Source organism: Monodelphis domestica, chromosome 1, assembly GCF_027887165.1.
Source record: "Monodelphis domestica isolate mMonDom1 chromosome 1, mMonDom1.pri, whole genome shotgun sequence".
Taxonomy (NCBI): Eukaryota; Metazoa; Chordata; class Mammalia; order Didelphimorphia; family Didelphidae; genus Monodelphis; species Monodelphis domestica.
Window position 1 is genome coordinate 284,607,136 of NC_077227.1, and position 282,826 is coordinate 284,889,961.

Here is a 282,826-nt window from a genome sequence, read left to right on the forward strand (position 1 = left end):
GTGCACAGGAATTCCTGGGGTGGGGGGAGTGAACAGGAACTTGACAGGAACAACTGGGGTTGGGGTCTTTATCAGTTCCTGGCATATGTCAAGAGGGGGAGTGACAGGTCTATGAGTGAGGGGAACAGGGAGAGGAGAAAGTAGGTTTGGGAGCTGGTTCTTCATTCTCCACTTCTGCTGTAAATGAGGAATCTTCGTCATGTGACCTATCCTCATAAGGGGATTCGGTAGGAGTCAGAATTTGATATTGCTGGCAAAGGACTATTAGCTGGATGGTATTAATGCGATCCTTGACAAAGGCTACTAGGCAATTATGAATGCATGGAACTAGCCTCGTATGATCAGCATAAAAGCAAAGAACAACATAGGGTCCTTTCCAGTGAGGCTGGAGGTTCCCCTTCCTATACCTAGAGTAGTAAACCCTCAGGCATTTGGTCAGGGGTTTGGTCATCTGACTGGGGTCTGCCTGGAGACATAAGGAATGACCCCCATAAATGATTCTTTGGTTTTAGGAAACAGACAGATGTCTGAGATACAGCCCAATAGAATTGAGGTATAGCCTGGAGGTGCATCTCTCTGTCCATCTTAAATCTAAGGATCAAAGGAGCACAATCATCTCAGGGTCCTATAGGGGTCATTAGATATTTTAGGTTAGGAGTAATGAGGATGTAAGGGAGCAAAGGAATTTCCCTGATAATAGCTTGCCCAAGTTTCTGGGAGTACAATGCTCATGTCATCCCCCTCTCCAAATATGAAACGGAAAAGGGGCTATGGTCTCAGTCTTCTGTAGCTTCTTCAGAGCTGAGAATGGTTGTAGAGCTGTCCCTGCCTATTGTCAGGAGAGAGAGGTATTGACTGTAGGCAATGTCCAGGGCTTCAGGCTGGGATGGTTTCAGAGGTTACAGTGGCATCTGGGTGACTCCCATGAGTGTTTCTACCCTAGAAGCAACTAGAGAAGTGACAAGGTTACAAATGCAAGGTCCACATATCCCACAGGGGAGTAGCCAAAACTGGAGTGGATGAGAATCTCCTTGAAGCCTTAGGTTTTGGGTAAGCCTCCGAGGCACTGAGACCAAAGGCTAGAGGCCTCAGTTTCTCTCTGCTTTGGGGGAGCTTCATACACACCCAATGGTCAGAGGGACCTGCTTTGGCAACTGCTTCCCCAAGCTGAATCAGAGAATTATCTGTCCAGCTGGCTGGGCATGCATGATCTAAAACATAGAAGACCCAAAATGTGAGGAAAGAAATAGTTATGGGTCAGGTAGTTAAAAGCTAAAGTAAAGGGGTTAAGATAACAGGGAGGGAAAAGCTGTATGTAGGCACAGGGTCTTCAGGGGCGTGTCTTCAGTGAATGCCTGGGTCCTAGGTAGGTGGGGACCTGCTTGGAGATCTGAAGGATGTCCAGTGACTGCTTCCCCCAGTTGGCAGTCAAGTCACAAGGGGGAGTCAGCCCCTAAGATAGAAGTGTAGAAACCAGGACTGGGGCAAAACTAGAGCAACATATATAAATAGAGAAAATTAATACAATAGAAATTGATATTAAGCATCTGCATTTGGGCATCTTAGCCAACAGATTTCTTCAGAAATCATCTTCTGACAAGAATAGATTTCTTTAGATCCCTCGAAAGGGGGATGTGATACAATGGGAGAAGCTTCAAAAAGAGGCATTGGATAGGATTTGCCATCACCACTCAGAACTAACTCAAGGTCTATTGTTAGCCTGAGACCAGTGAAGTAGGACTTTCCCTCAGGGAGGAACTCTCATGTCAAGACCTGTGGTTCACCAGATCCCACTAGGCCACAAGTTTGGGGATCCTAGATTCCACCTTGACACTAGGAATATTTACAAAGTACCTTTGCCAATATAGACACTCTACAAGTAACATTTGAATTTACTTTCCTGTCATTGGGATAACATCAGTATCAGAACCAATTTTTGCAATCTGATTAAGCAGTAACTCTGCTAATTCTAAATTGCTGATTAAAAAATTGAATCCATTCAATAACATGTCTACTCTTTTGCAATGCATCAATGAGAGGGTTTCTCATCTTTAAAATTGAGGCTAGAAAAGTTTGGGACTGGTCAATCCTAAATGATTTGTTTTTAGATAAAGCTGTTTTAGGTGTCTGCAATTCTTTCTCATCCTCAGGTGAAATTTTTCTAATTGAGAATGCCCAGTATCTAGAAATCTCTATTTTCTGTGGCCTAATCTCCTGTACATAGACAATTGTGTCTAGTGTCAACATGGAATCTAGAAACTCCAAACTTGTAGCCTAGTAAGATCTGATGAATCCCAAGTTTTAGGACTAGATTGTAAGTTGGAGACACCCAAACTTGTACTTGTTCCCTGTTTCCCTGAGAATCCACCCTGAAGGGAATCTCAGGCTAGGAGTTTCAGACTGAATAATGGACCCCAAGGTAAATGACAATCACAGTTAGGTGGTGCTAAGCAGATGCTACTTACTCTTTTTATCTTAAGTAGTCTTCTCCATTGTATCTGAGACCCTTTCCCAAGAAGACCCACACTTGGGCAGGGACCATTCTTTTAGCATCCATTGTAAGCAGCCCCTTCCCTTACACACTAGTCTCTATGTCTTAACTGATTCTCTCCCTCATCTCTTGTCTTCTTTTGAAGTCCCAGTTAAAATCCCACCTTCTGAATAATGAACTGGAGGAATTCCAAGTGGACTGGAACTCCAGGAATTGATGCAGAATGAAAGGAGCAGAACCAGGAGAACATTGCTAATTGATTCACTAAATATACGACTTTTCTCTCTCAGCAAAATTTTTCTTAGTTAATACTACATTTTTCCTTAGTATTAATCTTAAATAAAATAAGATTTACAGGAAAGAATTTAAAAATATGAACTAACTTTAAATAGAATAAAGCTTTAGAGATTGGAAATGCTGTGCTCAAACAAAAAGATCAAATTGCAAATTAGCCTCACTACTTACTAGTCATGTGACTTTGGGCAAGTCCCTTAACTTTTGTTTTCCTCAGTTTCCTCAACTGTTTAATGGGAATGAGAATTAGCATCTACCTTCCACAGCTGATGAGAGGATCAAATGAGATATTTGAAAAGTACACTTAGCACAGTGCCTGGCACATAATAAGCACTAAGTAAATGCTATTATTACTATTACTAGCTAAAAGAGTCCATAGATTTAATTTGGCTTAATTCTGATTTTACATGTAGTAAATTCATTTGGCTAAGAGTAAATATAAAAAAAATCAAATCACTGTTCATATATATATATATATATATATTTATATTTATATTTATTTATTTATTTAAATTAAAACTCTTACCTTCTGTCTTAGAATCACTATTGGGTATTGATTCTAAGGCAGAAGAGTGGTAAGGGGTAGGCAATGGGGGTTAAGTGACTTGTCCAGGACCTCTCATTTTTAGGCCTGGCTCTCAATCCACTGAGCCACCCAGTTGCCTCCTCTATTCATAGTTTTAACTGTTCTCATCTAGTCTTCAATGGTTCTGCTCAGAAAACTCTGGATCAAAGGCATCAAACTTATAGTCCCTAGGTACAAACTCCTGAATGAGGCCAGAACCAGATTAAAACATAATTGGAATATCTTTAAGCAAATAAAATATCATGTGTAATCATGATCATCATGTATAAGGTTATTTTGTGTTGCTGTTTTTTAAGTCAACATATGGCTTCTAGGAATCCATTTTCATTTGTTTTCGACACCACTAGTGTATTGGTTTTGGAGGTGGAAGACCTAGCTTCAGATTCAGTCTGTCACTTAACCTTGGCCAATTCATCCAACCTCTCTGGGGCCTGTTTCCTCTCAAAAGTTTGTAATAGAAGACCTAAAAGTCTCTTGAAGCTCTCTGAATCTGATCCTGTGTAAATTGAATCCATACCTATTCAAGTACAACATTGGCATGTGCCTGGTACATAGTAATCAATGTTTATTAATTGACAGAATCCGTGATCTAGCTGCCCAAAGAGAAATTATGCTATGGGCTGTAGTGCTATCAAAGCATTAATACTAAGACCTTTTCTCTCCTGACAGCTTTTTAGTGTTCAAAAGTCTAAAAAAGGTGAGTTGTGGTAGTAAAAAATGAAAACTTTATTCTCATAATTTCAGTCATACAAATATTAATTTATTGCTATTTTATTACTTTAAACAAGCCATAAAAAGTTAGGCATTAAGAAATTTCTTAGAGAAAAATAGACAAAGGCATAAATCTTTACATAAAACAATGTCTCCCTTAAAATGATCAAATTCTTGACAAATGAAAAAAGCCATTTTTACGTCAACACATTTTGAAACTGAACAGTTAGTTTGTAGGGCAAAGGGCAAATCCAGATTGACCTGTGATACCTGTTATTTGTGAACGATAAACATAATATGCTAGAGGGTATTTCTGAGACATTTAGACTGTCATTATGTCTGTAAAAGGCAGAAAAACAAATTAGAACTAATTTCCAGTTGGGTAAGGATTGGTTCATTCTATTTAAGTTGGTCAATTCCAGGTAATAATGGTCTTATATGCCCACATTAGGGCAGAGAAAATAGTAAATGGGAACATTTTTACATATGGAATAACAAGTACAGATAGAAACAGAGTATATTAAAAAGGACAGGGCTTAGTAGTTACTGTCTACCCATACACTTAAATACAGGTAGCCTAGCTAAAGCATGATCAAAGGTGATAATGAGAAAAAAACATTAGTTTTTTCAAGGCTAGTCAATTTTTTGTTAGTCTTTCTTAAATGCAAAAGCTGATAGTTTCTGGTTGGTAGAGACAGCTAATGATTTTCGTTTTTTAGACAAATTCACATTCTCCTTTGTTTTTTCTTCTTCTTTCTCTTTTGTATGATCATTGCTGGGCTGTTTTCTTTTTTTCGTTTCAGTTTCATTTATTTCAACTTCATTTGTAGTTCCTCCTTTGGCCTTCTTGGCCCATTCCTTATAAAACAATGGGAAAAAAAGGTTGAGTGAAAAACTAATGCAATTTAAAAGCATGACTGGTTATTTATGGTTCATAGTATAGTGGACAGAACAGCTAATGATCTATTTTATAGAAGCAGTTTCTAAATAGGGAGTAATTTACACTAATTAAATCAGATGTACAGTAAAAGACACACACACACACACACACACACTCTCTCTCTCTCTCTCTCTCTCTCTCTCTCTCTCTGAGTGGCATTCACATATGCACTTGCATATGTAAAGTAACACTTAATAAAGTTCATTATGGCTCATTTCCTATCCTTCTACAAAGTACCAGATCTATTAAATTCCTAAATAAATAATGGATTTTTTAAAAGAGGCATTTACCTTTCAAGATTTCTCTATGGCTTTTCTTACCTTCCTTTCTTCATCTGATAATATTCTGAATCGATTTATTCCCTCTTTTATGATATCTGATTCCTCTGAAAAACTAGGATGATCAGCCAAAATAAGACTTCTGTTCTCTTCCAGCCACATCTGGAATCCAGTCTTTGGTCTAAAAGAGTTACCCAAAAAAATCTATTTCAATTGCTAATCACATTTGGAAAATTATCTTTATGCCTGAAGCTAAATAGTAACTTTACTTTCTAGTCATTGAAGGGCTTTTCTTCTGGGTAATTGTCAGATTGGTAATTAACCATGAATATAATAAAATCTATAGGTGAGCCCCTCTAAAATTCAGGCTAGTGATCTTGAAAAATTTAAAACAGGCAGAAATTTTGTTCTCATTCAAAGGGCCAGAGCAAGAGGATTTTCTTTATCAGTACAGCTCATTGCAATTTTAGCATATGAAAAGGGAATATGGGAGATGGCAGTAACTTTATTTAACCCAAGCCCAGAAAAACCTGATAAACAGTGTCAGAGAGTAATATGAATCACACCCAAAGCCTTTCACATTTTTGCAATTGGTAATGGCAAAAAACCTATACACCAAGATTGCTTTTTCAAAAGGATCTTATGTTCCTTCACATGAAAAGTAAAAAAAATGTCCTGGTATTTTTCATATACCATGGTCTTTTTGGGGAAAGAGATATTTTATCTGAAATGAATTTTAGCATTTAACAAAGTAAATCTGAATAAACCAAAGAAAGTCAAACAATCTGCTGTGTCAATTCCAAGTTGTTCTCTGATTTTGTATCCTTTTAAGAAAAAATGTAGAAGGAATCAATGTGTATATACTATTCTGGTTCTCTCATCTTTATATATTTCCTATATTTCTTTGTATTCTTCATATTTTCCTCATTATTTTACAGTGACATAAGATTCCATTATTTTTATACCATAATTTACTCAGTCATTTTCTATGATACTGGCTGTTTCAAAGTTTTTACTATTACCAATGAAATAGCTATTAGTATTTTTGTACAGTTAAGTCCATTATAAGAGAAACTTCTACCCATAAAACTGCTGACTTAGTTTTATGGCTAGTATGTGTTCCATTATTGCTTTCCCAAAACTTTGTACTGTTGGGTAATTCCACCACCAATGTAATTGCATGCCTGTCTTCTCTTAGCCCTATTAATATTTAAGTGAAAAGTGATTAAGGGAAAGGGAATAAGCATTTATAATGTTTATAATAATATAAGGGAATAAGCAACTCCTATGTGCCAAGCACTATGCTAAGTGCTTTACAAATATTAACTCATTTGATAGTATCATTTCAGTTTATAGGTTTTTTTCCTATTTTTTTTTTCTATTTTAGTAAAGTCATAGCTTAAGGCTCTAGATTTACAAATCCAATTAGGGAATATGTTCAAATTTTCACATATTCAAGAACAAAGTTTTGTAGCTTCTTTAAAAATTGTCTCTGTGTCCTTTTACTACCATTGCTCCACCAACAGGTAACTACCACTCTAGATAGAGTGGCAACATCTAAGAGTATGGCTGTAGGGCATTTTATTATCTGCACTAGCAGAGGGAGTTTTTTCACTGGGAATCCCTTTTACCAATGAAATTCCAGGTCTGGTTTAAAAAAAAAAAAATATATATATATGTATATATATACTTACGTAGATAGATAAATAGATATAGATATCTATTTAGATCTCAGTTCCTTAGAGTTTCTAGAATGTTAAATCTTTATCTATTATATTTTAACAAATATTTTCCCAAATTGTCTTTTAATTGCAGAAGTACTACTTTATGCTGTGTGGCACCTTTTTAATCTATGTATAATCAAATCCAGTGATTATGTCTCCTAGTAATTTCTTCCAATTTGTCTGGTTCCTTCTTTCCATAGTTGAGACTAGTGTTAGATTACATCATCCTTTTAAAAATTTATTGTTCTAATTCCTCCTGTCACATTATAGTACAAGGTATAGTTCCAAAATAATTTTGTCATGATGTCAGTGCTTACACTGAATAATATATATATATAAATTTATATATATGTATATAAATTTTTTTAAAACTCTCTAAGTTTTATATATGTGTGTATATCTCTATTTTCAAGATCTCCATTATGCCCTATTTTCCATATGTGTGTATGGGCTTTAGTTTGTTTAATGCTTTAGTTTTGTAATTTCTTTTTTGTCTTTTTATTGGGCTTATAACGTCTGATGTTAATATATTAAAATCTCCTACTATTACTGATCCCCCTCCCCCCAGTAAAGTCTTTTGGCAAGGCTATTAAAAAATTTTTTTTACTTAAGAATTATTTGATAAATCTATATATGTGAGGAATTTATCTGATAATTCTGTATTTTTATATCTATGAATACACATAAATATATATGTGTGGATCTGTGGTTTTATCAGTGTATGGACTGCATAGTGTAGAAATATCCTCTACTGCTACAAATTAGCCATTCATCTGTAAATTTGGCAATATGTTTCTCTTTAAAGCTGCCTGAGACAAAGCATGGCATAGTGAATAGTGAGTAGGCCTCATTGCCAGAAAGACATGGGTCTGGCTCCTATTCTGATTCATACTAGCTATGGGTTCCTGGGTGAATGACTTAATTCTCAGTCCTCTAGGTGGCCACATGCAATGGTAGGAGTTTCCTCACTTGGGAGATCGCTCTATAAGATTGAAACCTCAAGTCCTGTCCCTATCCATACTTTTTAAAATGCATTTCCATGGTAAATTTTAGGCTATCCTTTCAGTCTGAAATTATATAAATATTTCTGGATTAACTGTTTCCGGATAAAAAATATGTTGTTAGATTTTCTTTCCTAATTCATTCTGGGATTTTAGTGTAGTTATTAAAGTTTAGATTTGTCATTTTTTTCCATTCACCCTATCCAAAGGGAATATTTCCTTATTATTTATTATTAACCTATATTGAACAAAATGACTATAGTCAAAATTCCTCAGTCTTGGGAAAGTTAGGTGGCTCAGTGGACAGAGAGCCAGGTCTAAAGATGGGAGGTCCTGAGTTCAAATGTAGTCTCAGATACTTCTTAGTTATGTGACCCTGCACAAGTCACTTTAACCCACATTGCCTAACCTTTACCATTCTTCTGCCTTGGAACCAATATAAAATATTGATTGTCATAAGGTAAAGGTTAAAAAAAAAAAAGGAAATGTCTCAGTTTTAATTTTTATGGAAGTTAGTCTCTTAAACTTGAAATTTTCTGACCCATCCATTTCACTCTCTTAATTTCTTACCATTAAAAAAAAAATCACAATATCTTCTTTACAGTTTTTAGCACTTATTCCTTGTTATTAGTGTTGGAGTTCAAGGATCTATAGATTCTATTTGTATAATATCACTTCTTTTAGTTAATTCTGGAAACTTTACTGTGGTTACTTACTATAACATATATAGTTGGTATTCTTTTGTTTCACTAAATTTTTAGAATGTCAGTAATTCTAAGGTTGCTCTCATTCCATGTCTATGGCCTAGAATGTTTTCCAAATTCAGTTATTTTCTAAGTTTGTTTTTCCAACTGATTTGCACGTTTTTCTGTTGTACTATGTTAGCTGCTTCTGTAGATTTTTTGAGTTTTCTATTCTATAGTCATCATTTTAATAATTATTTCATCTGTAAAAAATAGACTCGAATACAGGACTACAATCCCCACAATTCCTTGCTCCACTTTCCCAGAATGCTTTGTAATCTCATGCAATTCTGAGGTGGGCCGAGATCGAGGAAGGATTTAAGCTGATGGCAAAGGCTTCTCTCTTTTTGGACTTCCGTTTTGGATCATACGTGGCTCTTTCCATAATGTAGGTGAGGTCTTGTCTAGGCCTCTGGCCTAGGCACGTTTTCCTTATCCTGTATTTTCTTTAATCCTTAATCCTTAATAAACCTCTAAAAAATATAATACTCCTTGCAGAGAGAAACTAATTTCTACCTGCCTCAGTCTCCCCTAAATTGTCTCCCCTAAATTTTAACTGTTACACATCCCAATCTTTTGTAGTATTTTTAATTCTAGCTATAATAATTGTTTTTATTTAGCTCTTTTATTTATTCTTATAACTTTCTTCTGTATTAATTCCTATTAAAAAAAATAAATGTCACTTTCCCATTTGAAAACATTTATTAGAATATCTTGCATTGTTCTTTTCCCATATACATAATTTTTTAATAAAATATTTTGTTGTTTTATTGGTTGTTTAAAAAAAAAGCTTTGGGGGGCAGTTGGGTAGCTAAGTGGATTGAGAGTCAGGCTTAGAGATGGGAGGTCCTGGGTTCAAATCTGGCCTCAGACACTTCCCAGCCCTGTGACCCTGGGCAAGTCACTTGACCTCCATTGCCTAGCCCTTACCACTCTTCTCCCTTGGAGCCAATATACAATATTGACTCCAAGACGGAAGGTAAGGTTTAAAAAAAAAAGCTTTGCCAATTTTTACCTTAATTTTCATTTTCTCATGCATTTTTAAAGAATTTTCCTTCCCTTTGGTTTGCACTTTAAAGATAAAATCTATCAGTATTTTTCTAAACCAGAGATATTATAAATTTTATTAGGTGTGAACTTAATTATTATTAGCACTATATGATAGGATTGTTACCTCATTATAAATGAGGGACTTAAGCACATAGAGAGATGAAGGGAAAAGTATAAGTTCAGGAGCAAGAAATGATGGCAAAACTGCAACGAGAACTCACAGCTTCTAAAACTTTACTGTCCAAATGCTTAATCTAATGTATTCAGTAGTTTTGTAAACTATAGATGAAAAAGCATTCTTGGAGAAGCTACTTAAATTATCTGACATTGTTTCCTCATCTGTAAAATAAAGGGGATTGGACTAATATCTCTAAGATCTATTTCAGATATAAATACAGAAACTCTAGTTCAAAATGGATTTTTAAAAATTATATAAAGCAAGATGAATCCCCAATTTATATTCAAGCCCAGAAAAGTAGAAAAATAAACACTTTTTAAAAAACCACTTACCTTCTGTCTTGGAGTCAATACTGTGTATTGGTTCTAAGGTAGAAGAGTGGTAAGGGTTAGGCAAAGGGGGTCAAGTGATTTGCCCAGGGTCACACAGCTAGGAAGTGGATGAGCCCAGATTTGAACCTAGGATCTCCTGTCTTTAGGCCTGGCTAAAGCCACCGAGCCACCCAGCTGCCCCTGAAAACTAAATACTTTTTAAAAATTTGATGGAAAATAAAACTAGCTTGAAGGCAGGCACTATAAATAAGTTATTGTTATTTTGTTCAAGTTTGTCTTTTATTTTTTCTAAGTATAAATAGTTTGTATTTTAGGGATTTGTTGGGGACTTTCTTCTTTGACTATTCATGTTTGCTGAAGTTAAAATTATAATTCAAAAATTATTTTGAAAAAATCTAAGCTTTAAAAGGTTATTACATTAATTTTCTAACTAAAGTTAGCAGGACAATATGGCAGAATTAGTATAATTTTCTGCTCATATGTTCTTTGCCTTCAATCATAATCTTAAAGAGAAGTACTAATTACGAAATATACTCAAACTATACCCACAATGTCTGGTCATATCAAGGATTACTGGATCCTACTGCTACAATTCTAGAAAGAAATTTAAAAAATTGTTTTCTATATATCTAGTTAATATAAAAGATACTTAGTTCTAGAACTAAATTGTGATTTTTTTCCCCAAAGTACAGGCAAACCTTTATAATTCATGAACAGAAACCTTAGCAGAAGGGTTAAATCAATTTGACGACTTTCCCCATGTGAAAAGAGAAAATATAGTTTTACTCATGTAACCTTAAATGATATAGTTAAAATAAATTTTATATACTACATCTTAAAGAACTATAATTAAATATAGTGAAAAGGCAATAAATTCTTAGGTAACTTGACCTTTCATTTTCAATATTTTGAGCAGAGAGAGCTGGGCTTTCAGATAATGAGTTTTCAGGATTTTCTTTCTCTTCTATTTTTTCTGTTTGGGAGGTACAGGTCTGAAAAAAATTTGTTGCCAGTACCTATAAAAAAATATTAAAATTGTCACAGCTTATAAAGACTAAAAATTTTACAAATCACAAGTATGGATGGAAATAGCATTTAAACCATGTTAAAATTGCACTCAAATTAAATAATTCTCACTTTCTGATAACTCCCTGACTCTTAGAATTTAAGCCTCCTCATATAGTAAGCAAGACAGGTTTTCTAGCCCTGCTTGCCCTAGGCAAAAACAGGAGATAAAAGTGCCTCAATTCATCTCTTTCCAGACTTTCAATAAGGCTCATTCCTAGAAAAGCAAATTGATAAAACAATCATTTATAATAAGAATCTCTCCCTAAGACAATTTACAATACTGTCTTAGTCATTATAATTTCACTCCAGAATTGTACATTGCATTGTTAGTTTTTTGATATTTTCTTGTTTTTTTTCATGTCCAAAGAACAAAAGAGACCATTAAAGACAAAAATAACAATTCCAATTACATAAAATGAGAAAGATTTACCACAAACAAAACCAATATAATTAGATTTTAAAAGGTCAGTTGACAGGAGGGTTGGGAGGAAGCTGGAATCTTTGCTTAAACACCAATAAAAGTCTGATATACATACACACATATTTGTAGCTGACACAAATATATAAATAAGGTTTATTCTCCTATATAAGTATTAAAAGAATATGAATAATATCAGAAATGCAAAAGAATGCCAACTATCAATAACCCTATGAAAAAGTGCTGTGAATCACTAATAAGAATGGAAAAAGATGAGACTAGTAAAAAGTTGGAAGTGTTTTAAAGGATGAGCATTCCACTCTGTTTGTGGAGCTAAGCATTAGTCCAAACATTTTAGAAAGTAATTTAGAATTATACAAAGTAATTAGATTCCTACTTTGACCCAGAGAATCCACTGCTTGGTATAGTATGAGGCATCCCACCCCTAAAAGGGGATGAAAAAATATAAAGATTTCATATGTACTAAAATATTTATAGAGGTACTATTTGTATTAGCAAAGAATCAGAAGCAAATTAAATGTTATCAACTGGGAAGTGGCTACATGAATATAATGGAATATTATCATTACATAAAAAAAGAGAAAGTGGGAAATACAGGGAAGCATTTCAGGCCTTACATGAATTAATGAAGAATGAAATAAGCAGAACTAGGAAAACAGTATATTCATGAACTAGAATAATGTTATAAATATAATAGAATATTACTATGCCATAAGAAATCACAAAAGAGACGATTTTGGAGAATCCTGGGAAGACTTAAATAAAGATGCAAAATAAAGTGAGCAGAGCTAGAATAACAATTTATTCAATGATATCAACATCATAGAAGATAATAAATCCAAAAGATTTAAGATCCCTAATTGATGAAAGACAAACTGTATTTCCAGAGGACTAATTATAAAGAATGTTACCCATCTAACAGAGAAGTGCTAGGCTCAAGAATAGACATCAAGACATACATTTTCGGGCTTGGCCAACATGGGAATTTGTTTTGCTTGAGTATGCACACTTCTTTCTAGAGTTTTTTCCCCCCTCTCACAATCTGGGGGGTCAGGGAGGGAGAACAGTCAAAAGATGGAAGGAAAGAAATGTTTTTCCCAGCTTTAGTTGGATGTCTTGAGAGTCTGTGGAGAGAGAGGGAAGGGATATTCTCCCTCCAGCTGCTATTTTCTCCTTTGGGATCAACTTCTCCATATCTACTATTTATTCAGATATTTACCTCCTTTCCTTCATTAGAATGTAAGCCTCCTGGACAAAGGCTGTTTTTGCCTTCTTTTATTTCGGCAATGCTTATTAACACAATGCCTTGCATATAGTAAGTGTAAATGATTATTATCAATTATACATGATTATTTACTGGTTGACTAGTATTGTTGGATTCAGTTGATGTGTTGGTTACTTTCAACTGGCATTACATACCCACAAACACATTGACATGGGCAGTGTACCCCCAGAAACTCAGGCAAACTATTGTCAGGGAAATTCCCTTGCTCCCTTACATCCTCGTGACTCTGAGCGTAAAACATCCAATAGGACCCTGAGGTGATTGTTCTCCTTTGATCTGCCTTTAGATTTAAGATGGACAGAGAGATGCACCTCCAGGCTACACCTTGATCCTATCGGGCTACATCTCAGACATCTGTCTGTTCCCTAAAACTAAGGAATCTTTATGTCTCCAGGCAGACCCCAGTCTGATGACCACTCCAACCCACCAAATGCCTGAGTGACTACCACTCTAAGTCATGTCCACACCATGTCATAGCATCTGTTGTAAAGAGTATAAAATGCCCAGAATTGATGTTGTCGGGGGGGAACAGCTTTTCCATCCATGCTGTCCTCCCAAGGGAGCAGCCTTCCATTTTGCTGTTCCACTTTGCTATTGTCCTGGCCATTCTCAACATCGCTCTCTAAATTAATAAATTTCTATTTTTGTTTTTAAGCAAAGTTTTGGAGTCTTGAATTCTTGTAAAAGGTATCCTTCGTTCCCAGGGGTGCACCTCTTCACCCCCACAACAACATTATATACACAATATACACATAAATAAAATTTCTATGAACTACTCTTTGCTATAAGGCATGGTTCTTTGGGTGGGTAGGTGTTTTTTTAAGTGATAGAAAAACAAAATATCTCAATAAAAATTATGTTTAAAAACTTTTATATTTTTAAAATATAAAAGCATGGTCCAAATCACTAATAGGGGAAATGCAAATTAAAAACTAAAGTTTTCCCCTCATCTCCATGAAACTGTCAAAGATGATCTAAAAGTCATAGCTAGTCAGGCCCACAAATAAGCTCTTGGTAGAACTATGAATTCATCTAGTCGTTCTACAAAATCATTTGGAAGTACATGAGAAAAGGTATTAAATTACCTTAAGAATTGTATATCACTACCTTCTTTACAGAGGTTGGGGATTAGGGTATGTAATGTAAGATTTGGCTAATGTATTGGTTAGCTTTGTTCAGACAATAAAACTTTTCTAAGAGGGAAGAAAGAGGAAGGAAGGGAAGGGAGAAAAAACGACAAATGTGAGGAATTTAGAGAAGAAAACATAACAAAAAGAACAATATACATACCACTAAAAATCTCAAAAGTCAGACTAAATGCAGTAACTCCTTGTAGTTCCCTAAGGTCTAATATTGAAATATACCTTCTTCTTCTTAATAGGGAGGTGACAGACTCTGGATATATAATTTGCACTCTGCTACCAAATGCTATCCTTGTATCAGATGGTTTTAATTATTTTTCTTTATTCTAAGTGAGAGTTCTATAAAGCCAGACTGTAAGGGGTAAATTTAGGTTTTTTTTTTACTAATATATTATTCTTATGGTCACTAGGGATTAAATTCAAATCCCAATAAAAGTACTCAAGTCAGTTTGGGAATTTTATGGTGGTTTAATTAATATAGAGGGAAGTAATTTAGAAGAAGAAAGAGGGAAAAGGGTATAAGATCTCTCTCTCTCTCTCTCTCTCTCTCTCTCTCTCTCTCTCTCTCTCTCTCTCTCTCTGTATATATATATATATATATATATATATATATATATATATATATATATATATATATATATATATATATATATATATGTAAAAGATAAGATAAACCTGAGCCAAGGGGAGTTCAGAGACCTTCCAGTTATGAGGCCTTCTCTGAGATGAGGGGCCTCCTAGGAGGATGGCATTTTTAGGAAAGGTAAAGGAAAAAAAGTAATCAGCCTAAACTCCTAGAGGGTTCAGGGAAGAAGCCTCACCTGAACCATGCTACTAAGCTTCTCCCAGTTACCTCATCAAGGATGCTCACCACCAGAGCCGGACAAAAACTGTAGGCATGCCAAGGTGCCTCCACCACCAAAGAGAGCCAGAGCCATCTTTTGGCGAAAAGAGATCCGGAAAGAGGAAGTGACACAAAACATATAGTCCATTTTTTACATCACTTCCTACATCTCACATGTACCAATGGTAGTTTAAGTTTGACTTAAGACAGACCAGGGGGGTCTGTTAGTTGTTTCTGATTTGTCATTTGCTAGCACATGTCTGTCATAGGCCATCCTTCTCAATACTTTATCTTTTAAGTAGGGGTGTAGACATTCCTGTTTGTTAGACTAAGCAGGGTGGAGTAAATCTAAAATTCACAATCCCCCCTGATGATGACTGGGGGACTAGTCTCCCCAGTTGATCACCAAACATAATTATCTTGCACCTCTAAATTTTTCTAAATGCAGGTACATACAAAATTTCACCTTCTAAGAGGAACTACAATAGTTAGATAGAAGAGGGAAATAGAAGAGAGAAAGATAGCAAAACCAATGTTTGCTGGGACCATTGACAAAAACCAATTAGGGGGCAGTCCCCATTTGGCATAAGAGTATACATTCAAATAAATGTTCAACCACACCCAAAGTTCAATCTGGATCTTCTTGATGTAGTGTAGGTTTTCTGGCATCTTTCTGCAATAGTTCATTCTCTGGATTTAGGAGTTAGCAAGCTTCTGTCCTTTAAGATCTTTCTCGAACTAGATAGGGGCAGCTAGGTGACCCAATGGATTGAGAGCTAGGGTCAGAGATCAGAGGTCCTGGGGTCAAATTTAAACCACAGACATTCTTAGTTGTGTGACCCTGGGCAAATCATTTAAATCCCCTGGGCAGTCATTTAACTCCCATTGCCTAAAACTTAAGGTTAAAGGTTAAAAAAAAAAAAGATTAAGTGTACTATACAAAAGCCACCCCCCCAATTCAAGGCATCCAAAATAATTATATGAATAATAATAATAATAATAATAATAATAATAACTATGTAGAAGTTTATGTGGAACTTTAAAAATTTCAAAGGACTTTATAGTCTATTATTTTATCTTCACAAAGCTGAGAGGTAGGTATTTTATAGATGAGACTGAGGTGGTAGAAGTTAAGCGACTTGTCCAAGGTCACAAAGCTAATAGAAGTGCCTGAGGCTATGAAATAAGGTCTTCCTGAATGTGGATCCAGAGTTCGATCTACTGTACCACCCAGCTGCCAAAAGGCATGTGTGATACACTGGAGAAAAGTACCATTCTATAATATAAATGTGAACAAGATGGTCATAAATATGGCAAATATACTCATGAGGTGAGTTATCACTTAGTTAAGAAAAAAATGATGCCCACAGACCCAGGATCAAGAAACAAGCCTAAGTAGTTATTAAGAATTGAAGCAACCTAGATTTCTGGGTAAGCATGGTGGCAGATTAGAAGCGGCTCGCTTTCCCCTCCTCAGACCCAACAATATAGACGACCTCAAAAGACCCCAAAAAAACCATCCTCGTGAGAATGGAGGGACTCTACAGTAGGGTGCAGCATTGCAGGTATGTGGGATTTGGGCATTTCCACACTATGAGGAGACGAAAACCCTCCCACCTAAACTTGAGCTAATCTACAGAGCCAGAGTTAAAGTCAGCGTGCCCCAGAATCAACGAGTGAGTGAGGGGCACCCCTGGAGTGCTATAAAGCAAGGGGCAGCTCTAGGTCTTGGGAGCTGACTAAGACTACCAAGGACTTATCCCTGAAAGCAGTAACACCTGAAACCCTGACAGGCAGGCAGGGGAGCTCAGAACCAGAGCGCCATAATCAATGAGTGTGCAAAGGGCACCCATAGAGTGAGCAAGGGGCACCTAGAGGTCTTGGGAGCTGAAAAAGACCACCAAGGACTTATCCCTGAGAGTAGTAACCCCCGAAACACTGGCAGGAAGAGTAGCACAGACCTTGGGAACCCCCGGGAAGGTAGCTCAGCTACAGAGAATTGAGAGCTTGCCCCAGGCAAAAGCCTTGCTCCTTAGTTCCATATACAGAGAGCCAGCCCTCCTCACTCAGATTCCTTACTGGAAAGGGAAGGAAAAAACATAGAGATGGCAAACAATGCCCAGGAACAACTTCCCAACACTAAGAAAAGCAAGAAGAGGGTTACTTTGGATAATTTTTACAGTGGAAAAATACAGACTACAGAGGAAATAGCAAAAGAGTAAACCAAAATAAATGCTCCAAAACCTTCCAAAAGAAATGGAAATTGTCCACAAGCTCTTGAAGAATTTAAATTGGAGGTTATAAAAAAGATGGAAGCCTTCTGGCATGAAAAATGGGAAATAATGCAAAGAGAATACAAAATCTGAGGGACAAGAACTCCCAATTGGAGAAACAGCTGGAAGCCTCAAAAAGCAGGATAGACCAAACTGAAAGGGAAAACCAGTCTTTAAAGACCAGAATTAGGCAACTGGAAGACAATGATCTTACAAAACAGCAAGAATTAATAAAGCAAAGTCAAAAGACTGACGAATTAGAAGAAAACATAAAATATCTCACTGACAAGGTCAGGAAAACAGAGGAAGGAGAGACAATCTGAGAATCATTGGTCTACCTGAAAAGCCAGAAATAAACAGAAATCTTGATATCATAATACAAGAAAACATCCAAGAAAACTGCCCTGATGTTCTAGAACAAGGGGGCAAAATAGACATTAAAAGAGTTCATAGAACACCCTCTACCCTAAATCCCCAAAAGACAACTTCCAGGAAGGTAATTGCCAAATTCCAAAGCTTTCAAGCTAAGGAGAAAATCCTACAAGAAGCTAAAAAGAGACAATTCAAATACCAAGGAGCACCAATCAGGATCACATAAGACCTGGCAGCATCCACACTAAAGGACCACAAGGCCTAGAACACAATATTCAGAAAGGCAAGAGAACTGGGTCCTCAAACAAGAATCACCTATCCATCAAAACTTACTATATACTTCCAGGGGAAAGTATGGGCATTCAACAAAATAGAAGATTTCCAGTTATTTGTAAAGAAAAGACCAGAACTCAGGGGAAAATCTGATATCCAAACACAAAGAGCAAGAGAAACATGAAAAGGTAAATATGAAAGAAAGGGAAAAGGAGAAAAATGTTTTTATTTTCTTTATTCAAACTCTCTTCTTGAAGGGCTACAATTAGATCAAATTATGTATATTAACATATGGGGAAAATGTTACTTGTAAAGCTCAAAAATTGTATTCATAATTATAGTAATTAGAAGAATCATTCATAGGGAAAGATTGGAGCAATAAGGGCTAGAAGATGATATGTACAAAAAAAGAAAAAAAAGGAAAAGGGTGGAGGGGAATCGATGATGGTGCCAAGAGATACTTGAAGAAATAGAAATAAAATAAATAGAATAATCTTTTTCACACAAAGATACACATGGGAAGGGGAGGGGAAGAATGCTCTTATAAGAAGGAGAGAGAGTGCTAATTGGTGATACTTAAACCTTACTCTAAGTTGTTATAGTGAAAATCACCCCTGCTCCCTAGAAGTTTCTATCACCAAATTTGCCAATCTGTTCATAATAATGGCCACTTTGGTACCTAGGGCATCATGGACTCTGTTAAGAGAGTATGGATAGCCCCTGGTATAACTACCATAGCATCTAAAGTGTGTTCAGCCTGCTCTACCTGTCAGGCATATAAACAACATGCCTTTCGTGGAAAAGCCTTTGGTGGACGACCTCTGGCTTACACACCTTTTGAGCACCTGCAGATAGATTTCATAACGATGCCAAAGGCCTTATCCTACAGGATAAGGGAGAAGGGGAAACAAAGGGGGGTAAGGAGGAGAGAGTACAAAAAGGGAGGGTAGGAGAGGGGGGAGGGAACTTAACAGACTCTAAAAAAAAAGAAAAAACCAACCAGAAGGGAACAAAAAGGGAGGGACCAGAAAGGGAAGCATATCAAGGGAGGAGATTAAGGGGATTGATTAAAAGTAAACCACTGGTTTAAAAGATTATAGCAAAAGAAGAAAGTACAGAACTAGGAGAGGATATCAAAATGCTAGGGAATTCACAAGTGACAATCATAACTTTGATGTAAATGGGATGAACTCACCCATAAAACGTAGACAAATAGAGTGGATTAGAATCCAAAATCCTACTATATGTTGTCTGCAAGAAACACACCTGAGGCGGGTAGATACTCACAAGCTCAGAATTAAAGGTTGGAGCAAGACCTATTGGGTCTCAACTGATAGAAAGAAGGCAGGAGTTGCAATCATGATATCGGACAAAGCCAAAGTAAAAATAGACCTGATTAAAAGGGACAGGGAAGGTAAATATATCCTGATAAAACTGAGTATAGACAATGAAAATTGGAAGACAGTGTGGGAGAGATTAGGTTTGGATAAACACCTTACACCCTACACCAAGATAAACTCAGAATAGGTGAGTGACTTGAATATAAAGATGGAAACTATAAGTAAATTTTGTGAACACAGAATAGTATACATGTCAGACCTTTGGGAAGGGAAAGATTTTAAAACCAAGCAAGACTTAGAAAGAGCCACAAAATGTAAAATCAATAATTTCGACTACATCAAATTAAAAAGGTTTTGTACAAACAATACCAATGTAACCAAAATCAGAAGAGAAATAACAAACTGGGAAACAATCTTCATAACAAAAACCTCTGACAAAGGTTTAATTACTCAAATTTACAAAGAGCTAAATCAATTGTACAAAAAATCAAGCCATTCTCCATTTGATAAATGGGCAAGGGAAATGAACAGGCAATTCTCAAAGAATTCAAAACCATTAATAAGCTCTTGAAAAAGTGTTCTAAATCTCTTATAATCAGAGAGATGCAAATCAAAACAACTCTGAGGTATCACCTCATGCTTAGCAGATTGGCTAACATGACAGCAAAGGAAAGTAATGAATGCTGGAGGGGATGTGGCAAAGATGGGACATTAATTCATTGCTGGTGGAGTTGTGAATTGATCCAACCATTCTGGAGGGCAATTTGGAACTATGCCCAAAGGGCGCTAAAAGACTGTCTGCCCTTTGATCCAGCTATAGCACTGCTGGGATTGTACCCCAAAGAGATAATAAGGAAAAAGACTTGTATAAGAATATTCATAGCTGCACTCTTTGTGGTGGCCACAAATTGGAAAATGAGGGGATGCCCTTCAATTGGGGAATGGCTGAACAAATTGTGGTATACGTTGGTGATGGAATACTATTGTGCTAAAAGGAATAATAAAGTGGAGGAATTCCATGGAGACAGGAACAACCTCCAGGAAGTGATGCAGAGCGAAAGGATCAGAACCAGGAGAACATTGTACACAGAGACTGATACACTGTGGTACAATGGAATGTAATGGACTCCTCCATTAGTGGCAATGCAGTGATCCTGAACAACCTGGAGAGATACAGGAGGAAAAACACTATCCACATTCAGAGGAAAAACTGTGGGAGTGAAAACACCAAAGAAAAACAATTGCTTAATGACATGGGTCGAAGGGGATGTTTTTCTTTTGTTGTTTCTGTTAATAAATTGCATAGCCAATAACCCTGTTCTTTATTTCAGCCTGAAAGAATAAGGGTGGGGAAAGGAAAAGATAACCAAATGCTTATAGGAAAATATTTATTTGTAATTATTGTAACTATAAATATAACTTGTTTAATAAATCGAGTGAGGTTCAGATATCATTATTTAACAAAAATATGTTACAATTTTAATATTTAAAGTAGAAACAGGGGGCAGCTAGATGGCTCAATGGATTGAGAGCCAGGCCTAGAGATGGGAAGTCCTAGGTTCAAATCTGGCCTCAGATACTTCCTAGCTGTGTGACCCTAGATAAGTCATTTAACTCCCACTGCCTAGCCCTTACCACTCTTTTGCGTTGGAACCAATACACAGTATTTATTCTAAGACAGAAGGAAAGAGTTTTTAAAAAATTAAGTAGAAACATCAGAACTTGATTACCCTTGATTACCTTGGAACCCAGGATGAACATGAACAATAGGTGGAGAATAATGATTATATCAAGACTGGCAAAATTATAAAAGAGGAAAATTGCCATTTTTAGAAGGGGTATGGGAAGGGCAGGTAGGTAGCTCAATGGTAAAGAGCCAGACCTATGACATGAGAAGTCCTGGGCTCAAATCTGGCCTCAGACACTTCCCAACAGTGCCAGCTAACCTCAATTGCCTAGCCCTTACCACTCTTTTGCCTTGGAACCAATACTTGATATTGATTCTATGACAGAAGTTTGGGTTTAAAGAATTTAAAAAATGAAAGGATATGGAAAGATAGGTATATTACTGTACTATGAGGAGAGCTCTGAATCATTCCAAAAGTTCTGGAAAACAATTTGGAACTATAATCAAAAAGCCTTTAAAATTTTCTTATCCTTAAATTTGACACCACAAAGAAATTAAAGAAGGATAAAATCCATATGTATAAAAATGTTTACATCAGGATTTTCTATTTTAGCAAAGACGTGGAAATAAAATGTTACTGATGGACTATGGAATATAATGGAATATTATTATCCTGTAAGAGTTGACAAATATAACCGATTCAGAAAAGCCTCTGAACATTTACATGAACTCATGAAGAATGAAGTGGGCAAAATCAGAATAATTTACATAAAGACTACCAAAACATAAAGGAAAACAGATCAGAGAGACCTTCAAATCTCTGAATCAATACAGTGACCAATCAGGACTTCAGAAGGTTGATGATGAAGTACTCTTTCTCAACTCTTGACTGAGAGATGATGGACAAAAGGTGCAGCTATAACTTTACACACAAAGCCAATCTGATGATTTGTTTTACTTGATGACTTCATGGTTATGAGAAAGGGCTTCTAAATGAGGCACAGGGAAAGGGAATTGGTGGGTAATAAAAGTAAAACAAACAAAAAAGAAAATAATATCAATAAAATACAGAAAAAATACACAGAAGAAAGCAGAAGGCAGTACAAGACAGGTTGGCAGAATTATTTTACTACAATAATGTTAAATTTTATATATAGCTATTGTAATTGTATGAAGTTTCTTTTCCTCTTTATTCATTTTATTTTATTTGATGTTGATTTTGCCTTTTGCTATGACTAGTTATAGTTGTACAGAGTCGGTCTGATTCTGATACTGTTTCCTTTTAGGGGTTTTTGACATTTTTCAATGCTTGCTATATTTAGTACCTTCTTGAAATGTGAACATATACAGGTATGAAGTCTAAGAGTATCTAGAAACCTTTCATCATTTCTCTAACCTGAGCCTTATTATCAAATACACTTTTTGTCATCCTCCCCTAAACCCATTCACCTTCTTATATAAGTCATCAAATATCAAGTATTTGTTGACTTGGGTTGGAGTTTATTATCAAATTCTTCACAGAATTTCCCTAACTCGATCTTCTTCAAAGATGTAGTTCTTATCTTCATGGTGGTCTTTTTACTTATGAGTGCCATAAAATTAGGTGACAAAGTGACCCATGAAAATATATTTCATATTGCCTTTGGGTACATGATGAATTATTTGACCATAGTAAGCCATGAAACAAAGAAAAACTAAAAATGGCCTTCAACTTCCATGTGTATGGCTTCACACTTCAGTGAAGATCATAACCTTCTTAGACATTAAATGGATAATTTCTCTCACTTATTTCAGTCATGTCTTACTTACTGTTACCCATAAAAAAACCCCAGCTTATACCCTTGTGGTGAATTTTTGGTGATGATAGCCTCTGACTAGTCCCTGGACCAAAAATAATCTACTGCTGGGCCCACCTTCCAGTTTGGTTAGACCTATCAGAGCTTACACACTAATGATGTAGCCTTCAAAAGTCCAGGATTTCCTCCACATCATGATGTATTGGAGTTGGATAGAAGTGGAGGGTGGTGGAATCAGTAACCAAATTTAAAGTAAGGAAAACAAAATAAGATGCTGCTATACAAATGATAATGGCAACGGAAATAATACCTGCTTAGACTTTGGTTTTGGAATCAGAGGCTTCAAAACCAGGGATTTTTCCTTATTTGCAGTTCGATTAGGTACAGTAGACTTCTTGGATAATTTCTTCATATTGTCTAAAATGTTACTTGAAGTTGAATTTACTGAAATAGCTGGTTCTTTTGAACTGGCCGATACCTAAACAAGACACATTGTTAAAATTTCACAATCAAAAAAGACTTTTCCTTTCAAATTTCAATAAAAATCTTTTAGCAAATCTATCTTTGCAAATAAAATTAATAATGAATATAGTTGGCAAAGCCTAAATTCAAAAATATATCCCCTTCAAATATAAACACTTGGTCCCAAGTGGCCAAATCACTACATATGAAGTAATATTTAGGGCTATTAAAATAATTATTATTGCTTACGGCAAAGATTAATAAATCTAAAAACTTCTTGCCAAAGTGAATTAGTTTTGTTCTTTTTCTTACTCTATTCTCTTACAACCATTTTAGAAACATTAAAAACTCTTAATTCTAAAAGAATCTAAATGCCAAGCAATTTCTAATTTTGATAAACAATAGAAACAAAAAAAATCCTATAGAAAATAAAATTCATAGTATCTGAATATATTTTCAAAAGAACTGTTTTGTTTATATTACTTATAAAAAATCAGAAATATCTTGGTATTCATGCTCCTATTTTAAAAGTGAAATGACATCCTGCAGTTTTTAATGACCCTTATAAAATTTAAATTAATATCCAATAACTCCAAGTATTATATTTTATAAGATTTATTAGAAATCACTTGAAGTAGAAGAAATATAAGAACAAAAGTAAAAGCCTGAGTAAACCCATGTGAGTAAAATTCTTCAGCCTGGCACTCATCCAACTGCCACAGCCCCATTCCCAGAAGCAGCAAGCAAGGGCAGAGATACACAAAACTTATATCTTCCCTACGTTAGTTACATTATGTAGACACATAACTGGAATGCTGGGAGAGAGAGTCCCTGGGGAGCAAAATTCTAATTTCACACCCTAATGGTTCTTTAATTAATTTTGAGTACATCTGATGATTTCTCCCAAACATATTAAAGTACAGAAAATATATTACTTGAAAAATTCTTACCTTAAAAGGATTCACTCGTCCTTGGCTGCTAGATGTAACTATACCATTGATAATAAGGGGGAAAAAACACCTCTCAATTAAATGTCTTCTTTACTATGAAATATTTTATCTAAAATCACAAATTATATTTATTTTATTTTGTTTTAAATCTATACTTTGTGTCTTAGTATATGTAAATGGGCTTACGTGTGTTGCCCAAAGTCACAGAGTTAGGAAATATCTTATTCCAGATTTGAACTCTGGTCCTTCAGTCTCCAAATGTGGTGAAAAATTATCACACCAATACCATCTCCAAGCTATAAATACATACATAGGTTTATTGAGAAGGGGCCAGTCTTACAATAAAGCCAGAGATCAAGATGAAAACCAGAGACCCCAAGCCTTAGGAGATAGCCTTTTTTTTTATGCACAGAAATCTGATGACATAGTGACAGAAAATACAGTCAAAATTAAAATAGAATGGATGCAAAAATCTTTTTACATAGGCAGGTCCTAACCAATGATGCAAGTGCTGAATAAGCTGGAAAGTTCAAAAATAATCACTATGGGTGGTAGACTATGTCTATTATTATGGCTGACCTTTCCAAGGATCTGCAATAAAGGATCAGGGTCTAACTGTTTTTTTGCTGACAATTACTGTGCAATGCTAGGAGTCAGCAGTTGGATGACTGATATTTGCACCCAAGAGCAGCCCTCCACCTCCATACTGACTGTCTTATGTTTACATGCAGCAGGGTGTGATGGGCTTGGTAGGAACTTTTTGGTTACAGGCTTAAGGTCAAAATGCTTGTCATCAAGATCTAATACCACCCTAAGCTGTATTTTTCTTAGCTAATGCTTATATTCATATAAAGCAAACTATATTATTTGTGTTCTAATCATAAAGGCTAATGTTATTATAATCATAAAAGGACAATGGTTGGGGGCTTCATACTCACACAGGCCAGGTGCTATATATCCACTGTGCTACCTAGCTGTACCTATTTCCTATATATAAATTCAAAAAGTTGTTTTAAAAGAGGTTTATGGTAGGTTTAAGTTAATTTTACAGAGCAACAGCAAAATTTTCTTTAAAAAGACTATAAGAAACATGTCTTTGGCTTTCCTGTCTAAAGCAAGGAGCCTGACCATATGGAATTTCTTCAGATAAAAAATGAATACTACTTAAACCTCTGTTGTTTGAGAGAACTATTTCATACTTGGGGGGGGGGGGGGAGGAAAAATACTCTCTTTGGCTTTCTTATCAAACAAATCCATAAGCTTTAACTTCAGGAATAAAGAAAGGGCTAGAAGCTGTAGAAGAATAGGTCAATAAAGCAGAGAGATGCTAAGAAAGAAAAGACCAAGACACGTTTACATTTTCAAGATCATGTTAAATTTAAGATTTGCAAATTTACCCTTTTGTTTTAACTCCTGTGTTTACTTTTGGAAAAAAGAAGAAGGGGGGGGATAATGAAGGGTCATATGCTTATTTCAGAGCCACTAGGATGGGGAAAAGTTGGGAATCTATAACTCTTTCCAAAGTGACCTAGGAAAGAAGAACTCAGATAAACTGAAAAAATAGTAAGCAGGACATCAAAAAAAGCAAGTAATAGGCTCAAAAGTAAAAGAAAACAGGGCATAAATAGCCCAGGAACAAGAAATTCATCAGGTTTTAACACTAGAAAGAAGTTTCCCCACTTCACACCCAAAGGAAACATTTAAAATTATTTCTCACCTGATTTGATTGCTGGCCCATCAGCTGAATTTCCATTTTTACAAAATGGATTCTGTTCTATGAAACAATTAAAATTAGAGGATTGCTTAAATTTTAGCATTAAGCTCCACCACCAACAAAAATACCAATAAATTACTGATCTTCTTCCCTTCTCACAGAAATTAGCTTCCCTTTATCAAAACCTGGAAAGCATTTTGGCCTTTTTTTTAAAGCTTATGTCATATTCTATTGTTCATTGGACTTATTGTTTATTTGTTACTTTGCCCTATCAGACCATAAGTTCCATCACAGCAAACTCATGTTTTAATTCATTGGACCACAGGCTTTTTAAGCTGAGATGGGACATTTAAGATCTTCTAGATTTGAGGGGTAGCTCAGTGGATGGAGAGCCAGGCCTAAAGACGGAAGGTCCTAGGTTCAAATCTGGCCTCAGACACTTCCTAGTTGTGTGACCCTGGGCAAGTCACTTAACCCCCATTGCCTAGCCCTTACCACTCTTCTGCCTTGGAACCAAAACATAGTATTGATTCCAAGATGGAAGGTAAGGGTTTAAAAAAAATCTTCTAGATTTGAGATCATTTTCTTTCTTCTGAGGCAAGACAAAATGTTGTCCTTTGTACTTGAAGAGGGCCAAAATGATATTACTATGTCAGGGTCAATGTACAGTGTGACTGATTGTGGCTGATAAAACCAGTATGAGTTTGGCGCACTCTTCCACAGGTGTGGAACAAATAACCCATATGAATATTTTGGGATGGCGATGTCTCTAAATTTGCACATTTCATTCTTTTGAGCTACTGCAGTTTAGCTTTGCTCAAAGAGCACCACACTCTATGATTACTGAATGAACTAAAATGGAAGGGGAGGGCATTTTTTTCAAATGCAACATTTAACTTCCTCTTGTGTTGTATAGAATATAAAAAACTTCTTCATAAAAAATACTATGAACTTACAATAAATTTGTCAAATAAGAAAATAAATCTATCATTGCTCTCAAATGTATCTTACTATTTTTATGTAGATCTGTTTTTTCTTCTATTTCATCATCTTCTTCACTGTCTTTAGCATTATTTTCTTCAACTTTATGATTTACGACCATAGGTTGGCTCCATTCTGTAGTACTACTGTAATTAAAAGGGAATGACAGATTCATAATAAACCTCAACATAATATTCAGAAATAAATGAAAACTATTGCCAAAAATTTAGTTTTACCTAGTATTCAGCTTATTTCTGAAATCTTCCTCTTCCTCCTTTAATGTTGCTGCCAATTCTGTTGCCTTTTCTACTGCCAACTCACTAAGCCTCTGGGCTAATATTAATCTCCTTGAGCGAGAAGCATATTTAATAGCTAAATTTACAGCATTTTGAGTCATAAGTTCAGCAAGTTCTACACAACGAAATTCCCGATCCAGTTTACAAGAAAGCTAAATCAAGGAGGAAAAAATATAGACATTTTAATCTTTGATCAGGCAAGGAAGAGAAATTTCTATTAAAAATGAGATTTCAGTCTACTTTTAAAAATAAATAGATGCCCAGGAGGACTCAATATTTTAAAGAAAGTACCCATAATCATTCTTCTCTATCTCCATTCCTGACTCTCTTGCCCTCTTTCTCTACTATCTCCTCAAATGGGTGGATTCTTTCTTTCCTTCCATTTTTCAGTTTCTTTTAAGTGTCATATTGCTCTATTAGAGTGAAATCTCTTTGAGGGCAGGGATTCTTTCTATTTGTATTCTCAGTGCTTTAGCACACACTAAATGCACAAAATTACTGACTTCTTATAGCAAAGATGAAAACCATTATCAAACCAGAAAAAGAAAAAATGAGAAGATATAATAGAGAATTTAGGCAAAAGTAACCTGGTATGTTTAAATGAGTTACTGAGATTGAAAAATTATAAGTGGATAAAAGAACGCCAAGTATTACCATTTCTAAGGACTTTTAAAAAGGCTTTGATCTGACTTTGCCTATGACCACATAGCTAGTACATGTCCATGGCAGGATTTGAATTCAAATCTTCCTGACTTTAATATCATTTCTCTACCTACCATGTCATTACAAATAAAGTACATTAGCTAATGCCAAAAAAACAAAATCATGTGAAGTTCAGGATCAAACTAGAAAAAGAAAAACAAATGAAAAATAGAAAAGACGTAGAAAATTTTTCTATATTAAACCTTTTCCCAAAAAATGACAGTGCACCAGCCACATTTGGACTCTAAATCTCAATCCCTAGTGTGAGAAAATAAATATGGTCTTTAAAGTAGGTTTACTTAGATATTCTATTTTCTCCTCTGATAATCTTGGCAGTTTGTAGTTTTGTAAGTATTTTTCCTTTTCACTAAAATTTTTAAATGTGTTGACATATAATTGTGCAAAATAACTTCTAATAATTGCTTTAATTTCATCTTCATTGGTGATATATTCACCTTTTCCATCTTTAATGCTAGTGATTTGGTTTTCTTCTCTTTTTAAAAAAATAATATTAATCAATGGTTGGTTGGTTGATTTTTTAAAATAAAGCCAACTACTAGATTTATTTATTAATTCAGTAATTTTCTTATATTCAATTTTATTGATCTTGCCTTTAATTTTAGGATTTCAAATTTGGTGTTTAGTTGGGGATTTTTAATTTGTTCTTTTTATATTCTTTAAAACTGCATTCCTAATCTATTGATCTGTTCTTTCTCTATTTTATTAATATAAGCACTTAGGGATATAAATTTTCCTCTAATTAGGGCTTCTGTTTCATTTCACAGGTTTTAGTACGTTGTTTCATTAATAACATTTTCTTTATGACCTGTTTATTAACCCCCTTCTTTAAAATTAAATTATTTAGTCTCCAATTAATTTTTACTTTTTGTTTCTATGGTCCTACATACATACTATTCCTATTGCCCTGTGGCAATAGAAAGGATACATTTACTATTTCTGCTTTTCTACATTTAACTATGTTTTTGTGCCCTAATATATGGTCAATTTTTAAAAGGTACCACACATATCACTCATTTCTATTCCCATTCAATTCAGATATCTGATGATATTTGAGCAATATTCTATTCATTTCTTGACTTCTTATTTATTTTTAGGTTAATCTAGTTCTGGGAGGGGAAAATTGAAGTACCCCACTATTATTGTTTTGTTATCTATTTACATCTATAACTTATTTACCTTTTCCTTTAAAAATTTGAATGTTATAACACTTGATGCATATAGGTTAATATTAATAATGCTTCATCATCTATGGTAACTTTAAAAATAATATGATTTCCCTATTTATTTATTTTGATTAATGCATATCTATTTTAGTTTTAACAATGTCAGAAATCATGATTGCTACCACTGCCTTTTTTTTTGTATCAGCTAAGGCATAGTATATTCTGCTTTAGCCCTTTATTTTTACTCTATGTGTATCTCTAAGGGCACAAATTAGAGAGGTAGTAAACTGAAGAAACTGGACATCTGAGGAGGGATATAGCAAAAGGAAAGAGAAGGACAAACAATAAAGAAAAATAGAGTGGTGGGAAATACACAGCTAGTAATTATAACTGAATATGAATGGGATGAATTCACCAATAAGTTGGAAATGGATAGCAGAAAAGATACCCCCCCATACACTGTTTTTAAGTGCACTTCAAACAAGAGACATACACATTTAATCTTGACAAATGCATAGAAAACATGCAATTTAAAATTTGTATGGAAGAGGAATTCCCTATAGAACTGTGGTTTTTAACATGGGGTATGAGAACGAAAAAAAATTGCTGATAACTATTTCAATATGATGGTTTTCTTTGCAATAATATGTATAACTAGTTCTACCATGCTAAATAAAATCTTTAAAAACCATAATGCTTATGGGAAAAATGGAACTGGAGCAAAACATTCAAAACGGGTCCCAGAGGAAGACATAGAAGCTAAAACATGAAGAACCCCAACCATGGGCTTGGGGTCACCAACAATAACAATCACTGCTCCATGAGAGAAATAAGTGGGGACTGGCCAGCCTCTTTAATGAGATGCCCTGCAGCACTCCTATCCCTCGAATAGTGATGGGGCCCACAGATCTTCCCTACTTGAGCTTTTCCTTGGGCAGGTGTTTGGGAATGATGTGAGTCAAGGAGGCTAGGTAAGAGGGGCATGTTAGGGATTTCCATGTCTTCCCTTCCATGCCTGCCTCTCTAGGGTTCTATCTCTTGCTCTCTTGGGTGTTATGCTCCAGCCTTCTCCTTAAACCCTAACTCTCATAGCATTCTAGGTGGAGATTGATGGCTATCAGAGTGCTTTCCCACAGTTGGAGCCTAATATCTCCTTTTCCTACAGACTCTACTGCATGCTAGTGGTGGCCCTTCAACCCATCTGCAGAGATCACATCCTTCCTATGGACATCTTGGTACGTAGTTTTCAAAATTCCTCTTTAAAATATTCCCTAATATATGAATCACAACAGGACAAATTTGCATTTTATATAATTTATATATATGTAAAATATATATAATTTATATTTTATATTATGCAATTAAAAACACCCTTCTGAACAGAGGCCCACAGGCATTGCCAAATTGTCATGGATGGTATGCCAAAATGTCATACAAAGAAAGGTCAAGAAATCATGATATGGAGGAGGAATCAATATGGCAAAATACGGGTGGCAACTCAGCTGAACTCTCCCAACATTCCTCTCCAAACAACTTAAAAATAATTTCTCAAATTGAATTCTGGATTGGCAGAGCCATCAAAAGGCACCAGTGTAAGACTTTTTTCCAACCCAATAAAACTTAGGAGTTTAGCAGGAGAAGTCTATGACACAGGAGTGGGGGGCTGGCCCGGAGAGGTCCAAAGTACACTCGGAGGCAATACCAGCAGAAAGGTATTAAAAGCTTGAAGGCAGGTGGGACAACAACAGCAAGTTTCAGGAGTTCTCAGCTCAGACATGGCAAGGTCATCAGATAAATGATCAGAAAAAGATTACAGGGGACCCTTTGTTGACAAGGGTGTAAGACCCTGTTACATTGTCCATGTGCAGGTCCAGACTGCAGTTCCAGGGTAAAAAGGAACATTAATGTTTGTGGATGCAGGGGAGTAGTGGCCCTGCCCACTGTTCCAGGTCATAGAAGAATGCTTATGGTCACTCCCAAGAGTCCTGGTCTCAATTCTAAGGCAGAAAAGAATAGCAGCAGTTGCAGCCACAGAACAGCAGGGCACCTAGGCACAGTTCCAGGGTCAAAAGATGCACTAGTACTTATGGATACAGGGGAACAAGGTCCTTTCTCAGATAAAAACCAGACCATGGACCAGAAGGGCAGTGACCATAACTCTCCCTGGATCATACCTGAATCATGGAAGTATCAAAAACCAGCATACTCCAAGAACTAGTTTGATAAATAGCAAGAGAAAAAAAAAAACAGAAGTTTGGGACAGTGCCCTCCTCATTGGGAATAGAGCCCAAATTTTAACATAAAAGTTAAAAGTAAAAAAATAGTAAGGAAAAATAAGTAAATGACAAAAAATGGACTTGGCCATAGAAAAGATCATGACACAAACGCAGAAGAAGAAAATGTCAAAATAACCACAAAGCCTTAGAGGAAAAAATGTGAATTAGACACAAATCCAATAAGAAATCCTGGAAAGTTGTGAACTGATCCAACCACTCTGGAGGGCAATTTGGAATTATGGGCTATAAAATAATGCATACCTTTTGATCCAGTAATACCACTACTAGCTCTGTATCCTAAAGAAATTTTTTAAAAAGAGGAAAAGACTTACTTGTATAAAAATATTTATAGCTGTTCTTTTTTGTGGTGGTGAAGAATTGGAAATTAAAGGGATGTCCCTCAATTAGGAAATGGCTGAACAAATTGCGGTACATGATGGTAATGGAATACTATTGAGCTGTAAGGAATGATGAACAGGATGATTTCGGAAAGACCTTCATGGACTGATACAAAGTAAAATAAACAAAACCAGGAAAACATTGCATATGATAACAGCAATATTATAGAATAAATAACTGTGACAGACTTAGCTATCCTTGGCAATAGAGTGATTGAGGACAATTCTGAGGCACTTATGATACAGAATGCTATCTAATTCCAGAGAAAGAGCTGTTGAAGTCAGAATGCAAAATGAAAACACATGATTTTTCAATTGTTTATTTGGGTTTATATTTTGGGGTTTTGGTTTTATAAGATTGCCCTTTTAAAAAAACGAACAATATGTAAATATATTTTCCATGATAATACATATATAATGCAGATTGAATTGCAGGTCAACACTGGGAGGGGGAAGACAAGGGAGGGAGATAATTTCAATCATATAACTTAGGAAAATTTGTGTGGAAAATTGTTATTACATGTAATTGGTAAATATGTGTGTGTGTATGTATATAAAGTATGTATATAAAATATATAGAAATTAATTTTTAAAAATAGTTCCTGAGTTTTAAAAGGATTTAAAAATCAAATTTAAAAATAAAAATAAAATGATAGGTAGAAGAAAAATACAAAAAAGAAATGAGAGCATTGCAAGAATTATAAAATGAGAATCAACAACTTGGTCAAAGAAGCACCAAAAAAATACTGAAGAAAAAAAATCTTTAAAAAGAGTTTAAAAAATGTATTAAAGAAAAGAACTTCTTAAAACATTTTAATTGGTCATATGGAACAAGCCATACAAAAATTCACTGAAGAAAACTACTAAAAAGCAGAATTGGCCAAATGGAAAAGAAGGTAAAAAAGCTGGCTGAAAAAAAATAATTCCTTAAAAATGAGAATTGCGGGAGCAGCTGGGTAGCTCAATGGCTTTCAAGCATACCCAATGAAAAGACTAAAGTTAAATTGAAAATCTGACAAACATAAGACTCAAGATAAGCATAAGGATATAGAAGGACCAAACATAGATGAAGAGCATGGGTGCAAGTTGACTATGATGAAATTATCTTTAAAAAAAATAAGCAGGTAAAAAAAGAAGCATGCCTTGATAAAAGGAAGACCGAAAAGGAAGAATGGGGAAAATTATCTCACATCAAGAATGCGTGAAAGGAACCCTCTCCCAAGATCACGCATGGCATCTTACTTATGTCCCTATGCTCCTAGTTACATCATCTAGTGTGGATTATGTGACTGAGTTTGAACCAGATGTGACTAAAGCTGACCCAAAAGGGAGAGGGAGATAAAAAAGGTTTGAGACAAAGATGTAGGGTCTCTTGGTAGCTGGCGAGTGCATGAGGGGAATAGTGGCTACGGTGGCCAGGCTGAGGCCACCCCATGTGGTAGTGTAGGTTAGGCCATTTTACTTTTATCCTTTTACCTAATTCTGATCTTTACCTATTTGAGTAAATTTAATAAAATGTATTAAAATCCTAAGGACAAGGGTCCTATTATTAATTCTTACAATAGGCACATAAGAAAGAGCTTTTACAGAGTAGACAATGGAAAGGGACAACCCTTGAACCTCACATTTGTAAAAAGGAATTCTTAATCCCTTGCTCTGACTTAGCTGGGGAAAGAGTTGGCTGGCTCAGTAGACAGAGCCAGACCCAAAGATAAGAGTAAAGTTATGTTACCATATAGACCAGCCCATAGTTAAAGGAACTAGAACCTGCTCTCAGAGAGGAAGTGATGTAAGAATGACAGTTGGATAGGGAGAGATAAAGGCAAGCAGGAAGTGTGAGAAAGGGCTTTCTCTCTAAGGTTTCCTGAGGGCAGGGTGCTGTTGGCAGTTGCTAGTAAAATCTGATTGAAGAAGAGTCTGTGGGTTGGTAGCTGTTCACTGTTTAGTGAGCTAGTTAGAATATTTAAATAGTGCAGGTTTGGCCTGGTTAGCTAGGCTGAAGAGTTATTAGTGGGACTTTCTCAAACTATAGTTTTTAGGTAGTTTATAGGTTGATATAAGAAGATTTAGGTAGTTTTTAGGTAGTACTAGGCTAGATAGTTAAATATCTCTTTCTTTCCTATCTTTAAGTCTTTTACTATTTTTTCTCCATTAAAACAAAAAAAATTTAAACTGCTCCTAATTTTAACCCCTACACACTCATCAGAATTTTCTTAAAGAGGTAAAATATATACATGCAGTTGGGTATAAAATCTATCTTAGTCAAAAGGGAAGTACAATAGGAAGGAGACATGAGAAGGCGGAGGGTGATGGAATGGAGATTGGTCAGAAGCAAAACAGATTTTTGAGGAGGGATATGGTGAAAGGAGAGAGAAGGAAGACAAATAGGATAGAGGGAAATACATAGTTGATAATCAGAAGTGGGAATGTGAATAGGATGATATCCATACAATGAAAGAGGAGAGCAGAATGGTTTAGAAACTAGAATGCTATAATATATTGTTTATAAGAAATGGATGTAAGCATAAAAATATACATAGAATAAAAATAAGAAGCTGAAACAGAATATGTTATACTTCATCTGAGGTAAAAAAGGGAAAAGTAGCAATCAAGGTTTCAGATAAAGTAAAAGCAAAAATAGAACTTGGGAGCAGTTGGGTAGCTCAGTGTATTGAGAGCCAGGTCTAGAGAAGGGAGGTCCTAGGTTCTAATCTAGCCTCGGACACTTCCTAGCTGTGTGACCCTGGGCAAGTCATTTAACCCCCATTGCCTAGCCTTACCACAATATATAGTATTGATTCTAAAATGGAAGGTAAGGGCTTAAAAATAAAAATAACAAATAACAAAACCAAAAGAGATACATGAGGAAATTATGTTTCACTAAAATAACATAATTAATGAAGTAATATTATTACTAAATATATACTCACCAAAAGGCATAACATTTAAATTCTTAAAGGAAAAGTTAGGAGAAAATAGTAAAATCATACTGGTGGGGAACATCAATTTGCCCCGCTCAGAACTAGATAAATCTAAACATAAAATAAGAAAGAAGTTAAGGAGATAAATAGAATTTTAGAAAAGTTACATATGATAAAACTCTTCAGAAAACTGAATGGGGCCAGAAAGGAGTATATCTTTTCCTTAGCTATATATGGCACCTTCAACAAAATTAGCCATCTTTTAGGGCATCCTTGCAACCAAATACAGAAAAATGAAATGCATCTGTTTCAGACCATAATTCAATAAAAACTGCATTCAATAAAGGGCCATGGAAACATAGATTAAAAATTAATGGGAGGGGGGGTGACGGCAACTGAGTGGCTCAGGGTTTAAAAAATTTTAATTGGAAATTAGATAATCCAATTCTAAAGAAAGAGTGGAGTGGATCAAAGAAGAGATGAATAAAATTGAAATTAAGAAAACCTTGAACTAATAAACTAGGAGCTGGTTTTGTGAAAAAACAAAACCAAAACCTAACAAAATAAACTTTTTTTTATTTCATTTGAGAAAAAGAATGAAGGAAAGCAGATTACCAGTATCAAAAATTAAAAGAGTGAATGCATCACCACCAATGGTTAAAGTAACTACTAGGAACTATTTTGCTCAATATGCCCATATATTTGACAACCTAAATGAAATATATGAATATTTATAAAAATATAAATTGTCCAGATTAACAGGAGGGGGAATAAGATACTTAAATAACCATATCTTAGAAAAAGAAATTGAACAAGTCAGAAAATATCCCCACGAGAAGGTGGACTCACAAACAAATGCTACCAAACATTTAAAGAATAATTGATTTCCCATACTCTGTAAACTATTTGGGAAAATCAGCAAAAGAAAAGAGTTCTACCACCAAATTCCTTTTATGACACAAACATAAGTGCTAATACCCAAACCAGGAAGAGCAAAAACAGAAAGAAAGCCACAGACCAATTTCCCTAATAAATAGTTACAAAAAATTTAAAGAAAATACTAACAAGAAGATTATAGTAATATTTCACAAAGATCATACACTATGACCAAGTGAAATTTCTACCATTAATGCAGAGCTAGGTCAATATTAGGAAAACTATCAGCATAACTGACCATATCAATAACAAAACCAACAGAAATAATATGATTATCTAAATAGATGCAGAAAAAGCTTTTGACAAAACACAATACTCATTAAAAAGCCTAGAGAACATGGAAACAACATAATAAAAGTTTTCTACATAACTTAATCTACTTGGTTTGATGCTATAGCAAACTGCACCAAAAATTATTTTATAGACAAAAAATAATAACAAAATTCATCTTTAAGAACAAAAGGTCGAGAATATCAAGGGAATCCATGAAAAAAATGTGAAGGAAGATGGCCTAACAGAACCAGATCTCAAAGTGTATTATAAATATATTATCAAAACAACTTGGTATTGGCTAAGAAATAGAATGGTGTATCAGCAAAATAGATTAGATATGCAATATTTACTAATAAATGATCATAGTAATTTAGTGTTTGATATATTAAAAGATTCAAGTTTTGGGGATAAGAATTCACTATTTGACAAAAACTATTAGGAAAATTAGAAAATGGTTTGACATCAGCATCTCATACTGTATCCCAAGATACGGTAAACATGGGTACATGATTTAGACATAAGTGATATCATAAGAAAATTAAGGTAACATGGAATAGTTTACCTGTCAGATTTATGGATTAGGGAAGAATTTATGACCAAACAAGATAGAGAGCACAGGCAGCTAGGTAGTTTAGTGAACTGTGAGTTAAGTCAAGAGATGGGAAGTTTTGGATTCAAATCTGACCTGTGATAAAAGATGAAAGGTTTACCAAAAAACTGCTGCAAAAACTGAGAGATGCAAACCTTAGAGAATGATTGACAGGAGAATATGATCAAGGGTCACATGGGAGTCTGAGGGATCTGGGAGAAGATTCTATCTGCCCAACTGTCTTCTCTCCTGAAGGATTTGAAATTAAGGTTGGAAGAGGATTTTCTCCTGTGACCAAAAGAGGAAAGAGGTTTTCTGGATCTGTTCTGCTGGCAGCATCAGTGAGAAGATCTCTGGAACTACTTGGACATCTACCAACTTGAGATCCTGGCCCTATTTGATTGGACTCCAGGTATGAGACTTGGATATTGGGAAGTTAATGTTTAGCTTAGTAATATAGTTTAGTTCGTTATAGATATTAGCTTTTAAATTAAGTATAAGTTTATTCCTAAACCCTTTTTCCTTCCTATCATTCCCAAACAATAAATCAGAATTTATTTATATGTTTCCCTCTTGCTCTTTCCTCACCCCAAATCCTACCGTAACAGGCCTCAGACACTCCTTAGTTGTATGACTCTGGCCAAGTCACTTTACCCCCATTTTCCAGTCTTTACTGTTCTAAGATAGGAGGTAAGACTTTTTTTTTTTAAAAAAGGAGAAAAAAAGGAAAAAGAGAGCATTAAAGGGTATAAAATAAATAATTTTGATTACATTAAATTTAAAATTTTGCACAAATAAAACAATTAGAAGGAAAGTAGGATGCTAGGGAAAATTTTTACAGCAAGTGTTTCTAACAGAGGTTGCACCTCTCAAATATAAGAAAAGTGAGTCAAATTTATAAAAATATAAACCATTCAAGTTACTTCAATTATAGATGACTAATAATAATAGCAAGCACTTGAGTGTTTTAAGATTTACAAAGTATTATATTTGTTATCTCATTTGATCTTCCCAATATTACTTCCTCAAATTTCCAAAGCATCTGTGGATTTAACTGATATGGGTCCTTCACATTAATACAACCCTCTACATCTAAGGTTTTCATGAAGATAAAAATACACCAGTTGATGCATACGTTTTTGGTAACAAGTCCCTCTCAACTTAGTTACACAAGCACTTTAACAGATCAGTGAGTTCCATATAATTAGTTTAGGTTCCACTATGCAAAAGGATATAGTTCTTTAAGATGATAAATGAAAATGTTCTCCATTTTATTTCTCAAAATCTACCAATATACATGGCTTCTGAATACTTATAAGTTTATTTAAGAAAAGATTTAGAAAAAAATTAAGTATAGTTGACTTATACACACACTATCCCTACACACTACACATACACACATGGAAACAAACAGTTGCATATTTAAAATTTTTGAGCTCTAATAACTATCCAAATCATTGTTTTTGTCCTGCCAATCTCATTTTCTGCTATCCTATTAAGCAGAGGTAACCTCAATTAGTCAGGCACATAGTTGATAGAAGACAGGCAGAAAGAAGCAAGAGAGAATGAATACTTTAAGCCAAAAATAGCTTTTCAAACAGCATTTTTTTTAATGTACATAAAAAATGGAAGAAGCCCTACACATGCAAATTCTACAGGGTAAATAACCCAGTGAATTTTGGCAAGACTCTTTCAGTTAGAAAAGTCAATTCAGTTCAGGCCCATTCCCAGAAATGGTTTTTGGCAATGAAATAGATCCAGATCAGTTCTAGAATCTATTTGGGAGCAGACCAGGGAATTTGGTTCAGTACAGGGTCTTCAAAGCCTAAGAAGAGTGGCTTCAAAAATTCCTTGTTTTTTCATTGTCCTTTGAATTGGGTTAAGCATATTCTGGACTAGGATGGACCCCCCCCCCCATTAATTCTCCCAATTTTAGTGCAGTCAGAATGAGCTTTTATTTGAATATGAACAATTGAAAAGAAGCAACTAGCTTTATCCCTCTTTGACATTCTTGATCAACCACTTTCTATATTCTCTGGATTTTCATGACACTATTCTTTCTTGATTGCTATACTCAGACTCTTCTATTGAATCATCAACAAAGGTTTAAATTGTCTTCATAAATATAATACCCTGATCAATAAATCCAGCCCTTGTCTCTATTGTGTTCCAGTTCCACATCAACAATTGCCTAATGAAATTTTCATACTGGATGTTGAATTTGAGGCATCTATGGCACAGAGACCTCATTATCTTTCCTGCAAAACCCATCCCTCTTCTGAACTTCCTATTTCTATAGAAGCATTCTTCTATTCAGGTTTGCAACTGCAGTCATCCTCAACTCTTCACTCTCCCTTACATATATTGTCTAGTCTTGATAATTCTTCTCACACAGTTATCTAGCATAAGTTTCCACCCCCAGACTCACAAAGTCAACACTGACTCTTTCATCACTTCTCACCTGGACTATTACAAAAGCAATGTTGCAATGACTGCAATACTGCAATACCAATCTCTGCCATGGAGTCTCTAAGCCAGTGATGGTGAACCTTTTAGAGGAGTGCTGGGCAGTGACCCCACCCTATCCCTGAACTAGTACTATGCCTGCTCACTAAGAGCCCTAGTATCATGTCCCACTCCCCCACTTTGTTCCCCCCACACCCTCCTTATTCAGAAAGGGGAGGGAGGAAGCACTCCTACTGGGTTGCTAGGCAGAGGGGTGGGGGAACAGCTCCGCCCCAAGATCCTCTGGCTTTCTAGTAACGAACTCTGGTGGGTTATGTGCCATTTTTGGCACAGGTACCATGGGTTCACCATCATTGCTTTAAGTCATACTACATACAACTGCAAAAGTGATATTGCTGAAGTACAATTTTGACCACAGTGACACCCCTGTTCAAGTAATACCAGTGACTGCCTATAATCTCTAGAAACAAATACCCTAACCTCCTTTGTCTGGCATTTATTCAGTCTATTTCTATAGGCTTCTTACACATTACTTCTCTTCCCATACTCATAGACTAGCCAAACTAACCTTCTTTTTTTAACTTACAAAAGATATTTGGTAACTTGCCTCCACTGTTTCACATTGTTTCTTTGCCACATCTGGAATGTACTCTTCCTCCTTGGTTTTCCTGGCCTCAAAGAAGGCTCAGCTCAAATACCATCATCTACAAGAAGAGCTTCTTGCCTTGAAGATGCTCATGCACTACCTCATTACTTCTTTGTCTTTCCTCATGTGTCATGTTTCCTCTGAAGAAATATCTATTCTTTGCAGGCAGAAATTGTTTCATTTTTGGTTCTATATTACCAGCATCTAGCAAAGTGCCTGGCCCAAGAACAGGGACTTAATGAATTGTTGATTAAAATGTGAAAACTCTAATCTGTATCTCTAAGTTAAATACAAATTACAGAAAATGCCTGCTCAAAAACTTTAACTTCTTATATCTAATTTACTCTTACTGATATAATCTTACTGACATAATAATTAATAATAATCTTACCATCACAATAAAGTTATAAAATCATAAAATTATCAGTAACATAAAGGATGATGAAGACATACAAATAGGCTAATTTTGTCATCAACAGTATAATAAGCAAAGTCCATTCTGTCCAGTAACTCTGAAGTAATAAAAAAACACCTAAGACATTCCCTAAAAATAAGCCCGAGATGGTAAAGACTGAAGGTAAGACAAGGTCTCTTGCTCCCTCATTAATACTTCTCTTCACACATCACATCAGACACATAGAAGAGACTCCAAGGGCTACCTTGCTCTTTCTTGAGACTGAATTGAGTTCTTCCTCCCTGTGGAAGGAACTTAGTGCCTATCTTGATCCCAATTGCTACTGCTCTTTCCTCCTCAAGAAAGAGTGTGCAATCTCTGTTCTCAAAGTAAATGTAATGCCCTTACAGAAAGAAACTATTTTATTTTTGTTTTAGTAGACCTAGCACTTAGCACCCAGAAGATGCTGAGTATTTGTTCATCTGGACTCACAAAAAGTGAAAAGACCCATTCTAGAGAATGGCCTCAAGTACACTGGACAGATATCCTGTGGATTATCTCTAGGAGGACATGGACAAGAGTCCTACCAAGGAGGTGCCATGGATGGGTTGCAATCTGTACTAATGGGAAAAGGACTTGCCTTTATGGATCTATGATTTTCATAGTTTTTGCCAGAATTTTGCATAATTATTTGCTTTACTCACCGCAAACATTTTCATTAGCAATTCTTGTTGTTCTTTTATTGCCTGATTTTTAGTGCTTTCTTCATATTCATAGCCATTTTCAGATAAGTAATCAAGGTGATTATGAAAGATAAAGGAACGCCAAAACTGTTCCTTAAGAGAAAAATAAAACAATTTGTTTTATCACAAATTAGTCCTTTAACTCATTACTTTATGGGGATATGTCAGATATCAAAGTACAGGGCAGAGAAATCAACTGTTTATTCTTTGTCTCCTTAGTAATAATGTGTGTCATTTTTACAAGTTACTTCATTATGAACTTATTTTATTTCTCCAATTAGATTCTGTTTCCTGAAGGCTGGGATCATATCTTCAATTTAAGTTTATATCTTCTCCTTATAGTCTACCACCATATAATGCTCTACACAAAACATACAACTCTCCTAAATCAATGATTAGTAGCCCTACTGAAACTTCACTGTGAAAATATTGTGATGCATGCCCTAGAATTCTCTAATCCATGAGACATCAATATAATAAGGTATTTTTATTTGGTCCAGTAAGTCAAACTTCCTAAAAGGGATCCAAAACCAAAACACCTTAGATTTTTAACTGCATATTAAAACTGCATCAGATTTCTACTGTATTAAGCTAATATTGTTCTAAAAACAATACCTGTTTCACTATCAGTACTTAACAAATATTTCTCAAATTCTGTTTTGGTGCTTTATTTTCACATACCTCCATTTGTCCTTTCTCTGTTGCAATCTGACAATAAGGAAGCTGAAAGGATAATATAGCTACAGCTGGGCGTGGAAGAGTAGGAGGAAAACGCGATCCTTTGCAAGGAATGCACCTGTTGACAAGGAAAAAGCCTATTATGTCATTAAAACCACCAAAATATTGGTTCTCCTTTATGCCTTTAACAACAAATATTTGATAAATAACAGATTCTATAATACAAGTGAAATTCATTTACTATTGTTTGTTTTACATAGGAATTTGTTTGCAAGAACTAGATATACTTTCCCAATTCTGAAAATGAGTCACTTTTCATATCACCTCTGAATTAAACAGCAAACTTAGTGAAATCAGCTTTAACATTTGCCCAAATAAAGTTTTAGAAGCACTAGAGGGTTAAAAAAAAAAAACAAACCTGGAGTTTATAGACCTTTCTAAGACCTACAGATTAACGTGAGAGGCTTCTTCTCTGGACACACCCCTGCCTGCTCTTTCTTGGAAACTTTCATATCACATGTTCTGCTCATCTGAGCCCCTCACCTTCCCCAGACAATAATTGAGCTTTTCTCTGCCTAAAATGTCAATTACTGGAATGAAAAAAACAAAACAAAAAACAGGTGCACCTTAGTGAAAACACACCCTATCTATAAAACCCTTGACATTCAGTAGTCTTGATGAACTGTACTGGTACAGAACAGACAAAGGTTTTAAGTGTTTCTCACATTGACTAAGAGAATGGAAGAGAGCTTGAGGAATCTGGATATGTCAAGTATTGCAGTAACCTCCATCCCTCATCTTATAATGGCCTGAAGTATTAAGGCTCTGGCAACTAAGACTTTATTATATCCATCCCCTTCAGTGATTAAAGCCTATTGATATCCTCAGTCCTAATCTCTCTTCTCTCATTTGTCATTCTAAAAATTCTTCTATCTTCATCTCAAAGCATTTTATAATAAGCCTTGGGCCTTTCATTGCATGATTAACAATATAATATAATAAAAGTCTATTGCAAAACTCCTCTAACTCCCCAAACTGCTCTTCTAGACTAACTCATTTTGGACTCAAAGGCTATTATAAAGCTTGTCACTGTAGGATGTCAACTTAGTGTGTCTTATTGATACTCAAATCAACTTGAGTTAACAAGGTCATCAGTGATAACCACTGAGAAAGTGGGGAAAGGAGGCCAGAAGTATAAGTGTTTATTTGGCAATTTAAGTGAGAAAAATGGCAAAATGACAAATCATCAGACTGTGCATGACCTGAGTAGCTAAAGGTAAGATGCCATGAAACTATATTAATTCACATCTAAATGGGTTCAGATAATCAATTATGTTTGCTAAAATTATTCATTATTTATTAAGTTATAAAACATTCATTTAGGACCAAATGCTACATATTGCTTTAAAACTTAATGTCTATAACATATTAATTACTCAACAGCTGGTAGTATAATGGACAGAGTGGTGGTCTGGAGTTACGAACAAAAAAATCCAGTCTCAGATACTTACTAACTGTATGTCCCTGGGCAAGTCACTTAATCCTATTTGTCTTACTTTCCTCTTCTGTAAAATGAACAGAAAAAAATGGCAAACACTCTAGGATCTTTGCCCAAAATGGGGTCACAGAGTCAGACATGACTGAAATGACAAAACAAAAACAAAATATTCCTCTCTATTTCTCTAAAGCCATGAGAAAACTATGGCATAATAATGTAAAACACTTTGGGTCAATTCCTTGACTTTGATAAGGCCATTTAAAACCATAACAACGCAGCAGCAGAGTGTGCAAGCTATTTTCCACTGGCCCAGACCTTTAATCAAGCACCAAGAATCGATTAAGCACTGTCATGTGCCATCACTGTCTTAGATGCTAGAAAAACAAAGCTAGAAATAAAACAGTTCCTGCTTCAGAGGGGTTTATATTGCAACTGTAAGATTAAAATTAATATCCAACAACTCCAAGTATCATATTTTATAAGATTTATTAATAATCACTTGAAGCAGAAGAAATAAAAAAAATGTAAAAGCCTGAGTAAAGAAAACTCCCAACTACGTTAGCGGGAAAAGAGAGAGGGCAGGCTCACACACAAACTTTATCTCCAAAACATAAGGAGGTTACATGAGAATGAAAGTGGGATGCTGGGATTTAGACAACTTAAGTACTGCCTCCTAGAAGTGGAACTTAAGACAGTGTACTAGATGGGAGAAAGTCAATTACAGTAAAAGCTAAACTTTAAACTATTACTATCTTCTTTGCTTTAAAAATTTCTTGACAAATAAATATAACTATTAAATAATTTATTTGAAAGGTAAAGACTAGGGGCATCTAGGTGGCTCATGGATTGAGAGCCAGGCCTATAGAAGGAACGTCCTGAGTTCAAATCTGAATTCACATACTTCCTAGCAGTGTTACCCTGGGTAAGTCACTTAACCCCATTGCCTTGCTGTTACCACTAGTCCCAGCATCAATTCTAGGAGCTATTTTTCCTCACACAGAAAGAAGGTAAGAGTTTAAAGAAGAGAAAATAAAGTCCAATGTCAGTTTGTCAACAAGTATTTTCTAAGTACTAACTATATGCCAAGCTCTAAGGATACTAAGAAACAGGACAAACAAAAACAAAAAACCAGGCTCTGATTTTAAGGAGCTCATAGTAAAATGGGAGAGAAAACATGTACAAATAAGATAATATAGGATAAACCAGAGATTATTAGAGAAGGAAGACACTAGCAAGATGAAAAAAGGCTTATAAATCTTAAAGGGCTAGCTATCATTATCTTTTAGTAGAGTAATATATAATATATTCTAATATACAATAACTAAAAAACAATTCACAGCTTTTGACATAGTAATCCCATTCTACACCCTAAGAAAAAAACCCAAAACAAGCACCAAAAAATTCTGCCCAAATAGGTTCACAGACAAATTAGTTATAATAGAAAAAAATATATATATATATGTTTTAACAAGATAGGACATTTTATATGGAATATTTCATTCAATTAATTGAAATGTTTATTTTAAAATGTTAATTTTTAAAAGATAAGGTAGTTGTGATTCAGTATGTGCATTATATTTTAGAATGTAAAAAATGTGTATTAAAAAGAAAAAAGTTTGAATACCAACAACTTAGTGCCTATTAATTTTATATAACTCTAACTAAATTTTTCAATGTAACTCTAAATTTTTAAATAATGTAAATAGCTTAATGCCCATTAACTTTTACTTAAGTTCCTAATTAATAACATATTTAAAAAAGAAATATAGACTTCAAACATTTTTATATCTTAAAAATTATTTCTTCCTACAGATGTTCATGAGCTTCAATTTTAAATCAGTTAAAAAGTGTACTCTAATGACTCACTCTAGAGTAGTTTTTAAGAGATAAAAAGGACTTTGAGATCATCTAGTCCAACTAACCTCTTCATTTAATATGTGAGGAAATAGACCAAAAGAAGCAAAGTTAACTGTCTCAGCAGATTCATAAAGAACATTTCATAACCAATAACGTAACATTCCTTTCTTGAAATAGCAAGAAAAAGAAACTCCTATTTCTATTAAGACATGTTAGTTAGGAAGGAAAGAATAATGTGAAGAAATGAACAAGATTTACTAAATACACAATTACTTCAAATGCCTTCTGATTAAATTCTTAGATACTACCTAGCCCAAGAGCAAAACACCCCCCCCCTTTGGTTTCATTTATCATCTAAGGGACAAGCAATTAGGGATGGAAAAAAAGTTTGTGTTAATATTTACAGTGAATTATTAATACTGCATTAGAAATTTCAAGAAATACTCATTAATCTTTAAGAAAAGACTAGGACTAGAAACAGGACCAAAGATTTCATTCATATAGGGAACTTTCTTAAAAGCAAGAAAACTTCCTCTCTCTGTAAGTCAGTTCCTTTGCTGTAATTTGTAGCCTTAGAGAGCTTCCTATAGTAGTAAGAGGTTAGTGACTTGCCCAGGATCATACAGTCAATAACAACACAAGCAGTACATATCAGAGGCAACTGACTCCAAGGCTAGCTCCCTATCCACCATGTTGCTATCTACCATGTTGCCTTTACTTTTTAGATGTTGAACTTAAAAAAAAAATAATACCCATGTCTATATGTAATGATCAAAATAGAAAATAGTACAAAACTATTTAATAGAACTTACTCTGTCATCAGTACATTTGTATAACCATCAATTACATAGTGGCCAATGGTGATTACTAAAAATTAAAAAATCATTATCTCTCCCAACCAATTCCTCCCCAAGATTAATTTATGTTTACTTTGTAAATGTTCAATTCTTCTGTAGGCAGCCCTCTAAGGCTACAGAGTATATGTCAATGTTCATTAGCAGAAAAAATTCCTCACTAGGTATCCTGCTTCTTACATCAATGAGGTCACAAAATTGGTTTAAAAAATATATTTTTTGTATTTATTTATATTTTTACTTTTTTTTTAACCTAGGTATCATCATTGACTCTTTATTCTCTGTTGCCAAAACCCAAGACCTGTTGATTTTACCTTTGTAAAGGTTTCTCACAATAGCCCCTTTTCGTGTTGGATACTGCCACCATCGTGGTCCAGGTCCTCATTGCCTCATGCATGAACTATAGTAATAGCCTCTGCTGAATCTGCCTGCTTCAAGTCTCTTCCACTCCAGTTCATCTTCCACTCAGGTATCCAAGTGATTTTCCTAAAACTCAAGTCTGACCATGACACATCCTGATTCAAAAAACTCCAGAGTCCACCTATCACCTCCAGGAACAAATATAAAATGTTCTGGCATTCAAAGCCCTTGATAATCTGTCCCCTTGCCTTCACCTTTCCAATCTTCTTACACCTTACATGCCCTTGTCCCTACCTCCCAATGCTTCCAACATGTTCTATGATCTAGTGACAATGGCCTCCTTGCTGTTCTAACAAGAAACTCCATCTCTTAATTCTGGGCATTAAAAGTCTATTTTCTAGATAAAGGAGTAATTAAATAGAACCTTTCCATCACCCATCAACTTTCTTCCTTCTATACCACTTTAGCTAATTAACTTTTAAAGAGCACCAATACCATAGAGGAATCACAACTGAAAGAAGTCAATTTTTATTATTTGTTACTACCTTTATTAAAAGAAATTGATGGGACAAAACTTTCGAAACTAATGGCCATAAAGAGGCTTAGGGATCATCCTATTCATTTCAATCATTTGTGTTAACTATGGCTCCCAATGATGACAGATAATCAAGTAATTTATCTAATCAGCAGTTCATGATTTTTAAAAAGTCATCAGACAATGACACATGTAAAACCCAGTGGAATTGTTCATTGGTGAGGTGGAAGGAGGGGAAGGAAAGAACGTGAATCATGTAACCTTGGAAAAACATCATAAATCAACTAATTAAATAAATAAATAAACTTAATTTAAAAAGTCATCATAACAGTGTCTCATATACATGAGAGACCACAATGAGCATGGTCCCTTCCTTACTTCATGGCTAAACTGGCATTACAAAAAGATGTGATTGTTGCTCTCTGCAAAATAAATATATATACTTCTACTCAAATTTCAAACCAACTGTCAAAAATGTCAAACAAGAAAAGTAATAAATTATAATTTAGTAACTAAGGAATAAAAGTACAGTACTGAGTTAGTAAGAATAAGTGACATTAAATACTTAACATTATTTCAGAGGAATTTTTATCAAGAAGAAAAAATATTAGTTTGTAATATTATATGATACCCTACCTTAATTGCTGAGGGTTTTCATGGATACCAACTACCCAGTAGTGATCAGATTTTCCTTTGCAATGTTCTTTTGTATTACATATGGGAGTCCAAGTATTACCAAGTCTTCTGTTCAATATTCGTACAATGCCCTCTGAATCCACATAACAAGGGGTTCCTATTTATAAATTTAAAAATAATTTTGTAACAAATAAAATACAGATATAGATATTTAATAGGCAAGCAATTTATATTTAGGAGATAGCTTTATGTTTGAAACTAGAAAAATAAGAGGCAAAACCCCCATAATTAGGCATTTATTATTAAAATGTCATATTTAGTTACAGATGGAAGTCATTTTTCTATGACTCTGACACACATCACGATCTATTTCCTAAAATCAGTTATACATCCTGAAGATAAATACACGGGGGGGGGGGGGGGGGGGGGGGGGGGGGGGTTGGGTGGAGAAATGGTTTTGGTAAATATTATGCCACCTGCTGGAAGATATTATACTTAGCTTTTTATATTTTATAAAGCACCTTTCTCAAGTTGTTCTCAGAATTATTCAAACACATATGAGGTCCATATAGTACAATTGTGAACAATGAAGAAATTGAGACTTACAGAAGTTAGAGGTGACTTGCTCCTAGTTATACATCTAAGAAGTGGCAAAGGTGGAACTTGAAGTCTCAAGTTTTTTAATTAAAATGTATGGAATATGAATACTCTTGCTAAATATGTAACAACTACAACTTGTATTTATCTAGTAACTTTTTTATAACAACTACCAAACAGGTTAATCATAGAAAACTTCCCAGAGTCAAATCTTAAAAAAAGATGAAGCACGTAATGTTTGACTTCAGTGTTCTTTTACTCCCTCTACCCTTCTCTACACGCTCCCCCTATCCTTCTTCCTGTTCAGTCAGTAGCCTATACCCTTAATTCCAAAATAAGGTATAAGTAACTAAAATCTTCATGTTTGGTTAGAACTGCCCACTTCTCTACCCAGACCTGCCTTCTATATCTAGAACCCAAAATTCTCATTCCCTTGCCATACTGAATTCCACTAATAAACATTTGTTATAAAGTAAATGCTACACAAATTTAAGGTATAATTGGTTCACTTTAAGGCATTAATTACTAATAAAAACTTGAAGTGTTCCCAAACCAAGAATATTTGCAATTCAGAAAATTACATTAAAGGGAAAAAAATTGTTAATAGCACAATAGCACTTGTAGAGGAAGGATAGGGTGACATATATTAGGATAGAGAGGCCCAAAAATCATAACAGAATAAGTCATGGGCTAACATAATTAAGCAGGAAATTAGCCTGCAATTAGCCTGAAATAATTGCAATTTCAGCCAAAGATCCTATCAAAGTGTAATAATTTTAATAATCATTCTAATGCATGTTGTATCTCAGCAATTTCTGAGATCAGCACTTTCAGGTAAAATGTATTGTTCATCTCTCTTTCTCTAAGACTTTGACCATGGTGAGCCCTCAAAAAGTAAGTAATTGAGTAATCCCTGAAGTATTTCTCTACCCATGGAAATAAATGTATTTTTTCTAATTCATCAAGATACTACTTAGAAAAAAAAACTATTTGAACCAAGTAAAGATATTAAAACTAAGGAACTTTGGGCCAGAAAATATAACTGAGGAAGAAACAATACAGCCCAAGACAAAAAACATTCAGAGCACCAGAGCAAGTAATAATCAGAAAATCCAGGAAGAAGCCAAAGTGGATTGCTTTTCCAGTCCAGGTAAGTTGTGGGAACTGAGAAAAGTTCAGCCAGGAATAATTACATAGATTATTCCAGCAAAGGAACTGGGCTGGTTTTAGACACAGCTCAGTTGGGGCCTGAAATTATGCAGGAGGTAAAAAGTAAGAATAAAAGCCAAGGAGAGACAGTTGCATGGCTCTGACCCAGAGCAGGGTCACTGATTCTGCCCACAAACCTAAAATGGGGTCTGCAGCTGAATAATCAGGGCAGACAGTTCAAAACAAGGCCCTATAGTTATGTCATTGTACTTACAGAAACTTGAAGCTAACCAACGGGGGCTACAGAAAGCTGTTGTTCATCCTTCGTTTTTGCAGAGGACTAATGACATCACTGAATGATGTCATGACTTGTGAACGAACTGGATTTATATAAGGCAGAGATAGACAAAGTCATCAGTTTCACACTCTTCCAGAGTTATCAAAGTTATCAAAGCCCAGTGGCAAGATAGAAGTCAGGATGACTGGCAATGGCCTGAGATGCAGTGGATGGCCTTGGTAGCTTCAGTGTCTGACCAGACTAAGTGCTCTGCAGAGCCTACTTCAGCCACCTCCACAGCCATTGGAATAAATTGTTCTCAGCCACCCATTCTGCTGGAGGAAGTCCTCACATGCTTGGAGTCAAGAGGACACAAGAGTAAAGAGATCCCGAATGAAAACCTCAGGATAAGAACCTTGGAAACCCCAGGGCACAGCAGAGGACATCAGGCAACAATTAGCAAGATGTTTCTGTGCTCAGATAGGGACAGCAGATAGGCTTGAGGATCTTTAAGATCCTACCACTTTATCCTGAAAAACTACTCTAAACCTCAAAGATGTAGGAAGTGAGAGGTAAAGGTCAATGCAGGACCCAGGTGACTCAGGGTAACTCTAAAAAGGGCTAAGTGTTAAAATTACAAAAAGTGTCCTGGAACTGCCATAAAGTCCCAATTCAAGAATTAAAGTTAAAATAATGTGAAAAGTTCAATATTTAAAATATTATAAGTCTAGAGATCCAAAGAAGTAAGAAACAAATAATCCAGTAACAACTGCAAGCTGAGAAAAGGAAAAGATAAGATTTTCCATAATACACTAATACCAAGATGTTAAACAAGAGATGAAAAATGAAATAAAAATGCTCAAGAAAGGGAAAGGAACAAGTATTAATAAAGCAACTATTATGAGTCAAGCACCATACTAAATAAATACTTCTACAAATATTATCTCATTTGATCCTTATATCACGACAACCTTGCAAGGTAGGTACTGTTATTATCCTCATTTTACAGCTGAGGAAACTGAGGCAAACACAGGTTAAATGACTTGCCCAGATTCACAAAGCTAGTAAGCATCTGAGAGTAGATTTGAATTGAGGTATTCCTGATTTCAGATCCAGCACTGTGCCTCTAGCTGCAGAGGAAAGAATGAGTAAAAAGTTCAAGGTGAAATAATTTAAGAATCACTGACCTTGAGGCAGGTAGGTGGACAAAGAGCCAAGTTTAGAGATGGGAGGTCCTAGATTACAATCTGGCCTCAGACACTTCCTAGCTGTGTGACTTTAGGCATATCACGTAACCCCCATTGCCTAGTCCTTACTACTCTTCTGCCTTGGAACCAATATTTAGTACTGATTCTAAGATGGTATAGGCTTTTTAAAAAATCATTGATGTCCCTGAAAATCATAATTAAAAATTTTTTTTTTACCAATTACATGTATTAACAAATTTCCACATAAGTTTTCCAGTTATATGATTTGTCTCTATTACCTCTCTTCCCTTCCTCATCTTGGAGCTAGAAAGTAATTCAATTCAGGTTATACATGTATTATCATGCAAAATATATGAAAATCATAATTTTTAAAAACAGCTAAGACACAATGTTAGAAGAAATTATTAATGAAAATTCTCCAATTCTATTACAACCAGAGAGCAAATTAAAGACAAAAAGGATCTACTGATCATTTCCCAAAGGGAAAAGTCCCAGGAATGTCACGGTCAAAATCCAAAACTTTTTTTTTTAATTTTGGGGTACAAAGGAGAGTGAGAAAGTGGGAAAATAAATGTTTACTATTTGACAATGAAATAAAAGTTTAAAGAAGATGAAGTAAATTTATCTTACCTTCAGCAGAAAACCCAACCCATGCCAGATAAGACTTCTTTGTAAGAGGAAGAGGGTCTCCATGCAAAACCTGCCTTTTCCTTTTCCCCAGCTCTAGTAGCTGTATTCCAAGGCACTGATCTCCATCAAATCCAGTACCTGTTAATAAAAGGCAGACATGAAAATTACATATCAAAGGTTATCATACTATAACAAATAATCTAAATGCTTATTTATTCAAATACTATGAGTGATTCTTATAACATTTAAGATTAATATCAGGATTGTTATCTATCATCAAACTCATATATGACTACATTCAGTTCTTAGTCATAAGAGTATATAAGTGGGGGAGCAGCTGGGTAGCTCAGTGGATGGAGAGCCAGGCCTAGAGATGGGAGGTCCTAGGTTCAAATCTGGCCTCAGACACTTACCAGCTGTGTGACCCTGGGCAAGTCACATAACCCCCATTGCCTAGCCTTTACCACTCTTCTGCCCTGGAACCAATATACAGTACTGATTCCAAGATGGCAGGTAAGGGTTTAAAAAAAAAAAGAGTATATATGTAATACATATATAAAATATACATATATACACTAAAATGTAGCTATGGCACTTCAGATATACAGCAAATATGATTTTTATAGAGAATATAAGAGAATGTTTCCATGTTGTTTTGAAAACCAGTTATGTAAACCTCAAAATTTCTTAGACTTATAAATGTTGGAAATTTCACCATTGGGAAATTTCATACTTGAAAAATTTCCTATTGATAGTGGGTCTTGACTATTGGAATGTGAACCCCATTGGCATGGGAGGTTCCTTCTACTCCCTTTTTAAGATTACTTTAGGACAGAAACCTTTTGCTGAACAATGGAAAGGACTTTGACCTATGCTTAAGCATAGAACAGGAATTTCTTTGAGTCGTGATTGATTTTAGAATTGATACAATGGAGATACTTGCAATCAATCTCCACCCTATTCAGTCCTAACAGGATTGAGTAAGGGCTGCAGCCTAGATCAAAATTTAATTATTCCAATCTCTACCCTACTCAGGTTAACAGGATTTAGAAAGGGCTGTAGCAAAGGAGCAAAGATTTAATTATTTGAAAATATGACCTTCAACAGACATGTGCAAAGCCAGAGACCTCTGGGCGGTCCTGGGTTAAGCTAGAGCCTCCATTGGCACAGGGAAATTGATGGACAGTGATTGGTAGATGTGAGAACTGAGGGGAGGCAACTTGGATGGTTTCCTTAAAGAGAGAGGGGTCTGGAGACTCGGGGGGAGGTGGTTGAGGAGTTGGTCTGAGTGATTGGTGTGTGCTCTGAGAAGCTTGCTCTGAAGGAAGCTGAAGGTGGGGGCCCCTGAGACTGTTTCTCCATTTTGGTCACGTGAGTAATAGGGACTGATCTCTTTTCTTTGCCCCAGCTATCTAAGGGCTTGGGCCTTTTGGCCCAGCCTAAACAGAAGGGGTATTTAAGCCCTATTTCCTTCTCTCCCTTTTCTCTCTCTCTATCTCTAATTACTTCCTCCTATTGTAATTAAACTCCATAAAAGATTGACGGCTGACTTAAGTTTTCATTTAGGAATTACATAGCTGAATTCCTTGGCGACCTTAAATTAATATATATCAGTCTTTTAAAGTGATTTCCTTGTCACAGTTAGATGGTACAATATTTTCATCATTTCTGTAATCAATATCAAATAATATTTTTAAGTACATAATACATAAAAAGCAGCTCAATGATTAACTTTAACAGGCAAAATCCCAAACCTCAAACACTGTACTAAAAGTTTGATGCTACTGGTCCAGGAAGTGATGCAGAGTGAAAGGAGCAGAACCAGGAGAACATTGTACACAGAGACTGATACACTGTGGTACAATCGAATGTAATGAACTTCTCCATTAGTGTCAATGCAACATCCCTGAACAATATGCAGGGATATATGAGAAAAAACACTATTCACAAGCAGAGGACAAACTGTGGGAGTAAAAACACCGAGGAAAGGCAACTGCTTGACTACAGGGGCCGAGGGGATATGATTGGGGATGTAGACTCTGAATGAACATCCTAGTGCAAATACCAACAACATGAAAATGGGTTTGAATCAAGGACACATGTAATACCCAGTGGAGTTGTGTGTTGGCTGGGGGGGGGGGGGGTGGAAAAGAAAATGATTTTTGTATCCAATGAATAATGTTTGAAATTGACCAAATAAAAATGTTTATTAAAAAAAATAAGTTTGATGATACTGGTTGAGAACACTCCAATTTTATCTCAACTACACTTAAAATACAAACTGACAAAAGATAAAGAAACAAAATCCTGCTATGAAATACTTTTTAATAAAAGTAGTAAAGCTCTACAATTAGAATGTACTTTTGCTAGTGATAGTGAATACAATAATATGTTCTTTCTTGACCGTCTAAAATTCCAGTTCTACCTACCCAAAAATTACTGTGGGATTAAAGAGAGCAGAGCCGAAATTACACTATATTCAATGTCTGCAACAATGTAAAAAAAAGTCAATTCTGAGAAGTCAAAAAGCTGAGCAAATACAATGGTTAACATTATTAGACTATCAAAGTTCAATGACATATCTCTCCTTTCTGTTAACATTCAATAACCTGTGTTGGGAGTAATATACTTTTTAAAGGTATTTTTTAGGAAGTATCTGATGGGTCAAAACAAAAAGTGTCAATAATTTTTTTAAAAAAAGATTACAATTGTATAACAGCTAAAATAAGTAAAGCTATAAGTACACTATGAAATTAAAAGCAAAAAAGAAAATGTCTAGGTTCTGATTTCAACACAACAGTAAAACTATAAAAATGGTAAAAATAGCTACCTCTGTGGAAAACAATCAAAAGCTGCTCTCCATGTCCAGCCATTGACACAACAGGGCCAGGAAGGCTAAAGACCTCTTTCTGAACACCTCCTATAGAAAATATACGAAGGAGCAAGGCACTGGTAGCAGAAGCAGCCCATCCCTGACCAAGACAAATGGCTTCAATATCCTCATTTGGTGGCATGTCTACAGTCCACTCTTTACTTGAATCCCATGAACTAAAATGCAGGCAATGAAGTTTGCTTAAAATCAAAAGAAAAAAAGATTAGGGAAACATTTAAAACCCTTATATTTTTAAGTTATACAGTTGCTACATAAAATTCATTAAATAGACTGAATTGTTTGCTTGCTGTTGCACATCAACCTAAAATTAAGTGGCTAACACATCATATGAATCTGTAAATAACTGAATAACCTTAAATAATAATGTCCTTTATAAACAAAATTTTGAAGCTATGAAATCAGAAAATGACATTTTCCAAAAATAATTTAATTTTAGAATTAGTGAGTTAAGAAATAAATTAGCTCACAATTTCAGTAGATGATGAGGGAAATACAGTACAATGTTTGAAAAGCAAAATTAAACTATAAGGCATAAATGTATATATTTTTGTTCACAGTATAAATTCTTCATGTAACTATTAACTTTACCTTGCAAGTTCTGTAGTACTCTCACATGCCAACAAAATTGCTTCATGGGAAAGATCTGCAATAGTATAATTCAAAGTGTTTGACAAATGTGTTGCATGGTGTATGGATGTATCATGAAATTCCACATCTATAGCACTGTCCTGATCATCATTATAGCATCGAATAATTCCAACAGAATTCCAAACCTGTAAAAAAATCACTAAGATTAAATTATCAGTCTTGATTAAACATATGTACATAAAATCAGAGCTATTCCAACTATTATAATTATTTCACAATTAACTAAAAGATATGGAGATTATTCCATGAGGCATATTTTTTGTCAATAGGCTCTTTTACAATAAGGTGATTCCCATACATGTATCAACTATCAGACTTTGCCCTGGACAAGATCACTTAAGGAGTACAGAAAGCTTGCAGGTCCCCAGCCTAACCCTGAGATACCAAAATAACACAACATTTCATAATATTCCAAGAAAGGAGTAACAGAACCAGCATAGACCTTCCCTCCAGAAGTGTAGCAGACCACCCCCACCAACATCTAATCTTAAGTCAAAAAGAAAGTTGGACTAGTGGGCAAACAAAAAATAGAATTCCACTATATTGAACTATTACATAGGCAGTGATAATCAAGAGGTAAATGGAAAGAAAAGAATGACTCCAAAACATTTACAAAGCAATGCCTCAGAGAAAAACACAGTTTGTCCAGAGTTTGTCCAGGGGTACCATACCCTAGGAACAACTTCCCAGCTCCTCTGATATGAGACCATTACACTTTTACAAATGCAGAGGTGGGGATCATAATAGTGCTATTACACTTCACTTCAGCTACTAAATGGACCTTTTACCTCTTATTACAAATAACTCAGAGGCAGGCAAATGATTAGTCAGGGCTATTGAAAAAAACAACAATTAAAAATCATGTCTGAAGACCCCTTAAAATCAATTTGAGATATTTAGCTCACTAAATTCTCCAAAGGTTGTATACAATTGTAATCAGTTTTGATGAAGTCGATCCATCATCATCTAGGTGACAATTAACAAAGCCAAAATGGAAGAAAAGGCCATTTATGGGCTTTTACAATGATATTTGTTCAGTAGTCATAGGGGAAAGGTAATAGAATATATCTAATAGTTAAAACACAGTAGATTAAGATTAAGATTAAAATTCCTAGAAGTATTTAAACAAGAGTTTTTTTCAAAATTATAAATATTCTTTTAAATGAAATGAGAGTTCTTGAGAGAAAAATGTTAAAGAAATGAGCATTATGAAAGAAGGAGGAAAGAAATTAACAACTTGGCACAAAAGGTATAAAACCTAGCCCAAGCAACAAACTCCTTGAAAATCGAAATAGATCAAATAGAAGCTTATGACTCCATGAAACAACAAGAAATATTAAAATAAAATCAAAAGCCTAAGAAGAAGAAGAAAATATAAGGTATCTCAAAGCAAAAACAACTGACCCAGAAAACAGATTGAGGAGAAAACATTTAAGAATCAGTGGACTTAAGCAAATTAGGGAGCATAGAGGAGTTTGTCAGATTTATGGATAAGGGAAAATTTTATGACCAAATAAGAGATACAAAGCATTATAGGATATAAGATGGATAATTTTAATTATATGAAGTTTAAAAGTTTTTATACAAACAAAACCAACACAATCAAGATAAGAAGTATAAAGGCAGGAAATTTTTTTTACAGCAGCTACCTCTGATGAAGTGCTTATTTCTCAAATACATAGAGAACTGAGTCAAATTTATAAGAATGCAAGTCATTCCCCAACTGATAAATGGTCAAAGGATATGAATAGGCAGTTTTCAGGTGAAGAAATCAAAGCTACCTATAGCTATGTTTTAAAAAAACACTCTAAATCATCTTTGATTATATAACTCTAAGGTACCACCTCACACCTACCAGATTTGCTAATTGACAAAATTGCAGATTGACAAAAAAGGAAAATGATCAATATTGAGGGGATGTGAGAAAATTGACCTAACAATATCACTACTAGGTCTGGATCTCAAAGAGATTTTGCTTTAAATGGGGGAAAGGACCTATCTGTACAAAAATATTTATAGTAGCTCTTTTTGTGGTGGCAAAGAACTGAAAACTGAAAGGATAGCCATCAACTAGTAGTAGTAGTAGTCTCTCGGTAACCGAGGATGAGGTAACCGAGGATTGTCTTTGTGTGTTTTTGTGCATAAAGACACTTGTGCATGAAGATGTAAGTGGAAAAGTCGATGCACAGAGACAGTCCCACTCTCTCAGCGTTGGAAGCCTGGGTCCATTGACATGAAAAGTCATTACACCTGGAGACTTCCTCAGCTGCACTGGATCGCCATGTTGTCTTTTGTGCTCCAACACACCCTAAGCACTCCACAGTGCCTTGCTGTATTGCCATCTCAGCTGTTGAACCTTCTTGTTGGTTTCTTCCGCCTGTTCCGCCGAAACAGTCTTCACATGCTGGGTGAGCAAGGCCCTGGTTCACCAGGGGTCGACGATGACGCGATGGCTACCCTCACAAGGTTTAGCCGGCCTGTCGAAGCCGTTGCCCGGGGTGTGGCCGCTGCCGCATGCTAGCAGCTACTAGGAGCCACAAGTGAGAGCTGGGTGTCAGGTGAGGGTCAGAGGCTGGAGAGCTGCCCTAGCCTCCATAGCACAACAAGCCCTCCATACCAAAGATATTACTCCTCCCTAAATTTACCCCATATACCCCAGCCATCAACTGGAAAATGGCTAACTAAACAAGTTGTAGTACATTATTGTAATGGAATACTACTGTACAAGAAATGACAAGCAGAATGATTTCAGAAAAACTTGGGAAGACATAAACTGATGCAAAGTGAAGTGAACAGAAGCAGGAGGACAATGTACACTGTAACAGCAATATTGTATGATGAATAAGTGTGAATGAATTAGGTATTCGCAGCTACATAGTAATCTAGGATAATTGCAAAGGACTCATGATGAAAAATGCTATCTGTCTCCAGAGAAAAAAACTAAGGAAAATTGAATGCAGACAAGAATATACTATATTTCACTTTCTTTCTTCATTGAAGGGGGTGGCTTGTTTAAATTCTCTTCTACAAAATAACATGGAAAAATGTTTAAAATAATCGCACAAGTAAAATCCATGTCAGATTGCTTATCATCTTAGGAAGGGAGAAGGAGAGAGAGGGAGGAAGGGAAAGAATTTGGAACTCAAAAATTTTCTTAAAATAATGTTAAAAATTGTTTTATATGTAACTGGGGAAAATATGAAATATTATTTTAAAAAAAAACAACAAAAATAAAAGCTTATAAAAAAGAATTACTGGGATACTTGAAAAACATGACCCCTAAAAGGGCCTAGACATTATATTTCAAGAAATCTTAAAAGAAAACTTCCCAGATCTTTTAGAATAGTGGAAAAAGAAAAAACCTACTAGTTACTTTCTAAAATTAAAAACTCCAAAATGAAAACTCCATTGAGCACAATAACCAAAATTTTAATCAAAGAAAGAAAGAATTCAAGTACGGTGGCCACAGTCAAGATCACCCACAATTTATCAGGCATCATTAGAAAGGAACAGAAAACTTATAATATGATACAGGATGTTATGTTAACTTGTCTGGCAAAAACAAGTATTATTCTACAGGGGAAAATGACTAGAACTGCACAGAAACTTTGAAAGTAAAGCATGAGAGTTAAGAGAAACATTAAGAGGTAATCATTAATGATCAGTGATAATTGACTAAACAAGGATAAACTGCTGGTATTCTTTTTTTTTTTAACCTTTGCTTTCTATCTTAGTGACAACTTTAAGACAGATGGGCAAGAACTGGGCAATCAGGGTTAAGTAACATATCCACAGTCACACAGCTCAGACACAAGAAGTATCTGAAGACAGATTTGAACCCAAGGCTTTGTGGTAGAGGCTGAAGAGAGTTGTAAACCAAGATGAAAGAAAATGGAGACCTATCTGTTAATGAAAAGGAGTTTCCAAAACGGAATGTTCCCAGGAGTTGGCAGTTGAGCTGACAGGAGGAGGGGACTTGACTTGGAGTCACTCTCTCTCCCTGGAAGTTAAAGCTGGCTGAAAGACCCTGGTGGGGCTGACTTGGTTTTTGAGGTTCTCTGGCTTTGGAAGTTGAAGTTGCCAAGAAGGAGAAACTTGGCTTTTGAGTTGGTGGTCTATTTAAGAGTTGAGCTGGCCAGGAGAAACTGAGAGACTTTGAACTTTGTTTTTCTCTGGGGTTGAAGCTGAGAAAGGAGAAAACCAGGCTGAAGGATAGATTTTGAACTTTTTTTCTCTCTGGGGCTAAGCCGAGAGACCTTGCTGATTTTTGAAGAAGAAAGATTTAAAAGCTGTTGTCCTCCATCTCCCTAATTGTCTAAGAGTCACAGTTTGTGACTGGACTACTTTCTCAATCCCTCATTTAGATTAGGGACATCCTCATACCTCTCACCTCAGTTTCCCATCCTGTTATCCCAATAAACCCCTTGACTTGAAAGAGGTAAAGAAAGAAGTATCTTTATAGTTCACTCAGGGGAGAGAGAAGAATTGGGAGGAGAGGGTGGCAGGAAGAAAAGGGTTGGAGAAGAAAGGGAGTGAAAGGGAGGAGGAAATTAGAAAGATTTACTGATTCATCAGCCATCAGTAGGGATCAGTAGGCAAATCCCAGAGTAAACCCCAGAGCAGTTCCCTTGTGTAACAGTTCCCCAGTGTACCAGCATTTCTCATTTCTACCTCCATTACAAATAAGCAGTTTCAGGTTCCTGTAACAGCTCTCTCTAGTCACAAGTCAGAGGACAGCAGTCATTGCAGAATAAACAGTTTGCCATCAGTTTACCTCTCTATTTCAAGAAGAAACAGTTTCCTTCAATTTACATTCTCTATTTCAAGTGGCACCCTTAGTCTGACTGTACCCAACAATCCCACAGGCAGGGAAGATAGTAAATATGTTCAAACAAGTGGTTTTTGGGGTGGTGATCATCGCAGCCATCGCTTGCTTTTGGGTTTATCATATTCTATACAGCAAATTAACTCAAATGGTAGAGGTGAGTGTGGATTATGTTGGAAATTTGACAATGACTGTGTTACAATTACCATTTCAAAATGAATTAGTTCTCTGGCAAGTCCTGGCATAAGTATATGTACTCTTCATGGCTGTGTTGCAGACTCTAACCCAAGTGAAGAAAATTTTCAGATTCATGGTTCCCCTAAAGGCAGAGGTTATGGCCATTGATAACAACTTAGACAAGATGATTAAGGCAGTATTTGAACAACTTATCTCCAGGCCTGATACTCTGTCCACTGTACCATCTAGCTACCCTTGCTTATATTTTCATATAAGGAAAGAATACTTAAGTCTCCTCTAAGTTATAGGATCATCAGGAGTAAAAGAATTATTATTAATTATTATTTATTAATTATTAATTAGGCAAGGCTTAGGAGTGATTTTGTTAAAAGAATGGAAAGAAAGGGGAAGAGGAAATCATAAGCCCATGATGGTGAACCTATGTTATGTGTGCCAAAAAAGGGCATGCAGAGCCCTCTATGGGCATGCATGCAGTCACCCACCAGAATTGGTTACTAGAAAGCCAGAGGGACTAAGGGCAAAGCTGTTCCCCTTCCCCTCTCCATACTCTGAGGACATTCCTCACTTCCTGGCCCCTCTGCACAGCAATAAATGGGAATGTTTGCTCCCTCCCCTGTCTGGGGTAAGGCAGGAGGCAAAATGGGGAATCATAGTGAAACACAACACTCAGTCTGAGGGATGGGGTGGGGGCGGGGCCCAGCACTCCATCTCTACAAGGTTTACCATCACCGACACAGGGGTTCTGGGGAGGGGTGGCGGAAGTAGAGAAAAGAACATTAGGGAAAATCATCTTGCATAAGGGTGCACAAGTAAACATCTAAACAAACAAATAGGAAGGTATAGGAGAAAAGCTAAAATTTCAACTTCCCTGTCCTCTGAGCTGGTTAAAGGAAAGAAAAAATGCACACACACATATACAGAAAGTTGGGAACACAAATATATTTCATTTGCCAGAGGAAAAGGAGCTAAAGGAAAGAAGGAGGGAAGGGAACTTAGAGGGAAAATAAATTAAGGAAAGGATAAGCCTTTTTTTCAACCCTTACCTGATCTCTTAGAATTGATACCAAGTATTGATTCCAAGGCAGAAGAGCAGTAATGTCTGGGTAACTGGGGTTAAGTGACCAAGCTAGGAAGTGTCTGAGACCAGACTTGAACCCAGAACCTCCTGTCTCTAGGCCTGGCTCTCTACCCACTGAGCTAGTTAGCTGCTCCAGGAAAGGATTAGTTTTAAGGAAAATAAACTCTCATGCATGTATATAAATATCACAGTTCTTTTAAGGTATCAAAAAATGAGAATCTGAGAGGCTGCCCATGAACTGGGAAATAGACAAGTTATGATACATAACTGTGAAAGAATATTATTTTTTTGGTAAGAAATGATAAGGGAAATTATTCCTGAGAAATGCAGAAAAACCTGCATGAATTGATGCTGAGTGAAGCGAATGGAAACAGGAGAAGGATTTATACAATGATAGCAATATGGTATATAGGTAAACAATTTAGAAGAATTAGGAACTTTTATCAATGTAATCATCAACCATAATTCCAGAGGACTAATGATGAAGCATGCTACTCACCTCTTAATACAGAAGCACAGGACTCAAATGTAGAATGAGACATTTTTACCTTCTGTCTTAGAATCAATACTGTGTATTGGTTCCAAGGCAGAAGAGTGGTAACGGCTAGGCAATGGGGGTTAAGTGACTTGTCCAGGATCACATAGTGTATTAGAAATACTCTGTGGGGGGCAGCTGGGTAGCTCAGTGGATTGAGAGCCAGGCCTAGAGATGGGAGGTCCTAGGTTCAAATCTGGCCTCAGCCACTACCTAGCCGTGTGACCCTGGGCAAGTCACTTGACCCCCATTGCCTAGCCCTTACCACTCTTCTGCCTTGGAGCCAATACACAGTATTGACTCCAAGACAGAAGGTAAGGGTTTAAAAAAGAAAAAGAAAAAGAAATACTCTGAGGAACTATTTCTGGTTGCAGTGAATGATATACTCTGGCTGCGACTAGAGAGATACTAGGGAAACCTGAGGGTGCCTATTTGTAATGGAGATAGAGATATTTCTGAGAGAGAAAGAGAGATTACTAAAGATAGATATTCTGGAGTGAATAGAGAGAACTACTAATAGGGATACTCTGCAGTTGCCACTATCAGCCATACAAAACCTTCTTGATACCCATGGTGAACCAGGACTTTGCTCACCCAGCATGTGAAGACTGCTTCGGCTGAACAGACAGAAGTCACACAGCAAAAGATTAGAAACAACTTCAAATCACTATTCTTAACAAAATCTTGAGAATTTATGCATAATGCTCACACCCACCCATGAAGAACATGAAGTACAGCTTACTTGCATTCACAAAGATGTACATATGCAAATCTTACTTGCATGCATAAAGAGAACACATATAAGACTTACTTTCAAACATGAAGAATTACTGATAAATTCTGACAAACATTCATGAAGATGTCAACTTTCTTCCATGCACATGTAAGTACACACATGTAAAAATCTTACATGCATACATGTTTGTGTCTTGTTCCTGTGTGTTCCTGGTTCCTGATTATTTCGGATGGATCCTGATTTGAAGAATAGAAGTCTTCAATCAAAAGTGACAGAAGACGGAAGAGTGATATGCTGACCAGAGAAGAAGAAAGAGTTTCTACAAGCAACATAAAAGGACATGGAAGGACTTTGAAATTTTGGAACTTTTGATCATAAGGATATGTAAGAGTGCATCATACACATTAACATCACATATATGTATGCACATACACTTTAGGGAGAAATCTCATGGAATGAGTAAGTATACAACATGCATAGTTGCATAACAAAAAGACACCCTGATAAAATTTCTGTGAAAAATTCATACAGACTAAGAAATTTCTTATCTGCATCAGTTTGCATAGAAGTCTAGAAGGATGTACATATGTAATTAGTACAGCCAATGTACACATGTAAGTACTAATTGACTAAGAAGCTAACTATATTAAGAGTATATTCTAATGACTAACTATAATGACAGCCTAGAGAATTTGTTCAAGTCTTAACGAGGTAGAGACAGACATAGATATTGAATATAGAAGTTAGATTGCATTGTTATTGTAAGTTAGTATTTGTTAGTGGTTGGAATTTTCTTGGTTAAATTTATATTAGGTAATAGGACAATAGCATATTCTGAATGTTAGTGAAATTGTTGGAATGATTTGAAAACTTGTTACAGGATTTGTTATGAAATAACTATGTTCATGTAAATCCCTTACCTAAACCACTTTCCCATACCCACTCTTAGCTTAGCATCTAGGTAGACAGAATAGCTAAGTTTCGTTAGGATTTTGTTGTTTTGGGATGGTAAAGGTCCCAAATCAGATAGAGTTGAGAAGATAGATAGAATTATATTAAAGGTAAGTATCATTTTTTGAAGAAAAAAGGGGGAATATAGAAGAGGCATGAAGGAAGAGAGAACTTCATGCATGTAAGACAGAAAGCTGGGGACCTCATCTGTCAATCAAGGTGAAGATTCCAAAAAGAATGTTCCCAGGAAACTCAGTTGGAGACAAGCCAGGCTGAAGGGGGAAGAAGCTCTGAACTGGACCCAGTTAGCTTCTGTCCTAGGCAGAAGTCTCTTGGCTTTGGGGAGAGGGGTATCAAGAAGGTTTTGTGTGGCTGATGGTGGTAGTTGAACCTGAAGAACTGATTATATATTTGAGATTTTGTATGATTGGAAAAAAGAAGATTAAACAGTTGTCCTCCATCTCCTTGACAAACTTTTGTGTCACAGCTGTGACAGGACTGACATTTCCCAAAATCTTTCTAACCCTACTAATAGATTAGGGAAACCCTCATCCCTCTCACCTCATCTTACCTCAGTTCTCCATCCTGTTGTTCCCAATAAATCCCCTTACTTGAGAAAGGAAGAGAAAAGAGTGCTTCCTCAGGTTTCCCTAGTATCTCTCTAGTCAGCCAGAGTATCCCAGATATTGTAACTAGAAATATGTCCTCAGATTATCATTTCTATTACAACAGCTAGGAAGTGTCTGAGGCTAGATTTGAACCTAGACCCTCCCGTCTCTAGGCCTGGCTCTCAACCTACTCAACCTCTCAGCTACTCAGCCGCCCCTAATAATTTTTTTAAAAATATGGCAAATAAAGAAATTTGTTTTTATTAACTGTATATATTAATAAAAAGATCTGTTCTTTAGTTCTCAAATGGAAAGGGAAGGGAAGGTTGAGGGGTGAGAAGGCTGATTTTTGCTAATAGAAAAAATATAACTTTTTTAAAATAAAAATTTTGAAAGATCATACAACTTATTGACTAATGCAGTTACAAATGTCAGTTCATTTTCTCTTTATTCTCATATTTGGTTTATGATACAGGAACAAAAATTTAAGTTGGAGTTATGAAGAATCAGGTATTTGAAGTTCTAGTCGAGAGAGAGCATTTATTAAGCACTTACTCTGTACTAGGCACTGTCCTAAATACTGGGGAAACCAATGAAAGCAAGAAAAATTGTCCTTGCCATCAAGAAGCTTACATTCTAGTGGAGAAGACAATTTCTGGAAGGGGAGCTGGAAAGGCAGGGAAGGTGTTACATAACAGTGGCATGACTGGTAATGTCCATTTAGTGTTCAGTGGCCTGGAACTAAGTCATTTAAGGTCAAAGCTTGCCTATCAAAGCCCAGGGTGATTCCAAGGGCAAAGTTGCTTTTCAATTGTGAGAGAGATGACCTAGTCAAGAGAGAGTTCTAGCCTTCTATAAAGATGTATTACTGGCTCTCTGCAAGACATTAATAAACACTTAATAAACAATGTTTACACACAGGGCACTGGGAATAAAGACAAATGAGAGACAATCCTATTAGACAGAAACAATCCCTACCTTCATGGGGTTTGCATTGTGTTGGGGGAAGAAATATGTATATGTAAATGTAGATAAAACATATATGGTAAATACAAGGGGGTGGGGAGGAGATTCTAGTAGCTAGTAGCATCTGAGCTAAGTTTTAAAGGAAGCCAGGGATTCTAAGATACAGAGATAAGGATGAAGTACATTCCAGGCAAAGGAAACAAGTAGGCCGAAAAGATTTGGGGATATGTTTTTTCTCCAACTATAGCTTCTTCAAAAGTCAAAATCCATATATTACATAGTAAATAATGACCACAAGATTAATTGGCATAATAAAAACCTCACGAGTAATGACAATTGCAATGAAAGTTTCACAAACTTTTCAAAATAAAATGTGCTCCTTGATTTTTAAATATAATTCTTCTCAAATTTATTCCACCTAAAAGAACCATAAGCTCCACATGCTAAAACCTTGAATAACCAGTATCACATGATCTGAATTTCTCAATTGACTTCTACTACTCTTCTTTATAAACACTACTTTGAAGGGGAAAAGGCAAACATATCAAGGATTTATTCAAAAAGTCAACTTTAAAAAAGACCGAGGTCATTATGAATTCAATTTTTTATTCCTTTAATAGCTATGCTACTGTAAAATGAAAAATATTCTAAATGAGGACTTTTGATGATTAAGTACAAACCTCCTGATTAACCTTACCATGAATCGATGGGAGAGGTGCTGAGGAGTAGAACCAGATTGGAATGGCTTTTGTGGGAGAGATGGCCTTGGTCCATCATAAAATGGCCTCTGGGAAGTCATAAGTGGCATAGCATGAGTCTGCTCATCTTTCTCTTCATCTTTTTCATGATAAGACCCTTTTTCGATCGATGCAACTTCTGGAATAGAAAATCTTTTAGTCAGAGAATCATATTTACCACTTTGAGAAATTTATCAATTGCAGAAATAAAGACCAATCTTTGATTATCTTTTGCAAACTAAACAATCTGACCTGCCAATTAGCCAGTGAGGAAATAGTGTCTTGGCAATATTGTTCCACTGGTCTTAGCAAATTGGACTTTTAACCACTAGTCAAAATGGAAAAAAAGAGTATCACAACTGAAGGGTAAGATTCAACTTTATGACTTCTTCACTATAGCAGTTAGGTACCTGATGGCTGCTGAAGCAAGAATAAAAAAAAAAGCAGTTGCTTAGACAAAACAGGCCTATGTAACCGTTGACACTTGGGTCAATGAAAAACACTTGCTAATAGAGAATTGCTTCTACTAAACTTAGCTCTATATAGTATTAGGCAATCTTCAAGCCTCAAAACAGATAAAATACTTTTTCTTGTATTGCCACACATTTGGAAATCAAAATATATACAATAAAACATTTTTTTAAATGAAGCCTATATCTCAATTGATTATATTTATGGAGTTACACCTTGAATATTCAATCATGCATTTTTTTTGGTTGTAAAATAATAGAATCATAGAATTGGCAATAATCTAGTCCAACCTACTACCTAGGATCCTTTTCTAAAAAATTACTGAAAGGTAGCTGTCTTCTAGTCATTTAAAAAAAAAAGTATACATTTTTAGGTATGTGTAATTTTTTAAATTGTTCTTTTAGACCTGATTTCATTGGTGTAGGTAGGGAAGTTCCAGGGAAGAAACTGCGTCTCACTCAGCACAGGTGAGAAATTGCTGCAACTTGTAATCTTCTTGGGATACTGAGAGGTTAAGAGTCTTGTCCACAGCCAGTCAGAAGATTCTAATACCAATTCCCTAGATTTAGAGTGAGTTACCTACAATTACAGAGTTCTACTAATTTAAGTAAATTTCAAAACAGTAAAAAGTTTGGAGTTTAATATCTAACAGGTTCTTTTATTTCTATAAAGTTACATGATTTTATAATGTAAAAAGAAAATGAAGGCACCCAAATGAAACACAGTATTTCGGATGTGATCTTCTTCTTTGTTCAGGATACAATATTTTAGTGGTGGGGGGTATGTGGAAGTGAGCTTATTCAGCTCTGTGATTTTAATGATATGAGTATCTCTTAATAGGAACTCCCTCCACCAATGCAGATCAATAAGTTATTTATAACTTACAGTCTTAAAGCTGTGAAGACAGTATTTACTCTCCCTTGCATATTTTTAGATTTAATCACCAGAAGTGTATACATCCCATTTTATCCTTAAGTAGAGGAGGTCTGTGACCCACGTGTGCTACAGTGGGTGACGAATCAGAAACAACTGACTGCCCGCGAGCAGTGCTAAGCGAAGCTAAAGTTACAATTGGTCCACGTAACATGGATGGAATGCACAGGAAGTGACGCACAGAAGCGTCTTCAAAAGCAGTTGCAATTTCCTGTGAGAGGCAGTTCTATAGAGTTTGGAGTTTCGAATTCAAGGCTGGTTAAGAATCTGTTTCATTCAAATCTGGCCTCAGACACTTCCCAGCTGTGTGACCCTGGGCAAGTCACTTGACCCCCATTGCCTACCCTTACCACTCTTCTGCCTTGGAGCCAATACACAGTATTGACTCCAAGACGGAAGGTAAGGGTTAAAAAAAAAAAAAAGAATCTGTTTCATTGACCTGAGACTGAAATTTGGTGAGTGTGTTCTTGACTCTCTCCCTTTGAACTTCATGTGGGTGAGTGAAAAGGCTGACTTCCTTCCATATTTTCTGGAGAGACAAGCTTCTGGAGAGGCCCCTGTTTGGAGAAAGTCTCATGGCTGGAACCCTTACTTAGTTTACCTCTGAGCCCCCCTTTTCTGGGGCCTCTGAAGCCCTGCCTGGTTCAAACTGGCTGGAGTAATTACCCTTACTTTCACTCTTTCTCCTTTTATAAATAAACTACCATTAAAAGTCATTCTGACTTGAGTAATATATTTTTGGTGACCATATTTTTATACATAGTCTAACCTTAATTTTAATCCTTACAAAGCAATGCAATGATACTGAGAGGTTAGGTGACTTGCCACAGTACCAGCATAAGTTGGAGGCAAGACTCAATACCACCACATGGATTTGACTCCTGGAGGTGCTCTATCCCATAAGTTTCTATGATTAGAGGGGCTTTTTCGGCAACTACTTTCATGCTTGCTGACTGATATTGAATCTAATATAAACAAAAATCTCTAATCTTTTCAAACAAAGCCTATAAGGCCAAATGGCCCCTACTCCATACCAATAGACTTATCTGAAAAATTTTTAGTGTAATACCTGAAATTCAGTTCATTTTATAGTGGGAAGGGAACTTTCCCCCCATTATGCCATTTTGTTTTGATGTAATCAATGAATGACCTCTGATGTAATCAATCAGCATTTACCATCGAGATGTTCAGGGATAAGTTGAAACCAATGAGATGGGAAACTGATCCCACAAGCACTGCCCCCACCGCCAGGCAGTGCTAAATTAAGGAACTATGATTGGTTCCCGAGATGTGACATGGGAGAGCTAGTGAGTAGAGAAAACTGCTTATAAAGGCGAGACTGAGGTTCTGGACACACACTCTCACGCTCTTCTGGCTAGAGGGAACTGCTGTCAGTGGTGAGCTTCATTCCATCAGAACAGCACATAGGGTAGCAGGCTAGGTAACTCTCTACCTCTTTCCTACATTTCCCTCTCTTTACTATTACTACTTTGATTAAACTAAATTGTTAAAACTACTAACAGTCTCATAATTTAATTTTAAATATTATGTTATGAAATATGGTACATTATTCTAGCTAGCTGTAAACTTTTTGAATAGATTCCATCATCAAATATTTAAGCTTGTCCTCTTTACATTTTGTCACGCACAAATTTGAAAATAGATCAAGTCACTGATATAAATGTAAAATAGGATAATTCTATTTGACTCCAGAAACCTCTCTCAAAATTGGCACCAATACTTTAATCAATATTCTTTGTGTCTAGCTATTCATGAGTTATGAATACATTTAACTGTAATCTCACCTCTCTGACATTTCTCCATCTTGTCTACAATTACATCACAGCAGATTCTCAAATGCAATTGCAAAATCAATACACTATCTCTGGCATTTCCCTGATCTTATGTATCAAAAACAATAATTAAGAAACTTTCAGGAATTATCTCAATTAAAAATTAAAATAATTTACCACCTATGGCCTATCATCTATACATTGTTAGGCACTTACCAACTGAACTGTCATCATCTTCTAGGATGTGATTTCTGTGTTTAGAATAACCTGCAGCCAACATAAGATCATCTTCATCATCTTCATAATTTGTTTTTCCTTTTGGAGTTAATTGGAATTCCAGATTTTCATTTAAAAAATTACTATTGTCAGCATTATCATTATCATCATCGCCATCAAAAAGATCATTGTAATCTTTGTTTCCCATGCCAGAGACCTTTAAAAAATGAATTAACTTCAGGATTTAGGAAAATTTAATTAAGCAGAAGTTAACCTAGTTAGTTAATAATAATTGAAAAATATCTATTCCCTTCTATAGATAGCACTAGCTGTCCATACCACTTATTTGGCCAGTAAAATTTACTGCTTTATATTATAAATTATCTTTGGCATACATACATCTTTCCCAAATTAGATGGTAAATTTCCTGAGAGTTGGAGTAAGGACCCTATTTTAATTCCTCACAGTATACTGTCCATGGTAAATATTAAATAAAGATTTAATTTTCTGTTTTTTAAAAGAAAAATCTGTTAACAAACTACATTCAATAGACTAATGTTTTGGTACATCCAAGGATTTAGAAATTTGTGACTTAGGGTTCTATCATAAAAGTTAATCACTGATTATACCTTTTAAATATCACCATGCTATAAAAATGTAAGATTATAAAATTCAAACAACTGTTGAAATTTAAAACATTTTCATTTTCTTATTTGCTCTAATGATTCTGATAGGCAGACAAATAAATGACTATAATTAACAAATGAGGTATAGAGACCTAATTCAATAATTTGTCAAATGTTCTTTCCTAGAACATATATTAACCATATCTTGGGTATATACTATGCATAATCACTAATTAATAACCAAATTTATAAAGAATTACTTTACTACTTGACTTTATTCCATCTTTATCACAAACATTTTCCAATAATCCCAAGTTTCCTTCAGCATCTGTATATGCTATTTGCCTAGAAGTAGGGTGCCACGCCAGGCCACAAATTGTATAACCTTTCTCATGTTTCACCCTAAAAACAAAAAAGTAGAGGTTGAATTTAAAACACAATAATGAAAATCCAACAACATAATTCTTTCAGTAAATTCTAGTTAGAGGAAGTCAAATAGATTTTTCAAAACCAAAGAGAAATTAGACAATGTATATTCAACTCTACCTTTCCATGCAGTCTTTGGTTTCCACATTCCAAACGACAATACAACCATTTATACTCCCTGCAGCCAAATATTTTTCACAAGGAGACCAGGTCACTACATTGAGGGGCTACCAAGAAAAACAGATAATAAAACAAAGATGGTTTTAGGTAAGTTAAGACCATATATTCATTTTGATTTACCAACAGTGGATAGTATTAGAACTGGAGTTAAGAAAATCTAAATTCAGATTTTGTCCTAGATACCTGTGAGCTTTATTGCCATGAGAAGTCATTTAATCTCTCTAAGTCTCAATATTCTCATCTTGTAAAAGGAATATATAGGATATACTAATAGCATCTACTTTATAGGGTTGTTGTGAACATAATATAATAATATGAACAAATAATAACACATGTAGAGCACTCTGTATAGCTTAAAGCACTACAGAAATGCTAGCTGCTATTATTCCATAAATGGCTTTATCCTGGGTTTCAGAAAACTCTTAATTAGATTACATTACACCAAGAAATACAGTAGTGACACAGAAAAATAAAAACCTATCCTTCAATAAATATTCAACTATTCTTTAAAATTACTACTTTAGCTATAGACTTGAAAACAAAAATTAGCAAGTTGTAAAAACAAAAATTTAATCATGGCAAACAAGAAGTGAAAAATACCATTATCTTTATGGAAGGTCTGGCATCACTGATAAGTTAATGAAAGCTGAAAGAGACTTTTGAAACCTAAGTCTATTATAAATACACCTTGAGCTTTTCCTTTGTGTATTCTTTCACTTATTTGTGATTATTGAAAGCTGGCTTTCCTCTGAAGATATCAGACTGCAGGCATTTCCTAGCTCTGTGACCCTGAGCAAGTTAGGGTTTAATCTCTCTTTGCCTCAGTTCCCAATAGAGATAATAACATCTGAATAACAGCACCTGCTCTGCCAGGTTTATTATGAGGATCAAATAAAATACCTGTGCAGTGCTTAGCACAATGCCTGACACATAGGAGGTGCTTAATAAAATGATTATTTCCTTCTTTCCTTCCAATTTATAGCTCCACCAAACAGTGCACTAGTGTGCTTGTTTTTCCAAAGCCTCTCTAATATTTTCTTTTTTTTGGTCACTTTTGCCTGATGGGTGTGAGAAGAAACCTCAAATTTATTTTAATTTGCATTTCTCTAATTGTTAGTCATCTAGAATATTTTTTCATACGGTTATTGTTAACTTGGATTTCTTCCTTTGAAAACTTCTTCTTCATATCCTTTAACCATTTATTTACTGGAGAATGGTTCTTAGTCATAAAAGATTATAGAAATTTCTTTGTAAGTTGGATATAAGGATTTTATCAGAGAAATTTACTGGAAAAATTTTTTTCCCATTTATCCATTTCGCTTCTAATTTTAACTACATTAGATTTGTTTGTTCAAAATCAAAGCTGTCCATTTCCCAGTATTCTTTTTACTGTTTCTTTAGTCATGAACTTTTCCCTTATCCATAGATGTAAAAGGAAATTTCTTCTTTGCTCCTCTAATTTGTGTTTAACTTGGTCTATGGTATGTGTTATTCTAAACCTAATTTTTATGACACTGCTATTTGTTTCCCCAGTAATTTGATGTCAGTTATGACTTTCTTTGGTCTTTGGATTTACTAAACACTATGTTACTAGGTTTGTTGTCTTCTTTATTTTTTTAAACCAGAGCCTACCAAATTGTTTTGATGATTACGGCTTTATAATATAATTTAAGATCTGGTACTAATAGACTCCCTTCCTTCCCACTTTTTTCATTATTACTCTTGAAAAAGGTCACAAATTTCAAGAGTAACAATGAAAAACGTAGGAGGGGAGTGGCCCAAACGCTCTGTTCCCTTCCAGTTCTGCTACCTGTGAGTTGCCCACCTTACCCACTATGAGCTCCCATTGAGTTGCTGGGCAGAGGGGAGGGGGATGTGAAAAAATGTCATCAGGCACAGTGGAGAGGGGGAGGGCAAGCAGCTCTGCCCGAGTACCTCTGCCTTTCTAGCAACAAACTCTAATGGGGGAGAGGTGGGGTTGGCACATGTGCACAGAGTGTTCTGTGTGCCATCTTTGGCACCTGTGCCATAGGTTCATCATCACTGGAATAAGCAATTAAGGTTAAGTGATTTGCCTAGGGTCACACAGAGAGGAAATGTGTGAGGACAGATTTGAAAGCAGGACCTCTTATCTCAAGGCCTGGCGTTTTATCTACTAAGCCACCTAGCTGCCCCTCTTCTAGCTATTCTTGCTGGCTTCTGTTTGTGACACACAAGCACACTGATTATTTATGTGGATTAATTTTATATCCTACAACTTTCCTGAATTTATTATTTGAATACATTTTTGAAGGACTCTTTAGGTTTTCTAAATAAATAATATATCACTTATAAAAAGTGATATGTACTGATGATAACTAACTGATCTCTAATCTTATTAAAAAAGCTATTACCGTTCCCATGTTAAACATGCTTGCTCTAGGAACTAGATAATATTATATATTAAGGAAACATTGACTTATCTCTATGTGTTTTAGAGTTAACAGAAATGGGTGCTAGATTTTATCAAGTCATTTCAGCATCTGATATAATCATATGGATTTTAATATTTCCATTACTAATGTGTTTTATATTTGTATCTTCATTATGCTGAACTAATTCTGTATTTCTGATAGAAATTCAACCTAAAGAATATAATTTTACTAATATGTTATTCAAGTCTGCTTACTAATATTTTATTTAAAAATTTTGTGTCAATATTTGTTAGGAATATCGATCTAAAGTTTTCTTTCTTTTTGATTTAGGTATCAAAACATATTAATATCACAGAAAGAGTGGAAGGTTGTCATCTTTTCTTATTATTACAAACTAAATGAAATTGGAATTATTCTCTGAATATTAAATAATATTCCCTTGGAAATCAATCTGGCCCCAAGGTTTATTTCTTTAGTATTTTATTTGTGGCTTTTAAATTTTATTTTTTTGATACTGGGTTAAATGGTTTACTTCTTTTGAATATCTAGGTATTTTATATTATTATAAATATTCATCCACTTCTTCTAAGTTACCAATTTTATTAGCATATAATTAGGCAAAATTATTTCTGATAATTTCCTTTACTTTGTCCCCAATTGTTATGAATTATTTTTTTATTTTGATATGAACAATTCGGTTTTCCTATTTGTTTGTTTTTTAAATCACATTTGTTAATTATCTTATTTGTTGTTTTTTTAAACTTTATGTTTTGTTTTGTTACTAGGTAGGAATCACTGAAAAGATGGGAGAATACACAGGAAATGACTGTTTCAATTTTAATATGGTATATTTTTAAAAAATATATTAAGACATTGTATTATATATGATGTATGATTATTGTGTAACAATCATAAATGTGACCTAAAGATTTGGAAAAAAGACACAATTGAAGCATCAACAGCAAGAATGAAATACAATAGGTAACTGAGTTTATTCTATCAATTCAAGGCATAGTATTTTATTAAATGTTCTCCTTGTAGTGAAAAAGTGATCAATAAAACCTACCAGAGTGATGAAATTATCTGAAAGATCAACTTCATTTTTCCAAGTTTCTCTTTTGTATAGTTTGATGGTGTTTCCCACTGGAATTGCCAGTAACTATTAGGAATATAAATATTTTAAATCAAATTAAACAACTATTTAGAGAATAAAAAGTAAATGAAAGCTTTAATGTAAATTATTGAAGCATTAACTATACTGAGAAAAAAGAAAATTATTATTACTAATTGAAACATTTTTAATATAATGCTGTGTAGTCTTTCATATCCACCTCAACTTAGTACACTAAAATTCTGGTATATGATACTATTACTTAAAAGTTGGCAACAGGGGGAAGCTGGGTAACTCAGTAGATTGAGAGCCAGACCTAGAGATAGGAGGTCCTAGGTTCAAATTTGGCCTCAACACTTTCCAGTTGTGTGGCCCTGGGCAAGTCACTTGCTTGATCCCCATTGCCTAGCCCTTACCACTCTTATGCCTTGGAACCAATACACAGTAAGGGTTTAAAAAAAAATAAAAAATAAAAATAAAAAGTTGGCAACAATTAGTTAAAAATGGATGTAGAAACAGATCTTTGAAGCTGTACAATTCCTCTAATGAGAATGACCTCTGAGGAGATATAGTGATAGGCCAGAAAAAGGAAACTGTATTCCTCCTCAAAAACCTTAGAATTCTTAAAACATTTTGAAAATAGCTTTTGATTTTTAAACTTTTCAAGAAAAATTTCTTATACATTTCCAATTATTATCATACTGACAGAGAATAATACGTACTTTTGATGGTAATTCCAAAATCCAAAGCAAAAATTTGCATAAAAAACATAAATTTTTAACATTTCAATTAAGGAAAAAAGATTTAGAGAGCAAAAATTTTGTTTAAAAGGGAGAGAAATGAAAACTTTTTAAAATGTATTTTTAAATGTAGCAAGTAAAATTCTTTTTTTTTTTTAAAGGAAAATTCTTAAGTTTTATTTTAGCCTTAGACAATTCAGTAAGAAAAAAAGGTCTTAAATTATTTCCACATTAGCTTTGACTCAGATTCTAATGTTTCTTAAGCATACTGAAGTTCTCATAATTAAAAGTTGACAGATTTGGGCAAAAAGGTAAACTCAAGATTAAAATGTTTGCAAGTTTTACTTACCTTCCCAGTTTTTGGCTGCCAAGCAAGTCTGCATATTGATTTTGCATTTATCACATCGTTACATTTTTGTAGCAATGGCCAACTAATAGTGCATGTCTGATTTTAAAAAATTAGAAAATTATTTTCCTTTGTGAAAATCTCAGAAAAGTATGTAGAATGCAAATATACAGGTTTTAAAGCAACATAATAGCTTTTCAGTTAAAAATTTATTTTTCAATGATGAAAAAATTCTCACAAAATGACAAAACAGCAAAATTTTTTTTGTTTTAAATTCTATTTAAGTAAATCTTTTAAAAACTATAAATGTGTAAAATATATTGGATTTGTTTAATATTGTGAGTGCTTTTGAAAGATACAGTACAAATTTTAAATTATTATTACTATTAATAATGTACATGCATGTACTCATTCATCAAACAAGCATTTTTTGGATGTGCCAGTTTATATTCTATTCGGGAATACAAATGTGCATATAAAGGTAAGCAGCTTGAGAACAGACACTTTTATTTTATCTTTGTACTCCCAGGGCCTAGAATACTGCGTGATACATGACAAGCACTTAATAATTGTAGTTGTCATCTATAGGAACATATAAAGTAAGAAAAGAGGAATTTAATTACTACCTAGGGTGAATGAGGTGGAATTCAGAAAAAGGTCTCATGTAGAAGGTAATATGGTCTAAAACTTGAAGAAAACAAGAGATTCTAAGAGGCAGGGAGAAAGGAATATATTCCAGGCATGAGGATGGATCATTTTGTTTGAGGAAGATATAGTCCACTATAGATGGACAATAAAGTGTGTCTGGGGTATAAGTAATGTGCATTTACAGTTAGAAAAGTAAGTTGAGACTTGAAAGATTAGAAGGACTTTAAAATAAAAAAATAGGAGGGTTTATAAATATGCAAATAGACAAAAAATTCACCTAATGCTACACAAAGATGAACAAGAGACAAAAAGTTACTTATCTGATCATTACTAGGCTATTCTGATTAATGATATCATGCAAAATTATAAGCAGTAAATATCTAGGCTAATCTAGAAATACACCTTGAAATGTTTAAATACAAATTAGTGATAACTTTACCTGATCTGAGATTTGCCATACTTTAACTGAGCCATCACAACTTGATGATGCCTGATTGGGTAAACAAAAGGTACAAATATATTTCTATTAAAAAGCCTAATCCAAATGACAAAATGAAAATAGTTTATCAAATTGCACATGTTTCTATTTAGCAATTCTCTTCTAAATCTAAAAAAAACAAAACACTTTTGTAGCAAGGGATAAAGGAAAACAAATTTTTAAAACTACCAGAAAGATGTCATTCGGATCAAGGGAAACACTTAGTACAGGGGCATCGTGTCCTCGAAATGTTTTCTGTTGGCTACTATCCATCACATCCACGACTTTCACCATAAAATCACTGTAAACAATGAAATTATCATATATGTATAAAAGTGGAAACCTTTTTAAAAATCATAACTCAAATGTAATTCATACTTTAAAATAATTATGATTTAAGTATTTTTCTTAAGTATTTTAACAACTTCATTTAACTTCCTGAAATTACATTCTAAAATCCTAATAATTTATTAAATATCTACATTGGGGGACTTCTAGGTAAACATGGCTGCAGTCTAGACCCAAGACTCTTCCTCTCCTCAGCACCCACCGATATAGACTACCTCAAAAGACCAAAAATAACAAATTCATAAGAACGAAGGGACTCTACAGTAGGGCGCAGCATTTAAGGTACATGGGATTTGGGCATTTCCACACTATAAGGGGGTAAAAAAGCTCCCACCAAAACGCAAGCTGATTTACCCTCCCCCAACATATCTATGGAGCCAGAGTCAGAGCCAGCGCGTGCCAGAATCAGCAAGTAAGCAAGGGGCACCTCTAGGTCCTTGGGAGCTGACTAAGACCACCAAAGACCTACTGTGAGAGTATCCACACCTGAAACCCCAGAAGGCTGAAGAGCACAGACCATGGGCACTTGCGGGAAGATAGCACACAGAAGGGCAGCAAAGAGCAGAAGCTGCGGAGATTCCAGAGCTTGCCTCAGGCAAAATCCTTGCTTCTTACTTAACTCCATTTTAGTCAATTTAGAACATTATTCCTTGGTTACAACAACCATATTATTTCCCTCCCTCTGTTCCACCTACCCTTCCCACAGCTGACGTGCAATTTCATTAGGCATTACTTGTGTCCTTAATCAGAACCTAATTCCATGTTATTGGTCTTTCCATTAGGATATTCATTTAGAGTCTACATCCCCAACCATATCCCCTTGACCCAATTATTCAAGCAGTTGTTATTCTTCTCTCACTCAGATTTCTGACTAAAAATGGAAGGAAAAACCTCCACAGTGATGGCAAATTGTGCCTAGGAGCTACAATCTCCCTCCACCAAAAAAAAAAAAAAACAAGAATTGGGGATTGACCCTGGAAAATATTTACGGAGGAAAAACCCAGACAACAGAGGAAATAAAGGAGGAAATTCAAATGAACCCCAAACCTTCCAAAAAAAAATGGAAATTGTCCACAAGCTCTTGAAGAATTTAAATTGGAGCTTATCAAAAAGATGGAAGCCTTCTGGCAAGAAAAGTGGGAAATAGTTCAAAGCGAAAATGAAAGATTAAAGGATAAGAACTCCCAATTGGAGAAACAGCTGGAAGCCACGTAAAGCAGGATAGACAAAACTGAAAAGGAAAACCAGTCTTTAAGGACCAGAATTAGGCAAGTGGAAGACAATGATCTGGCAAAACAGCAAGAATTAATTAAGCAAAGTCAAAATAGACAAAATAGAAGAAAACATAAAATATCTCACTGAGATGACAGATCAGAAAAACAGAGCAAGGAGAGACAATTGGAGAATCATTGGTCTACGTGAAAAGCCAGAAATAGAAATCTTGACATCATACCACAAGAAATCATCCAAGAAAACTGACCTGATGTTTTTGAACAAGGGGGAAAAATAGACATTTGAAAGAGTTCATAGAACACCCTCTACACTAAATCCTCTAAAGACAGCTACCAGGAATGTAATTGCCAAATTCCAGAGCCTTCAAGCTAAGGAGAAAATTCTACAAGAACTCAAAAAGAGACAATTCAGATACCAAGGAGCACCAATCAGGACCACACAAGACCTGGCAGTTTCCACACTAAAGGACCATAAGTCCTGGAACATGATATTCAGATAGGCAAGAGAACTGGGTCTTCAACCAAGGATCACCTATCCTTCAAAACTGACTATATATTTCCAGAGGAAAGTATGGGCATTCAACAAAATAGAATATTTCCAAGTATTTGTAAAGAAAAGACCAGAACTAAGTGGAAAGTTTGATATCCAAACACAAAGAGCAAGAGAAACATGAAAAGGTAAATAAGAAAGAGAGGGAAAAGGGGGAAAATGTTTTTTATTCAAACTCTCTTTATATATATATATATGTATATATATATATATATACATATACATATTAATATATGGGGGAAATGTTATTTATAACTCAAAAATTATATTCACTATTATAGTAATTAGAAGAATCATTCACAGGAAGAGATTGGGGTATTAAGGGCTATAAGATGATATGTAGAAAAAGAAAAAGGGAGGGGGGGAATCAAAGATGGCACCAAGAGATACTTGAAGAAATAAAATAAATGGGATAATCTTTATCATACAACGATATACATCGGAAGGAGAGGGGAAGAATACTCTTTTAAGAAGGAGAGGAAGACAGTGCTAATAGGCTTAAACCTTACTCTCAGTGAAATCAACTCTGAGAGGGAAAAGCATCTAGATCCATTGGGGTCTTGAATTCTATCTTAAGGGAAAACTAAGTGGGATGGGGGAGGGAGTACAAAAAGGGAGGGAAAGAGAGGGGGAGGGAACTTAACAGACCCTAAAAAAAAAACCCAAGAAGGGAACAAAAAGGGAGGGACCAGAAAGGGAAGCATATCAAGGGAGGGGATTGGGGGATTGATTAAAAGTAAACCAATGGTTCAAAAGGATATAGCAACAGAAGAAAAGACAGAACTAGGAGAGGATATAAAAAAGCTGGGGAATACACAAGTGACAATCATAAACTTTGAACGTGAATGGGATGAACTCACCCATAAAACGAAAACAAATAGGAGAGTGGATTAGAAACCAAAATCCTACCATATGTTGTCTACAAGAAACACACATGAGGCGGGTAGATACTCACAAGGTTAGAATTAAAGGTTGAAGCAAAACCTATTGGGTCTCAACTGACTGAAGGAATGCTGGAGTTGCAATCATGATATCTGACAAAGTCAAAGTAAAAATAGATCTGATTAAAAGGAATAGGGAAGGTAAATACATCCTGATAAAAGGGAGTATAAACAATTAGGAAATATCAATAATCAACATGTATGCAACAAATGGTATAGCACTCAAATTTCTAATGTAAAAACAAGTAGAGCGTTAGGATGAAATAGATACAAAAACTATACAAGTGGGAGACCTGAACCTTCCTCTATCAGAACTAGATGAATCAAACCAAAAAATAAATAAGACAGAAGTAAAAAATGTGAATGAAATCTTAGAAAAATTAGAGTTAATAGATATATGGAGAAAAATAAATAGCGACAAAAAGGAATATACCTTTTCAGCAGCACATGGTATATTCACAAAGATTGACCATGTAATAGGTCATAAAAACATGGCAAAAAATGCAGAAAAGCAGAAATAATAAATGCAACCTTTTCAGATCACAATGCAATAAAAATAATGATCAGTAAGGCTACATGGAGAGCCAAATTAAAAATTGGAAATTAAATGATTTTCTAATCCAAAATCATAGAAACAATTAATAATTTGATAGAAGAAAATGACAATGATAAGACATCCTTTCAAAATCTATGGGATGCAGTCAAAGCAGGATGCAGGGGAAAATTTATGTTCTTGAGTTCATATATTAACAAATTAGGGAGGTCAGAAGTCAATGAATTGGACATGCAAATCAAAAAACTTGAAAGCGAACAAATTAAAAATCTCTAGAAGAAAACTAAATTAGAGGTGCTAAAACTTAAGTGAGAAATTAATAAAATTGAATGTGAAAGAACTATTGAACTAATAAATAAGACTAGAAGCTAGAATTTTGAAAAAACAAACAAAATAGACAAAGTACCGATAAATCTAATAAAAAAGGAAAGAAGAAAACCAAATTAACAGTATCATAGATGAAAAGAGAGAGACCTCACCTCTAATGAAGAGAAAATTAAGGCAATCATTAAAAATTATTTTGCCCAAATATATGGCAATAAATATGCCAATCTAGGTGATGTGGATGAATACTTACAAAAATATAAATTGCCTAGATTAACAAAAGAAGAAATAGAATTCTTAAATAATCCCATATCAGAAAAAGAAATTGAACAGGTCATCAAAGAACTCCCTAAGAAAAAATCCCCAGGACCTGATGGATTCACAAGTGAATTCTATCAAACATTCAAAGAGCAGCTAATCCCAATACTATACAAACTATTTGACATAATAAGCAAAGAAGGAGTTCTACCATATTCCTTTTATGACACAAATATGGTACTGATTCCAAAGCTAGGCAGCTCAAAAACGGAGAAAGAAAACTACAGACCAATCTCCTTAATGAACATAGATGCAAAAGTCTTAAATAGGATACTAGCAAAAAGACTCCAGCAAGTCATCACGAGGGTTATTCACTATGATCAGGTGGGATTTATACCAGGAATGCAAGGATGGTTCAATATTAGGAAAACCATCCACATAATTGACCATATGAACAAGCAAACCAACAAAAATCACATAATTATCTCAACAGATGCAGAAAAAAGCCTTTGACAAAATACAACACTCATTCCTATTGAAAACACTAGAAAGTATAGGAAAGAAGGGTCTTTCCTAAAAATAATGAAAAGTATTCATCTAAAACCATCAGTCAACATCATCTGCAATGGGGATAAACTAGATGCATTCCCAATAAGATCAGGAGTGAAACAAGGATGCACATTATCACCTCTATTATTTAACATTGTACTAGAAACACTAGCAATAGCAATTAAAGAAGAAAAAGAAATTGAAGGTATTAAAATTGGCAATGAAGAGACCAAGCTATCACTCTTTGTGGATGATATGATGGTCTACTTAAAGAATCCTAGAGAATCAACTAAAAAGCTAGTGGAAATAATCAACAACTTTAGCAAAGTTGCAGGATACAAAATAAACTCACATAAGTCATCAGCATTTCTATTTATCTCCAACACATCTCAACAGCAAAAATTAGAAAGAGAAATTCCATTTAAAATCACCCTAGACAATATAAAATACTTAGGAATCTATCTGCCAAGACAAACACAGGAACTATATGAACACAACTACAAAACTTTCCACACAACTGAAACTTGCTCTACACAATTGGAAAAATATTAACTGCTCATGGGTAGGATGAGCTAACATAATAAAAATGACCATCCTACCCAAATTTATTTACTTATTTAGTGCCATACCCACTGAACTACCAAAAAAGTTTTTTATTGAATTAGAAAAAACCATAACAAAGTTCATTTGGAAGAATAAAAGATCAAGGATATCCAGGGAAATAATGGGGGAAAAAATTGCAAAGGAAGGTGGCCTTGCAGTACTAAATCTCAAATTATACTATAAAGCAGTGGTCATCAAAACAATTTGGTACTTGCTAAAAGACAGAAAGGAGGATCAGTGGAATAGATTTGGGGTAAGTGACCTCAGCGAGACAGTCTATGACAAGCCCAAAGATCCCAGTTTTGGGGACAAAAATCCACTATTTGATAAAAACTGCAGGGAAAATTGGAAGACAGTGTGGGAGAGATTAGAGATTACACTACACCAAGATAAACTCAGAATGGGTGAATGACTTGAACATAAAGAAGGAAATTATAAGTAAATTATATGAACACAGAATAGCATACATGTCAGACCTTTGGGAAAGGAAAGATTTTAAAACCAAGCAAGTCTTAGAAAAAGTCACAAAATTTAACATAAATAATTTTGATTACATCAAATTAAAAAGGTTTTGTACAAACCCAATGTAACCAAAATCAGAAGGGAAATAACAAACTGAGAAACAATCTTCATAACAAAAACCTCTGACAAAGGTCTAATTACTCAAATTTACAAAGAACTAAATCAATTGTACAAAAAAATCAAGCCATTCTCCATTTGATTAATGGGCAAGGGACATGAATAGGCAATTTTCAGTCAAAGAAATCAAAACTATTAATAAGCCCATGAAAAAGTCTTCTATATCTCTGATAATCAGAGAGATGCAAATCAAAACAACTCTAGCAGATTGGCTAACATGACAGCAATAGAAAGTAATGAATGCTGGAGGGGATGTGGCAAAGTCAGGACATTAATTCATTGCTAGTAGAGTTGTGAATTGATCCAACCATTCTGGAGGGCAATTTGGAACTATGCCCAAAGGGCGCTAAAAGACTGTCTGCCCTTTGATCCAGCCATATCACTGCATGTACCCCAAAGAGATAAGGAAAAAGACATGTACAAAAATATTCATAGCTGGGCTCTTTGTAGTGGCAAAAAATTGGAAAATGAGGGGATGCCCTTCAATTGGAGAATGGCTGAACAAATTGTGGTATATGTTGGTGATGGAATACTATTGTGCTCAAAGGAATAATAAAGTGGAGGAATTCCATGTGAACTGGAACAACCTCCAGGAAGTGATGCAGAGCAAAAGGAGCAGAACCAGGAGAACATTGTACACAGAGACTGATGTGGTACAATCAAATGTAATGGGCTTCTCCATTAGTGGCAAAGCGGTGATCATGAACAACCCAGAGGGATCTATGAGAAAGAACACTATCCACATTCGGAGGAAAAATTGTGGGAGTAGAAACACAGAAAAAAAACAACTGCTTGATTACATGGGTCGAGGGGGATATGATTGGGGATATAGACACTAAAGGAACATCCTAGTGCAAATACCAACAATATGGAAATAGGTTCTGATCATGGACACATGTAATACCCAGTGGAATTGCGAGTCATCAACAGGAAGGGAGGGAAATAATGTGATTATTGTAAAGAAGGAATAATGTTTGAAATTGACCAAACAAAATAAATAAAAATAAATAAATAAATAAATAAATATCTGCACTGGCTATGTTAAGCTTTTCTACATTTCCAATTTAAGTAGGTTTTTAAAATTATGAGGGTACTGTAAGAATGAGATTAGAAGAGATGTATTTTATAAGATAAGCTTGCTAATTTAAAGAATCTGGAATGTTTGTCTCAAGATCTGCAGAGAGGCTTATGCAGGGAATCCTGTGCGAGGTGTGAATGTGGAGTAGTGGCAGTTAATCCGTGACTGTTGTGAGGGTTAGCCAGCCTTTTCCCTCTCTCTGACCATAGCCTTGGTTTTGAGAAGAAAGGAAGAGAAAACTTGAGCTATGTTGGTAGTTTTCCTTTCGTCCACTTTGGGAAACACCAGGAAGGAAACCAGTTTCTATCTGCTGTTGTCATAACATTTTGTTTTGAAGAAGAATCTCAGAAGATCCTGCTTGTTTGGACTTTGAGTCTCACCTCAGAACCACACTCAGCTCAGTGAGCCTCTGCCATTTTGGCTCACTCTCTTTACTTTCTTGTAGACAGCTTTAATATAAAGATAAGCAGAAAGGGGTTTAAGTGGCTCACCCTAAGGCTCATGTGTAATAAGGGTCAGATGTGGGGCTGCCAGCCCTCTGACTCAGAACTAGCATGGTCTATTTTGCTCTCTGAGGGCATCACTGATTTTTCAATTACCTAGGGTTTAATTTTCTTTTCATTTACATTGTTATAGTTAATGTGGATATTGCTCTCTTAATTCTGCTTACTTTATTCTACACTGTTAATACAAATCTTTATTTTCTCTGAATGTCTCTGAGCCATTTCATACTCTACATTAATATTTCCAGTTATACTCACATACCATAGTTTTTTCAGCCATTTCCTAATTAATGTGCAACCACTTTATTTCTTTACTAACCTAAATACTAATTCTTCAAGTATTTTAACATATATTGGACCTATATATCTGTTACTGAAGTCCTTGAAGCATAAACTCAGTGTGCTGAATCAAGTTGCTTTTCTTGACTAATTAGGTCAAATGAAAATCCAAAATAACCAGTCTAGCTCTAACAGTGCATCAGCATTCTTGTCCTTCCACAATCCCTCCAACACTGATAGTCTTCAACTTGTATCAAGATCATTTCGTACTAAAATTGTTAGCTTTTATCTGCCTCCAGAGAAAGAACTGATAAAATGTGAATTCATAATAAAACATACTATTTTTCTTTTTTTTAAACATATCTTCCAGAACATAATCAATATGGAAATATGTTTTACATGATATCACATGTATAACCTATATCAAATTGCTTACTGTCTCAGGGAGGGGAGAGAAGCTGGAACTCAAAATATTAGGAAACTAATGTTAAAAATTGTTTTTACATGTAATTGGGAAAAAATAAAATAAAATAAAACTGTTAGCTTTCCCAACATCAAATATTACCCAGATCCGGCAGCAATTTTGGAACCATCTTTATTAAAGACCACATGGTTTGCATTTGTAGTGAATCGAGTCAGTATGCCATCTGGAGTTCCATTAGGGAATGTATGAATTTGAACAGTATTATTAGATACCGAGGTGACCAATTTTCCTTTCTAAAAAATAAAATAAAATAATGTATTAATCACAAAGTTGTAAAATTAAATATGTTTGACAGGATGGATCAAAATCGACCAGAAATTTCTCCAAAAACTACCAAACCTCCCAAATGCCTTCAGAATACTTGACAGTTTAGAAATCATTTTCTGAAACATTTTCCCCTTTCTCTAATAATTGACTAATCATTACCATAATTATATACCATAAGGCATTAGGAAATATTCGAAAGATATATATTTAAAGGTTAACATTTTAAAATCTGATTTCTCATTCTTTTATCCTAACATTCAAGAAAAGCAGAAATATGGTAAAGCTCATTTTATAAAGAAAAAAATGCCTATCCTTTATTATTAAAATTTATTATTCCAACATAAAAGAGCTCTCTTATGCAAGATATACTACCTAATTTTTAAAAATTACAATTCTTCCTTCCTTACATAGGTGTGGATATATGTATGTAGTGTTATGTAAGTAGTTGTAGACACACATATGTAACATTAGAATTGATAGTTTGATTGGTTTTGTGAAACTTTTTCTTTTCTTTTTTTAAACAAAAGATTTACAGAAAGGGAAGAAAAAAATTTGAACATCATGTCCAAATTACTAAATTAATTAAAAAACTGACATTTTTATTCCTTGATGTTTTCATTTCTTAACGAGTAGACAAAACATTTTATAAGCTTTTGGAAAAGCTTTAGTTTGACAAAGTATGACATTCAGCTTAGCTAGTATCTTAACAAAAAGATATTGTAATCATTTTTAATACCTTTAAAGCACATGAATAAGCCCTTTCTCCAACATTAATAGATTTGGGATCATCATCATCCAGGTCTTTCCAAATCCTCACATCTCCATCACTTCCACAAGTTACAATACAACTGTTTTTTTAAAAAAAAATTATGTTTATACATATATATGCAAATATATAGACCTATACTAACACATTAAAACTAGCCTAGTTTTTTGTTCTATTAAATAATTGTTTAAGTGACACATTGTTATCATTTTTAATGATGAAATCAAGTTGTCATCTGATAAATTTATTCATCTTCACATTTAAACAAAAGATTAATGAATGGAACAAGATTTCTAAGGATCCATTCCTGCTCTCAATTTTAAGATAGTATGGTTATTCATGATCACTTTAAGAAAAATTTCAAGCAATAAACAGCACCAAAAACACATAAGCTCAACTATTCAGTTTATATAAATTGTGGCACATAACATGGAGGTCACCTTTTGAGGGCCCACCTCTTACTTCTACTTTCTGCGTCCTGACTTGGGTCCTAGGGTCTCTAAGCCATACCTCCTTCTGGTCCTTGGGGACTCCCAGAAAAAAAGTGACATCATCTGATTTGAGGGACAACCTTGAATTATGTTAATTGCCTGTTTCCTCCAAAAGACCCATTTCCCATCCAAATTCATTTCCCCTTTGGTGAGAACCCCAAACCCACTTCCCAATCCCAGTTCCTACTTCTCTATTCCCATCCAGAAATAGCATACTCCAAATCTAACTGTCCATTTCATTGTGCTCTCTGGAATGCTTGTTCCATAATTAACAAATTTCCTGTGATCTTAATTCTTCCTCTCTCCCTATCTTCTGAAATTCACTGAGATCTAGCTCCCTCCTGATGACACTGCTTCTCTAGTCAGCCTTTCTAGCATTTGCTACACTTTTCCTCTCATCATTCACTGATGAGAGAATTGCTTCCTATGGTTACTTCCAGATTCTCCCTCTACTTTGATCACTTTAAAACCTCTCTTCCTTTGAGGTTTACCCTATCTAAATTTTTCATCCATTTCAAATCCAGGTTGCAACTGTCCCCTAAAATCCAAGAAATCTTGCCTCTTTCTTTGATGAGTTCAGTAATTATCTCTCTTTACCCCAAATCCTATCATAACAATGATAAATTTCAACACACATAGATGTTGCTTCAAATACTCTAATCTCCAACTTCCTTAATCTCATCAATTCCTATGACCTACCCATGTATTCTACCTCACAACTATACACAGGGGTAGTAAGACATTGGATAATTTCCTCACCTAAAAATATTTTTCCTATATTCAAGAATTCAGAATTCCTTCATCTGATCATAACCTTCTTTCATTACAGATTTCCCTATGCCTTACTCCCCTCCACCCATACTCATTATTCTCACTATTGATTGTATTTGTATAATCCTCAAAACTTTCCACAGGCTACTCATATTGATTATACTCTCTTTCCTCCCAATCTTAACCCCTTGGTGAACTCTATACTAGGCTCTTCTCTCTAATCCACTTCCCCTTTGTTTTAGTGCCAAGCATACATGCTCAATCACAACTTGATTACTCCCATTATACCCTTCCTTCAGGGCTACTTATATGTTACTAAATGCGTCTGGAGGAAGTCATGAAAATGCTAACTGGGTGAAATTCATTCTATATTTGTTATCTAACACCAAATATACTCTCACAGCAGCAAGGCAATTCTTTTACTCCCTAATCGATTCTCTAACTAACTAGAACAGCTCTTCTGAATCTTCTCTTTTTACCTCCTACTACTCCCCTCTCCAAAACTCTCAGCAGAGGGATCTCAACTCATATTTTACTGAAAAAATTGAAGTAATTCACCAAGTTCCTTTCTCTCACATCAACCTTCACTATTTCCTTTTCCACCATATTATCTGAAGAGATAGTTCTCCTCGCCAAGCCCTCTATAAGCACCTCTGATTCTCTTTCCTGTCTTCTCCAGAAGACTGTCCCCACATAATCTTTATATCTACTTGTTCCTTTCTTTCAGTCTACAAATATATTCATGACTCCCATGAAAAAACACACAACGCTTAATTTTATTCTACTCTCTCTACTAGTTAACCTACAGTTCTTCTCCCTTTCTTAGCTAAACTCCTTGAAAAAGTCAGCTATACTTAAATACCTCCACTTCTTCTCTCACTATCTTTAAAAACTTTCTGCTATCTGACTTCTGACTTCATCATTCACATGAAAATGCCCTCTCTAAAGTTATTAATAATCTCTTAAATGTTCATAACTGATGTCTCTTAAAATCTCTTGACCTTCTTGACTTCTCTATAGAATCTGACATGATGAGTAGGCTGCTAAGTGGTACAGTGACAGAGTACTGGACTTGAAGATGGCACTTACTGGCTCTGGAAACAAGGGTAATTCATAAAACTGCCTTCTGCCTCCGTTTTCTCATTTGAAAAATAGGGATTATAGTAGCTCTACCTCCCAGGGTTGTTGCAAGGATCAAATAAGAAATTTGTAATGAGATATTTGTAATGCACTTTGTAAACCTTAAAGTGCTATAGAAATTGTAGTCATCATCATTATTATTATTTAATATCTATATCATATAATTATTTCATTTTAGTTATATATTGATAAGCTATTACCCCAAAAGTTATATTAATTTATCATATTAGCATTTTAATAATACATTAAATAATAATATAATGTATATTATTATTCTTCTAGATACATTGTCTTCTCATAACACTATTCTCTCTTGGTTCTCCTAACTGTCTGACTACTCCCAAGTGTCCTTTGTCAGATTTTCATCTATAGCATGCCCAGTAAATGTGAGTATTCCCTAAGCTTGTGTTCTAGAACCTCTTCTTTTCTCTCTGTACTCACTCTCATTTGATCATCTACTCTTTTGAGTTGGCAGATTACAGATTTATGTGTACAGTCTTGTCTCTCTCTTAAGTGCCAGTCCTATGTTACATTCTATTAGACATTTCACACTGGATGTCCTATTACAGGAATCAAATTCAAGATATTTTAAACTGAACTCATCTTTTACCCCAAACCTTCTATTCTTCTATACTTCTCTATAACTCTATGGAGCCCACTCTCAGTCACCTAGGTTTACAACACTGGTGTCATCCTCAAATCCTCACTCTCACTCACCTTACATATCCAATTACAGTACCTCTCATATAAATCCCTTCCTCTTTACTTACAAAGCCACCACCCCAGTTTGGGCCTTCACTCCTCACTTGGATTATTTTAACAACCTTCTAATTGGTCTCCCAGTCTTAGGGCTCTCTTTACTCCAATTCATCCTCCACTCAGTTGTCAAAGTGATTTTCCTAAAGTCTGGCCACAACATTGCTCAATAAACCCAAGTGATGCCCTATACTCTCTAGCTAGAGAATGCCGTGGATAAGGTACTGGGCCTGGAGTAAGGAAGACATGATTTGATCTCAGACAATTATTAGCTGTGTAACTCTGGGTAAATCACTTGACCTCAGTCTGCTCCAGTTTCCTTATCTGTAAAATAAATATAATAATATAGTGTTCTTTGGTATTTAATGTTCTTTACCACTTGGCCCCTTTCTTCCTGTCTACTCTTCTTAAACAATATTCCCCTCTCCATATAAATGATCCATTTATACTTGCTTTTTTTTTTTTTGCAAAAGATATTTTATCTTCAGTCATTTAGGTAACACTTGGTTTGCAAAACAACCTACATACATTTATCATTTAAACCTTACAACAATACTGTGAGTTAAGTATTATTGATATTATTATTTGTGTTTTAGAGGTGAAAAACTGACACTCAGGATTTCCTAATTCTAAAACAGTTCCAAGTCAGAGATTCTATAATCTGATATTTGGGATCATCTATTTTTCTATTCCCTCCTTGAATAATTGTGGGTCAACAGTATATTCAACATAAAAAGTATATTATATTTCTTAAAGCTTACATATTTAAATATTATTCTATCAGCTATGCTAATATTTATTTGCATAAAATATTAGGAAAATATCTTACCTCCCAGAATCATCAAAACAAACATCTGTATGTCCCTCTGGATGTCCATATCTCATTGTCATTTGTGTGGCAGGCATCTTCTCCTTTTGCTATCTCAAACAATTTTTTATAAAAACATACCTTAAATTTTAAAATATAGTAAGTTAAATTTAAATTAGCTGACAAAAGCTAGATAATAAAAAACACAAAACAATGTAATTACCAACCCTGACTCTAGAGAACTGATTAAACTACTATCTCCTCTCAGTAGAGGTCATAGACTACAGGCATGCAATGAAGCATGTACGCTTTTATATATGGCCAAAGAATTTGTTTTTACTTTATGAGGGAAGAGTTCTATGCAAGAAGTGATTATTGGGAAATGACAGCTGTTTAAAAAAATAAATACAACATTTAAACATTTTTAAAAGCTAGCTAGATAACTTGAATGCCTTTATTTCCTAAAATCTAGCTCTTCTAATATGAAGAAGTTCCTTCCCCTTTCCCTCATTTCTTTAATTAGATCAGTACTAGTCCTATGCTGGTCCTATATAAACTGACAAATAATTTCACCTCCTACAAGAAGCCTTCACCATCTCCTTAAATGCAGTGCTTTCTCTCAGTTAATTATTTCTTATTTATCTTGGATAAAGCTCATTTGCACGTACTTGTTTGGATACTGTCATCATTAAATTGTAGGCTCCTAGAGGGCTGGGACTATCTTTTGCTTCTTTTTGTATCCCCAGAACTTAACACAGAGCCTGGAATATAACAAGCTCTTAATAAATGTTTGTTGAATTAAATATAAACTGACAAATATGTATCTGGCTGAAGAATGGGGATGGTGGGAAGGAAGGAGGGAGCATTTAAGTGGAAATTAGGAAATCCGAGATTCAAAACTGGAACTTCCAAGAGTGGTTTTTCAGGGAGCAACAAAAATCTTGCTGTGGAGAAAGAGTAGAAGGAAGACAAGAAAAAAGAAGAGAATGAGAGGTGAGGAAGAAAACAGTGCACTCTTTCCAGAAGGAGGAGGGGGAGGGGAAAGGGCGGTTAATACTAATGCAAGAGTTCTCTCCCCCGGACACCGGGCCGGGAGCATAACAGGGTTGGAGCTGAAGACGATGAGGTAACAATTTTCTCCATGGACAAAAGGGCGGAAAACAAAGCCTTCGTGGCCGCTACTCACCAAATCTGACCAGACAGAAGAAAAACCCACGAATAAAACCAGTCAAGCTACCCACGGCTTCCCGCGCTCTTCAGTCCCCTAGTTGACGAGCTCAACGCGCCGTCTCTAACTCGCGGAGGCGCGGGGCACCAAGTCGCGTAATGATGCCATCACTACCACGCAGGTCGTTGCTAGGACACCAGTCTGGAAGGAGGGGAGAGGCCGGGAAAGGAAGGGAAGGAGCCGAACTCGGAAGTGGCGGTGTCGACCTAGCAGGCGGGCGGAAGAGACGGCTCTGGCGGAGACGGAAACCGGAGGAGCTCCCAGGGGAGCCAGTCTTAGGAGGTGAAGGGGGAGGGGGGGGCGCAGTCTGGGCGGGGCTGCACGAGTAGCTGCAGCGGCGGACACCACTCTCCTCACCCTCCCACCCCACGGTGGGCCGCGGGGCAAAGTATTGGCGATGGAGGCGGCTCCTTGGACAGCCAGGGTCAAGCTACGATGCGGCAGGTAAGCTAGGGAGAGGGAGGAAGGGCGGCCGCGCTTCGGCTCCAGCTCGGCTCCCGCCCTGTACGCAGCCGGTCTCCTCAAACTGCGAGTGCCCCCGACCTGACCGCTGGAAAAGAAAAAAGGTTTTACACACACACCCGGAGAATTTTTTTTTTTAATACTTTTCCAGTCAAATGTTTCTATTATTTTTGGGGTAAGTGGGGCTCACCGTGTTGGCAGTGTTCGTTCTTTTCTCCTTTCAAATGTTCTCAACTGACGGGGACATTTCAGGACTCCCTTGTTTGCACACCACAAAGAATAAGTGCATCGGTGCTCATCCCTTAATTGTAGTGCTGCCAGCACGCTTTACCATCCGTGCCTCAGCCGGTCCTTTAAGCTTTGTGCATCATTCAGGTTTAACTCTCGGCCATTCGGTTCGGACTTTTTCTCAATGACTTGCCCTACATTCCCTCAGACAACTCTGAGATTTAAAGAAACAAACTACCTTCTGAAGTTTCGTTTATACTTATAGTTCTCTTAAGTTTTAACAAAGTGCTTTACAAATGTTATCTCTGATGATCTTCATCCTTTTGGGCAATTTTTAGTGAATACTACCTACTTCTGAAGCAGTTCCCGCTCCTAGTTAATTTTTTATTTTTTATCTTGAGATGCTTAAAAACAAATAATCTTCAATATGATTGTTTTTAGAATTCATTTGGCAGGTGACAGTAGGGCTTTTACAAAGCATAAAGTAAAGCCTCAGTGCCTGTAGCTGACAACCAATAGTGGTTGATTGTAAAATAGAGATTGTTGGAAAAATTGCCAGAGTGGAGTTGCCTAAAACAGTTCTGTAATTATTTAGGGATTACTAATATAGTGAATAGAGACAGATGTATAGATTACCTTATAATTAGTCTATTTGGGTACTTCAGTAATTAAACTGAGCTCCAAGAACCTTATTGTATGGTTCCATAGAATTAGTTTTTTAAAAACTAAACTTTGTACAAGAATTTTTCCTGTTGGAAAACAGTAGTTATAGTTAGAAATTTTCCATTAATTAAGCGAATTAGATCTCTTTGAACTTTAAAAAGATTTTGTTTTCTAACCTAAGTTTTATCCTTGTATTAAAGAAGTTAATCTTTGACAAATTTTTTAAAAGCAGGGTTCAATTTTCTTTTATAAATTTGTTATTGTTCATTATAATCTTAATAATCTCTCAATTCAGATAGATTTTTTAATTGAAATATTTTATTTAATTGATTTAGAATGTTTTTCCATGGTTACATGATTCATGTTCTTTCCCTCCCCTCCTCTTCTCCCCTCCCCCAGACAACTAGTAATTCCACTGGATTTTACTTGTGTCATTGATCAAGACCTATTTCCATATTATTAATATTTGCATTAGGGTGATCACTTAGAGTCTACATCCCCAATCATGTCCCCATTGACCCATGTGATCAAGCAGTTGTTTTTTTCTTCTGTGTTTCTACTTCCATAGTTCTTTCTCTGGATGTGAATAGCGTTCTTTCTCAGAAGTCCCTCAGAATTGTCCTGGATCATTGCATTGCTGCTAGTAGAGAAGTCCATTACATTCGATGTGCCACAGTGTATCAGTCTTCTCTTGGTTCTACTCCTTTCACTCAGATAGATTTTTTAAGTGTTTCCTTTTTAAAAATTGATTTTGCAGATACTAATCTGCTTGTTTGAGTGTAGGTTTGGGGCTTTTGCTTTTTTTTTTTTAATAACTTTGGATCAGATGTGACTTTACTAGTGTAAAACTTTCCGGAAGCCCCCTTTTATTGCAGATGGACAGTTTGTTCTGGAACATAGTTTAGTGAGCTAATGAGGGGTCTGAAAGGTGCCACATGTATGTGGATTCACAGCTAAAATTTGTCAGAGGCATAACTTAAGCCCAAATATTCTCAGCTCAAGTCTAGTGAATATGTTGTACTACTGCCATAATTATTATTTGTGTTAGTAAGTTTTAATAACTAAAATAATGTGAAATAAATATGGCAATAAGTTGGCAGTCAACTAGCATCTCTTAAAGCCTACTACACTCCAGGTACTGGGGATGAAAAGATGAAAATGAAACAGCTAGTCACATAGCTAGTAAGTATTTGAGGTAGGATTTTAACCCAGGTCTATCTGATACCAACTCCAGTGTCCCATCTACTGAATCGGACAACCTCCTGATTTTACAGATAATGAAACTGAGAGGCCCAAAGAGGTTGTGACTTATCCCAAGTCACACAAGTAGTAAGCATCAAAGGTGGGATTTGAACCCAGCTTCTGTGACTCCACAGCCAAAGAAACAGTGTGATTTGCTCTAAGTTGTAAGAAACTAAGGATTCTAAGAGTTGTAAGAAACTAAGGATTCTAAGAGTTGTAAGAAACTAAGGATTCTAAGAGACATAGGTGAGGAGAGATCTATACCTGGACACAGAAGACAACTTGCATAAAAGCACAGAGAAAAAAATGTTCTGTCTTGCATGAAGAAAATATGCAGTATGTAGTTTAGCTGGATGAAAGATTGAAAGGGGACTAATATATAATAAGCCTTTAAAGTTAGAAATTGGAGGGTTTTAATGACAAAAAGGGAATTTGTATTTGATTCTAGCAGCAAGAAGGAGCGCTTCTTGAGCAGAAAAGTTACAGGATCTGCTTTGAGAATACCACTTTGACTTTTAGGAGAAAATTCTGTTGTTGAGCCATTTCAGTCATGACTGACACTTTGAGACTTTATGTGGAGTTTTCTTGACAAAGATACTGGAGTGGTTTTTCATTTCCTTTTCTAGCTCATTTTACAGATGAGGAACTAAGTAAGATAGGTTAAGTGACTTGACCAGGGTCTGACAGTAAGTGTTTAAGACCAGTTTTAAACTCACAAAGATGAGACTTCCTTGTTTTCAGGCTAGCATTCTATCCACTGTGCCAACTAACTATCTCATTCTTACTATATTACCTTAGTAAATGAACAAGAAGTATATGAACAAATAACACTTTGATTATTTAGTAGAAAATGTAGAGTTTAGAAGCAAGGAGACCGGTGAAGTTGTTGCAGTAACATAGTTGTGTTCTAAATGAAGAGAAAGAATATAGAGGTAGAATTGACAAAACTTGCCAAATAGTCAGACGAAGGGAGGGTAAAGAGTTGATCATTCATAATATAAATGAACCTGTGTGATTAATGATTGAAGAATAACATATATTTAAATTTTTATTTAATTAGTAGAATCAATCCAAAGAAACTTTTTTTGCACTTAGTAGAAAAGCTATTGATTTTTTTTAATGCTAGACAAACTCTTCAATAATTTCTGTTAAATTAAAATACTAATATAATTTCTACCAGTTCATTAAACACATTTTTCTTTTAAATGGTGTCAGGAAGTATACAGTATTTTTTTTAAACTTATCCTCTCAGAATATATAATAGTTGGTTTGGATGTCTCTTAACAGCTAAACATGAAGGGGGAAGAGTCAAGTTCAACTGAAATAATCCCTATATTATAAAATATTTATATTGACATGGAATATATTTTGTAAAATATTTGAAGGACTTGTGATTTCATGAGTATTAAGACTCTTAAGTTATTTGTTCTTTGACCTTGGACTAGACCCTAATGCTCATCTAGTTGTGACACAAGGACAACAGGGTAAAAAAGTATGAATAAACTACAATCCACTGTTAAAAAACAACTCAGCGTATGGTGGAACAATATCGTTATCTTAATATTACAAAGAAGAGCATTATGAAATCTTCCAGTACAATAGTCACCCAACAGGCATTTTGTTTGCTAGCCATCTATGGGCATGTAGAATGTGAGCTCTTTGAGGCCAGGGTAGTGTTTTTGGCCTTGTTTGTATCCTCGGTGCTTTAGACAGTGCCTGGAACAAAATAAGTACTTAATAAATACTTGTTGGTTAATCTTAGGGAATAAAGAGATCAATTCATTGAAATGGTTACCTGATAAATTAAGCACCATCTTAATGGAAAGCTAGAGTAGTAAAAGAAAACAGTGACAACAGAGGAGGTCTACTACAAAATAGCTATAAATAATTTGAAGGAAACATGCAGATTTCATTATATCTAAATTGCCACATCAGATGGTCTTAATCAGAAGAAGAAACCGTTGACTCAGAGGAATCTTCAAGAGTGAGAAAGGTACTGGGACACTGAATATCCAAAAACAGAAGCAGAGATCAAATCGGAATTAATTTCTTCCTTTGCAAGTACTAAAGCTCATCTAATTGTGACACAAGGACAGCAAGGTCCACCTAAACTGGAATTCTCTCTATTCAGCTTTTCCATCTCACATCTCTTTCCTCTAGGCTATGCTTTTGCTCTGGCCTCTGTGCCTTAAATGTACTCACAAACCTCAAGCTCCACCTACCACATGAAGATTTATTTGAACACCCCACATACACACTCTTAGTATTCTTCCCAATGGCCTTGCTTTAAAAAATTTATTCTCTTTGTAGTTATTCTGCCCACACATAAAAACTTGTTTTCTTTGAGAGCAGAACGTATTTCATTCTTTTTTATATCTAGCACCTAACATATTGCCTAGCTCAGTGATGGTAAAACTATGGCATAGGTGTCAAAGGTGGCATGCAAAGCACTCTCAGTGGGCACACAGCCACCTCCTTCCCCACCTCCCACCCCCAGAGTTAGTTACTAGAAAGGCAGAGGGACTCAGGTAGAGCTGCTCCCCTTCCCTTCTCCATGCCTGTCAACATTTTTTCTCTTCACCCACTCCTCTGCCCAGCAGCCCAATAGGAGCACACAGTGGGTAAGGTGGGCAGCTGACAGGTGGCAGAGCTAGAGGAGAGTGAAATGCCATTCCCCTCCCCTCTCTGCCCTAGCTGAGAACATTCCTCACTTCACCTGCCCCTCCATCCAGCAGCCCAGTGGGAGCACTTTCTCCTTCCCCTGTATGTGGTAAGAGGGAGTGGGGCATATCTAGCATGGGGGGCGGGGGGACGGGGTTCATGGCACTGGGTCTGGGAGTGGAAGTGGGGACAGGGCCCAGCACTCCATCTCTAAAAGGTTCACCATCACAGCTTCACTGATTGTAGATGCTTAATGAACATTTATTAATTTACTGATAACACATTACCTGTTCAACTTCAGATTTAAGGAGAAGAGAGAAAATGTTTTCATGTTAGCTTTCTAGTCATATGCTCTTTAATGTTTCCAACTGGGCTCTTGTTTAGTTTGGTTTAAAGAGTAAGGAAACTCTACAATGATCTTTGGGCTATTGAAATATGAGGTATTGGTGGTACCAGAAACAGAGAGAGTGTGTTCACTGAGAGTATTCTGCAATACTATTTTTTTACTTTATACCTAGAAGCCAATGAAGGTCATTTCCAAGAAAATCACTTGAACATTAATCCTATAGTTTTATTCTATCTCCAGAGTGACAGGGAATCCTTAGATGTCTCATGAAAGAGGAACTAGAGTTCCTAACTTGTCCTAAAGTTGCCAAAACTATATCAAAGAAATTCATTTCAAGGTTAGAATGTAAAATTGGAGAAAAGTTGCTCAAGTAAATATGTTATCTTAATTGCCTATCTTATTCAAGCATTAAATGCCTTTTGTGTGCAAAGAATAATGTTCCCCTCATTTATCACAGTAAGTATATTATGGAAGATGTTATTTTCAGATTCTTGTTGTTTCATTAAAGATGTCTTATGATGGATAATATTATCAATGTGCAGTATGAACATCTGCTTTCACTTTTCATTGTTTCTGTTACTAAGATTACTGTCCCCAAAGCTTTACTAACTTAATTTAGTTTTCAGTTGCTTCAAACCTCCTTGACACTTCTTGTTATGCATGGGGGAGGCCAGAGAGAGGGTATGCACTTTTCTCCTTACTTTACCATATATAAATGTGCCTCTAGGTGTGCTTACAGTACAGGGAATAGAGAGCACACAAAACATGGGACTTAAGTGTTCTGTAGAAACTCATCCCAGTGTCTTCTGAGATTTGTGTTTGTCCAGCAATTGGCTAATGTATAAGAGCAAATTAATAGGCTTTGCCAGAATGACCATTCTATACCAACTTAATGGTCTGTTTATTTAACTGATGTTCCCATTAAGACTGTTAGCATATTAAAGCCTTGTTTGTTGAACATGGCAAAGTATTGATGGTATTTAATATATAAGATGGAGTGACTCAGTTACAGTAGTTGCAGAATTGTAAATAAGATGGAGGACAAGACCATTAATGCTATAAATTTGGGGGATTAACCTCCAAAGTGAATTTGTAGCTTGATTCACAAATTGACTTTTTGATTTTTCAATTGATTTTTCTCAATCAACTTTTCAATTTAGAAAAGAGATCAATTTCTTGGGAATTCCAGAGTTAGAAGTTCTAAGTTTTTTGAGGTTCATTTTGTGGCATAATATTCCAGGAGTAAAAATTCTGAAAAATAGTAAAGATTTCTGAATGCCAAATTCTAAAGTCCTTTTGTTTTTCTTAGAAAGTGAAAACATTATAAAAAGGGGTGAAAAGAAAAGTATTTAATTTGTATTCCCAAAAAGGTTTGAGGGCAGTGGTCTTGAGGACAAGGGGAATTGCTTTAAAATAAATTTTTTCTAGGAATATAAAAATTTGTTCTTGGCAAGGCAATTCATCATTTTGTTTCCTAGATAGAAATGTGTTTTGGTGAAGAAATTCTGGAATAGTAGCCCTCTTTTCTCAGCTTCTTTTTGTTTTCACTTCCTCAAACACTATTTTAAAAATCTTTTGAACATGGTGATTTCTTCAAAATACAACTATCCCTTCCACATCACACAAGGGAAGGCTGGGGGAGTGCAGAGGGATTAGTGACCCAGTACCTTTGCAATCTGTAAAATTTTTTGGTCCTCCCTCCATACCAGAGAAGAAATCTGAATTTTTTTTTTCCCTGGGGCAGGCAGGGAGCAGTGTTCACAATACCTTATTGTAAAATTGGGGTTAAGTATTTGGTCATAGACTATATAGACTCTAAACAGTCTCTAAACTTTTTCTGTGTTATCTGCTAGCCTTCATGTGTCAATTGCAGCTTCCACAAAACTCCCCCCAAAATTTTTTACACTACCAACCAGTGATATATTTAAACTGTCATGGGAGAAGTTACAATGTGGAAAGGATACCTATAAATAGAAACTGAGAAATGGTTGAAATACTGCATAGTGATATCTAGTATATATAAATTTACATATATGTAGATACACATATTTTTAGAGTTCAGAGCACACGTAGTACTTTTTAATTTTATTTTTCAATACATTCTACCAAAGGATACTTGTACCAAACTAGCACCCTTAAATTTCCCACTCTTTCAAGATTTTGATAAAAGTTTTCACCCTTGTTGGAAAAAGTTAACTCTTAACCATTGTGTTGATTTTTTTAAATCCCACATCCTTCCTTTCATGACTAGCCCAACCTTATTTTTTTAAAAAGCCTTTACCTTCCATCTTAGAATCAATATTGTGTATTAGTTTTAAGACTGAAGAATGGTAAAGGCTAGGCAATGGGGCTTAAGTGGTTTCCCCAGGGTCACACAACTAGGAAGTATCTGAGGCTAGATTTGAACCTAGGACCTCTGGTTTCTGGGCCTGACTTTAAATCCACTGAGCCATGCAACTGCCCCTGAACTACCTTCTTCCAATTTTCATCTGTTGTACTCATGTAATACAACTGTACTTTAATATTGCTTAAGCATGCCTTATCTTACTTAAAGCTTTCCCTCATCCCTCTAGCAAAGGCCCAAGGAGAGAAGATGTCAAAATAACTTCTATTTGAGTCAATATTTTGCACCAGATATATAATTTCATTTGCATAGGAAACTCCCACTGAAGAAATTCCCTCTTATCCAGCTGTCCCACCACTTACACTTAGAGTAAGAACCAAGAGGTTGTGCCAGTCAGTATATGCAGGAAGTTAGACTTAATCCTAAATTTTCCTGGCTTCAGGTCTGGCTGTCTTTCTGCTAAGCCAGTGTCTCTCATTCAGAGGAGTAAAAGGATTTCTTTGCTATGAGACAAAGAATAAATTTAGAAGAAATGAAGGATAGGGAGAGATGGTATAGTAAGAGATTATAGTTGGACAAAGAATTTTGAAATTCTTGATCACAGAAATGGAAAATTATTAGTGAATTTAATGATGTGACCATAGCTGTATATGGCTGAGATGGAGTAAAGGAATAGGTCAAGCAAATTGAGTTACTCAAAAGGCAGAATGTTTGATGTGGTATGTTGAAATCCCCAGTGTAAGGACAAGGATTAGTATGGGGAAGAAGAATGTGATCTGGTACAGACTCCTTGAGGAAAGAGGAAGAAATGACCTCGGAGCCAATAGACAGCTTGCCTCGAAGATCTGATTGGGCATTTAGGATCTGGATAGAGTAGATCTCAAAGGAGGAGAAGTTGCTGAGTGATGGTGGCTGAGGGACTGGCAGTGAGGTATAAAGGTAAAAAGACTTAACTCCTCTAATCCTGATGTGTTAAGGGATAAAGAAAAATGCAACCAGTTGTGGAAAGGAAGGCCAGAGACAGAATGTCTTCTGACATAAGCCAAACATTTATGAAGGTAAAAAATGGGACGAGTAAGAAGAAGAATGAGATGAGGGGACATAACAATAGAATGTTAATCCACTGGGCACAGTAGAAGAGGTTGAATTGTGCTAGATTGAGATATAGAAAGCATGGGGGAAGTATGAGGCAAATGGGAGGTAATGTCAGGGGAGAAGGATAATATTTGTTCACATGCCTGGGAATTCTGTATCATTGGAACTTCTTCCATGTAACTCTTCTCCATACCCTCCTATAAATCTTCCGTAAGGCCCTCAGTAGCCTTCCTTTCTATCTCTGGACATTACATGAATACCAATGAAGCATAATGATTATGCCTTACTTTTCTTTCATGACTGACTTTTTCTGGTTAGTCTGAACAAAATTATCTCTTAAATCTTTCAGGGCTTTTTATGTGACTTAAGCATACACATTTGAAAGATAACTTGTTTTATGACAGCTTTTAAGGCAGCATTTTGTTCCATGTGATAGTCAGACAATAACAGTGGAATCTTGCATGAAGTATGGTGATCAAAAATTGTGAATTGTAGAGTCAGAAGACACAGATATTCAAATATCAGGTCTGCCACTTAATACCTGTGTAACCTTGGAAAAGTCATTTGACTTTGACCTCTCCTAGTCTCAGTTTCTTCCTTTGTAAAATAAAGAGATAGGATTAGAGGAGTTAGTCTGAGGTTTTCCAGTCCTACGTCTATGATCCTTTGATCTATACCAATAAAGATGTGGTCTCCTAGAAAAAGTTTTTGACAAGACCCATTCCTGCTCAAAACAATAGAAAGCATAGGAATAAACAGGGCTTTCCTTAAAATGATAAATAGTATCTTTCTGAAGTTAAGAATTAAAATGACAGTGGAGATGAATTAGAGGCCTTTCTAGTAAGATCAGGGGTAAACCCAAAGAGATAATTAGGAAAAAGACTTGTACAAGAATATTCATAGCTGCGCTCTTTGTGGTAGCCAAAAATTGGAAAACGAGGGGATGCCCATCAATTGGGGAATGGCTGAACAAATTGTGGTATATGTTGGTGATGGCAAAAAGGAATAATAAAGTAGAGGAATTCCATGGAGACTGGAACAACCTCCAGGAAGTGATACAGAGTGAGAGGAGCAGAACCAGGAGAACATTGTACACAGAGACTGATACACTGTGGTATAATCGAACATAATGGACATCTCCATTAGTGGCAATGTAATGTCCCTGAACAATCTGCAGGAATCTAGGAGAAAAACACTATCCACATTCAGAGGACAAACTGTGGGAGTAAAAACACTGAGGAAAAGCAACTACAGAGGTTATGGGGACATGACAGAGGAGAGACTCTAAACGAACACTCTAATGCAAATACTAGCAACATGGCAATGGGTTCGAATCAAGAACACATGTGATACCCAGTGGAATCACGCGTCAGCTTGGGGGGGGGAGGAGGAGAAAATGATTCTTGTCTCTAATGAATAATGCTTGGAAATGGCCAAATAAAATATTATTTAAAAAAAGAAAAAAAAAAGATCAGGGGTAAAGCAAGGGTGTCCATTTTCATCTTTATTATTAAATATAGTCCAAGAAATGCTAGCAGTAGCAATGACAAAAGAAAGAAATCAAAGGGATGGTAAGCAGAGCAGAAATAAAATTATCACTCTTTGCAAATTATATGTTTTACTTAAAGAATCCTAGTATCAACTAAAAAACTGATTGAAACTATTAACTTTAGCAGAGTTGCAAGATATAAAATAAACACACACAAATCATCATCATTTCTGTATATTACACCAAAATTCAACAAGAAGAGATAGAAACAAAAGTCCATTTAGACACACAGGAACTGTGTCAACACACTTACAAAATATTCTTTATGAATTTAAATACACAACTAAATAATTAGAGAAATATTAGTTGCTCATGATAGGCTGAACCACTATAGCAAAAATGATAATACTATTTAAATTAATATACTTATTCTGTACCATGCCAATCAGACTACCAAAGGGTTAGTTTATAGAGCTAGGAAAATCATAATGGTCATCTAGAGGAATAAAAGATCAAAAATATCAAGGGAATCAATAGGGAAAATTATGAAGGAAAGGGGCCTGGCAGTACCCAATCTCATACTATACTACTAGTAGTAGTAGTCTCTTGGTAACTGAGGATGACTATTGTCTTTGTGCACAAAGACACTTGTGCATGAAGATTTAAGTGGAAAAGTCGATGCACAGAGACAGTCCCACTCTCTCGACGTTGGAAGCCTGGGTCCATTGGCACGAGGTCGTTACACCTGGAGACTTCCTCAGCTGCATTGGATGGCCGTGTTGTCTTTTGTGCTCCAACACGCCCTAATAACTCCACAGTGCCTTGCTGCGTCGCCATCTCAGCGTTGAACCTTCTTATTGGTTTCTTCCGTCTGTTGAGCCAAAGCAGTCTTCACATGCTGGATGAGCAAAGCCCTAGTTCACCAGGGGTCAACGACGACCCGATGGCTACCCTCACAAGGTTTAGCCAGCCTGTTGAAGCCGTTGCCCGGGGTGTGGCCGCTGCCGCATGCTAGCAGCTACTGGGAGCCACAAGTGAGAGCTGGGTGTCAGGTGAGGGTCAGAAGCTGGAGAGCTGCCCTAGGAGGGCACGACAAGCCCTCCATACCAAAGATATTACTCCTCCCTGAGCACCCCACACACCCCCATACTATACTATAAAGTTGTAATAATCAAAACAGTTTATTAGTACTAGATAAGAAATAGGTCAATCAGTGGAACAGATTAGGTACACAGTACAAAAAAAGTAAATGAGCACAGTAGCACCTATTGTTTGATTAACTCAAAGATCTCAGCTATTGGAGCAAAAACTCAGTATTCAATAAAAACAGTTGGGAAAACTAGAATGTAATCTAGCAGAAAATAGGTATATACTTAACATCTTGATGTATACCAAGACAAGCTCCAAATGAGTACATGATGATACATAAAGGATAACAAATTAGAGAAGTATGGAACAAGGTGCCTGTCAGATATATGAATAAGAGAAAAGTACATGACCAAAGTAAAAGCAGAGCTTCATAGGAAGTAAAATGGGCAATTTTGATTACATAAAAATTAAAAGGTACTACATGGGTAAAATCAGTGTTGCCAAAATTAGAAGAGAAATGGGAAATCGAAGGAAAAAAATCTTTGCAACAAGTTTCTTTGTTGAAGACCATTTCTAAATTATAGAGAGAATCAAGTCAAGATTATAAGAATAAGAGCCATTCCCCAATTAATAAACAGTTAAAGGATATGAATAGTCAGTTTTCAGAAGAAGAAATCCAGTTTATTGAGAGGCATATAAAAATGCTCTAAATCACTGGACTACCATCTTGTCACAGAATGGGACTCCCTCCTGAGCACATTCAAAGTACAGAGAAGCTTATATTCAAGATTTTGGCTATTAGATGGTAAATAATAAAAATAAATAAAACACTAATAACAGTTACAGAGATACAAATTAAAATAACACTGAGTTGCCTGCCATCCATCAGATTAGCAAAGTTGAACCAAAAAGTTTAATGACAAATCTAGAGGGATTGGGGGGTGTGGGGGACAGTACTCTGAATCATTTGATGAAACTAAATTGGTCCAGGCATTCTGGAAAGCAATTTGGAACTATGCCCCAAAAGTTATTAAATTGTGAATAATATCTTTTAATCCAGAGATACCACTATTAAGTCTTTGCCCTCAAGAGTGATCAAAGAAAGAGGAAAAGGACTCATATATACAAAAAATTTATAGCTTCTCTTTTCATGGTTGCAGAAAATTAGAAATTGAAGGGATCCCCAACAGTTGGGGATTGACTGAACAAGTTGTGGTATATGACTGTGATGGAATATTATTATGCTGTAAGAAATGAAAAAGGAAATGGTTTCAGAAAAACATGGAAAGATTTATATGGACCCAGGTACAGTGAAGTGAGCAGAAGTAGGATGACAATAATTTTGTAAAGACAAAACCTTGAATGGCTTAGGACCTTTGATCAGACTAATGACCAACTAAAATTCCAGAGGACTTGTGATGAAACATACTACCCACCTTCAGATAGAAAGGATTGACTTCAGTCTAGATTGCTCCCCCACCCCCTACCCTTTAGGCATGATCAGTGCAGGAATTTGTTTTGCTTGACTAGAAATGTTTGTGGAGGGGGGCGGGGGAGCAGCTGTGTAGCTGGATTGAGAGCTAGGCCTAGAGATGGAAAGTGCTAAATTCAAATCTGGCCTCAGACATTTCCTAGTTGTGTGACCTTGAACAAGTCACTTTACCCCCATTGCCTAGCCTTTACCACTCTTCTATCTTTAACCAATACATACATAATATTGGTTCTAAGGCAGAAAGTCTTAAGAGTTTTAGAGAAAAAAATAAAAGAAATGTTGTGACAGGTTTTTTTTTCTTGTTTTGTTTTCATTGAGAAAAAAGGGAATTTGGAGCTTAAAATAAAATTAAATGTATTTTTAAAAATTTGAACATGAGCTAAGGAATCAAATGCATGGACATTGTTATTCTAGGAACAAACCAAGGAAATCAGGTGATCTTTTCTTAAAACCATATTTTATTCAGTGAATCTTCTTATGACCTCATCAGTGTTTACTCCCTTCATTAATAAAAATGGCAACCTTTAGTAATTTTTCTTTCTTTGTAATTCTTTGATCCTACACGGAGATGCATTCGGCTTTCTAGAGACCCTTCTGTACATCTTTTTATATTTTGTGGGTAGCAGTGAGGAACTTTGGATATACAGGTATTGATCCCCAGTTCTCATCACATAGCCAGCCTACCTCCTTTTCTGAGCACATATTTCCTTGATCGTATGAAATCACTATTACTTGGGATCATTTCTTTAAAGTATGTCTATTTGGACACATTATATGATCACTGGACAAAGATTAAACTGCATTTAATCTGCATTTAATATTTATAGATGATTTAAAATTTGTGTTTCTTAGCATCTTCTGTGTCCTTTTTGGCCATTGTCACATCTTGAAGAGAAAGATGGCTGCATAGTATTAATGGTCCTTTTAAAATTGTTTTTTTTCGTGGGTTGTCATGGCCAAAACATTTTTCATCTAATGGTCAAAATCTTGAAGATAAACTTCTCCATAATTGAGTGAGTTCAGAAAGGAGAGACCTGTTCTGCCTAGACAACAATCCAGGCCTTTCCCACAAGAATTTGGTAGCATTTTTTTGCATCAGTAGCATAGCCCTTAAAAACTAAGGATCACCTAATATGCCATGATGAGTCATCTAAGTAGGGACTTGTAATAGGAATTATTTTCTCATTAAAAGTGATTTCCCCCCTATTGTTACTTAGTTTTAGATATTAGTGTGATCCTTTTCTAGTATATAAAGTGCTAGACATCAACCACAGAATATCATGAAAAGTGAAAATTTTGGAAATATGTATCTGACATGTTCTCATTTATTTTAAATTTACTGTATAACTTGAGATGTCTAATTTTTTGGAATCTTTTGACATATTTTATACGTTACAGAATCACAGAATAGAGGATTAGAAAGGAACTTGAAAACCACCTAATCCAACCCACAGGCAAAAAGAATCCCTACCATAACTTATCTAAAAAGTGGTCATCCTGTTTTTTTTATAGCTTTAATTCTATTTTGCCTTTTTATTGTTTCAATTAATAAGGATTTGTTTTCTCTTCCTTCTGCACCTACCTCATAACAAATAACATATACATATACATAGCCAAATAAGAGATTCCTGCATTGGCCATGTAAAAAAAATATGTCTCATTCCGCATCTTGAGTCATCACCTCTCTGTGAAGAGGTAGCTAGCATTCATCAATGGCACTTCTAGAATTGTGGTTGGTTCATTGTATTGATCAGAGTTCTTAACCCTTTCAGAGTTGTTTGTATTCTTGTCTGTACAGTGTCACAGTTATTATATAAATTGTTGTTCTTATTCTGCTCATTTTGCACTACATCATTTCCTCATACTAGTCTTCCCAATTTTCTCTAAAATCATCCCTTTTGTGATTTCTTAAGTCAAACAAAAAAAAGGGTTGTTTTAAAAAATAAAAGTTACAATAATATTTCAGCTGTCTTTTTAAGAAATACCTAGTTACAAGCAATTAGGTGACTAGTGGATAGAGAGCTAGTCCTGGAAATGAGAGGTCCTAGAATCAAATTTCTTTTCAGATACTTCCTAGTTGTGTGACCCTGGGCAAATTACTTAACTCCAATTGCCTGGCACTTACTGCTCTTCTGCCTTAGAACCAATATGAGGGCATTTTAAATTTTTTTAAAAAGAAGAAAGAAATATCTAGTTAACTTCTAAATATATAGTGAATGTATATATGAGGAAATTGTGGTTACAGAAAGGAACCAAAAAGGAATGTAAAAACTCAAAAGGCCATATGTCAGGCAATTTATTTATTGCACAATTGCAAGTGTGAGTGACTTTCTCATTCTTCATACCCCCAGGCACACATTGACAATAGCTTGGTCTTACCCTGGATTGTTTACCCCAAACAAGAGCCCAGATCTCTTCAGTCTCTGCCTTTATATCTGATTTTGGTTTCTGCATAGATTCACAGGACTCCTTAGAAAGGGAAACCCTAGAAGTAGTCAGTCAGCAGGTAGTATGGACTGTGACAGCCCTATCCCCTGCCCTTTGTCAACCACAAGGATTCTGAATAGTAAACTTTTCTAAATGCATACCTGGATCTAGTGAAGTTTTCTGGGCTTATAATTAGTTAACCTTGCATTCCTAATTCATATAGCTGACCAAGCCAGTTGTTGGGTACATAGGAAGTTTCCCAGTATTTAGATAGATCAGTTATGATTTATTTTAGCTAGAGCCTAGCTACAAACATAAACACACACAAACTATATATATGAAAACATACATATAAGCATATGTATATGTGTAGACATTTATACACATATAAAGAAAAGTGGATAATACTGCTGTATAGATGATTGCATTTGTATATATGTATAAACACGCACACATGCACATACACAAAAATGACCATATGGCAGTATTCCTTATTTTTTCTTTATATATCCATGGATTACTTTGCAGAATGAAACACATTGCATAAATCACCAACCCTACCTATCCCCAGTAATCAAATCAGTACAGTAAATATTAAAATATTCACTGATTCTTCTCTTCTCCAGACTAAGTATTCCCAATTCCTTAAGTAGTAATCCTCATATTACATGTACTGAAGGTCCTCTACTATCCTAATGACCCTCTGCTGATCACATTCCAGCTTTTCAGTGTTCTGAAAGTATGCCAAGAACTTCACAGAAGACTCCAAATTCCCTCTGGAACTGGACCGAGTATAATGGAACTCTCATTTCCCTTATTCCTAGAAGCCAGACCTCTCTTAATTTTACCCAGAGTCATACTGGCTGATCCTCATTAAGCTTATAATCCACTAATTCTTTTTAAATAATTGCTGTAAAATATTTTTTTTGTAACTATAAGACTTTTATATTTATCTCTATTAATCTCACTTTATTCAACCCAGTGCTAGCCTGTCAAGGTTCCTTTAGTTCATTCCTCTGTCATATAATCAATTAACAAATATTTATCAAGTGCTTACCATGTGCCAAGCATTGTGGTTAAATGCTAAGTATACAAAGAGAAAGCATAAACAGTCTCTGCCTTCCAGAAGCAAGGGAAAAATTGTGCATATTACATGTATATATGTATAAATGTGTGCATATAATATATAGACAAATCAAATATAAAGTAACCTTGGAAAGAAAGGAACTAAAAGTGATAAGGGATTTAAAAAAGTATCCCCCTATAAATAGGACTTGAACTGAGTTTTAAAGGAAACCAGGGGTTCTAGCAAGCAGAGGTGTGGAATGAAAAAATTCCATGAATGAAGATAGCCAAACTTAGATCTAGGAAATCCAATATGTTTACTATCCCTTTGTATCACCTGCAGATTTAATGAGCATGTCATAGTATCAAACAAAAGTGTCATCTGCTTACTATGGAATAATCACTCATAGGAAAAGATTGGGGCATTAAGGGATATAAGCTGTTCTGCAAAAAAAGAAAAAGGGTGGGGGTTATCGAAGAGGGTACGAAGAGATGCTTGAAGAAATAAAATAAATAGAATAATCTTTTTCACACAAAGATACACATGCGAAGGGGAGGGGCAGAATACTCCTATAAGAAGGAGAGGACTTAAAGATAATACTTAAACCTTACTCTCAGTGAAATCAACTCTAAAAGGGAAGAACATCTAGATCCATTGGGATCTTGAATTCTATCTTATCCTACAGGGTAAGGGAGAAGGGAAAACTAAGGGGGGAAGGAGGGGAGGGAGTACAAACAGGGAGGGAAGGTAGGGGGAACTTAATAGACCCTAAAAAAAAAAAAGAAGGGAACAAAAAGGGAGGAACCAGAAAGGGAAGCATATCAAGGGAGGGGATTAGGGGGATTGATTAAAAGTAAACCACTGGTTTAAAAGGATATAGCAAAAGAAGAACTGACAGAACTAGGAGAGGATATCAAAATGCTAGGAAATTCACAAGTGACAATTATAACTTTGAACGTGAATGGGATGAACTCACTCATAAAACATAGACGAATAGGAGAGTAGATTAGAATCCAAAACCCTACCATATGTTGTCTACAAGAAACACACGAGTTGGGTAGATACTCACAAGGTCAGAATTAAAGGTTGGAGCAAAACCTATTGGGCTGCAACTGATAGAAAGAAGGCAGGAGTTGCAATCATGATATCTGACAAAGCCAAAATAAAAATAGACCTCATTAAAAGGGATAGGGAAGTTAAATACATCCTGATAAAAGGGACTATAGACAGTGAGGAAATATCACTAATCAACATGTATGCACCAAATGGTATAGCACTCAAATTTCTAATGGAAAAACTAGTAGAAGTGAAGGAGGAAATAGATAGTAAAACTATACTAGTGGGAGACCTGAACTTACCACTATAAAATTTAGATAAATCAAAAAATAAATAAGAAAGAGGTGAATGAAATCTTAGAAAAATTAGAGTTAATACATATATGGAGAAAAAATAAATAGGGGCAAAAAGAAATACACCTTCTTTTCAGCAGCACATAGTATATTCACAAAGATTGACCATATATTAGGTCATAAAAACATGGCATACAAATGCAGAAAAGCAGAAATAATAAATACAAACTTTTCAGATCATAATACAATAAAAATAATGATCAGTAAGGGTACATGGAGAGCCAAATAAAAAATTAATTGGAAATTAAACAATATGATTCTCCAAAATCAGTTACTTAGAAAACAGATCATAGAAACAATTTTATAGAAGAAAATGACAATGATGAGACATCCTTACAAAATCTATGGGATGCAGCCAAAGCAGTATGCAGGGGAAAATTTATATCCTTGAGTTCATATATTAACAAATTAGAGAGGGCAGGGGTCAACAATTTGGACATGCAAATCAAAAAACTTGAAAGCGAACAAATTAAAAATCCCCAGAAGAAAACCAAATTAGAGATCCTAAAAATTAAGGGAGAAATTGATAAAATTGTAAGTGAAAGAACTGTTGAACTAATAAATAAGACTAGAAGCTGGTATTTTGGGGAAAAAAAACAAAATAGACAAAGTACTGGTCAATCTAATAAAAAAAAGGAAAGAAGAAAATCAGATTAACAGTATCATAGATGAAAAGGGAGAACTCACCTCCAATGAAGAGGAAATTAAAGCAATCATTAAAAATTATTTTGCCCAATTATGTGGCAATAAACATGCTAATCTAGGTGATATGGATGAATGTTTACAAAAATATAAATTGCCTAGATTAACAGAAGAAATAGAATTCTTAAATGATCCCATGTTAGAAAAAGAAATAGAAATTTCATCAAAAAACTCCCTAAGAAAAAATCCCCAGGACCTCATGGATTCACAACTGAATTTTATCAAACATTAAAAGAAGAGCTAATCCCAATACTATACAAACTATTTGACATAATAAGCAAAGAGGGAGTTCTACTAAATTCCTTTTATGACACAAATATGGTACTGATTCCAAAGCCAGGCAGGTCAAACACGGAGAAAGAAAACTACAGACCAATCTCCTTAATGAACATAGATGCAAAAATCTTAAATAGGATACCAGCAAAAAGACTCCAGCAAGTGATCAGGAGGGCTATTCACTATGATCAGGTGGGATTTATACCAGGAATGCAAGATCAGGAAAACCATTGACATAATTGACTGTACCAACAAGCAAACCAATAAAAATCACATGATTATCTCAAAGACACAGAAAAAGCCTTTAACAAAATACAGCACTCATTCCTATTGAAAACACTAGAAAGTATAGGAAAGAAGGGTCTTTCCTAAAAATAATGAAAAGTATTCATCTAAAACCCATCAGCCAACATCATCTGCAATGGGGATAAACTAGATGCGTTCCCATTAAGATCAGGAGTGAAACAAGGATGCCTATTATCACCTCTATTATTTAACATTGTACTAGAAACACTAGCAGTAGCAATTAGGGAAGAAAAAGAAATCGAAGGTATTAAAATTGGCAACAAAGAGACCAAGCTATCACTCTTTGTGGATGATATGATGGTCTACTTAAAGAATCCTAGAGAATCAACTAAAAAGCTAGTGGAAATAATCAACAACTTTAGCAAAGTTGCAGGATACAAAATAAACTCACATAAGTCATCAGCATTTCTGTTTATCTCAACAGCAAAAATTAGAAAGAGAAATTCCATTTAAAATCACCCTAGACAATATAAAATACTTAGGAATCTATCTGCTGAGACAAACACAGGAACTATATGAACACAACTACAAAACTTTCCACACAATTGAAACTAGCTCTAAACAATTGGAAAAACATTTACTGTTCATGGGTAGGATGAGCTAACATAATAAAAATGACCCAAATTTATTTACTTATTTAGTGCCATACCCATCGAACTTCCAAAAAACTTTTTTACTGAATTAGAAATTACCATAGAATTAAAATTAGAAAAATTAGAAATTTAGAAAAAAAAAATAACAAAGTTCATTTGGAAGAACAAAAGATCAAGGATATTCAGGGAAATAATGAAAAAAAAATACAAAGGAAGGTGGCCTTGCAGTACGAGATTTCACACTATACTATAAAGCAGTGGTCATCAAACAATTTGGTACTGGCTATAAGACAGAAAGAGGATCAGTGGAATAGACTTGGGGTAAGTGACCTCAGCAAGACAGTCTATGACAAACCCAAAGATCCCAGCTTTGGGGACCAAAATCCACTATTGATAAAAACTGCAGGGAAAATTGGAAGACAGTGTGAGAGAGATTAGGCTTGGATGAACACCTCACACCCTACACCAAGATAAACTCAGAATGGGTGAATGACTTGAACATAAAGGAGGAAACTAAATAAATTATGTGAACACAGAATAGTATACATGTCAGACCTTTGGGAAGGGAAAAATTTTTTAATCAAGTAAGACTTAGAAAGTCACAAAATGTAAAATAAATAATTTTGACTACATCAAATTAAAAAGGTTTTGTACAAACCCAATGTAACCAAAATCAGAAGGGAAATAACAAACTGAGAACAACCTTCATAACAAAAACCTCTGACAAAGGTTTAATTACTCAAATTTACAAAGAGCTAAATCAATTGTACAAAAAAATCAAGCCATTCTCCAATTGATAAATGGGCAAGGGACATGAATAGGCAATTTTCAGTCAAAGAAATCAAAACCATTAATAAGCACATGAAAAAGTGCTCTAAATCTCTTATAATCAGAGAGATGCCAATTGGGGAATGGCTGAACAAATTGTGGTATATGTTGGTTATGGAATACTACTGTGCTAAAAGGAATAATAAAGTAGAGGAATCCCATGGAGACTGGAACAACCTCCAGGAAGTGATGCAGAGCGAAAGGAGCAGAACCATTAAAACATTATACACAGAACTGAAACACTGTGTTACAATCAAACGTAATGGACTTCTCCATTAGTGTCAATACAACATCCCTGAACATCTGCAGGGATCTAGAAAAAAAACACTATCCACAAGCAGAGGACAAATTGTGGGACTAAAAACACCGAGGAAAAGCAACTGCTTGACTACAGGGGCTGAGGGGACATGACTGAGGAGAGACTCTAAATGAACACCCTAATGCAAATACCAACAACATGGAAATGGGTTCGAATCAAGGACATATGTGATACCCAGTGGAATCTTGCTATGGGAGGGGTGGTGGGAGGGCGGGAGGAAAAGAAAATTATCTTTGTTTCCAATGAATAATGTGTGAAAATGACCAAATAAAATAATGTTTAAAAAATAATAATCAGAGAGATGCAAATCAAAACAACCCTGAGGTATCACCTCACACCTAGCAGATTGGCTAACATGACAGCAATAGAAAGTAATGGATACTGGAGATGATGTGGCAAAGTGGGGACATTAATTCATTGCTGGTGGAGTTGTGAATTGATCCAACCATTCTGGAGGACAATTTGGAACTATGCCCAAAGGGCGCTAAAAGACTGTCTGCCCTTTGATTCAGCCATAGCATTGTTGGGTTTGTACCCCAAAGAGATAATAAGGAAAAATACATGTACAAGAATATTCATAGCTGGGCTCTTTGTGGTGGCAAAAAATTGGAAAATGAGGGGATGCCCTTCAGTTGGAGAATGGCTGAACAAATTGTGGTATATGTTGGTGATGTAATACTATTGTGCTCAAAGGAACAATAAAGTGGAGGAATTCCATGTGAACTGGAACAACCTCCAGGAAGTGATGCAGAGCGAAAGGAGCAGAGCCAGGAGAACATTGTTCACAGAGACTGATACCCTGAGGTACAAATCGAATGTAATGGACCTCTCCATTAGTGGCAATGCAGTGATCCTGAACAACCCGGAGGGATGTATGAGAAAGAACACTATCCACATTCAGAGGAAAAACTGTGAAAGTAAAAACACCAAAGAAAAAACAACTGCTTGATTACATGGGTCGAAGGGGATACAATTGGAGATGTAGACTCTGAATGAATATCCTAGTGCAAATACTAACAATGTGGAAATGGATTTTGATCGAGCACACAATGTAATACCCAGTAGAATTGTGTGTCATCTATGGGAGGGGAGGGGGAAGGGAGGGATAGAAAATGATTTTTGTAACCAGGGAATAATGTTTGAAATTGACCAAATTAAAAATAAATAAATAAATAAAGATGATTTTGTGAAAATTGTCATTGTGATTATATATACATATAAAATATATATATATATATAATTATATAGTACTGAGTCAACTTAGTTTATGGGTGTGCTAAATCATCACAAGAAATATAACCCATTTCCTACCTCAATACTTTATTTGTGTAATGGGAATTTTTTAGTTTTTATTTCCTTTTATCAGTTTTTATCATTCAGGACTCGGGGCCATTCCTTCTGCAACTTTTGGTTAACTGAAAGTCTGTCTTTTGTTAATATTAACCTCATCTGACAAAAAAAAAGTCCCATTAGATGTGAAATTTTACTTAAATTTTCCTTAGATAAGAAGCCAGAAGAAGAATCTCAACTGTCCCCAATTCTTTGGTGACATAAAGATCTTTTCCCTTTGCCTATTTGTGAACCCTCTAAAAATCTGTAATTTGACTTAGTTTACCTATAAAGCCTAATTAGATTTTTTAAAAAGAGATTATGAGTGTTTATAACTTATTTTATTCAACTTTTGTGACATTGAAGGAAGCATGAAATTATGACTCTCCCTTTTTCTTAGCTTTTATGGCCTAAGAGGAATGTAAAAGAATTCTCTCTCTCTCTCTCTCTCTCTCTCTCTCTCTCTCTCTCTCTCTCTCTATCTCTCTCTCTCTCTCATTTTGCCTATAAGAGACCTTGTTAGAATGCAAATGATTATTCAGGTTTATTTTCTTTGTCTAAGTCATGAACCCATGTTTGAGCAAAATAATAAAATCTAGATTTTTACTTCTTATAATTTCTGGATCGTGATAAGAATATTTCAGCAGCAGTTACCTTCCACATGAATTTAGAGAAGAACTATTTCTCCAAAAACATTTTACTGATGTCTTTATCAGAGATTCATTATTTAAAGTACATAAAAATCTTAATTGATTCAGATCTGAAACCTGAAACAGAATATCAAATTAATATATATATATATGTGTATATATGTATTCTTCCAAATCTTATCTAACAAAGCCAAAATTTTTCTCATACTGGTTGAAATTTAATGTAATCCATAGTAAAATTATATTTTCAAATAAAATGTGAAGAGATGAATAGAAAAGATCACATACCACATTTGAGGCCCAGAGCTTCTTCCTGTACTAATTTATAATTTCTCATCATAAAGCAGAAGTGACCCTAATTTGTTTAAGGCTATGTCAACCGCTCATAAGCTTTGACAGGATCTATCCCACTGAAAATAATTTACATACATTCCCAGCAAAAGATTGACTCTGTTGTCTAGGAACCAGCCTAAGTACAAACAAGAAGACTGGTTGCCAGTTGATTGGTCAGTAAGTTGGTGATGGCAATTCATAAAACAAAGAAAAACAAAATATGGTCTTGAGTCTTGTTAATTATTATGATTTTACCAGTGGAAAATGAATGGGATTTCAGTATGCCTTCTCATTACACCTAAGTGTTTCTATAGATTTCATTGACCTTTAAATCTTTGAAACACTTATTTTAGTTGCCCTGGTACTCCAATACCCATCACCTTGGAAAAATTGAGCAATCATATTCTTTTAGTTCTATTCTGATTCATTCCACAGGAATGGGTATAGCAATACACTGTAGAAACAGACAAGCTGAAAGACTTTTTCTTTGATGATCTAATTTTATTTATTAGAAGACTAGAAGGAAGGAAGTAATGCCAGATACTTCATTCAGTCTTTCCCTCTATAAATGTTGCTCAGACTGACTGGCAACAACATTTTAATATGACTAATGATTGAAATAAGTTGGCAGAGCTACATGGGAAAATTTGTTTGGCACCTCTTCAACTTTGCTTGCAATCTGGGGAGTTTTAGATATTTTACTAGTATTTTACTAGATTCTCATTGCTCTGAAAACAGCCTTGCTTAATGCATAAAGAGCTTCTCTTGAAACCCACTTATTGTCTGACTCTAAAGTCACATAACTCAATGCTCTCTCTAGGCAATATTCTTAAACTTATAAATTGTGAACAAGCCACCAGCCATATTGATAATGGAATTTTCCTTACCTGAGAGTTCCTTGTATAACAGAATCTCAAGTCTAGTCCATGTCTCAAAAGTGTGCTTTTCAGGGATTTGAAATAGATTGTTCAAGTAACATTTTCAATAAATCTCATAAAATGTTTCATTTAATAATTAGTAATGATAAGCAACAAAAAGTGGAGAAAGTACTAGGAAATGTGTTGAGAAAGTAAGCTATTATAATTTTCAAATAAAAATAGGCATTGATGTATAAAATAATGTATTTATTATACTTATGTCACCAAATGACCACCACAGCCACTATTTTTTTCATTATTCTTTGCTGTGTAATTCACCAGATCTACTTTTTATGTCTTACCCCCATAATGTCCTATCAGCGTTTGCTTTATTTCATCAAATCAGATTGTTACTGAGAAAACATAAGATCGTGCACTTATTTAATAAATACCAAACTCATAGTGCAGAATATTATACGAAGTACTTAGTTGGATAAGTTAGATAAGACATAAAACATGATCACATGGAGCTCACAGACTACTAGAAAATAATACACAGATAATTATAACCTATAATAATCCTTGAAACATGCATTAGAAAATTTTGCTAGGTAAGGTCTGAGAGAGATACTTATTAGAAGGAATCAAAGAAGGACTTTGGCAGGACTTCAACAGAGAAAGGAGGAGAAGAAGGTACAGCAAGTAGCCTAAGCAAAAGCATAGAAGTAGAAGAACATGTGTTTTGGAGACAAAAAATAAAATCCAATTTTAGCTGGAATTTTAGACAGTTTTAGAGGACTGTAATATATAGTATAGCAGGGCAGCTAGATGGTACAGTAGATAAAGTGCCTAGCACAGAGTCAGAGAGACCTGAATTCAAATGTGACCTTAGACACTTCTAGCTGTCTTTCAAGTCACTTCACCAAACATTTGCCTCAGTTTTCTCTTCTATAAAATGAGCTGGAGAAGGGAATAGCAAACCACTCCTGTATTTTTGCCAAGAATACGCAGGACCACAAAGAATCAGACACAGCTGAAAATGACTTAACAACAACAGAAATAGAAGACATAGTTGAAAATGTAAGCTCATGCCAGATTGTAGAAAACCTTGAATTCCAGAGAAGGACATTTGAATTTTACTAGATAATCCATAGGAAGAGCTACTAAAGATTTTTAAGCAGAAAAATGGTATGACCAGATCAGTACAGGAAAGAAAGGTGCCTCTTGTTCACTGCCTGGTCAAGAATTTCCTAATACGTATTTAAAATTGGGATAATATTGAACATACATAGAATACAAATAAAAAGAATTGAATTTTCGTTATTTAAATTGCAACTAAAATTAATGTGAAATTCATATCCTTAATATTATTTCCACAGTTGTCAAGTTATAAACAATTTTTAGATTGGCAAGAGCAAAAAGATCCCGGAACTTCCCTCACATTTGTTCTCTACATCTATTTTTTTTAAAACCCTTACCTTCTGTCTTGGAGTCAATACTGTGTATTGGCTCCAAGACAGAAGAGTGGTAAGGGCTAGGCAATGAAGGTCAGGTGACTTGCCCAGGGTCACACAGCTGTGAAGTGTCTGAGGCCAGATTTGAGCCTAGGACCTCCCATCTCTAGGCCTGGCTCTCAATCCACTGAGCTACCCAGCTGCCCCCGTTCTACATCTATTTTTATGTATAAATAAAATTAATTTCATTCAGTAAATATCTATTGAATGCCTGCTATGTTCAAGATACATAATTGTGTTTTTCATAACTTATTTATACCAGAAATTGAGATTTAGCATAAACTGTGATGATTATATGACAAACTGTTGATAGATATTTTTGTTTGTTTTTCTAGATACTTCCATAAAGGGCTTAGAAGAAACTTCCTCCTTAAAAGCCTGAAAAACCAGCATTTGTAACGCCTGTACTTGTGGATATAGACTGACAAAAATGGCAGAAAATAATACTAAAAATGTAGATGTGAGACCCAAAACCAGTCGGAGTAGAAGTGCAGACAGAAAAGATGGCTATGTGTGGAGTGGGAAAAAGCTGTCTTGGTCCAAAAAGAATGAACACTCTTCTGATACTGATGCACCAGGTGCCACAGAGAAAGCTGATGGCCCTTTAGGGAGCCCAGAGAGAAAGCACAGCTGTTCATCCATTGAGTTGGATTTAGATCGCTCCTGTGGGCACAGATTTTTGGGCCGATCTCTTAAACAAAAACTGCAAGATGCTATGGGACAGTGTTTTCCCATAAAAAATTGTAGCAGTCGACACTCTTCAGTACTCCCTTCAAAAAGAAAAATTCTTATTAGTGAACTCATGTTAGATAAGTGTCCTTTCCCACCTCAGTCAGATCTGGCCTTTCGTTGGCATTTAATTAAACAACACACTGCCCCTATAACTCCAAAATCAGATAACCGGAGAAGCACAGACTTATCTGATAGTGACATGAGGGATGTCCAGCTGAAGGAAAGAGGTAACAGGGAAGAAAATATAAACTCTTTTTCACATAATCAAGTTCAGCCATGTGACATGGCTACTGAACACCATTCACATAAATGTGATCCAAAAACTGATTCTGTAATGAACCTGGCATCTAATAACAGTATAGAAGATAGCGATATGGATTCGGATGATGAAATTTTAACACTTTGCACAAGTTCTAGGAAAAGAAACAAACCAAAATGGGAAACTGATGATGAAATGCTGCAGTTGGAAACACCTCCTAAATACCATACCCAAATAGATTATGTTCACTGCCTTGTTCCTGATCTCCTTCAGATCAATAACAATCCATGTTATTGGGGAGTAATGGATAAATATGCAGCTGAGGCATTACTGGAAGGAAAACCAGAGGGTACCTTTTTACTTCGTGACTCAGCACAGGAAGACTATTTGTTCTCTGTTAGTTTTAGACGCTATAGTCGTTCTCTTCATGCTAGGATTGAACAGTGGAATCACAACTTTAGCTTTGATGCACATGATCCTTGTGTCTTCCATTCTCCTGATATTACTGGACTACTAGAACATTATAAAGACCCAAGTTCTTGTATGTTCTTTGAACCACTTTTATCCACTCCTTTAAATCGGACTTTCCCCTTTTCCCTTCAGCATATATGCAGGACAGTTATTTGTAACTGTACAACCTATGATGGCATTGATACTCTCCCAATTCCTTCATCTATGAAGTTATATCTGAAAGAATATCACTATAAATCAAAAGTTAGAGTACTCAGGATTGATGTACCAGAACAGTAATTTCAGGGAGGATTGGTGGCATTTGACTGACTGATCACATAAAAGCTCTTTCATGACTTTGCCAAGTTTGTTTGGGGGTTGTTTGTTTTTTGGGTTTTTTTTGCCATTTTGAAATTTTCTCCAAAGGTAGAATCCAAATTAATTTGTGCCCTAACCTTTATTTCTAGATCCTTTGGGAGAGGGGTATGACTGGTAATATTATATTATTTTGATATTACACACTACTTAAAGTTTTATGTATTTTAGGGATTAAGTCTTCTGAGTTGCCTTGTAGCAGTTATTCTTTAGATTTAAATTTTGTTCATTTTGGAAATTGTAATTGGCAGATCTACAGATGTGTTTAAATCATTCTGTAAGTGGCAAACTGAAAATTGGGTGAAAGACACTGCAGTGTCCGCCATATAAAGTATAATTTCTTTATTAATTTAGTTCTAACATCACTATTCCTATGCATAAAATATTATTTTTCTATCCCCTTTTTAACTAATGCTTTTCTATTCTTCCAGAAAAATGAACTATCGTGTTAATATTTAGACCATGGTTCAGACTAACATAGCAAACCTTCATAATTTATTAAGAATTGTGATAAAGATAACAACAAACTTACCTGCAGATTAAATGATACATCTGATGGCATAAGAAGCTTATACAGCAACTGTCTGCATAGTTTCCAGGTTATTCTTTACTATGGATTCCAACATCAGTTTCCTCTGTTTCTTCCTTTCCATACCTTTCTAGACAAAAGCCCTTTATTTAAGAAAACTTAAATTGTATTTTCATTTGGGGGGTTAATTTTGAAAGAATTGAGTATCAAAGGTTTAACAAAGTGAATGAGCTTTATTCTGCCAGTGAGGATGAAGCAAAAAAATTATATTTTAGAAGTATTTTTAACTATTTTAGATATAATAATACCATTTAGTGTACTTAAAGAGATCATTTTCTAAGTATTCTGAAAGAGTTAAATAATAGAGATCATACTTTCTCAATGGAAAGCCTAATAAATGCCTGTAGTCGTATAGTACTGTAGTAATTTTAAAATGAGTCCTCTGACTTCAAGCAGACAGTTCTTTTTTATTAATGTCATAACATTTAAGGTTTGGGACCACATTCATTTAGGAAATGCTGTTCCTACATAGCTTAATTAGAGAGTTCCCTAGACTTACTATTTTGTGCTAAACTCTACACATATAACTGCCACAGATTTTCATTGGGGACCAAATAAGGCACCAAATTTATTATTTTCCATTATTTTAGATTGGATTAAAGTCCAATACCTGAGAATTAGATAGAGGGGTAATAATGACCAAGGTGCTTATTTGTCTGGTATTTTAAAGGAAATTGATCCACACATTCCAAATATAATTGTTCCTGTCTTCAAAATTGAGTTAAGTCTTTAATGTGGCCTTGGGCAAAGAGAGGGAACCAAAAAAAAATGATGACAACTATAGTCACTAATTTTGACCTAATCTAAGGCATAGTGAACCAGAACTAGTAATGATGGTTAATGTTGACAATATTTTAAATCTATTATTCTAAAATTAGGAAGCAGTTTATAAGTAACATTTGAATGAGGATTGAGAGAAATATCCTGTCAAACAATATTCCATTTAAATAACTAATTAAGAAATTCTGTTTTTATTCAAATTTTAGTCTGTACCCATATAATTCCTTGTCTTTCAGTGAGCTGCCATTTTGCATTTATAGACTTTGTTAAGCTAATTCATGCAGCCTGTCTGTTTCCTTATCAACTTTTTTTACTTTACTAACTCCTTGACTGGGGTCAAAGAAATCCACTGAAAGAAAAATCCAAAATGGAATAAATGTTGTTCCATAATCAATGTATCATTTATTTTTAGGAATAATATTTCTATATTTTGCTAGAAACACTAATACTGCATCTTTCAGTGATAGCTGAAAAATAAAAATGTTAACACCATTACCAAAAAATCAGAAACCAGAAGAATGGTTAACCTTTTATGATACCTTACAACCTATACCTTTCAACTGATGATCTTCAGTTTGGCAAGTCTCCCTGCACAAAGATTTTTGCCTTGAAATGAAAAGTTGATAAGGCCATGGATTAATTTAAATATCCAAATACTTAAATTTACTCTCAAGATAGCCCCTTCCAAATCTATATTGCTTTGGGTAAGAGTAAGAAAGTCTTGTACATTGGCTTATCTATTATGAATCTTTTATCAATATATTAGAAACCTGTCCTGGTTATTAAAATAACATTTCTAAATATTCACTTTGGAGAGGGGAAGAAAAGCAAATTGCTGTTCATTTTTTATTATGAGGGGAACCTCCCTCCCATCTGCAATTTAACTTATCAGATAAGGGAATTGATAAGGAAAATTTCTGTTTCTGTGAAACAATATTTTAAATATTTTTCTTTTTAAAACTTTTTATCAGTACTAATTAACCTAATTTAAGACTTGCCAAGGGAGAGAAAAGCATGGATAATTTTGAAAGGAAATACAGAATCTAATTCTGTCAAGTCTTTTGAAATAGGTAAAAATTAATGTTTATAAAGAAAAGTCATCTAAATAGCTTCATAATATTGTTTGAGCTGTGTTGTGGTATATTTCTGTGATTTTCCTGTTCTTTCAACATCTTTGTGGTACTAACAAATATAAAACTATAAATTTACAATTGTATTAGTATCCATGAAGTAGTTACCTGTTATAAAAAAGAACAAGAAATAGACTGATCCATCCTGACACATTTTGCATTTCCTCCCTTATATGCACTTCAGTAAGAAGGAATTTAGGAAGTAGTAATAAAAAGTCTTGATATTGGGATGATAGTGATAGAGACAGGGGTGAGGTAGGGATTGATTTTGCAATAATTGTTAAAGATTAAAAGAATGAAATTTTGAAGAGGGAATCCTTTGGTTTTGGGGAATGTAGTTTTAACAGACTATCCGATTAGTAGGTTTCACCTTCAGAATACAAAATCAAAGGAAGTTTTTAGGTGTATAATTACATTGAGAGTAGAGTGTTTTAGTAAAAAAGACAAAGGAAGTTAAATAATTTGACTAAAAATTAACCTTGTAAACATGAGGCAGCTATAGCAGACAATTAAAAGGTACTCATGAGAAAGCATTTAGCATGTTGGAACTGGGTAGAGCTTATTTGGCAAGGGGATGAAGCTAAAAGAAACAAGACAAAATACTTAAATTAAAAATTAAGGCATTACCTTAGGGAAATCTTGACAGTGAAAGGGAGTTACTTAATCACTAATAGCTCAGCTGGACAAGACACTTAACTCTGATGAAGGAAGAAGCTTTGCCGGAAATCAAACTTGGCTTTCTATCAATTTTTCAAGACATCCGGGCTTAGGGGTATGGAGGGTGGGGATGGGAATTATGCTTCATCATATGCCTTTGAAAAAAGTTACTCTGATATTCTAGCTTCTTTGACAAATTGTATGAAACAGTCATACATGGTCTTTGTCTAACCACAATGTGCACTTAAATAATTCAGCGAGAGTGCTTTAATTTAAAAAGAAACCTAATAGGAAGTGAGTTGAAGGAAGCTTTTAGTCAGCTTTGGGGCTAGAATTATTGATTTCACGATGAATCCTGTGTTCTCTCCTGAATTTAACTCTAGTCCAAATGAATGGCTTTAATTTAAAATTTGAACCCTTACAAACAATATGTTTTAATAAATAGAAATATTTTTATCTTTTTTTTTAATAGAACAGATATGGGATACAGGACACAATTTTTTGTCATAAATTCATCATATTTTTGTCCCTACCAGTAAGATGCATTTATTATTTATTCATGAGCCAAAACCATTAAGAGGATAAATCAAATTATCAGCTTCCTGTCTCTCTTTAGTTTAAATCACTTTAAAGATTCTATAATAGAAAGACAGCTTCCTTCCTATGAGGAAAATTATGACCTATCTTCTTTAAAAACATATACTTCCTTTCCTTTTAAAATAAATTCTGACATTTTTCTTGTTACTCTTTATTGCAACTAGAATCCAATAAGAATCTTTTATATTGATACGATATGGCACGTTTCTTTGAAAAATATTATTTCATTTAGGAAACTTTTTAAATGACAAGTCAGTTTCACAAAAGGGAAATTGTGGATTAAAGCTCAAAAGAATGAGCTATCTAAAGTCAAGACTTTAATCTAACAATTTTATTTTTCATTTTTCCATATTCAAATAAAAATCATCATCTTATTCCTAAAGATATCTGAAAGCACAAGAACATATTTTTAACTGGGCACACTGGGTTATTGAACAACCAAGTACTGTATGATGTCTACAATACTCATTGTAAGTAGGGCTAAAATTTTTTATATCCATGGTTAACTATTGTCACAGCCATTAAAGGGTTGAAAATTCAACTTGAGTAGATTTTTAATATAGATGTTGGGTGACCAATATAAATCTTTTAAAAAATACTACATCAATACATATATCAATATGTACAATACAATACTAATTCATCAAGAAGTTATGCCAATCAGCACATGAGCCACTGAAAGAGGAAATGGGAACAATAAATCCCTATCTTTAATTTACTGTGTGACCTTGGGTAGACCGATCTCTCTTTACTTCCCATTTCCTAAGCTACAATGTAAGTCAATACTTGCCACCTGGCATCCTTCATTCTTTGGTGACATTTGAACTCCTTAAAAGGTAAATACTGTGCAACTGTAAGTTGTAATATGTGTAAGTGGTAATATGATCATAGATGATCTAAGTATTCCCATCGTGGTAGGCAAATAGAGAATTACCCTCCATTACTTCTAGTCAAGGTTTATCTTAATTTGACAATAGTCTTAATTTGGCCCTGAGGATCCCATTATCCCTAAAATTGTATCTGGTTATGCTTAAATTTTGTATTTAAATGAACCATAGCAATTTGGCACCCTCATGAGATTTTATAAAGATTCAATTTTAGAAGTAATCCTGTCCAAACTATCTGATGTTTTAAAATTTAGTTATTTAGGGAAATAAAAACAAGGTTACATTTAATATATGCTTGAGCCACTGTAAAAATCAATTTGTGTTTACTTAAAATCTATGCTGCCTTTTCTAGGATTAGATATGTAAAGAGTATGAATTGAATGATAATATGGTTGATGAAGAAAAACTAGTTACTTCTTGTAACTACTGTATAATCTTGTTGGTTGTAGACATATTTTTATTCCCTGTCTTCCACCAAAAGAAACATACTGTATTTCCATTTTGCCTCCTATTCTTGAAGTTGAATGAATGTTAGGTCATTTTAATATATTTCCTCATAGATGGAAGAGTTAAGAGAAATTTAAGTTTTAATTTCTTAATTAAAATTTGATAAATTAAACCTTTGTGTTGTTTTTATCAGGAAAACTGTCACCAATCACTTATTATGTGCCTACTGTGTGCCAGACACTGTACTAAGCACTGGGAATACAGCAATAAAAGACAATACTTGCCTCATAGTTTTTACAGTCTAATGGGAGAAACTATAAGCAAACAAATATATGTATAGTAATATTCAGAATAAGTAGAAAGTAAGTAACAGGGAAGACACTGGAATTCAGAGGGACTGGGGAAGGTTTCTTATAGAAAGTGAGATTTTAGTTAGTTCTTGAAGGAAGCCAGAGAGTTCATGGTTTTCACAATATCTTCAACAAAATGCTATTGTTAAGATATAGGGTGTTTACATTATAATTTGAATTTTCTAAATATTTAGTTTTCCATGTTGGCACAACTCTTTTAACACTACATTATGTAAAAAAGCCCTTGGCTTCAGGGCAGCTAGGTGGTTTTAGTAGCCTGAGTGCAGACCTAGAGACCTGGGTTCAATCTGGCCTTAGACAATTCCAAATTATATGACCCAGGACAAGTCATTTAACCTCCATTACCTAATCTTTATTGCTTTTCTGCCTTGGAAGCAGTACACAGTGTTGATTCTAAGAGAGCAGGTAAGCGTTTTTTTTTTTTAAACCCTTACCTTCCGACTTGGAGTCAATACTGTGTATTGGCTCCAAGACAGAAGAGTGGTAAGGGCTAGGCAATGGGGGTCAAGTGACTTGCCCAGGTTCACACAGCTGGGACGTGTCTGAGGCCAGATTTGAACTTAGGACTTCCCGTCTCCAGGCCTGGCTCTCAATCCACTGAGCCACCCAGCTGCCCCCGAGTTTATTTTTTTAAGCCTTGAATTTCATAAGTCAAGGATACAAATGTCCTACCTCTTAATAGAATCATGAAGGTATGCCCTGAAATCTGAGCCTATTTTCTCATCTCTAAAATTGAATACTTTTACTACCACCAGTTTCATTTGATGCTTGTAAGGAAAGTTCTTTACAAGCTATAAAGTGTTTTGTAAACCTGAGTGATAATTATTCCATTCTCCCTGAGGAATTCTGAACTTCTTGGAACTAGTATTTCAGTACCAGGACTTAACAAATTAAACCTGTGAATATTTGAAAAGAATATTGAACCTAGAGACAGAAAATCTGAATTTGAATCCAGGCTCTAATTTATTAGTTCTGTGTCCATAATTAACCTTATTTTTGTCATCTATAAAATGGAGGTAATAAGCTACTTGCTTAGAGATATTAAGAACAACTTTGTAAACCTTATGTGCCCCTGGATAATTTACTTGTGTCAACTTTAGAATGCAAGAGGAGTTTGCACTGAGAATTCCAAATAAAGTAGGGACAATTTGACATCTACCACTATTGTGGTAGATGAGATTCTCTACATTATAGACCTAAAATGTAACAGTTGGAGATCCAGGAAAGGAAGAGGTTGACCATATTATCGGGATCCAGATAACAAATCTAGGTGCAGTGGGCAGTCCCCTCAGGTCCAGGATATGTCTATATAAGGACTTTTCAATTTTTTTTTTACCTTTAGGAATATAGGTAAATAGATACAGCTTCATTTTACATTGACAAACCAATTCAAAAAAATTTTAAGTACATTACTTATTCATTTTAATAATATTAAGCATCTACTACATGTTAAGATGTGCTGTGAATTGTGCAGTTAGAATGAAGGGACAAAGACCAGAAATCCAGCATCTTCTGAATATTTGACCAAGAGAGTATTTGTAGCTGAGAAATTCCAGGGAAGCTCCAAGACAGATGGTACTGATCCTTGAAGAAAAGAATTCTGAAAGGCTAGAAAGATAATGTATTTCAGTCAGATTTGCTCATATGACCAGCAGAAAAACACCAAGGCAGGAGATGGCTTGTCATGGAATCGTTAATTACCATTTATAATAGGAAATAAGTTTGAAAAAGTTAATAGGTGTCATTGTTGTGGGCCTTAAAAGCCAAATGAGTGATTTCTTTTTTTGTCCTAGAGAAAATAGGGAAGTGTCATAGTTAAATCTAGCCTATATAAATTATTTTGGCAGCTCTGTGAAGAATTAGGGAAGATACTAGAGGTAGGACTAGGAAACTATTGCTATAGTCCAAGTAAAGGTGATAACCCGAACTACAGAAGATTTAAGTGGAAAAATGGAATGGAATTAAGAATTGTTGAATCTTTTTTAAATAGCAACTATTTAGATATAGAATGAGAGAAGAATTGAAGTTGACTCCTAGGATTCACTATGGATTTTTTTTTTTACCATATATAGAAAATGATCTTCATTGGACAGCACAAAGATGAAGAGTATCTTTACTTTCATGAGATTCACAAACTTACAATTTTATAAACCAAGTAGATCCATATCCCCATATAATATTTCTCCATTTAATGTCATTTTCAAGAATTATAAAGATGTTAGTATTTGAGTCCAACTAAAAAGCCCTTCTTACTATAATGCCATTCAGTTAAACCAACAAGGCAAGCGCAGTTTAGTCTCGATGACCGTTTTGTTTTTGGATTGTTAATGAAAAATGTTTTAATTCTTTCTACTAATAGATTGTTTAAATAGCCATTCTTTTGTCGATGGTAGCCCCATAATAAAGGTATTAAGTTAATGGTTCTGCTTTAGCTGCTCAGAAAGACAAAGGAAAAACTTAACTGGAGCAATGTCCACCCCAGCACTCTATAAAGTTTTTCCTCAAAAGGAAATGAAAGCAGCTGCAAGATTTGAATTGATCTAGAATATTAAGGACCTACTCTTGCTTTAGCTTCCTGGCTACTTAAGTAGAAAAACTCACTGTGTGATTATACAGGAGGTTTCTCTCTGCTGACTGGGCACACTGCAATAGCAAATTATCAGATAAGGAAGCTGAGCCCAACTAAATCAATGCTATATCCTTGCTAAATAATCCTTCACACACTATGGTTATTTAAACTTTTTTTTTAATAAGTGGATAAATATTTCACTCTGTTCTGATCCCAAATCTGAATCTATGAACTGTCCTGGGTCAGATCTAGCCCAGAATTTTTAGCATTATTAGAAAGATCCAAGTGGTCTGTACAGAACTATTTGGGACTATATGACATTTAGGAAGTTATTAAAAACTGTCATGTGAATTTTATGAAACTCTCTACTACAAAACTGCCAAGGGTAAACCCTCTCACTAGAACAAGAGAAAAGGTCCTCAGTGACCCAAAAAAGATTAGTATAGTGGAATAATATGGAGGATAAAGATAAACACTTTAAAAATATTTTTTAATATTTTTTCTATGGTTTCATGATTCATATTCTCTCCTTCCTCTCTCCCCCTCCTGAAGCTGACAAGCAATTACTGGATTATATATGTATTTTTCAAAACCTCTTTCCATATTATTCATTTTTGTAATCATTTTTAAAAATTAAAACCCCAAATCATATACCCATAAAAACAAGTGATAAATCATGTTTTCTTCTGGATTTTTACTCCCACAAATCTTTATGTGGATAGCATACTTTCTCATAAACCCCTCAGGGTTGTCCTGTATCATTGCATTGCTATTAGTAGCAAATTCTATTACATTTGATCATTTCACAATGTTTCAATGTACAATGTTCTCCTGGTTCTGCTCTTTTCACTCCACATCTGTTCATGTAGGTCTTTACAGTTTTTATAGAAATCAAGTAATCACTCCTTATAGCACAGTAGTATTCCATCACCATCATATACAATAATTTGTTTAAGACAAGACAATGCCTTATTTTCCAAATTTTTGCCACCACAAAAAACACAGTTATTTATGTACAAATGGGTCCTTTCCCATTTTTTTTCTCTTTGGGATACAAACCTAGTAGTGGTATTGCTGGATCAAAGGGCATGCACTCTTTTAAAGACCTCTGGGCATAATTCCAAATTGCTTTCCAGAATGATTGGATCAATTAACAACTCTACCAGCAATGCATTAGGGCCCCAATTTTACCACATGCCCTCCAACATTTATTTCCCTTTCCTGTCATGTTGGTCACTCTGCCTGGTGTAATGTGGTGCCTCAGAGTTGTTTTGATCTTCATTTCTCTATTCAGGGGGCATTTAGAACATTTTTTCATATGATTATTGATCATTTTGATTTCTTCATCTGAAAACTGCCTATTCATATATCTTGGCCATTTGTCAGTTGGGGAATGGCTTGATTTCTTATAAATTGGACAGAGTTCCTTATATGTTTGAAAAATTAGACCTCTGTCAGGGAATTTTGTTATAAATTTTTTTTCCCCAATTTGTTGCTTCCCTTCTAATTTTGGTTGCACTGGTTTTGTTTTTTTTGTTTGTTTTTTTTTAAATAATATTTTATTTGATCATTTCCAAGCATTATTCATTAAAGACAAAGATCATTTTCTTTTCCTCCCCCCCCACCCCCCATAGCCGACGCGTGATTCCACTGGGTGTCACTTGTGTTCTTGATTCGAGCCCATTTCCATGTTGTCAATATTTACATTAGAGTTTCGTTTAGAGTCTCTCCTCTGTCATGTCCCCTCAACCCCTGTAGTCAGGCAGTTGCTTTTCCTCGGTGTTTCTACTCCCACAGTTTGTCCTTTGCTTATGAATAGTGTTTTTTCTCCTAGATCCCTGCAGATTGTTCAGGGACATTACACCACCACCAATGGAGAAGTCCATTACATTCGATTATACCACAGTGTATTAGTCTCTGTGTACAATGTTCTCCTGGTTCTGCTCCTCTCGCTCTGCATCACTTCCTGGAGGTTGTTCCAGTCTCCATGGAATTCCTCCACTTTATTATTCCTTTTTGCACAATAGTATTCCATCACCAACAGATACCACAATTTGCTCAGCCATTCCCCAATTGATGGGCATCCCCTTGTTTTCCAGTTTTTGGCCACCACAAAGAGCACAGCTATGAATATTTTTGTACAAGTCTTTTTGTCCATTATCTCTTTGGGGTACAGACCCAGCAGTGCTGTGGCTGGATCAAAGGGTAGACATTCTTTTATCGCCCTTTGGGCATAGTTCCAAATTGCCCTCCAGAATGGTTGGATCAGTTCACAACTCCACCAGCAATGAATTAATGTCCCTACTTTTCCATTGGTTTTGTTTTTATAAAAACTTTAATTTTATATGATCAAAATTATTCCTTTTATATTTTGTAATATTCTCTGCCTCATGGTTGGTCTTAAATTCTTCCCTTCCCCATAGATCTGAAAGATATGCTATTCTACATTCACATAACTTATAATTATCACTATATATTTGTCATATACCCATTTTGAATTTATCTTGGTATATTCACATAACTTATAATTATCACTATATATTTGTCGTATACCCATTTTGAATTTATCTTGGATAGGGTGTGAGATATTGATCTAAGCCTAATTTTTGCTAGACTGTTCTCCAATTGTCAAATAGTGAGTTCTTATCCCCAAAGCTGGGATCTTTGGGTTTATCAAAGTCATTTACCCCTAGTCTATTCCATTGATCCACCCTTCTATCTCTTAGCCAGTACCATATTGTTTGATGATCACTGCTTTTTAGTACAGTTTAAGATCTGGAACTGTTGACCATCATCCTTCACTTTTTTTTTTCATTATTTCCCTTGATATTCTTGATCTTTTGTTCTTCCAGATGAACTTTGCTGTTTTTTTCTAATTCAATAAAAACATCTTTTGGTAGTTTGATAGGTATGGCACTGAATAAGTAAATTAATTTCGGTAGATATTACCCAATTTGGGTATTATATTGGCTAATGAGCACTTAATTTTTTCCAATTGCTTAAATCTAGTTTCAAATGTGTGAAAAGTGTAGAGGAATAAGGGATAGGGGAAAATACAAAGGTTGTCTCTAAAAGGAAAAGAGGAGAATTTAGCTATAAACCCTGGAAAAGATTCTAGAGGTGGGGGTTTGGGGAGTTAACTGAGAAAAATTTTCACTCCTTAACTATCCTTTCTCTGAGCTGGAAAGGATAGCAACTGTTCCACCAAATTCCTGTAACCTGATGAGTTTCATGGAGAAACTAGGAGGGTTTGGGCTTGGAAGATACCTAGAAGGTTTCCCTGCAGTGCTATGAACAATTTGGCTGTGACAGTTTGGCTAAGGTAAACCAAAGGGTTTTATATCTGGGACTTTGGGTTTTACCTAAAGAGCCAAACCCAGGCTTGGGGAAAGACTCAGTCTACCTGTGAGTCCTGTCTCCTCAGCCTTTTAGACACAATCTGGGATATTTAGTTTAGTAAGGTAGTCAGATGGTTTGGGGGGTTAGAAAGAGCAGGAAGGGACTAAGAAGGGTTTAAAGATCAGAAGAGCTCTCTCATTAGAGGAGCATAGAAAGTGGGAGGAGATAGAGCAGTGTAGAGTTGGGACCTTACCTACCATTTCCCTAATCTCAATAAGTAAAATAAATTTGGTTCTAGTCTTAAGGAGTTTGTGCTTCACTGACCCCAGGATTGTCCCTAGGTGGATTTTTTCATCACCAATCCATCTAGGTTCTTCCCAATCAGTATATCTACTTTGGGAGATGTATTTCTTTTTCAAAAGTGTTTTGTAGTTGTGTTCATATAATTCATGAGTTTGTCGTGGCACTTAGATTCCCAATTATTTTATACCATCTATAGTGATTCTAAATGGAATTTCTCTTTCTAACTCTTGCTGCTGAGGTTTTTTGTTTTTGTTTTTGTTTTTTTGTTTTTGGAAATATATAGAAATACTGATCATTTATTTGTGTGGGTTTATTTTGTATCCTGCAACTTTGCTCAAGTTATCAATTATTTCCATTACCTTTTTAGTTGATTTTCTAGGATTCTTTAAGTATACCATCATATTATCTGCAAAGAGTGATAATTTAGTTTCCTCATTGCCTACTTTAATCCCTTCATTTCTTTTTCTTCTCTAGTTGCTACTGGTAGCGTTTCCAACACAATGTTAAATAATAGTAGAGATAATGGGCATCCATGCTTCATTCCTGATCTTATTGGAAAGGCTTCTAACATCACCATTGCAAATGATACTTGCTGATGGTTTTCAATAAGTACTAATTATTTTGAGGAAAGGTCCTTCTAGTCCTATACTTTCTAGTGTTTCTCTTTTTTTGTAATTTATTTATTTTTATTTTTAAAATATTTTTCCATGGTTCCATGATTCATGTTCTTTCCCTCCCCTCTTACCTTCCCCCTTCCCTTTTACCACCCCCTGCCCAGAGTCAACAAGCAATTCTGCTGGGTTACACATGTATACCTCAATACCCCTTTTCCATATTATTCACCTTATAATAAAGCAATCCTCCAAAAACCAAAATCACACATCCAATACCCATATAAACAAGTGACAAATCGAATGTTTTCCTTCTGTGTTTCTACTCCCAGAATTCTTTCTCTTCATGTGGATAGCATTCTTTCTCATAAGTCCCTAAGAATTGTCCTGGATCATTGCATTGCTATCAGTTGCAAAGTCCATTATATGTGATCTTCCCACAGGGTTCCAGGTTCTATGTACAATGTTCTCTTGGTTCTGCTCATTTCGCTCTGTATCAGATCGTGGAGGTCTTTCCAGCTTTTTGAGAAATCAAGCAATTTATTGTTCCTTATTACACAATAGTATTCCATCACCACCATATACCACAATTTGTTCAACCATTTCCCAGTCAGGGGCCAACTCCTCATTTTCCAATTTTTTGCCACCACAAAGAGGGCAGCTATGAATGTTTTTATACAAACATGTTTCATTATCATCTCTTAGGGGTACAAGCACAGTAGTGGTATTGCTGGATCAAAGGGTATGCATTCTTTTAATGCCCTTTGGGCATAATTCCAAATTACCTTCCAGAATGGTTGGATTAATTCACAGCTCCACTAGCAATACATTAGTGTCCCAATTTTGCCATATCCCCTCCAACATTTATTATTTCCCTTTCCTGTCATATTGGCTACTCTGGTAACTCAGAGTTGTTTTGATCTGCATTTCTCTAATTGGGAGGAATTTATTTCTTGTGTTTTCAATAGGAATGGGTATTGTATTTTTTCAAAGGTTTTTTCTGCATCTGTTGAGATAATCATGTAATTTCTGTTAGCTTGGTTATTGATATGGTCAATTATGCTGATGGTTTTCCTAATATTAAACCAGCTTTGCATTCCTGATATAAGTTCCACCTGATCATAGTAAATAATCCTTGTGATAGCTTGCTGTAGTCCCTTTGCTAGTATATTATTTAAGATTTTTCCATCTATGTTCATTAAGGAGATTGGTCTTATAGCTTTTCTTCTCTGTTTTTGGTCTTCCTGGCTTGGGTATCAATACCATATTTATGTCATAAAAAGAATTTGCTAAAATTCCTCCTTTGCTTATTCTTTTTTGTTGAATACTTTTTATAGTATTGGGACTAGTTGTTCTTTAAATGTTTGATAGAATTCATTTGTGAATCCATCTGGCCCTGAGGATTTTTTCTTAGGGAGTTTCTTAATCACTTATTCAATTTCTTTTTCTGAGATGGGATTGTTTTAGTATTCTATTTCCTATTTTGTTAATCTAGGCACTTTATATTTTTGTAGATATTCAACCATTTCATCTAGATTGTCATATTTATTGGCATGTACTAGGGCAAAATTCCTCCTAATAATTGCCTTAATTTCTTCTTTATTAGAGGTGAGTTTACCTGTTTAATTTTTATATTAATTTGTTCTCTTCTTTCTTTTTTAAAAATGTTTTTAATTAGATGATATAGAATGTTTTTCCATGGTTGCAAGACTTATGTTCTTTCCCTTTCCTTCCCCCACCCCCTCCCATATATGATGTACAATTCCACTGGGTTTAACATGTGTCTGATCAAGACCTATTTCCATATTATTAATATTTGCACTAGGGTGATATTTTAAAGTCTACATCCACAGTCATATTCCCATCGACCCATGTGATCAAATAGTTGTTTTTCTTCTGTGTTTCTTTTCCCACAGTTCTTCCTCTAGATGTGGATAGTGTTCTTTCTCATAAGTCCCTCCAAATAGTTCTGGATCATTGCATTGCTACTAGTGGAGAAGTCCATTACATTTTATTTTACCACAGTGTATCAGTCTCTGTGTACATTGTTCTCTTAGTTCTGTTCTTTTCACGTTGCATCAATTTCTGGAGGTTGTTCTAGAAGACTTTCTTTTTTTAAATTAGATTAACCAATTTTTTATCTATTTTATCTGTTTTTTCAAAGAACCAACTCCTATTCTTATTTATGTTCAATAGTTCTTTTATTTTCAATTTTATTAATTTCTCCTTTGATTTTTAGGATTTCCAATTTAGTTTTGTCTGGAGATTTTTAATTTATTATTTTTCTAGTTTTTTTAGTTGCACACCCAATTCAGTGATCTCCTTTTTCTCCAGTTTGTTGATATAGGCACTCAGGGATATAATATATATAATATATAATAATACTCCCCTGAGTATTGCTTTGGCTGTATCCCATAGATTTTGATATGTTGTCTCCTCATTGTCATTCTCTTCTATGAAATCAGTAATTCTATGATTTGCTCTTTTACCCACCTGTTTTGAAGAATTTTATTACTTGGTTTCCAATTAGTTTTTAACTTGCCTCTCCATGAACCCTAATTAATTATAATTTTATCAGATGCTCTGAAAATTTTGTGTTTATTATTTCTGATTTCTGCATTTTTGCAACATTTTTATGTCCTAGTACATAGCCAATCTTAGCATATTTACCATGTGCTGCTGAAAAGAAGGTATTTTCATTATTATCGCTATTCAATTTTCTCCAGATATCTATTAACTCTAATATTTCTAACATTTCATTCACTTCCCTTACTTCTTATTTATTTTTTTGGTTCAATTTATCTAGTTATGATAGGGGAAGGCTGAGGTCCCTCAGTAGTATAGTTTTACTATCTCTTTCCTCCTTAAGCTTTTTTAGTTTCTCCTTTTAAAATCTGGATGCTATGCCATTTACTGCATATATATTGAGTACTGATATTTCTTCATTATCTATACTGCCTTTTATCAAGATTTAATTGCCTTCCTTACCTTTTTAAATCAAATCTATTTTTATTTTAGCTTTGTTTGAGATCATGATTGCTACTCCTACCTTCTGTGTCTCAGTTGAAGCCCAACAGATTCTGCTCTAGCCTCTTTCCTTTACCCTGTGTGTGTCTACCTGACTTAAGTGTGTTTCTTGTAAACAACATATGGTAGGATTCAGGTTTTTAATCCATTCTGCTATCTGCTTCTGTTTTATGGGTGAGTTCATCCCATTTATATTCACAGTTATATTACTATCTGTGCTCTCCCCTCCATTTTGACTTCCTCCTTTAATCCTGACCTTTCTCCTTTCACTCTGTTCTTCTCCTCCAGTGTTTTCTTGTTGTTAAGATGATAAAATTTAGGGTTTTTGACTAAATATATTATATTAGTGGTCTCCAGGGATTAAAATTCATTCCCAATAAAATACTCAAATCAGTTTGGGATTTTATAGTGGTTTAATTACAATAGAAGGAAGAAATTAAGAAGAAGGAAAAGAAGGAAAGGGTATAAGATTTTCTCCAGCCTGGATAAGCCAAGGGAAGTTCAGAAGCCTCAGCCATGGGGCCTTCTCAGAAAATTAAATTCAGTTCAGCTTCCAGCCACAAGGCCTCCTCCAAGAAGAGGGGCCTTCTCAGAGGATAGTGCCTTCAGGAGGTAAAGGAAAGGGGGAGTCAACCTTAATCACTCACCAAGGCTGATTCAGGGAAAACATCTCACCTAAACCATGCAACAGAGCTACTCCCAGTGACCTCCACTGCCAAAGTCCGCCAAACTGCAAGCACGCCAAATGCCACCAAAAGCTCCCAACGCCTCAGAGAGTGAGCTCACAGGAAGTGACATGAAATATATAGCCAGTTCTTTACATCACTTCCTGTGTCACACATGTACCAATGGTGGCTTAAGCTTGGCTTAGGACAGCCTGGGATCCAGTCAGTTGTTTCTGATTTGTCACTTGCTAGTTAAGCTAGAATTCTAAAGACTAAGCAGGGTGGAGTAAATCTAAAATTCACATTGTAGTCTCCCTCCTTCCTCTTCCCTTATATCCCCTTCCCACCACCTCCCTTCTTATTCCCCTCTTACTATATAGTGTCATTTTATTGTCCTCCCAGCTTCTCTCTCCCTTTCTACTTCTCTATAGTGCAAGATACAATTTTATATTATAAATCTGGCTGTTCTTCCCTCTTTGAACCAATTCCAATGAGAGTACAGTTTAAGTATTACCTGTCACCATTCTTCCTCCCTTCTTTTGTATTAGTCTTCTCTCCCCCCTCCCCTAAGTGCTTCTTTATGTGACATAATTTGCCCCATTTTACTTCTCTTTTCCCATTTCTCTCAGGATTACTTTCTTTTTCACCCCTAGTTTTCTTATTATTTTTTTACATATCATCCTAAACAGCTTACTACCATACCTTCTATGTATACTTCTAACTATTATGAAAATGATAATAATTTGTAAGATTTACAAATATCATCTTTCTGTATAGGAATATAAACCATTTGACCTTATTGAAGCCCTTAAATTCTTATTTGTCTTTTTATGATTCTTTTGAATTTTTCTTTTTCCCATTTTTCTTCAACCTGTTTTATTTAATTTGTGAATTTCTTTTTGAGCTCTTCCAGAGCCTGAGTCTAATCCCTGTTTCTTTTGAAGTTTGGCTTGAAGTTCCTTGGATCTCATCATCCACTATTGATTCTGTTCTTTTGTCTTTATCCCTGTAGAACCTTTGGATCATTGCCTTCTTTTTCTGTTTTTTTTTGTTTTTTACTCATTTTCTGTTTTTTTCCCCTGTGGACTGTAAGCTAGTCCCTCTGCTGGTTTACCAGAGCTGCTCTGCTCTGAGGTTGTCTTAAATCTTCTCTCTCCTCTGTAGTATACTGGATTAAGTATACTTGATCTTCACCATAGGCCTTGGGGAGACCAAGGTGCCCAGCCAGGTAGGCCCCTGTTCCTCCCTGATAATCCCCAGTTGAAGTTTAGAAACTCAAGTGGTGTGTCTGAGGTGCTTCTTCACAGTTGTAGCCCCTACCCTTGATTCCCAAAGTCAGCCCACATCTAATCACAGGTTTCAGCATGGTAGGCAGGTGATTCACCCAGCCCAGTCTTATTTCCATTCTCCCCTTTATACTGTAGAAATCAAATCTCTCTCTCTGCCTACATTTCAAGTTGTGTTCAACAGGAGAGACCCATGATTCCGTCTTGTTGTTGTGGGCTTTGGATTTCTATCTTTTTGAAATGCTTTTTAAAGATTAGTATGGAAGGACAGTCAGAGAGGTTTCAGCTCTTGCTGCTCTTAAGCTTCCATCTTGACCAAGATAAGCACTTTTAAAAATATTAAAGCTTTTATCTTCTGTCTTAGAATCAGTTCCAAGTCTGAAGAGTGGTAAGGACCAGGCAATTGGAGTCAAAAGACTTGCTTGGGCTCTGTGGAAGAGGCATGCATGCAAAGGACAGAAGCTGGAGATGGGTCAGCTGTTAATCAAAGGAAAATTCCATTTGGAATGTTACCGGAAAAGCAGTTTGGAGCTAAGCCAACGGGGACTGATTTTGAGGACTTTGGGGCTTATGGTGGTGACCCTGAAAGAAGAAGCTGGGATTATTTCTGGGACTTGGGATAATCAAGTTGGAGGTAGCCTGGCTGATTTGAAGGCAGAAGAAGAAGGACAATAGTTCATATCTCTCTTTCTGACTGGTTCTGTTTCATGCTAGTGATTGAATTGCCATTTCTCTCAATATCTTCCAACCTAACACTCATTGTAGATAATAGGGAAATACCACCCCTCTTTCCTTATCCTCCATCTTTCCTGTTTTCTCCAATAAGCCCTTACTTGAGATAAAGAAAAGAGTAATTCCTCTGAAACATCATAGCTCACCCTGAGTGACTTAGAAGGAGGCTGAAGAAGAAGGGGGAAGGGGAAATTGAAGGGAAGAAGAGGGGAGAAAGGGAGGCATAAAAGGGAGGAGGGTAAGCAAAAAGAAGATAACTACCTGATCCATTAGTTATCTAGTATACCATCAAATATACCATCCAAATATCATTTATTGCAGCCCACAGCTACAAAATATTTTGTGCTAGATTTGAACCCAGCACCTTCCTTCTCTAAGCCTGACTCTTTATCTACTGAGATACCTACCTGTCCCCAAATAAGCATTTATTAAGTATTTATTATGCTTCATGCATTATGCTAAACACACAAGTATAAGCAAGAAAGGCAGTCTTCACCTTCAAGGAACATCTATTCTAATAGAAAACTGAAAAAATAATGGAGAACTAGAAGTGGGTTCAGAGTGCAATGGATGCCACAGCATAATTTGAAACTAGTAGCCAAGGAAATGAGATAGAGGCTTGATTCCTATCAAGGTAAAGCAAAAGTTCACCAGTCACAATAAAGTTCTTGCTTTTTAAGCAAGGGGCATATCTTGAAGACAGGTGGACTTGGTAAATAGCATGTTAAAGCTAAGGTACTAATGGGCTTGAGGAACAATGAACCTGACACAGGAAATTTGGTACTCTGATTAGGAGAATTCATTGGAAAATACATTAAATTCTGCTGAAATCAGGGGCTAGGATGAAAATAGGAAACCATCACTAGTGGTTAAGAAAGTCTTAGCTTTATCCTCTTCTCCCTGGAGAATAAACTTCTCTGAAGAAGTGTCTAAGAGTGGTAGACTTTTACTAGTAAGAAATTTGAGAAATAGCAAGAGAAGCTTAAAGATTTGAGGTCACTAGAACAATGGTTTTTGAGAGTTTGAAAATCCAATAGAAATAAATCAGAGCTTCTATCTGCATTCAAGTCCCAGATACTTTGGGAACTTACAGAATACTTTTGTAAAAACAGAGACTTTAGAAATCAGAGGCTTCAGATAGCAATTGCCTTTTCCTCTCCTTTTGAGTTGGTTAAGATTGGAACTTGTGCATAGCTGGTACCATAAAGATAAATTCCCATTGCATCTGCTTCCCTGATGGGGGCTCTGCAAGAGAGAGTGAAATTCCTTAGAGATGGCTCTCCCATGGCCTGTCAGGTTCTACGAACTGTCTACATCAAGAACAATTAAAGCTTGAATTCTGAACAGAGCTCTACTCAAAATATATCAGACTTTACCTATGGGTCTTCTCTACCACACAGGCAGATCTATTGGTGAAATTCAAGGGGGAGACTGAGTCAATCATGAACATCTGGGCAAATATGGCTCTTAATGTTAATAAGTCCTCTGAAGATGATGGAAGGAGGCACAGAACCCACTGCCCTCTCTAGAAAAACTTTGTGGTTCCTGAAACATGCAACTAATAAGGAGAGCATCAACTGGCAATCTATGGGGGTACTAGTAAAATTACAAAGATATCTAACACAAAGTAAAACCCCACTCCAACCTAAGGTGTTCCCCCATTCCACATGTATATAAAGGACTGCTGGACACTAGCAGACAGGCTACTATCAAGAAACACCCCTTAGGATCATTACTTTCCATGGGGTATTGTGGAAGGCAGGCCACTGAGCAAAGAGATACCATCAACTCTTGGGGTTTAGAACCCACACAGGCCTTTTTGTCAGTCTCTAGGTCAATTATTAAGGATAGAGTCAAATAAAAACCTATGGAGTTGCTTTTTCACGGTTAATATAAATAAACGTTGGGGTTAAGGAATGGGGAAGGGCCACATGAACAATTATTTTCTCCATGATGATGAACATTAAGAAGTCCAGAGTCCTTTTACATTAGCCTCCCTTTATGAGGAAGGCAAATGGCACCTGGAAGTTTACAATAAACTTCAGGGAGCTAAATAAAATTGTCCTGCCTATATCTATAGCTAATTCTGACCTCATCAACATAATTGACTAGGTAGCCCATCTCCAGTGGGATGGCCAACCTTACTCTTACCATTTCCTCTATTCTTATGGCCAGGAATAGTCACCTGAGAAAAAGTCCAATATATCTTCACTGTTCTTTTCCAGGACTAACTGAGCTCTCACTCATACTACTAGTCTAGTAGGCAGATCTGAAAGAGACCCAGCTTCCTGAGGTCATTTACAACTACTACTAGTCATCAGTGACCTAATATTGACCAATCCAGATGAGACCCAAAGAGTTGAAGCCCTATATCAGATGATGGCTTATAAGGAAATAAGAGATGGGAAGTCAACTTTAAGAAAATTGAGGTGGGGCAGCTGGGTGGCCCAGTAGATTGAAAGCCAGGCCTAGAGTCGGGAGATCCTAGGTTCAAATCTGGCCTCTGACATTTCCCAGCTGTGAGAGCCTGGGCAAGTCACTTGACCCCCATTGCCTAGCCCTTACCACTCTTCTGCCTTAGAACCAGTACACAGTATTGACTCCAAGATGGAAGGTAAGGGTTAAAAAAAAAGAAAGAAAGAAACTGCTCACCTGTTACTGGCCTCTACTTCTATTGAACAGGTAAGGCAAGGTCATATCCTCACCATCCATCCAGAATTGCAAATTATGAGTTGGGTGATGCAAAATTGTCTTTTTAACAAGATATGTAGATCATAAGAGGTTTCCTTATTAAATGGAACTATTATATTCAAGACTATACTCAGTTTTTTTCACAAATACTCTCCTTGCACTATTCACAAACAAAATGATGCCTTGTTGGTACCTGCAAGCTGGATTGTTATTGTTTCCAGCTCATCCAACACACGGTGGAGGCACTGGGATGGCATTATGGAGTTCTGGCAAGCCAGACTAGGACTCTAGGGCTTCTTCTCTTGTTGGTAGCTGCCTTAACACAGGTTGAGTAAGGTTTGAGAACCCTAGGTACAGTACAAGGAAGGATGGAGCATGACAAGAAAGTCACTGAAACAGAGTAAGCTTTATTGAGGGGAAATATAGTAAAGAAGAGTAATCGGAGACAATGAAAGCAAGGTCAAGCCTGCTGCAGCCTGGCAGAATAGGATTCCAACACCAGAAACTGTTGCATTTTCATAAGGTTTTTATCTAGATCGAGCAGGACTTGGCATTGGGGAAAGAGAGCATCTTGACAAGAACGCCCAGGGAACTGGTAGCTATTTGATAATCAAACTCTGTGGAAGAAAAAGGGGCTTTTCAGCTATTATTGCAGGCCTTACTTTGGCAAGGTAACTCGAGGGATTTGTACTTCCGTGGAACTTCCTTGTTTAGCTGGATGAAGAGGCCACAAAAGCCTTTACGGTAGACATATTCTCTGATGCAAAAACCCTTCCTTCTGCCAATCAACTCTGACTGAGGAAACTACAGTGGGGAAAAGTATGTTACCTTAAGATAAGCAACTGCATTTTGTTTTACACCTCCCTTTTGTGACTGAGTAGTTATTATATAAGTTGCCTTTCTATAAGATACTCGAGTGGTCCCATAGTTTGGCAATGATGGATGTACTACAAACTTGGTAAACAGTTATTAATAATATGTGTGACCAAAATCTGGTTGAATAACTGGAAAACATTAACGACATTAGGAAACGAAAATGTTAACAGGTAGTGTACCTTTTTCATAAGCTTATATAATTGATCAAAAATCAGAATATAGTAGTCATTTTAAGTGTCTTTAGCCAGTATTATAAAAATTCACCAGAGACCTCAGCTATTAGCTTGCTCCTATGTCGCAACTAGGACCGACTCCTGCATTTCCCACATTTGGAAATGTGGAGCATCCCCCTTGGATTGAAGAAGGCTTACCAGGACACAATCTTAGAGGGAGGCACAAGGCCTCCTCCTGGGACTAGACGGAACCTTATCATGAGTACCAGTTTGAAACACCTTTAGGAATGCTCACCTTTAGGAATCAGGTCAATGATTTATTCCTAGAGGGCTTGATATTTATATTATTGAATACTCAATAAAGCTTGGTCTTATGTTGATGAGTATACGTCTCAGTAGTGTATCATCAGCCCTAATAAACAGAAATCATGATAAGTCAGTTTTTAGGCATATACTATGTGTCGTAGGAACTTATAAGATAGCTGCAAAGCCTAGGAATGCCCATCTCAGAAACCTCATGAAAGAGACACAAAACATAAAGTCTCAACCTAGTCTAGTCCAATGTGTTCTACCTTCCATCTATAAGAAACTGCCATTTCTCTAGGGGGAGTAGATAGTGCTTTGACTCACCAGGTTCTTCCTACAATGTTATAGGCAAAGATACTGGAGTGGTTTGCCATTTCCTTCTCCAGATCGTTTTACAGAGGAGGAAACTGAGGCAACTAAGATTAAGTGACTTTCCTGACTTCCTACAACTAGGAAGGGTCTAAGGCCACATTTGAACCCAGGTCTTCCTGAGTCCAAACATGGAGCTCTCCTCACGGTGCTACCTACCTACCTGTCCCATCTAGTCAATTGAATTGAGATGACTTCTCACCAAGTTAAGGTATCAAGGTTAAAATGGAGATAAAGTGGCTTCAGTCTCACTCTTACATTTAGTATTATGTTAACTAATAATTATCATAAAACAACAAGGGGCAGCTGGATAGCTCAGTGGATTGAGAGGCAGGCCTAGACGGGAGGTCCTGGGTTCAAATTTGACCTCAGACACTTCCTAGCTGCATGACCCTGGGCAAGTCACTTAACCCCCATTGCTTAGCCCTTATGGTTCTAATGCCTTGGAACCAATACACAGTAATGATTCCAAGACAGAAGGTAAGGGTTTTAAAAAAATAATGATAACAACAACAAGAATAATAAGTATTTAATTAAATTAGTATCCAAATGGAACCAAAACCGGTCAGCTATTATGAGAAGTACCCAAGAAGTAGTTTTTTCCTAATGGCAGAAAATTTTTATTTTAAGATGATAAAGTCCTAGCTTACTTTCTGGATATGATCTCCAAATAATTCCAGAAAATATACAATTACTTATTTGCCTTTGCCAAGAAGGCAATTGCCATTGCAAATATGGGCATGTGTATAATGTGTGTATGTATATATGTACATATATATAGCATGGCATATAGCATATATGTGAATATAGCTAACCCTAAATATTTTTTTAATTTTTAGCTATTTATTGGAGTCTGTCATTCCTGACGTATCTCAACCCAGGATTTTACTTCCGAGATCTCCCACAACAATAAGGGATAAGATGGAAGACTCGTTATTCTAAAAACCTGTAACGTTCTCTCACAAGTACACATACAGTTCATGAGAGAAAGAGTGGACACACAAGCTTGCAATGGAGTGGTGGTGAAGCATATGAGTCTATGAGTCTGTTGATTGCTCAGTGGGACTGGCTGAGCCTGAGTTGATGGGCTGGTCTGCTGCCAGGTGGTACCAAGCAGGTTCCTCATCTGGGGAGGTGGCTTCTCAGTGAATTCAGCAGTGATTAGGATGCACCATGCAGGCTGTGTGCCTCTGCTCTATTGCTGGAATGCTATGGCCAGACTGTTTCAGAAGAATCAATCGCTGGGCTTTTCACAGGATCCAATCTCTCTAATGGACAGGTCAATCTGGTGGACTCCTTAGTCTTGCTCTTCAATGGGCATCTCAATTTTTTGCCACATCTAGCCTCTGGTTTGGCTTGGTGTTACAGCACTCTTTTCAGTAAGAGCACTTATTATGCTCATCAAGAGCAATGACCCTTAGACTAAGGATGGCTTTGTAGTTCATGAACTCAAAGAAGGAGTCTGTCTTTGGGGCAGCTGGGTAGTTCAGTAAATTGAGAGCCAAGCCTAGAGAGGGGAGGTTCTAGGTTCAAATCTGACTTCAGACACTTCCTAGCTGTGTGACCCTGGGCAAGTCACTTGACCCCCATTGCCTAGCTCTTACTACTCTTCTGCCTTTGAACCAGTACACAGTATTGATTCCAAGACCGAAGGTAAGACTTTATTATTAAAAAAAAAACAAAGAAAGAAGTCTGTCTTGTCAGATTTAACAATCCTTGCTAGTTCTGATAAATGGATAAATGTCCTCAGTTAAGTGGAGTTCAGCCCAGTTAGATTTCCTTTTTGAAAGACTCTGTGGAGTCATATGCAGATGAAGGATTGAAGACAGAAGAATTGAAGTGATCTGTGTCCTTAGGAAAGTTAATTGTCTTATGGCTTCCTCATATGTTTAGTTTTTCTTTATATTTTTTTAAGTTCTGAATTAATCAAACACCACCCCAATGAGCATTTCCATTTACAAAGGTATGGTAGACAATGATAATTTGTGAAGCAAAGAAGTCCGATTGCATATAGCTTGCTTTTCCTATTAAATATTGTGACTGAGGCTGGCACATAAAAGTGCCAGACTGAAGAGGGTGTGGATCTGATCACCTTGACGCTCGAGGGGTCCCAGGAGGTCTGGAATGTTGAGGGAAACCAGAAGATGCTGGCTGGGATTTCAGTTGGTATCTCCGTTTGGAGAAGCTGGAGAGAGAGGGTTGGTTAAGACTTTCTCCTGAGGGTTACCCACCTTTTCCTGCTAGTGACTGGATATCCTGCCCCCCAACATTTCCCAACTGAAAAGACTACTGAAGAGGAACTGAAGAGGAAAGACATTTTTGAATCTCTATCAGACTTTACCTCAGCTCCTGTTGCCCTGGGTCTGAACTGTGGCCAAGGGGCCAAACCCAGGGTCAGTCCACCTGACTATCTCTCAGGGGGCTCAGGCTGCCAAAACCTGAGTTCCCCCCAAACTCAAGGAGGGAGGGAAAAGGGTTAGTTACAGAAGGGACCTCCTTTCCCCCCACTTTCCTTTCCAGTTTTTTCCTTGTCAACCATTCCTTTGTATTATCCTAATTGAATTAATTGACATTAAAGTGGCTATCCTTTCCCAAATTTGAATCAAGTGTGAGTGGAACAGCTTAAAGAGGGAGGGAAACATTTTGACTCTAGTAGTGGAGGAGGAGGAGGAGGAGGAGGAGGAAGAGGGACAAGAGCAAATCTGGGAGAGCAGCCATAGCTGAGGAGGGAAGGCTGAAGGGGGGAAATCTCCAAAGCCCTTCTCTTCTCTGAGCCAATCTTAAACATCAGCTGTCTCTCTTAGATCCTGTTTCTTTTACCACCTACAAACCTTCTCCATTACAATACATAAAAAATTCGATGTTACTTTCAGAGTTTCCCTCTTCATCTATTTCCTTCTCAGTTTCCTTCCGTTTGCTTCTGTGTGTTTTAAAAAATGCTTCAGTGGTACTTATAATGTAATTTGAGACTATCATCTCTTCCTCATTGTTCCCCTGGAGTCTAAGCCATTTCTTTGATCAAATTTCTTAAGCATTTCAAAGTTATTCTTTACAAAAATTCTTTGTTCTTTATAAAAAGTGTGATTTTTGTCATTATATCAATATTCTTCCTGGTTCATTTCACTTCATTCTGCATCATTTTATGTCTAACTAGTTTCTCTGATACCATCTCTTTCATTATTTCTTACCATACAATAATATTTCATTATATTCATATCATCTATTCCCAAATGGATCCTACCTACTCCCTTAGGGTCTTTTATGCTACTATACTATATTATTATATATTATATTATACTATACTATAAATTTTTATATACATACAGATTTATACAGACTGATCCTTCTCTTCATCTTTCTTCGGTCTGTGAGGCATAGAACTAGTAGTGGTTCTGCTGAGTCAAAGAGTATGCACAGTTTAATGGCATTTTAGGTATAGTTCCAAATGGCTTTCCAGAAAATCCACAGCTCCCCCAACAGTAGAAGAGTGTACACATCTTCCTATAGTCCCTCCAAATACTGTAATTTTCTCTTTTTGTCATCTTTGCTAATCTAATGGGAGTGGAATGGAAACTCAGAATTGTAATTTGCATTTCTCTGATTCTTAGCTATTTGGAACATGTGTTTTCATATATTTGTTGATTGCTTAAATTGTCTATTAGAGAAACTTGCAGCAAAGATTTATTTTTGCAGTAAAACACTTTCCCTGCTAATATTAACTCTATTGGTTTTGTTTGTGCAAAAACTTCACTACCATGAAATCATAATTGTCCAATTTTCCTTATGTTCTCCTTGTTATTCTTTATTTGGTCATGTACTCTTTTCCAATCCTTATTTTCAAAAGAAATTTCCTAGCTTGCTCTTCTAATTTGTTTTGGCCTTTTATATATAAGGCTAGTATCCATTTGGAACTTATTGAGTTATATATGTGATGTGTTAATCTAATTTTAATTTCTGCCTCTATGTTTTTCAGTTTTCCTAAGTAACTTGTTGAACAGAGATCTTTGGGTCTGTTAAACTGGACTACTATTGCTTCTCTATATTGTATACTTAATCTATGCCACTAATCAACCTCATTACTTTTTTAAAAATTAATTTTTACTTTTCAATCAGCAAAAAATCTATCTTTTCTTCCCCCCCTCAACTCAATTTGGAAAAAAACAGCACAGATGAAATACTATTTCCATCACATTTATATACTATAATTTAATTTGACATTATCTAGCTGATGGACCCCTACATTATTTCCACTTCTTTATCATCACAAAAATAAAAGCCACTATAAATATTTTTGTACCTCTCCAGAATTTGTTTTGTTTAGGGCTAATCCTTCTTTTAATCTACCCTCCTTCATATTCCTCCTCCCTTCAATCCTTTCTCTCCTGTTTCCCTGTTGAATGAAATGTATTTATGTACCAATTGTATGTATGTTCTCTCTTTTGACCAGTTCAAATGTGAATGAAGTTCAATTCAAGTGTCATGTACTCTTTGCCTTTTTCTTTTAGAGTTGTTTTTTTTTCAACCCTTACCTTTCATCTTAGAATTAATACTAAGTATTGATTCCAAGGCAGAAGGGCTAGGCAGAGGGTTAAGTGACTTGCCCAGGGTCACACATTAGAAAGTGTCTAAGGCCACATTTGAACCCAAGTCCTCTGGGTCTCTAGTCCTGGATCTCAATATACTGAGTCACCTAGCTGCTCCCTCTCTTTAGGTGTCTACATGCACATCACATTTATGTAAGATGTTTTCCTAACTTTTCCTCTCCCTTCTCCCTTCCCTTAGGGTATTCCTCTTCCTCTCCTTTTCCATTCTTCTTTTTAGATGGAGACATAAAAGAACCACTCTCAGTTTTCTGTCTAATTGAATTCCCTCTTATAACCCTTGATGATAAGGTTCAGAGGAGACAAATTTATTATCTTCTCTATATTAACATATAAATAATTTTATCCTTCTTTAGTCCCTTCTGATTGTTCCCCCATATTTTACTTTTTCTGTTTCCCTGTGTATGCACTTCAAAGTTTCTACCCAGTTGGGTATTTTTTTTTAATCAGAAATTATTGGAAGTCCTCAACTTTCCTAAATGGGCATTTCTTCCCTACTGTAAAATATTTCTCAGCTTTGTTCAATAAGTTATTCTTAGTTATCAATATTCTTTGTTTCCTTGGATGTTATATTTTAAGCTCTCTACTTCTGTATGATGGTGGCTTCTAAATGAGTGAATTTGACTGATTCCTCAGTACTTTCATATATATTTCTAACTTCTCGGAGCAAGAAGCTCTATTCTGATAATAATGCTCCTAGAAATTTTTATTTTGGGGTTTCAAGAGATGAGAGATATTTTTTATTTCTATTTTGCCCTTTAGTTCTTAGAAATATGGACAGATTTCTTTTATAAATTTTTGAAATACAATATCCAGACTCTCTTTCAGTCATGGTTTTCAGGTAGTCTGATGGTTCACAAGTTCTCTCTCCTCAATCTCTTTTTTGGGAGTCAGTTATTTTTCTCCTATTTTTTTTTTGTCTTTTGAACTGAATATTGAACTGTACAACATCTTGTCATCTAATCGAGTAGTTTTTATTTGGTCCATTCTAATTTTCAGAGAGTTTGTTACTTGGGTAAAGTTTTATAACTCTTGTATCAAAATAACTTTCTCTTTCTTCTGAGGCTCTCATTTATTTTCTACTTTGTTCCTCTAACATTCTGATTTCATTCATAAAATATCTTTAAACTCTTGCCTTGTCTCTTCCACAAATTCTTTTTAAATGTGTGCCCAAACTTTTTCTCTGAGGCTTTGCTTGTAGATGTTTTGAAGTCATTCTCTTCTAGATTTGTGTCTTGAGCATCCCTGGCACCATAACAGCTTTTTATGTTAGAAATCTTTTTTTGTGGTTGTTTGTTCATTTTTCCAGCTTACTTCCTGACTTCAGACTTTATTTTGAAGCTTGAACCTGTGCATTTCTAGAAATAATGTCTGGATTGATCCTACTGTTGCTTTCTTAGAAGGACTGAGTGTATTGTTATTCCTAGGTCTCAGTCTGGGGACCTACAAGTCTTCAGTGCTCCCAAAGTCGTCTGATTCAGGGCAAAGCTTGATCACTGCCCATGTATGTCTAAGCCTTGCAAGATTCTGACCTGGGTTTGGATCTTAATAACACTCTGTGGGATTGCCCCATTTGTAGTTTTAGTAGATTGTTGCTGGACTCAGTCACATGAGCCAACTGGAAAGCTTTCATGTTTTAGAACAACAGCAAGTAATATAGGTAGGAATGAACAAAACTGCTCTTTCGCCCCTATTCCTGTCTCTTATATAAGTCTAGAACCTTTTATGCTGGATCTGGGACCTTCTCTTGCCCTGATGTTTAACTTCCATGTGCCAAGCTCCAGACCAGATCCTTTCCCCATTCTTGACAGATCTCTTCAGCTCTCTGCCTTTGCTGACATGGGGTGGAAAATGAATCATTGTGATGTTTTTCTTGGATATTTAAAAATCACATTTGGTCTACTACATTTTATAGATCTTTTTAGAAAAGATAAGGAATGGGTTGCAGGAGCTTGCTCTGTTTCTTCCATTTATTCTCTTTATTTTGTTTCAGCCTTTTGACATCATTACTTTTCTCCCTTTTAAAAAAAATTTATTTTATTTTATTTTTAGGTCCATATCATTTCTCTCTCACCTCTTCCTCCCCTTCATGAAAAAGCAAATAAAAATAAAAATAATCCATTATAATCATGTATAGTAAATACAGTCATGTAGGTAAAACAAATTCTTACATTAACCAGGACTGACAGAGAGAAAAAAAATTCCTCAATCTATACTTTGAGTTCAGCCTCCCCATCTGGGGGTAGGTAGCATGTTTCATTAGGCATGAGTCCATGGAATTATGGTTGGTCATTGGGTTGATCAATTACTAAATCTGTCAAGTTGTTTTGTCTTTACAATATTATTTTTATTATACAAATTGCTCTCCTTTTTCTGCTTGCTCTGTATTAGTTCATGTAAATCTTCATAGATTTCTCTGAAACCATACTTGTCATTATTTCTTATAACACAATAGTAATTCCATCACATTTATAGACTATAACTTCTTCAGCCATTCCACAATTGATGGTTACTCCCTCAGTTTCCAATTTTTTGCCACCACAAAAAGAGCTACTATAAATATTTTTTTTATGGGTGGCTTCTTTTCCTTTTCCCCTGATTTCTTTGGGATACAGACAGGTGAAATATTACTGGATTAAAAAGTATTTGCAATTTGATAACTTTAGGGCATAGTTTCAAATTACTTTCCTGAATGGCTGGAACTGTTTATAACTCAACCAACAGTGCATTAATGTACCTCTTTTCTTATAGCCCCTCCAGCATTTGCTATTTTTTTACTTTTGGTCAACTTTGCCAATCTGATAGGTGTGAGAGTTGTTTGATTTGTATTTCCTTAATTATTAGTGATTGAAAGCAATGATATCAAACTCAAATAGTAAGGGGAGCTATTAATCTGCATATAAGAATTCTTGTAGGCTGCATATTGGCTCAATTTTAAAATGTAATATTATTAGGCAGCCAGTTAGCACGGTTAATAGAGAGCCAGGACTGGAGTTCAAAGGACCTGGGTTAAAATCTGAACTCAAGCATTTCATAGCTCTGTGACCTTGGATAAGTTGCTTAACCCCAGTTGCCTAGTTCTTGCCACTCTTCTGCCTTAGAGTTAATACTTAGTATTGATACAGAAGATAAGGGTTTTTAAAATAATAAACAAACTGTAATATTATGTTTTATTGCATTTTAATTTATTTTGCTAAATATTTTCGAGTCATATTTAATTTGGCTCAGCCCTCACCCAGGAGTGTTGCAAGCCATATGTCTATGGGCTGTCTGTTTTAGAGCATTTTTTCATATGATTATTTATAAACTAAATTTCCTCATCTTAAAACTGCCTATTCGTTGCATACCTCTGGATCCAGTAATACCACTGCTAGATCTATATCCTAAAGAGATAAAAAAAAATGGGAAAGGACCTGTTTGTACAAGCTATTTATAGTTGCTCTTTTTTTGGTGTCAAAGAATTGGAAACTAAAAGGATGTTCCTCAGTTGGGGAATGGCTGAACAGTTGTGGTATATGATGGTGATGGAATACTATTGTGCTATAAGGAATGAGGAACAGGATGACTTCAGAAAGACCTGCAAAGACCTACATGGACTGATGCAGAGTGAAATAAAGCAGAACAAGGAGAACATTATACACAGTAACTGCAATGATCAAATGTGATAGACTTTACCACTAACAATAATACAATGATCCAAGACAAGACAATTCTGAGGGACTTAAGAAAAAGAATGCTTTCCACCTCCAGAGAAAATTAGAATTTTAGAATTAGAATTGTAGACAAAAATTATGATTTATCACTCATTTGGGCATATGTCTTGGGGTTTTGGTTTTATAAGATGACTCATTTACAAAAATGAATAATATGGAAATATGTTTTGCATGATAATACATGTATAATGCAGAAAAATCTACCTGTTCACATCTTTTGACTATCAATTGAGGAATATCTCTTGCAAATTTAAAACCATTCCCTATGTAACTCAGAAATGAGACTTTTATCAAAGAAACACAGCAAAGATTTCCCTCCCTCCCATCCCAATTTTTTTCTTTTCTTCTAATTTTAGCAAGTATCCATTTTGACTCCAAAGAATTTATTTCTTATCTGGTCATGAATTCTCCATACTACCTTTCCTGCTTCTCCACTTTATTTGTTGACTAAATCGTGTACCCATGTGGAGTGAAGATGTTGATCTATACCTATTTCTACCATTCTACTTCCAATTTCCCCAACAGTTTTTCTGTAATAGTGAAATGGAATCTTTATGTTTATCAAACACTTATTTACTATACTTCTATATATTGGGTACCTAATCTGTTCTGCTGATAAATATTATTATTTCTTACCCAGTACCAAATTATTTTGCCAATTATGATGAAGTATAGTTTAAGATCTTGCACTTAGACTCCCTTTTTTCCCATTTTTTCATGAATTCCTTAATATTTTTGACCTTTTGTCCTTCCATATGAACTTACACATTATTTTCTAGCTCTATAAATTAATTATTTGGTAATTTGATTGATATGGCACTGAATAAATAATTTAAATTGGATAACATTGTCATTTTTATCATACTGGCACAGCCCAGCCACAAGCAATTAATATTTTTCCAATTATTTATAATTATTTGTCATTCCATGTATACATATTAAACATTGGTATTTGTTAATGACTTTTAAGCCTATTTTTTTCCTGCTTACCTTTTTATTATATCTATTTTTACTGTGTTATCTTATATAAAATGATTGCTATCGCTGGCTTTTTTTTTTTTAAACCCTTACCTTCCATCTTAGAATCAATACTGGTTATTGCTTCTAAGGCAGAAGAGTGGTAAGGGCTAGGCAATGAGATATCTCTGGCTTTTAACTCACTTAATTTTTTTTTTTGCTTTACCCTCTTATTTTAACTGTGAATCATTATGTTTCAAATGTATTTCTTATTAGGTTCTACTTTCTAATCTCTTCTGTTATTCTCTCCTGTTTTATGGGTAAATTTTGTATTTTTCTCTATTTAATCCTTTTATACTTTTTCCACTTTTTGACCCCTGACTCCTTTTTTTTAAAAAAGAAAAGGCTGAGATGAAGTCAAGATGGCTGAATAAAGACAAAGCTCTTTCTGAGCTCTCCTAAATTCCCCTCCAAACAACTTTAAAATACCATCTCAAAATGAATTGTGGAACAGCAGGACCAACAAAAGGCCAGGTGAAACAATTTTCCTGCATAAGACAACTTAGGAAGTTAACAGGAAAGATCTGTCTCATTGGAACAAAAGTGGAGCACAATCCAGCACAAGCTATGATTGTGAAGCCAGCAGGAAGACATGCCTTTCAAGTCAACAGTGCCTTAAAAAGACATCAGCAAGCCTTGGGGGTGACTGAATCAGCATCAGTGATTTCAAGGGCTCTTAACCCAGAGACAGTAACAGGGTCAGGCAACTTGTCTGAAAGACATTATTGGGGACACTTTGTTGGCACTGAATGCAGGACTTGGTAGTATCATCCCTTTGGGGATCTAGGACATAAGACCAGGGCATAGTTCCAGGGCAACAAAGGATAACTAGCACCCTACATCACATAGCCAGAGGGGATAAGGACCCTGCACACAGTACCAGAGCAGAAAAGAGTGCTTTTCTGTGGTCACTCCAGACCACAGAACAGGCCAGGAGAGCAGTGATCACACCTTACTTAGATTATACCACTGTAGATAAACTAAAAACTTACAGACCTCTGTTAATAACTCTGAAAACAGTAGCACAAAAAAACCTAAAGCTTGGGATAATAGCCCCTCCACCATAGGAGCAACAATAAACAAGCAACAAAAAGAAAAACTGATCATACAAAGTTACTATGATGACAGGGAAGATCAAAATGCAAACCCAGGACAATGTCAAAGTACCTACATGCAAAACTTTGAAGAAAAAAGTTAACTGGTCTCAGGCTCAGAAAGATTTACTGAAAGATCTAAAAAAAAAAACTTTTAAAATCAAATACTAATGGAAGGGGGAAAATTGGGAAAAGAAGTGAGTGATACAAGAGAATCATGAAAAAAGTCAACAGCTTGGTAAAAGAAGCTCAAAGGAAAAAGTTGCACAAAAATACACTGAAGAAAACAACTTCTAAAAAAAAGTAGAATGGGTCAAATGGAGAGGTAGAAAAGTTTATTGAAGAAAATAATTTCATAAAAATTAGAACTGGTCAAGAAGAAGCTAATAACTGTGAAGCATCAAGAAACAATAAAATCAAAACAAAAGAAATGGCAAAAAATAAAAGAAAATATGAACAATCTCATTGGAAAAATAACTGACCTCAAAAGTAGATTGAGAAGAGAGCATAGTAATGATGAGCAGGAAGAACTCAGAAAAATCTGTAAAAACACAGATTGAAGCAGAATGAAGAAAGAACAGTGTACACAATGATAGGAATACTGTACAATAAACAGCTATGGATAACTTAACTATTCTTACCAATACAATGATCCAAAACAATCCCAAAAGACTCAGGATAAAAATAAAATGCCATCTCCTTCCAGAGAAAAAACTGATGGAGTCTGAATCCAAACCAAAGCAAACTTTTTTTTTTACTTCTTCATTAATCGTTTTTGTATGAGTTTCCTTCCACAAAAGGATAAACATGGGAAAATGTTTTATATATATGATTTCATATGTAAAATCTATATGAGATTGCTTACCATATGAGATTGGTGGAAGAAGGGAGAGAATTTGAGACTTAAACTTATTTTTAAAATATTGGAAACTTATTACACATACTTGAGGAAAATTAAATCAAAAAGAATTATTAGAGTATTTGAAAACCATGATAAAAAAGATCCTAGACATCATATTTCAGGAAAATATTAAGGAAAACTATCCTGATGTCCCAGAACCAAAGGGTAAAATGGAAATTGAAAGAATTCTCCAATCATTTCCTGAAAGAGATTCTAAAATGAAAATCCCAAGATTATTATGGTTAAATTCAAGAGCTTTCAAGTCAAGGAGAAAATATTCCAAGCAGAAAGAAAGAAACAATTCAAATATCAGAGACATGGTCAGGATAACACAGAATTTATGAGTTTCTACATTAAAGAATCAGAGAGCTTAGAACATGATATTCTAGAGGGAAAAGAATATAGAATTACAAACAAGAATCACCTACACAGCAAACCTGAGTATAATCCTTCAAGGGGAAAAGTAGATATTTAATGAAATAGAGAACTTTCAAGTAGTCTTGATGAAAAGATCAGCATATAATTAAAAATCTGACATTCAAATATAAGATTCAAGAGAAGCACAAACAGGTAAACAAAACAGAAAAATCATAAGGGATTCAGTTTAATTCCTAGATAGGAAAAGTATACTTTCAACTCCCAAGGAAACTTTATCATTATTAGAGTGGTTAGAAGGATTTTAAATCGACTGAGGGCAAATGTGTGAGTTTACTATGATGAGATATAAAAACAACAACAACAACAACAAAATTAAGAGATGAGAAAGAAGAATGCGTTGGGAGAAGGGGAAAGGGAGACGCAGAACAGGATAAATAAAAACAGCCCCAAAGAGCTTTTATAGTAGAGAGGAAAATGGGTGTAGTGGTAGCAGGCAATGTTTGAACCTCACTCTCATCAGAACTGACTGAAAGAGGGAATTACATCCATGTTTAGTTGATTATAAAAACCTATCTTACCCTCTGGGGAAGTAGGAGGGAAGATAAGAGAAAAAGGGTCTGATAGGAGGATAGATTGGAGGAGGTAGTGAGAGAAAGAGAGAGAGAGGATAAGGGGGGGAGGGGGGAAGGAAAAAAAAGTGGCAATCATGATCTCAGACAAAGCAAAAGCAAAAAATATATCTAATTTCAAAAGATACATATGGAAACTACATCTCAATAAAAGCTACCATAGACAGTGAAGTAATATCAGTTCTAAGCATATATGCACAAAAAACTAGCATACAAATTCTTTTTTTTTTATTTTTATGCTTGAATTTTTATTTATTTTTTTTATTTGTTTAAATATATTTTATTTGATCATTTCCAAGCATTATTCGTTAAAGATCATTTTCTTTTCCTCCCCCCCACCCCCCATAGCCGACGCGTAAGTCCACTGGGCATTAGATGTTTTCTTGATTTGAACCCATTGCTTTGTTGATAGTATTTGCACTAGAGTGTTCATTTAGAGTCTGTCCTCTGTCATGTCCCCTCAACCTCTGTATTCAGGCAGTTGCTTTTCCTCGGTGTTTCCACTCCCCTAGTTTATCCTTTGCTTATGAATGGTGTTTTTTTCTCCTGGATCCCTGCAAGTTGTTCAGGGACATTACACCGCCACTAATGGAGAAGTCCATTACGTTCGATTATACCACAGTGTATTAGTCTCTGTGTACAATGTTCTCCTGGTTCTGCTCCTCTCGCTCTGCATCACTTCCTGGAGGTTGTTCCAGTCTCCATGGAACTTCTCCACTTTATTATTCCTTTTAGCACAATAGTACTCCATCACCAACATATACCACAGTTTGTTCAGCCATTCCCCAATTGATGGGCATCCCCTCGTTTTCCAGTTTTGGGCCACCACAAAGAGCCCAGCTATAGCATACAAATTCTTAAAGAAAAAATTAAATGAATTACAGGAGGAAATACTAAAACTATACTAGTCAGAGACCTCAACTTTCCCCTTTCAGAACTAGAGAAATCTAAGCAAAAAAAGAAAAAAGAAAGAATTTAAGGAGATGAATAGAATTTTAGAAAAGTTACTTATGATAGACCTCTGAAGAAAAGTGAATGGGAATAGAAAGGAATATGCTTTTTTCTCAGCTATATATGGAACCTACACAAAAGTTAGCCATGTATTAGATCATAAAAATCACAACCAAATTAGAAAAACAAAAATATTAAATGCATCCTTTTTGGATCATGATGTAATAAAATTATATTCAAGAAAGGGCTGTGGAAAGATAAATTAAAATTTAATTGGAAATTAAATAATCTAATCCTAAAGAATGAGTCGGTCAAAGAACAAATCAAAGAACCAAACAATAATTTTTATCAGGTGACAATAATGAGACAACATATCAAAAATAACAGGATGCAGCTGTGAGATTTAAAATGGTGAAGCCCATAAACTGTAGTGATTAAAATAGTGGAAGATATAAATTGTGATAGATATAAGGGAGGGTGAGTAAATTTGACCACAGAAAATATGTTTCACTACAGTGTCTTGGTTTTTAAATCAAATATAAGGTGGTCGCCAGGGAAATATTCCCAATTATTCAAATACCCAAGTCAATTGGGTTTTATAGAGATTTTAATTAACAATACGATGAGTAATCAAAGAAAGAGAGAGAGAGTAAGAAAGGAATAAGTATGAAGGGCCTCAAGCCAATATGGCCTAGACCTGAGTCTTAAGAGAGAAATCAGTCAGTTTTTTAACACTCACCACAAGGTCTGTCTAAACAAGGATTCTAGTGACACCAGGCCAGCTCCATCTCAGCTGACTTCACCAGAGAGCCTTCCAGTCAGAGACTGTTCCAAAGGGCCTTTCTCCAGAGCCTCTCGCAAGAGATTCTTCCCAAGCGATCCTCATCAGAGATCCTCCAAAAGGATTTCTCCAAAAGGATATATATATTCAAGAGATTCTGCTTTTTCTTATATAGGGGTTTTTCTCCCATGTCACCTCCCCTAAGTCCCTACATCTACCAATCACTGTAGATGCTTTCCAAAGGACTGCCCATCTGAATTCCAATCTCCTCAGCAAGTCTGAATCAGAAAAAATGCTGCTGTGTCGACCAAATCTCCTCAGTAAGCCTGAAGGAGAGAAAACACAGCTGAGGCAACTAATCTCATCAAGAGAAACCTTGCCCGACCCTTTTAGGTACCTAGCATCCCATTGTATCAATTCTAAAAACAGGCCTGGCTCAAAGAACTCCTTGCCCCACCATAAGCACGGATCCAAGTACTTTCTTTGTTTAGCAAGGCGTTTTCTGCCCTAAAGCATTCTTAAGTACAGGGAGGACCATTTCTGATCCTGGCCAGTTCTCACATCAAAATGGGGAATGTTTCTCAGTAGGGAATTTGAGGATTCCTCAATGTGGAGTAAACTTTTTAACATTCATAAGTCTGTGAAATTTTAAGGTTTACACAGCCAAAGTACTTAGTAGAAAATTTATATATCTAATGCTAACATCAACAAAATAAAGAGCTGGTCAATGAATTGGGTGTTCAATTTTCAAACCTAGAAAAAGAACAAATTAAAAATCCTCAATTAAGCATTGTAATGATTAACATTAATCTTGGAGATTGCCTATTTAAGTATAATTACTTATTAGTAAAAGTGAGAGAGAGAAAGCAAGAGCAATCAAATTAAAAATCTCCATGCTGCAGTGCCTCTTTGATTCCAGATTCCCAATTGCAAGGTCCAAGCCATGCAAGGTCCAGAACAGCAATTGCTTCCTAGAGATCACTAAGTCAGAGAAAATAAAGCCAGTAGTCCTGCCCAGGAGAGGAGCTGAGGTCCCAGAAGAAAAACAAGAAAGCCTGAAAGAGAGAAAGATATCACAGGGTCAGTGATACTACAAAATGTCTCCAACCACATTGCCTTTCTCTAGGTCCTGGTTACTAATTCAAGCAGCCATCAACAAGGGGACTAGTGCTGCCAGTCACAAGCAGGCAGCCAGCCACCAGTTGCAGCGGGCCAGATAAAATCAAAGACTCCTAAAAAGAGTAAGGAAGGTTCTGGTCCTGCAAGGAAAAAAAGAGAAAGAGACTGAACTGCCACCCCACCCAATCTTTTATTAGGTCAATGATGTCATTCCTACTGGCGCTTTCTGATTGGACAGTCTGGGTCAAAGAGTCCTGACCACCTGGCATGGCACCAGAATTTCTGCTGGTCAGGCACTTCATTGCCATGTGGCAATTGACTTAATGGAATCTTCTCTTAATGTGCTTGTAGAAATCCTAAAAATCAAAGGAGCAATGAATAAAATTGAAAGCAAGAAAACCATTGAACCAATAAATAAAACTAGGATCTGGTTTTATGAGGGGAAAAAAACTAATAAAATAGATAAACTTAAGTAATGGATTTAAAAATGAAGAGTCATTGCACCACCATTGAAGAGGAAATTAAGACAATTATTAGGAGCTATTTTTCCCAACTAAATGTCAATGAATTTAACAATTGTTAGCCTTAAAAAAAACACAGAACTATTAAATAGTTAGAAAAACCAAGTCTTTAATCAGAATAGGGATAGTGTTCAATATTTAGGCTTCCACACAGAGTCAAGCGCCCCAAAACTACCCAGAGCCTAAGGCTCTGGCACTCTGGCAACAGTATCCCTGGGAGTTTCACATGCTCTGAGTAACAAAAGAATTTGGGGAATTTATATACACTCTTTCCTGATTAAAGATTTGGTTTTTCTGACTACTTTGATAGTTCTGTGTTTTTCCCCAAGTTAACACTACCTTATTACCTTATGGCCATTTTTCCATCATGTTGCCTTGTATATTAACCATTCCTTCTCCATCCTCTTCTATATGCAACTTTCTAATTTTGGCTTTGGGAACAATGATCAAATAAATACTATCATTCTTTAAAAGGAGTATCAATCAATTACCTTAATACTACACTGGTAGTCTGTAAATTCCCAGACCAAATCATTTCTCCTAGACAAACTAAAGATATGATATTCCCGAGAGTTTTCATTTTAAGATTTCTTTGAGGAAATGACTGGTAGATTCTGTTTTCATGTTGCCCTCTGGATTGAACAGATCTGAGGAGTTGTACATACTTTCTTTTTAAAAGATATTTTATTTTACCAATTACATATAATAATTATCCACATACATTTACTGAAGTTATAAGATCCAAATTGTCTCTCTCCTTTTTTTTCTTCTCTCCTCCCAGAGATGGTAAATAATTTGATCTGGGTTATTGTGTAATCAGAATTTTGTACCCCAGGACTCCATTTCCCAGAATCCCACTTTTGTCCTCACTTTGCATCCTTACGTTTTAGAGATAAAGTTTCTGTAACCCTACCCCTCTTCTCTCTTTTCCCGTGAACATGATTGGGTAAACTTCTTTTTACTCAGGCTTTACTTTTGTCTTTATATTTCCTCTACTTCAAGTGATTATTAATACATCTTATAAAATATAATACTTGGAGTTATTGGATATTAATTTTAATCTTACATTTCTGGTGAGCCATGAAGGGATCGAATCTTTGAATTTTTTTTTTTTTTTAGGAAAGCCTTTGAGTAAAGGATAGGAAGCAGGTAAATTTTGCTCCTACTGATAAGCTGCTTTTCAATGTACTTCCCCCACCCCACCCCCAGGCTGTCAACAAGCTACTGCAGTTCATGCTGTCTCTTCCAATGCTCCTGCTGTGGCCTCCCTTCTGCTGTTTGCCCAAAGGTCTGAGAGTTGTTTGGAAGCACTTTCTTTTTCCTGCCAGAAGGATAAGATCTAAATCCCATTTGGCTACACCCACACCCCCACACCCAGGTGGGTCTCAAGCCTTTGCTAACCGCTTTTCAGCAGGGGAACACAGTGTGGAATAGCCAATTCACACTATCCACCCCAACCCCAGCCTGGCTAACCCAGGAGGACTTCCATGCTCCTAGCTGTGGGGGTTGGGACTGAGGTATCATGTGGCCCCTGGTGTTTTTACCCCTAGTGGGGAAGGAAGAGAAGGTTACTCTTCCAAACCTATTTACTTTAGCCAGTACATACTAGGGTAGCACCACCTACATGTGAATCTTGAAATTTCTCATTCTTGTAAATGTTAAAAATTTCCACATTGGGGAATTCTCCATTGGAACAATTCCCTACTGGGAACATTCTCCATTTTGACAGTGAGAACTCTACTTGGATCAGAAATGGGAGGACTTCTGCTCCACCTGTACTTGGGACTGCTTTGGAGGAGAGAACTCCTTGCTAAACAATGAAAGTACTTTAACCCATACTTATAATGAGGCAAAAAGTTCTTTAAGCCATGCCTATTTTTAGAATTAATACAATGGGGTGCTAAGTACCTATTAAAGGTCAGGCAACTTGTAAACTTGCCAGGAGCAAAGAGGTGAAAACTTATTCAGAAGTTTTTCTGGTTCAAACTTACTAAAGAGATTAGTCGACCCAGCAGTGTTTTTTCTGATTCAAACTTACTAAAGGGATTAGTTGACCCAGCAGTGAATTCAGAATGGGTTGTCCTTTGGGAAAATGTCTACTGTGATTGGTAGATGGAAGAACTTAGGGGAGGTGACATAGGAGAAAACCCCCTATATAAGAAAAAGCAGAATCTCTTATGAGAATCCTTTTGGAGAATCTTTTGAAGATCTCTGGAGAAGGGAAGCTCTTGGAGGACAATCTCTAAGGAGGTCTTGCTGGAGCTCCTCTGAGGGGACTCTGTCCCTCTGGAGGCTCTGGAGAGAGGCCCTTTGAAACAGTCTCTGGCTAGAAGGCTCTTTGAGGAGGACTCTGGCTGGAACTCTCTCTGAGGAGACTCTGTCACTAGAATCCTTGCTTAGACAGACCTTGTGGTGATTGATAAAAGACTGACTGACTGATCTCTCTCTCTTAAGACTCAGGTCTAGGCCATGTTGGCTTAAGGTCCTTCATACTTATTTCCTTTTTCTCTCTTTCTCTCCTTTCTTTAATTCCTCCTTGTATTATTAATTAAATTCTCTATAAAACCCAGTTGACTTGGGTATATTCATAATTGGGAATATTTCCCTGGCAACCACCTTATTTTTGATTTAAAACCAAGACACTATGGTGAAACATATTTTCTGCGGTCACAAATTTACTCACCCACTCTTATATCTACTATAATTTATATCTTCCACTATTTTATTCACTACAGTTTACAACCTCAACCATTTTAATTATTACAGTTTATAGCTTCACTATTTTAACTCTTACAGTTTAAGGCATCCACTCTTTTAAATATAACATACAGACAGGAAGTAGATTTGCAACCAATTTAATAAGTAGAATTGTAAGCTTGGCCCAGTTTCTTGCTTATCTCGAACAGCTCCCATTCTGGGAAAACATTACAGAGATCACACGGCTCAAAGTTTTGGGGTGTCTTTTCTTACTACTGTTCCTGGGCGCACTTCTCCTTTTGATTAGCTTGAGTAATCCTGAGATTCAGAGGGGAGATTCATCTCCCTACACCCCCTTGCCATTCTGGCCTGCCCAGTCTCTGCAACAAATTCAATATGGGCTTTGTCCACACTATGCCCAATGTGGTTATGGGGAACCCCAGAAGTGTGACCAAAGGAATCTAGATGGATGATGATACTTGGGATGGGAAGGAGTCTGGAGGTGAAGGCTTAAGCCTTTTCAGATCCCATTGCCTTATTGATATTAACTGTTTGACTTTGTTCCTCTCTAATTAGTGAAGTCTCTGTAATGCAGCTATTAGAATTGGAGAAAAGGACTCTTTACTTCAGTGCCTGTATCCTGTCACATATATTATATTTGGTAATTGCTTGTTTTAAGATTTAATTTAGTTTAAGTTCACATATTGATCTAATCTAATATATTCTGTTATACTGAATCATTTTAAGTTACTGTGTTTTGGCCATTAGCTATATCTGCTGTTACATTGTCTTTATTTGTACCTCTCCCTATGACTGTACTGGAGAAAATACCATTGTAAAAGCCCATTTTCTACTTGGACAAACAGTTTTCCGTGGCAAAACCATATGTCCTTATGGATGCTTGGTTTGTCACCAGCTCCATTGAGGTTACATTTTGCCTAAATGGCCTTTTGTTCATTTTTACTTTTGTTTATTGTCACATAGATGATGATGGATGGACTCCATACAACCTGTATACAATCTTTGGAGAATTTAATGACCTCAGAATTGAAACTGATTTCAAGGGGTGTTCAGAAGTGATTTTCACATATTTAGGAGCACAGCTACCTCTGACTGATCATTTGCCTACCTTTCAGTTGTTTGTAACAAATGGTAAGGATCTATTTAGTAGCTGAAGTGAAATACGATAGCACTATTGTATTCCCCACCTCCACATTTATAATGTAATGGGTGAGATATCTAAAGTGATTTTCACAATTGTTGTCCTTGTCTCCAAATTGCAATGGATGGGACATATAAAGAAATGCTTTTTACACAGTTACAGTTTCATACCAGAGGAGGGAGGTTTGTTTATCCTGTGATGGATTATAATCTCATCTGGGAGGTGGAAAGGATTTTCCAATGGAGCCTAGTGGCTCCTGGATGGTTTATTATATTTGTAATTCTTCAGCTTACTCTACCCTTCCACCAGAATGATCTAGATCCTTGGTGACATTTTAGACCCAAAAGGTTTTCATTAGCAGTTCAGAGGTTTGTGTTTTTCTGGGCTCCTCTGCCACATTTTGAAATGATGGAAGTAATAAACTGTTAAAAATATCTCAGCAAAGGCTGAAAGATTGGCTAGATCTGGAGAACTTGTGACAAGTATTCATGAGCTTCAAAAGTTTTTTTATTTTAAGTGTCACATAGCAAGTGGCTATAGAGACTCATGTGAATCCTAATGATAGCAGATTTGTTTGGTATTGTCATTAAATGGGCTCTTGTGATTTGGGGAATTTTTCTTTGAATGTGCATTACGGGCTGTACTATTGTTTTATAAAGCTGTTACTTGGTGAAAATCATATGCACTCACACTGTGGATCATGGCCAAGTTAAAAAGGAAATGGATCTCATTATTGAGCGAGAAACCTTTGCATTCTACCTCTCCTTGGGTAAACATAATATGTCACTGATTGTGAACTATATGTTTTTTTAAATTTATTATTGGGTTATTTTCCCTGGGTGTGCAATAGAGTATTTGAATTTTCTTGTTTCTCTCATTTTTTGTACTTGAAGCACATGTTACCAGTATTAATGGTTTCTTGACTTCACACTAGGGTAGGTTTAAGATGTCCATTAGTCCTAACATACCCAAAAGCTTCAGACTGTGGAAACCTGCCATTGATTTTTAAATATTATGGCACTTTTATTAATAATTTTGTCTGATTCCAGGAGAAGGGATGTCAAAAAAGCCATTAAATAGTGCCAAGAAGCACAAAGTTCTCTGCACAGTGCCAACAAGCAAAAGGTCAAGGAGACCAACCAATCCTGGTGGTATTGATGAGATTCTGCACCAAGACAAGGGACTTGAACTTATTTGGGGGTTTGAGGAAGTGGCTGTTTGCAAAGTCAGACACAGGATTCCCTCATGCCAGATCTACACTTCTACCAAGTACCTTACTTTGGCAGCTATTCTGGTTCCCCTATCCCTGAGACCAAAAATAAAATTAGACCAGGGAATTATATTTCCTGTTTGCTTATTAAATTTATGGTTGGACTGAATATATTTAATTGGTCACCAGGGATTTAATTACTAAATCCCCAAATGAATTACTACTCAGCCTTTACACTCAACACGTGTCAGTTCTATTAGCAGATTTCTTTATCAGCTTCAACTCCAATAGAACTACTTCTTACAGGAGGCTCCTCTCCAAATGTGTCTCTTTCAAACTCCCAGAAGAACCTTGTTCAGAACCTTGTCTCTTTCTTTTAAAGACCTTTTTTCTTGCATCACTTCCCCTAATTCCACATCTACCAATCACAGCTGATGCTCTGCTTTAGATCTGCCCAGAAGACAGGTAGTCAATTCTAATTTGTTACCCACTATCACACATGTGGATCATAGACCTCCCATTTCATGATTAAGTGGGATATTTACACCTTTGGTGATTAGATCTAACATGGGCAGATCTTCCCACTCAACTTTAAGTATTATGTTTGCATTTTGGAAGAGTAAATATAAAAAATAGAGAGGGGATTACAATTTAATCTTCACAATCAAGGAAGAGCTAAGTACCTTCATTGTTACAATCAGGGGAGAGTCAAATCCAATATTCACAGCTGCAAAATCTAGTCCTTTTTTTTTTCCTGTCTTTCATAGTGTGGCAATTTTCTGTAGTCCTGGATGCTGATTGGGTAAGTGAATAATTGCTACTACAGGCTTGTGGGACACAAATCTCTTTAATTCGGCCCTGATTCAAGAACCTGTTATAGGTTTATTTTTCCTTACTTAGAACTTTTACACATAAGACTTTTATATTTTATATTTCATCTAGAAATTACTTTTTTCTCATTTATTTGGATTTTTTTTATATTTTTAATTTCTTTTGACAATTGATTCATAGACCTCATAATTTAGCCATGTATCCCTGGATGATCCATGTGTTTGTCAACATCCTCCTCAGGGGGGCTTGTATTATTATCCTATAATGCAAAGGTTAAATTCTTTTGAGAGTAATTTTAGGATAAGAAACTTTCTACCTCCCCGAATCCAGAAAGTAAACTGTTTGGAGAAGGCACTCTGAAGATGCCTGCAAAAACCACACACTGCACCAAAATGAACTTTGGGGTGCCGTGATTTGAGCATTTGTTTTGAATGTACACTATTATTCCAAAGGGGGCTGTCCCCAATTGGTTTTTTGTCAATGTAGCAATCATTGGTTTTGTTCTTTTTCTCTTTTATTCCCTCTTATCTCCAATTTATTGTAATTTCCCCTTAGAAAGTGCAATATTGTATGTACCTCTAGTTGAAGATCTTTTAAGTTGGTTATGTGTACTGATTGTATGGAAATTAGGCATGTAAATCTGGGAGATTTCTACATGCTTATTTTCCATTGGAATCTGGGGGGGGTTATGTAATTAGAATCTTGTACCCCAGGACTCCATTTCCCAGAATCCCACTTTCGTCCTCACATTGTGTCCTTATGTTTTGGAAATAAAGTTTCTATAACCCTGCCCCTCTTCTCTCTTTTCCCATGAATACGGTTGGGTAAACGTCTCTTTACTCAGGCTTTACTTTTGTCTTTATATTTCCTCTACTTCAAGTGATTATTACTAAATCTTATAAAATATAATACTTAGAATTATTGGATATTAATTTTAATTTTACATTATACATATATATATTATCATGCAAAACATTTCCATGTTGTTCATTGTTGTAAGAAAATACTCATTTAAAGCCAAAACCCCCAGATAAAAATTCAAATAAACTATCGTGAGAAATAGTGTGCTTTGATCTGTATTCCAACTCCAACAGTTCTTTCTCTGGAGGTGGATAGCATTCTTCATCATAAGTCCTTCAGCATTGTCCTTGATCATTGTATTTCTGAGATGGACACCCTTCCTTAAAATATAGTATCCAGTATGTTTGCAAATAGTTTTCAAGTAGTCTGAATAGTTAGGTACACAATATTAAAGGTGATATCTTCTTTTAGAATATTAGCTCCTATTGAAATGGTGACATAAAGGGTCATTAGGGAACCCCAATCTCCCATCTATATGTAGAAAAGACCTAAAAAGGACAGCAGATAGAAAAATGATCAAGAAGATCACAGAGAAAAAGCAGTATCTCCATTCAATCCAGTATTGCATAATGCATAATGGCTAGAGGACTACTGGGGCTTAGTGGAAGCGTTGCCAGCAGAAGGGAAGAGAGAGCCATTGTAAATTCTGGTGAGTGATCCTGACTTGGGAGGCACTCTATGTATGGATCCACTAACGGGTGGGGAATCTTGCCTGACCTCTAGGGAAATGGTACTGAAAGATGAGAGCAATTTGAAAGGGATTCATTGGGATTCAGAAGCCAGTATTATTCCAGTAATCAGGGTCTAAACTAAATTAATATTGTGGCTTTGTCAGAACAGAAACAGCTCAGAAAAAGTCAGCCCCCAGAAGCCCCGGTATAGGGAAACAGACATTGGCTGTGCTCAGTTCTGAGCAATGGAATGAGAGGACTAATATTTACTAGGATTTCCCTGACTTAACTTCTTCCTTCTACCAACTCCAACCCTCACAACATGGGGTTGGACCAAGACTTTCATCCTCATCCCCCAACAGAGGTTAGTTTTCCCTTAACGGAGACCAATTTGGCCCAGAGACCTGATCCCTGTTTCCCTGGCCACCCAAAGGAATCAAAAGTGTGGAATCTAGGCTCCTCAGACTTCACAAATTCCTGAAGACCAAGAAAGTCACCATGCCTTTCATTATATCCTGTCTTGATGATCAGATACCTTTCTGTAGGGAAGTGAGGGAGGGTTACATCCAGAGTTCAGTGCTACTATATTCTTGCTGCACAGCCTCCCTGAGTTGGGGCTTAGTAAACTCTTTTTGTTTTTATCCCAAAATTAGAGTGTGGTTAAAACCACCCTCAACAAATGGGAAGCACAGTAGGAGATAAGGTCAGTTCATTGACTGGTATTTAGCAGGTCTTGGAGGAGATCTAAGATTAGCATGATCTTCAAATTCTGACTGGGGCCTCTCAGGGCCCAAAGCAAACATTTGGGGACTATGCCAGAAGGAGAGCTGAGCTAAGGCTAGTGTCCATATTAGGCAACTAAGAGATTGAAACAGAAACTAGGGAATAAAGCAGAAATATCTCATCCTGAAATACAACAAAATTCCTAGCCAAATCCAAACTAGAGAAAGGTCAGGATCTAACAGGACTAATTAAGTAAATGGTATCTATCTGAACCAGGAAGTAGCTTTATCTGTAAAGAACAATAAAGACCTTTGTAATACCTTTGGGATGAAGAAAAGATGTTCCTTCTCAATATTTGATTTAATATTTGTTATAATTCTAGAAATGCAAAATATTCCAATTAGATAAGAAAAGGAAATTGAGAAAATACACAGAGGCAAGGAGGAAACAAAATTATTGGTTATTGCAAATTATATGTTGGTTAATTTAAGAGAACTCTAGAGATTCAACTAAAATTAATTAAAATAAGCAATAATTTTAGTAAAATAGGATATTAAAAACTCAACAGCCTTTTGTAAGAGAGGAATCAAATCCAATTTGTGCAAGGCAGAAATCAGATGCAGAGAGAGAGTGGGGGAGATGCAAGAAGAAAAAACTCAAGATTCCAGTCAGAGAATCTGAAGCTTGGGAACTCCAACTGATCTTCTCACCTCCCAGCTAGGAGCCAGAGTAGAGACAGCTCTCTCTGGCTAGGAAGAAGCTTGGGTTTCTCTGGAGATCATTGTTTCCCTGTGAACCCCTGAATATCTCTCAATCAGCTCTCAACAACAGCTCAGAGTCATCAATGAATATTGTGGACTGGGACTTGGAAAAGCGGTCCTCTGAGACTCCCCTTTTCAAGGATCTCTATTTTCCACCTCTCTCACTAACTTGTTCCTGAACTCCAGTACTCAAACTAGTTAGCTCAAGAGTAGGGACCAGGGGGCAGCTGGGTGGCTCAGTGGATTGAGAGTCAGGCCTAGAGATGGGAGGTTCTAGGTTCAAATCTGACCTCAAACACTTCCTAGCTGTGTGACCCTGGGCAAGTCGCTTGACCCCCATTGCCTAGCCCTTACCACTCTTCTGCCTTTGAACCAGTACACAGTATTGATTCCAAGATGGAAGGTAAGGGTTTATTAAAAAAAAAAAAAGAGTAGGGACCAAACCAGCAGTTAGCCAGAAGAGGGGTTAAGGCCATGAGCTTCATGCTCACCCACTTCCCTTACCTCTTCCTTCCCAGTGTAAACCCAAATAAAGTGCCTACTACTTAGAATCAGGTCTGACTAGTTTCTGAGACTAGGGAAGAGGGCTGAAGATTGGGGGAGAACCATACCGCTCCCCAACAAGGAGGGTCCGTTCAGGATCCCAGGGCTTCAAACAACCAGACCCAAGGAGCAACTCTCTCTCCTGGTCTGAGGAGTAACCCAAGGTCTTGAAAGGGAAGTTGCCGTTGGTGTACCGGAAGGACCCAGAGGCAGAAGAGACCATCATCCTGCCTCTCAACAATAGATGAGACCAAAAAGGGGGAGCAGAGTGTCATTTTACAAAAGCTCTTCCTTCTATTCTTAACCTCCATCTCCCAGAACTGGGTTACCTTCCCCCAAAGGGAAGAGAAGGGAAGGTCAATCTTCCCCCTTTCCATTCTCTCAACTCTTTCCCTCCCTCCATTTCCACACCCAGCCCAAGAATTTTCCCGTCTGTTGGACTGTCCCTTTAACATCAAGAGTTCTGACCATGTGTCTGGTAGTACAAAAAAAGTCCGGTAGTACAATATCAATACATCAATCATACTTCCCAAATGCCAACATGCCTGGTATGCTACAAAAGATAAAAAATCTCAAGGAAAACAATATGTATGTACATATAAATAGTATATATAGATGTGTGTGTATTTAGAAGGAGGGCATTTTAGGGGTGTAGAAGGCATGGAAGGGGTAGTAGTGACAATAATGCCAAAAAAAAGACAATAAAGAGAATTAAAGAAATATTTCAAAAATACAAAGAAAAAAGCAGAAATAAGTTCAGAGTCATAGATAAGTAAGGCAATGTTAATACTTTTCATATCATTTATTTTAGGTCATCACTTTCCTGTCTGCTACTGTTCCATTTTCCTTATTTAATTTTATTCCAGGTTTTAAGGTCATCAAGGAATGTTATCATATTTCCATCAAATTTCCAAAATTGTTTAGTTCTCTTATTCTACTCTTGCTGCTACTCTTGTGCTTTCTCTTAATTGTTGCTCTGGCATCTAGGAGGGGGAAGAAGAGAGGAGGAAGCCATTTGCCAAAGCTACAGTCTCTATAGACCTTTTAATGTTCATAAGTTTGATGCCAAAGGAAGGAAACATTGAAGTGAGGCAAAGGCAGCCAGGGGTTTCTGTATTATCCCATTGAAGTAAGTTCCTTGCTCCTTATGGAGAGTGGTAGCTCCTGACAACATAATGTCAAATAAAGAAGAGCTATCCTCTCCACCTCAATGAGATCACATCTTGGTACCTGCAGGGTTGGGTTCAAGATCTAAACAATAATCCAATCTTATAAATATTTATTAAGTACCTATTTTGTGTCAGGCTGGGGATACAATTAATAAAAAGAAAGAGTCCCTGACTTCAATCTAAGAGAAGTATAGTAGTAGTCTCTCGGTAACCGGGGATGACAATTGTCTTTGTGCGTTTTCATCTATGATAGATGAGTGTGCACAAAGACACTTGTGTGTGAAGGAGATTTAAGTGGAAAAGTCGATGCACAGAGACAGTCCCACTCTCTCGGCGTTGGAAGCCTGGGTCCAGTGGCACGAGAAGTCATTACACCTGGAGACTTCCTCAGCTGCATTGGATGGCCGTGTTGTCTTTTGTGCTCCAACATGCCCTAAGCACTCCACAGTGCCTTGCTGTATCGCCATCTCAGCCGTTGAATCTTCTTATTGGTTTCTTCCGTCTGTTCCGCTGAAACATATCTTTTGACCACTTATCAATTGGGAAAAGGCTCAAATTCTTATAAATTTGACAAAATTCTCATATTTTAGATAAGAGACTTCTATCTGAGAAATTATGAATTTTTCCCCAAATTTTTTGCTTTTCTTTTAATCTTAGCTTCATTAGTTTTATTTGTACAATTTTTTAAATTTACTACAATGAAAATTAAACATTTTACATCTCACAATGCTCTCTATATCCCATTTATTCATAAAGTCCTCTCATAATTCCTGTCATAAAGATTATACATTTTGACCAAATAGGATTTATAACAGGAATACAGGCATAGTTTAATGTTAATGTAAAGAAAACTATCAATAATTTTAGCAACATAGCAGGATATAAACACAGAAATTACCACCATTTCTATAGATTACTAACAAAGACCTGGAAGCAGATATAGAAAGATTTAGGACCCAACATAGCTTCAGAAACAGCTTGAAAAATCAAAAGACTTTTGGGAGGTGATAAGGATACAAATTAATATTAATTTTCCACACCTCCCAGCTAAATTGCCAAAAAATTATTTTATTGAGCTAGAAAAATAATAACAAAATTAATTTAAAGAACAAAAAAGGAATTACTGAAAAAAATGTAAAGGAAGGAAATCTAGCAGCACCAGATTTTAAATTGTATTTAAAGCAGTAATTATTGAAGCTATCTTGTATTGGTTAAGAAATAGAAAGGTCGATCAGTGAACTAGAACGGATATATAACGGTAATAAAAGATTTGATTAACCGATTTGACAAAAATAAAGATCCAAGTTTTTGGGATAAGGATTCACCATTTGGTAAAAATTGTTGGGGAAATTGTAAAGCAATTTGGCAGAAACTAGGTATAGACCAGTATCTAAGAGAGGAGACAACATACAAAAGGAGGAAGAATTGTGGGGGATGTTGAAAGTAATAAATTCATTTTCCTGATAAAAACCATAAACCCACATATAAAATATCACACCAAACCCAAACATATATGATAGGACATAATGAGAAATTGAGCAGTAATGGCAAGATCCTATATTGGGGTTCAGATGTTATCGGGCCAAATATGGGGTCCAGAAGTAATCAACTGTTGAATGTTGGGTTCAAAAGTTATCTGTTCAGGTTCTCTTGGTCAGGCTTTGTCAGTAACTGGTTCTAATCAGAGCTGTTAGCTTCTGAACAGAAACCATGGGTCTCTGTCCCTGGAATTTCACGTTTTATTTCATTACAACTAAATCTTATATAGCGATATCTATTTTATATAACTTAATATCTAAGGTCCACAAATCTTTTTTTTTCCCCCACAGGTGGGAGGGTGGAAGGGAAGGGAGATGAGACATCAGAAGGTACCTAATTGAGGGCATCTTGTTCTCTGGAGTTGAAACCAGGCAGGGTAGTCAATGCAAAGTAGAGTGATCTGAGACCATTTTCTGCCCTCTCTAAAAAGGAAGGCAATTGGGAAGAATTTGGTACTCTGCCCTACAGCCTTCCAACGGAGGGGAAAGGAGGCTGAAGGAGGTGGTATCAATAAGCCTTGAGTTAGTAGCAGGGTGGTGAGTTTAGAGGTGATAAGCTTATCTTGGGAGGGTTATTTTGTTTATGATGAAGTAGAGTGAAGGACTAGAAACCTCACCTTCTTCTTCCAGGTGCTATCCAGTATAATCAGTTCTTCCAGCTGAACAACCAATCATAAGATTCTCAGAAGGTACTTAAATTGGCTATCAAAGTTCCCCTATGATCTGTAGGAATTTTGGCCATAAGTGCTGGGAAGGGAAAAGGGGAAAAACATAATGCAATAGAATCATATAGATTTAGACCTGGAAGGGACTTTGGTAACCATCTAGGCCATTCCTTTCTTTTATAGGTAATGCAGCTTCCATTCAAGCCTGGGGTAGTTTTACATGCTTTAGTGGGATACATGACTCCTAATGGCTGAGAGAATAATGAATGGAAAAATTGTGGATATATGTGAGTTGATTCTAGACATGCCTCAGAAACACATTAGAGAAAAGATTTCCTGAAAGATTATGGGAAAAAGAAAGTCTTTGAATAGTAGACTCCAGTTTTGTAGGCTGTAGACATGGATGAGATGCCAGTCTCATCATGTTTCTTGATCTCAAGAGCTCACAAATCTAGTGAACAAGCATGTTGCTAACTCCCCTGAGTGAGATCATTCTTTGTCTCCTGTTTGAACTGAGATCTTCCCTTACTCCTAGCCTAAGAACTCTTTTAGAATTTTTTTCACCTAAACTTGCATCAGGCAAATTTGGCAGCAGGACCATAGGCTATCATGCTCTGGTTCTTGCTGCTGGGCTGCCAGTACTTCCCAAGCCAGGGCTGCTCCATTCCAGGCACTGGGGAAGGGAGAGCAGCTCAGGCTTAAGGCACCCAGATCTGTGGAGGGGACAACACTCAGAGCCCAAAGAGGTGAGAGATAGATCTGCTGAAGGTCATCGAAAAGAATACTCTGTATTCTTGTGTATTTACTGATATATTTCAATGTATAGAAATTCTCCCAATTTCTGTTTGCTATTTTGCTTCATTTTTGTTAGTTTTTGCTAGTTTGCTAGTCATTTACAATTTGTTTGTATACCTAACATTGAATGGAGATGGGTTAAGCTAGTGAGTGTAAGCTAGAAGTTACACTCCCTAATAATAATAATAATAATAATAATAATAAAGTGCTTTAAAGTTTGCAAAGAGTTTCACAAATATTATCCCATTCTGTCCTCACAATAACCCTGAGATTCTATTATCTCCATTTTACAAATGAGGAAACTGAGGCAGACAGACAAGTGACTTGCCTGTGATCACAGAGCAAATAAGTGTCTTAAACCAAATTTGAACTCAGCTCTTTCTAACTCCAGATCTAGTTAGTGTTCTATCCGATGTGGTACTGAAATTAGTGATGAGCCAGTTTAAATGACCCCATTGTTTCCAGTCTTGCTTGTCTTCCCAGTATGTGTCTGCCATTCTGTTGGGAAAGGTCAACTAGTCTGTTGGGGAGAGGAGGCATGTACTTTGGTCTCATCCCTTTGTCCTTTGTATTTATTACCTGCTAGTCAGAATTGCACTTTCATCCTATCTCCTTTCAGAACATGTATCTATAAGATTGTCTTGCTCTTATTTGAAAGAGTTCCCACCTGGCTGGCACAATGCATTTCTTATGTGTTTTAATGAACTTTTGGGGGGGGGGGTCTCATTTTCCTGAACTTGACTGAGATTTTCTTTCATCAATATCACCTATTTGATATTTGAGGAGTGGCAGATGGATATAATTCTATCCAAATATTCATTCAGGAGACTGGTGGAGAATTTGCTAACCCTCTCTGGGTTTTCAGATCTTACCTGCCTTTCCTCCTTCAATAATTTGCTGGTTATGCAGGCAAAGGCCTTCAACTTTCTGACTATTGGGCCAGACCTTAGGACATAGCTATCCATTCCTTCTGAAAAGTTGTTTTTAAATAACCCCCACAATCATATCTTACATGTGAGGAAAGTGAGGCCTAGGGAAGTTAAGGGTAGAAAAATCTAAAGGACACCTAATTTGCCAAACTGTGCATTTTTATTGAGATGCAGTTATAATTGAAAGTGTCTGGAAAGTGGATATAGTGAATAAGTTAGCATTTATACAGCACTTTAAGGCTTGCAAAGCACTTTACCTTTGCTACCTCATTTGAAGTGCTATTATTATTCCCATTTCACAGATGAGGTCTGTATGAAGGTCATAGAAGTTGTCCCTTGGCTATTGTCATACAGCTATCTAGTGCCTAAGGCAGGATTTCAACCCTGTTCTTCTGGACTCCTAACTAAAACTAAACACGTTTCCACTACCATCTGAATCCTGGGCTAGGATTGTTGATTCTCTATGGGTAGAGAGAACTTGTTTAAGCTCAGTTCAGAACCCGGTTCTTTCTTTCTTTCTTTTTCAGAACCCGGTCTTTTAAAAGCTGATTTGCGGTTACTTACTGTATATCATTCAGTGTTGGGTTGATTAATATTTATATAATATTACATAATAAATATTTAACAACCAGCTCTCCAAAAAAGATGTACTAATTATACACTTTTAATCTGAATCAACAATTTTCTCAATTGCTTTCTTAAGTGTAGACAATCAGCACAACAATATAATCAAGACCTGATTTGTAGCGCTGATTTCTAAAGTATAAATACGAACACGAAAAATTTAACAATGGCTCTCCGAAGCCGGTAAGAGCCGGTTCCAGCATAGCCCCAACTGGATTTGCAATCAGTCCTGATTAGGACAGGAATTTCTAGCCCCACCCCTTCCGAGGAGCCCAGCAATCCTCAGAACTCCACCAAAGACTCAAGTGGCCCCGAGGCAGGCGCAAGCGCGCTCCCGCTCGCTGACTCTTAAATCAGAGAACTGCACCAGTCCAAGCGAAGCCTAAATTCCTCGCTTCCAGCCCCTCCCGTTGGGAAGAGGGAGAAGCAGGAGGATGGGGAAGCTAAGGGGCGGGGTTAGTGCCGGCGCCGTGCTGGCCACTTCCTCTTCCGGCCGAGGGGGAGGAGTCGTGCGCTCCCGCTGCTGCTGCTGGTGCTGCTGCTGTCGCCGCCGCCGCTGCCCGCTGCTGTTTCTGCTTCCTTTTGCTTTCTCGTGCCCTCTTTTTTCTCCCTCCGTCATCAGCGCCTCTTTCCAGCCGTCGTCACTTCTGGCCGCTCGGTCTGGGGTCCGATCCTGTCTGGTGAGGCCGCGTCGGAGCTAGGTGGGGAGTGGGGCGCGGGGACGCGGTTCTAGCCGGGTTAAGGGGGCTGCCTGCACTCGAAAGCGGGAGGTTCGCCGTTGCTGAACTACATCCGCTGCCTCTCATCTCACGGCGCTTTAGTTGGGCGTCTGGGCCAACCTGTCCCCGCGACTGGTAGGATGGAGGGAGAGAATTAATTGAGGGAATAGGAGGGGGGAAGGGGCGGGGCTGTTTCAGGTCTGGGGGGAAGGGGGAGAGGTGTCACGAGCGGTGACGTTATTGCCTTCGTGACGTCAGAGGCACGCCTAGGCGGAAGAGCCTGTGCAGGTAATTTCCCCTCCCCCCATCCATTTAAAATATTCTCGGGGTCAGGGTCTGGCCGCGCCCCGGGACTCGCTGGCCTCTTTTTATTCTTCAGCTGGAGTGGGGGTGGGGGAATTGAGTGAGTGGTGAGTGATGTCCCTTCCATATCATGGCTACCGTTGCCCTCCCTTTATCTATCCCCTTCCATTCTCCTAGATACGCACATGCACCCCACACTCAGATTCTTAAGCCAGTTATAAAGGGAATCGTTCTGGGAAAGACTTTTAAAAACATATATATTTTAATTGTTCTTAGTTTCTCTTAAGATGATTTAATAACCTATTACAATCAACAATGCAGTTTTCATAACGTTGGTTTGTGAAACTATTACGGGTTAGGTGAAAACAGCTTTCAATTCTTAATTATCCTCCCTTAAATTTACAAGTTAACAGTAATAGTTTTGCAGATAACTCAGTCATTGATCTTTCTAACTTTATATTGAGAGCACAAATCATGATATACCGGGTTTACCAAAAGTCTTGGCATTATTTTAAGCTATTAAAACAATTGAATCTTCTCAAAGACTACTGGTATACACTACACAATATTTAAGAGAATGTCAATTGGTGTGACTGATGGTTGCCAATACTGGTATTTTATTATATTTTCTTTTTTGCAACCTGCATTTGTAGCATATTCTTCCACCCCACTCCCATAAGCCATCCCTTACAACAAAGATTAAAAAAGAATGAGGGAAAAAATGGTTCACACATCAGCCAAGTCTGACATTACTTGCATAATTCTAAACCCTATAACCTTTCCCTCAACTCAAGAAGGGAGATAAGTATATTCTCATTTACTGAATATTTTTTGTGGTCAAGATTGGTCATAATTTCAGAGAATTCAGATTCCTTTGATGATGTTTCTTCCATTGCCTTATATATTATTTTCCTGGTTCTGCCTGTTTTGCTTTGTATCAGTTCATGTGCTCCCATTGCTTCTCAGTTTTCATGTTCTTTTCTAAAAGGCAGTAACATTCATGTACCATAATTCAGCCATTCCACAATAGATAGGCCCCTTGTTCCCAGTTCTCTGATAGCCAGAAAATTGCTGGTATAATATTTTGGTGTTTATGAGACCTTTCTTTTTTTTATTTATCACTATATCTTTGACCAACCTGAGACAAAAGTTAATATCTTTTTTTTTAAGTTAACGTCTACATGAGCTTTTTTAAAGCTATGTTCCACAGAACCTTGGGATTCTGCAAAGAATAAATGCTCTAAGGGAAAAGTAACATTAAACAAAACTTTATACTCCCATTTTTTTATTTCAAGGTACAAACAATTAGAAGGGACTGAAAAGTTGGTTTCTAGTAGTATAACAAAGGGCATTATACCTGTGATTAGAAAGAACTGGTTTCAAAACCAGTCTCAGATACTTAATAGATTTGTAATCCTTGGGAAATCACTTAACTTATCTGTTTCAGTTTCCACATCTATAAAATGGGGATAATAACACCTTCCTAGAATTTTTATGAAGATAAAACGATATTTATAAAGTACTTTTTTTTTTCATTTTTTTTAAACCCTTACCTTATCTTGGAGTCAATACTGTATATTGGCTCCAAGGCAGAAGACTGGTAAGGGCTAGGCAATGGGGGTCAAGTGACTTGCCCAGGGTCACACAGCTGGGAAGTGTCTGAGGTCAAATTTGAACCTAGGACCTCCCATCTCTAGGGCTGGTTCTCAATCCACTGAGCTACCCAGCTGCCCCCTTATAAAGTATTTTTAAGCCTTAAAGCTGTTTTAAGTGCTTACTGTTATTTACAGTTTCAGTATCTTGACAAAATTAATTGATGTTTATTTTATATTCAGTAGATTTTAGTGCCAGTGGTCATTGTAGATAATTGTGGGCAAATTAGGAAGGCACACTAGGAAAGCAAAGCAGTTTATAACCAAAACTCAAATAATGAAACAAAACATTTACCAATCTCATTGGCATGCCAAATCCCCAAAACAATAATGCAAATATGACAACTGTCTATTTGGAATCCAAATCTCAAAGAATAGTGTGTTTTATGTTAATCTGTCTTAAGAAATTATTTATAAAAAGAAAAGTTAATTTTAAAAGATTTATGTTGCTTAATTGAAACTGATAAATGGAAAGTATTCAAACTCCTGAAAATTACTGTAAAAGCATCTTCAAAAATGAATTATTCCAACCATTGCTGTTCCTAGTTTACAAAATAACTAATAGCAAACAACCACATCCCTTTCATGAATGGTTTTTGTACCTTGGTTAGAGTTTGAATTTAAAATGGATCTGAAAGTATCTGGGGTTTTTCCTGTCTTTTTATGCTTCTTGATAATTAATGACATTTTTTTTTAGATCATTTTATAAGTCTTGTCAAAGTTTCAGCTCAAATTTTCTTTTTTTTTTTAAGTGAAAGGCTTTGATACCACAGAATCTGGATTAGTGCCCTAGAGTAGCATTTTGCGTTGAAAAAAACTCTAGACTGAAGAAAGTAATTCTTTCTGGAGATCCTACAAGACATTTAATAAATGCTACTAGGATACAGATCTAGAACTGAAGATAGCTCAAAAATCAGCTAGTCCATCCCTTTAATTTTACAGATGATGGAACTGAGGGCCAAGGGAGATTAAGCAACTTGATCACACAGTAAGCATCAGAATTTGGAACCAGATCTTCTAGGCGCTATGGATACCCCAACCTGTTCCCCCCACTCCCCTAATCCCTCCAAGGAATTTAACAGTCTACTAAAAGGACATGTATGTATAAAGGTATATGCTGTGGTTTTCTAGGATAGGGACTGCCACTATATTTGTGTACACAATGCCTAGCACAGTGTTTGGCATATAAGCTTTCAGTAGGATTACAGATGCTATCTCCCATAAATATTTGTAAATGGAGTGATTATTGATGGAGTAAGGATTTCTTTTCAAGTATTAGTTGGAATAAATGACTTTTGAGATTGCTTTCAACTCAGAGTTTGTAAAAATAAGCCCCCAAAACAAAACCAGAGCTATCATGATACTTCGGAAGGCTCATAAGTGAATATATTTTGTTGGTATATTGTTAATAGTATTAAAAGAAATGGGGACTGGATTGTCATCTCTTATCAGTGATTTTAGAATTTATTAGTAATGTCATAGTATGTCAAAAGAAATATGATTTCTAGTTCTAAATTGATTTTATTGCAGGTTTTTCTCTTTAGATATTAAGGATTTAAAAAAAAAATCACTGCTGCTGCACAGTTACTCTTTCACTTTACTAAGCCCTTCAATAAAACTCTTTAGACAAGAAGTACAAATAGTCATAGTCAAACAAAACAAATCCTGAAGTTGTCCCCATCTGAAAAATGTGCTTTATTCTGCACCTCTCCGTCAGGCGCACAGTGTGTTTCATCACTGGTCTTCTGAAACTGTGACAATATAAAGTGGGTTTTTTTTAAATTTTAAACTTTTTTTGTTATTGTATAGATTATTCAATATAGGTTCTGGTTACAATTCTTTATTTAGTTCATTCAAGTCTGCCCAGATTTGTCCAATACCATTCATTTCCTCATTTCTTGTGGCATAGCAATCTCTTATATTCATATATACCATACTTTGAATATAATATAATTGTTATAACATAATTCATAATAATGAAGATAATATAAATATAATTGTTGTTTTGTTTCCATAGCCTACTGCTCTTCATGACCCTGTTTGGGGTTTCTTTTGGCATAGTTACTGGAGTGGTTTACTATTTCCTTCTCTAGCTTATTTTACAGATGAGGCAACTGAGGCAAACAAGGTTTAGGTTTGAGGTCACGATATGAACAGAGGCCTTCCTGATTCCAGACCCAGTGCTCTATCCACTTCTCTACCTCCTGCCCTAATTTCTAGTTTGTTGCCACCATACAAAAAGATTTGTTATAAATGTTTCTGAATCTGGGATCCACCCTCAGCCTCCCTTCTTTGTTTGTTTTGTTTTGTTCTCTTTAGAGAATCTACCTACTGGTATAACTGGGTCAAAGGTTATGAACAATTTAGCAATTTTTTTGGATTAGTTCCAACTTGCTCTCTAGATTGGGTAGACCTACTCAGCTAATTCACTGTTCCACTAACAATGTATTAGCGGGCTAGTCTTCATTATGCACATTTGGTCAACCAACTTCCAAGAGGACGAAGCCATGTTTAAATGTCTCTTTCCATTGGTTACTTCTTTGATTAGAATTATTAAAACTTTTCATTTTGTTTCCTTTACATTATTATGGTCATCAAATTATTGTGATTCTGCTTTGTGGTATATCTTCCCAAGTTTTTCTGAATTCTTATTTATTTCTTATGATTGCCATATATAATAGGCCATTCATATACCACAGTTTGTTCAATAGTTCCCAAATTGATGAAGTATTCACTTACCTCTCAGTTTTTTTGTACAAAAGAAACTATTATAGGTATTTTTACAAATTTGATACTTTTCCTTCTGCCTTTGTCCTTTTGGGGAAGAGAGGTAAATATTTAGTAGTAGTAGTATTGGATAAAAGAGAATGGTTTTTGTTGTTTTTAAATCCTTACCTTCTGTCTTAGAATCAATACTGTGTATGGCTCCAAAGCAGAAGAAGGGTAAGGGCTAGGCAATGGGGGTTAAGTGACTTGCCCAGGGTCACACAGCTAGGAAGTGTCTGAGACCAGATTTGAACCTAGGACCTCACATCTCTGGGCCTGGCCCTCAATCCACTGAACCACCCAGCTACCCTCAAAGAGAATGTTTTTTAAAAATGACTTACGTGCTTAATCCAAAATTATTTTCCAGTTCTAAAATTATATTCCCCAAATTGGGTCAATTTAGGGATGTGTTATTATCATTTGTGTGCCAATATATACTTCAGAATATAAGGCAGATTAAAATACTATTTATCTGAATTCAGAATTTAAAAAATAATTTTAAGTGCAACCTCAAAATAAAATTGAAATTCACTGTTGTAAAATTATAGTAACCAAACTTGACCCTAAAGAATAAGAAAACATATACCTTTCCTATCCTGCTTTTCCAAAGGTGGGGGACTATATTAGTCTGTTGTATTATTTATAATTATCAGATTTTTTTCAAGGTGTTAATTGGTTTTGCTAAATTTTTCTTTTAAAAAATTGGTTATAATGGATGAATCTGAGAAAAGGATAGCTGAAAAGGAAGAACACATAAATGATGTAAAATCAAAAGGTATCAAAAATATTTATTTAGATTTGGAGAGGAAATTGAGAAAGATACATGCTTTAAGATAAGTAATTTTTGGATACCTAGTATGCTGCCTTACTCTGTCCACTTGTCAGTGATTATCAGTTTCAAAAATTACTTCATGCGAGTGTTCCTGTAGCATTATTTGTGTTCTCATTCTAACTGAAGCATATCCACATTTTTCTAAGTTTTTATGATGTTGACAGCATGGTGATGTTCATCTGGACAATGTATAGAATAGAGTTAGAGCAGTTTTTCCAAATCTAAGAAGCTTAGTTTTGCATGGAATGTTTAGAGTTCTTTGACATTTTATCTAGTGTAAATCTTTGTTATTTCCCATTCTTAGATGGCTTTTGAAAATGATTTTTTTCTCTGGTGATTCTACAATATGCTTTTTAAATTAGAAATCAGAAGTCCTTGTGATGTCACTGTGCATGGGATTAAATTTAATTAGCAGATATAATAGTCCCCCTCCCTTTTTCTTTCTAGTCAAAGACAAAAGTCTTTTTAAAGCTCAAAGTGAAGAAAGTATGGAATCACCTCTATAAAACTCTTTTTCCAAGTTAATCAGAATGAGAACCAGTGTGGGAATCTTAGACATATTGTGGCAACTTCACTCTAAAAAGTTTCTTTACTCAGCATTAAATGTTTTTAATGTGTTTCCATACACTGTTATGCTTTATGATATATTCAAACATATCTATGTCAAGGACAATTTTTTTTCTGTTACTATCTGGACATTAAGGTCTAGTATGAAACCACAAATGTTCTCTTTTGAGTTGTGGCTTTTTCAGGGACTGACAGAATTGTCTTTTCTCCAAAGACACTTGTATATAACAGTAGAATATTTAGCTTCTTGATTTTTAAAAATGACCCTTGACTGATGAATATAGGACTAATATGCATAGGGGTGAAGTTTGTGTATAAAATTTTCTCCTTAACTTCTATCATCAGATTTTCAATGCTCTCCCAAACTGGATAAAGCAAGGCAAATACATATGCAACTGATGATCCTTTTATTCCCTTGGATGTCTCATCTGCAACCCTTGATTGTTGTACTTTTCTGTCCTCCATTGGTGGTTGCATTTCTTTTGAAAACTTTATATCCTTTGACTGGGAGTGAGTTCATACAGATAATGAGTGTTCTTTGACAGATTGATTCCCTGATTATTTTATGATTTTTGAATGGGAATTTCCTTTCTATTTCTTAATGGATTTTATTACTGTTAGATAAAAGTGTTTTTAATTAGTTGTTTCAATTAGTTTATTTGCTTATTCCCTAGGATTTTCTAAATAAACCAATGTCATCAACAAATAGGAATGACATAGTTTTCATTGTCTATCTATTATGCTTTTTTTGTTTTGTTGCTATTGGCAACATTTCCAGAACTATGTTAAATAGCAGGAAAATAGATATCCTGCTTTATTTGAGTGTTTATTGAAAAAGCATTTATTCTTTCAAAAATAAATTCTAGCATAGGACATGTCTTTTAGGAAAACAAAACAAAACAAAAAAACTCCATCTGCACCCTCAATCCAACATCTCCATTTGGAAGTGGGTAGCATGAGTTTGGAATCATGGCTTGTCATTACATTTCAGAGTTGTTTGTCTTTACAGTAATATTGCTATCCTGGTTCTTTGGACTTTACTTTGTATTAGTCCATACAAATGTTCCCAGGCTCTCTGAAATCATTTACTTCATTCTTTTTTAAAGCACAGTTCTGTTTTAGTACAAACATATACTATAATTTGTTCAACTATTCTCCAGTTGATGGAGACCTCTTTAGTTTCCAATTCTTTGCCACTACATAAAGTTGCTATAAATATTTTTGTACACAAAGTCCAAATCTAAAACTAAAAACTGAGACTTCTGGAGGAAAGAATGGGACAGTATATAGGAGATGTTAAAAAATTAACAAGTAACAGATTCCGTTAAAATTAGACTGGACCAAGCAAATCAATAAGTAATTCCATAAAACAAGTCCATTGAGGCAGATGAATAGTCTTTTTAGTATAAGTTTGAATCAGGTCCTCCCTATATGTTAACTTTTTTCCCCTAAACTCCTACCTTCTGTCTTTGAATCAGTTCTAAAGTAGAAGAGCTGTGAGGGTAATTAAGATTAAGTGACTTGCTCAGGATCACACAGGTAGGCCTATATATTTTCTTAGAAATGAAACTTATCAGAGGGACTTTCCCAGATTTTTTTTATTATATACGTGCCTTTCTTCTAGCAAAGTGTCTTTTTAAAAAGAAAAAGGAGTATACCTTTAAAAAAAAAGCCACTTATAAGCCACTTTCACTTTCTTTTCCCCATTTTTCACTGCCTTTTGTTCTTGGAGACATCCAAACAAAATCAAAAGCTGGAAGAAGCCAGTTTCATCCAAAACAAACACTTAAGCCCAAAAGGTCCTGTGGAATTCTATTTCTTACAACATTTACTCTAAAATGGCACTGATGAAGCCAACTTTTGGAGAGGAACAAATTAACATTCTGGGTTGGGATTTCTGGTGTGGTTTCTATAACCATCTATTTTTAAACAAATTGCATTCAAAGTAAGACTTGATAGAGCTTTAATTAAGTGGCAGTCTCAAACTTCAGAAAATCATGTGGGTCATGTGGTTGACTATCATTGCTAATGGAGTTTGCAGAAAGGCCTTTGGTGTTATTTGCCAAGTGAAGTCTTAAGCCTAAGCTCTTCCTTCACCACTTAAGCTCTTCCTGCATATGGGAAATGGGATGATGATGCACTTGCAGTGTTGGCATAATACTGCTGCCTTGAAGGAATTGGTTGCAAGGTGGATTTTCTTTATGTAATTTTTTTTACATGCTATGTACTCAGCCTGTATTAACTTGTTTCCTGAGTTAATTTCACTGTTGACGGAGATACTTTGTGGAAAATTCAGTGTTCTAAGAGTTATGTGATGATGGCATCTCTTCCTTGACACCAGCTTCTGGTATTTCATTCTGTGAAAAAGAGTGTAAGGATCCTAGAATTGACCTGCAAAGATCTATTGCATTTTAGTCAGTATTGGACCTGCTTTGTTGGCAGTTGGCTTGGTACCAAGATAGTAGTAAGTTTTATGACCTTGTTGTCTGTCATTACTCTCTTGGTCAAGTTAATTGCTACTTAGAAATGGCCTAAAGTCTGGAGAAAATAAGGTATAATCCTGATGGTCTCCAAACTCTGTAGTCTGCTCAAATGCTGTCATTTGTCTAAAATCCTAGATTCATTCCTTCATCAAAGCTGGTTCACTCTCTGGAACAAATATAGGATAGTTTAAGGCTTCCCTAGCCTTTGTAGCAGTTGTAGAAGCAGCAGTAACTCCTGTAGAGAGAGGCCTTTTACTTCCTATATCTGGCAAGACTGCCTCTGGTTGCCAGACCACTTCTCTAGTGGTTTTAAAAATTATTTTTCCTTGATCTCTTCAGGACATTTTAGGAAATGAAACATTTTTAAATAATCAACTTTTTCAGTCTTAATTTCGTTCAAAGTATTTCTTGTTATCCAGTGGAATTAAAGATTTCTGTTTGGTTCATCTTAATTTTTAGAAAGGGACTGCTAGGTAGTACAGTGGGTAGAGTGCAGTAGGGACGACCTGAGTTCAAATGTGACTTTAGACATTTATTAGCTGTGTGACGACGCAAGTTGCTTAATCCTGTTTGCCTCAGTTCCTCATCTATAAAATGTCCTGGAGAAGGAAATGGCAAACCACTCCAGTATCCTTAACCAAGAAAACCCCAAATGGGGTCACAAACAGTTGGACACTGCTGAAAAACAAGTGAACAACAATTTTTAGGGAGTCTATTACCTTGATAAAGTTTTAACTTCCTCTGTAGTAAGTTTATTCTCTTTCCTCTAGAATTCTCATTTTGTTTATAAGAATTCTTTTTCCCCCTTAAATCTTATTTCATTTCTCCTATTTTTGTAGTTATGGAGTTATTCTTTTAGATTTATGTCCTGTAGCTATAAAATTTCTTTGTCTTCAATTTACTTACATTTCCTAAATTGGGGTTTTATGTTGGGGATAGACTCCATATGTTCTTGGACATGTTCATTGTTCTTTATGTTTATTACTGTAGTTACTGCCATTGACTTTTACTAGATTTTAGGCTCAGAGTTATCAGTTTTCATGCCTACTTCAGATTTTGCAAGGCTCACTTGAAACTTTGAGTTTCCTAGGGCATTGCAGCTGCTCTCCACCTTCCATGCCCCTTAATTCTCCCAGTTCTAGTCCCCAAGGCTTTCCCATATCAGAATATCTGACTGCCTGCAGCCACAAATTAATATATTCGTGGGTGGACACCTGAGAAAGAATGGAAACTGAAGGGGAAATGGGTAAAGGAGAGAGAGAGAGATAAAGGAATAAAGACTCATAGTCAAGGAGTTAAATAACATGGGCCATCATGTGTGCTCCTCATGGTATTGAGAGAGACGATGCTGCACATGTCTCCAAACTTTCATTGGAGAATTTAGGAATGTGGAGTGGGAGGTAGCTAATGAACATTTGACATGGCTCTTTTTTTTTTAACATTGGCTCAATTGACAATCACATAATCAAAGAGGGGGAGGTTAATCAAACATGTGACTTGGTAAGGAGTATGGCCTAACAATGAGGTAGCTAGTACCCTGTGGCAGCTAATGCCCTGCCCAGGAATTCTTTTGATCTTTGGACTGAGGATTTAGAAATGCAGTGATCAATAACTAACATGGCCATGTGTTTGGTGAGTACTTAGGTTACAATTACAATACATCAATAATACTTTCAACATGAGAATATACCTGGGATGCTACAGACTGGCTTAGGGCTTTCTCATTAGAGCTGTCCATTGTTACGACTTGTTGGTATTCAATGTTGCATGTTGTCCAGGTAAGTTTATAATGTTGGTCTCCACTAGAAGACTTCTAAGCACTGCCCTCACTCCAGGTTTTCTGTCTGGATCTCTTCCTTATAAAGCCAGGTTTGTTGTAAGTAGCAAATGAGATAATACTTATAAAGCACCCAACACCAAAGAAGACATTTAATAAAAGCTTGTGCCCTTTCTTCCTTCCCTTCTGGCTGACCTCTGCTACAAACACAGGCAATAAAAAAATGTACATATAATATAGCTTTTCTTAAGATTTTTTGATCATTATTTGGTTTGGTGCACTTTTAAAAAATCTTTTCTGTATAGTATTTAAGAGGGTCCTGGATGGTTCTGCACCTTGTTCAATCTCTTGGCTTTTCCTGGAAGTCTCTGTTGTGAATTGATTTTATTTGGTTATCTTCATGTTAAAAATGCCTTGAAATTTGGGTGACTGAAATGGAATGTAATGAACTTCTCCATTAGTGGCAGTGCAGTGATCCAGGACAATTGTGAAGGACTTAAGAGAAAAAATTATATCCACATTCAGAGGAATCTGTGGGAGTAACACAGAAGAAAAACAACTGCTTGATTACTTGGGTCAAGGGGGATATGATTGGGGATGTAGACTCTAAATTATCATCCTAGTGCAAACACCAACAACATGGAAATAGGTTCTGATCAAGGACACATATAAAACCCAGGGGAATTGTGTGTTGGCTACAGGAAGGGGTGAAGGGAGGGGAGGGAAAGAATGAGTCTTGTAACCAAGGAATAATGTTCTCTAAATTGACTAAATAAAATTTTTTAAAAATTAAAAAAGAAAAGAAATTTGGGTGACTGAAAAGGGGGAAACTACTTGTTTGAACAAAAAATATTTATAGCAGTGCTTTTTGTGTCAAAAAATTGGAAACTGAGGGAGTACCCATCAATTATGGAATGGCTGAACAAGTTGTAATATATGATTGTAATAGAATACTACTGTGTTATAAGAAATGATGAAAGGAATGATTTCAGAAAAGCCTAAAAATACCATGAACTGGGAACAGAATGAGGTGAGCAGAACCAGGAGAGCATTGAACACAGTAATAGTAGTATTATATGAATATATATTAATTGTTTAGATATTCCTAGCAATACAGTAATCCAAGAAAATCAAGAACTCAATTAGGAAAAATACCATCTGCTTCCAGAAAAAGAACTAATGGTGACTGAATGCAGACCAAGACATACTATATATAATTTACTTCATTTCTTCCCTTTTCTATCAATTGTTCAAGTTCTCTTTCACAAAAAGATTAATATGGAAAGATATTTTATGCTATTACACATGTAAAATGTAGATCAGTTGCTATCTAGGAGGGGGGGAATGAAGGAAGGATGAGAATTTGGCATAAACTTAAAATGAAAGTTTTTTATGTAATTGAAAAAAATAAAATATTAGTAAAAAACAAAGAAAAGAAACTTGCTAACTGGATAAGTATGTTTAGGCCATATAAGTATAATTTTAAATTGAAGGAAGCTTCTGAGACATTTAGACCAACTTAATTTTATGAGTGAGATTATTTTTTGTTTTGAAATAGTAAAGATATAAATGAAGATTACATTTATAATTTAATGGATCTCAACTTCATTTTCTTTACGTCTTCATCTTGAAGTTTTAAGAACGTAGTTCTGACAATAAGCAAATTATGTTTATAAAACAAAACTGACCTCTGATATGACCTCCTTATCTAAGAAATGCTCCTGAAATATTTTTCTTTTGTTTTCCAGGAAAATGTCTGATGAATTTTCAGTAAGTTAATCTATTTGTCTTTTATAACATTTTTATGATTTAACTTTTTAAAAAATGCATAGCATTGAAGCCATTTTCAAAAGGTTTTATTCTTTGGTCTTAGATCAAATAAGCTAAAAGAACTATTAGATTTCTCTGGGAAATTTTTACTTGAAAAACTACTATGTTTAGATTTTTAATGTGATATTGGTGGTAGTGGTATGGTGGTATTTTTGGAGAATTTTGCTCCTAATAATATGAATATAGCTTTAGAAGACCACCATATACAGGTTTTTAGTTGATGGGATTTTTTCATCATGGCATTTTATCTATTGAGAAAGATAGCTAAAACAGCTCTGCTTTGTTTTCTAGTTGGCAGATGCTCTACCAGAACATTCGCCTGCCAAAAATTCCACTGTGAGCAGTACAAAACCTGGTCAGCCACCACAGGGTTGGCCAGGTTCCAATCCTTGGAATAACCCAAGTGCTCCACCTTCTGTGCCATCTGGACTTCCACCAAGTGCATCACCCTCTAGTGTGCCTTTTGGACCTACACCCACAGGAATATATCCCTCAGTGCCTGCTGGACCACCCCCTGGACCTCCAGCACCCTTTCCTCCCTCTGGACCATCTTGTCCTCCACCTGGTGGTCCTTATCCAACTCCATCTGTGCCAGGTGCTGGCCCTACAGGGCCATATCCTACACCAAATATGCCTTTTCCAGACCTTCCACGACCATATGGTACACCCACAGATCCAGCTACAGCTGGTCCCCTAGGGCCATGGGGATCCATGTCTTCTGGACCGTGGACACCAGGAATGGGAGGGCAGTATCCTACACCTAATATGCCATATCCATCTGCAGGGCCATATCCTACTCCTCCCCAAGCACCAACAACAGCACCACCTATTCCATGGGGAGCTGTTCCACCTGGAGCATGGGGACCACCAGCACCAGCTCCATTTCCTGCACCTGTGGGATCATATCCTGCACCAGGACTCTATCTTACTCCTAATAATCCTTTTCAAGTGCCTTCTGGACCTACTGGTGCTCCACCAATGCCTGGTGGTCACCATGTGAGTATTTAACTTAATATTTTCATGTTAGTTGAACATAGTTGACGATTTCTTTCTCTCTGGCCATGAATGAAACTTGGGGTGGGCAATATGTAGGACTCTGAATATATTTGTAGAGCTGGAGTTGGGAGAAATGAGGAAAGAGGGAGAATGTTATGACCAGAACTCTGAATTGTATTGTTGCGTGTCCCCCCCCCCCCCCCATTTTAGAACTAGAGAAGGGAGGGTCCCAGGTTTAAAGTGTCTAGTGAGGGGGTGGTTTCCAAATCTTGAGGCAAGTGCTACTTTTTTCTGTAATAAGTTTCACTAAAAGGAAAATGAACTAAAATAAGATCAAGTCAAATTACTTTTTATTAAAAGAATTTTATTGGAAAGCAGGCCAAAATAGCCCCATCTCTATATTTTAACGTGTTATTTCATGGAAAGCAGGAAGAAGAGAGGGGGTCTTCTGTATATATTAAGTGCCTGCTATGTTCTGGGCCCTGTTCTAAGGGCTGAGGGAATTTAAAAAGAAGCAAAAGATAGTGCTTGCCCTCACTGAGATCACAATCTAATTGGGAGACAACTAGCAAATATGAACAAACAAGCTACATATTATTGGACAGATAGGAAATAATTAAAAGTGAGAAGACACTGGAATTAAGAGGGGTGTGTTGAGAAAGGCTTCCTGCAGAAGATGGGATTTTAGTTACTTATGCTGTCCCCCACTGCCTAGCCATCTGCCTTGAGAGATTAGACTTGGTCTCTGTCATATAGTGTTAGAGTCAGAGCTTATATCTTCCTCACTTCAAGGTGACCACTGCCCACCATAAACACTATGCTGCCTTTCATGGGCTTCATAAAGATAAATTTTTATATGTATACACAGTACCATTTTTCTCACTAGAGAATTTTGGGAAATGGTCCACTACATACTACTATATTAGATAGATCACTTCAGATTTTCAGGCTGCATCTGTGTGCTGTCCCACCCCCATCCCCTCTCCCCCGAAAATTCTAGTCATTGGACTTTTCTGATTAATTTTGGTGTATGAATCCAATTGTTAATTATTAATATACAAAGTGATTCCATGAGTATACATTTTCAAGCCACCAGAAGTGGCAGTACTTATAACATTAACTTGAACAAAATGTAGAATTTGACACCTCCCCCCCCTTTTTTTTCTTGCAGTCTTACCATTGAGTTTTTGATGGACAATGAGACAACTCTACTTTCCAGAGTGTGTATGTATGTATGTGTATACTATATATGTATAATATACACACACACACACACACACATATACATAGAATTTCTGGTTTCAGTGCTCTTGGGACACTTCACAAAAAGGGTCTCAGACAACTTAAAGAAGACTCGGCTCTTGGACCTGGATATACACTTGGAATTAGAGATGATATCGTAAACTTTAAAATTATTCATATGTATTTTCATTTGTTGTACTAAGGGAAATCAAAGTAATTAAGTATACTGACTAACTCTTGGTAGAATTTGTGGAATATTCTTTTTTTTTTTAAATTATGAAACCACACTTAAGAAATCTATGTTGATGTGGTTACTAATTACCTATAACTTGTTGGAAATTATTTCAAATATTTTCTTTGACATCTTTGTTTCCCTGAATAAATATATTTCTGACATCATTTTGCCATGTTTTTTAAAAAAAAGACCAAATGAATGCCTCTAAGCATTTTGAACAGTATTTGTCTGCAGAGTAAATAAACTTTGTGCTCCTGGGTTATAATTCTGGAGTAAATGTTTAAATATGAGTTATGAATTAGTGCTTATCAAGTCTTGAAAGTGTATTTGCTAGTGTGCATATCCTTGAACACTGAATATTAAATATTCTCGCTTTCTACCAGCTATCATTCTGAGTTATTTTAGTTCTTTTTTGTTTTTAGTAATTTGAATTGTAATTTTACAGTCATCCATGGACCCTGCTTGGACTTTGTTTATTCATGCTAACATATCCAGTGACATAGCTATGGTGACTTTTGATTGTGTGATGAGTTATCCACATTGTTGAAGATGAAGAGATCAAGAAAGGGAGGACCTTTATCTTCCCTGTCTTGTACCCCAAAGAAGAGCCCTGGGAATCGATTTGCAACATTTTCTCAGTCCTACAGAACTTTGGCAGTCCCTGGGGATTCCTTTAGTTCCAAAATGGAACTTCCCTTTGTACCTTCCTTGATATGGAGAACTGATGACATTCTTGACATCTTCCCCAATGATGTACAGCTATTTATCATATTTATAGAACCTTATGTATTGGAGACTTGATTCTTCTCTGGAAGTCTCATAACCATATTAGTTGTTTCCTGCCAAGTGTTTTAGTTGTCTTTATGAAATGCTTAATGCAAAAGAATTGAGTGATTTCTCTTAAGAGAATAGTTTCCAAATACTGATATCAAGCTTATGTGTATATGTAGAGTATATGAGACATGGAAGTAATGTTTCCATTTGATGTCGACAAATTCAACAAATATTAAATAGAAAATTTGTAGGCTTGCTGCTTTATCTCAATCACATTGCCAAATTTGGACTAGTTTGAATATATTTGTCAGGTCATTTTAAAATTTAATGTTCATTTAGTAATTAAAAGCATTGAGAGCTGTTGAATAATTATTGAAAAAAGACATGCATATTGTGGCACTGACACCTTTTAAAATCTAAACACTTAAATTACTCTTAAAATTAAAATTTTTAAGAATGCCAAATATTGCCAATTTAACATTCTAACTACCTCTTTGAATTAAAGTAGATATTAATACCTTTTGAGAGTACTTTCAGTGATCCCTTATTTTAAACTTCAGAATTTCAAACATTTTAAATAAGAATGAAGCAGAAAACTAATTTGTTTTATATAATGTGGAACCTAGAACTTTATATATTTTCAGAACTGGAGAACATCATGTATAAGGTTAGGGACAACAGCTCTTCTAAAATATTGTGCTAGATCTTAAACATTTTTCATACTTTTGCAGTCCAAGGTCACATGAGCATTTGGGAGATGGCCTTTTGGCAGTAGCAGTTAGGAAACCTAACCTGTTTCTAGTGTTCTAAGTTAGGAGTTGCAGATAGCCTTCCTTCCTTCAAACCTTCATTTTACTGGAATTCTTTATCAAAATGCCAGTGTATCTGTAGAGAATCTGCTTAATAAACCACTTAAGTATTTAGCTACTACTAGTTTATATAAGAATAAGAAAAGGAACCTTGTGGAGGGTGGAGTGAGATGAGATTGGATTGGGGAATGAGAAAATGAACTAACTGCAATGGGAGACTTCAAAGACATTTTATCTTTCTCATTTTGCCTAATAGGTAAGTATATAAAGAGGGAGGCAAGAAGGGACAAAAGTTTGGCTAATAGTAGAGTCCTAAGATCCCCACATGTGGAGTGAATTATTTATGCCTCCAGGTTTTGTTCATTTGAAGCTTAACTAGGAGTAGCTAAGATTCCATTTTACATCAACTGTATTAGCATGATCCCAATTTGGAATCTCTTCCTCACCAACACTTCAAAAAATTAAGACTATTCTTTTTGTATTTTTGTGAGAATAGATCTCTAACCTTTGCTGGTTGGGAGGAATATCTATAATCATGTAATCTCATTCTCTGAAAGTATTTTCCAAAAGGGAAACTCAGAACTTAGAGAAAGGGAAGAATAAGGGCCAGTAAATGTTTTTAGGGATAGAATGAAATTGGGAGATTTGGAAACCAGAAGGAAAATGAAAAAACAAAGAATATTCTTAGAAGAGTTACTTCCTGAGCAAGAAGTTAAGATATAAATAGAACATATTAAACTAATGAGAATTTGTGTAAATGGGACTTATGACTTTAGAATATTAAGAGAAGCTGTTTATACTTTGGGAAATTTGGTTCTCAAATGCAGAGTTTTTAAAAAACATGAATGCTGGGTCATTCTGCAGTTGATAGGGACAATTAAGATGTTAAGTGTATAATTTTTGGAATTGAATTCTGAATTTGGGAATAAACTTATAGTCATTGGGTTTGGAAACAATTAGATAATATCCCAAATAACAATGTAAGATTATATATTATTTAAAAAAATAAGTTGTTACTGCATACATGTCTCCTTAGGTCTGCCTGTATAAATCTCAATTCTAAAAGGGTCTATATATATAGTATGTTAACGGTGTGTTTGGAAAAGTCAGTTTTCCCTAGATAGGACTCAATCTGGCATCCTTTAATATTGGTTAATGGGGTTTTTTCCACATACTCTGACCTATCTTGTGAAAGATCATTTGCTGATTACCTTGGATTTATAGTAGAGATTGGAATTGGCTGTCCTTAATAGAATAGACAAGGTAAAATAGTCAGGTGTGAAATTCTGCTGGCATTTCCAGCCTGAGCCACAATAGTATATTGAGTCCTTAGAATGTTTTCTTAATTTTTTTGCCTATCATATAATCAGTTAAAAATAAACAAGTTACTATAGTCATTTATGGCTTAAATTTAAATAGTCAATACTTGCAAAACTAAATTCTCCCAGAATCATGATAATCCATTCCAATGTTTCCTTTCTTCACCCTGAATAATAGTTGGATTTAATTTCAGAGTTTAAAAATAAACACTAATTAATCACTGTAGAATTATTTTAAAGCAAAACCCTAAGATTAAGTGAGTATATATGCATGACTTACAATTCAAATAATATACTCTACTTTGATTTCATTTCAAGGAGTAGTATGAATAATTATAACTAGATTATAATTTAGTCTTAAGGAAATATTTGATATGGAAGACAAACACCATCCCATTCGTGAAATTTCAGCCAAATATAAGATTGTTAATAGAATATTTGTTGCTGTTGTTACCTTGAGAGCAGACCATGAAATAAAAACTCTTCTAATTGGAGTTAATAAATGTTGAGGTAAGGGGGAATTTCCTAATTAACAGTGCCCTAATGGGCTATTTCAGGGTAATGAGTTCTCCATCACTGGAAGTCTTTAAGTAGAGGCTAGATGATCATTTCTCAGGATGTTCACTTATCAGGGATGTTGGAGAGAGAATTCCTATTCAGGTATGGATTAGACTAGTTGTCTTTTGAGGTCCCTTCCAATTCTAAGGTTCTGTAAGGTCTAAGAAAATATTTTCTTTCCTTTCATCATTCCCTTGGTTGCTAATGACAAGGATGACACTGATTAATTGATGCTAGTTTGTCATTATGTAAACACAAGTTCTGAGTATATGCCCTATAAAATCTAATGTATTTTTTGTTGTATTGTGACTTGTATTTTTTTTTACATCAAATTTACTGTTTAATTGTCTATACATTTTAGGTTAAACTGCCTGAGATGTGATTTGAGACATGTTCATTTGTTTGTATTTGAAATGTAAGCAATCACAGCTTGAAACGATAGAAGTTATCACCTGCTGCTGTATTGTCTATAAGCAAAGGCAAATGTTGCTCTAAAGTAAGAAGTAATTAAAACTAGAAATAGACTGTAGATGTGATGTCATACTTAAAGATAGATTTGTTTTGCTTTTGTATATTATTCCTGAAAATTAAAAATGTATTTTCATGATTTTTTAGCTTTTCATTTTTCTTTTACTTTTCTTGGATCACCCACACTTATTTTAAACCCACTGGATTTGACTTTTCCTTTGAGGGACTGGGGATCTAAAGCTGTCAGCTGATGCTTTTAAAAAATGATGTTCATATACATTAGAGTCAGCATTCAGGCACTGGAGAATGCTGCCTAGTTCTGTTTCTTCCCCTTGCTCCTCCTTGGACTATAAATTTCTTTCTCTCTTCAAATATCTGGCTTTTACACTCTACAGGATATTGTATTTCATCTGTATGAAAAAATTAAAGGGAAGAATTTATACTGGGTAATGTGACTAGGTTTTATGTCACAATTACTATGTTAAGCAAATCATGGCACTACACTACAGAAAGTGGATACAAAGTATGGCACACATTTTGTCATTTAATATCCACAATGATGCTGCCAACTTTTCTGATAGCTTCAGCTGCTGCTATTTTTAAATAACTAAATGACAAGGTTGGCAGCAGCACAGTGTTTAGAAACTTCAGCTTGAAGATTAAAATGCAGTGTCATTGTGAATAAATCTTTGAAAAGGCACAAGTCCTCACTTTAAATTGGTTCTTATGAATGAAAATTGAGGCTTATGGGGTCAAAAGAGGTAGAAAAATAGAGGCTGTTTCACTCTTAAAGTAGAGAATTATAGAATGAGAAATGTCAATTTCACTGAAATAAGTAAAACAACATAAAAGCAAAAGAGCACTGAACTTCACATCATTTCCAAATATAGTCCTTTCTCCTTACTCAGAATGTGTTCTCTTGTAACAAGGATTAAGAAAAGATAGGATAATGTATTAGTTCAGCAAAACCAATGAACACGTTCACTGTGTACATACAGTATTTTACATTTCCACTGCAATGAAGGGAGGTGTGTTTTTCAACTATTAAATTGAAAGTTGGGTCATTAAAATTATATATCATTTATTTTTATTTTATTGTTTTTTCCATTTGTTAGCATGTATATTGTTTTCCTGGTTTTGCTTGTTTCACTCTGCAAGTATGTTCATAAATCTACATGTTTTCCCAAATTCTTCATATTTGTTATTTCCATTATTTATGTTCATGTGGTACAGTTGAGCCATTCCTCAGTTAATGGATACCTACTTTGTCTTTAGTTCTATTTCCATAAAAAATGTTACAACAAATATTTTGGTACCCGTGAGAAGTTTCTGTCTTTGATTTCTTCGGGTATATACCTATCACTGGATTCTCTGGGTCAAAGAGTATGGGTAACTTATTAATAATCACTGAATCAGTAAACTACAGATTGAATCTTATTGCAAGAAATATCTATTAATGACAATGTCCCAAGCTCTAGTCAGTGGTTGACTAGTTAGAAAGTATTCATTACACCAAAGTTTGAGGACCAAGAAATAACTTGAAATGCCCTTTGAGTTTTTATTTCTTTTTAAACTATTACCTTTTATTAACATTGATAAATATGAACATTTCCTTATACAAAAACAAAAAGATTATATATGATGTGAATATTATGCCAAAAAAGGTTTTAAGCATATATTCTAGGGGGAGCTCAGTGTCAATTCCAATATAAAAGAAAAGTAAGGGCTAGGCAATTGGGATTAAATCACTTGCCCAGGTACACACAAGTAGGAAGTGCCTCTCAAACCAGATTTGAACCCACCATGCCCCATCCACTGAGCCACCTAGCTGCTCCTCTTTGTTTTAATGATGTGCATAATAATACTTGATACATATAATAGTGCTTTATGGACTATATATATAACACACCATACCTGTCTTTAATGTCATCCCCACAGCAGAAATAAGCAGGCGGTTGAGTATATATCTCCTCAATTCGAAAGTAAGCGCCTCAAGAGCAGGACTGATGTTTTTCTTTTTTATCTTTAACCCTTTGAACAGTGACTGACATTTATGAACTGCTTAATAAATGCTGTTGACTGACTTCTGACCCTAGATTTCAAAGTTCTTCCAACTACATCACAGCTTCCTGAGATGAGGAAGGAAAAGTACTCTAGTGCAGCTGCTTGGGAATGAAAAATGATGAGGTGGCATTTTAACCCTCAGAAGGGAAACTAAAGGAGGGATGCCTATGTGGAAGCATGATGGAGAGGCAAAGACAACAAAGAAAAGACTCAACTAGGACAGTAACCTTCCTCCCAAACTTGCAGCAGCTGGCATCTCCAAGTCACGAAGGGACATGATGGCAGCAAGGTCTTGAGTGTGGTGATCTTTAGATGATTATGTTACATGAGAGGCTTCTCTGGACATAATGCATCCAAAGCTACCTTCAGGGTCCATTATTTCTCCCAGCTGAATGGGATGTCTAGGTTCGCTGTCATTCCCCATGGAATTTTTTTTTGGTAGGTTTTGGTAGGTAAGGGCAGGCAGTCTCTTGCTTACACCTTTCTGATTGGTTTCCCACCTCCAATATCACAAGCAAGGAGGTGCTATTTGGTGAGATCATGTCAGACATGAAGTTTCTAATACAGAAGATTCCAGGAAAAGATTTCAGAAATTGGAGGGGTACCGCATGAGGTGGGAAAAGCAGAGATAGCTTTTTGCAAAGAAGACTAGGCCCAAAATAAGACATTAACAAAATCATGGATGGGCAGCAAATTTACCAAGTAACTTAGAATTTTAAAACACAATAAAAAGACAAGATAGGAATGAAAGCAGTAAAGTGAGGCGATGTATAAAAGAGTTGCCTGGTTTTATAAAAATTGTGTAGGGAGGGACAGCTAGGTAACATAGTGGATAGAACACTAGGCCTGTAGTCAGGAGAACAGGGTTCAAATTTGACCTTTGATACCTCCTCCTGGGCAAATCACTCAACCCCATATGCCTAGCACTTCCTGTTCTTTTGTCTTAGAATTGATACTAATAGACATATAAAACCTGGTGAAATTGCTTGTCATATCCAGGAGGGAAGAGTGGAAGGAGACAAGAATCATGTAACCATGGGGGAAAAAATTAAAAATAAAAAAAAAAACAAATTGATACTAAAATAAGGTAAAGGTTTAAAAAAAATGGAGAGGGAATGGTAAAAAAGAGAATGAGTCAAGATTAGCAACAAATTCTAAGGACAACAAAGATAGCATTTTAAACTGCTCTGGAACAAAAGGAAATCCTGAGGACAGGGTTCTGTTTTTTCTTCAAAGCATCTAGATTGATAGAATTGCTGCCTAAGGTGAGTAGGACAATACAGAGAAGGTAGAACCAGGTACTTATTTTGTTTCCTCTACCAAAGAGAATGGTGACCATATCAAGATATAGTAGAAGGGAGGAAAAAAGAATAGATCACAAAAAATAAAATAGATCATTTTGATTATGCAAAATTAAAACAATAAATGTAGTTGAAGGGAAAGTGTTGAGTAAGAAAAACATTCTGATATTTTTGATAAATGTCTTTAAGATGCATAGAGAATTGAGACATAAGATTAAGCGCCAGTTCCTAATTGATAAAAACAAAGCCAATTTAAGGTTTTCAAAGCATTTCATAAATATCTCATTTTTTCCTCATGACAACCATGAGAGGTAGGTACTTTTATCCTCATTCTATAGAGTAGGAAACTGAGGCCGAAGGAATTTAAATGACTTGTCCAGATTAGACGCTAGTTAATGTCTACAGGAAAATTTGAAATCAGATCTTCCTGACTTCAAGTCTGGAGTTCTGTCCACTCTGCCACCTATCTATTCCCTTTTCCAAAGAATTTTAACAACCATTTGAAAAAGTACATCACTGATAAGAGAAATGCAAATTTTGGTAAAGAACTTTGAAGTTTCACTTCCCCACTTCCCTTTCTCTGAAGAGACAGATGGTAAAAAAATATAAATAGTCTATATTGGGCTAAAGGAAGGGAGGCACTGATGATGGAGATGTGAATTAGCATAATTATTCTCAAAAATATTTTGAAATTACACAAGAAATGTTACTCAACACCTTACATCCTTTGGCCAAACAACATACCCCAATTTGAGCAATTACCCCAAAGAGATCAAATACAGAATAAAGTACAACAACAAACTACAGTTAGTGAATGCTCATTAATTGGTGAATACCTGAACAAATTGTTGCCCAACCAGTGGGGCAGTGCCACCACTAGATGCTGATGCAGGGAGACAAGAAACTTAGCCCACCAATGAGTGACTAAACACCAGGACAAATACCCTCTGGATGATGCAGCATCTTTGACTACCACTTCCATACCAGCTGACTTTCACTTATACCAGAAAACTTGATGGTCATAGTGGGGGATCAGAATAGGCCTTACTTGCCACTTCCTGACTCTATCTACCACCATGATTCAGTAATCTCCTCCTTTGATGTTCATTCAAAACATATTTACCACTTTTTCAAGATTCTGGTAGCTATTATCTAACAACCCTCCAGAAACTTTTTTTTTTCTGAATTCAATGCCTGGTTCATAATCTTTCCATCCCTACTCCAGCCCTTATAGGAAAGAACTCTGACATACATATGATACTCTCTCACTCTTACCTTCCCAGACCTTCACTTTTTACTTATTCCCCATTACCTACTATCCACAACCTCAGAGATACAAAACATGATCATATACTTTATTTTTTAATTATAAGCATTAATTTCCCCACCTTCCCCATCTACTGTTATTTATTTCATCATGAAACATATCATCGAATCATCATTGTTAACATAAATATGTAACATTTATATCAATCATGTCCAGAAATGAATTTTTTATTCTATTATTATTATTATTATTATCTCAGTCAGGATATGGGCAGCATATGTGCCAGGCACTGTGCTAAGCACTTTACAATTATTTTCTCATTAGATCTTATAACAATCCTAAGAGGTAGATGCTATTATCATTCTCATTTTTCAGATGAGGAAGCTAAGGCAAACAGAAGTTAAGTGACTTGCCTAGGGTCACACCACTAGTAAGTGTCTAAGGTCAAATTTGACGTCAGGTCTTCCTGACTCCAGGATGGATCCTCTGTCCATCTACTGTACTACCTAGTTGCTTGAGCACATAAAAACAATCAATTAAAACATTCCCATATTAATCATGTCCCAAAAAAATTCTTATAATATTAACTCATCTCCCTGCCAAGATATATGGGCAGCATTTTTTATTATCTGTTCTCTGGAATACTAGATCTGTACCCCAAAAAGATAAAAGAAAGAGGAAAAGATCCTATACATACACTTGATCTTAACTATCATCTACAACTATTCTACTTCCATTTGTTATAAGGTGGGTTAAAGAAGGGTTCAAACTAGCTATAAATATAAAATAAAAGTTTATTCACCTAAAGGGAGAAAGGAATGGAAGGGAATCAGGGAATAACTTCTAACACATCCCAGATATTAAAATCCTATACACTATAATTATGCTACACTAATTTAGTTAAGGAAGGATGGGTAGAGGCAAGGACAAAGGGGCCCAAAGAAATCTCACAACACAACACAGGAATCCTTTCTTTGATTCAAACAGCAATTCCCAGTAAGTCACCAGCAACAGCAGAATCCACTTCTCTGTATCAGCATCAGTAAATCCAGGCAGAATATCAGGACTGCCAAAAGAGAGGGAACCAATGGCTTTTCTGAGTCCACCCCAGAAATATCAAATAGCTACCCTCTGGGTATCTTGACAGCTAGAGCCAAAGCAGCTTCTCTCTCTCATCCAGAGTCCAACTGCCCACAATTCCTGTGTTCTGTTCCTCACCTCCTGAGAGCTTTAGAATGTTGGCCCTGTCATTGCCCTGTGGGATCGCTTTACTTCTTGCTTTTTGCAAAGCTAATACTTTATACAACACATCTAAATGAACTTTTTTTTCCTGATCACAATCTTTTATTTTATTATGCTATCTTTCCCTCTGTATTTTGACCCCTAATCCTGTTGCTCATTTTTACCTCCAACACCTCTGTTCTTCACCCCTGAGCTGACTTCATTCCCATCCCTTCCTTATCTCAATCCCTTATTGAAACAATTCAATTCTACATTATCCACTACACATTAGTTTCTTGCCCTCTTATCCTATCACTGAATATGCCTTGCCCAGTAACCTTGGATTACATTCGGTTTTGCTCCTACTCATCGGCTCCTGAATAGAACTAGAGAAAATCAGGAAATTATGTTAACAGGGCCCACTACAAATTTGTTATGTAATCTCATTTTGGCTCTCACTGCAGCAAGGTGAAGGAGTGTCATACCCTTTACATCTCTCCATTTTACTTACTATTCCATTCACCACACTGGCTTTTTTCATCCCTCCTTATTCCTCCATTGCAAATTCTTTCTCTCACTTCCTCAGTTTAGAACTTTGATTCATATTTCACTGTAAAAAATGAGGCTATTTTCCATGAATTGCTTTTCTTTCTTCCTCCTCTCACATCATTCAGATGCCTTCCTCTACTTTCTCCTCCTTCATCACCCCTCTCTCAAAGAAAAGATGGCCCTTCTCCATGCCAAGACAAACCTCTCTTCATTCACTCCTGATCCCATCCCATCCAGTTTTCTCCAGAAAATTATCTCCTCTGTCATCCCTATTCACTCACTAATCTTCAGTCTACTGCCTACTGAAAGCTTCTCATACTTAAAGAAGAACCTTCTGGTCATCCTTATTGTCTTCCTGTATCTCATCTCCCTTTTGTAGACAAACCTGAGAAAGACACTGACAGTTTAGTGCCTCTACTTTGTCTCTTCTCACTGTCTTCTAAAGCCTCTGCAGTCTGGCTTGTGATCTTCACTGAAATGAGCATGCTCTTGCCAAAATTACCAATGATCTTTTAATCATCAAATCTAATGATCTTTTCTTTAATTTTCATCCTGTCTTCAACAATGTCCAAAATCCCCTTCCCCTAGACACTCTCTTCTCCTTGGGTTTTTATGACACTGCTCTCTATTCATTCTCCTTTTTTTCTCATTACTCCTTCTTAATCTCTTTTGGTGATTCTTCATTCAGGTCACACCACAGTTAGTGGGTCTCTCCAGGCACCTTTGTCCTTTACCCTCTTCTTTTTATATAAAATCGCTAGCTTGGTTATGATAGTGGTGCAGCAGATAGAGCGCTAGGCTTGAATCAGGGAGATCTAAGTGCAAATCTGATCTCAGACACTTGTTAGCTGTGTGATCTCTAGCAAGCCACTTTACTTCTATCTGCTTCAATATGTTCAACTGCATAAAAAGATAATAGAATCTACCTCTGAGAGCCATTGGGAGGATCAAAAGAAATGTTTGTAAAACACCTAGAATAATACCTAAAACAGTAAGCAGTATATAATGATTTAAAAACAAATTTATTATTATTATTATCTCAAGGATGATGACGATGATGATTCTCAGACCTATTTATCCAGTTCTAACCTCCGGGTTCACATTAACAATTGCCTATTAGACATCTGGAACTCAAACTCAATATATCAGAGCCAGAACTCATTGTCTGCTTCTTCCTCCAACTTTTACCTCTTCCAAATTTTCCTATTACTCTCAAGGACACCACCAGTCTCTCAGTTCTGTGAGCAAGCAATTTCATTTCCATTCCCCAAACTTCACTCACATTCAACCCAGATATCTAATCTGTGGTCAAATCATTTCATCCCTACTTTAAAAACATCTTTCCAACTGGAAACTTTACCATCCTGGAGCAGGGTCTTACCACCTCATGCCTGGACTATTGCAATAGCCTTCTGGTTTGTCTCCCTGCTTCTAGCCCATTTTTCAATCAGCCGCCAAAACTGTTTTACTAAAGCAGATATTTTAAAGTATCTCACTCTCTTGCTCAGTAAAGTCTAGAAATTCCCTATTACCTCCAACTTCAAACAACCTGGCTCCTTCTTACTGAAGGCTTTTTACACTTGACTCTCTTCCAGAGGATATGTGACCCTGGGTCACTCGTCTTCTTGCCATTCTTCACATTTTTGTGGAGTTGTTTCAGTCATATCTGACTCATTGTGCCCCATTTGGGATTTTTTTGGGGCAGAAATACTGGAGTGGTTTGCCATTTGCTTCTCTAGCTCATTTTTCAGATGAAGAAACAGGGAGACAGGGTTGAGTGACTCACCCAAAGTTAAGAGGCCAAATTTGAACTCAGGAAGATGAGTTTTTCAGACTCCAGGTCTGGCACTCGATTATCTATTGTGCCACCTAGCTGCCCCTGGTCTTTACTGACAACTCTCCATCTCTGGATTCCATGCCTTTTTACTACTTGTCCTCTATGGCTGGAATGGTCGCAGTCCTCATCTCCTTTGCCCGGCTTCCTTCAAGACAATTCAAATCTCTTCTGTTCCCTCCTCTGCTAGTGCCTTCCATCTGAAATTATCTCTCATTTTCCCTGAATACATCTTGTCTGTACATACTTGACTGTCTGGTGTTTTCCCCTTTAGAATGGGAGCTCCTTGAGGGCTGAAATAAATTCATCCCTTCCCGCAACACCCCCCCCCCCCAACTCTCCCTTTGGTGTTCTATACACTCTACTATCTAGCTGTTCTTTCCATCCTTTTGATAAAGAAGATGACATTATAACTGCTGGATGTGGTATATATAGATGAAACTCAAGGGTATCACCTCTTGCTACACCTCACTTGTGACACTCAAGGTAGGTACTAATTTTGCCAAGCCATTGTGGAGAAAGGTGGGCAAGAATAGAAGCATGCAGGTTTCTGCCTAAGGTAACTCTTATGTTAGGGTCTCTAAGGATTGTAAAGGTTCCATCTTGAGTATCTTGTTTGTCTACCAACAGACCTCACAAAAAATGGTAAACATTGATTTAGCCCATCATAAAAATAGTAATGAATTCAAGGTTCATGAGCAAAAGACACATCTAAAAGGAGATTTAATAAGATTCTAAATATTGAATAGATCAAAGAAAAATAACAGGAACAGTAATAGTGAGAAAGATAATGATAATGATAAAGATAATGATGAGGAAACATAAAAAAATTTCTGAAATGCAGCTAAAGCAGGCCACAGAGGAATAGTATTGTTAAAAAGAAACATTATGGAAATAGAAAAAGAGGACTAAACATTAATTTAAAAATAGCAATTCCAAGGAAAACCAAAAACATGAAATAAGCTTGAAAGAGGAAATCTTTATAATTAAAAAAAAATAGGTAAATTGGGGGAAAATACTGTAGAACTGATAAACAAAAGTAAAAGGTCATTTAAAGGTGGAAAATAAATTAACAGGAATTTTAAAAATTAACAAGTTAAAGTCACAACAGAGAAAATAGAATTAGAGAAATAAAAAAAAAATTATCAGAACTTCCTTTATGGTTACATGCTAACAAAAATGAGAACTCAAAAAAATGAGTTTTGTCTACAAAAATATACAATACTCAGAGGTAGCTAGGTGTATCAGTGGATTGAGACCCAGGCCTAGAGATGAGAGGTCCTTGGTTCAAATTTGGCCTCAGATATTTCCTATAACCCTGAGCAAGTTATTTTACTCCCTTTGCCAATACTTATCACTCTTCTGCCTTGGAACCATTGCACAGTATTAATTCTAAAATAGAAGGTAAGTGCTTATACACACACACACACACACACACACACACAATACCCACATGAATCGAACATCAAAGAGAGATCATAAATATTATTACAATCTTAGAAAAGAAAACTAAATAATCAAGTAGGAATTGCTAAAGCAAAGCAAACCAAAAAAACCCCTCCTATTCCAGATGGATTTGCTGGAAAATTCTATTAAAAAATTTAAAGAACATTAATACATATATATATATATGCATATATATATATATATATATATATATATATATATGAAATAATTCTCAAAAACTGAGAAAGAATTTTACCACACCTTTTTAATGAGGCAAATATAACCCTAGTACCCAAATCAGGAAAGGATAAACATAAAAGAAAACTATAAACCAACATCATTAGTGAATAATGGTTTTTAAATTTTAAGTAAAATTTTGGTAAAAAAATCAGTTATAATAATCAAGTTGGATTTATACTAGGAATAGATGGATGGTTAACATTAGGAAAGATTAACTTAATCATATTAAAAAAGCATAAACAACACAAATATGTCAATACATGCAGGAACTGAGTCTCCATATAGAACAAAGCATTTATAGTTACTTTTTAAAAAAAATCCTTATCTTCTGTCTTATAATCAATACTAAGTATTAGTTTCAAGGTAGAAGAGTAGTAACAGCTAGGCAACTGAGGTTAAGTGTCTTGTTCAGGGACACACAGCTAGGAAGTGTCAACCCAGAATTGAACCCAGGACCTCCCATCTCCAGGCCTGATTCTCTATCCACTGAGCCACTATGTTCTTTCTATGGCAGCAAAAAATTATAAACCAGGTAGGCATCCATTGACAATAGAATAGCTGAACAAATTGTGGTACAAAAATATAATGAAATATTACCTGTGTTGTAAGAAATACTGAACATGATGGATAAAGGGAAGCATGGAGATTGATAGGAATTGTTTTAAAGTCAAGAAAATAATATGCACAAGCAATACAATATGTGAAAAAATTCACAACAAAAAGATAGAAAATTGATGTTATGGAATTATAAAAGTGCAAGGGTTGCACTAAAGAAGAGATTTGAGAAGATACTTCCTCCCACTCCTTTACAGAGGTGTGTGTATGTGCATGTGGCAGGGGGAGAGGTTCAGAAATGTAGAACATTATGATATCAGGTTTTCTTCAATATTGACCAATTTTCCTGAAACTTCTTTTTCTTTTATCTTCAAAAACATTGTTATAAAGATGCCTTTGTGTAAGTCTCTAGATGGAAATTGGGAGGGGGAAATTTAAGTGATGTGAAAAAAACAATATCAATGAAAGTCTTTTTTTTTAATGACTATCCCTCTAATATCAAATGCAAACTCGTGTTTCCTTGTGAATTTCTTCACAACCTTGCCCTTTCCTATGTTTCTAGAAACCAATTATTATAAAATTATATTGTCCAAGCTTAGCTCCAAAGAAAAGATATGAGATATGAGAAAACAATTTCTCTTTTTTCTTATCAGAAGTTGAGGATCATGAATATGATGGGTATTACATTTTTAAAAGTGTAGGTTTTGCAGGATTTTTTTCTTTCTTTTTCAAAGGGGATGGGTCCAAGAGAAAATGTGGGTAGGATACAGTGAGAAATGAAGGTGATGAAAAATTAGACAAAATGAAGAAAAACATATTTTTAAAAATGGGTACAGCTAAAAAGGATAATCAGCAAAACTATTTTATAGTCAAAAGCATAAAAAATAATGAAATAACATGCTTCTTTAAGAGATGCATAACCTAAGTAGTTGAAAGAAAAGCTAATCATTCCATGGGGAGAAATAAACACCAAAACCATAATTGTGATGGATCTCAATAAATTTAAATTTAGATATAAGGGAATCTACTAAAAATAAGCAAGAAAGGACTTTAATAAGATCTTATAAAAGTTACAGATGATTGACCTTGAGTAATATTTGATTGAGTCAAAAGGAGTATATATTTGTAATATGTAAAAAAATAAGAACAGTAGAAATAAAAGTGAAAGATAAGGGTTTCTTATTCTGGCAAGATACTCTCCTCTCTGCTGTGCTGTTCCCCAGTTCCAAGTCCCCTTTCAAGATCCCCTCCTGGCATGGGATTGGTTCATTCATAGGTGGAAGGGACCCTGGGAGGTACAAGGCATACTGGGGGATGTACTTCTAGCATACATTATTTTTCTCAAAACCCACATTTTCCCTCCGGGATCCATTGGGAGGCCAGTCTCCCCAATGAATCCTACAAACACAACCAAATACATACAGGTTGGTTTTTTTTTTTTTAAACCCTTACCTTCCATCTTGGAATCAAGTGACTTGCCCAGGGTCATGCAACTTGGAAGTGCCTGAGGTCACATTTGAATTTAGGACCTCCCATCTCTAGGCCTGGTTCTCAATCCACTGAGTTACCCAGCTGCTGCACATACAGTTTTTAAAGGGGAATATACAACAATTTGTAGAGAATACGAAGCAAAAGAGAAAAAGAACAAAATCAATTAGGGAGAGTCCCCTTTTATACAACATATAATGTTGTATATATACAATACAACATACAATAAATGCATTCAACAAAACAAATGCAGTTAATAAAACAAATGCATTTAACCCCCCAAAGTTCAATTCAGCACATCCAAAGGTTTGCTCAGGATCTCTTGGAACAGCATGTGGTCTCTGTAGGTATCTTTATGGTATCTTCTGCAAGGAGTTCACTTTCTGGATTCTGGGAGGCAGCAAATTTCTTACCCTAAAATTACTTTAAAAGAATTTAAATTTTTCATCATAAGATAATAACACATTCTCCCTGAGGAGGATATAGAGAAACATAGAAATCACACAGGGATACATGGCTGAGGTATGAAGTAAATGAATTATTGCCAAAAACAAAAATCAAAGATGTCACAAAAATTCAAATATAAAACATCCAAAAGCATATCTGATATATAAAAATCCTAAGTAAGGAAAAATAAAATTATAACAGGTTCTTGAATTAGGGCCCGATCAAAGTGATTTATGTTTGGTAAGCCTGTAATAGTAATCATGCACTTACCCACTCAGCAGCCAAGACTACATATAGTAAATTGCTACAGTATGAAAGATAAGGGACTAGATTTTTGAAGCAAGTGGGAAATATCATTTCCTGGTCTGTTCTTTCATCATCTCTCAGGGATAGGGGAGCCAGAACAGCTAATGTTAGGTACTTGATAAAAAGTATTTTACAAGGAGTCCTATATCATAACATATGTCAAGCACCACAACCTCAGGTCTCACACACAATTTCTTGATCCTTTAAAAATTTGACCATATGCTGGAGTATAAAAGCTTCAGACAAATGCAAGAAAATTGACATAAAGATATCTTTTACTGACTGAGATGCAATAGAAATTATAATCAACAAAAGTCATTTAAAGGAAAGCTTCAAATTTAAATTGAAACCAAAGCACATAATCCTAAAAAAAGTGTGGGTCAAAAAAAAACCCATAGAAACAATAAATAATTTTGCTCTCTGAAAATAGAAGCAACAGCATATCAGAATTTTGGGGAAGTAACCAAAGTTGTCCTGAGAGAAAAATGTATATTTCTAAACACTTTGATGCACAAAGAGAAACTACAAGTCAAAAAATTGGCTAAATGAAGATTTAAAAAAACTAGAATGACAACAAATCAAAACTCCCACCTAAATACAAAAATAAAAATCCTAGAAGATAAAACTGAAAAGAAAACCCATTGAGTTGATTAAAAAAACAAACAAACAAAAAAAACAAGTCTAAGGCCTGCATTAAAAAAAGGATTTTTTTCAATTCTATGACAACCTATTATTGTGTTGATTCTTATTGAATGGTTTATGTAAATTAGTTGCAAAGTATCAGTATTTTTACTACAATGATCTGATCTATCTATAACGATTGAAACAAGCCTCCTTTAATTTATATCTTCCTTTATGTCTATTATTAAAGTATTATTTTTGTCCTCATAGAGTGCTTACCTTATTTCCCACATATTTAATGAATTGTTAGATTTGCTTTAGGATTTTTTAAATTTTAAAACTGTATTGGTGCATTTTGTTTTGATACTATAGATACTTCCCAACAAACAAGGAGTCCTTTTTCAGGAGTCCCTGAAAAAGTTAGTTTATTAATTATTAACAGAATGGAGGGATACAGTCTAACTTTCATAGCCTGGTCCTAAAATCAAAGATTTTATTTGACCTGAATTTTATTGTCTTTGAATGTTCACCTTATTTACATTGTTATAGTCTTTACATATATTTCTTTTAACTCCATTTTTTCATTGCATCACTTCTTGCAAATCTTTCCATGTTTATCTGAATTCTTTGTATTCTTCATTCCTTATGGTGCAGTAATATTTCACCCATTTAACCATTCACATATTTTGTTATCACAATATTGCCAAGAACATTTTTACATATATGTATATTACTATATAGTTCTAAAATCTTCTGATCATTTTGACTATCTAGTATTCTTTGAAAGAGACATCAAGGGATGTTTGGGTCATGTGTGAAACATATATATTATGTATCTGATATTTATGCAGTACTTTAAGGTTTACAGGGCATTTTACATCATCTCATTTGATCTTCATAACAAACTATTTTACCGAGAAGTTACTTAAGAGGAATATTCTGGGCTAGTCCAGTGATTCAGACTCCTGGGTTAAAATACAATGAGGTATTTGGGGACTATAAAATCCAATTTGAAAAAGCTTTATGAATAAGAGATTAAAAGAATGAACTAAAAAGGAAAGGAACTCCAATAAAGCAGTACTTTTCTCCACCTCAAACACTACTATAGGCCAGCTATGTCAGCATTCTCCAGAGAGCAGCAAGAGTTCAAGGACAATTTCTGACTAGGTCATAGACTATAGCTCTTATATGTCAGGTGGCTCCTATCACAAGGGGTCAAGTGCTTTGCCCTTTCTCTAGGGGATGCTAAATAATAAAGATCAGAGGCAGTATTTAAATTTGGTTTCTCCTGACCCCAAATCCAGTGATCTTTTAAACAAATTTTTATTTTATTTAAAAATTTTTTCCACTGGTTACATGATTCTTGTTGTCTCCCTCCCTTTTTCCCTCCCCCCTGCCGGTGTTGAAATGCAATTTCACTGGGTTATACATGCATTAAAATGATCTTTACAATGAGTCACACTGACTGTTAGTGACATCAGGCATATGCCCTGGATCTCTCAAACTTCTATTAATAGCCTGTTATGAAAAAATCCTTCATTAATTTCTGTAAGCCCATTTATATTTTCAACTTATACCATTTCAAGGTGTAACAAATTTCACCAATTTCCAGCCAGTTGTTTATAATAGTAGCTCATTTCTTTTATCTTATATCTAGAATTACAAAGTTGGAAGGAACCCCACTGGCCATCCAAACCTATACCTGAACAAAAATGAACTACACAAAATCCCAAATAAGTGGTCATTCCTCTTTTATTTGAAGACTTCTGGTTAGGGGGAACTCTATGTCTCTAAGTAATCAATTTTATTTTTGGACAGCTCTAAATTTCAAGAAGTTTTTTTCCTTGCTTCAAACCTAAATTGGTTCATCTGCAACTTCTATCCATTGTTTCTAGTTCTGTTCTTTAATTCCAAGCAGAATCTTAATGAATAGTGGAAAGTCAGAAGACTTAGGTTCACATCCCAGCTCTCCTACTTAATCTAAGACTCCTTATAACTCTAAAATCATGATACTATGATCCAAAATGTATTTCTATTTCCACATGATAGCCCTTAAGATATTTGAAGATAGCTTCTTTTCTCCAAGCCAAATATCCAATTTTTTTTAAATTGACCTTTATGTGAGGATCCTCACTACCCTGGATGACTTCTGCACATCTTCCTAAAATATGGTGCCCCAAACTAAAATCTATATTTCAGATTTGGTTTGCTCAAGTAGAATAGAGGACTCTTAAGTGCCATATGCTAGACACTATGCTAACATATTGATTCATATTGAATTTTTCAGCTCACTAAAATTCCCCCCAAAACTTTTTTTTTTTTGCATTAACTGTTGTCTAACCTCACCTACTTATAAAGTTGACTTATGGAACCCAGGCATGAAACTTTACATTTGTTCATTTTCATCTTGTTTATGTTAGCCTATGAAGAGCTTCTTGAGGCTTACCTCTATCATCCGGTATTTAACTATCCCTTATAAATCCACATATTTAATAAGTATGCTATTATGCTTTATCCAATTCATTTATGGCAGTGTTCCTCATCTATAAAAGGAAGGGATTGGATAAGATGTTCTCTCTGATTACTTCTAGTGTTCAGTCTATGGTCTTACATGGGACTAAGAGTAGATCTCTGGGCCACTATGCTAGAGACTTCCATCCAGTTTTATACTGACCCATTTACTGAATTATAGAATCACACACCTGCAGGAAAATCTCTGAAATCCAACCTACAGTAGCTGAATAAAAATGCACTCTACAGTAGACCTGACAAGGGGTCATTCAAGCTTTGCCTCTAAGGAGGTGGAATCCACTAAGTTAAGAGGCACCTTTGGCCCAATGGAACAAGAACTTCTTTAAAAGATAGAGGACCTGGACAGTTCCAGTTGACTTCTTCAAGCATTCTTAGTTATAACGTTGTCTCCAGGAAAAATACATTCCCATTTGTGATAATTCATTTTGTGACACAATTCAAGAAATACACTGAAACAAAGTTTGCAAACTGGCTTTATGTACTATCAGTCTGTTGTGGAGCAGTGAAACTTCTGGAGCTCCCTTCCTTGCTACAATGAATCTCTTCACCCTTTTACACACTCCCTGGGTCTGTAGGTTTCCATGTTATGAAATCTTTTTCCATTTTTAAGATTGTCTTCAATGTCATTTTCAATGACAATGTATAAACTTGAGGGACAGAGGCACATAGAATGTAATTTTCCACAGTTGGGGACATGATGCTTCATGCACTCAGCCCAGAGGCCAAGCAATATACATTGCATTTAGTAGTAGACATGCCAGAGTTTGTCCAGAAGAGGGCACCAGAAGGTTTTGGTTATTTAATTTTATTTAGCATCTGTTTGGGGGGTCCAAAGCATTGAATGACTTTTGCTTAAAATGTTAAGTTAAGTAAATATTTATTTTTAATTTTTTCTGATTTTTCTCAGTGAAGTTCTTTGGTCAAATGAGTGACTAAAAATATTCCTTTGTAAATATTGTGATAAGCTTCAAGTTTTTCCTTCTTAATGGTGTGAAAAACAAAACTCCTATTCTTTGTGTATAATCTTTCATTCAATCAATCAATATTTAGTAAGTGGCAACTATGTGCTAAGCACTGAGGATACAAAAAGAGTCAAAAGAAAGTCACTATCTTCTAGGAGCTTACAAACCAGTTTATAGCAGCTCCATACTCATCAGAGTAAAACTCTGAAATCCTAGAGTAGCAAGGGACCTTAAAGATGATCTCACTCATCCCCTTCATTTCAAACCTGAGGAAACTGAGGCCTGATCGAAATGGCAGAACTGAGACTCAATCTTTGTACTTCAAATCAGTTCAAATCACAGCCCTGTTCCTTAATACCTGTATGCCTTTCAGAAGTCACTTAAATTCTCTAGGCTTCATCTGGAACATGAGAGTATTGAAAAAGGTGATTTCAAAGACCCCCTACAACTCTAAATCTGTGATACTAAATCTAGAATAATATCTCCAAAGCAATTATATTAAACTTAAATGTAAACATTGTCATTAATAAGGATCTCTGTGGGCTGCATATTGACTTAAAAAGCCATACATTTCTTTTTTTTTAACATATATATGTTATCTACATATACACAACACATTAAAATCAGAGAAGAACTGCATTCTAATTTGGTTCAGACTGCACTTGAGAGTGTTGTGGGCCATCTGTTGCCTGCTAGCCTTGTGTCTGATACCTCAGACCCAAATTATAGTTCCATTTCCATCTAACAACCCTTCAGATATTTGAAGGTACCTATTATATATCCCCCAAGCCTTCTTTTCTTGTGGCTGAGCAACTCTAGTTTCTCCTAGTCAACAATCATTTATTAAGTCTTTACTATATGCTAGGCACTGTATTAAGCACTAGGAATTTAAAGAAAGGTAAAAACATAAAGGTAAAAACCTTGCTATTAAGGAGTTCACATTTCCATGCATAATTATAGAAATATTATCTTTTCTTTGTTTTTAAACAGAATCCAGAAAACAAAACAAATCCTCCAAACTCCAAGAGAAAACAGGGTGTGTGTGTGTGTGTGTGTGTGTGTGTGTGTGTGTGTGTAGTCACACACATAAGAATGTTTAGCTTACATATTTGGGCATAATCACCCATATCATATCTTTCACAGGAATATGTGGATACATAGTTATTCTCTCTCCTGGCTCACTTATTCCAATCATTCTTACACTGGCAGATTTAGGTTCTCAGAGATGGACAATCAACACATTGTTATGCTCAGATTTTTTCTTTTCTTTTTTTTCCATTTGAATTAGTTTATTTAGTTAATTTAGAACATTATTCCTTGGTTATGAAGTAGCTCCAAAAGGACCAAACATGGAAAAATTAAGAAGAGATAAAGCAGATTAGACCACTGTCCACATTTTTAGGGGACAGACCTAGCTTCCCTTCCCTCCAGGAGATCAAACTGTTTAGGCAGATAACAAACTGGTTTCTGCTTAGCTTGGGTGGCAAGAGACAAAAGAAGAATTTCAGGAATATCAAAGGGCCAGCGAACTAACATTTGACTAAGTGAAGATAAAACACTCCTTGGATAACAGCCCCCTCATAAATCTAAGAATCGTCTCCCCATCTCGGACCCCACATTCCTGTGTTAAGGTTTGTTTGTTAGATAAGAACTCTGTAATATAAAAAATCTGTTTATTAATGTCAAACTGATGCAGTTTTCCATTAGGGAATTCTGCCCCAGATGGTAGATTCTTTATTTCTCTCTTTTATTAATAAATTGTGGTTCCAATAATTGAAATTCTAGGTGTTTGAACTCATTTGTGAAATGTACCACTTCAGTTACAATAATCACATTATTTCCCTCCCTCCCCTCCACTTACCCTTCCTGCAGCCAACATGTAATTTAATTGGCTTTTACAGAACCTATTTCCATGTTGTTGATGTTTGCATTAGGATGTTCATTTAGAGTCTACATCCCCAACCATATCCCTTTGACGCATGCATTCAAGCAGTTGTTTTTCTTCTGTGTCTCTACTCCCACAGTTTTTCCTCTGAATGTGAATAGTGTTCTTTTTTCGTAAATCCCTCCAAGTTGTTCAGGATCACTGCATTGCCACTAATGGAGAAGTCCATTACATTCGATTGTACCAAAGTGTATCATTCTCTGTGTACAATGTTCTCCTGGTTCTGCTCCTCTCACTCTGCATCAATTCCTGGGGGTTGTTCAAGTTCACATGGAATTCCTCCACTTTTTTATTCCTTTGAACATAACAGTATTCCATCACCAACATATACCACAATTTGTTCAGCCATTCCCCAATTGGAGGGCATCCCCTCATTTTTGAATTTTTTTGCCACCATAAAGAGCGCAGCTATGAATATTCTTGTACAAGTCTTTTTCCTTATTTCTCTTTAGGGTACAAACACAGCAGTGCTATGGCTAGATCAAATGATAGACAGCCTTTTAGAGCCCTTTGAGCATAGTTCCAAGTTGCCCTCCAGAATGGTTGGATCAATTCACAACTCACCAGCAATGCATTAATGTCCCCACTTTGCCACATCCCCTCCAGCATTCATTACTTTCCTTTGCTGTCATGTTAGCCAATCTGCTAGATGTGAGATGATACCTCAGAGTTGTTTTGATTTGCATTTCTCTGCTTATAAGAGATTTAGAACACTTTTTCATGTGCTTATTTCAGATTTCAGATTTCAGATTTTTCAAGGATATAGGAGTAACTCTTTTGTGTTTTAATCAACACTTTGATTCTTGAGTCTCTACTAAAGTGCTTTCATTTACATAAAATCAGTCACTTAAAACAATTATTTATTCAGATCTTAAAGTCATTTCCCTAATAATGATTTAAAATGAATTAAATAGCATAAAATAAATAACAATATTGGAGTTCCTCATAATGCAAATGCTGAAATAATAAGTATATCAAAATTCACATGTAAAACAAGCTCAAACACTCTCACCAGTGTACTCAATATCTTTGGGGGAAAGTGGGAACATACTTATAACAACCTGCCCAAAAAAGCATGAATGAGGAAAATATATGGTGATTATAACCATCAGTGTCCTTTTTCTTTTAGGTTCTGTCCATAAAATTTCCTTGATGAACATCTAGCATCTGTGTTGAAAAAATTCTTCTAGAGTAAAGTTGGGTTGATACATGCTGTGATTTCCTAATGTATCATTTGAAGTTCACAGCAGATCTATTGGAATGTATTAGAATCAGATTAGAATGTATTAACAAAATTAATTTATTGATCTACTCGGTGACTTCTTTGATTCTCTGTTAGTAATTGCTTTTTCTCTCTCTCCATGATGAGGCTTCCCGAACCCGCGAGAAGCCCCAAGGTAGGAAGATAGAGGAAGGACAGAATTTTGGATACCGCGAGGGGCGTGGTGGAGTCAAGTTAGAGATATGAGGTGGCAGAAATGAGTCAGAAACCAGGCCTTATTGATTATATTGGAGCCATAGCAGAACCCCAATCAGTGGACGTCTTTCCGAAGCTCCAGCAAGGACAGGCATCAGTGAGAGCTGAGATCCAAGAGAGGAAGAGGGCGGAGCTTGCTGTGGCCCTGTATTTAATCTCTTTGATATGCAAATATACACAATACATAGGGATGATTATCATTGGTTAATGACAAGGTATAGGTGTGGTTTCTCTTAGCCAGGTGAACACAAAGAAACCTGTTTTCCCGCCTAACCTGGGGGAAGCTGGGGTCAAGGATCAGAGGCTTTCCCAGCCATGTGCAAGACTGAGCATGCTCTCTTCTAAGCTACTCTGTACATACTGTTTCCCTTGTCCCTAGATAGGGGTGGACTGCTACACATGACATGGGCATTGAACCCCGAGAAGCTCAGGCAAACTATTATCAGTGAAATTCCCTTGCTCCCTTACATCCTCTGAGCCTAAAACATCCAATGACCTCTATAGGACCCTGAGATGATTGTGCTCCTTTGATTGTCCTTTAGATTTAAGATGAACAAAGAGATGCACTCCTGGCTACACCTCAGTACTATCAGGCTACAGCTCAGACATCTGTCTGTTCCCTAAAACTAAGGAATCTTTCATGAGGGTCATTCCCTAAGTCTCCAGGCAGACCCCAGTCAGATGATCAAACCTCTCCCCCCACTGAATGCCTGAGTGGCTACCACTCTAGAGTCACGTCCACACCATGATATAGCATCTGTTGTAAAGAGTTTAAAATCCTCAGAACTGATTCGTCTGGGGGACAGTTTTTCCATCCATGCTGTCCTCCCAAGGAGCAGCCTTTTCCATCTTGCTGTCCCACCTTACTATCCTCCTGGCCATTCTCAACATTACTTTCTAAATTAATACATTTCTTTTTGTTTTTAAGCTAAGATTTGGAGTCTTGCATTCTTTCAAAAGGTATCCTACCCGAACTCCAGGGGTGCACCTCTTCACCCCCACAACATCCATTTCCCTATTGTGGGAGAGCTTTGGGGTGAAACCCCAGGTTTAGGGCAGGTTACCCTTTGCAAGAATGCATGACTCCAAAACTTAGCTTAAAAATAAAAAAGAGAAATTTACTAATTTAGAAGTCATGTTGAGAGCCCTGGGAGACAGTGTGCAGGTGGAGCACTGCCTCCTAGAGGAGATGTGTTCTGGCCTTTATATACCCTTTATATACAGGATCTATGTGACTAGAGATGTGATGATGATGGCATGTTACTGGGTCTCTGGAACCCAAGATGCATCATGTGGTTGTGTCCTCTGCCTCAAAGTCAAAAGAGGGTGAACTGTCCAGTTTAGAGGATAATTAGATATCTGGGATAGAAAGTAGATGCTTATCAGGAGCAAGCTGGGGAGTACCTATATGTGCTCATCAAGAATGAAGGGAGAGAGGGCAGCTGGGTAGCTCAGTGGATTGAGAGTCAGGCCTAGAGATGGGAGGTCCTAGGTTCAAATCTGGCCTCAGATACTTCCCAGCTGTGCAACCCTGGACAAGTCACTTAACCCCCATTGCCTAGCCCTTGCTGCTCTTCTGCCTTGGAGCCAATACACAGTATTGATTCCAAGACAGAAGGTAAGAGTTAAAAAAAACAACAACAAAAGAATGAAGGGAGAGGCCTGAGGAGCTCAAAGTCACCTTCCCCTAGCACTGCACGAATACAAGGAAAAATGAGTCTTTTGTGTACACTCTGACGTGGCACACAATCTGGGGCTTTGGGGTGTCTAGGCGAAGCCTGTACCCCCATATCACCCCACCCTTTCTGTCTATAATAAGATAATACATTTATCACATAATTAATGAACAGTTCCAATGTCTGTATTTCTCTACTATACTACAGATTGACATACTCAAAAAGCAATAATTATCTTAGAACTTTGACTCAGAATGGCTGTGTCAGATAATGGTTTCTCTTAGAATTCTGAGTACACTTCTACCAGCAAACAAAATATTCCATATGAAAGGACAGTAACTTAAAAGGTTTAGTACTTTGCATCTATATTCATCAGCCTGTTTCAGAATTCTTAAAGAAAACTACTAAATGCTGAGAATTTGATAAGAAAAGTATGAGAATAAAAACTTAATAGGAAAAAGAGCCCAGCAGAGAATGTTATATGACCTGGAAGATATCCCAGAAAAGCAAGATAACATTTGTATCAAAGCCTATGCTTTTTTTATGTGGAAAAAATCCAAAATTTATCTCTGTGTTTGTTTTAAATGTATGTAATTAAACATTAAAGGATAAAAGATAAACTACTTAATTGACTTTGGATTTTAACTTGAGTCAAAAGATCTCTTTTCTATGATCTGTCTAGTCTCAGGAAAAGGAACTGATAACTATCAAACAAAGTACACATGACTTTTAGTAATAATTAGAATTATACAGGAGCAATATTGAGTATGTATCTACACACACACACTATATGAAAATAGAGCTCTGGTTGGAGATGCAACTAGGACAGGCAGAGAAAGAACATCCTACCTTGCTCTGTGAGCACCATACTATGAGAAAAATACCTATCTGAGGAGCAAGGAGAAGAGTGACACTGTACACCAATAAAAAGACTATTTGACCAGGGCTGAGCAGAAGCTAACAAAACTAAGTTTTTACTAATAAAATTTTGTTTTTTCTTACAACACCATAATTTCCCCCTGTACTCCTCCCTCTTCTTCCCAGACAGCCATCCCATGTAACAAGTAGAAATTTAGTAACTTTATTTGCATAATTCCAATTTGCTTTCCAAAGGAGTTGTATCGATTCTTATATCTACCAACAATACACTACTATGGCTGTCTTTCTACAACCCCTCCAACACTACTATTCCCATCTTTTGTCATCTTTGTCAGTTTGCAAGTGGTTGTTTTTATTCACTCACCATTTGTTTTTAAAAGAAACTGATTTCTCCAATATATAATGCAGTCACTTGTTTAGTCCTAATTTGGGTGTGCCCTTTGTGATTAAATGTAACCAAGAGGATGTGATTGGGGATATAGACTCTAAATCAGGGATCCCAAAACTTTTTACACAGAGGGCCAGTTCACTGTCCCTCAGACCATTGGAGGGCTGGACTATAAAAAAAATAACAACCTATGAACAAATCTGTATACTGCTGTCTGGGATAACAGAGGCTACAGTGCTGGCTATGATGGGCCTGTCACACCTTGCACAGGCCCATTACTACCACCATTATACTGGGCAGCAGTATACACAGTGTGGAATCCCCTCCTCCAGATCCCTGCTCACCATGCTGACCATGTCTTCCATTGTGTAGTCACATAATCCTTTGCGTAGTGCCTCGTTCTCATTCAGTTACTCTCAGAACAAGGTGCCATGCAAAGGATTGTGTCACTGGAAGTGTACTGTACATGAGTGACACTTTGCTTTGAGGCACCACCACATACAGTGCTCCTCTCACTGACCACCAATGAAAGAGGTGCCCCTTCTGGAAGTGTGGTGGGGCCCAGATAAATGGCCTTAGGGGGCCACATGTGGCCTGTGGGCCATAGTTTGGGGACCCCTGATCTAAATGATCACCCTAGTGCAAATATCAATAATATAGAAATAGGCCTTGACACATGTTAAACCCAGTGGAATTGCATGTCAGATATGGGAGGGGGGTAGAGGGAGAGGAGAAAAAGAGCATGAATCTTGTAACCATGAAAAAATATCCTTCATTAATTAATTAAATAAAATTTTCCAGATTAAAAAAAATAAATGCAATCAAGAGAGTGGTTGTGATGGTTGGTAGAATACGCCTGTCAGGAGGAAAAGATTCATTTCCATATTATTGTGAACTTTTCAGCATGAGGGTCTGGAGGAAGACAGAAAAATGATATACTTGATTTATACCTAGGTAAATATGAGTCTATTAGGTTTGATTAGAGGAAGTCATGACTGTTATGTGAAGTAGGGCAGATAGATATAACTCTAGCCCACACAACAACAGGCCCATTTACCACATGTGGGCCTTACTACACAAATAGGAAGTCCTCTTCCTTTAGAAAGATCAAGGAAGCTCTCAGAAACCATCTCAAAGAAATGACCATAGTGGTGGTGCCCAAGAAAAATAGAAAGATATGAGAAGGAAATTTACCCTCCTCCCTTTTTCTGGGGTCATGCAAGTGACCTCATCTCCTTCTGACTACTTGACCCAGAGATGAGGATTGTGTGAAGGAAATCATTGGGTTAACTGGGTCAATAGGATAGAATGGCAGCCAGAAAAAGGCAGTAATAGAGTCAAGAGATCTCGAGACCGGGAAGGGCAGATGTCCCTTGCTCTGCCCCCTTGGCAGCCCAGACAAAATAGAAAGCCACAGGAGGCTCCTTAGACGGAATGTGTGAGAGATAATGGGCAGAGAAAAGGTTTGATAAACTGAGACATGAGCGGATTTTGCTCTCTTCTATTCTGTTTTTGCTGCTGGTTGTCATAGGACTTCCCTATGAGTGTGGCTAGGGGGCCACAGAATTGCAAGCTAAATGGAGCAAACAGGAAAGTAACCTATATCTCTCTGCTATTTTTCTATCTTTTTCCTCTACTACTTTTGATTAATAAAATTACTAATTTACAGCCAGTCTCATCTTTTTCCTTCTTACAAAGATATGGATATTTGTTGATTACTAAACTTCAACCAAAAGGACTAAAATGGACTAGTTCAGTATGCCATGGGTGAAAGATGCTCTGTATTGTCTGCTAGGCAGCCAGTAGTTTTCAGTCTTGGACTTGTGGAGTGAATACTACCAGATTCCAAGAAAAGGCTACTTTCATTATTTGAGAGATTCCCAAATTAGTTAAATGATAAAAAATTAACCCATACGAGACTTAGTAACTTGCCTATTTACAAAAAAGCCCCAGATAATAGAGATCCCTATTCAAGACAACCACCTGTTGTCTAGAAGAGGGAAAAGTTTTTTAATGAGCATGTAGAAAAAAACTGATGAACACTCAATTAAGCAAAGGCTGAGAAGAAAAGGCTGCCCACTTGCTCTACAAAGGATTTCTGAAGTAAAGGAAATTGTGTTTTATCATAGAGCAGGAAATCCGAACCCAGGAACAATTCCTTTCATACCTAAAACTGCTACAGAGACTCAGGTTTCAGAATCAACACACAAGGCTTAAAAATACTGATAGAGAACCTGTGATGGTTGTTAGTCCAGTTACAGGCACACAAGTCCCTCTCTCTATATATATAACCCTGATGGTCAATCCATAACAATTACTACAGGTATAGGAGCAGAGAGATCAGTCAGTAACAGAAAAATTATACCCATCAGATCAGTCACTAGACTGATGTTGCAAATAAACCTGAAGCTTTAGTTACACATATGCTAGAGATTGCTCATATAAAAAGCATCTTGTATGTAATTGCTGTTAGATTTGAAATAGTTTTGAGCATTAAATAGTTGTAGATAAGAGAGTGGGAGCCATAAAATGTGATAATTAAAATGTTTGGGAGCAAGGGAATTATAAAACAATTATGACTGCTGAAATATGTTTTCTACTGTGTCTTGGTTTTATATAAATATAAGATGGTCGCCAGGGAATATATTCCCAATTTATGAATATGCCCAAGCCAACTGGATTTTATAGAGAAATTTAATTTATAATGCACTGATTAATCAATAGAAAAAGAGAGAAAGTAAGAAAGGAATAAGAATGAAGGGCCTCAAGCCAATAAGGCCTAGACCTCAGTCCTAAGATATAAATCAGTCAGTTGGTTTTATCACTCACCCAAGATCTCTCTAGGTAAGGCTTCTCATGCCAACCTCAGGCTCCACCTTCAAGAGAGCCTCCTTTCAAGAAATGTTTCCAGAGAATCCTCCTCCTGACTCCTCCTGAGTTCTCCTTCCACAGCCTCCTTCAAGACCTCTCCAGGAGCTCTCCCTCCAGGACCTCTCTCCTTTCAGCCTCTTTCAGAGCATCCACTCTCTCTCAGTCCTCAGACCCCGCTATCTTTAAGGAAAAAAATCTAAGTTCCCTCCCCTCAGTTCTCACATCTACCAATCACTGTCGATGTCTCCCCTGTGCCAATGATGGCTTAACCCAGGACCGCCCAGAGGTCTGCCCTCTTTGCACATGTCTGTTGAAGGTCATATTCTCAAATAATTAAATCTTGATCTTTGCTGCGGCCCTTCCTAAATCCTGTTACTCTGAGTAGGGTGGAGATTGTAGTTTCCAAGACTTGGTTCTGTCATTCCAAGTATCTCTATTGTATCAATTCTAAAATCAATCATGACTCAAAGAACTTCCTGTTCTATGCTTAAGCATAGGTCAAAGCCCTTTCCATTGTTTAGCAAAAGGTTTCTGTCCTAAAGTAGTCTTAAGTAGGGAGGAGAAGGATCCTCCCATGCCAAGGAGTTTCATATTCCAATAGAGTTCTTACTATCAGTTGGAAATTTTTTCAAGTATGAAATTTCCCAATGGGGAAATTTCCAACATTCATAAGTCTAAGAAATTTTAAGGTTTACATTGCATATGTTTACTGCTATAATCGTCGAACATTGAGTATGCTTTTTTTTGTTTTGTTTTTGTTTTGCCATTTTGTTCATTTGACTATGTTTTATATTAGGTTCATGATGATTGATTCCTAGGATTTTCCAAATTGACTCATTTCTCAGTCTGTTCCCAGAAAGTTAAAACAAAAGACAAAGATTGAATTAACTATGAATTGGGTTTGCCTCTTCCCAACAGGACTTAGTTCAAAGAAGAAAATAAACTCTTAAATACAGATCCAATTATTCTAGTCAGGATTAGCTAAAGACAATCAAGCCTTAAGTACATCTTCAGCCACCTTAGTCACACCTGTTGTATCTAGGCCACTCCCAACCACCCTAGCCTCTGGCTACCTCCTCTTTCCCAAGCATTTATGAATTCAATATAATGTCTATTAGCCTTCCCCCTTTTTTTTTCTAAAAATTATATAAACTCCTCCTCGTTTTTGTACACAAGTGGAAATTCCCAGTATTACATGGCTGTGTGTTATTCCCAAGACTATATCTTCCCAGGGCAGTGGCTCTGTGTAATGTTTTGTTTTTTTTTAATAGTCTCCCTCTCCCCTTTTAAAGACCTTTTATTATATGTTTTATGTAGGCTCGTTATGATAAGATTTATTCTAAGGATTCTTCTCTGGAAATACTCAGATAGTTCTTTGATAATTTTTGGGTTGACAATAACAGCAATATTTGTCCACTGTTGTGTCTATATGCTATTACTTATTGATAAACTATACTTTATGAAAAGTACTATTGTTATTGTTGCAACTAGCTGACTTTGTTTAGTAGTTAGCTATGCTTACTGCTTTTGATTAATTACTACACACTAAAGATATGCATATATTTCTATGTCCCTGTATCACATATCCTATATATAAGTGAGGCATGTTGACACTGAGGTATCCTCATAGATGATGCTCTGTAGAGTTTAATATTTATTACATGTATTGTTCTTTAAATTTTTTATTTTTGTCATGCAAAACATTCTTCCATATTAGTCACTGTTGTAAGAGCACACTTATACATAACCAAAACTCCAAAATAAAACCTAAATATACTGATGTGAAAGATGACTCCAACAGTTCTTTCTCTGGAGATGGATAGCATTCCCCATCATGACTTTCAGGATTATATTTATTGCTGATGTGCATTTCTTTTAGTGGGACTGAAGGTTGGTTGCTTATGTTGTGAGGGAAATCATCCTTGTTTTAAAGTGCTGATAATTGTGTTTTGGATTTGCCCAAACTGATCTTTGTAAATGACACAAGGCAAAGAATGTAATCTCTCTCCTAATGCTCATTGGTATGGGGATTCTCCTTATTGATGGAGATGAAGGCCCAGCCCCTGTGAGGGGAAGGGTAGAGTTCTTGAGAGGAAAGAGAGGTCAAGCTTTTGCCAGTCCTTTTCAAGTGTTGTTTTGGGACTCTTTAAGCAAGAGTGAGAATCTTCTTCAATCATCAAGTCAGTTTCTGTTTTAGAGAAAGAAAATGAAAGAGGACAATCCTACTTTAGGTTGCTGAAAGAAAAGATTCTGGAAAGATATGAAAGGAGTCTCCTATTTCCAACTTATTATGTTATAGGCATGGAAGGATATCCTTGGAGTTCAGGAAGGATACCTTTTGCAAGCATGCAATGACTCCAAAATTTAGATTAAAAACAAAAGGAGATTTATTAATTTAGAAAGTAATGTTGAGAGTGGCCAGGGGGATAGCAAGGTAGAACAGCAAGATGGGGAGCAGTTCCCTGGGAGGACAGCATGAAAGGAAAGGCTGTTCCTCCATGGGGACAACATGGATGGAGAGGCTGTTCCCCAGATGACATCAGTTCTGGGGTTTATATACACTTTAGATGCTAGGTCCTGGTGTGGACAAGACCAGAGTGAGTGTTAGTCCCTCAGGCATTTGGTGGGGTGGGGTGGTCATCTGCCTGGGGTCTGCCTGGAGGCATAAAGATTCATTTCTTTGTCCAACTTAAATCTAGAGGACAAAAGAGGGTAAACATCTCAGGACCCTGGGTGGGGTCATTGGGTGTTTCTAGGTTAAGAGTCACAAGGATGCAAGGGCAAAGGAGTTTTCCCTGATAATAGTTTGCCTGGGTTTCTGGGGGTACAGTGCCCATGTCAGTTACTCTAAAGACTTCAGGTAGTTTCTCTTTGGGTCTAGAGCTAGAGATCTAGGACTCTTTCTCTCTTGGTTTAACTGAATTACTCCTCTCCCAATGTTAGGGTTCTCACTCTGTTTTGTGAGAAAAAATAAATTTTAAACCTCCCAACATTTGAGAGGAATATTCAGTAGACCAATACTAATGGCTAGACAAATGAACCAAGTCTTCAATTTCCTTTTGATCCTTCCATGAAATAGATTTAAGGAAATCCTTCCTCCTAGAACTGGTGCTATAATTGATAGTGACTACAGATAGGGGCATATTTGAAGGGAGGAGTTATGTATGGGGATTGCCACTCACAAGGAGGAAATAGATAGTGGTTCTGCTTCTTCAAATGTCTTCCTTCTATCCTGCACAACTACTATCTCTAAATGAAAAACAGAAAAGTTAGATTATTATTACTACTTCCATTATTATTCAAATTCAACAAAGGAAAATGTCATTGAAGTTCCCCATCTATTTGCTTTTAGAGATTGCTGAGTATTAAAGTAAAGCCTCCCGGCCAGCAAGAAGCTTTATGGTAGGAAAATAGAAACAGGATAGAAGTTTTTGAATCCCGCGAAGGGCGTGAAAGAGCCAACCTTTGAGATATGAATAATGAGTCAGTAATCAATTATTATTAATATTCAGGAGCCACAGCCATGCTCCGACCACTGGACGTTACTTTTAAGGCTATTCCCATCCAGTGATCCCAATTCAACATTGCACTGGTCAGAGGATAATACTAGCTCAGTAGTGAGAGAGATTAGAGACTGAAAGAGTTAGACAATGCTAGGTATTAGCATAGGAAAAGAGAGAGAGACAGAGAGAGAGACCTGACCAAAGGGCCAGGCCTAAGGAAAGAAAAAGAGGAGAGAGAAAGGGGAGAAGTTGGTCTGTAGGGCAAACCTGTGGATGTCCTCGAAGTGGGCGGAGCTGGCTGTGTTCCTATGGTTTATTCTCTTTGATACGCAAATGAACTCAATACATATTGATAAGTTACATGATGCCTCAATACATATAGATGAGTTACATAGTGTATTGCCATTGGATAATTGCAAATTATGACAAGGTGAAGGTGGGGTTATTATCCTCAGGTGAGTGAGACAAAGGGAAGCAAGGTTTTGCACCCTAACTTCAGCCATGCTGGGAATAGAGTTCATTGCCATGCGCAGAATGGCCATGTGTTCACTCACAATCCTTGTCTCTCCACAATACCTATAGGCTGGACTGCTACATAAAGTGATTGAAGAGAGAAAGGGTGATATGGAGGAAGATAAGTCACCAGTGATTCTGGCTGAATACATGAACTTGATATCCCATCTAGTCATTTACTGTGATTCCTCTCAATGGGACAGGGAGGGGCCACTTACTATCAAAATAGCATTAGTTCCATCTGTGCTTAAGAATCTTATTTCTTGACTTTTGTTAAAGGTCCTAGAAAAGCTGGAATGCCAGCATAAGGAAAATTAAAGTCAATTGCCCACCTGTATTTAGCCATTAGAGACAGATGAGAATACATTTAGTTTTTAATAGTATGCCCTGAAACAAGGGATTACAAGGATTGAGTAACAACATGGGTTAAAGGGGTGATTTTAATTAGGTTTAGGTTCCAAAAGGTCCTGATAAAAAGTATGGTCTTTGACTCAGGGAAGGGAATAGATTTTCAAAGAGAACCTTGGGATGATAAAGGAAGATAACAGGTAAGAGAGTAAGGATGAGAATTGTGACAATGATGTGGGGGCAGGTAGTGGTAGGTGGTGGTGGTGGTGTCGGGGTGCAACCATTAGAAGAGGTTTGCCTACTGCTTTTGAAGGGATGGGTTTGTGATTTTCTCCATAGGAGTTCAAGAGGACAACCAGGATTTTACCATAAAGACCTTGGGAAACTGAATAACAACCTTGAAAAAATGGTTATTGAAGGTATGGCTGAATGGGACCAATGCAGAGCTCCTTTTGCATATAGAGTTCTGTTGGTTTTTGGAATCACACAGTAAACTCATTTCACAAAGCCCATTATCAGTTTGAGGCTCCAAATTGTGAATCTTGAAATTTCTCAGACTTGTGAATGTTAAAAAATTTCCCCATTGGGGAATTCTCCATTGGGACAATTCCCTATTGGGAACATTCCCCATTTGGACAGTGAGAACTCTACTTAGATCAAAAATGGGAAGACCTCTACTCCACCCGTACTTAAGACTGCTTCAGGGGAGAAAACTCCTTGCTGAACAATGAAAAATACTTAAACTCATACTTAAGCCATGCCTATTTTTAGAATTAATACAAAGGGGGTGCTAAGTACCTATAAAGGTCAGGCAACTTGTGAACTTACAAAGAGCTGAGAAACTTACTCAGAGCTTTCCTGGTGTGAATTACTCAAAAGGTCACACCTTCTTAGGTGTGAACTAAGAATGGTCTGTCCTTTGAAAAACGTCTACTGTGATTGGTAGATGTAAGAATTTAGGGGAGGTGACAAAGGAGAAAATGCCCTTTAAAAGGAGACAAAAAGCTCTCTCTGGGGACAGTCAGCTGGGAAAGGCTTCCTTGAAGAGTCTCTCTCGAGACTCTCTCAGGGACAATTCAGATCGAGGCTTGGAGCTGGTGAAGTCAGCTGAGATGGAGCTGGCCTGGTGTGACTAGAATTCTTGCTTAGACAGATCTTGTGGTGAGTGATAAAAGACTGACTGATCTCTCTCTCTTAAGACTCAGGTCTAGGCCATGTTGGCTTAAGGCCCTTTATACTTATTCCTTTCTTACTCTTTCTCTCTTTCTTTAATTCCTCATTTGTATTATTAATTAAATTCTCTATAAAACCCAGTTGACTTGGATATATTCATAATTGGGAATATTTCCCTGGCGACCACCTTATATTTGATTTAAAACAAGACACTGTAGTGAAAACATATTTTCTGCGGTCACAATTTACTCACCCATGCTTATATCTACTACAATTTAGGCCTTCCACTATTTTAATCACTACAGTTTACAACCTCAACCATTTTTATTATTACAGTTTATGGCATCCACTCTTTTAAATGCCACAAAATGGGGACCATACTTTATCCCTTTTTAGATTATTAACATGGGAAGCTCTTTAGACCTGGCCTCAAAAAGTGAATTTTTCCTGCATCTGATTTGAAGGGAAAAATTCCTAAAAGAGACAGGTTTGATAGATTGGATCTCCTCCACTCCACTCCTCCATAACCCCTTGGTCCCTATGACCACCCTGAAAATCAGGAGCAATTAGTTCTCATCTTCTGAGCAGAGCCCTTTCTCATTGGCATCTAGGACCTCTCTCAACAGACCACTTGACAGACCAACTGGTGAAATTTTATGAAGTCAGGACTGCTTTGCCAGTCTGAGTTCAACTCTTTGGACAAATTTGAGAAGGGAAAAAAGAAGGGAATAATAATTTATAAAGTATGTGTCAGATCATTTGGCATGGTGGTTATAAAATTTTTTAAACAGTAAATAAACATGAAACATGAGGCTATAAAAAGATAATCAACTGCCAGTTTACTGGGGTGCTATTAAAAAAAACAACTATCAAGCAAGAATCAGGAACAGTAGTAATATTAGGATAGTCCTGTTTGGTAGGCAATAGACATATTATCAGGCAGTTAGGTGTTACAGTGGAAAGAATATTAGGCCTGAATTTAGGAAGACTAATTTTTCTGAGTTCAAATCCAACCTCAGACACTTATTAGCTACGTGGCCCTGTGCAAGTCATCTAACTCTGTTTGCCTCTGTTTCCTCTTCTGAGGAATGACGAGAAGGAAATGGCAAACTACTCCAGTATCTATGCCAAGAAACCCCCAAAATTGGGTCATGACTTGGGACACAAATGAAACAACAACAAAGATATATTATCATTTCCTTATATCCTCAATTTTCTCTGATAACTCTGCCACTCATCTGTAGAGGCTCACAGAAATTCACATTTATCATATAAACATGGTATAAATCATAATCAGGTCTTAGTCTCCTGACCTGATATTCAATGTTGGAAGAGTCTGGTAAAGGCATCTTTAATGACCAATTCAGATCATAGTTGGGTACTGCAGGAACTCCTGGGGAACTTTAGAAGTTGAAAGAAAAGCTTGGCTCATTATAGACAAAAAGCCAGTGAGTTAGTTTTGTTTTGTTTACCAATCAGCAGAGGGCAGTTGAGAGCCAGCTGAGGCAGAATAGGGGCATTTCCAGCTTCAGGTAGGAAAGATTTTGGAATGGGAAAATAACAAAGCAGAAATAAAAACGTCGGTAATTCTGGAAATTAGAAGATTTAAGAGGTAGAAGGATGGTTTTAAATTGTCATTTTCAGGAAGCAGGTCAAAGGAGAGAAATAAAGAGAACAGATTTATTGCATTAATAGAATTATAAATAAGCAAAGTAGAATGTCACCTAGGTACCTAGTAGAGCAAAATGAGAGATATTTTAAAATGTCATTTAAAAAAAATGTATGTATATTTAAAGCCAGAAAATTACACTCTCTATTCATTGGACTTGGGATCAAAAGACTTGGCACTGAGTCTTGGCTTTGCCAATTACTAGATATATCACAATTGGCAAACCACTTTACCATTCAGCTTTAGTTTTCTTATCTGTAATAATATCTCCCTGACCTGCTTTACTGGTGAAATAAAATTTAATTGACCCAGTAAGACTATCCCATGAAACATGCTCAGAGTTGATATTTCTGGCTCAGTTTGTTCATAGAGAAAGTTTGAGAACGACTTCTGATCATGTATAATTCAAGAATAAAAGGCATTCATTTTGATATCATGAAGGACTCTTCATTGGTTGCAATTAATAGTTGCAGAGTAGGAAGAGCTGATGATTCATTACATGTACAAAATGGACCAATCATTTCCTCAACATTTCTTTTCTTTCAAAAGAATTTCACCCCCTTCTTTCATAACCATATGACTATCTCGAGCTGTTCTGAAAAGTTAGGTGGTGGGAGGGCTGCACTAACTCTCCACCTCAGCATCCATGTGACAAGTATGTAGTGGTTAAAGTGGCTGCCTAGGCAAGCCTGAGCTATGGCTTGGCTTCCTCTTTGGTAGTTGTTTTCTTATTCTTAGATGAGCAAGTATTTGAGATGAATGTGAGTTTAAGAGCACTGGATCTGAATGGAGTCAAGCAAGGAATCCCTTACAAATAATTCAACACTCTTGAAAAAGATAGTCATGGCTAAGACGATTGGTTCAAACCTGGCTGTTTTGCATATATATATATACATATATACAGAAATAAAACAAGAGTTGTTTGATAGTGCAGAGTTGAGGTAAAATATATAATTATAAGTCTTGAAAGTTACTTTGTCTTCTGATGAGGTTTAAGTCTCAGCCTCCCAGCATTTGAAACTTCAACTGAATCTAGTTTTAATTTTGTTAGGGTTTTTTCCCCCTAGTCAATTGTGTTCTTGTGAGTATTCTGTATATGACTTTCCTTTTGTGTATAGGAATAAATTATCGGCCCTATATGAATTATGATAGCTATTGAATGGACCCTAGAATAAGTGGACCCATGACACCTGTAATGTGTCAGAGGTAGGACCTGAACCAAGGTTTTCCTGATACCCAGGACAATTTTCTGACTGCTATGACATGCTACCTTTCTTGCCTGTCTCATACCCAAATCAAATTGCACAATGAAAATGAATAAATGCTTTTTTACTCTCCCTTTTTGGGGGAACCTCAGGTGAGAACCATAACCTAACTATAATTTGACTCCTAACTCAAGAAGTCACATCTTCCTCCTTATGTAGATTATAGTATAGGGCTGCCTCTTCCCTGCCCTATTTTGGAGGGAACTAGTTATGTAATCTATAAATAAAATCTTCCCTGAGGCAATAGGGTGTGAGTGTGAGAACAGGGAGCCTCAATGCCTCTCATTAAAAGTCAGGCTCTCCATGACAGAACTTATCCAAATCACACGTTAGGAACCAGATCAGGCCTCTAGGTCTAGCACTGTTTTCTCAAGATTAGATTGAGCTGTTCTCCTGGTACTGTGCCTAGATCTTTGTCCCTACCACATTCTACTTTGTGCTGTAAAATACAGGGTTGCACTAAGTGATCTCTCAGGTTCCTCCTAGTTTTAAATCTTTGATTCTATGTGAAATATCATACTCATTTGTTTACATGTCGTAGTCTTCTTTATTGCACTGTTAGCTCCTTCAGGAAAGGGATGGCGTCATCTTTCATCTTGACATCTCCAATCTCTAACAAAATGTCTTGCTACATAAAAGCTTAATAAATGTCTGTTGAACTGGATTAAAATGGCAAAATACTATACAAGTGTGACCGATTATACATCCAGTACTTAATGTTTCATTTATTTAGGTTGAGTAACTACATTCATTTCATTAATTTGCCAACCACTACTAAACATTCTAAATATTACAATAATCAAGTATTCAACCATAAAAAAATAAATCAGGGGAGTGAGAAAAGGTCAGTATTATTTTGGGGACAACATTGAAAGTAATTCTACAATCTCCTTTGATGATTCATTCCATTTTGTTTAGTTTTGTTGTTGCTGTTGCTTTAGGCAATCCTCCCCACTATGTCTTACCTTGTACACAGGTTACATCTCTCCTACTACACTTGTAGGGAGCTAAATTGAACTTTAGTCCACAGAGTGACTGAGGAGAAGAATGGGATGAAGGAGTGTGTATTCCTTTGTCTTTTGCTGGTCAAAAGCATTCTCATTAGATTGTAGAATTTAGAGCTGAAAAGATTTTAGAGATCAGCTAGTGCAGGAGTGTGCTGGAACCAGCTTAAACTGACTTGGAAAGCTGGTTGTTAACTTTTCGGCTGAGCAAATCAGGGCTTGATTTATTGCTTCATTGATTATCAAGACATAAGTAAATGATGGATAAAATATTAATAATGCAGATTAAATTGAAAAGTATGTAGAGTATACATTTTCCCCTACAGAGAGCTAGTTGCTAAATACTTACTAGAACACTCTTGATCTGTGATACCCTCATTTAGGAACTGAGAAAACTGTGGTTCAGAGTAGGTTAAGTGCTTTGCCCAAGATCACACAGAGAACAAGGCAGGATTCAGCTGATTCTAAATCCAGAAAACTCTTTTTACACCATCACACTAAGTCATGTGGAACTAATTTTCACATATCTTAAGCAAAAGTCATGTCCTGATCTTAAATATTTGTACTGGAGTTCATGGGGAGCACAGGGCCAAAATTATAATGCAGACCTTTCAGCCAATACCCTTTAATACTTGCTGATTAAGTCTCAGTCTGAGTCATCAGGGTGTGGAAGCTGTTGGGTTACATTCCTACAAATATAATAAACAGGCTTGGTAGAAGCTCAGGAAGTCTACACTTTTTTATTTAAACATTTTTTCAAAAGAAAAATTGATAATAGTGTTACCTTTGTAATAGATGTTAAGGGAAAATGAAAGACCGGCATACCTTGGGATTAAAAAATGGATAAGAATCAGAATTAAACAGGAACAAGTTAGGTGACCTAAAAAAAGATAGGAACACTTTTTTTTTTTTGCAAGATATGGGGCATTATGGTGTGTGTTAAAAAGCTTACAGGAAAAGAGAATGGAATGGAAATCACTTCTACAAAATGTCTCTCTCTGCATATTTTTACTTATTTTTTAAAAAACCCTTGCCTTCCATTTTAGAATCAGTACTCTGTATTGGTACCAAGGCATAAGAGTGGTAAGGGGTAGGCAATGGGGTTAAGTGACTTGCCCAGACTCACATAGATAGGAAGTGTTTGAGGTCACATTTGAACCCAGGACCTCCTGTCTCTAAGCCTGGCTCTCAATCCACTGAGCCATCTAGCTGCACTGTCTCTGTATATTTTTAATTGGTTTGTTTGAACAATGGAATTCTTTATCCTTTCATAAAGCCAGCAAAATGTAAGAGATCAATGTTCCTTGCCTTCCTAAAAAAGGTTGTAAGGGAGGTACTTGAAATTGGGAGATTTAGAAGCAACATGGATTGGGCTTCCTGTCACATAGGCTGGGCTAGTTTTCCCCTAAAAGGCAGACAAGCCACTGCTAGACTTCATTTTTCCAGGGGACCGGGACTAGAGCTATTGATGTGATATCCTAGGGATCTAGGGAATAGGATGCCCAGACAACTTAATGAGCAGTTGTCATCTTTTGAGCATAAAGGATGTCCCACTTTTGTGAAAAATCAACATACTCTTGTGATCCAATGTATTCTAACTAAACACATTTCTGTGTATATTTAAAAGGGACTGCATCTACCTGAACTAATCCTGTATCTGCCCTTAGTGTCCTTTCCATGCAAACATTAAAATTTATTTTCTGCTAAGTACTGAATGATTTCCAAATGTCATGCCAGTTCTGGGTCTGAACCACTAGGCTGACTTGAGTTAAGTCTAGTCTGAAACATTTGGAGTTAGTCAAGAAAAATTGAACAGTAAAACCTGGTAGCTGGCTGGAGTGGAGGACAAGGCAATGCGGATGAGCCGCCTCAGGCAATCAGATTGATGTATATAGCAACCTGGCACCTAATAGCCACAAGATTTCTATATACCATCAGACAGTCCTGGGCAGAAAAATTGGTGACATTTGAGTAAGAGATTGTTCCAGCTATAGTGGCTCTCCAAGCAAATACTACTCTTAATGCAAATAGATGTTCTGTGGATAGCAGGATAAGGCCCAGCTAGATGGGTGGAGAGTGATGATATTTTCTTCCAAAGGCAAATGGAGATAAACATGATGGGTACAACATATTTCTAATAAGAATTGCTATAAGGGCTATTATCCAAGAAAGATATGATGGGAACTGAAAGAAGGCTATTGAGGCAACAAAAACAAGGGATGAATAAGATAGTAAATCAATGGATAACCCTTATTATATACCCACCACATTCCAGGCAATAGGCTAGACTCTGGAATTAAAATAAATAAGCTTTATTATGTTATTTCATGTAAGGAATGATAGAAGGACAGCCTAAGTATTTTACTACTGTATAAGAAATATAAAAAGACCTAGGAAGACCTTCAGCATATTTTGTATATCTTCTATGAAGGATTAATGGGAGAAGATTGATAAGAATCAAATAGGATAAGGTTACATGGGTAACCTGTACTAATGGAATGAATACAAACATTGTCAAGTTCACAGGTCCATTGAAGTATTTAAAGTCTAAAATGATACACAATAAGTGAATAACATTATCAGGTCACCTAAAATGAAGGCACCAAGGTTGGAGCTGTCAGGGACCTGCTTCTGCAAGAAGACATTCTTCATTCTTTTGGAAGCAGCCTCTTTCCATTCCAAAAATGGCCACATCTTTAAAACTACCAGACTTGGACTCAGGCTTGGTCCCTGTTTCTGACAGTGGCCAGGAGATGAATGAAGGTCCTCCTGTTCACCCAAAGCATAGGCATTGAACTCTTCTTTTCCCATTTAGGCTCTATGTCCTCAAGAGCTGCCTCAGGGATTTTGGTCTGTTTTGTCATTTTAGTTCTAGGCATAGGAAGTAAAATTCCTTGATCTGGGAATTCATTCCATGGAAACCTTGAAGGATTCCAGTCTGGATGTTGCTTCCAGTCTAATAGGAAAGCCCAGAGAAGCCAAGGTGATGGGACTCAAGTCCAGAGGAACTTTGGACTTGAAACTTGGTGGGACTGTGCAATAAAGGAACTGAGTTAAACTACAAACATATTTTCATTACTTCTCGATACAGAGGGTATAAGAGGAAAGATTATGCTTCTCAGGAATGTAGATGTGAGGATGAATTTTTGTATGTTTTGGTTTTTTTTTTTTTGCTAAACCTTTGAAGTAAATATTCTTTTGTAAAAGTTCATTTAATTAGTTGTTGATGCAAGAGACCCCCATAATCAGGAAAATCAATCTGTAGGACTTGAGCCCATCAGAGTAACTAAAAATCCTTTCAACTTTGTAAGGGTGCCAGAGAACCCTGGAGGAATGGCAAACTATGTTTTAACGGAAGTATTTGTTTTGTTATATGTTATATAAAATTATAGGTTATATGAAGTGTATGTTGTGTTAACACTTGGCCTTCTGGTTTGATAATCATGATTAGAATAATAAAGGTGAAAACCAAGATTTGATGGAACAGGATTATTACTGAATGAGTAGATGAATTTGTGTTCCATTTTGTAAATGTGTGCCATTGGTTAAAGAAGGTGGGTGAGAGAATATGAATGGGTTGAAACTAATCCATCAATGATATTAAGAAAAAAAAGATAATTATGTAGGAACAAGTAAATTAAAAACTTTTAAACTGTAAGTTTTCCTTATCTCAGGGATATCTCTAGTCCTGATCTCTCATTCAAACTCCCATATCAGGTCTCCTAATGGATTAAGCAAATTTAGAGTTTTTCCTCCAAACTAGCTCTCTTTCCCAATTTGCCTGTATTTGAACATGGCATCACTACTCCTTCAGTCAAGAGGCTCAAAATCTTGGAATCTTTAATCTGTTTATGAATACATTTATAGAGTATTTACTCTGTGCAAAATATAATGGTGAATATGAAGAAATATATAACAAGGTCTCTGCCCTCTAGGAGCCTTTGTTCTAGTTGGAAAAGGAAAGTATACACACATCAAAAGTTAGCTAATGCAAGGTAATGTATAAGTGCTACAAAAGCTCTTATTCAGCTTTGGAACCAGTCATTTACCTCCAGTAGAGGTTGGCATAGCTTATTCCAGGGAATGCAGAGATAGCAGATATATCTTGGTAAATAGATTCATTATTGATCTGTCCTTTATTCATTATTCTTTATCTCCTTTGTCCAATCAGTTATCAGACCCTATCTTCTTGAAAATTCATAACCATTCCCTTAACATTTATTGAACCCCTAGCAAATATAAAGAAAAGAATTGGAATTAGTTCTATGAGGATTGGGATATAAAGTAGAATAAGACAGTCTCTCCCCTCTAAGATTTTATATTCTTTTTTTATTTAAACCCTTACCTTCTATCTTGGAGTCAATATTATGCTTCAAGGCAGAAGAGTGGTAAGGGCTAGGCAATGGGGGTCAAGTGACTTGCCCAGGGTCACTCAGCTGGGAAGTGTCTCAGTCCAGATTTAAATGTAGGACCTCCGGTCTCTAGGTCTGGCTCTCAACCACTGAGCTACCCAGCTGGCCCACTAAGATTTTATATTCTAATAGAACATGAATTTATGATTCTTTGATATAATCTAGCCCAGATTAAGTTCCACTATTTGTGTGTGTTAATACCCACAATGTGTAATGTAATACCCACATTAATAGCCTCTCCTATAAAGACTATAGCTATTGTTACAATTTCTTTAAGGGACAATGGACTTACTCTTGAACTCTTAAAGTTTATGTATGATTCTATGAGGAGTCCAGGGGAGGACAAGGAATTGAATTTTGATTCTGGAGAGTAATATGAAGACCAGTTGAAAGCTTTTGCCTTGGCTACGAAATCATAATGGTCTAGAAGTTACAAAAGAATTGAGAATATCATAACCACATTGCAGGAGGCAACTATGTGGTTCGTTGGACAGAATGCTGGGCCTGGAGTCAGGACAGACCTGTGTTCAAATCGAGGCTCAGACACTCACTAGTTGTGTGACCCTGGGCAAATCACCTCGCTTGGAGAAGGAAATGGCAAACCTCTCCAGTAGCTTTGCCAAGAGAATCTCATGGAAAGCGCTGACATATTGTGGTCCACAGGGTCATGAAGAGTTGGACATGATTGAATAACAATGACAAAATAATCACATTGCTCCATGTGGTCATCGGCCTCCCCATTCTATCTCCAGTTCTGGCTCTTGCTCCCCCCATATGAGTTCTGTTCTATTCTACTATATTTCCTACCTTGTAGAACACAACCAAATCAACCAGAGCCTTCATTTTGTTACAATGTAGGCATATGTACAACCAAAGCATTGTCAAGGCAGATGTAGTTCAGATTGTTGCACTCTATGAGTTATACTCTCCTGGTCACAGGTATTGTGGAAAATGAAGTTTTACAAACTTTCCTTCTATAATTCTCATATGCCAACTCATCAAATGGAAATCCACTGAAATCATTTATTCATATTAGTAGTTCCTTTTCTTTAGAACCTTAATACTCAAAAAACATATATTTCTTAAAAGTTAAGTATTTTGAATCTTGTTTTAATTCCTGGCTTTGTTGCTCACTAGTCGTGTGATTTCTGGTGTCCTGTCCTACACCGTAAAGCTATTGTAAAGATAAAATCTTTAAAATACTTTGCAACTACATAAAGTCACATAAAGTAGCTTGTATGAATGTTATTATGATCACATTGAAATTAGCACTGAAAAGAAACTGAGGTAATGAAGATTTAAGGTTAAGTAAAAAGAGAGAAGGACTTTCCAAGGTTCAAGTATCCCAATTCGATTGTGCCACTAAATTTCTTAAAGGTTATGTTATTGTAACCATAGAGACACCAGAAGGAAGCACAAAGTATAAATGAATCATCAGTTTTATATTTTCGTGACTTTGAATTTTGCTCTTCCATGTTCTTATTGCCAGTGGATAATCCTATGAGTGACAAAGAAGCTAATCCTGGCTATGTGCTTATGACTCAAAGTCTTAAGATTTATAGCATTTCCCAATAAAGCAAAGGACATTTATTTGGGCAAATTCTTTTTTTTTAACCACATAAAGTTTATCTGTTATGACTAATATTAAAGCCAACTGTCACTTTTCATTTTACAAGTTTGTAGCACCCACCCTGGGGCTACTCCCAGGCCGTGGAATATTGGGTAAACAGAAGGCATTATTACACTTTACTTCATTCAGAGTTCTAAAGGTAACTCTGAGATATTACTAGGATTTCTGGGACCATTACCCAAGAGCCCTAATCTATAGTGCTCCTCATTATCAATCAACCAGTAGAATTCTATTAGTTTCTGGGAAAAAAGAGTATTTAATGTTCATATTTTTTTAATCCCCATCAAACTGGGGGTACACTTTCTCCTTGCACATACAAGGTCCCTGAGGAGAGTTGACTCAAGTTAAAAGTATAATGAAAGAGATACATTTTCAGAGAACATGTGCCCAAGAGAGTACCTCCTGACTTATGCACCTAAAATTTTTTTTCTCTTTTCATAGTAGGTTATGAAGGGCTTTGAACTAACATGCAGAGAAGTTTTATATTTCCTACTGAAGATGATATGGAGTACCTGAAGTTTGTTTAGAAGGGAAGTGACAAAGCTGGTCTTAGGCTGTGCTTAAAGAAGGTCTCTTAGAGCTCTGCCTCAGGATTTCCCATTACTTTTTTATGAAAGCCTGTACATCAATAATGATTTTATTCTGGATATTCTTGGGCTACAGGTTTTTAGTCTTAAGTGGTCCTATTTATTTTTTTAAGTCTTAATTTTATTTTATTTTTCCTCAATTACATGTATAGACAGTTTCCAACATTTTAAAAAAGAATTTTCATTTTGAGTATCGAATTCTGTCCTTTCTTCTCTCTTTCCTCCCATATCTGTACCTGCGGAGCTTTAGGAAAGCAATCTGATGTAGATTTTACATGTACAATCAGGTAAAAAATTTTACATATCCCCTTTTTAATCCTTTTGGTGACGGAAACTCAAAAAAATTGTGAAAAAAGTGAAAAAAGTTTGCTTTGGTCTGGATTCAGACGTCATTAGCCCTTTCTTTGGAAGCAGATGATATTTTTTATCATGAGTCTTTTGGGACCATTTTGTATCAATGTATTGCTGAGAATAGCTAAGTTTTTTTTCACTTACTCTTTGAACAGTTGTGACTGACACAATGTTCTCCTGGTTCTGCTTACTTTACTCTGCTTCAGTTCTTGTAAGTTGTAAAGGATAATTTTAGAGTTGTGACCTAAACTATATTATTTGGTCACCATGGATATCCCAAATATAAAAAAAAATACCCAAGTTAGCTGGAAATTTATGGTGATTTAATTAATATAGTGGAAAGAAATTAAGAAGAAGGAAGAAGTAAAGGGTATAGGATTTCTCCCGCCTGGCTTGTGCCAAGAGGAAGACCAGAGGCTCTAGGAAGGTAAGGTTTTGGAGAGTAAAGGAGGAAGGAATCAGCCTGAACTCCAAGAGGGCTCAACCAAGATGCCTGAACCTGAATCAGCTCAAGGGCAAACTCACCACCAAAACCTAGACAAATAGCTGCCACCACGCCAAGATGTTGGAACGCTTAGCATGCTGCCAGCCAGAGTCACCTCTCCAGGGAAAGAGAATGAAGAGAGCAAGTGATGTGCCCTATATAGACGGTTTTACGTCATTTTCCTGCATCTCATCTGTATCAATGTTAGCTTAGCTTGACTTAGGACAGCCCAAGGGTCTATCAGCTGTTTCTGCACATGTCTGTTGAAGACCATCTTCTTAGATACTTAATCCTTGAGTATGGGTGCAGACATTCCTGACCTTGTTAAACTAAGTAGGGTGGAACAATGTAGAGTTCCCAAGACCTGATTCTGTTAGACCAAGTATCTCCATTGTTACAAATCAGGAAATAACGAAATCAAATCTTCTAAAGTATGGCCTGAGTAGGGTGGAGTAATTTTAAAATTCACAAAGTCCAGGTTTTTTCTTAGCTCTTCTTGTTCATCATTTCTTACAGCACAATAATATTCCATTACAATCATATACCACATCTTATTGAGCCATTTCTCAAGTGATGAATATACCTCACTTCCTAATTCTTTGCCCCCACAATGATTGCTGCTTTAAAATTTTTTTGTACATATGGGTTCTTTCCTTTTCTATTTTTTATCACTTTGCGTTATGGGGTATATATAGTTTTATAGCTCTTTGGACATAAGTCCAAATTGCTCTCCAGAATGGTTGAATCAGTTCACAATTCTCTCGAGAGCATTAATATCTGAATTTTCCCTCACATCTCCAAATTTTTTAATTTTCCTTTTTTGTCATAATAGCCAATCTGATGGATATTCAGTGATAGTTCAGAGTTATTTTAATTTACATTTTTACTAGTGATTTAAAGTATTTTTGAATGACTTTAGAGAGCTTTAATTACTTTCTCTGAAAACTGCCTGTTCATATTCTTTGACTATCAATTGAGGACTGACTTATACTCTTATACATTCAATTCATTTCTCTGAGTATTTCAGAAATGAGGCCTCTATCAGAGAGACTAGTAAAAATGTTTTGTACCATTATGGACACTGTGTATTACTCTCTACCCTATGACTCCCTATTTAGTTTCTGACCACTATATCTTTTAATTTGTTCTCTTTTCTATCAACCCCACCCCACTTTTATCCTCTTTCTCTATCTTCTCCTCCAGTGTACAAAATCTTTCATGCCTCTTTTATGTGAGATAATTTATCCCATTCTGTTTCTTCCTTTCCCTTCCTCCCATTGCATTCCTCTTTATAAATCCTTCATTTTATTATTATTTTTATATCATCCCCATCAAACTCATCTCCATCAACTCACATCCTTTCCCTCTGTCTATGATGTTACTTCTATCTGCTCTAGTAATGATAAAGTTCTTGAGGAGTTACAAGAATCATCTTCCCAAGGAGGTATGTAAAACAGCTTAACTTTATTAAATGTCTTTTGATTTCTCTTTCTTGTTGACTTTTTAGGTTTCCCTTGAGTCTTGCATTTGAGAGTCAAAATTTCCATTCAGCTCTGGTCTTTTCATTAGGAATGTTTGAAAGTTCTCTATTTCGTTGAATAACCATTCCCCCCCCCTGAAGAATTATGCTCAGTTTTGCTGGATAAGTGATTTTTGGTTAAAGTCCTAGATCCTTTGCCCTCTGGAATATCATATCCCAGGCCTTCCAATACTTTAATTTACAAGCTGATAAATCTTGTGTTATTCTGACCATGACTCCACAATATTTGAATTGTTTCTTCTTAGCTGCTAATAATATTTTCCCCCCTTGTACTGGGAGTTCTAGAATATGGTTATAATATTCCTGGGAATTATCCTTTGGGGATCTCTTTTAGTAGGTGATTGGTGGATTCTTTCAATTTCTATTTTACCCTCTGCTTCTAGACTGTCAGAGCAATTTTTCCTGATAATTTCCTGAAAGACAATATCTAAGCTCTTTTTTTTTTATCATGGCTTTCAGATAGTCCAATAATTCTTGGATTATCTCTCCTAGAATTATTTTTCAGGTCATTTGTTTTTCCAATGAGATATTTCACATTTTCTTCTAGTTTTTTTTTCTTTTGACTTTGATTGTTTCTTAATGTCTCATGGAGTCATTAGCTTCCACTTGCCCAATTTTAATTTTTAAGTCATAATTTTCTTGTGTAAGATTTTGTTCCTTCTTTTCCATTTGACCAATTTTACCCTGTAAAGAGTTCTTTTCCTCAAGTGAATTTGTATGTTTTTTTTTTAATATGGTTAATTCTGACTTTTAAAGTATTCTTCTCTTCAGTGCATTTTTTATATCATTTTCCATTTGGTCAATTATGTTTTTTAAATACTTTTCTTCAGTGGACTTTTGTGCCTCTTTTACCATTTGGCCTATTCTGTTTCTTAAGGTATTAGTTTTGTCAGTATTTTTTGTGCCTCCCTTACCAAGCTGTTGATTCTTCTTTTATGATTTTCCTGTTATCACTCTCATTTCTTTCCCATATTTTTTCTTCTATTTCTCTTATATGGTTTTAAATTTTCTTTTTGAGCTCCTCCATTAATTATTTTTGGAATTGAGAGAAATTCATATTTTTCTTGGAGGCTTTGGATGCAAGAATATTGACTTTGCTGTTTTCTGAGTTTGAGTTTTGTTTTTCCCTGTCACCAAAATAACTTTCTTTGTTGAGGGGTTTTTTGTTTGCTCATTTTCCAACCTTTTCCTTTTCTTTTAACTTAAAAAATACTGTTAAAATTGGGCTCTGTGACTGCAGTGAGGGAGCACTGTTCCATAATTTAGGATCTTTGTGCAGCTGCCTTCAGAGCTAGCTCTGGGGACATATATCTGCTTTAAGTTCTTCCAAGGTGGTATGATGTAAAAGAGGTGTGTGTGTTTAATACTTTCTCAGCCTGTGCTCTTGTCTATGAGTAACCACAAGCACACTCTTCCATTTTGGATGTGTAACCAGAAACTCCTGCTCCCTATGGCTGCAAGTGCAGGTATGTACTAGTGTTCCTTCTCAACCTGATACCACAATGCAGCATTATGACATGGATCTACATATGGGCAATGCAACAAGAGTCTTGCATCCAGAGCCAGCAAAGAGACCCATATAATCTCCTTCTGAGCAGTTGTCCAATAGCCCCCCCCCAACCCACTTTAACTTCTGTGACTGAGAGCTCTGGAAATTTTTTCTGCTGATTCAGCCATTCCCAAGGCCTATTGCCATTGTGTAGCTTGCCTTGGTGTGCTGCTTTACATTCCACTTCTATCCTAGTGCAGAACCAGGAGAACAGTATACACAGGAACTGAAGTATTGTGGGACGATCAAATGTGATAACCTTTGCTGCTAACAGCAACACAATGATCAAGGACAATTCTGAGGGACTTATGAAAAAGAATGCTACCCATATCTAGAGAAAGAACTGTTGGGGTAGAAATGCAAATGAAAGCACATGATTTATCACTTGTTTACTTGGGTATATGATTTAGGGTTTTGATTTTATAATATTATTCTCTTCCAAAAATTAATAATATGGAAATATGTTTTGGATTATATATGTATTATATAACCTAGCGGGATTGCTTGTCAACTCTGGGAGTGGGGAGGAAAGAGGGGAGGGAGACAACATGAATCATGTAACTATGGGAAACTTATGTGTAACTTTGTTATTGGAACAAAATAAAGATAAAATTTAATTTTAAAAAATAAGTCTCAAGTCCCAGGAAAAGGCTATATCACCCCCTAGGGCTATATCACCCCCTAGGGGCATAGTAATACCCCAAAGGAGTTGAGGGAAAATGCCTAAAGTCATCCCTTAAGCATCCACCAAAATTATCAGTTGAAAATCAATTTTAGTCAGCCAGTCAAATTTTAGACAGAGGTATTTACCAATGGGATACATAAGAATTGATATAAAATTGATATAAATTCCTCCCCCCCTTCAAAAGTCTATGAAACACATTCTCAAAAGTCCCAATTCCAGTTTAGACAGTGAATGTAGTGAAGGGACAAACTTCCAGTTATTAAAAGTCCTTTTCTCCAATTTGTAGGGAACTCAAGAAACTCCTTTTAAGAATGATGTCTCATGGAGTCATTAGCCAAGAATCCACCTGATTCTTGGCTCCCAATGCAGACATTGCGGCTTTGATGGTGGTGTGGTTAAGACCCTAAGGGCTTCGAAGATGGGAGGTTCAACACCCCAGTGATAGCAAACCTTTTAGAGACCTTAGAGCCCAGGTGCCCAAACTACAACCCTCATGCTGCATGTGAGCCTTCCACTTTACCCCAGATAGGGGAGGGAGGAAGTGTTCCCATTGAGACGCTGGGCAGAGGGATAGATGATGAGAGAAATGTCCTCGGGTGTGTGTGGAGAGGGGGATGGGAGCAGCCCCCTCCAGCAGGCTCCAGCATGCATGCCACAGACTCACCAGCACAGCACTAGACCCTTTGAAATCCACAAAGTCCTACTCTAGCAGAGGTAGGGGAGGATAGGGAAAAGAGACTTAGGTCAAAGCCAAAGCAGAGGCTTCTCCTTAATTCTCAGTAGCGCTGATTTTTGAATGAATCTGGTCCTAACCAGCTTGATAACTGATACACAACCCCTAAGTCAGTGACAAATTTCCGAGGTCTATCCAAAGCAGATTCTTGTACACCATTCTGGTTCAAAGGACTTTTTATACTTTGTCTACAGCCTATGAGCTTACCCAGTTAGGTATTAAGGCTAAAATGGGATATCACAGCAGTACTTTGGAGGGAGTAAGGATAGAGAGGTATAAGTAATAGTGATGACCAAAAAAAAGATGAAAAAAAAGAGGGACATTGAAGTATTTAAATACTAAGAGGGAGTTACGGATAAGCCGGGCAATTTTAGAACTAACATGTCAAAAGTTAACATGTTGAATTTGGTTTGAAAGAGCAATCTATAATAAACATCTACAATATCATGTATGATCCTCTTTTTCTACTGAAATATTCAGATAAACTGGGTTTGTCAAGTAAAGAATGACAAAAAAAAGTTACCTTAAAATAAAAATTAGAGATTGTTAGTTTGAGTATCTATGAATGCCACCAATTTTATTATGTGAGAAGTTAATGTGGTCTTTTCTGATGTTATTATCAATAATTCACAAACATGTTTGTTAAGCATAGGACATGCTTGGTTTTCAAACCAAGAGATCAATTAGAATTTCCTGAAAAATTCTGAAGTCAATCATTAGGGAAATACCTGAACACCTAGACAAAGAAACAATGATTACAAAGAGCCAGTGTCAAACTATTTCCATTTTTGACTAGCAAATCAGGATACTGCTGCTGGAATATTTTAATTAATTTTCAGCAAAGCATTTGATAAATCATCTCAAATTCTTGTAGAGAAGATACCCATTCCTGTTGTCCCTATCCTCTCAGTCCAGATTTTAAAAAACATTTTTTTCTTTATTATCAGGAGTATCATTTTAAGTATCATTTGTTTTCAGTCCAGCAAAGAAGCATAGAATACCAACTATTAACCATGAGAGACAATGTGATAGAGGGGAAAGAGTACTGGTCTTAGAGTCAAGAGATATAGATTTAAATTCTGGCCCTGTTGTATAAAATATCAAGCCATTCTCCAACTGATAAATGGGCAAGGGACATGAATAGACAATTTTCAGTTAAAGAAATCAAAAATATTAACAAGCACATGAAAAAGTGTTATAAATCTCTTATAATCAGAGAGATGCAAATCAAAACAACTCTGAGGTATCACCTCACACCTAGCAGAATAGCTAATATGACAGCAACCCAAAGTAATGAATGCTGGAGGTGATGTGGCAAAGTGAGGACATTACTGGTGGAGTTGTGAATTAATCCAACCATTTTGGAGGGCAATTTGGAACTATGCCCAAAGGGCACTAAAAGACTGTCTGCCCTTTGATCCAGCCATAGCACTGCTGGGTTTGTACTCCAAAGAGATAATAAGGGAAAAGACTTGTATAAGAATATTCATAGCTGTGCTCTATGTGGTGGCAAAAAATTGGAAAATGAAAAAAGGGGAAAATTCCCCTTCAATTGGAGAATGGCTGAACAAATTGTGGTATATGTTGGTGATGGAATACTATTGTGCTCAAAGGAATAATCAACTGGCGGAATTCCATGTGAACTGGAATGACCTCCAGGAATTGATGCAGAATGAAAGGAACAGAACCAGAAGAACATTGTACACAGAGACTGATTACACTGTGGTGCAATCAAATGTAATGGACTTCACCATTAGTTGCAATGCAGTGATCCTGAACAACTTGGAGGGATCTATGAGCAAGATCCACATTCAGAGGAAACACTGTGGGAGTAGAAACACAGAAGAAAAACAACTGCTTGATCACATGGGTTAAGGGGATATGATTGGGGATGTAGACTCTAAATGAACATCCTAATGCAAACACCAACAACATGGAAATAGGTTTTGATCAAGGACTTATGTAATACACAGTGAAATTACACAACAGCTATAGGAAGAGTGGGGGTAGGGGAGGGAGGGAAATAATATGATTCTTGTAACCAAGAAATAATGTTATAAATTGACTAAATAAATAAATTTAAATTAAAAAAAATACACATGAGGAACCTGAGGCAAACAGGATTAAGTGACTTGATCAGTCCCACATCTAAGAAGTATCTAAGACCAATGGGGTAATGTCTTGACCTACAGGTGAGTTGGATTTAAGTGAGAAGGAGCTGTGCAAAGTCATCATCCTCATTCTCTCTTCCTGTGTCATTCAAGCCCAGTGGGAAAACAAAATTTAAGATGACTGGTGATGACCTAGGATGTAGTGGATATTATTGGCATTTTCCATACCAAAGATGGCAAACAAAGCAGTTTGTTGTGCATATGAAGCTGCCCTCCCCCTCTCCCTGCCAAATTCATTACTAGAAAGGCAGAGGGACTCAGAGGAAGCTACTCCCTTCACCCTCTCCAGTGTGCCTCCCCACCTCTGCCCAACAGCCCAATGGGAGCACACAGCGGGTAAAGTAAGTGTCTCACAGGAGGCAGAGCTGGAGGGGAGCAGAATGTTCAGGATCACTTCTCTCCCCCTCTCCACACTTGCTGAGGACATTCCTTACTTCACTGGCCCCTTCATCCAGCAGCCTAAGGGGAGCTTTCCCTCCCTTCCTGTCTGGGGTTAAGGCATGTCACATTTGGGTATGACAGGGGATGGCAGCCTGTTGAGTCTATAATGAAAGTGATTCCAGTGGTGGGGTTGGAGAGGAGCTAAGTTTGAGGTGAGCAGATCTCACAGCATGGCCCCTAGCTAGAGGGAAGCAGAGCTAGAGATGAGGGGAGCACTTGGGCTACTCTCCTCCCCCTCTCCACATAGGCCTCTCATCACTTGCTCCCCTGCTCAGTAGCCCCATCTGGAAGAAGGGGAAGCCAGGGGTTAAGGTGGAAGGGCAAGGTACCATATTTGGTCTGGGGGGTGGGATGGGGGTGGGACCCAGGATTCCATCTCTAAAAGACTTGCCATCTCTGATATAGGTTACACATGTATTATTATGTAATATATATTTCCATGTTCATCATGTTGTGAAAGAAGGTTTTTATCACTTACATTAGGAAAAAAACTCATGAAGAAAATGAAATGAAAAAAGACATGCTTCAATTTGCATTCAGACTCCATCAGTTCCTTCTATGGTGGTGGATAACCTTTTTTGTCATACTGCCCTTAGAGTTGTCTTGGATCCTTTCATTGCTAAGTCCTTTCATTCATAAGTCATTCACAGTTGGTCATCATACATTATTGCTGATATAGTATATAATTTTCTCTGGATTCTACAAACTTTATTGTGCTTCACTTCATATAGGTCTTTCCAGGTTCTTTGTGATCATCCTGTTCATTCATTTTACTTATTCATTTAAGTTTTGATCTTAGGTAATGATAGCAACAGCAGCCATTCCTTGTGGAGATCATGCCTAGAGCTGGACCCCTTCCAAGCACACATGAGTCTTGAGTTCTTTTTGACTACAAACACTTGATCCCAGGAGCTGGGCTCCTTCCAATGACAAGCAGACAAGGAGCCCCTTGAAAAAGAAATGCACAAGCAGAAACTTCTAGTGGGTTTCTCTGTGTGTGCCTCCTGTCCTTCTTAGTCACTGCCAGACCTAGGTCAAAGAGGCTTGGCTCCCGAGACAGGAAGAGTGACTATTAAGAGGACATTAAAAGAAGTGACTTTACTCTCTCACACTTTCTCTTCCATCAAGTGTGTGAGATGCTCCAGCTTCCAGCAGTGGAAAGAGAGATTCACCTTTCTATTGGCAGCAGTGGCAGCTGCTTGCACATGGTAGGAAGAAATGGTTTTCTCACATGGGCCTAAGCCTGAACCTTGGGACTTGTATTAGCTGTTCTGCTTTGTCTTTCTTTCCCTGAACACAGTCGAGTTAACAACAATCCTCTCAAACCTTGGACTTCAGAGGTTGGCAGTACAATATTTGAAAGGTCAGAGTGACTGGCAGCAGGAGATGCTACAAGTACCACAGGAATTTCTATAAATCCTTCATGTTTGTGAGGTTGGATACTTAAAACATCATGTGCAATGTTTTAAGTACCCAACCTTACCAGAGAATGTTAATTTCTGCTGCTTGTTTAAGTATTTGTTAATGTAACACACCATAGATTTAACATTTCTTTTGTGGGATGAAAATAAGTAATGGTCTTGTGCCTGATTTAATTTGTACACTGAATATCTTTATACTATCCCCTTTGGAGGAGACATGAGTCAAACCTAAGCTTTAAATGATTCCACACAGGGTTTTCAGGTAGGGCAAAAAAAGCCAGAGAGTTCAAAGAAGAAAGCCTGATGCCACTTAAAACTTTTTTTACTTACTTTTTTACTTCCACATTGTCCAGTTTTGTGAGTAATCTTATGAAATCAAAACCTCAAAACATAAACCCAAATAAACAATTGGAAAATCATATGCTTTCTGACTCCACAGTTCTTTCTCTGGGGGTAGATAGCATTCTTTGTCATACTTCCTCAGAATTGTCCCGGACCATTGTATTGCTAAGAGTAGCTAAGTCTATCACAGTTGATCATTCCACAATATTGCTGTTCTGTTACAATGTGCAATGTTTTCCTGGTTCTGCTTATTTCACTCTGCACCTGATGCCACTTTTGGAGGTTAGGTTTCCTAGGATTAAATGCAGTTCTTATTCATAGGTCTTAGTTGACAGGGACCTCTTTAGTGGAGAAGAATGGGGCAACCAGAAGCAGCTATGTGGTGTAGTGGTTAGAATCATGGGCCTGAAGTCAGAAACGTTCATCTTCCTGAATTCAAATCTGATCCAGGCATTTAACTAGCTGTGTGACCCTAGGACAGTCACGTAACCCTATTTGCCTCAGTTTCTCCATCTGTAAAATGAGCCAGAGAAGGAAATGGCAAACTACTACTTGCCAAGAAAACTCCAAATGAGGTCCTGAAGAGTCAAACATGACTGAAACTACTGAACAGCAACTACATAAGATAACAACCAATCCAGCCCCAATGGACCTTACAGTTACAATAAGATAATTAAATTCAAAACTAGAAGGGACCTCAGAGATTAGTGAAGCTAACTCTTTCATAAAAGACAAAAACAAAAAAAAATACTTTACTGAACACTAGATAAAATTAAACCTTTCCATTTATAAAGTAGAATAGAAAAAGATTATACATGAAACTATATATCTTTACTATAACAGCTGACTCTACCTCTTAATAAATTCAATAGAAATTCAGTAACTTTAAAACTGTCCTGCTTGTCTGCTTTTCTAGCCCTCTTGTTTTTTACTGTATGATTTTTAAAAAGGTGTTTCAATGCCCCCTTTTTCTTTCTTTTTTTGGGGATCATGTGTGTGACTGTATCAATAACCCTTGCCTCTAATTTTATTTAATCAACAATTTACATTTTATTTTTATAATCTCTATCCCTTGTTTGGATATGGCCTTTGGTTATAGTCTTCTTCTATTCAAGGTTGGGAAGCCTATCTCCTTCCCTGCACTTCAAATTTGTTTATGAAGTGGCTTTTTATATTTAAGTTATGTATCCATTTGAAGCTTATCTTTGTACATGGTGTGAAATGTTGTCCTTAACCTAATTTCTGCCAGTCTGCCTTACAGTTTTCCCAGCAGTTCTTTTTGAAGAGTGAGTCCTTGATCTAGTAGTTGAGGTCTTTCAACCTCTTCATTTTGCTAATCAGCAAACTCTGTCATTAATTGTGGGCAATCTAGCAAGTAGTGAATCGACATTTCCAAAGTCTTATGTCTTATAATTTTTCACTTTAGTTTATTTAGGGTTTTATTTTGGGTTTTGGTTTTATATGATTATTCTCTTACAAAAAATGAACAATATGGAAATATGTTTTGCAAGATAATAATATGTATAACCCAGATTAAATTGCTTGCCAGCTCTTAGAAAGAGGAGGGATTGGGGAAGGGGGGGGGGGAGGGAACCAATTTGGATTATATAACTTCAGAAAACTTATGTGGAAATTTATTACATATTTTTAATAAAAAATAAAATGTCTTCAAATACCAAAGCCCTGTGTCTTAAATATGCTACCTTTCCAATGCAGATTAAACTTTTAATAATAATGATAGTTCACAAAACTTATGATTTCATTCTGATCAGCCACACAAAAAATGAACTCGGATAAAATTACAAATATTTCATAATAGTCATAAAGTCCTTTCACATGTATACATAATGAAGCCCTTTCAGAATCTATGTCTTCTCCAGAATTCCCAAGGTGATCTATATAACCCTTTCTTCTTTACTAAACACATTTGGAGCTCAAATTGACTGATAGTCAACATAACTGTTCTCATCCGTGTCCTTGCCAAATTAATTCTGAAATCATGTGCAAGAAGAAAGGAAATTGGGACATCTCCTAAACGTCTCAGACAGTTAAAACCTTTGGGCAGAGCTTAAGTGTTATGAGAAAACTTTGAAATGTGGGGAAGTTTACATGAATGTGAAGGAATGTAATTTGTTGGATACTTCAGGAGAAACAAAAACAAAAGCAAATAAATTCAAGCTAAAGTGATGTTTTCTTTCGGGGAAGCCTCCACTCTGCAATCAAAGTTTTGAACATTTACTTGTTTAGCTCAGTTGGACACCGAATCGCAGCTTCCCCAGAGCTGCGGGGACCACTCCCTGACTGAGGCATTTGTTCCTTCACTAGAAAACCGAAGCTGGTGATCCTCTGCATTTGTAACTTAGGGAGAGACCACAAATTCTCAGCGCCCAGAGGTCCCGTCCACGCCCTGGGCCGCACCCTCCCATTTCTGGTTCCTAGTCTGGCAGGGCGGAGTTTGGACGGTGGGACTGGGCTCTATTTGAGCTGCGTAGCTGATGCGGGTCTAGTCCTAGCAGGTGATCCCTCCAGTCGCTTCAGCACAAGGACAAAAGCCACCACACCAGGTGAGCTGGGGGGGGGGTAGGGGGGGTAGGGGGGGTGGGGCGCACGGCGGGTAAGAATTAGAGAGAGAAAAGGGCATCTCGGAGAGACAAGCTAGAATGCAGGTTTTCGAGGAGCTGGCTAAGGTGCAGCTTCCATCACCACAGTCCCTGGGATGGGGCCCCGGGAGGGAGCCAGCTAGGTTGCTAGGTTGAGACAAGTCAGAGGAGACAAAAGTGACAGGGTCTGGGGGAGCCGTCCTGTCAGGAACGTTAAAGGTAATGCAAAGAAAAGTTTGAGCGCTGTTCTTTACGGGGACCTCGCCTCAAAGACTTAATTATTTGCTAGGAAAGTTAGTGGGAGAATCGTTGATTTCCTGAGAGACTGTAGTTAAAGTAGATTTCCCAGAAGTAGAGGAAAAAGGAGGGAGAGAACTCCTGTTTTTGTGGGCGCAGGATGGCATGATCCACCCGAGGACAGGACACGCCCGAGGGTAGAAGGCAGCTGCCAAGCTTTTGAGGAGGCCTGCTACCCCATCACTTTAGAGCAACAATCCCCGGGATCCTCTCCCTCCCCAAAATGTCCATATGTAATCTAGCCTTTGATTCTTGTCAGAACTTTAAAAGTACCAAATTGGTGGCAAGTATCCTTTGATTGGGCTCTAATGCAGAATGTAAGATTTTTTTTCCTTCCAACACTGAAGGATATAAAAAAGTTCTATTAATGTTTAAATCAAATCTACTGCTTAAAAATGAGGCCTGGATCACATCTAGCTGGTAACATCCAGTTGGAGTCTCATAACTGTAGAACTGCTTTTGAAATCTATTACTTAGAGGTGGGGTTGGGGAGGGTTCACATGCTTTTTCTTGTGAGTTTTATCAGCATTAATTTATCAAAAGATTTGGCTGTCTTTATCTAGCAGAAGTAGTGTAGTAGAAAAATCACTGGACTTAAGCTTGCAGGTTCAAGATCTTTCTCTTTTATTTACTGCCTGTCTTACCTTGGGCAAGTAACTTAGCTTTCTGGGTCTTGGCTTTCTCATCTGTAAAATGAGGGGGAAAGGAAAGGAACAAGTATTTAAGCACTCTACCGTAAGTCAAATACTGGCTAAAGTGCTTTAAAAATAATATCTTATTTAATCTTCACCACAACTCTTTGAGCTGTTTATCCCCATTCTAATTTTGAGGAAACTGAGACAGACAAAGGTTAAGTGAGTTGCTATCGGTTACACAGCTGTATGGCACTAGATTCACTGAGTACCTTGCCAATACTAAGTCTACAATTTTCAGATTTCATGACTACCAAGTCCAACATTAGTTCTTAATCTGGAAAAAATTAATAAACAAAAACATTCATTGTCCCATTGATCTTTGAGAACATAAGTTTGGGATTGTTCTATGAAAGGTGTGGTGTTGAGGATGGGGTTGGTGCCTCTTTCATCTTCCACTAGTAGGAGGAAGAAAGTTAGGGAGGCTGCTTTAAAAATAGTACAAGGGTTTATTCAGAGTCATCAAGTTCCTCAAATGAATTTATAAAGATTCATCTGTGATTTTGTCAGAATAGGGAACTTCTTGTTCTACTTACAGGCTATGACTCAGTAGAAAAGTTGCCCTGAGGTTCTATGGAAATGTTAAGTAACCTAACCTACCTACTGTCTAGCAATCAAATGTCAGAGATAGGATTTAATCCCAGGTCCTCATAATCCAAGCTCAGCACTTTCCACTACACTTTGTTGCCTCTTTCTTAAGTGATAGAATTTTTAAAGGTTGTCAGATTGGAGAATGAGGGTTAAATGCTAGGAATGAGGAGGGAGCAATAATAACCAGAAGAAAAAGAACTAGAAAAAAAAGAAGTGTAGATCTTGAGACAGAAGGCCTGCAATTAAATACCATCTGTGCCAATTACTACCTATGAAACCATGAATGACTCATTTAATCTCTTTTGACCTCAGCTTCCTACCCTGAAAAATAAGGATATTTGAGGTGTAAAGACCCCTAACATTTATTCTACTTCCAAATTAAGACCTACCAGAGGTTCTTAAATACCTGTATCCAGCCAGCTATCTAAGTATGGGACCACAAAATCTTGCTTCCTATTGGTATTTAAGATACTCGACGGTACTACATTTCTTTTCATTCTCCCTTCTCCTTTCAACATCTTCCTCCTAACAACAACAACAAAAAAAAGGCAATCCATTTGAATAGATGTTCAGAGTAATCAATTTCCTATTCAACATACTATGGAATAATTATAAAATGATTTTATATTTTCAAGTTTCAAGGGTAGAACATTTTACATTAGTAATATAGTTCCTAGCATTCTAGAGACAAGAAAGCATTAAGAGGGCAAAGGGAAGATGCATAGATCATGGTGTGATTTTGATAGTAAAAAGCAAATCACACACAGGTATTGCCCATGGGCACTGGGCATTAGGAAAAAAATACCATTGCTTTTAAAAATTCCAACTAGTACTCTAGAAGTTTAGAATAAACCTTTTCATAATAAGAATTACTTTTCTTCTCAAATTGTAGAGTTTTAAAAATAGAGGCTTCTTTTTTCATGGAATTCTTAACATTTCCTTTATGTATGAAGAATGAATTTAGTCAGAAATTGACTTTAAAGGCTTAAAAGTGTCCATTAGTTACTATGCCTAAAAGTTCCTTTGACACTCAAAAAAACTATTTTCCATTATTTTGTCATCTTGTCTTTTCTTCTTTTTTTTTAAATTTTAAAGGAATTAGAACTATTTATTTCCCTTTGATTCAAGGGTGCTTTTGAAGCCAGCAATATTTTTTTTTGTTTTATTTGGGGCCAAACAGGAATAATATATATTTGTAGTTTGTTTAATGACAAAATGAAATAATTGAAAATTGTTTAGAAACAAATATATTCAATTACTGTTTAGAGATCTTCAATTTTTCTAAGCATATTTATGAGAACAGCACCATGGCCAGAGTTTGTAAGTTATTTGCTTCTAGTAAGAAAAGTCTGCTGTAGGAAAAGTAACTATGAAAAACTATGAAAGAAGTCACCATATAATATCTATGTTGGAGAATTCTTTCATAGATCTTTTCCAAAACTGCTTGACATATGCCTACATCCTAGAAATAAAATTTAAGACCTATTTATTTTTTAAACCCTTACCTTCCATCTTGGAGTCAATACTGTGTATTGGCTCCAAGGCAGAAGAGTGGTAAGGGCAAGGCAATGGGGGTCAAGTGACTTGCCCAGGGTCACACAGCTGGGAAGTGTCTAAGACCTATTTTTAATGACACTAAGGACTCATCCTCTGTACCCTTCTGACAGGAGGATATGTAAAACTTTTTTCTGATGTGTAGGAAGATGAATGGAAGTCAACAGCTAATTATAATAGCAGTTAGCATTTATATAGTGCTTTAATTATTTTATCTTATTTGATCCTCACAAGATTACTGTGAGGTAGGTGCCATTATGATCTCCATTTTCCAGATAAAGAAACTAAGGCTGAAAGAAAGATTAAGCGATTTTCCCAGGGCTGCTCAGTTAAAGTTTGAAGTAGATTTGAATTGAGGTCTCCCTAACTCCAAGTCCAGCACTCTTATCCACTGCACCCCTAGTTTCCTTGACAAACATCCCCAAGAATATATATTTAGGGAGTTGTTCAAAAGTAGCTGAACTTGGAGAAATCTTAAAGGCAGTATCACTCTAAGCCCTTAATTAAAGATGATATCCAGAAACAATACACAAGGTAGCAAATAGCAGAACAAGTCCTAGAGTTCCAAATCTAGCCAACTTCCCTCATACCATGAGGCATACTATAAAAGGAAAAGACTTTATGGCTAAGATTGCCTTTAAGTATTTAGTAGATGAGGAAGTAAAATGACAGGGCATTTACTGAAGCTTCATTAATCAAGGCTGAGCAAACATAACTGATTGACTTACCAGCAAAGTCTGGTGTCGTTACAAAACATAAAAACCTCATAACACATAGTAGGATTCTCAAGTAATTAATTTTGTCTAGTACGGTACTGGGTGTATAATAAAAGCTTAACAAATACATGATGACAAGTAATGAAGTCAGGGATATATTCTGGTTGAAATTAAAATGAAACTGGTGGCATTTAGTTCCATACTGTTAGTCATACTGTTATCACCACTATCTGTATCTTAAACTTTCATTGAAGGAAAATTAACATGCAATATAACTATCATTTTGCTTACTGACTTGTATAAACCTGCAGACTCATGAACATGTAATGACTTTCCTTTGATGGATTTAGGTTATTTTTCCATTTAGATTATTGTTAGTCATTTTCCAGTCATGTCCAGCTCTTCATCACCCCATCTGGGGTTTTCCTGACAAAGGTACTGGAATGGATTGCCATTTCTTTCTCCAGCTTATTTACAGATGAGGAGTCTGAGGCAAACAGGATGAAATGAATTGACCTGGGCCATACAGACAGCTAGTAAGTGTCTGAGGGCAAATTTGAATTCAAGCTTCCTGACTCCAGGCTTGGCAGCTCTATCCACTATTCTATCTAACTGCTCTAGATTAGTTTAGAGTTTTGAACATTTATTAGTAAGCTAAGTACTGAGGGGGGCTACATAGTTTTTTGTCTCAAGTATCAGACTGGCACTATTCAGTAATTTTTGAGTATATAAATACAGATTTCAGCATCATTATTTGAGACTTCTATATCACTCCAAAATTTCTTCTTTATTGCTTTTGAGTATCTTGGGGTTGAGGGGAAGGAGGGTGATGGGGGATGGGAGGTGAGGAGTTGGGGGGGGTGCTCAGGGTGGGGAAGGAAACAGATCAGGACCAGGACAGGTATGAAGACACAGTCCAAAGAGTAATTCTACCTCTCTTACTGATTTACTGGACTTGGAAATCAGGAAGACCTGTATTCAAATACTGCCTTAGATAGTGACTCTGGGCAAGTTGTAGCCTCAGCCTCAATTTATTTTTCTGTAAAATGGAGGAGTTGGCCTTTATGGCCTCCTACTTTGCTTCCAGCTCTCAAGTCTGTGATCCTATTTTAAGGGAAAATGCTTTTATTAAAGGTTGCCTCAGTTCAGCACTACTGCATTCTATTTTTGAAACTTTGTCTTTTTGTTGTTGTGTATATATACATATATAGTATAAACAAGTGAACCCATTTTCATGAGATGTAGTGGTGTAAATGAGTAGAAAAATGCAGATTTCTGCAGTACAATGAAGGCAATTCTCCAACAAAAGGAAATGTACAATGCCAATCAAGCATTAGGAATAAAGGAAGATTTTAAATTAAAGTTTTAAAAAGTTATGGAAGAACCACATCCTCAGTCTTAGGGAAACTAATGAAAGCACAACAGCCTTTGTTTAATCTGCCTTATAAAAGGCTATCTGATATTAAAAAAAATTTAAGAATTGAAAACTATATTTACTAAGTTTCAAAATGCAATTTTGAAAGGCTACCAAAGCACATGAAAATCAGCATTCATTGACTATCTCGAAATTTTTCCCCTTCCTGTCCCCCCAGAAAATTACAAAAAAGACTTATCAAGAAATTCATGCATCCTTTCAAAATTCCCAACTTTCTTTTGGCATGCTTTGTAGAGCTAGAAATGTCTTCATTGCTGGTGGAAATCATTTGTTAGGAGATTCCCTTGCTCTTGTTTTTTTCATTAGTTTCCAATATTCATAATGTTATATAATGCTAATATAATTTTGGGCTACATGCAAAACATATCCTGCTGTCATTTCATTCAATAACATCCTTATAATTGGTAGAGGAAGTCCCTAAAGCCCTAAAAAGCAACATTTGTGAGAAAAAGAAGACAATCTGGCTTACTTTTAATAGGTTTTTAATTACTTTTAATAGGATTTTTCTAAAGAAAGAGTTACATTAAAGGGACTTCTGTGAATAAAATGGGGAATATCACCTTTATTTCTATATCCTGTAAAATCTTACATATGGATTATGTACTTTAGCTATTTGTGTGTGTACTATAGTTCTGCACTATAGCTGCCTCCTCGAGTGTAAACTGTTCAGGGTCAGAAAGAGTAAAAGTTATTTTATCTAATTTTTTTCTCTCTACCAGTTTCTTACTTTGAATTTTCTATGAAGAACTCTGTTTCACCAAGTGCAGTGAAGCAGAAACATCTCTGTTGTGGCCTAGAATTTCAGGGCTATTTTGTGGGAACAGTAGTAGCGTAAGGTCCTGGGTTTCTGGGGAAATACATTTAAGGGAACTTTTTTGATATTCTGATGACATTTTATAAAGAATAGGGAGGATTTTTCAAAGGCCGAAGTTGCAGAAATCTTCTTGGGAACTCAGATATTTGGATGCAATACACAGACTAGGATATAATATTAATTGCTGGGCAGGCAAAGGCTTGCCTTGTAGTGCAGAGAGGCATTTATTATAAAAGGGGTTACCTGGCAATTGAGTTTATTAAAATGAAAGATTTCTGACTCTGACTCATGTTTGCTTTTCCTTATCTGAAAATCACACACCTGAATTATCACATGATTTTCTAATGTTCTTCCCTGGGTAGTGCTATACTTTGCTGACTTTGAGGTTTCATTGCTAGGTTCCACACTTAAAAAAAAACAAACTATCTTAACATGGGCAAATTTCTAGAATTGTAGGATCTCAGACTAGAAGGTACTTTAGGGATCATCCAGTCTAATCTTTTTGATTTTATGAGAAATCTAAAGCCTAGAAAAGTTAAGTGATTTGTTTGAAGTCACACTTCCATAGCCAGAGTTCAAATTCAAATTTTCTTACTCCAGAGCTCTTTCCCTTGTATCAAAATGACTTTGTAAAATGAGGTGCTTTTTTTTTGCATTTTGTTTTGATTAGTTCTTTAAAAATAAATCACTCATCTGGAAAATATGCCAGTAGAAATATGCTAGGCAAATGAGGAAGGTATTTGTTTTAATTGAGTGTGAGGGTTCCAGAAAAAGTTCTAAAGTTTTCCACCTTGGAAATTTTTTCCTAAAAGAAATATAAAATTCAGGGTCCAGCAAAACAACACAGTAATCTTCCATGAATATTGATTAGAAAGTTAAGCTCTCTTGGTTAAAATGTGGCTTTAATTTGTATAGTGAATATGCAAAATGGCATTTTCTGAGTCATTATCTGAGTCATCTTGTTTACAAAGAGACATGAAATATTAACATTTTGTCTTCAGTTTGTATACTTTTTAAAACATTTGTAGCTGTTAAGGCCCAACATCTCATCCTTAATGCTTTATATATATATATATATATATATATATATATATATATATATATATATATGTATGTATATATATATATATGTATCCTTAGCTAAGTCACTTAAATTCCATGGGCCTTAGTTTCCTCAACTGTAAAATTAGGGGACTGGGCCAGATGACCTCTAAGGACTCCCTAGTTCTAAAGCTTTGAGTCTAGGTGTAGAAGAACAATCTAGAGAAATAACTTTAAATGAACTTTTAAATTCTTGCAAAGTACAATACTTTAAGCCAAGATTAAAGTACAATGATTCTTTTAATAGTTTTGTCTCATGTGTTATTAAAGAAAACCCTTAGACTTTCAGCAAAAGCAAAGAGGAAACATATTTTCATCTGTTTTTATTTTCTTCATTTTTTAGTTGCTCAAGTTGGAAAGTAAGGTAAATATGCTTAGTATGAATGCTATAAAGAGAATGAGTACTAAATTTGGAGATATTTCCATTATGCAGGTTCTTGATAGGTTCTAATTGTAATGGTACTTAACTTTATTATTTTAGTTTGAGAGGTATATTCCTAAAAACTCACCTAATGAGATAGTCCTATATTTAATAGTATTAATTTTTCTAACTCTTGAAACTGACTTTGAACATAGTTTTTATTTCACACACACACACACACACACACACACACACACACACAGAGCCAACACCCAGATTAACAGCTGTAAAATATGGCTATAATCAGTGTTTGCCAAATCCCTTTAGTCATGGAACACTCAGACTTAAATCTATAGTGTCTGTGCTGTGTGGAGGAGGCAAGGCACATTTTGGAAATAACGTAAGGGCAGGGAGGTGGTACAAGAGCAGTTGAGTGGCATGGGGGCAACTAGGTAACACAGGGTGGTTGGCCTAGAGTCAAGAAGACCTGAGTTCAAATCCAGCCTCAGAAATTTACTAGCTTTGTGACCGGGGGTAAGGCACTTAACCCTATTTGCCTCAGTTTTCTCATCTGTAAAATGGGTTGGAGGAGGATTAGCAAACCATTATACTATCTTTGCCAAGAAAACCTCCAAAAGGGGGCACAAATTTTTAGTCAGAATGACTAAAAAAATGATTGAATAGTAGAGTTAGTCTTTCATACCAGAAACTAGCCTAAGCTAATAACTATTTTGTTCACCTCCACAATTTTATCTTTAATATTTTAAAGGGAACAACATTTTTAGAGTAAGAATATTTTCTCAGACCCTCTGTTCACATTGTATAGAATGACCAGGATTGAGCAGGGCACACTGTGGGAAACAATGCTCAGTGAAATTTTATTTGGGATGATAGTATCATAGACTTAAAGCAGAGAGGGATCATTTAGTCTTTTTAAAATAAGGAATCTGAGCCTCAGAAACAGAAAAGTGAGTTGCCTAGAGTCATAAAACTAGCAAGAGGCAGAGTCAGGATTCAAACTCATATCCTCTGATTCCAGACTGTAATGAGGAAAGGAGAGAAATGGGTGTAAACAGGAAACAGAGAGGATTTTGCAGAGAGAGAAGTATGCTGGACCTGACCACATGCTCTGGAACTACAGAGATTGAATTCTGGAACAAGATTAACGGATAAAGGTAGACACTAGGAGTGACTGGGGATCTCTTTGACTTCCTGTTGTTCTGACATTTTGGAGCTGGATACTTCCTCCTGCTCCTTACCTCTGTGAGCTGAGGAGGAGTTTTTAGTTTCCTATCCCTGAACAACTCTGGTGTCCCTGTTTGAAGAAATCCATCATTCCTTGAGATCCAAAAGTGTTTCTTGCAAGTCATTACATTGTCTGTTGTGGGAAGGCCTAAACCCATCTTGGACCCAACCCTGATAGGGTTGAACCCTAACATAAAGGGTTCACCCCCAAACTATTCTGTAGAATTTTATATCTTACCAGAAGTTATCTGGGAGGATTAATAGTGGCAGGTAGTCAGCTAGCCGAGGAATTTTAGACAGCCAGTGTAGGGATTTAAAGGAGCTTGGAAGGCCAATGAAGAAACCCCCATAAGGGGATGTAGATGTGGAAATTTAGCTAGAATCCTTAGTTCTAGGGGATCCTAATCTTTAATCCCCCCCTCCATCTTACTGTGATTCAAATAAGTCCCTGTCCTGTTTTGGAAACTGTCTGGGAGTCTGAGCAGTGTGCTAGCCCTCTGAGGTGGCCCACAGGCCCCCTTACCTATGGGTACCAAGGAACCAACTAAACCTTGGTATCTCACCATCAACCACAACAACCATCCAAACTAGCCACCTATTTCAAGACCTAGTTCTCTTTATGACCAGTTTTCTCCCTAGGTGATGGGGTACCTTCTTTTATTGTTCAAAGTTTTATTTGTTTTTTACATCTCACTTATTTCTGTATATATAGCCAGACCCTAATTAGCAGAAGTAAAGAATCTCATGAAGTAGCCACAGAATTTGAATCCACACTGCATATTCCTTCTAGGGCTGGAACCAATTACCATCTTTTACATAATTAAATAAATGGATAGAGTACCAGTCCTGAAGTCAGAAAGACTCATTTCCTGAGTTCAAATTTGACCTCAGATACTTACTAGATGTGTGACCCTGGGCTAGTTACTTAACCCTGCTTGCCTCAGTTTCCTCAGCTGTAAAATGAGCTGGAAAAGGAAATGGCAAAACACTCCAATGTCTTGACTAAGAAAATCCTAAATGGGGTCACAAAGAGTGGGACATAATTGAAACAATTACAACATAATTATAACTTTAAATAGTGTAAACTTGAATACATGCAACCTTTTCATGGGATTCATTGTTTCAACAAATCAGGATCTGTATGTTTTCTTCTTTTACTTTATCTTCCTAGCATTTTGTTTTGCAAACAAAAGGGGCTTTGGTTTTTTCCTCACCCATGGTTCATAAAGTCATAGAAAGCAAAGACTGGAAAGTTGGAGTAATGAGGTGTTAATGTGTTAATGCTTGGTAACACCTTTCCTGAAGTTTAAACACCTTTGAGCAGCTTATTAGGATGAGCAAAAATTGGACAAGTTGGAAATTACTTAGTAGGTCTTTAACAAGATAAAGCCTGTACTGAATTTAGTAACTCAAGGTAATACAGGCCAGGGGCTACCTGTGGAGAAGACTCTCAGAATGGGGAAGGGATTTCTCTCTCCTCTCTAAAAACTGACTATGTGGCTTTGATAAGTAGAAAATATTGGTGAGGCAATAAAAATATATATTCCCAAGAGGCAGGAGCTATATGAGTAGTAGAAAACACTGGTAAAGGAGTAGATAACTCCAGAGACACCTTTAACAGATTAGAGAATTTGATTAGTATTCCTGATGAAATGACTAGAACCGAGTAATACAAGATTTGAGAGAAATCTGGAAAGTAATTAGGCTATTAAGAGGTGCCAGATGACCTTTTTTTGCTGTTTTTCATAACTATCACTACCCACCTATCCATGTCAAGTAAAAGCCCTCTCATGTCAAAATACAAATAGTAAAACAAATTCATACTGTTGGCCATGTCTGAAAACATTTGTCTAGTTTACCTCCCTGACAAGAAATGGGAAACATGCTTCATCACAAATCTTCTGGTGTCATGAATGACAATTGAATTCATCAGAGTTCTTAAGTCTCTTGAAGTTGCTCTCCCTTATATTATTGTAGTTAATGTAAAAAATATTTTTCTGGATTTGTTCACTTAATCTTTCATTTTGAATATAGTTTCCCCAAGTTTCTATAAGTCTATCCCTTTTATCATTTCTTATGACCCAATACAGGCACCTACTTTGTTTCCAATTCTCTGCTACAAAAAAAAAAAGTGCTAATATAAATTTTTTTTGTACAAAGGAGTCTACTTTCTGGGGTTTTTTCTGCCCCTCTTTGAGAGTATATGCATAGTAGTAGTAATAATTGAGTCAAAAAAAGTTAACAATAATAGTTAACATTTGTATAGTTATACTCTGTGCCAGGCACTATACTAAGTACTGGGGATATAAAAAGGAAAAGGAAAAGATAGTCCTCTTCAGGGAACTCACAATCTAATGGAGGATACAATAAGCAAAGAAATATATCCAAACAAGCTATATACAGAATTAATAAGAAATAAATAAGAAAGGGAAGCCACTAGAATTAAGAGGGGTTGAGAAAGGCTCTTCCTGTTGGAGATGAGATTTTAATTGAGACTTAAAGTAAGCCAGTAAGCAGAGTTGAGGAAAACATTTCAATTGGAGAGGACTGCCAGAGAGAATATCCAGAGTCAAGAGATGGAATGTCTTGTTTATGGGAGAAGGGGGCCAATGGCACTGGATTAAAGAGCATATGCTGGTAAGTAAAGACTGGAAAAGTAGGAGGATAGGTTATAAAGGGTTTTTTGAATGCCAAACAGAGTATTTTGTATTGGCAATAAGAAGCCATTAGAGTTTAATGAGTAAGGCAGGAGTACAAACAGACCTGCTCTTTAGGAAAATCACTTTGGTGGCTGAATCAAAGGTGGATTGCTGTGGTGAAGAGTCTTGATGCAGGTAGACTCACCAAACAGGCTATTACAATAGTCCGGCATGAGATGGTGAAAGCCTTTACTGGAGTAATGGCAGTGCCAGAAGACAGAAGATAATGTATTGAAGAAATACTGCAAATATGAAATTGACAGGCCTTGGAAATAGCTTGGATGGGGGTTGGGGAGGAGTGAGAAATTGATTATGAGAAATGAAGAATGATAGGCAGGTTGTGAGCCCTCTGAAAAAACAGGACAGGTAAAAGGTGAGGAAAGCTGAGGAGGAAAGGGACCAAGATTGGTTTTAGATGTGTTGACTTTAGGATGTCTCTTAGACATTCGATTTGAGATGTACGAAAGGCAGTTGGAGATGCAAGATTGTTGGTCAGTGGTGAGGTTAGGATCGGATAGATAGCTTTGAGAATTGTACGAGTGCAGTAGTATAAAGAATAGAACTTTCAGGGACATCTATAGTTAGAAGGCATGATCTGGATAAGGATCCAGAAAAAGAGACTGAGAAGGAGTGGCCAGGTAGACCCAAGAGAGAGCAGTATCCTGTAACCCTGGAAAGTACAGAGTATCAAGAAGAGAGAGAGGGTTATCAACCATGTCAAAGGCTGATTATATATTTTATCTTCATGTAGGAACAAGTGGTACAAAAAATTAGGAGAGCAATGTTGGTTGAATTGAAGGAGAATAAAGAAAAAAACATGTATTCTGTTTGTTTCAGGGTAATCATAAATTTAGGATAAACTGTTGGAAATGACAAATGGCACAAAACTACACAAAATTTCTTAATGGTAGGATTCCTCTATATGTAATTGGGATTTTAAAAGTAGGTATTGACGGATTTTTCTGTTTTCATTTTTTAGGAAAATGGCTGATGGATTTTCAGTAAGTCTTTCATTTTTAATATTTTTGCCCCTAAAATGTTCTACTAAAACTACCTCTACTAAAGGTGAGGTATTTTTGTAACTAGACTTTTCCTTTTGAATTACCCTGCCAATGATTCTGGAGGCCCTCTTCTGACTACAACTACACCAAGAAAACTTGTTGGCTCCAGTTAATGTTTTGATTTGCATTTTCTAGCCACAGAGCCAAAGCACAAGTTAGGTAAAGAGGTTATTCATAGTATCCAGATCAGTGGGAAAGCATTAGGAAAAAACAAGGATAGCTCCCACTGGTTAAAATGGATCAATATACTGGCCAGTATAAAATTGGATTTGAAATTAAGCAATACAAATTTTTGATTCACTCAAGCATTGACTTTTTAGGTATAATTTAAAACTCTATACCAGAATACCTATAAGGAATTCTGAATTATCTTCAATAGTGGAAAATAATAACATATAATAATATACACAAAAACCCCAGAAAACAATTTAAACCTTCTGTGTAAACAAAAACTTTGAGTAGCTATTGCAATAAGTAACAAAATTCACAGACATGAATTTTATCTTTTATACTTGATCCTTTTTTCTAGATCAGAAATATTTCCATTTCCATTTTTTTGTTTTTCCTCATTGTATTTAAAATATTTGAAAAACTTTAATTTTTATAGTTGTTTTCTTCTTTCTTCCAGCTTAATGATGCCTTATCTGGGTCTGGAAACCCAAACCCACAAGGTTGGCCACAAGGTCCTTGGGGAAACCAGCCCCCTGGTGCTGGAGCATACCCCGGCTATCCTGGAGCTCAACCTGGTCCAGGAGCACCTGGAGCCTACCCTGGTCCAGGAGCACCTGGAGCCTACCCTGGTCCAGGAGCACCTGGAGCCTACCCTGGTCCAGGAGCACCTGGAGCCTACCCTGGTCCAGGAGCACCTGGAGCCTACCCTGGTCCAGGAGCACCTGGAGCCTACCCTGGACCAGCAGCACCTGGAGCCTATCCTGGACCAGCAGCACCTGGAGCCTATCCAGCTCCAGGACAACCTAGTGCTCCTGGAGTTTATCCTCCTTCAGGGCCCACTGGTACCCCTAGTGGACCTATGGGAGGCCCACTGGTGAGCCTGAGTTGAATGATCTCATGTTTCTTGCTTACTGTTAACTTGACAAAGCCTAAGAAAGGGTAAAATTGTCATCTAGAACAAACGTAGTAATCATTTTCTGATGTTTTTGTAGAAAACAAGCTCTTGTCAGTAGTGCAGATATATAAAAGGTGGCCAGATCCAATTTATATATAAGAAATACAGGTCAAGAAGACCTGAAGCCTTTAATGTGCATGCTTTTAACTATGTGCCTGAAAGCCATCAAATTACTAAGTAGCTTCCCTAGCACTCCTTTCTTCTCATGTCTTTAGGAATAGCTACTAGACTACTTTAGGGAACTTCCTACATGAAGAAATTCTTTACCAATGTGGATCAATGTGGATTCTCTGCAACTTCATAGTCTTAGAGCTTTACCTAAAACACAAATATTTAAGTGACTTGTCCAGGGTCACATAGCTGATATTTGTCAAGAAACAAGAATTGAAACTGAGTCATTTGGTTTTGACACCAGCTCTCAATCCCCCACAAAAACAGTGCTTCTCTTATCTTTATTCTCTTTAAAGAAAGTAGTGGACTAACATCTGATTTACTCTCTACTCAAATTATGACATTCTACTTCCTCTTCTAGTTTTTATAATCAAATAATTTGTGGTGAAGTCTAATGCTTACTATTAGAATGTTTGGAAGACCAAAATAGAATAACTCTTAAAGGCTTAACTAACATTGTTCACTATAATCAGTAAGCTCTTTTCCACAAAAATTAACACGTAATTCTTTTTTCACACCACTCTAATGGACTTATCTATCATACAGTACTTTGAATTTCCCATCCCTAATAGATTTAAAGTTACATGAGGGCAGAGTCCCAATCTTATTTAAACTCTATGTCTCCCAGTACAGAGAACTCTGCACATGATAAACACAACAATTTATAGAATTACATATATCAAAGTATACTGGCTAGGAGTGGTAATCATTCATGTCAATCTTATAGTAAAGGATTTTGGTTTTTGCAAGTTTTATAGTGTTTTCACAAGTTAAAACAAGCAGATGCATATCTTGTACTCTATTTGTTAATAATACCTGCTACTTTTCTCCCAAGGTAATAGGGAGGGAAAAGTGCTGTAAAACTGTTCTGATCTATACTCTCATATACAATCAGTTGCCAAATCTTGTCATTAAAAAAATTTTTTTTCAAATCTTATTTTAATCTTCACAACATCTCTCATATATATCTCCTCTCCACTCAGAGAACTGTGACCCTAATTTAGGATTCCATCATTTTCTCACCTAAAAATTTTGATAGCTCTTAAAAATACATTTATAGTTTAAATCCTAATATAAATGCCTCCAAAATCTGCATGGTTCTTATGTCTGTGATTTTAAAGAGTTTATTTTGTATGAAAAGTTTTTAATTCAATCAATAATTCTGAGCCCTCAGTTTGGAAAATTCCCAACATTTAGTCAGAAATTGCTTTCTGTCTTTATTTAAACTGTATCTGTCTCCAATTAACTACTGGCCACTTTGTAGTCAAGGCAAAATTCAAATAGCCAGAAATACAATGAAGTAGTAGATTGTATTATAGTGTTTGTGGATAAACAAAGAGTAAGAGAGAAAGCAATACTTTTTTTTTTTGGAGCTTCCCTTAGTCCTTGAGTAGGTGGGTACAGCTGGTGGTGTCAATTTAAATCTTCTGCTCCTTGATGCTTGTAGATCTGATGACCCTCCTTGCTATCTTCTTTCTTATCCACAGTTCAGGATTATCATCTCTTTCCTTAAATAAGTGGTCTTTGAGCTGTTGATTCTTTCTAGCAAGGTTCTGTGTGACTTTCTTTTCTACTGCCACACACTCAGAATTTCCCTATTTTTGAGAGATCCAGCTTTTTTTTAATACAAGTTCCTAAGGTGATGATTAAATCTTGCATCATGGCTTTGATTGATTCAAGAAGTCATGCAGGCCTTGTTCACACTCAGTTTTTATTGATTGACTCAATCAATAAATGTTCTTACCTAACAAAAGTAATTTAAAGTGGGATAGGTTAATTAAAGGAGCCTTGCCCTTATACTATTAAAAAATGAACTAAAAATAAGCATTTCATATATAGAATAGAACATAAAAAGAGAATTGTAAATGGAACCATACTGCTTTAAGTACAACATGCTTTTTCTTTTAAATATATAATAAATTCAATTTGTACTTTCAAAACTATACTGATATCCTGATTGTATTTCTTCAGTGTGTTAAAAAAAAATGCTTCAAAAGGTTTTCCCCCCTTTGTTTCATTTTCTGCCATTTTCTTTTCTTTCTTTTCTTGGCCACACTATCAATAGTCATTCCTTTCTTCAACTTTTCCCTGCCAATTAAAAGACAAAAAGAACAAAGAAAAACAGTTTATAATAAATGTCCTGGTGGGGGCATCTGGGTAGCTCAGTGGATTGAGAGCCAGGCCTAGAGTTGGGAGGTCCTAGGTTCAAATCTGGCCTCAGACACTTCCCAGCTGTGTGACCCTGGGCAAGTCACTTGACCCCCATTGCCTAGCCCTTACCACTCTTCTGCCTTGGAGCCAATATACAGTATTGACTCCAAGATGGAAGGTAAGGGTCTTAAAAATAAATAAATAAATAAATGTACATAGTCAAGGAAAAGAAATTCCCACATTTACCATGTCTGAAAACATATGTCTCATTTTGCACCTTGAGCCTCCTTACCTTTCAGTAATTATATAGGGGTATAGGCAGCATATTTCATCATTAGTTCTCTTGAAATGTGATTGGTCAGCCTTCTAATTATTTATCTAGTCTCAAGCCTCTCCCCAGACCAATCCATTCTCCAAATAAGTACCAAAGTGATTGTCTTGGCTCCCTGTTGCCTCTAGTATCAAATATAGAGTTCTTTGGTATTTTAAGTTCTTTATAATCTGGTGTTTTCCTATTTTCTACTGCTTTTACATATTCTTGTACTCTGTGGTTCAGAAATATTAGCCTGTTGCTATTCCTCATGACACCCTATCTCCTGTCTCCATTTGTACTTCACTGTCTTCCATGTCTGATATGCTCTCTCTCCTGATCCATTCCTCTTAGAATTGTTGGTTTTCTTCAAGATTTATTTCAAATACTACCTTCTGCAGGGTGCCTTTCCTGGTCTTCTATCCCCCAAAAGTTATTTTTCATCCGTTTGTATCTCTTATGAACTTATTTGTTCTCATATTATCTCCCCTAATAGAAAATAAACTTCTTCTGGGCAGACTGTTTTTGCTTTTGTTTTTTATCCTTATCACTTAGCATATGATGCCTCTCACAGAAAAACTGCTTAATAAATGTTGGCTTGATTTATTAACACCAAAAACTAGCTGCATTTTTTTTTTACCCAGATTTGTGTGTTCATCAATGTAGGGAGTTTCCAGTGAGGAAATTTTCTTTGCCAATGCAGGCTGGCAACTGTTTTTCAATTTTTAGTTTTTAAGGACTTGCCATGGTCCTTTGAGATTAAATGCCTTCCCCAAGGTCACACAGCTAGTGTACATTAGAGGAGGTAGGACATCTAAGTGCATAATAAATGAGAAATGAATAAATAGCTTTTTAAGATAGTCCTTCATCAAATATTTATTGAGCACATACTTTGTACAAGTTCTTACAGCTGAATGACATGAGAAATACAAAGATGTCAATCAAGCCCTCAAGGAAAGAAGGGATATGTTCACAAATTTGACCCACTGCCTTGTTAAGTTACTATAAAACAATTCTAAAGTAATTTGAGAACATGGAATTATTGGATTCTTTTCAAGAATCATTCCAAGGGACCAAATATTGAGGAGGAAGAAGAAAGTATCTGAACTAAGATCAGGTTAGTAGGCATAGAGATGCTAAGGAAGGAGCAGTTTTTTGCCTTTGGTACCAAACAAGGAGTTCCTCTCTTCCCTATCCTAAGTGAAGTCCATTATCCCTTTCAGGTCACTAGGGATTATTTAATGTAGAATTTATTGTGGATTCCAGAACTCAGATGTTTATCTCCATCTTAGCACCTATTTAGTTATCATCTATTAGTGCCAAAGGGTGGAGGTGGTAGAAAGGAGTTTAAACTGACCAGGTCTGAGAAATTTGATCAGAATACTTTAAGTGAATTATTCATGCAGGTACATTATGATTAAGTAGCAGCAAAATCTTTAAGACTGAGAATCAGTGTGCTCCTTTTCATATATACTATGTCTTTTTCATTCACAGGTAGTGCCTTATGATCATCCCCTGCCAGGAGGAATTATGCCTCGCATGTTGATAACCATTCTGGGCACAACAAAACCCAATGCAAATAAGTAAGAGAAGAGATAATAATAATAAAATTGTACAAGTTAGCATCTGGAAAAGTTGGAAATATTGAATCTTGTGTTTCAAAAGAATTTTTTTTATTTTTAAAAATTAATTAATTTAGTCAATTTAGAACATTATTCCTTGGTTACAAGAATCATATTATTTCTCTCCCTCCCCTCCCCCTTCCCATAGCTGATGCACAATTTCATTGGGCATTATTTGGTATCCTTGATCAAAACCTATTTCCATGTTGTTGGTGTTTGCATTAGGATGTTCATTTAGAGTCTATATCCCCAACCATATCCCCTCGACCCATGTAATCAAGCAGTTGTTTTTCTTCTGTGCTTCTACTCTCACAGTTTTTCCTCTGAATGTGGATAGTGCTCTTTCTTGTAAATCCATCCAAGTTGTTCAGGATCGCTGCATTGCCACTAATGGAGAAGTCCGTTACATTCAATTGTACCACAGTGTATCAGTCTCTGTGTACAATGTTCTTCTGGTTCTGCTCCTTTCGCTCTGCATCACTTCCTGGAGGCTGTTCCAATTCACATGGAATTCCTCCACTTTTTTATTCCTTTGAGCACAATAGTATTCCATCACCAACATATACCACAATTTGTTCAGCCATTCCCCAATTGAAGGGCATTCCCTCGTTTTCGAATTTTTTTGCCACCACAAAGAGTACAGCTATGAATATTCTTGTACATGTAGTTTTCCTTATTATCTCTCTGGAGTACAAACCCAGCAGTGCTATGGCTGGATCAAAGGGCAGACAGTCTTTTATCACCCTTTGGGCATAGTTCTAAATTGCCTCCAGAATGGTTGGATTAATTCACAACTCCACCAGCAATGAATAATGTCCCCACTTTGCCACATCACCTCCAGCATTCATTACTTTCCTTTGCTGCCAATCTGCTAGGTATAAGGTGGTACCTCAGAGTTGTTTTGATTTGCATCTCTAGGATTATAAGAGATTTAGAATCAAAAGGATTTTTTTAAAGAACTAAAGGTTATGTGCTGATAACATGAATTTTATATTTAATACTCTATTTTTTCTCTTTAATCTTGACCAAAAAATTTTGTCATTTACATTACTGGAAAACACAGCCTTAAAAGAAGCCTATTTATCTCTTTAACATATTGAAAAAAACATATAGCATAGTCAATGGAATACTGGACTTATAGCCTGGAAAATCTGAATTCAAATCTTTACACACACACACACACACACACACACACACACACACCACACACACACACACACACACACACACCACACACACGGACACACACACATATAATACACTTACTAGTTGTATGACTCTGGGCAAGCCCTTAATCCCTATTTGCCTCAGTTCTTCATCAGTAAAATGGGAACACATTGGAGAAAAAAATGGTAAACCATTCCAGTATCTTTGCTAAGAAAATCCCCTAGACAAAAGCCCATGGGGTCCCATAGAGTCAGACATGACTGAATAACAATAACAAAAGCTGCCTTATTATGGGAAATTTGTTAACCTTATAGAGTGCTAGTTTTCTTCTTTGTAAAATGAGATAGAGGGGAATAGCAAATAGATGAGTTTGACTGGAATAGAGAGTACATGTGGTAGAGTGATGTGAATCTGGAAAGGTCCACCAGAGGTCAGATTGTAAAGGCCTTTCAGTGTGAAATAAAGGATTCTGTATTTTATTCTAGAGGGAATAGGGAGTCACAATAGATTTTTGAGCTAGGGGATTTATTCTACATTTGTGAGGTGAATCCCCTGCCTATTTAGTCACTAATACTCTCTAAATGAATAATTATGTGGTAAACATTACTGTCTTATCAAGCAAAATTGAAAGCAAACTGTATACACAATTCCTTTATGTTTGAGTGAGGTTTATTATAGTGAGGTTTATTGTAGAATATGAGTTGTGCATTACAGCAGCCTTAAAGATTGAATGGATGTGTTTGGAGAACACATAGTGGTAATAGCTAACATTTATATAGCATTTACAATGTGTGAGGTACTGTGCTAAATGCTTTATAATTATCTTATTTGATCCCGACAACAATCCTGTGAAGTAGATGCTCTTATTAACCTCATTTTATAGATGAAAAAAATCGAGGCAAAGAGTGGTTACTTGACTTGCTCAGCCAATAAGTGTCTGAGACATATCTGAACTCATGTCTTCCTGACTCCAGTCTGGTGCTTAATCCAGTGTACCACATAGTTGCTAGTACTTGCAGATGAAGGACTTACTTCTCAGCTTTTAAAGACTTTCTAATCATGTGCCAGCCTTCTCTATGCTAACTGTTGTTATTGTTCAGGGGTTTTAGTTGTGTCCAGTTCTTTGTGACTCTATTTGAGTTTTCTTGACAAAGATAATGGAGTGATTTGTCATTTCCTTATTCAGTTCATTGTACAGATGAGGAAACAGAGTCAAACAGGGGTTAGTGATTTTCCCTGGGTCACACAGCTAGTTAAGTATCTGAAGCTGGATTTGAATTCAGGTCTTCCTGACTCCATATCTGGTGCTCTATCCACTGTACCAGCTAACTGCCCCTCTATATTAATATGAGTTCCTGAATCCTCTATATCAGAGAATGGAAGAAAAAATAAGGAATGATGTTGGATGCAGTTTGAAGTATACAAAGCTCACAATGTATGGCCTCCATTTTCTCAGTAAAACTGGAAGTGATGCCTCCAATTAAAATTATGTCCTTCATTTATAAACCTTGTACCACTGATAGTCATCTGAGAATTCAATTCAATAAATATTTATTCAACTTCATAGGCGCTGTGTTGGGAGCTGTCAACATAAAGATTTTTAAAAGTCTTTGTCCTCAAGGAACTTATATTCTATTGGGGAAAATGACACATATATAGAAAATTAAGTGAACAAAATATATAAATTACTTTCCAGGGAGAAGGAGGGTATTAACACCTTGGCACAATGAGGAAAGGGGAAATCAGAATAGACTTCATATAGGAAGCACTTGAGCTGGGTTTTAAAAGCTAGGGATTCTTTGGGGCTGATCTTAAAAGGAAAGGCATTCAGGTGTGGGAGATGACCTTTGGGGGATGGCTTGGAGATGGGACATAGAATATAATATGTGAGAAATAGCAATAGGCTAGCATTGCTGAAACATAGAGTGCACAAATGAGAGTAATTTAAAAACAAGTCTAGACATGCAGGCTAAAATCAGATTAGCATCTTATCCTAAAACCAATAGGGAGCCTCTGGACCTTCTTGAGCAAGTAAGTGTCATGGTCAGACCTGTGCTTTTTAGGTCTGTCAGTTTGGTGGTTGTAGAGGACGGTTAGGCAAGGGGACTTACTTTGGCAACGGATTGGGATACAATTGTACTAGTCTATTTGAGAAGTGATGAAGGTTTGAACAAAAGTAAAGCCCATTAGAGTGGAGAGAAGGGGATGGTTGCAAGGCAAATTATGTAGTTAGAATTAATAAGACTTGGCAACTGAATGAGTGTGAGAGGTAACTATATGGGAAGAGTCAAGGATGATTCTGGTTCTGATGCTTGGTTATTAGTAGCATGATGATACCTTTAAAAGAACTAAGGAAGGAGAGGGGAAGTTTTGAAGAAAAAGACAATTTTAATTTTGGATATATTTAGTTTAAAATAATGGGACATCCATTTGGGGATATCCAATATGTATGATCTTGTAACTAAACACAATTTCTACTTAAAGTCACTTTTTTTTTTCTTAATAGAATTGCCTTAGATTTCAAGAAAGGGAATGATGTAGCCTTCCACTTCAATCCACGCTTCAATGAGGACAACAGACGAGTCATTGTTTGTAATTCAAAATTTGACAATAACTGGGGAAAGGAGGAAAGACATCATATGTTCCCATTTGAAGCTGGTAAACCATTCAAAGTAAGTCAATATGAAGAGTTTTTTATATGAAATGCAAAATAGCTTAAACCTTGAATGTTCTAGAAAGAAAGTTTGCCATCAATTTGCTATTGTGTTATTACCTCAGGATTCCTAACAGTAGATTTTTATATGCTTCTAGATCTTTAGACCTGTTGCCATGCCACCTTCTCCCTTTTTTTTTTTAAAGATTTGCTGGAATTCTCAATGAGGAAGTCTGCTTAGGCAATATTAGAAACCCCTCCCCTGTCTAGTCAGGATGTTGTTGTCAACTCTTCTCTTTCACACTATGTCAATCTTTAAATTAGAGAAAAATTAGAAGTGGCTCCTTTTGAATAGGTTGTCTTGTCACTTGGTCTTCATTTAATGATCTAATCTTATCTCTATGCCTTCCTCCGTTACACAGTTTGATCCCTTCTAAAGAACATGTAGCATCTTTGGGAAGTATGAATCCTTGTCTAGAAACTATAAGAATGGCTGCACCATAGTTCTCTGGTTCCATTTAAGAAAGAGGTCAATGGTGCAAAAACAACATAAGGCACTATATATGGCATTCCGTGTTTTTATCATACAAAGTAGATTTGTACTATTAGATTAAAATAACTCTCCCTAGAAATGAGGTGAAACATAGCTAGCCACATACCTTGGCTATTTTGGTAAAAGTTGTGTCTTCCTTGGGGGAAATGAAGGCATTTCAGATCCTAATTCCCAGCCCTGCCTTTGAAGCTCTATAGTAGTATGCTTTATAAAGTAGAAGCATTGAGGAAATCTTTATGATATAGCTGAGCTTGAACCAATACAATCAGCATGGGGATGGCCTGATATAGTCAACCTGGGGATGGCTATTAATCCTTTTACTGATCTGAACTTTTGAAGTTAGGCTATTTAGGTGTTGAAACAGATGGAAATGTCTAACCAAATTTGTTTACATGTTTCAGATTCAAGTTCTTGTTGAGACTGATCATTTCAAGGTTGCTGTCAATGATGCCCACTTGTTGCAGTACAATCATCGAATGAAAAATTTAAATGAAATCACTAAGCTGGGCATCTCTGGTGATGTCAACCTTACCAGTACCTCACAAACTATGATATAAATTTAAAAGGTCAGAAACATTTTAAAAGGAATTTCCCAGGAAAACATATACTTAATCATCATATTCATTGTGGAAATTCATTGTAGGAGAAATCATAAAGTTACTCATAATCCATTTACTTTCTTTGTCATAGACATACAAAATTTAATAAATGTTCTTTCACTAAGTACTACCTCTCCGTGTGTGCTTTTCCCCCCTTTTAATATAGGCCATTTGTAATATGTTCCCTGGATAGAATACAGAAGACTCACAAAGGGGGAAATGTGTAATAATCTTAATATCAAAACTCTAAAGAAACTATGTCTGACTCCAAATTCTATCCACTCCTCCACTATCCTGTCCCAATACCCACAATTATATTTTAAAAAGGGTGAAGTTGGAGAAGATGGAATGAATTAGTAAAAAAGCATTTATTAGGTCTTTAATATGTAGGTGCTAAGGAGCAAAATGCAAAAGTGAGGCAATGTCCTCAAGAAACTTATCTTCTAATATTATATATGTGCATACGCATATATATACACATATATCCAAAATGTGGAAAATCATAGTTCTAAATCAAACAAAAAGAAAAAAATTGAATATTTTCTCAGAAAAGCTCAGATTTTTATCTTTCAGAGATTCACCAAAAAACTCCCCAAAACCAGAAGACTCTCACTCCACACTCATCTCCAACTCAATCTTTTATATTTGTAATTCTTATTTTCTAGTCTTACATAGAAACTATTTTGAAAAACAGTGGCATTTTTTGTTTGCCCATTTTAAAATGTTTAAATATATATTTGAATAGGTATGCAATACTATATTCACTGATTAGAATGCCTTCCTCCTGGCTTCTGTCCCCAGTAGAAAAGTCAAAAGATTTGTGGAATGTTAAAGCTAGAGATGACCTAGTAGAGATCACTATCTTGAAACTTGGAAACTTGGCTTTACTTAAAGTTTATAGTCTTCCTCTCTCCTTGAACACCTTGCCACTGTCTTGGATAACTTTAATATTTTACTGATGACTTAGTACTCTTCCCTCCTCATCAATCTCAATTCTCTTTACCTCCATTTCCACTTCACATCAGTCATCCACAGATTTAAATCTCACCATCACACCAAACTATACAACTTCAAAGAACCTAAATTCACTAATTCCCCACTCTGATCACATTCTCTTGCTTTTCCTTTTTATTCCTTTAAGTTTTGTAAAGGATGGCCAAGGGACATGAATAGAATTTTGCATGTTTGATGGACAAGCAGTTCAGTGGCAGTTGAGAGTCAGCAAATAATTCTGGGTAAAGAATTGGGAGCTAAGGAGAATTCTGGTTACCTCTGCTGTGGGGTGGACCAATCTCCCACAGGGGATGGGGTCTTGGAGTTGGGAGAGTGTTGGTGAAATGATGGATGGGACACAGCTTTCACATTCAACCTGCAGCATAGTTTTCACAGGATAAACTTCTCCACCTTGGCTGAGGCCTGGCTTTATTTTATACCCTCATGATCATACATCTACTTGGTACACTGTTTCATTCTCAACATACATGTTTCCATGGAACCTAACAGCAGACAGGAAGCCTAGGGAGATAGTCAACCAAACACTGTTGCTAAGGGCAGCATCAGTGGGTAGGATCAATATGACCCAGATATAGGTTAGGGAATTCAGAGCACAGATTTGCCATAAGTTTTTATGCCTAGAAAAGAGGGTCCTATCTAAGTGGGTATGGTATATAAGAATCCTTAGGTTTGATTTTGTAAGTGGGCTCTCCTGGTAATATCCTGGGAGGACAGAGTGGGACATCTGTATTAACCTTGCAATCTATTTTTCCTGGGACTAAGTAGGAATAATAATCATGGCAATTCCAATAAGGGAATGTTAATAAGGAAAGTCATGTAGAGGGGTTTCAGTGGGTGTTTCCATCCTTCCTGGGGGCTGCTTTGCAGTCGCCAGTTTCCACATAGACGGTGTCAAACAGCATACCTCAGCACTTCCAGCTCTGGAAGGGGAACAGAGAGGTCTTTTCCTGGGTGGCTGAGAGGATCCGAAGCCACAAAAGGGAGAAGAGCTAGAGTTTCCTGATGACCTGTGAACCTGCTTCTATCAAGAAATCCTATTTACTACCTTTCCTCCACCTTCCCAACAAGAACCCTAGACTCAGACGGAGTTTGGTTTGGACTCTCTCATCTGAACCAGCCTGCCTACTTCTATCTGGGTCTCCCATTTTGCCTTCTTTGGATTTGATTGAGATTTAAAACTAGAGATGTTAACTTAGAAATGAAGATTGACAGCTTCAAAAGAGGCAGAGTCCTTTGTAATTCAGACTCAAACCTTCTAGATCTGGTTGTTGTGGGGTTTAGCTTCAGAAGGGCATCCTCTTCCCTTTTCCCATCTCCACTTGCTTTCCCCTTTCCAAATAAAATCTTAGTACAGGCAGATTTTGGGGTTGGTTTGATTTCTTAACAAGAAAGAGGTTGGATGATTGGGTTCATTCAAGGGTGAATCCTATCTCATCAGTAGCAAACAAGACTTGGTCTGCCACAACCCTTCACAGAAGAGGGCTTGGCTACAAACCTCTCTGCTCTGGACAACTGATCAGGGATATAAATATCTTCCCTGCAATTGTGCTCACATTAGGACTCAAGGGGTATAATTTATTAAAATTATCCATTGAGAAGAGAGGTATAAAGTCCTTTCAGTCTCTTTAAGGTTACCTCAAACTCTGGTGTCAACTAACTTTGGGGAGGGAGAGATCTTGACATCTTTCCCTCAACCCTTCTGCTTACATCTCAGCATCCATATTCGCCCTTACCACATTTCCCCTCAACCTTTCACTGGAGTTTACATCTTTCCCATGAAACAAACCTATTCACCCCTCTCCATGTAAAAGAGAAGAAAAAAGTCCCCCCCCCATTCCTCTCTTTTACAGTTTATTGTTTTGTACTTATCATAACTTCTAATCCCTTGATCCATTGTTCTCCTACCTCATCATTCCTCTCATGTTATCACTTTTGTTGTTGTTGTTATTTGGTCAATTTCAAACATTATTCCTTGGTTACAAAAATCATATTCTATTCCTCCTGCCCTTTCCCTCACCCTTCCCGTTGATGATGTGCAATTCCACTGGGTATTACATGTGTCCTTGAACAGAACCTATTTCCATGATGTTGATGTTTGCACTAGGAAGTTCCTTTAGTGTCTATATCCGCAATCATATCCCCCTCAGACCCATGTAATCAAGCAGTTGTTTTTCTTCTGTGTTTCTACTCCCACAATTTTTCCTCCGAATGTGAATAGTGTTCTTTCTCATAGATCCCTCTGGGTTGTTCATGATGACTGCTTTGCCACTAATGGAGAAGTCCATTACATTTGATTGTACCATATCAGTCTCTGTGTACAATGTTTTCCTGGTTCTGCTCCTATCACTCTGCATCACTTCCTGGAGGCTGTTCCAGTTTACATGGAATTCCTCCACTTTTTTATTCCTTTGAGCACACAATAGTATTCCATCACCAACATATACCACAATTTGTTCACCCATTCCCCAATTGAAGGGCATTCCCTCATTTTCGAATTTTTTGCCACCACAAAGAGTACAACTATGAATATTCTTGTACATGTAGTTTTCCTTATTATCTCTTTGAAGTACAAACCCAGCAGTGCTATGGCTGGATCAAAGGGCAGACAGTCTTTTATCACCCTTTGGGCATAGTTCTAAATTGCCCTCCAGAATGGTTGGATTAATTCACAACTCCACCAGCAATGAATTAATGTCTCCACTTTGCCACATCCCCTCCACCATTCATTACTTTCCTTTGCTGTCATTTTAGCCAATCTGCTTGGTGTGAGGTGATACCTCAGAGTTGTTTTGATTTGTATCTCTTTGATTATAAGAGATTTAGAACACTTTTTCATGTGCTTATTAATAGTTTTGATTTCTTTGACTGAAAATTGCCTATTCATGTCCCTTGCCCATTTATCAATTGTAGAATGGCTTGATTTTTTTGTAAATTGATTTAGCTCTTTGTAAATTTGAGTAATTAGACCTTTGTCAAAGGTTTTTGTTATGAAGATTGTTTTCCAATTTGTTACTTCCCTTCTAATTTTGGTTACATTGGTTTTGTTTGTACAAAACCTTTTTAATTTGATGTAATAAAAATTATTTATTTTACATTTTGTGACTTTTTCTAAGTCTTTCTTGGTTTTAAAATCTTTCCTTTCCCAAAGGTCTGACATGTATACTATTCTGTGTTCGCCTAATTTACTTATAGTTTCCTTCTTTATGTTCAAGTCTTTCACTCATTCTGAGTTTATCTTGGTATAGGGTGTGAGGTGTTGATCCAAACCTAATCTCTCCCACACTGTCTTCCAATTTTCCCAGCAGTTTTTATCAAATAGTGGATTTTGGTCCTAAAAGCTGGGATCTTTGGGCTTATCATAGGCTGTCTTGCTGAGGTCACTTACCCCAAGTTTATTCCACTGATCCTACTTTCTGACTCTTAGCCAGTACCATATTGTTTTGATGACCACTGCTTTATAGTATAGTTTGAGATCTGTTACTGTAAGGCCACCTTCTTTTGCATTTTTTTTCATTATTTCCCTGGATATCCATTATGTTTTGTTCTTCCAAATGAGCTTTGTTATGGTTTTTTCTAATTCAGTAAAAAAGTTTTTTGGTAGTTTGATGGGTATGGCACTAAATAAGTAAATACGTTTGGGTAGCATGTTCATTTTTATTATGTTAGTTCATCCTACCCATGAGCAGTTAATGTTTTTCCAATTGCTCAGATCTAGTTTTAGTTGTGTGGAAAGTGTTTTGGAATTGTGTTCATATAGTTCCTGCGTTTGTCTAGGCAGATAGATTCTTAAGTATTTTATATTGTCTAGGGTGATTTTTGAATGGAATTTCTCTTTCTAATTCCTGCTGCTGAGATGTGTTGGAGATATATAGAAATGCTGATGTGGGTTTCTTTTGTATCCTGCAACTTTGCTAAAGTTGTTGATTATTTCGACTAGCTTTTTGGTTGATTCTCTAGAATTCTTTACGTAGACCATCATATTATCCACAAAGAGTGATAGCTTGGTCTCCTCCTTGCCTATTTTAATGCCTTCAATTTCTTTTTCTTCTCTAATTGCTACTGCTAGTGTTTCTAGTACAATGTTAAATAATAAAGGTGATAATGGGCATTGAGGTTTTATCCAAATAACTAATTGACAGTTCAGACTAATTCCATTGCAAGGAAACGAGCCTCATGAGAATATAGTTAACAGAGAGCCTACACACAGTTAGCTGTTAGCGTAGTAAGTAAGGTAAGGAAAGGTAAAGGTGGTAAGTACAGTAGGTAGGAGTTTTCAGTGATGCTTTTATCTTGAATAGTTACTAAGGAAAGGGTCATTTGTTTGGGCCATTGTTGCCCTCTGTTTCCAAGGAGCTGATGTCACTTTCCCCATGGTTCACTTTGGTCTGTGTGGCTTTATCTATAGTTCACTTTGTTTGCCCATTGCAGAGAGCAAACCTCAATGTAAATGGCATGCTAATGATATGTTAATGACCCGGGGTAATGTCAGGCTACTTTTTGCTCTTTTCTGTAAAGACTCTAAGGAAAGCTATGAGTGTGGAAATTGTACATTGTTTGAACTTAGTCCTAAGTGACTGGGAAACTGAACCATCCATACTTGCTTTCCAGAGACTCCCTACCAAGGATCTAAGTTATGTCTAAAGACTGATGTGAGGAGTTTTCTCATAATTGTGAATCTAAGCAACCCATATGTCTTATCCGAAAGATGGCCCCATAATAATCAACTAATTCTTGTTTCTATGTTCTTTTGATTATTTAGAGCTACTTGGTAGAGTTTATGAGACATTTTAGTTCATAGCAATATCAAGTTTGCAGTTCACTAAAATGTCCAAATCCTTTTTAAACTTCAATCTAGATCTACTTCCCATGATTTATACTTAAGAAATTGATCTTTTGGGCCCACACAGATTAAATTTAATAGGGATATATGTATTTTATTTGGCCCAAAGTGTCTACCCTGTTGACAGAGCCTGATATGTGCTAGCCATTCTTCTCCAGATGTGTCGCCTGCAAATTTGATAAGCATGCCATCAATGTCTCTAGTTAGGTTTCTGATTACCCGCCCCCCCTTACATTCTATCTTAGAATCTATACTAAGTATTGGTTCCGAGTCAGAAAACAATAAGGGCCAGGCAACTGGGAATTTGCCCAGGTTCATACAGCTAAGGAAGTGTCTGAGGCCAGATTTGAACTGAGGTTCTATGGTCTCTAGGTCTGGCTCTCAATTCACTGAATAACCTAGCTGTCCCCCCTCTTTTTTTTTTTTAAGTTCCCTTCTGGATCCCTGGCAAGTAAAGGGTCTGACTTTTGAATAAACATCCATTGGAACTAGGAGATCAATTTTGTCTTAGGTAATTGATCATCATTTTGGGTTGATTTGATTCAGGAAAGATTTTAAAGGGTCTTTATGAGGAATACAGATTGATTTATCAGGTTTCTGAATAAGCTATTCATAGAGATTTTGGTAGTTTGCCCAGAAACTACTTTGTACTTTTTATAAGTACTCCTTGGGTTCTGCTTTCAAAATACCAGGTTCTTTCTGATATCAGGGTAGAACATGTTAATCCTGTGTCCTACATTAAATCAGGCAATCACCCTAAGAGACAGAACCCTAGCTCTAGCAGATCTTATGGTCTCTAGTAATTTTAGAGTCTAGCCATCCAGAATTGTCATACTCCTCTTGTGTCCTTTTATTCATACATAGTTTCCATAGGCAGACCAATGGTTAGATTGAATAACCAGAAAGTAACTAGTAAATTTAGGACTTAACAAGAAGCCCTAGTTATTTATATAATATCTAAAATCGTTATTAACTAGGAATCAAGAGGATTCCAAGAAAGAGTAGACTAGTGCATTAAAGCCCTAAAAACAATAATAATACCAAAGATTTATATATTATTTTAAATTTTGCAAAGTTTTTTACAAATCTCATTTCATCTTTACAATAACCCTAGGGAAAGAGGTGCTTTTACTATCATCATTTTAGAGATAAGAAATTGAGGTAGACAGCAGTTAATTGACTTACCCCAAATCTCATAGCTAATAAATTTCCAAGGTTGAATTTGATCTCAAATCTTTCTGACTCCAGGGCCAACATTACCTAGTTACCCTAAAAAAATGGAGGAAGTCTGAAGTCCAAGATCATCCCTTTGTTCTAGGTCCATGTTGGTAAACATATGGCATGCATACAGGAGGTGGCTGCTCCCTTCCTCCTCTCTACACACACCTGAGGACATTTCTCACAAGACCCACCCCTCTGCCCAGCAGCTCAATGGGAGCACTGGGAAGCTCACATGCTGTGTGAGGGTTGCAGTTTGGACACTTACCATCACTGCTCTAGGATTTGCTGGCTTATTTCATATGCATCTCAAACCTTCAGATTCTCAGACAAATGACATTTTACAAACAGGATAATCCTAAATTAAATTCCCCTTATGGGACTTTTGATCTGGATGAAATTATTCACCTTAGAGGTGTCTCAGAATCAAAAAAGGTGACAAGATGAAGCTAGGTTCTAGAATTCTAATGTTTCAATTTTAAAATAAGTTCTAATTTCCCTTAGGGAAAACTTTGTCGCCACGTGCAGAATCTTTACTGTACAATTGAATTCTTGTCTGCGTTATAAAACTCTGAATGCAAATTGAAAGCTGCAAGGGAGAAAATGACTACACCCCTCAAATCAGTGCACAAGTTTTAACTCTTCAGAAGTAACTGAATCAAGCTGCAATGCTAAAATAAGGAAAATTTCTCCAGCCTGCTTAAAATAGAATAAGGCTTTACTGTGAGGAAAGAGAAAGGGTTGGGGGTGGGGCGAGGTAGGTAATGCCAGAATCAAACTAAAGGGTAGAATTAAAGGAAAGTCTCAGATTCTGGTGGAATTCAGGAGGAAAACATGTTTTCTGTGTTAATGAGCTTGAGGGAAAAAAGCTGCCTATTTAAAAATGCCTTTTTGTGTGAGCTACTCAGTTAAGAGAGAAAGCAACTTTTAATTTAGCTATGAATAATTTGGAGAGGGCAAATATTTTGCTATAAAATACTTTTTTGCTTATGAAGGCATGAAACATGTCCAAAATAATTTATAACTGGGACTCGAAACTGTTAACTCCTCCTTAACACTGAATGTCTGCCGAGTGTTTTCAAAGTTTGTACTTTGGTTAAAGTCCACATCCACCCACCCATTTATATTTGAGAAAATATATATGGCATATGTGGTTTGGGGAGGGGAAGAAAAATTTTCAATATTTTGGTTTGAGATATTTATGTTATAATTTTAAATTGAAAGGCAAGAAGCAAAGTTTAGAAAGGTGACATGTACATACATAACATTGGTTGGCACCACCATGTTAAACTGAATATTCAATAATAATAATGATGATAATGATAATAGCTAACATTTATATAGTTTGCAAAGCATTTTATATATGTGTCTATATCTATCCATCCTTTTTTGCTAATTTAAGCCTCATAACACTTTGTGATGAATGCTGATTATATTACTGCCCACATTTTATAGATAATGTTTTTTAAAACAGTTTCAAGGTGTTTCTTTTTCCAAGTGAGTTTTTTTTCCCTAAAGGCCAGAAACCTTGAAAGGAAAAACAGGAATACATTTGCTTTTTAAAGAATGTGAGTGAAAATAGACAGGTTTTTGTGCATTTGCCAGAAAATATATCATAAAAGCATGCTAGAAAACATAGTGACAATTAGAAAATGGATTTAAATTTTAAAATTTATTCTATATTTTAAAAGGCTTCATAGAACCTAAAGGGCTGGGATTTCAATCAACTAATTTATTAAGCCCCCATTTAACACCTAAGCTAGGCATGGTGCTAAATTTTGGAGATACAAAAAGAGGCAAAAGATAATCTCTGCCCTCTGGAAGTTTACAACCTATGGGGGAGAATAGGATAACTAAGAAGTAGTAACAGAAGGAAAGTACTTGAATTAAGGACAGCTAGATAGTACAATGGATAGAATGCCCAGCCTGATGTCAGGAAGATTCATCTTCCTGCATCCAAATCTGGCCCCTCAGATAATTACTAGCTTTGTGACCCTGGGCAAGTCACTTAAGTCTGTTTACCTCAGGTTTTTTTTTTAATCTATAAAATGAGCTGGAGAAGGAAATGGCAAACCATTCCAGTATCTTTGCCAAGAAAAACCCAAATAGGGTTGCAAAGCATCGGACATGCCTGAAATGACTAACACCTGAATTAAAGGGCCTGGGGAAGATATTTGTGATTTCATTGGTATAAGGTATTCATGGTGAACCTATTAGAGACCAGGTGCTGTGCCCTGCCCCCCTCCCCACCTGAGTGCTAGGCTAACCCCACTTCTCTCCCCTTACCTCACACAGGGTTTCGAGAAAGCCCTCCCACTGGGCTGCTGGGCAGAGGGGCAGGGGATATGAAAAAAATATCATCAGGCTGTGTGGAGAGGGGGAGGAAAGCAGCTCTGCTGGAGGTCCTCTGACCTTCTAGTAACAAACTTGGGAGGGGCAGCATTGGTGCCCACAGAGAGCACTTTGTGTGCCATCTTTGGAACCTATGGCATGCCATAGGTTCACCATCACTATTATAGGGAACTGAGTAAATTCCTTTTGCCAATGCATGTAGGGCAACTTCTCTGCAATTTATACTCTTGGAGCATAGTGATGTCAAACTTGAATGGAGCCACTAAACTGTACATAGATCTTGAGGACTGCAGATTGACTTAGAAAACCACATACTAATATTATCTATGTTTGATTGTATTTTTATTAATTTTGTTACATATTTCCCAACTATATTTTAATATGGTCCAGACTTTAAGGGAATGTTATGGGTCCCTGGCCAAGAGCAACAAAAGGTTAATGATTGGCCCAGAATCACACAGCTAGCATGTGTCAGAGGAAGGACATTAAAACCAGTTCTTCCTGGCTTGCAGGCCAGCCCTCTATGTATTCTATCACATTGCCTCTATTGGTATGGAGACTATAAAATTACATATTTGAACGTGAGTTTGTTTAAATAATTCCTCTCAGTAAATGAGCCCTATTCATCCTGTGAGACTGAGAGTGAATTATTAGTGCTTACAGATGTGAAAAATTAATATGGACCAAATTAAAGGTGTAATTACTCTGGCTTATTTACACTGTAAGTTTATTTAGCAAAGACCTGGCTCATCTTAAATATTCAAGGCAAAATTTCAAATTAATGTGACCACTATATTATATTCCTCAATTGTTGTAGAGCTTAAAATATATGTATGGAATCATACTGTGAGGGAATACTGAACTCTATTTAGCATATTTATCTGGGTTATCAAATATAAACAAGAATCTGCTATCTTATCAAGGAATACTCTACAGGGATGGACCCCTTTCCACCCCCTCTTCAGGGAAACTAATAGATTCCTTGTTAATATGATAAACATAGTTGGAACCTACAGTAGAAAATTGTGAAAACATATTTGAATTTTATTTTCTCAACAGCCCACATTGAACTTTGGTTAGATACAATCAATTTATATTCAATGTTGTTATATTTGACTATGTTAGAGCAAGTTGTGCTATGAACTAATATATAAAACATGTTAACTTCTTAGCAAGGAGTAATGCACTTTCTTCTTTCATTGACCAATTTGAAAATTTGTAGGATCTTCCAAGGAATATTAGATAACCTGTCTTTATGAAGAAACTGACAGGGTATTGCTGGTGGAGTTGTGAATTGATCCAACCATTATGGAGGGCAATTTGGCACTATGCCCAAAGGGTGATAAAAGACTGTCTGCCCTTTGATCCAGCCATAGCACTGCTGGGTTTGTACCCCAAAGAGATAATAAGGAAAAAGACTTATACAAGAATATTCATAGCTGCACTCAAAAATTGGAAAATGAGGGGATGCCCTTCAATTGGAGAATGGCTGACCAAATTGTGGTATATGTTGGTGATGGAATACTATTGTGCTCAAAGGAATAATAAAGTGGAGGAATTCCATGGGGACTGGAACAACCTCCAGGAAGTGATGCAGAGTGAGAGGAGCAGAACCAGGAAAACATTGTACACAGAGACTGATACACTGTGGTACAATTGAATGTAATGGACATTCTCCATGCAATGTCCCTGAACAATCTGCAGGGATCTAAGAAACACTATCTATGGGAGAGATGGCTATGGGAGAGGTAGTGGGAGGGGGGGAGGAAAAGAAAATGATCTTTGTTTCCAATGAATAATGTTTGGAAATGACCAAATAAAATAATGTTTTAAAAAAAAAGAAACTGACAGGGATTTTAGACATATTTCAATTTCTCTGTCATTTGTGTTTCTTGATTCTGAAGGATCTCTGAATTCTTTCTCCATCAAATATATAATTTTTATTATTTTCTGTAGTCCTTGAAATTGTGGTAATGACAACTACACAATGTTGCCTGCTCTCCACAAAAAAGTTTGAAACAAACTATCTTTTTTTTTAAGCTCTGTACCATTTGTGACATCCCTATCATCAAAATACCGCATTTAGATACACTACCTGGATAGTCTGAGAAATCCAACTATCCTCTTGTTTCTTCTGTTTGCATATGTCCTGGTCATGTTACCATATAAAATATAATGTATTACTCAAAGTTTCAGAGTTCAAAATAAATAATTCCCTTAATAAAAATTCACAAGGTAGCAAAAAGTAGTGCAAGCAAGTATTAAACAGGAAATTAAAAGCAGTTGGCAAAGACATTCCATGATCTCTCAGAAGCTATTTCTCCAAGTCCTAAAACTGTTTCTATATTCTCTGTGCCCAAAGGGCCCACTACTAAGTCTCAAATCAATCTACCTTGGGGCAAGATTGACTCAAACTGCCCTAGGTTGTCTCCTCAGTGTGTTGGCTCAAAGTAGCCATGTTGATGTTTTGGGACTGTGAGGGTTAACTCAAACATTCTACAGGTCCACTAGTATTTGATATGGATCATCTGAGTTAAGTTTGTGGCCAAAGATTATGGCTGAATATTTGGCTAAGTGCACAATTAGTGAATACTTGGTTTTTAAAATTATTCTCCTGATGGTATGACACAAATTATAGACTTATGGAGTTACTCCCAAGTTCCTTACTTATCCCATAGGTTAGTCATATTAGTAGAGTAAATTTTTTATTATTTCATTAATAACTAATAATTAGCTAATGCTATTAAATAAAAAATTTCAAATAAATAAACAATTAGTTAATGCTATTATTTCATTAATTGCAGACTACAGTACTTTAATTTTTTTTTCATGATTAAGTTTTTCTACCATGGTAAGACATTGATGATGTGTCAAAGAATAGACTTTATTCCAGGCCAGTGAGAAGGGAAACTGCCCAGAAACTTCCTGGGAAAAGATTCCAAGAGTTACCCCAGTACTATTAAATGTCAAGATCTTTATCCTTGGAGTTATAGTCCTTCTTTAAAGACTTTTCCTTTAGGTGTTAATAATTCAACAGAATAGTTGTGTTTGAGCAGATAGTTTATCAGTAAACATTTAAGAGCCTACTATGTCCTAGGTATCCCAAGACAATAAAAACAATCTCTGCTCCCAAGGAACACATAATTTAATGAGAGACTACAAAAAAATCTCCAAACTATATACAGGATAAACAAGAAAAAATTAAAATAGGAAAGGCATTAGAATTAAGAGGAGTTGGGAAAAACTTATAGAAGAGGTTGAGATTTTAAGTTGAGATTTAAAGGAAAACAGGAGGTGGGGATAAGAGAGAGTATTCCAGGCATGAGTGATAGCTAAAGAAAATGCCCAAAGTCAAGAGATGGAGTGTCTTCTTCATGGAACAGCCAGGAGGCTAATGTCATTAGTTTAAATTTTTTAATTTAATTAATTAATTTAGAATATTTTTCTATGGTTACATGATTTATGTTTTTTTTCTCCCCCTCCCCCCATAGCCAACGTGCAATTCCACTACGTTTTACATGTATCATTGATCAAAACCTATTTCCACATTATTGATAGAGACTAATGTTATTGGATCAAAGAGTAATGTGGGAGGGAGTAAGGTAGAAGAAAAGTAAGAGGAGCCTAGGCAATAAAGGGTTGAATGTCAAATAGAGAATTTTGTATTTGATTCTGGAGGTAATAGGAAGTCACTAGACTTTACTGAGTAGGAAGGGTGACATGGGTTTAAGAAAATCACTTTGATGACTGAATGAAAGATGGATTGGAATGGGGAGAAACATAAGGCAGGTAGACTCACCAGCAGGCTACTGAAATAGTCTAGATGTGAAGTAATGAGGATTTGCACTAGAGTGGTGATAACTACTTTCCTGTCCAAGAATGGGGAAAAAAATACAGTACTTTCAACCTTAGAGACACGGAATCACCCTGCTAATCTTAACCAATACATTCATGGATTTGAATGAACCTTATGATTTATACAGAAAAAGATCTATATAAATTATATTACATATCCAAAAATTCCATTATCTTATTTTTATAATTAAGTTGTGCAATGGATGCTCACTCTTAAATGCATTGTGAATGGTATGTTGTATGTGATATGAGACTAAGGTGATGTTCATAGGGCTGATGAAAGAGGAATTTAAAGTGTTTAAATCACTTTATATAAGTTCAAGGGATAGAGTAGATATTTTCAATGTTGTTATCATATTTCATATCATAATTATAAAACATACCCAATACCTTGTATAATACTAATACAAGTACCACAATAATACCTACATTTCTAGACTACATTGTAAGCAGTGAAATATATTGTGTTAACCAGAACCCATTAGAATTATAAAGCTGACCATTATCAGTGCTCATTTTGATTCAGGGTTACTGTTGATAACATCAGCAATCCCTCAGGAATGGAAAATGCCAAGAGCTCCCTTTAGGATATGCTGCCTCAACTACCAAATGTCAAACTAGTTACAAGTTTAATATAGCTTGCCAGAATGATTAATACAGTAGCCAAGAAAATAATGGCAGGACTCTCCTGATTTATTCCATTATTTTGTTTCTTCCTTCTGCACGAGAAAAATACCCACTTTTGAGACAAGGAGGCTGGCTCTTATACTTCTAGAGTATATTATATGCATAAAGTATATTATAAGTTGGCTGTTCCAAATTATTTTCTGACCTTTACCTAAAAGAGCTGAGAAACTTTGTTTTCAATTTGCCCTGAGAGAAGTAAGTCTGTCATTTTCAGACACAAACCTGACAGATATTGTCATATGTGAAAGGAAATTTTTGGTTCTCTTGTCTATTCTGAGTTTACACTTGTAAAAAGGGAATCCTTTTTTCTCTTTGCCTAGTTGGAGTTAACACTTTGCTTAACAATAACTTAAAATACCCCTACTAAGTACTTCATTAGATTGTGAAGACAGAATTAACTCTCCTTTGCCTACCTTTTGATTGAATCAACAAAGCTTGAACCAGGTGGAAGAGCTCCCAAACCACTTAGTGAATTCACACCCTCAGAAACCCAATCAGCCAGGAAACTGTGAACCCTTTTGATGGGAATTCATACCTTCAGAAGGTGAGAAGTGGATCCTACAGACACTGCCCTCCTGGGCAGTGCTGGGCAATTTGAAAGCTGTGATTGGCCCTTGTGAGTTTGATTACATCATTTGACAGATATTCAAAGCACCTACTTTGTACAGTGCCTTTAGGTTTAAAAAAAGTCAGGATCCTGTTCCTGAATATTTACCATATTTTAAATTAGATTCTCATTTTTTCCCAATGTCTTGATCTTTTTTTGAGCCATCTAATGACTTCTCTAACCCATGATTAAATTGAGAGGGCCTCTTCCATTGATTTTATTAAGAAGAACTCTAATGAAGTCACCATGCCAACTCCCTAACAATACACGCCATTAACAAGAGGTGCTTTGTAGAAAGCCTATGTTGTTATAATGAAAATCACCTTTAAGGATTGTTATATTAATTTATGGTTGCCAAGGAATTTACTTATGAAATTCCTAAAATGAAACACTCAAGTCAGAATGGAGTTTATGGTGGTTTAATCACAAAGAGAGTAAGAAAGGAGAGGGAGAGGAGAGAAGGGGAAAGGGAAAAAAGTTAACTCAACCTTCTGGCAGAGCAAGAGGCCCAAAGGCCAAGGTAGAGAAGAGAATCAGTCCTTGACTCACGTGACCGATCCGAAGGAAA

General features: G+C 36.2%; 4 protein-coding genes across 11 annotated transcripts; 3 read left to right on the forward strand and 1 right to left on the reverse strand.

Annotated features, from left to right (window-relative positions):
* Window positions 1-4,106: 4,106 nt before the first annotated feature.
* WDHD1 (WD repeat and HMG-box DNA binding protein 1) lies at window positions 4,107-90,210 on the reverse strand. Of its 3 annotated transcripts, XM_056810970.1 has the most exons (27): window positions 90,081-90,210; window positions 89,563-89,655; window positions 88,916-89,035; window positions 84,899-85,010; window positions 83,977-84,128; window positions 75,744-75,855; window positions 75,516-75,566; window positions 74,432-74,527; window positions 73,298-73,390; window positions 69,758-69,864; window positions 69,472-69,613; window positions 68,586-68,802; window positions 65,133-65,311; window positions 54,479-54,663; window positions 53,828-54,069; window positions 50,998-51,135; window positions 47,137-47,293; window positions 41,400-41,514; window positions 40,680-40,811; window positions 27,131-27,342; window positions 26,925-27,040; window positions 25,917-25,973; window positions 24,200-24,237; window positions 23,098-23,265; window positions 11,220-11,344; window positions 5,343-5,481; window positions 4,107-4,940 (listed from the first exon to the last, which is right to left on the reverse strand). In XM_056810970.1, exons 3-27 carry the CDS (start codon window positions 88,990-88,992, stop codon window positions 4,731-4,733), a joined length of 3,372 nt encoding a protein of 1,123 aa, XP_056666948.1. In that variant the 5' UTR covers window positions 88,993-89,035; window positions 89,563-89,655; window positions 90,081-90,210; the 3' UTR covers window positions 4,107-4,730. The 3 variants fall into 3 exon arrangements, with proteins under 3 accessions (XP_056666948.1, XP_007473211.1, XP_007473209.1); XM_007473149.3 differs by lacking the exon at window positions 89,563-89,655 and having other exon boundaries at window positions 88,916-89,004; XM_007473147.3 differs by lacking the exon at window positions 89,563-89,655 and having other exon boundaries at window positions 90,081-90,205.
* A 61-nt stretch (window positions 90,211-90,271) lies between these two features.
* Window positions 90,272-122,917, forward strand: SOCS4 (suppressor of cytokine signaling 4). Of its 2 annotated transcripts, none has more exons than XM_056810971.1 (2): window positions 90,272-90,404; window positions 116,178-122,917. In XM_056810971.1, exon 2 carries the CDS (start codon window positions 116,273-116,275, stop codon window positions 117,581-117,583), a length of 1,311 nt encoding a protein of 436 aa, XP_056666949.1. In that variant the 5' UTR covers window positions 90,272-90,404; window positions 116,178-116,272; the 3' UTR covers window positions 117,584-122,917. The 2 variants fall into 2 exon arrangements, with proteins under 2 accessions (XP_056666949.1, XP_007473212.1); XM_007473150.3 differs by lacking the exon at window positions 90,272-90,404 and adding an exon at window positions 90,430-90,566.
* A 48,579-nt stretch (window positions 122,918-171,496) lies between these two features.
* On the forward strand, window positions 171,497-190,416 carry MAPK1IP1L (mitogen-activated protein kinase 1 interacting protein 1 like). 5 transcript variants are annotated; one of them, XM_007473151.3, is made up of 4 exons: window positions 171,497-171,627; window positions 183,795-183,816; window positions 184,168-184,872; window positions 186,044-190,416. In XM_007473151.3, the coding sequence occupies exons 2-4, from the start codon at window positions 183,799-183,801 to the stop codon at window positions 186,053-186,055; spliced, it is 735 nt and encodes a 244-aa protein (XP_007473213.1). In that variant the 5' UTR covers window positions 171,497-171,627; window positions 183,795-183,798; the 3' UTR covers window positions 186,056-190,416. The 5 variants fall into 5 exon arrangements, with proteins under 5 accessions (XP_007473213.1, XP_007473214.1, XP_056666950.1 ...); XM_007473152.3 differs by having other exon boundaries at window positions 171,512-171,648; XM_056810972.1 differs by lacking the exon at window positions 171,497-171,627 and adding an exon at window positions 171,676-171,801.
* A 53,777-nt stretch (window positions 190,417-244,193) lies between these two features.
* LGALS3 (galectin 3) lies at window positions 244,194-267,809 on the forward strand. Its single transcript, XM_007473153.3, has 6 exons — window positions 244,194-244,731; window positions 257,252-257,273; window positions 257,962-258,378; window positions 262,586-262,674; window positions 266,387-266,552; window positions 267,488-267,809. The coding sequence occupies exons 2-6, from the start codon at window positions 257,256-257,258 to the stop codon at window positions 267,641-267,643; spliced, it is 846 nt and encodes a 281-aa protein (XP_007473215.1). The 5' UTR covers window positions 244,194-244,731; window positions 257,252-257,255; the 3' UTR covers window positions 267,644-267,809.
* The last annotated feature ends 15,017 nt before the right edge of the window (window positions 267,810-282,826 follow it).

Bases quoted from the DNA above. Each gene is read 5' to 3' on its own strand.
- WDHD1 (XM_007473149.3), bottom strand. From the start codon at position 88,992: ATGCCTGCCACACAAATGACAATGAGATATGGACATCCAGAGGGACAT. The intron at 27,041-27,130 runs GTAAAACTAAAT...TTTTAATTACAG, and splicing joins AGAAATAAGCTGAATACTAG to TAGTACTACAGAATGGAGCC. The intron at 5,482-11,219 runs GTCAAGTTACCT...TAACTCTTTTAG, and splicing joins CAAAATATTGAAAATGAAAG to ACCAAAGACTGGATTCCAGA.
- SOCS4 (XM_056810971.1), top strand. From the start codon at position 116,273: ATGGCAGAAAATAATACTAAAAATGTAGATGTGAGACCCAAAACCAGT.
- LGALS3 (XM_007473153.3), top strand. The intron at 262,675-266,386 runs GTAAGAGAAGAG...TTTTCTTAATAG, and splicing joins ACAAAACCCAATGCAAATAA to AATTGCCTTAGATTTCAAGA. The intron at 266,553-267,487 runs GTAAGTCAATAT...TACATGTTTCAG, and splicing joins AAGCTGGTAAACCATTCAAA to ATTCAAGTTCTTGTTGAGAC.